The sequence below is a fragment of the Lampetra fluviatilis genome, chromosome 5 (assembly GCF_964198595.1).
Source record: "Lampetra fluviatilis chromosome 5, kcLamFluv1.1, whole genome shotgun sequence".
NCBI classification, from domain to species: Eukaryota; Metazoa; Chordata; class Hyperoartia; order Petromyzontiformes; family Petromyzontidae; genus Lampetra; species Lampetra fluviatilis.
The window spans coordinates 23,052,441-23,278,458 of record NC_136279.1 but is presented as its reverse complement, the minus strand read 5'-3'; the positions used below and the strand labels follow the sequence as shown (position 1 = coordinate 23,278,458).

The 226,018-nt window shown below is 52.3% G+C and overlaps 4 protein-coding genes and 2 long non-coding RNA genes across 11 annotated transcripts in view; 5 read left to right on the top strand and 1 right to left on the bottom strand.

Annotated features, from left to right (window-relative positions):
• The window catches only part of MRPS28 (mitochondrial ribosomal protein S28), an 8,490-nt gene extending 2,437 nt beyond the window's left edge, over positions 1-6,053 (top strand). Inside the window, exons 2-3 of the mRNA XM_078857223.1 lie at positions 1-99; positions 4,916-6,053. The exon at positions 1-99 is cut by the window's left edge and continues 65 nt beyond it. Of these exons, the coding sequence (XP_078713349.1) occupies positions 1-99; positions 4,916-5,081 (265 nt within the window). The 3' untranslated portion in view covers positions 5,082-6,053. The remainder of the gene's footprint in view (positions 100-4,915) is intronic.
• Positions 6,054-6,563: 510 nt separating this feature from the next.
• Positions 6,564-15,934, top strand: LOC144932775 (uncharacterized). Of its 4 annotated transcripts, none has more exons than XM_078857221.1 (5): positions 6,564-6,820; positions 8,617-8,687; positions 10,037-10,132; positions 12,361-12,472; positions 13,778-14,312. In XM_078857221.1, exons 1-5 carry the CDS (start codon positions 6,729-6,731, stop codon positions 14,220-14,222), a joined length of 816 nt encoding a protein of 271 aa, XP_078713347.1. In that variant the 5' UTR covers positions 6,564-6,728; the 3' UTR covers positions 14,223-14,312. The 4 variants fall into 4 exon arrangements, with proteins under 4 accessions (XP_078713347.1, XP_078713348.1, XP_078713345.1 ...); XM_078857220.1 differs by having other exon boundaries at positions 6,575-6,820; positions 8,612-8,687; positions 13,732-14,312; XM_078857222.1 differs by lacking the exon at positions 12,361-12,472 and having other exon boundaries at positions 13,732-14,312.
• Positions 15,935-24,398: 8,464 nt separating this feature from the next.
• On the top strand, positions 24,399-31,173 carry LOC144932774 (uncharacterized). The gene is made up of 4 exons (XM_078857218.1): positions 24,399-24,557; positions 25,656-25,738; positions 26,865-26,918; positions 30,146-31,173. Exons 1-4 carry the CDS (start codon positions 24,542-24,544, stop codon positions 30,353-30,355), a joined length of 363 nt encoding a protein of 120 aa, XP_078713344.1. The 5' UTR covers positions 24,399-24,541; the 3' UTR covers positions 30,356-31,173.
• Positions 31,174-51,117: 19,944 nt separating this feature from the next.
• On the top strand, positions 51,118-64,544 carry LOC144932773 (uncharacterized). 2 transcript variants are annotated; one of them, XR_013636939.1, is made up of 9 exons: positions 51,118-51,159; positions 51,978-52,083; positions 52,873-53,220; positions 53,805-54,094; positions 55,135-55,231; positions 56,679-56,778; positions 57,270-57,996; positions 58,321-59,004; positions 59,139-64,544. It is a non-coding gene; the product is annotated as an uncharacterized LOC144932773 (long non-coding RNA). The 2 variants fall into 2 exon arrangements; XR_013636940.1 differs by lacking the exon at positions 51,118-51,159 and adding an exon at positions 51,188-51,231.
• A 3,948-nt stretch (positions 64,545-68,492) lies between these two features.
• Positions 68,493-210,184, bottom strand: LOC144932772 (nucleolar protein 4-like). Of its 2 annotated transcripts, none has more exons than XM_078857215.1 (11): positions 209,154-210,184; positions 176,088-176,240; positions 161,819-161,930; positions 160,072-160,181; positions 133,573-133,714; positions 123,349-123,797; positions 102,949-103,176; positions 98,689-98,880; positions 81,875-81,994; positions 70,718-71,021; positions 68,493-69,401 (listed from the first exon to the last, which is right to left on the bottom strand). In XM_078857215.1, exons 1-11 carry the CDS (start codon positions 209,466-209,468, stop codon positions 69,088-69,090), a joined length of 2,439 nt encoding a protein of 812 aa, XP_078713341.1. In that variant the 5' UTR covers positions 209,469-210,184; the 3' UTR covers positions 68,493-69,087. The 2 variants fall into 2 exon arrangements, with proteins under 2 accessions (XP_078713341.1, XP_078713343.1); XM_078857217.1 differs by lacking the exon at positions 209,154-210,184 and adding an exon at positions 191,029-191,272.
• Positions 210,185-216,760: 6,576 nt separating this feature from the next.
• Positions 216,761-225,545, top strand: LOC144932297 (uncharacterized). The gene is made up of 5 exons (XR_013636892.1): positions 216,761-217,135; positions 217,622-217,780; positions 224,255-224,325; positions 224,433-224,679; positions 225,055-225,545. It is a non-coding gene; the product is annotated as an uncharacterized LOC144932297 (long non-coding RNA).
• The last annotated feature ends 473 nt before the right edge of the window (positions 225,546-226,018 follow it).

Sequence of the window (226,018 nt, the reverse complement as noted above, 5' to 3'; positions counted from 1 at the left end):
CGTTCTGGGACGCATCTTCCACGTGGTGGAGAATGAGCTGTACATCGACTTTGGGGGGAAGTTCCACTGCGTGTGTCAGCGCCCCGCCGTGGACGGAGAGTGAGTCCCATGCTGCTGCTCGGAGCACAACCCCGGGCATTTCATAAACAAGTGCATGTAGCAAGAGCGTGTAACTATTCCCCCAATAATTGATTCTTCAAACCGCAACCCCAACACTGTTGGGTGTGGGGGTTGCGGTTTGAAGAATCGGTTATTTTTTGGCCACTTTAATTTGCACTGTCTCAGGCATACAGTTCCATTTGTTCCATTAAGCCTAATTGGAGCATATGCACATCGTTTTCATAAATCACAAATAATTGGCTGCCACATGCACGATTTGACACGTGTATTGGAAGTGCAAATATATGTTTTAATTGATAAATTGTTACGTGCCCAATTAATAGTGTTTTAGTTTTATGCTGGTTGAGATATAACCGGTACTTAGTTGAAATCAAGAGTGAATACAATGGCAGCCTTTGTTAACAATACACGCTGTTCTTTCTGGAAGTAGAGAGATAACACTGAAGTGTCTCAGTTGCCTTGATTTATATAACTTAATTGTACTCATTTTCCCGGGCATGCCACTGTATTGATTTATCACAGCAGGCATTTAAAGCATAGAGATTATTAGTTCTATTGCCTGTAAAACTACAATTGGCCAGTGCTCGTTAGATTCGTATGATTTGGAATATTTTTGTTGAGTTCAATGTTTTGGCTAATCTTAAATATGAATTGAGTCACTGCTGCCTTTTACACTTATAATCGCACGACTGGATAACACAAAGTTGGTTACATTTTGTACACATGCCCAACCATTGAGTTTACAGATAGTTTGCAGTAAAAATGTTTTATCGTACCTTGTGTTTTAGAGGTCAAAGATGTCCCTGAAGGACAGATGAATGATGGTACTGTAATCATATTTTATTAATCAGAGTAGGGTGAGAGGTGGTAAATTTGGTGGGTGGGTGCTATAATTTGATGTAAATATGTAACATGTAAATATGCATAGAATAAGGAACAGCAAAAATAATTATTTAATTTAAAAAGAGTTGGAAAGGCTCTGTAAGGTTTCTGAGGAGTGCAATATGTAATAGAGGTGAAACGATGCATTGCCTCATTATCGATTCTTTATTTCACAATTATGCCCATTGAATCATGTGTGCAATAATTATTCATTTATTTTCATGTATGTTGCATATAATGGGTTCATGTCATGGCTATACTCATGAGGGGATCTACCATCCGATGCAGTTTCCAAAATTATTATCAAGTCTGGGAACTCAATTGTTGCACCCTCAGTACACAACTGTATTTTTTCTGTGCCTCTCATGTGAGAGAATTTGGCTGTTGGTGAGGCCTTACAGGCTTCACGTCTGAGCAGGATGCAGACGCTTGCTACCGAATGACGCCCTCTACCCGCAAGAAGTGTGGCGGTTTGAAGCTCCGATCAAGAGGGGTCCTTGTTTTTAACGCGATCACGCCCGGCGCTACGAACAGAGCGTGTTTTGACTTGTTCCTCCTGAAGCAGTAGCATTGGTCCGTTTTAGATCTTAGGGAGGCAGAGAATAAAAGAAAAGAGGTCTCGGACCTCACTGGAATGATACCCTTGTGTTCCCGTCTTGGCTTTGATCATGGTGTCTTTGGGTAGTTGCAGGTGAGAAAACAAAGGTCTGCCTCCTAGCTGTTCTGATATAAGGGTGGGTTTTTTTCTTTCAGAAAGGCTAGGTTTTTTTTTACATGATGAATGGGGGAAGGCATGCACGAAGTTTTTTTTAATGTATTAATTAACAACCATTTCTCAATCTATTGCTGAATGAAGACCTTCTGACGCTGTGTGGGTCCTATGGCTTGTTTGACCGTATTTCACCACGCTGCTTATTGAGGATTGGTTAAGAGGGCTCAGGACTGGTTAGGAAATCACTCGCCCTTTGATGTTGGCCGTGGCTAGGAGTAAAACACAGTTTTGTCGGGTGCAAAGTGCATTGCGCTAACTTCTGCGATACACTCCTAGTCAACCAGCCAGTATTTTCCCTACCGACAAAGATATCATGTTTCTGGAATTTGATAATTATGGCATGCATGTTTAGGAAATAAAATGACAGAACCCATGCAGTTTCAGGTGGTGACTTGCCTCACACTGTGTGTAATCGCATGAATATATTTTGTCTACTCAAAATGAATCTTTGCTAATTAGAGAAATCGTCTTTATTTGCTTTATGTTTGTGCGTACTAGGCCTGTGGGTTATTATAAAAGCTTCCACATCACACTTACCCCTGTAATTGTTTGTAATTATCCTTAATTAAGTTTTAATATAAAAAAAATACTTTTAAGATATCGTCAAACTCTGTCACTTTCAATCCTCGAGTCCCAAATTCCGTAGCATGATAAATTTAAATTACACTTGAATAATTTGGACGTGTAGTATACGTTAAATAGCGTTAAAATATTTTGACGTTTATTGCTATCCAGTAAGTGTATAAATAGGATTTCAGATGTAGATGTTTCTATTATACATTCATCGTCGGTAATTAACATTTTTGTAATGTATGAAAAATACATTCCACTCTAGCAGAATTGGTTGGTTTAATTAAAGCATGAAAATGCACATTGTGTGTTACACTGCAGTTGGGGTTGATTTTTTATGAGTCTTTTGTACAAAATGAGTCAATGGTTTTTTTTATCTATAATTATCCCAGCCTTCCTGCCTGCGACTGTGCGCACACAACGCTGGCTCTGTACCACCTCCACATTTCCCACACTGCGCCCGCTCTTAGCGCACGCCTGGCAGCTTTGTTCGGCGCGGAGAGTGCAGCCGGCACATTGAGTCGTGAAAGAACAGAAACAAAGAGGTAGCCAAGGTTTTTGGCGTGGAGTGGGCGGCCGGGGCTGCGTGACGTCCGTGCCCGACTGCAGCTTCCATGGGATCAAAGCGCCTCGTCCAAAGCACATTAGCCTTGGGTGAACTTTTACCCTTGCCAGGCATTTTAATATCAAAGTGTTTAAGGGGGCCCATTCACATTCATCATCATTTTCGCGTCCGCGTTAAGTGCGTGCGTACTTGCTTGGTAAAGTTAGACCCCGTGAAGCGCTTTTACATTTATTAAGTGGCATATTTTTTTTTTAATATTCAAATTATTTTAAGTGGAAATGCCGTTGTATGCAGCAAAATCACAGCAGTCTGGTTGAGGAGCGTTATAAATGTTTCATCTTCAGAGTTTCTCTGAACGGTTTTACATGATAATTGTTTTTTTACCCTTTTATCTGGCAACAAAACTGACACCTTTTTTACAAGGAGTCATGTTTGCATAGACCACAATACCTGCAGTCATAATGCAAACAAAAAACATAACGCTGATAATGTATGCACTGTCCTTGAAGTTGATTGGTCCACACCCGATACAGCTTTCCTTAGAGCCTAGTCTCACATGGTGTTGGACCAGATGACGCCAAAAGGCGCACAACTCAAAGACAATGCACCATCAGAGTATGAGAGCTCGGGGTGAAGCATTTACACCATTGGAACCTCATTTGCCAGTAAAAAATATGATAATTGGTTTTTTACCCTTTTATCTGGCAACAAAACTGACACCTTTTTTACATGATGAGCCACTTCGTTGAGCTATCATTAGTGGCCAGATCGCTTCTGAGAAAGAAGCTAATAGCTCAGTGGGCTTTGGTAAAATAAAAACACATTTTGTGTGTGTTTGCTTTTCTTTTCTATACTTCGCATTCCTATGGTGTTTTGTATTATTTGTTGTAGTAGCTTTCTGACCGGCCCCTACTGGATATATGCGAAAAAGAGCTTTATAGCCTATCGGATTCCTCCAGTATATATAAATATTCTGATTCTAATATTTTAACGGGCGCTGTGAGTGGTCCTCGGCCAGGTATATTTTATCGCCTTAATGCCAGAGTTCGAACTCCACCCTGCCAGCCTGGAAACACGATCGTGACAATCACGGGTGTTCGAGTGAGCACCTGTCACTTGCGCTAGTGCGGGGCTGCTGCTGCTGCTTCCCCACGATAACACTGGGAGAGAACCATCGGTAGCATTTAGCTGGATACTGGGGCAGACCTGATCAGACTGCGAATGAGCGGAACAGAGAGTTGTGCAGCGTCAGGTGATTGAGAGTCGACGTACGCGGTGTTAAATTAATTCTGCTCAGGAGGCCATCGGTATATCTACCCACATGCATCATACCCGACGGGATTTTATTGTCAGGGCTTAAGTTTGCCATTTGCTGGAAAGTATGGGATGGATTGTAAATCCCAATTGATATGGTTTAATGAAAATTTAAATCATTCTTTATGCAGCTTTAGCTTGGGGAACTCAGCGGACCGTGTCTGTGCATTGTGAAACTTAAAATAAATAAAAAATCTTTGTGTGGTGGTCATCATTGTACAGAAACAAAACACCATGGCATGCAATTAATAATCACCTCGGTCTGGATTGCTAATAAATTATAAGTGTGTTCGAATAGTTTGTAATATTTCCAAACAGCAATAGATTGAAAATGCTATAATTTATACATAACATTTGCCCTGAATTCTAATAAAATAACAATTGCCCCTGGGTGACTTGGATGAATCGGTTCTCCAATGCAAATTTAGGCGTTGAATAATTCGCTCCTTAAACAAATCGAGGGTCGGGATTCTATTCAAATTTGTATCATCTCGTTTACATTTTCTCTTTTTTTCTGCCTCGTTTGTACACTTTTGTTCATGCCATTAACCTAGGATACATTTTACATTGATCGTCGTTTCTCGCTACGGTTCTATGCGTGCCCCTTGAGCGTACGAATCAACTTTTAATGGATTAACCGATGCATCATTGCGCGCCCATTAATTTCATCGGGCGTTCCCTCTGTGTCTCAGGAAATACCAACGTGGCGCGCGGGTCCGTCTCCGGCTCATCGACCTGGAGATGACGGCACGGTTCCTCGGTGCCAAGACGGACACGACGCTCCTGGAAGCCGACGCCGCATTGCTGGGGCTCGTTGAGTCCCGCGACCCGCAAGAGAGCAAGGGGGAGGCGGCGTGATCAGCCGTGCGTGCGTCTGTCCGTCCATCCGTCCGTCCATCCATCCGTCCGTGCGTGTGTCTGTACGTCTGCTGACCCTGGGGGCTGTCGAGGTAGCCTGCAGAGTGGGGGGGGGACTCGCTGCCCACCTGCCTGGCGCGCTGCTTGCCTCACCCACGGAGATGTTGAGAAGACCGTACCGAAGACACAAATGGACCTTGTCGATGGACTGAATATTTTCTGTTTTTTACAGTTATAGATTTTGTACAGCTGCAACATATTAGACAAAGAAATGTCATTGTTATTGAGTTGTTTTGAAGCAACATGTGTTGAAGGTCAGTTCCAATTGCAAAATAAAACTTTAAGTAAAGTCATCTCTATGTAATAGTGTACTGCACAGTCTTCATATTTGTGTGTAAACCAAAGCATGATGCGAACAGCTGGTGATGTAGACAAAAGCTCCCTTACATTCAAGAATGATGGCGTTTTCACTAAAGCATTCTAAAAGATTAGCTACCTTTATGCAGTAGGTTATACCTGTCCATATTTAAGTAATTGTATCCAGCTTTGCATGAACTGGTTAATCAAATAGATTGCATTAAACTGGTTCATTCTACTTGTAAAAGTGGCATTGGAATTGTTATGCAATCAACAGAGTCACATGCACAGCTTCATCTAAAATAAGCAGCGGTGAAATTCTGAGGTTTTTTATTAAAACGTGTAAATGTATCGTATACCCAGCTCCATCTGACACAGCCAATCGGTAAGGTTTGTCACTTGAACAGAACCTGCCAGTATGTTACTACTTCAGCATGTCGGTGTGTGCCGGAGAGCAAACCCATAACATTTACAATTGGGTATGACATTTCGCTTAGTGATCACAACCAGCATCGCAAGGCTTGATGTTGCTGGTTGAATTATATTGTCTGCGAAAGCCTACGGGTTAATTTCGAGTCTACTTAAGTGCTGTTGTAAGCAAAAATAAAAATGACTTGTTTAACAAAAAAAAACTATTATGCTGTGTATGTACGGTGCTTGGAGATTCAGCGCTTTTGTCTGTCCACTGCTGCTGCTGGGTGAGTGCCTCCCTAGGCCACGCTGTGTGTTCAGTTTATTTGACCGTACTTCACGATTGGTGATCGCCCATCCCAAGACCCTGTCCAGGCTCAAATCTGCTTAGCTTCTGATACCTGTTTAGATCACACACACATCCAGGCTGATTTGCTCATTGGCTCTAAAAGTGACGTAAATATTAATTATCTTTTTTTTGTACTAAGTCTAATATAAATTGCACATTGTCAACGTGAAAATACATTTGGGTGATTGCGTTTGTATTTCAATCTGGTGTACTGCTGTTTGCAGCTATGCTGCCGGGGGTAGTAGCATGCGTCAGCCACTGCTTGGCTATGCTGGCGATTGGGAACATCCGCATAATACATGCTGGAACCGCCTCTCTTCCCTCCCTCTGTGTGCACGACGATTATTCAGAATTGTCCCAGGGGGTGGGCTGGAGCCCACCCAAAAACCGTGAAAAAAGTTATGTTAGGTGCAGGAGCGTGATTTAACGCCACACACACCCGCGCGCGCGCGCTGGCAGGGCGGAGCAGGCAGGAGAGCAGAGAGACGCGCATTCTGTAAGATTGTTCGTGAAGTTTGGGAGCCGGGAGCATGAAGGCAGTGTATGAAGCGGGTCGCTGCCCTGTGGATTGTCAGCTCAAAGGGGGGGCTGCCCACAGGAGCAGTGGCAGCATGAGGAGCAGGTAAGCGTCACACCTCCACATAGCCCTGTAGCGTGACCTTGTTTAAAGGGGAGGGGGGGGAAGGTGACAAATGCCAATGTTATTCAACACTAAACCGAATGATTAACGATGTGGAATGATTTTGTCATTATTCTGCTCCAGCTCTCAACCCACGTGTGAGTAGAGGCTGTACCAACGTTTTAAGAAGAAAATACCTTCGGATGGCTTAGCCTTCAGCTGGGGGGGGGGGGGGGGGTTGGGGGGGTACTGACCCCCCCCCCGCGACATTGCTTAACCCACGCTTCTCAAGCGGAGTTGGACATGCACAGTCCTTGATGGGTGATGTTTGCTGCGTGCATCGTTGCCTGTGACCACTGGTCGGAGTGCGTCCGACCTCATCACATGTCGGAGGCGAAGCAGGCTCCAACCTGCTTAGCGGTTGCATGGGAGCCTGCATGGGATAGGTATTATAGGCTGCTGCTGCTGCTGCTGAGTGACGTCGCGCACAGCGGAGGGCAATGCAGCAACATGTTGTACTTCTATGCTGCCAATTTCACGGCCCCCTCTCTCCACCTTCATCACCGCTCTGACTGGTGTGGTGAAGTATGGTGATATAACCCCGCCGACCCGCACTGCCATACAATGCTTCTAATCCAGCAGTGGATTGTGCATGGCTTTGTCATTGTCAAATAGGCTCCGCGTCTCGTTATATGTAACTTTGCTCCGGATTAGAAGGCGCACTTTCCTCGCCTGTGTTTCAAATCCAACGTTAGAGATGCGTCATATAATCCGGTATGTGTGTGTGAGCAGAGTGTAAACATCGCCATTGGGGAGACAAAGGCCGCCGGGCGTGGTGCTTAGCCACCCACTCCCTCTTGTGTAGTGTCGGCATTAATAGGTGCTCGCTAACAGCACTTGTGCTCGGGCAATGTTAAAAGGCTATGCGGGGGATCTTTAATGTGTGGCAGGAGTTATGGTCAATGTCAGAAGGTTGGCGATACTCATAGAGGCCCGCATGGCGGCGTGCTATCCATCCGAATCGGAATCAGAATGTTGTATTTATTACCGGAGGAATCCGATGAGCTGTAAAGCTCTTTCTCTCACAGACGAGACGTTGGATGTCGAAACCTGTCCAGAGTGTTGCCGGTTTTGAGTGAAACATTCCTGCTGAAAATGATGCACTCCCATAAGGCCGTGTGGTTCAATGAGATATAAAAAATTGCTTTGATTTGTTTTTATCTGGAGGGACAGATATGGGAATGATGAGAATTATTTATTTATTTTTCTCACAATCAAAATTTACATTACAAACCAAAAAAACACAAAGAGTATGATTCCTTGCAGTCACGAAAGCTTCAAATCTAGAAACAATTTACTTTTTATTTGTTTTACAGATCCCATCAGCTACATAGCATTCTGGGGGGGCGGGAGGTTTCAGCATCATTGGTTTGATACAAGCAAACTCGGGGCCGGTTTCGACATTAGCTGTCTCATCAGCAGTACGGATTAACCAAATAAGCATTGTCTTGTAATAACATCTGTAACCCATAGCGGAAAAATATATATACCTACAGCCCCTTTGTCAATCCACTCCTGGATGGATGCCTTTCCAAGTCCTATCGGTGACAGGGATTGGCCACGCTTCACCACCACGCTGGACAATGCGTGCGGACGAAGAGCGCCGTTGCTGCTGGGATCTTCAGTGAGCGGCTGGTCACACCGCCGCCTCTGTCGAGTGCCTTGCCCCTGCGGTGTGCGGCCGACTAACCAGGGCGCCCTCTTGCCCTTCGTGCCTCTCTCCCTGTGCTGCAGGGCAGGCCACCCGCAGTCGCGGTGCCTCTCTCCCAGCGCCGCCTTCCAAGCGATAGCTCGCAAGCAGCGGCGTGGGGTGAGCGCGTAGGACGGGTGCGGAGGGGGTCGTTCGGGGATGGAGGGTGGAGAGAAGTTGTCCCAATAATATAGTGGTTCTTCACTCATTTTCAGAGGGGGCTGGGGGGGGGGCACTTTCGCCGATAAGACATTATCAGTGTGAGGGCGCGCACACACATTTTAAACCACTGACGTTTGACAGCACGATGATGATGTGGGGGGGGGGGTGGTTTTACATTTGTGTATTGTCGGGGGCCGCACGTCAGGGGCCGGGCTAAAGGCCGTCGGGGTCCACCAGTGGCCCGCGGGCCTTGCAATAACACGACATGTGGCATATGGTCACCCGGAATGTGTCCAATCTCATTGGATATTGAAAAGTAAGCAGGATTGAGTCTGGACGGTGCTTGGATTGGTCGACCACCATGCATGAAACTGGTGACATCGGCAACTGTGGAGGCTTTGTTATGGGCAGCAGAGGGCAGTGCAACAAAAGCCACAATACCACTCTGTTCCTATGCTCCCTCGCCTTAGCCCCCCCCCCCGCACTGACCAGCATGGTGAAGGCCAAAAATCGCATGGTGCGGAGATGCCCTTGTCCAGCAGTGGATTGACACAAGGGCTGTGCGTGCACATGCGTAAGAGTTGATGTCACGAGTTGCCACACTCAAGGTGTGAGCGGACAACCGGAGGGGCGAAATGTTGAGGCGCTCCCAACGTCTCACGGTGGTGTCAGTACTTTCCCTCTCCGAGCATCTCGGTCGGAGCAAAAACAAATGTTTTTCTTGGGGCCGTCCATAAATGACGTCACGCACCTAGGGGGGGGGGAGGTCAGATATTTGTGACGATGTGTGACGATGTGTGACAAGGGGGAGGGGGGGTTGAGAAATGTGACGTCACATCAAAATGCGCAACTTTAAATAAATATAGACAACACGTTCTACTTAATTAAATTTACTTTTTAATATATGTTTTCTCCTACAACATCAGAGTGCAGCGCCACATTAAATACGCACTACAATGACAATAGTTTAAAGCGATTTGAAGCATGTTTTATTTGGGGGGGGGGCAGAGCTTTGTGACGTCATATTTTAGGGGAGGGTCTGACTTTTTGTCACTCCGTGTGACGACGGGGGGGGGGTCAAAAATCGTCCAAAATCGCGTGACGTCATTTATGGACGCCCCCTTGGGGTGTAGCTGCGGTTTGCTGCTGGATACATAACAGGACAAGTAAATGACCTGGCGAGTTAAACAATCGCCACGAGCCATGCGGCGGGGGGGGGGGTTGGGGAAGGCCCTCATCCAGCAGTGGATGGTCTAAGAGGGCGGCCCGTTCGGAGCCCGTGAGACGTGGCGCGTGTTCCCCGGCAGGTCATCGAGAAACGCCGCCGGGATCGCATCAACAACTGCCTGTCGGAGCTGCACCATCTCCTGCAGCCCACGGCCTTCCTACAGCAGCAACAGCAGGTGCTGTGAACCAAGGCCGTAACTATGGAGTCAACATTGGGGTGGGACCAAATCCTCCAGGGGGTTCTGGGGGTCCCCCCCCAGAAAAAAAATAATCGAAATTTGAAAACGAATTTCCTGCCATTTCCTGCCAAAATATTACAAATTTCACTAACACATGGGATGGACTTTTTATTTATTTTTTACAATAATGTCGAATAGTTTATTGTATTACATTGCTCTGTTTTTCTCTTTTTTTTACCTTTTCTTGTTTCATTGTATGTAATGGCAGAGATTAGGGATTAATAAAGTACAACCATCACCACAATCATATAAACAGAAATCTATTTTATAGCAATATATTTGGGGGGACATTAAGAGCATATTTATAATTACGGCCTTGCTGTGAACAACAACAACTCAAGATTAATAATAAATACAGGGCGATCCATTTATTGATACCCCACTGATTTATATTGCCCCCCCCCTCCTCTGATTGAATGGTGCACTCATGCCATGCCAGTCCTACGCATGATGGCAGCAGCGATACGTTCAGGGGCTAGATATTAATGTGGAGGTCTGCTAGCCACGACTAGAGGGCTTCAAGGAGAGAGTTTGTCTTGTATCGCGATTCTTCCTTTGAAGGAGCGCAGTCAGTAGCGGTTCGCGATATGGTCCACGATATAATGTACTGTACAGCGTGGCCCAGATGTCTTGTGACCCGCCCAATTAATTGACCCCTAACTTGTTTTTCCTTTGCACATTCGTCGTTTCTGTTTTAAAGAAACATTGTTTGCTAAAATAATACGTGTTAGAGAATTCAATGGGAGGGGGTCACAAAACATCCGGACCAGCCAGGTTAAATAACTAGAGGAGATTCTAGATTTGAAGCTTTCGTGACTGCAAGGATTGATACTCTTATGTTTTTCGATGAAGTCACGTAGGTAAAAAATAGAAGTAAAATAATAATAAATGAAAATAAATCAATTAAATCAGGACGTTTCGGAGGCAACACAGGTGGGACCGTCACAGCCAAATTTACTGTATCGAGTAAAGGGAAGTCCAAGAGACAAGATCTTATATAACTAGAGGAGAGTTTCTTGAGGCAACACGGAATTTATTTAACAATAAATCCTTAACACAGAGGGGTAACGGCCCCTCACACCCGATACACTAAGGAGGGAGCCCCTCTGGACTAACACGCCTCTCACTGGCTAACCTCACTCCGTCTTGGATGAAGCTTGGGTCTTCACGGGTATAAGCTCGAGCCGACCCTAGCCAGGGGTACGGCTCTGCCCTTGGGCTCTTCTCTTCTGGAGGCTCTTCAATCTTCGGGTGAACGACGACTGCCGGGACCGTTCAGGGTTCCGGCTTTTATGCAGGGCCGTGGCTCGCTCCGCCCCAGTCACACCTTCCTTCATGAACCTTCCAGAAGGACCTGGGGATGATGTCATCCCCCAGCTCCCTCCTGGGGTCTGGGGTCTGTACCTCTGGACATGCCGTTCCATAGGGGTAACCGTTGGGCCCTATGGACCATCGTCTCTTAGCACTGGGGCCCAGCCCCTCTTCTGCCCCCTATTGGCATGTGGCCGGTACTACCGGCTAACTGCATGGGAATGGCGCATCTTCGCCCAAAAACACCTTTACACACGCGCAAAACCTTTGTCGGTCGATGCGATGCGGGGTTACAGAGCAAAGCCGCCGACAGTGGGGGAAGGGGGCCGTCTGCTTCACATTGGACATTAAAGGTGCCACGGCTATAATTAGCAAGATTCGGCCATTGCGTGCCGGTGCAGTCCACATTTTTAGCCAAATGTGGACATCTACTTGTAAATGACTCAATCGTGATTACTGTGTACATAGCAACCATCGTATTCTATTGCGAAAGCGTGGCAGGACCCTCCTGAAGAAGAGCCATGAGACTCAGTGGGATGTTCCCGGGTAAAACCCGAGGTTAACGCACAGGGCGATCCGTTTATAGACACCCCAGTAAAATAACAGTGAGAAATCACAAACACGAATTAATTTCAAAACCTCTACACGCCTCCCAACAATCCCAACGTGAGTTCCTCTACGAATAGTGCGTATCCGTCCTGCTGTTTGATGTACTCAGTGTATCACAGGTCTTCCTCTAACAAACAAAAAACTAAGAGAGAGAGAGACGTGCGATAAAACGGGGATCTCAACAAGTTTAAACGATTGCAATCAATCGACCAAAAAAATATCGGCCAACTCCTCGTGTGCCACAGGCGTCCGGTGCCGGGGTAACGACGCAGGAGCGCGGCAAGCTGGAGAAAGCCGAAATCCTGCAGATGACTGTGGACCACCTCAAGGAACTGCACTCGTGCGGGGCAGCAGCCGGTAAACACTGCCCCTCTAGGGGCTTCGCTCGGGCCGCCTCCATCCGGGACGGCGGCACGGGAAATATTTTTGTCGCCCGGCGCACCCATCCAGTATTATTACAGCGTTCTTCACTAATGATCGGAGCCTGGCCACTGTCGCCGATAAGATGTCAGCAGTGTGAGGGCTGCCCACACATTTGAAACCATTGTTGGGTTTGACATCGGCACGGTGATGATGATGATGGTGGGGGATGTTTTCACCATTTGTGTATTGTCGGCGGGCCAGGGTGCACGCTAAAGGCCATCACGGGCCGCCAGTGGCCCGCAGTGAGAAACTGAGGCCTGCGGTTAATCTATTCTCGCACTGCATGGGTCATTTACTTGGGTGATTGGGCTTTTGCCAGTGCAGCTTCCAGACTATTGGATGCTTTGCCTTTGGTGATGAGACAATCAGAGTCGTTAGAGATGTTTAAGTTGTGTTTTGAAAACTCGCCGCTTTAAATTGGCCTGCACTCCCTCGTTCTGGTCCTTGACCCTGGTTCTGTTTATTTCCTGATTTCTATACGCGGCGTGCGTTGGGATGTATGGATGATATGCGCCTTACAGATGTAAATTATTATGGCGACAATTTCACCAGAGACGTACATACAATCTGCAAACAAATTAGAGTAATAATTATAATACACACAATGCTCATTTACAAAACAGAATTTGCTATAATTGTGGACCATGAGCATGGTTTTCCCAGCATGCCACAAGACGTCACAAAAGTGCATGGATAATGGGCACATCCTTGTTATAGTCCACCAGGTGTCAAACTTGTGGCCATATTTCGATTTAAAGCTTTCGTGACTGCAGGGATTCATCTTCTTGGTTCTTTCGGTAAAGTCACGTAGAACTTCTACGTGACTTTACCGAAAGAACCAAGAAGATTGTGGCCATATTATTTTCGACAGCAATAGGACGATGCAACGATTGTATACTGGGTTTATCCTTGTTAGATATCATCAGTAGAGTAAAGCCATATTTACCTCCAGTGCGTGCGATGAGTTCAATATCCACGATTCGCCCCTCATGCAGAACTCGGCATGGATTTGCCAGAAAAGTGTTGGAATTGTGATATTTTGTTCAATTTCGTAGAATTTTCAAATATTACTTTACGTAAAGAAAAACTCGAAAGTGCATAAAGATTCACGGAGAAATGCATGCTTGGAATTCGATTTGCAAGGCAATACTTCCAAGACTTGCGTTCGTGAATTTATTAATCGGCCGTTACAGGCGGTTACCTGCACGACACTTCCCTGGCCTTGGACTTCTACCGCAGCATGGGCTTCAGGGAGTGCCTGGGCGAGGTGGCGCGCTACCTGAGCATGACCAGCCCCGCGAGTGGAGGAGACCCGGCCTGCGAGCACCCCCTGCGGAGCCGCCTCATCGCCCACCTGCACGGCCTCGCGTCGCGCCTGCCCTGCGCCGGGCCCGCCGGGCCTCCCCGCATGAGCGGCACGCCCTCCTCATCCACCTCCTCCTTCCCGTCCTCCTGCGTGCACTCATCGTCGTCGTCGACGCCATCGTCGTCGTCATCCATGGCGCCACCCTTGCACTGCTGGGGCCTCATGCTGCTCCCCCAGGGGCTGCCGTGGGTGTCGCCGGCGGCCCCCACGGAGTTGCACCCCCACACCGCGCCCCACGGCCCCGTGCCCACGTTGCCGCAGCAGCAGCAGCTGCTGCTGCTGCCCGGCGAAGCGGCGCTCAAACACTTCGCGTCCTGAGCCAAGACGCCGTGGGAGGGCGGGAGGCCGGCAAGTTCGACCCACTGCAAGCAAAGACAGGACTGCACCTTCACCTTGTGGTTTTACAGCCGCATGGCAATGCGGGGCCAGATTCACGCGGTGAATGGTTAGGCGCGGTCGTGCGTACTCCTAGTCCCAGCGCTTTGGAGGTGAGCCGCAAGTGGTTCAAGTAGATAAAGCATTTCTCACGCTTTCTGTAAATGATGACAAACCCAAGTCACTGCCCTGCTGGTGATGCTGCTGCTGTTATCGCTGCTGATGTCCAAAATAGTATAGCAGTGATTTTGACTATTTCGAGTCGGTGGTTTCAAACAAGGCTGTGCGCATTATCCACGCAGCACGGTGATTTCACGTGACATGCAGGGCATGATGGGAGGACGGATCCAATGGGCATGACTGGACTGTGTTTTTCTGTCTAAAACTCATATTGGGCATATGTTATTAACTCTTGTGGAGCCAAAGGTGGATCGATCAAGTAGATGTATGAGACTTTAAAATATGCGAGGCTTCAAGATGCTCAGAATATAGCGGTAAAGCAAGTGTGTTGGTCAACCCATTTGTGCAGATATTTGAGCATTACATCCTCATGCACGTGGGAAAGGGCTTTCTACCAGCACATTCACCAGCTCTGCTCATTTTTTAGTGTCTTTTGTTGTTTGTTTTAAGTGGTTTTAGGGCCACCTTGGGTAAACTGGCCTCAGTTGGAATAAGGGATATCCAATGGTTAGGTATTATTCCATTGTGTCGTAGTTTTCTTTTTTACTGTTTCTGTACAGCGTCTTGAGATGGGGTGGCATTTAGAGACACGATATAAATCCACATTGTAATTATAATAATTTTTTAAAAAGTATATCATCGCAAGCATTTGAAATGCATTCACATGACTAATAGTGACGTTTGCCTTGTGTATTAACTAAAATGTATAGTCATATAAATGTCCTACAATGCTTGTATTGACGCCTACCGGGTTCCTATAGCTGATTGTGTATATGACAAAAACAGCCCACAAATCTCTACGTTAAATCGTCAATGTGTATTGAAAGCTTATATGCAATATTGTTGTTAGAACATTTCATTTTACATGATCGAGTATCGAGGAATGTTGCCGTGGTGTAATGGTGAGCCCACTGGAGTTGCAACCCAGAGGTGGCTGGTGCAACACAATCTCAGGGCGAGGGAAGTTGAAACAACGGGAAAGGTCTCTAAAATCCCTCCCCCCACCCCCGCTTCTGAGCACCCAACAGCATGAATGGGCTCATCACAATTATTCGACCGGCAGGTCGCCACGTGTGGTGGGGTAAAATGTGGGTACCCCCACCTCTTCCAAGAGGTCTGGCCAGCGTGGAAGAATAGGCCAAATACCCTCTCTATTGGCTCTCGAGAGCTCATTCTGGTGTTGGTTCTTGCGCCAGAAGCGGTGTCAGCAACAAACTGTTGGAGGGCTGCATCCCTTCCCTGTGGCTCATTGCACCGTAATTCAAAATTTCCACTGTCAGTATTTTAGTCCACAGTTTTTCAAACATGTGTGCTGTTGTGAGCGGTTGCGTGTTTTGTGCTTGTGGCCAACAGTGAATAATTTACATGAACAAGTGTACGTATTTATCTCCTCGGCATATATTGGCGTATATTATTATTGTACATAAGTGAAATAAAGATATAAGGCCTTCCATATCTGCACATCTGAATTCTGTACGTGGTTTAGTGGATCCGGTCACAATCGAGTTTCAAGTTTATTTTGTATAACCAGGTGAAAATCTCACAAGCACAATCTTAATTTAACTTTTATCAGTTTTGTGCAAGTGGATAAACCGCTGAGGTGCTGCGGCTCTGTGTGAGATTGAGCTGCATGCACAGTTCACGGAGTTCATTCCATGAACCCAGTCGGCCACTGCCTGTCCCACCATTGCGTTCAAAGAGGGCTTTAATGATTGCCTACGTGCGCCCTCTGCTGACAGTATAATGCTGCTCGCTCGCACATCGGAGGGCATTGCTGGGTTAAAGTAATATTTATATTCACGTATTAAATTACCAAGCGTTATCTTCTATAGTTTACATAGCAATTTAACGCTGTATCTTCATATATTTTAATTAAGAAAACGTGGGGTGGAGAGATGACGCAGCGAATTAAGCATCCTGCAGGCTACAAACGCAGCGCGTTCGATTTTCGACCACTGCCACCTTCAGTAGCAAGGGATATACAGTATCTGCACTTCTTATGCACTGTACATAGCCAATCGTGTTAATCGAGCAGGTTCTGGGCCCGAAACTCCACCAATCCTTACTGACCGGCGTGGTGAAGTATGGTCAACAACACCCAGTGACCGAGACGAAGTGGGGAGGCCTTCATCCAGCAGTGAAATCGACACAGACCTGTCACGTACATCACACATAATAGATACAACGCGCTCATACAAAACATTCGTTATTTTGACTTTGAAAATGATTATCTTAAACACATGTACATAAAGAGCAAATTGTGACATTTATTGTGGCTTTTTTTATTTGAATGTAGACTGAACGTCTTCATGAGTTATCTGTCCAAGGGCAGGTCCCCACGTGTCACCATGCTTGCTCCATCTCACCGACTCCCCCGATTCACCGCGCCGCCCACACTGGGAGCCTGGAGTCATACCTCTGGAGGCACTGCCCTCAGCGTTTGTTTGAACTGACGCGTCTTAATGAGAACGAGTGCCGCCCACGTCGAGGGAGACACGTGTACACAGCCACGCGCGCGCTCGAGACCTCAAATGTTTATTTGAATCGGCATTCGATAGACCACGTGGGACATATTTTTCAATCGTCAGGGTGCGTGGAGCGTGAGCCCATTTAATATTTGGACGGAGAGGACGGCTAAACGTGGGAAGGTGTTACGTGATGGGTCGCGACAACTGCAGTTGTAGAAACCACGCGGTTATAGGGATCAGTGCCCTTACACATTCATCGCCGTGTTCTCCGCATTATCAGGCACACTCTTTCCCCCTGTATATGCGTCTTACAATCCGGTTAGGTGAGTGCGACCAGATTATATATATACACAGTTATTGACACCGGGCACACGTTTGGGGTGCATCTTACTTTCCGGAGCGTCTCATTATCAGGACACAACGGCAATCGCCGTGCATTGAATCGCATGCACAGGCGAGAGCGTGAAGCTAGCTGGCTTGTAATTGGATATGCAGTCGGGCTGATCCGCGTTAATTCGGTAATTAAATATATGCAAGAGCCACACGTGCCCTTTCGCGTTCACACTTAGCTAGCAGTAAGTGACAATTTGAAAAAAAAATACCGTCCTGTTTTAGAATCAACCCTAAGCCCCGGAGAGCCCCGCGGTTGTGTGGGTCGTGGGGGGTGGGGTAGTGAATAATGGGACCTTCAGGTCTGATTATATTGTCGTGGGGGGTGGAGCGGTGGCGCAGTGGTTACTGCACTGTGTATATAAATCCGACAAGATTTCCATTCCTGGCCATGACCAACATCAGTGGCGAGTGATGTTTGCGCCTTTCTTTGATAAAATATTAAGTATTTAAGCTGTCTATTGGGGTGGATCAGCGGTACCGGCCATGGCTTCTCGCCTACCCATCCTTCACACCAACCTGTACTGCCCGGCGTGGTGAAGTATGGTCAAAACAACTCGTATGACCGACACGGCGTGGCGATTTCTTCATCCAGCAGTGTATTGGCCAAACGCTGTGAGTTATCAGGGCCGCCCGGAGCTTTGTGGAGGCCGCGGGCTGGAGTCCACGTCGGGTCCCCTATAGTCATTGGTGGCCAAAGAAGTAGGCTGTCTTTGAGAGTTCCCTCCTTGAAGGGACCTCGAGTCCCACTCCATGGAGGGCAGCACTTCCTTAACCCTCTACACACTAGAGCGTCATTTTGTCGCATGACAGTCAACCCGGTATTTAACGATCAGAGCTGGAATGGTAACCAATGATAGTGCATAACCACATTCTATGTTGTATATATGATAATTGTTTTTTTACTCTTTTGTCTGGCAACAAAACTGACACCTTTTTTACAAGGAGTCATGTTTTGTTGCCAGATAAAAGGGTAAAAAACAAAAAAACAATTATCATATTTTGCTACTGGCAAATGAGGTTACAATGGTGTTGTATATATATTGGCAATTTTGAAAACATTACATTTGTGATCTAGGGTAAAAACATGGTTTAATTTACCGAAGCACAAAGTCACATGGTCGTCATTCAGCGTGTGCGTAATCGCCGAGCCATGCGGTAGCGTCCTCCGTGGCCATGTGGTGTTCTCGTAGAGCTCCGCCAAACTCAGTCGGTGGACATTCGTCAACAATACGCGACTCTGTTTGTAGATAGCCACACTTGTAGTTGTGGGTTGTCGTGAAGACGGCGGAGGTTGACTACACAGAGACCTCACCCTGTCCGGAACCTGTTCAGCAATTGTGGGGGCCGATGTCCACCCCACCGCCCTCGCCGGGCAGGTGGGGCGCGACGTCCACCCCTTCCACTACCTCTTCCACCGCGTCGGTCGGCTCCCGCCGGGCCCCCGCCGACCGCGTGACCGGGCCCCCCGCGCTAGCGCCCCCTCTGAGGGACATGCTCATGCTGCTGGCTCACAGCCGCACGGAGTTAACCCGCACACGCCCGCGTACACCACAGCTACCGCAAACGCAGGGGCGCGAATGCGCGCGCCCCTGCGGGCGATTATATGCTAACACGCGCACACACCGCTGCTAACGTTAACGCAGTCCGCAGCGGCACACTAGCGGCCACACCTGCGAGCGATTACCTCAACTAAAGCTCGTGCTGCGGCTCCGCCCTCACTCTCGCCGCGCGTCCGCCCACACAGCCGCTCCACACAGGAGTCACAGAGACACCACACCGATGCTCTGTGCTAACTTTTATTCGCGGCGCAAACCCCGCACTACCCGGAGGGAATATTCTACGAGCAGAGCCGAGCCTACTGCTACCCAAGTCCCCAAATATCACGTACCTCGCAGCTGTACTCAGGGCGTCGCACAGAGGCTGTGAGAGTCGGAAGGATGACGAAAAAACCTTTCCTATCACTGCCTCGTAGCAGCACACACTGGCAGTGGCTGGATGAGGCAGGACGGCAGGGGAGGGTCTTGGTGACGAAGATGTTGAAGAAGAGTTCTCATCTGAACGGTTTCAGGCTCCCCTTTGTATGCCCCCTGACTTCAAAAATCCAGGGTTCCGTTATCCCGCGCAGGCAATCGTGCGCTTACCTGTGACCCTCGCTCATTTCTCTCCACTTACATGGAGCGTTGCGACAGCTACTTCGGCAGCCTATTGTCTATTAACTCGCACTCATTCATTTCTGACTCATCCCGTTTAATCGGGAAAGAAGTCCAGCTGGCAGATGCACACCCTGCTAGTGTGTACTCGGTCTGGGGCCAGTGGAGGTCGTGGCGCTGCGATGCCCTGACCTCATAGTCTGCTCTGCTCGCTTAAAATTTCGCTCCAGCTCCCTCCCCCCGATGTCGTGTATGACTCTTTGCGGCAATCCCGGTGAAACTTTGTGTGCCGAGACAATTTTAAGCCAACTCAGGGGCACCGCGATGTGACTTCTCCTGCGAGGGTCGGCCAATCTCCTGGCACCGGGAAACCGCGGGACTTTCCTCCTCGGGACCCTTCGGATTAAAACCCGATGTGCCAGGCGATCCCCCGCCAGGACACTACTGCGTGTGTGCACTGCGTGTGTGTGCTCAGGGTGGGGGCCAGCGGGGAGTCGCAGCGCTTGCAGAGTTGCTCCGCGGCCGTGGCACCACACAATGCCCACTGGCGGCGTGGCAGGGTTGAAGCCAAGTAGACGTAAATTACTGTAAGATGTGTTTCAACATCACCTTGAAGGGGGGGGGTGAACTTCCACGGACAATCCTTGCTGCTCGTTCAGTACCAGCCCATGAGGGTGGTGCCCGTGCCCACGCCGCTCATCTACGTGTTTGCGGCCGTGTGTGTAGCGCGAACCCGGTGACCCGAATTCGATTCTGGCTCACGGCCAACACCAGAGACGATTATCTGAACCGGTCCTGGGCCTCCCCTAGATCGACTCAGCCTCACATGAGGACCTGGTGTGGTGTGTAAACATCGCCACTGGGGAAACAAAGGCGGCCGGTTGTGATGTTGGCCACCCACCCCCCTCGTGTGCCGTTCCGGCCTTCATGTGTGCTCGCTAACAGCACTTGCCTCAACAGTTTGTTAATGCTATACGGGGTATCTTTGTCGTTGTACGTCTCATGCACGTCGCTTCATCACGCGTATATTGAGAGAGGGGATGGGGAGGCTCTGGAAATGGGGCGAATATTCCATGGCCTCCCCCACCCCTCCTCTCCCCAGGCACCCCGAGTAATGAAAATAGAGCCGGTGTATTAATTGGATACGACTCGGTTGCAATTACATCCCTCTGGCTAATTGGAAACGCCGAAAGCGTCCTTATCCCACACTTTATCCGCAGCCTTGTCATCCGCAGAGCAAGACGGGAGAGAGAGTATTTTGTGAGCGCGCGCCTGGTCACAGGGATGAGAGATGAAACGGCAGCTACGCGCACTTGGTTTTTAAATCAATAACTGCTTCTTCCGGTGATCAATTAATCGATGAGTTTGTTTATTGTCGTCATCATCATCATCGTCGGCCATGATCAATCCACTGCAAAATAGATCTCCCACACCGCAAGCCGTCGCCATATTTCACACGGTCCTGGAATGTAACAATCCACCCAGCAGCTGTACGTTGAGATGATTTCATCGCTCCACCACCTCGGCGGTGGTGGAGACCTCTCAGGCGCGTTCCATCTCTTGGTTAGCACTCCGTGGTGGGTCTCGACCATAGGCCATCCGTTATTTATTCTAGCCACGACGCGCCCTGCTCTTGTTTACCTGCGGTGCTGTTTCTTTACAGTCAAAATTAGATTATTTGCGTTGCGTATGCTATCGAATTCTTCTGATCGTCCTTCTGCCCCTCGATTTCATTCCAAGAATGTGTCCCCCTCCATGTTTCGTGCGAATTTTGCAGCTTTTGTTCAAAGCTTCCTTTAGGGCGAACGCTGTACAGTACATACGGAACTCGCAAAAAATAGGTCTTCAACACCAAGGCATAACAGGAATACATTGAACGCAAAGGAGATCCCAAGATTTTTTGCATTCCGGGAAGACATCACCATTCCTGACCTTGTTCTGCACACATCCTCGTGGTGGTCAAAGGCACAAAATGGCCCAAGTGAGTGTAGAGTGAGACCTGAATTCCAGGCTTGCGTGCCTCCAAGGAGTGTCATAATACTAAAAGCTATTCGATAAAGGTGCAATCCTACAATTACTCGCTTACGTCACTGCTGAATGAAGGAGCTCCACTACGAGTAACTCAACAAAGTCTTCCTGTAGAAGTAATTTGGCCTACTCTTTCACACTGGCCCACCTGTCCTGCACCCACGCTTTACCTCACCACACGCAGCTTGCCGATGGGACTGGCTGTGGTGTGCGCGTGTACACTGCTGCTGCTGCTGGGTGGACAGAGACGGAGGAGGGTTTAACTGGTAGGAACCTCCTGGTTACACCAGCCCACAGGGGATTATTGTGTCCGTCCGTCCGTCGTGCAGGGAGGGGCTGGGTGGGGAGGGATGGGCTGGGTGGGGAGGGTAGGGCTGGGTGGAAAGGGGGGGGGCTGGGTGGGGAGAGTGGGGAGGGGCTGGGTAGAGAGGGTGGGGCTGGGTGGGGGGTGGGAGGGAAGGGTGGGGCTGGGTGGGGAGGGGCTGGTCACCCCGTGGTGCCCTTATAAAACTCAACGTTTAACCTACTCACGCCGGCTTGTGCCCGCCCTCACAGTCGGTCATATTTGCGGAATACACCACGCCGCCGTTGACCCTGGCCATTGACCGAGCAACCCAACGTTCCTACCAGCTCCCTCCGCAGGAATTTGTGTCTAAGCAACACGCACCGTTGTTTCAACAACTGCCGGTGCCAGGAGATCGACTCGAACCGGCCACCACCACAGCATCGCAAGTCCAATGTGCGAACACCTATCACGATAGGCGTGTCTGTACTTGTGACAAACCGGCAACCGAGCAGTGTTCTACTAAGGGGGTTGGCTTTTTGTGGGGTTCATGCGGTTAATTGGTTATGCAATTCTTTTTTTTAACAACCATCGTGTTGAGCCGATACGATTCCAAAGAATTCACGCAGAACGCATCCGATTTCAGAAGCCAAGCAGGGTTTAAGCCTGGTTCGTGCTGGAGAATGGAGCATACCTGGACATACCAGATGGAGGCATGGGCTGCGAGGATGCCATAACGACAGCAGTGCGACAATGGATTATAGCTTTAATCGATTTGTCCATCGGTGGTGAATGCAATCTATTTGTGCGGAGTTTTGGTTTAAGCCAGGTACTCGGGTTTTCTTCTGCTGCGTTGGCGGTGATGCACAAGCACAATGAACATAAACTCGACACAGTCGTCAATTATACTGTGGCCTTAAAATAAAATATATATAATCGGCGACGTTTCAGGCAATGACCCATATATAACGTAAATCATAGCCATTGCCTGAAAAGTCGGAAATTATGTATACAGTACACTGTAGTATATTTATAAATGCAGTGTCAATGAAGAATGTGTTCAGGCTTTCATGTAAATACAAAATATTGTCCTGCAGTAAATATTACCGATGCAGGGATCATTTGAAAATAGTCTAGAGACGCTTTGAGACTCCTGGGAAAATACTTGGCATGATCATTATAATAACAATAATCCTTTGCATGTCCTTGTTTACTTTAGGCTTTGGCGAACAGCAACATAGAGGCACTGTACATGTCGCAGTGGGTGCGTGTCAGGCTGTGTCAAACACACGTGGAGAGCGGTGGTGCCGCGGTTAGCGCGCTGCGCTATGAACCCGGCGACCCGGGTTCGATTCCCGCTCACGGCCAACACCAGTGACGATTATCTGAATCGGTCCCGGGCCTCCCCTAGGTCGACTCAGCCTCAAATGAGTACCTGGTGCGGTGTGTAAGCATCGCCACTAGGGAGACAAAGGCGGTCGGGCGTGGTGCTGGCCACCCAACCCCCTCGTGTACCGTTCCGGCCTTCATAGGTGCCCGCTAACAGCACTTGCCCCTACAGTCTGTTGAGGCTATATGGGGGATCTTTATCTTTGTATAACAGCTGAGTCATACACGATCAACAGGTGAGGCAGACCTCTAATTAAACGGTGCATCACGAACGACCCTTTTAGAATCATCATCATCAGCGGCGGCGGCGAGGCTGGGTGGTGCCGAGATGCGTGACCACCGTGCATGCATCTCGGTTGCCACGGGATACCGTGAACTGTGGTCAGTGCAGAAAATAATAACATTGCACTGTGCGTCATATAGTCTTGCTCCCTACATAGCGGTCCAGATGTCTTGTGACCCCCCCACCACCCCCATTATTCCTCTATGGTAAGATTTATTTTAAAAAATAAAGTCAGGTTTATTTGAAACAGAAATGAATATGCGAAAGGAAAAAAAATAACACGGTGAGGGTTTGCGCCGTCTTCGCATTCGGTAGCTCCCTGGTGCCTCTTGCCCCTCTTCAATTGCCGGGCACGATTCGACGTTTGGAGGCAGCGCCTTTGTTGCATCGGCCCCAGCGCAGCATCCACCACGGGCACGACGGCGGCGACACAGAACGCGCGCGTGCGATGGGACACCAACGCGCCCCTTGCGTGCGGGCAGACGTGTTCACGGACGTGTTCACGGACGTGTTCATGAACGAAAATTCCAAATAACCGCGTGCACGAAACATCGCGTATGCAATGCGCATGCGGGGCTGCGGGCAATGTGTGAGCAGGGGTGGGGAGGTGGTGGTTGTGATGATGCCTGCACCAACACACGCGTTATCTCCCCCGTCACCATCAGCCGGTGGCCCGGGTCACGCCCGGATGCCACTGAGGGTATTTGATAACAAAAATCGAGGACATTTAAAAACGGTGTTTTTTTGTTGGTGGTTGAAAAGTCGAAATTCTAAGGAATTCGCAAGCAACAAATATCACGCCATCCGTGGGGCGGTGACTGGGTCACGTGCAAGCGATTGGCGAGAGAGGAAGGGGCCAGGATGGATGGTGGTGGCGGTGCCTCCTCCTCCGCTGCTGCTGCCCGCTCTGACGTGGGGAGGCCCCCTCGAGCGATCCCGTGGCCGCACGGGGTATAAATACGGTGCGGTGGGGGGGGTTGTTCGACTCCCGTCGCCCTACGCAGCACACAAATCCACGAGCAGGGCGTTTTCCACGCTCACAATTGCCACCATCTTCTCCAGACGACAGCATCGCCATCGCAGCAGTGATGGATCTCGCAGAAGGTAGGAAATGTTGTCAATCATTGTGGTGGTGGTGGTGACGGTGATGATTAAGATATTCAATTTTTCTTCAGTTGTACGCTATTATTAAAATGTTATGGAAAATCATTATGTTATTAAACGCGACGTGCGTGTATTGCGGTGGTGATGATAATCGTCCCCAGTTGAGCGAAATTATACCCGCAGCATTTGGCCTTGGGTAAGGATGACGCCAATTAGGAACACCCGGGAGAGGAATGGATGCTGCCGTGTGACGCAGTGAGTTTCGGCCCCCTTCGGCCGTGGCGCAAGGGATGAATCCCCGCCCCCCTGACCAATTTCTACCCCCTTTCGTATCCCTGTGCTCGGGGGGGACCCCCTTCGGCCCCGTTGGGACCCCTGTGCATTTGCACCGACTGCGCACTTTGGGAGGAGTAGCACCTCCACCTGCCCCCCCCACATGCGCCATTCGATGAAGTCACGATTCACGGTGGCAACTCCATTCATTGTTGATGCAGCGGCCTCTAGCGGCTGCAGTGGTCACGTAACCCGAGTGAAATGTACGCGAATCGAAATATAGATTACTACGCAGGCGATACCATATAAATATGAATGTCGTGAGCGTAAGAAGCAATATTTAATTGATGCATCGCCACAATGCAAATATGTGATTTTAAATGCAAGTTTTCTTAAATTGTATAATGTGACTTATTAACAATTCCTGTTAAATGGCATATCCCCTTCTAAATCCTTGAGGAATTTCCATAAGCCGTTGATATTGCAGTCGAGAAAGTGCCTCGCATCTAGGGCTCATAATACCTCCTGAGTCGGGTCGATAAAATTGCTACCATTTTGTCGAAGTCTACAATGTTTGTCCAATGGATAGTCTCACCCCAGAAATGGCAATGTGGAATTTCCACCACTGGCTCCAGACTTTAAATGGGAGATAACCACCGCCCCAATGTCCATTTAAGCAATAAATCACTGACTTTTGACTGTTGTAGCTGAGATGCATCTCTGGTAAGTATTGCTCACCTGATGAGCCTGATAAGACAATGCTCTTACCCATTGCCCTTCATTGTGAATCAATGTTGATCGATGAGAGGTCCTGTGGCTTGACAGCTCTGCCCTGCAAGGAGGACGAAGGGTCCAAATGTCACCCTCAACCCAAGGGCGGCGAACATAAGCACAAGGAAGGGAAGAAGGTGAAGAGAGCACCTTGGGCTGTGGGAGGGATGCATTGCTGCTCCCAATATGCATACATGCGTAGACATGCAGTACACGTGGCGGGTTGTTGGACCAGACTTCACCACGCTGGTCATTTATGGGTTGGCGGGCATATATTGTCGGGAGCATAGAAGCACAGTACAACAATGGATTTTGCTGCACACGCCATCTGACGCCCACCACACATTTCTGGAGCCCTATAGCAACCCGCCAATGAATTGCAACAATAAATAAGCCAACAATATGTCTCCTTCCCATATCTGTCGCTCCACATACAAAAAGAATAATTCACCCAATACATGAGCCGCATGGACTTCTGGAAGTGCATAAATAAATGCAACATCATTGGTTCAATGCAACCCTTGATCGCTTTCAGCATTCTCTGTCCATCAAAGCAATAGGCTTAAGCCATTATTCCTTCTGAGATCTGATGAAAATGGGCACACCCCAGGTGATGTGGCCATGTATGCACATGCATACACACACACACTTTGTACGATTTGAGAACCCATTCAGACCAAAAGTCTCTTGTGCACGAGAGGCCCAAGAGTCGAACGGCAAGACTGTAAACATGTCAACAAACGGTTCAAACACCTAACAAGCCGGACTTAACACAAATATTAAACAACGAACAGTAAACAATGAGCAAAACATTTACAAAATACAACAGAATAAACCGTGAAGCGGTGTAAAAAATGTTAGATGTCGTAATTTATGATATAGCTGTAATGCTCACATTTAGAATCAAATGTTCCACAAAAATTTGACTGGGAAGGAAAATTCATTTATATTAATAGAGCAAAGGGCTTTTGCCCAAAGATATTTGCTTGTTCTGCAGTCCACATATTTAGAGTACGTATATTTCAATGATAATGATGGCAGTCATGTTTTTGCGTATTTATCATTAAATATTTACTTGCAAAAGCATTGTCTGACACCGTAAACTGCTTCATGTTTACAAACGCGGGGAACAATACGTGGAAAATGATCGTCGTGGGTGGGAGATTTTACATTGGGGGGGAGGGGGGAATGGTTTATTCTCCTGTGCGTGAGGTCCCCTGTTTTTTACCCTTGAGATTTGCTGTGCTTTTGTTTATTTCCCAGTGCGAAGGAGATGGTGACTCGAGCTCCTCCTCCGATGACAACCACGAGGGGAAGGTGGGCATGGGGGCGTTGTGAGGAGGAGTGTTTGTCGTCAGCTGGGCCCTGCGTGTGCAATGTGTTGCCTCTGTGTTGGAATAAAAACAACAAGCCCCATTGCTCTACCCACTGCACTGTGATTCACACGTCTGGCTTCTGGTGTTCTCCCTTGTGCACAGCACCAGTGACACGTGGGTATCTGAAACAAGCCTAGGCCTCCCCTAGGTTTACTTCGACCTTGACATTGTTTGTAAACACCTGCGCCTGGAATACAAAGGTGTGCCAGATGCGATGCTGCAGGTTATAACCCTCATTGACTCATCTATACCCGACCTTATTCTATCCAATGCTCATGGAAAGTTCGCAAAAGAACTCGCGTCATTAAATTTTTGGTATTAGAAATTCTAAAATGCAAGATTTACCCCCACAAAATAATCTGTGAGTGTTCCTGAATGTGTTTTCACCCCAAGGCCTACCACCACGAGGTTGCCTACTCTGCTTTGTCCACCATTGGCAAAATTCCAGTTTTGGCCACAGGGTGGTCTTATTTAAAAAGAGTGTTCAACCATCTTGTGGATAGAACACGCCCCTCTGAAAAAAGTTCAAAGTGAAAGGTAGACAGCCCCCCACCACCCCTAGTTCAGCCACAAAATCGCCCAGCTCATCCAATCTAGAAATGCTGCCTGGAAATTGGCCGAGCATACGAACCTCGATTTAAATTGGACCAATTACAGAATTTTAAGGAACCACTGCACTAAGCTGATTCGGTATTCCAAACATTGCTACTTCCCAGACATCCTCTTAGATTCCCATTACGATCGGAAGCTATTCTGGAAAGCTATGAAGACTGTTGACGGCTAACATGTTGACTATGGAGTTCCACCGAAGCTTAAAATTGCTGGTAAATGCCTCTGACCCTAAATAAGTCGTAGATGGCCTATATTCCAATTTTGCCTCTGCAGGCTGTATCTTTTCGTAATTTTTACCAACTTGACCCCATATCTGCTATGCAGTCTCCTGGCCTTCTTCATTGACAAACCTTGCAGCAGGCATTCAAACTCATCCCTATCTCTGAGTTGAACATATTTAACCGAGTCCCCTCCCTTAACACCTCTTCTGCTGTCGCTGCCGATGAAGTCCAGCCTTTTCCCCTCTGTATTGTGGAAAACCACATTTCAGGGAGGCATAGTTCCCTAAGAATAGACAACTTGATTGTGTTCGCCCTCTCCACGAAAGATACACCTCTAATCCACTCGAAAATAAACATAATTGCTGATGGCACAGCCCTCGAGGTCTCTAGCAAATATCTGGATGATCTTTATAATTGGCTACCCCTAAGACTTGTCCTCAATACAAATTAAACAGATTAATGTTGTTTTCGAATCATCACGAGCCTGCCCCTTTTCCACTTATTGTTTCTCTAGACTCTCAGCAAATTGAACCTGTTCTTGCACACGTGGTTAGCCAACCCCCGCCTGATTTGGCGTTATATTTGTTGATTCGCGCTACATCCCTGCACACGTGGCTAACGGACTCGACCTGGCGCTTCAGTGCTGATGATGCGGATGACATGCCAGTGTCACTTCAATGGTGCAGGACTTGAATGTTGTTTCCCTCGAGATGTGTTTGCTACTCGGGGTCTGCAATGTTATGATTTATTCCCTGTAACTTTTTCTATTTTTCACCAAGGTCCTCCATCGGTCATTTTAGTAAAACGGCTTACGGCGAAATGTTTGTTGAACACTTAGGCTTTTGCGACCAATATCCATAATAGAGGTTTTTGGGTTCGATCGCGTAAATATATAAATGTGTCGTTAAAACCCTCCACCACCCGACACAGCCAACTAGTAAGGGTTGTCTCGTAAACAGAACGTGGCCAATTCGTCACTAGCACAGCACACCGGTGTGTTGGAGAGCCAAGCCACAACATTGACAATCTGAGTACGACGTTTCGCCAGTAAAACCTCCATTATGGCTAAATGTTTGTTACGCAAGTAAACAAATAATTGCGTTTCATGCTGGCCTTAATAGGCATTTGCAAACATCAATGTCCCCTGTGATACAAAAAGTCTCACGAGGGAGCCTTCATCTTGTTTTCAGATGCCGCATGCACTGCGCTCGCTCGCGTGTGTGTGTGTGTGCGCCGGTTGGGGTTATCTGGGTCCGGGGTGGTGACCGGGGCCCATTCCAAGCGAGGGTGTGCCCTACAACGTTCCCAGCGAACATCGCATGTTTAATGAGCTGAAGTTAACATCGATTTGCGGTGGTGGATGCTGCACGATACGTGTGCCCCCCCCCCCACTGTGCGTGGTGTCTTGAGAATCTCGGTACACGGACATAGTCCTGTGGAGCAGTGATCTCATACAGCTTTACTGGCATGCAGGTAATGAAACAAGAAATTATACCGTGCATATGGCAACATCTGCGATATGGTATTTTCATGCACTAATTGTAAACCACCGTGAACTTTCTATTGGCCATGGGTGCTTGAAACAAATTTCAGTACGCATGCGCTGGTATAATAATAATTGGCTGCTCCTCCCTTGTCGTGCTTCAGCAAGCAAACCAATTACTGCACTTTAAGAAACAAAAAACAAACCAGAGGACGCATTCTATGCAGGTTAAAATAAATTGTGGGGTTTTATTGATCATTAATGTATGTTTTTCATTTTCTACGTAGTTTTTTTTTTTACCTAGGCCATCCCTCTCCTCTGGCTGTGGGTAATTGAGATTTGGCTGTGGGTAATTGAGATATGACCGTAGGTAATTGAGATTTGGCTGTGGGTAATTGAGATTTGGCTGTGGGTAATTGAGATTTGGCTGTGGGTAATTGAGATTTGGCCGTGGGTAATTGAGATATGACCGTGCATAAGTGAACGGCCACTCCTGCACAGTGAACCCATACCGCTGTTGATAACCTATTTTGACCCCACCACAAAAAGCAAAACAGCCCCCCAATGACATGAGATGTATAAATTGGACTCGCCTTCTTTTTTCCCACCATTGAAGTGCCACGGCAAAACGAATCGCGGCGCAGCCAAGCGAAGTCCCCACCCTTGCGGAGGTCACTAAGGGAAGCCGACTCGGTGAAACGACGCCACCGCCGCCGATGCCGCCAGCGTGGGCGGCGTCTCGCGTGTGGTGGTGGGGGGTCACCCTACCAAATCTTTAAAGGGCGGGACGATGTCCAATGTTGACCCGGGTGCCTCTGTCTCTCCCCGTGTCTGGTCGCCTTGACCCTGCAGGGTGGTCACGGCAAAGGCCACAAGCATGGACAGGGCGCTTGTGGAGACCACAAGAAGCATAAGGAGCATAAGGATCACAAGGAGCACAAAGATCACAAGGAACACAAGGATCACAAGGATCACAAGGAGCACAAGGAGCACAAGGAGCACAAGGAGCACAAGGGCAAAGGTTGCAAGGATAAGGAACAGAAGGAGAAGTGTAAGCACTAAGAGTGCCTACTGAGCGGCTCGTTGCAAATTGGCTTCGGAGTGGGCATGCCGTGAGCAGAAAGTACAGGCTGAACGATGAATGTGGCTCCTGCCAGTTCCATTTCGTCCTCGCCTTATCGTTAAGGCAAACGCCGTTGTGATTCCTGCAGGATTATTATTACGTTTGACAGATTCGAAGGCCCCCTTTATAACTGCCGGCAGTCGCGTAACTACAGGACACAAATAACTTTTTTTTATCAGTGATCGTATTATCCCGCGCTCGAATACCATCCCGAACGCTGCCAGCTTCTTTGTGCTGCCTTGCGCCTTCACTAGAGCTCTTAACCGGGTGTACAGTTGGAGCGTTTCTTTAAACCTTGTGCAGGTAACAAATGAATTAAAAACTCATGCAGCGTGAGCTCCACTTAATAAAACAAAAGCAGCTGTTAGTCTAGATGCCACTCGTAGCTGTGTTGCAGGAATTCTATAACCACTGTTCAGTTTGTAAGGTCTGTTCAAAACATGTTTGACTCTTGCTAATTTGCAATTTAGCCCAAAGCTCTACTCCCATCATGGGCATGACAGAAGCATTGCTTCTTGATATTCTGCTGTAGGCTCCTCCAAGACGTATCTGTAATGTAGACCCAAGCTGTCATTTCCCCCCCCACCTCCCCTGCATGCATGTTCCCGATGGGTCTTATGTTTGATATTGGTGATTGTAAAAGTGTCTCGCAAAAATAAAAAAGCACCTGTAGTTTCATTTTTAGCATTCTCCGTACACTTCTGTAGGATTTTAATTTTGAATTATTTTGATGGTAAAATAAAGGTCGCTTCCAACATTTTGTGAGTTCACGATTAACTGGTTTGCTTAATTTATGCACGTGGCATACCAATGGTTCATTGGACCTTCACGGTTTACTTCTGAATCGTAATGTGAACCTTGATTTGTCACGCAGTGGAAGGGATTGCAGTAGCGTGTTATTGGGCGATTGGGCGAGGTGCATGTTTGTGAGATTTGACACGAATGCATATATTTACATGCCCATGAGAGAATTAACATCAAACCCGGCAATTAACACAAATGAAGTCGATGCCAAACAAGGCACCAACAATTCGAGTTTACACACAACCTCTCTTTACAGCATCTCCACCCAGCCGCACAATTTATAAAGAAACCTTGAATTATTGTTAATCAGCCCTCGGCCACGTCTCAGTTTGTGTGGCGCTATGATGGGTGTGCAGACAGGATGGAGATGTTTTTCTTGTGTGTCCTAGAGAGAGCAGGAGTGCCAATGGCCATTTTTCTAACAGGGGTGCCTCAGAGTCCTATCACATGGCCTGACACACCCAGCGACCCGCAATTTAAACTAAAACAATTTGAACTTTGTTTTATTTTACCAGGTAATGCCCATTACTGAGCTAAATAGCTCTTTTCAGAAGTGACCATGGCCATCACAAATGATAGCTCAACGAAGTGGCTTATTGCGTGTAAATTTATAACAGCCAAATACTCTGTAAACGCACGTTGACTCTAAATGTGTAGGGAAAAGCCGGGGGACCCGGACAAAAATCTACGCAACCACGTGGAGAACATGCAAACTCCAAATATACAGCAGGTGTCGGGGTCAAACCCACAACCTCCTGTATATCATACAAGGTCGTTTACATCTCGCCACCGTGGCACCCGTCAGCCGAATTGCAAACGCATCCACTTTCTCCTCGGCCATCTCACTGATTTCAGCCCCAAATATCAACGACATTCTTGAGATATGACCATGCGTCTCTCCAAATGGTTCCAACTCAAACCGGTGTGATCTTGATGCAGTCTTCTCTCCTCGTGACTGCGCAAATCAGGGTCATACCATTCTATGGGTTTTCACAATAGCATTAAAGGAGTGGTGGTGCAGTGGTTGGCACACTGAACTATGAACCTGATCACCTGAGTTTGATACCCAGCCACAGCTGAAATCGATGGCGAACGGTGTGTGAACCGGTCCTGTCGTCTCTTCCCCCGTACAACCCGCACTGACCAGTATGGTGATGTATGGTCAAATACTCCCCATGACGGCCACAACTTCAGGAATACCTTTTTTTACAGAAGTGGATTGATAAAGGAATTAATTACACACTCAATATGCGTTGCCATGGAGCATCGTGGGCAAACGCGAACATGAGAGCCGAATTCCGTTCTGTAACTCCGCATAAACACGTTCTGTCGTCCACAGCCTATTTATTGGCTTTGCAGCCAAATAATCAGAATCTGACAGGAGTCTTGAGACTAAGCTTTTCCTGACTAATCTAGCATAATAAAATAATAATCAGTTAACAAAATGCAAACTCGGGACCTCCATGATTTTTTTGACCCCCCTCCCGTTTTTATATGCCCCCCTTAAACAAGGTCACTCTCCAGCATAGCGCACACGTACTATGTGAAAGGCTGCCAGGGGCTGTGACATTCACAGCAGTGTAAAAATTTAAATACAGTGAAAGGTGGAAAAAAAACGTGGTTCATGACACTGCAAAATCTAATACCGCGGGGGATTTGCAAGTCATGTCCCCGTCCCCCCCAATAAAACAAACACGTGTCGAGTGGCCAATGTTGGTGGCGGTGAAGTATGGCAGCAGTCAGCCCTCACCCCCCGGGCTGTTGGGCAAACAGACACGGAGACACCACGCAGACACCACGGAGACACGGAGACACCACGCAGACACCACGCAGACACCACGCAGACACCACGGAAACACCACGGAGACGACACGCAGACACCACGGAGACACCACGGAGACACCACGCAGACACCACGGAGACACCACGCAGACACCACGGAGACACCACGCAGACACCACGGAGACACCACGCAGACGACACGCAGACACCACGGAGACACCACGCAGACACCACGCAGACACCACGCAGACACCACGCAGACACCACGCAGACACCACGGAGACACCACGCAGACACCACGGAGACACCACGCAGACACCACGCAGACACCACGCAGACACCACGCAGACACCACGGAGACACCACGCAGACACCACGCAGACACCACGCAGACACCACGGAGACACCACGCAGACACCACGCAGACACCACGGAGACACCACGCAGACACCACGCAGACACCACGCAGACACCACGGAGACACCACGGAGACACCACGCAGACACCACGGAGACACCACGGAGACACCACGCAGACACCACGCAGACACCACGCAGACACCACGGAGACACCACGCAGACACCACGCAGACACCACGCAGACACCACGGAGACACCACGGAGACACCACGCAGACACCACGCAGACACCACGGAGACACCACGCAGACACCACGCAGACACCACGGAGACACCACGCAGACACCACGGAGACACCACGCAGACACCACGCAGACGACACGCAGACACCACGGAGACACCATGGAGACACCACGCAGACACCACGCAGACGACACGCAGACACCACGCAGACACCACGCAGACACCACGGAGACACCACGCAGACACCACGCAGACACCACGCAGACGACACGCAGACACCACGGAGACACCACGGAGACACCACGCAGACACCACGGAGACACCACGCAGACACCACGGAGACACCACGGAGACACCACGGAGACACCACGCAGACACCACGGAGACACCACGCAGACACCACGCAGACACCACGGAGACACCACGCAGACACCACGGAGACACCACGCAGACACCACGCAGACACCACGCAGACACCACGGAGACACCACGCAGACACCACGCAGACACCACGGAGACACCACGCAGACACCACGCAGACACCACGGAGACACCACGCAGACACCACGCAGACACCACGCAGACACCACGCAGACGACACGCAGACACCACGGAGACACCACGCAGACACCACGCAGACACCACGGAGACACCACGCAGACACCACGCAGACACCACGCAGACACCACGGAGACACCACGCAGACACCACGCAGACACCACGCAGACACCACGGAGACACCACGCAGACACCACGCAGACACCACGGAGACACCACGGAGACACCACGCAGACACCACGCAGACACCACGCAGACACCACGGAGACACCACGCAGACACCACGCAGACACCACGCAGACACCACGGAGACACCACGCAGACACCACGCAGACACCACGGAGACACCACGGAGACACCACGCAGACACCACGCAGACACCACGGAGACACCACGGAGACACCACGCAGACACCACGGAGACGACACGCAGACACCACGCAGACACCACGGAGACACCACGGAGACACCACGCAGACACCACGGAGACACCACGGAGACACCACGGAGACACCACGCAGACACCACGGAGACACCACGGAGACACCACGTAGACACCACGGAGACACCACGGAGACACCACGCAGACACCACGCAGACACCACGGAGACACCACGGAGACACCACGGAGACACCACGCAGACACCACGCAGACACCACGGAGACACCACGGAGACACCACGGAGACGACACGCAGACACCACGCAGACACCACGGAGACACCACGCAGACACCACGGAGACGACACGCAGACACCACGCAGACACCACGGAGACACCACGGAGACACCACGCAGACACCACGGAGACACCACGGAGACACCACGGAGACACCACGCAAACACCACGGAGACACCACGGAGACACCACGCAGACACCACGGAGACACCACGGAGACACCACGCAGACACCACGCAGACACCACGGAGACACCACGGAGACACCACGCAGACACCACGCAGACACCACGGAGACACCACGGAGACACCACGGAGACGACACGCAGACACCACGCAGACACCACGCAGACACCACGCAGACACCACGGAGACACGGAGACACCACGGAGACACCACGCAGACACCACGCAGACACCACGGAGACACCACGCAGACACCACGCAGACACCACGGAGACACCACGGAGACACCACGCAGACACCACGCAGACACCACGGAGACACCACGCAGACACCACGGAGACACCACGCAGACACCACGCAGACACCACGCAGACACCACGGAGACACAACGGAGACACCACGGAGACACCACGCAGACACCACGGAGACGACACGCAGACACCACGGAGACACCACGGAGACACCACGCAGACACCACGGAGACACAACGGAGACACCACGCAGACACCACGGAGACACGGAGACACCACGGAGACACCACGGAGACGACACGCAGACACCACGCAGACACCACGCAGACACCACGCAGACACCACGCAGACACCACGGAGACACGGAGACACCACGGAGACACCACGCAGACACCACGGAGACACGGAGACACCACGGAGACACCACGGAGACACGGAGACACCACGCAGACACAGAGACACGGAGACACGAAGTCACGTATTTTTCAACACGATGTGGGCGTTATTAATTCCTCCCGACGCCCGTGTTATAACGGGCGTTCCACTGTACAGTTTATATATAGATTCTTGAATAGAATTACGACTGATTTGTGGCAATTCGTTGAATCGCGTTGGGGAGGTAGGGGGAACCTCAATGATGGGAACTCATGCTGCGTACCACGCTGATCGACACGTAAACAATGTTCACGTTACTGGGTGGCCTCCATCAATCACCACGAACGCGGTGTGCAGTACTGGAGCGATGAAAGAGGAGTGACATTGGCGTGGACGACATGAAAGGTCACTAAAGTAATTACGGGCCATTAAAGTGGACGCACCCCAACCTCATTAGCTCGCCTGGGAAGCTGCTGACGTTCTCGACGACGTGGCAAGTTGTGTGCATGATTTTAATAATGCATTTGAGCGTGCGGGGTTATTTACGTCTCTCTGTCAGCAGCAAATTAAGAGTTACACCCAGAACACACTTTGGCTCGTGACTGAGTTGTTCTGAGGGTATGAAGCATTGGGAGGGAGTCTCGTTCTTCCCCCCCCCCCGTCCGTTGTCCCACTCACACTTGGCGTGTGTGAAAATATTACAAGTTATTAATGTATTTACAGCCCCTTGTCAACCCACTGCTGGGTTAAAAGGCCCCGCACGCCATTGCGGTATGTGACCACGCTTCTCCGATACTGGTCAGTGCGGATTGATGAACGGTGGTGGTGGGGTTCGGGACCAGTTTATATTTCACTCGCCACTGATATTAATCATGGCAGGGAATTCATGTCGGGTTGTCGGGTTCACAGCGCGGAGTGTTAACCCCTCAATTGTTGTGTAAACCGCCTGAGGAAGCTCAGAGGAGTTTGAGCGACACGATCGCCTGTGGATGTGACGACGTCCAGTCCATGAAAACGTCTTAGCCCACCGGTGACCTTTATTGGTCAAAATCTGATCAATACTTTGGCGCTTTGAAATAATATGTCTGTAAGCGTGACAATCTAGTCAGAGGGTGGAGGGTTAATGACAAGCATTTCGGCATAAAACGACCACGTGGCCAAACCCAAAACAGATACGGATCAGAGCGCGAACCATTATACCACAATACACAACCCCCACTCCAACGTAAATCTCAAGAGGAGAATTAATGATGCCGATAAAACAGAAAGGGATGGCTGTGGATTGAGAGGCTTTGAGCATTCACACCAGAGGTCTGTTCGAAAAGCTATGCACAAAGTTGGTGATATTTAGGATTGTCGTTTTCAAGGTAACTGGCAACGTTGGGGATGCAATGGGTGGAATAAGAAAAGGGGGAACGGGAATGGGAACAGAGAAGAGATGAAAATGGGAAATAGGTAAAAAATATATACACGGAACGGAGAACGGCAGCAATGGGTCAGTTAAGGCGTGGATATGTACGTATGTCTGTATGTGTGTTGAACTTCTTTCGCACTGCATCTAGCCAATCGTGCGGGACAGGGAGGGAGAGGCTACAATAAGGTCATCAGCGCTGCCGCACGGATCAGCGCGCGTCTCCGTGTTTACACGGGGAGAGGGGGAGGGAGTCACAGTCGGGGAGGCCACACACAGAAGTAGTGGGATTTACGGGAGAGATGATCTGATTTAGATGTGTAGACCCTCAGAGCACTTGGCATGAGTACCGTCGTAATTTTAGGAAACGAACGGGGTATTTTGTGCACTCAATGCATTCCAATGTGTCGCGTTGGCTTTTTGCGGAGGTTATTCTTTATCATAACAGAACCACGCTGTATTATTTACTTCGGGTGGAATGATGCAATAATTCATCGGTTCATATGTATTCTTAAGACGACGAGGCGAGCATGAAATCGCGTTGAACGTTTCCCCCTTCCCCCGATTTGTAGACATGTCGTGATGGGTTCACGTGAACTCAATAATGCGTTACAAATATTTGTTATAATGGCACGCTGCATTAATGGTTCTGTGCAAATATGACACTCAGTTATTAAGGGAGGCACTGGGGTGGGGGCCCTGCACCACCGAATGTCCGTGAGGCCCCATCCATGTTCACTTTCCTTAGGGGGCATTACATCCCTGCTATGTGAGTAGCCCCACACACACACACACACCATTTACACCCCCCCCCCTTCTGTCCGAGAGGAGTTGGGCCTGGTCAGTGTGCAGTATGCTAAATCTCTCGGGTGACTGCATTCACCTCGATGAGAGCTGAAGCCACCTCATTGCGCCGTGTGAGTCACCTTGCCGCCACGTTCAATATTGAAGTGTCTGCGGCAAATGGAGCCTCGGTCACTCGACGCTGCTGCTCGCCGCACGGCCAATCTTGTCGGAAGCATCTCGACGATTTCACCACGATGGCGTGTGCGTTTTAGCAGAGCCGCTGAGCCACGGCGATGGGCTAAACGCTCAACATTTATCTCGCAAAAAGCGCGCGAGCGTGATTCGACCAAATACGCCGTCATACCAGTGGCGGCTCCTGCAAAATCTCTCAGGGGGGGCAAATGTCTGGATGATTGATAAGGATAAGGTCCACCCATGCAATGGATAAATGAACAGCTTAAGCATGTAAAGGCAACTTCACTTCTTTAATATTAATGAAAAATAAAGTGACTCTTACAATACATCTTGTTTGTTTCTATACTCACTATTAATACAATCCACTCATGTTTCTTTTATTAAAGATTCCACTAGGTGGCGACAAATAATTTTGTTGGATGAAACGTGCTTACGTATGATGACGTAAGCACGTTAGTGCGAGCCCTCCCGGAAGCCATAGAGAATGAATTGCAGCGCCCCCCGTTCGAAAAAAAACATATTTGAATGTAAGTCTATGGGACCACTCGGGGCGATTCTCAGCCGGAGGGAAATCGCCCAAAAAGAGGCGGTACTCCACAGAACGTAGCATGACGCTGATTGGACTATATCCAGAGGCACAGTGACGGCTAGCGTGACTCTGTGGTTGAATGATATTGGTGGTGCGTCGCCCAATCGCCCTAATGAAGAAACCGCCCCTGCAATAAACCCTCACCAAAGTGAACCGAAGACTGCGCGAATGCTCAGCAGCCCAGCCACAGGGCTACTCCGGCTACCGCTGATACTGTCCGTATATCAGGCGCTTTGTCTTGTAGGAGTGAATGTATGAATATCAACGTTAAAACCTCAGGCAACAAAAAAAACGTGTCATCATGCAGTATAAAAAACAGCACGCGGACCAAATCACCATGACTTTGCCTGATCTCGCCACATTTCCGAAGCTGTGCAGGGTTGAGCCTGGTTTGTCGTGGGATGGGTTACAACCAGGCCTTGCCAGGTGTTGTAGGTGTGGGGATGCCTGGTGGCCAAGTGATGGCAGTGCTGAGTGTCGCCCCCTTGTATACTGGTGAGGGTTCTACCAATGCAGCGGCACCCTGATGAGAATCGACATTAAAGCCTCAGACTTTCCTGGGCAAATAATTGGTATTATTCGTCTCTTAAGATTCGCATGCCTCATGGTGGGCAATTTAAAATCATTATTTAAAAAAACACACGTTGTATAAGGTCTGAGTCATGATCACACGGTCACATATAGCCTCATCACATGAGCCTTATGGATACAATGTACAATTGTGTTGACATAATGCTTGGGGCCACCCCTGCACGCTGTGATGTGTCTTGAGAACACTTGACAAGACAATCCCATGACTTGCGCGCGGTGTAGCTATTGAGTGTGCAGGCCGTGTAAATGCACCAGTGCCTGCGAGACGGAGGGAGAACCCCAGGCGCAAGACGACGAAGAGAGAGGGAGGGGGGGGAAGGTGTGAGTGAGCGCTGGACGCGGAGTCCCATTTCATTCCGCCAGAGCCCCATGCCAACGAGGGCCCCATTCCCTACCATCAGGGCCCATACCAACCGCGCTACGCCACTGTCAGCGGTATTGTTCGTGTGTCAGGGTCGTCATTCACAAATAACAACACGCAGTGAAGGTTAGTGGGCAACTTTGGCTCTGCCAGAGAGCCACTGTTCACATTGGACGGTTGGCTGGGTAGCCTCGCAGTTAGCGCACACCCACTGAGTTTGTTCACATAGAGATGACTTTTCAATTTCCACAGCGAGTCAGACATTGCTTCTGGGGAATTGCCAAGGCACACTGTACTGTTAAGATAATGCTTAAGACCCTGTGACACTCTTTGAAGACAGCGTTGAAGCAATGCGCTAACAATGTGCCACGCCTGCCCTCATACCTGAGGAAATGACAGCGGCAGTGGTCGAGGTTGAACTGACATCACTCCGGTTACCGATGTCTGCGGTTGTGCCTACTTTTACTGGATTCCTTTTCCCGTGCATTTTACATAAGAAAGCGAAACAATTTTTTAAACTAAACTATTTTCTATTTTACTAGGTGAGGCCCAATAAGCTATATAGGTCGTTTTCAGAAGCGACCTGGTCAACAAAGTAGTTTATCACGTGGAAATTTATAGCAGCCAAATACTCTAAACGCGTGTTTCTAAATGTGGAGGGAAAACCCGGAGGACCCAGAAAAAAAATCCACGAGACCACGAGGAGAACATATAAACCCGAATATACCACAGGATCTGGATCGAACTCACGACCTCCTGCATACCAGGCGAGGTAGTTAACACCTTGCCACCGTGGCACCCATTTTAACATGCATGTACCTCATCAGCAGGCAACGATACTCTCCAATGCCTCTCCGGCAGGTGTTCGTCTGTTCGTAAAGTAATGCCCCAACTGTGCTGACACATTCGGGCTCGCGCTCGGTAGACAATGCGCCCATTCGCGTGTGTGTGCTCGGTGAACACAATGCAAACGGGTCACGGGGAAAGCGCCGCGCTCCGCAAAATGGGAATTCATCGACTCCAAAAAGGGCTTTGCTTCATCCGTCTAAATGACCGCATCACAGACCAGGACAGAAGTGGAAAACATTGGGCAAGGATTTGCGAAGTGCTCATCGGTGCACACGTGTTCATGCAATCGCACAAAGAGCTCCCAGGTGGAATCAGAAGAAGAGGGAATTCGCGCAGATATCTTGTACAGCCTCGAGGGTTGATTGCATTCCGCGTGGCTTGTGGTATTGATTTAATATGAACATGTTTCCAATGTCAAGCGAATTTGTTTCTCTTTCATACTTCTACTTGTGGAATTAAATTGAAAATACAGCCGCTTCATTGTAACTGGAACATGACCCATACGCTGGGTGCATAAGATAGCAGTTTTGCCGTTACCTGATCTTGTGCAGAATAACACGGGGCGTAACATAATAAGAGTGAAGCTACTCTCGTTCGCAGCGCTGTGTGGGGAGTGGGCAGTTATTGGCTGACGCTTTTACCCGTGCCGACCGGCGAAAACACGTCCATTATATCCACGTGGGTACGTGCAGATAAACAGTTGGATAAGAAAAGTGACACATCCGGGTCACCCATTATCATCATTTATCAACCACGGTCAATCCACTGCCGTCTCCACCTCTCACAATTCTACGATGGAAGTATCCATCCAGCACCTGCATATAAACCGATTTCATCGTTCCATCTCCTCAGGAAAAAAACCCGTTACGGATTATAGGACGGTTCGCAATTCCAGGACACCACTTGCGTGTGAATGTTTTACTGTGCATGTCAATCCACTGCTGCATGAGGGCCTCGCATGCCACAGAGGTCATGGGGGTTAATTGACCGTACTTTACCACGCTGACTCTTATTCATGGATAAATGGGAATAATATACTTTCGGCTTACCCATATTTATCTGAAAAGAATGTGTTTAAAGCAGCACTGCATTTTTTATATTTACAACCACAAGTACTGTCTTGATATCCTGGTTAATATCTCCATTACTGAGACGTAGCACCAACGTTGGGCACACGTCAACGCCAGTGCCGGATTATCCTAGTGTAGTGACTGACTTGGAGACGTAACTTCTTGGAAGTGATTCTTTCATTAAACACAGAGCACACTTTGTACAATTTATACAATACACACCCTACACTGTTACACACTCTCTGTCACTTGCTTATACGCAACTCTACACTTGTTGCTAGCCTACACACAACGCTAGCCGTCTGACACTGACGGCGCTGAACTAACACAGCCAACGACGTCTAGCAGCGCAATTATCAAGTGGAAACGACAGCGACGATGGCACGAGACGACAGCGATGATGGTGACGATCTTCAGCAACAACGACGAGGATGACGACCAGGATCCCACTCCAAACGACAGCCCCGAGCTCCTGCTGGGGGTTTCCTTTTATCCTGTTAGCGTGGCCTCGCTCTGCCCCGGCCACGTCCCCCTTCTGGAACCTACTAGTGGGCTCTCGACGTCTCCCTACCGTAACCTTTACCCGAGATTCCTCTCGGGTATATCACGTGGCCTGCTGTCAGTCAGGGCTGCTACAAGCTGCAGATCCCCTTCCCTGCCAGCAGCCAGTGCTATGCTAATTAGGACCAATTCTATGTCACTACACTAGTAACAAAACTAGCATATGCTACGGGCCCCGCACTTTCAATATAGTATTATACTGCCTTCAACTTTTATGAACGGCTGCGTGTTTAAGGTTAGCGATTTGTCGTATTATCTGGCTGTATAGCAAATGAAAAAATACAATTACTTTACTATGCACGTTAAATATTTACGTGTTTTAATATTTACGTGTTTTTTTTTCAATTTAGGGCCCCTTCATAACATATGCTACAGGCCCCGCACTAGCTTAATCCGGCACTGGTCAACGCTGCATGTTTACTGGATAGCAATATATCGATTCACCCCGATTACGAAAGCCCACAGTACATGCATCCATTGTCGTGTAAAATAGTCACATTTTCTTGATGCATATATTGGTCAAGAATAATGACAGAGCGGGTGAGAGCCAAGGACTGGAACGCACCCGATAGGACGAACGTCTGCAGAGGAGACGGAGTGATGAATTCAGTTCTTGTGCAGATGCTGGTGCTTTGGGGAGGCCTTCATCCACCAGTGGATTGACCATGGCTGCTGAAAATGATTATATGGAGTGTAATGTGATTCACCTGATCCCAATAGCCACTAGAGGTGCTGCCATTCAACGCAGTATTCAAGGCAATTTATTTTGTAATCAAAGCGCCAGCACAAATCATGGCAATTCCTCGAATCGGAAGGAAGTTGAATCGCCACAGGCTCCGCTTAGAAACTCTACTTGATCATCTAGCCCGGCAGTGGTGAACTATGCACACCTGTAATGAACTCTGTGGTCGCGAAACCTCCTTCCCGTGGGCGGTAGAGCAAAACAATGAAATTCTCCCGGGTTCGCCAGGAGAAGGCGGTAGAGCAGATGTGGACCCCGCCTGTTTGGTCTCTATGGGATGCAATGTTACCCCCTCGCACGCGTGCATTCGGTATCCTCCCTCATGTAAACACTCATTAATTGGCGGATAATCCCTTAACATATACAGGACCGCAGAGCTTGGGCGGGGTGCGGGGGGATTTGGCACAGGTTAACTGTCTGCCTGGCTGCTGCTGCCTTCCTGCTCGCAAGCGGTTTCTCCTCCTCGCGCCTCTAAGTTCAAGAGCGACCAATAATGCTGTTACAAGTTGAAATCCCTGTTTTCTTGATGCCATGATTTGAAAAAAAAGGACTCTGCAAAAGTCTTGATGAGTGCTGCCACCTAGAGGCATTGTGTACGATAGGACAAATTGTTCTTTACTTCATGGGACCTCCTTTGCTAGTACCAAAAAATGATAATAGGTTTTCCCATTGACAAGGCTCAAAAGAACGCTGTCTCTGGCGTGGACCAATCAGTTTCAAGGACAATGCATATATTATCACAGTATGTTTTTTTTGTTTGCATTCTGACCACAAGCATTGTGGTTAATGCAGACATGATTCCTTGTTGCCAGACAAAAGGGAGAACACCTATTATCATGTTCTTTACTTGCTTATGCGGGATCTAATCCATTTATTATAATTAAGAAGACAATCCGGTTCTTTCACAAGATGTCCCTCAACATAATAAAATAAAAGTATGCTTATGCCCCCCCCCCACCAGCCTGCTTGGCTGACTCGATGTGAAAACATTTTCATTTGTTGCGTCGAGGGATAGATATTGGAAGAGGAGCGGATCGGCTTCTCATTTTGCTACTCATATTCTCACATTTCAAACATATTGTTTTGTAATCTGTTTCAAACAGATTGTTTTATAATACGTTTGAAATGGGGGTGGCAAGAGGCACCTACCCGCGTACTGGTGATTCGATAATTTGCCACGAATCACGATAGCAATGCGTTGAGTGATTACATTTTTTTGGAACATTGGTGTGGTTGTCAGCAACAGCATGGGTGACGACCTCATTCCCAACAACGTTATACCAATCGAAAAACAGTGATGCTTGGACATGTAATTCGACTTATCCGTCGTGAGATTAAGAATCACTGTCCATCAATGAATTAGCACGCCCAATTTACGCCATGTTTAACTGTAGCACTCCCCCCTCCACCCCCGTCAACCATGTAACGTTGAGGAAACGTTGAGATAACGTTGCTCCAACGTTGATTCAACTTTAAAAGTTTACTCGGAGAGCATATTCTGCTAAATAAAAGTATGCCGTAAATGCAGATATACTAGGGTTCACATTCCAGTAAAATCAACGCTAAGCATATTACATTGCAAATGAGGTTGTGTTGGCTAATCCCTTTCAAAATAGTTTTTGCAAAACATTGTGGAACATTAGAATGACGATCACACACACACGAAGCGAACACAGGCGCAATAAACCACGAACGATTTTATCAAGACCCATAAAAACAAACTAATTGACAACATTGTTGAGATTTGTTTCGATCTGTCTACACTCCGCGATTCCAACTGCAGGCTTGCCAAACCCTACAAGTTGCTTATCATTAATTTCTCGGCTGTAGAGATTTAATTTTATTACAATCAATATCGCCCTTGAGGCCCTAGACATTGTTCCCATTCTTGCAAGTACAAAGTCACCGTAAGGCGTGCTGAGCTGCCGTAGGGTAACTGTGGGCACACTGGACTTGCCATCCAGAAGTCCGCCAGTTCGATTCTATTTCCTGGAGCGGCAGTTGAAACGGTGAGATACGTTTTTTTTTAATTTGATAGTTGATTTTCATATTCTTGGTTCGTTCGGTAAAGTCACGTAGAAAGGAAATAATAAAATAATAATAAAACAATTCAATTCTCACGACGTTTCGATTGCTTGTGATGCAATCGAAACGTCGTGAGAATTTTATTGTATTTACCCACACACAGTATTATTTCATATTAAGCCTAACACCATGCGGTGTATACGTTCGCACATGCCAATCAGTGCGCATTCATTGCTCAACTTACACTGGATTCTCCGGCGCTTGGTTTAATGATACCGTCAGTTTCGGAGTCAACATTTAAACTCTCGGACTGTTGCCATTCAGCTGAAAGGTTTTCGTACATTCACGTGGCATAGGATTATTTTGACTTAAGGAAAGCATATTTTGGCATCGATTTGTGTTTTTATAATGAAATTACCTCTTCTGAGTGGTTTAATCCAATAATTTTACGTGCAGTGCCCTCGTCATGAGATTTGTTTCCCCTCTGGCTATGAAAGACTTATCAATATTTCCTAAAAAAAAACTAAAATAACTTTTGAGTTGTTTAATGAACATTTTTAAAACACCCCTCCTCTTGGTATGAAACGAAAAGCCATCAATAATACAACTTAAAGATTTACTCCGAAAATAAACTAAATTAGGTTAAATGAATTTCTACAAATTAATCATATGGACATTATTTATGAAACCCTTTAGACAATACCGTACAATGCAGTATTGAAATGTGAATTCGACAGAACTCATTTAACAAGTAAATGAAAGTCCTTGGAAAAAGACTCCATGTTATACATTGCAATTAAAAATAATGAAATTAATTGCACTTTTCCTACTTAAAAAAAACATTTATTCCAAACGTCTGCGATCATGGATAGGCTAATTCTACAAGCCGAAAAGTAACAACTTGTTGTCGGCTTTGCTTTCACAAATTAATGTGAAAAAGGCCGCATGTAAGATAAAAATAGTAATGGTCAGCAGTTTGCCTTAATTGCTATAACTTTTGCTCTGAACATGGTTAGAATTTATAAAAACAAATGATATAGCGTACAGTATTGTTGTCACCAGCACGCTATCGAAATATACTGCATCGAAAGTCAATAAATAGAATGAAGTCAACGATATAATGCCAAATCATGAGTGGCAGTTGCATCACTTTGGTTAAAGTTGTGAGCAGAGGCGGTGTTGAATATCAAGCAAAATACAATTTGTCATGGAATTTGTAAAGCACCAACTTCCATAACACCCTCATCCTATTATTCCAGACGTCTATACAATCAGATTCCCACCCTAACACTCGTCACGCCTCACCTCACCTCCACTATCCCCATCTCCTGCCAAAATCACCCCCCACATTGTTTTAACATCGGTCACCCTAAACCCTCATCCCACTACTCACCATTCCTGCCCCTCCTCAAAACCCATAACGGAGGAATCAAATCTGGCTGTCACCTGATGAAGCTAGTTGTAATCACTGGCGAAACGTCGTACTCAGATTGTAAATGTTGTGGCTTGGCTCTCCAACACACCGGTGTGCTGCACTAGTGACGAATTGGCCACGTTCTGTTTACGTGACAACCCTTACTCGTTGGCTGTGTCGGGTGGTGGCGGGTTTAACGACACATTTATATATTTACGCGATCTAACCCCCCCCCCCTCCATTATGGACGAATCACGTGCAGCCCTTTGTCAGTCCAGTTTGACTAGGGCCTCGCCACGCTGTGAGGTTTGTGGGGGTTATTTGACCATACTTCACCATGCTGGTCAGTGTGGGTCGCTGAAGATGGGGAGTATAGACTCCGCAAAAACCCTCACCCAGAGCCTCACGTCTCCCATCAACTCACCCATTCACCATTACGCTCATTCTGCACGCACCTTACACAGAGCCTTCACAGTGACACTCACCGCTCACCCATATGCTCACTGTAAGAGATGTATTAGATGTAGAATCACCAGTTATCCAAGCAATGGTTGAGCGATTAATTAATGGAACTGTAAGTGATGTGATGAGACATTCGCAGTTTCACGCACCAAAGATCCCCAGAATAGCCTTAACAGACTATAGGGGAAAGTGCTGTTAGCAAACACCTATGAAGGCCGGAACGGTACACGAGGGGGTGGATGGCCAGCACCACGCCCGACCGCCTTTGTCTCCCCAGTGGCGATGTTTACACACCGCACCAGGTACTCATTTGAGGGCGAGTCGACCTAGCGGAGGCCCAGGACCGCTTCAGATAATCGTCACCGGTGTTGACCGTGAATCAAACCTGGGACGCCAGGTTCATAGCGCAGCGCGCTAACCGCTACGCCACCGCTACCCACTCCCCCGACGCACACACAGACACACAACAACAACCGCCATTCGCCACTAAGTGACGGTGACGTCTCCAGAACGCTTGTGCCAGGCCATGTGCACCTTGAGGCCACGTGAAGTGTCGAACGCCCGCTGGCAGGAGGTCACGGGGCAGACCCAGATTCCACAGGTCGACTGACTGAGATGACCGAGATGACTGGCTGATGCACCACCTGTGCCCCCTACTGTGCCAACTTGCTGTGCTTTAGACACCCGGCGCTCCGCTCGTTGTTGTGAGCGTCGCTCCTTCGCCCTCCGTTGTTGTTGGAGGGCGACTGCCTCCAACCGCCCAGTAGCGTCCTTCACGAGCCTCCTCCACAGAGGCCGATCTTGACACCACTGGTACGTCATCGGCAAGTCCACTCAGCTCCACGTCCTCCTGTACCACATCACTCCATCTCTTCTCTAGCCCGTGCCGTGCCCGTTTAGCCCCCTCGATCCGGCCGAACAAAAACTGCTTGGCCATGCGGTGGCTGGGTATGCGGGCTACATGACCCAGCCAACGCAGCCTTGTCTGCCGGAGGAGCTCACCGATGGGACTTTGTCCACATCTTTCAAGTATTTGTGAGCTCCTCACACAATCCAGCCTGTTTAACCCCAGGATGGATCGTAGGCAGGCCAGCCTAAATGTTTCTAACCGGTGAAGATGTTCCATTAGGGGTGTCCACGTTTCGCAAGCATAGAGAAGGGAGGGAATGACCGTGGCCGAGAAGACCTGAAGCTTCGTGCGGAGTGATAGACCAGGTAGCTTTCACACAGCATTACGCAACCGATGAAAAGATAATGCCACTCGACTGATTCTGAGTGAGACCTCTGCTGTTAAACCAGAGCCGGTCATGAGAACACTGTCCAGGTATGGGAAACTCTCCACTCTCTCCACAACTGCCCCATCACCAATTGGGAGTTGTGGGGGTGGAGTGCCCGGTGGTCCAAAGACCCAGGCAGGTGCTTCGTTTTGGTGGGGCTGATGGTAAGGCCCCACCTCTTAGTGGCACACTCCAGTGTTAGCAGCAGCGCCTCCAACTCCTCCTTTGAGTGAGCCGCAATTACCAGGTCATTGGCATACATAACGTGGTTGAGCAATGGGGAGCCATCCCTTGACTGCACCCGGGCATCGATCAGCCTCCCATTGTATCTGTACCATATGGAAATTCCCCCGGTACAGCTATTGAAGGCTTCACGAACTACGTGGTCAAAATAGATGTTAAATAATGTTGGAGCCAGAGGACATCCCTGTCGCACCCCAAGGTGAACAGGGAATAGCTCCGACTCCCGCCACGTAGTTTTACCTGGGCCTGCTCACCATCATGAAGGTCCTTAATGATCGTGAACAGCGGGTCAGGGACTCCGAAAGCACGATGAATAACCCAGAGCCCAGGCCTACTGATGGTATCATAGGCATTGACCAGGTCAATAAAGCAGAGATGTAAGTCTTGTTGGAATTCCCTACACCTCTGCTGTAGCAGACGGACAGAAAATATGGCATCTGTGCAGGACCGCCCTTTCCTGAAACCACATTGGGGCTCCGCAAGCCTCTCCTCAGCGTGCCTAGCAAGGCGATGTTGAATAATCATTGCCAGGACCTTTCCCGGCACACAGACACACACACAGACACACACACAGACACAGCCCATCCTCATCTTAGCCCCCCCCTCCCCCCGAATTCCTCCCCGCTCCAGCACAGCTCCAGGATCGGCGAAGTTGGCTGCTCTCCGCGTGGTGAATGTAAACAAACACCCCCCCCCCCACGCACACACACCTCAGCAGATCTGTGACCTTAGGCACGAGTATTCACGTTTGTCGTTGAATCGACGTTTTGGCGTTCTACCGTCTCGTTGGCTTTATTTCTGGACGTTTTGTGTGGAGATTTGAAGTTTTCGTTACTGCAGGGACCCATACTCTTTGGTTCTTTCGGTAAAGTCACGTAGGTAGAAAATAAGTCTGAGTGTAACTCCCGCCAGAGGTGTGCCGTGAACGGTTTCTCATACGCTTGAATCGCCACGATGATCGATTTTCATCGATAGTTGACAATAGTGGATACATTTCGATTTAAAGCTTTCGTGACTGCAGGGATTCATCTTCTTGGTTCTTTCGGTAAAGTCACGTAGAAGGGAAGTAATAAAATAATAAAAATAAAACATAATAATAGTGGATACACCCGCGTAAATAACACAATCATTGATTACACAACCCATCGGAAGGGAGACCTCTGTTATTTTATTCGCATTCTGTACGACGCGAATGGCGAGGTGTGAACTCGCTCGCCACGGTGTGCGAGGTGGTCGTGGGCTCGATGCCGACCCTGACTGCTGACACCTGCTGTATATGAGAATAGGTTTTCCCCTTTTTCCTGGCAACAAAACAGGTGTTAAGATGTTAAAACACCAAACTGAAACCTTTTGCAAGGCATCATGTCTGCATTAACCACAATACTTGTGGTCAGAATGCAAACAAAACACGTACTCTGATAATATATGCATTGTCTTTGAAACCGATTGGTCCACATCAGAGGCAGCTTTCTTTTGAGCCTCATCTCAAACGGTGTTTGACCAGAGGACGCCAAAAGGCGTACAGCCCAAAGACAATGCACTATCAGAGTAATGAGAGTTCGGGGTGAGCAGCTACATCATGGGAACTCCTTTGCCAGTGCCAAAATATGAGAATAGGTTTTCCCCTTTTTTCAGTTTGGTGTTTTAACATCATAACACCTGTTTTGTTTCCAGAAAAAAGGGGAAAACCTATTCTCATATTTTGGTACTGGTAAAGGAGTTCCCATGATCTGCTGTATATTTGGAGTTTGCGTCTCTCTCTTTTCCCCCCTTTGTCGCATTGATTTCAAATCGCATTGATTTCAAATCAATGCGACACCACGCCTTTGAGAGTATTTGGGCCGCAAGACATGTCTGCGTGATGACAAGCCACATATTGAGCTGGCATTTCATGATGGCCAGATCACCTCCGAAAAAATTGCTTGTTAACGGCTCGTTGGGGCCTTAAGTGGTAAAATAAAAGCGAATCGGTAATTGTTGGTGCGAATTTCTGCAGGTAAAAACTTAGAATCTGCCAAGGCTTTGCGTGGGTGGGGGGTAATCACTCCTTGGGAGAGACGGTCTTCTACCAGAGGTGTGGACTCGAGTCATGTGACTTGGACTCGAGTCAGACTCGAGTCATGAATTTGATGACTTGCGACTCGACTTGGACTTGCATAACAATGACTTTGTCCCACCTATGAGATGTGGACTCGAGTCATGTGACTTGGACTCGAGTCAGACTCGAGTCATGAATTTGATGACTTGCGACTCGACTTGGACTTGCATAACAATGACTTTGTCCCACCTCTGTCTTCTACTACCTGTGTGAGGGTCTGGGCTGAGAATTTATCTCCTAATTAGATTTTAAAATGGTCATTTAGCCCAGTAAACTCGCTGCCGTATGATTGGAACCATTGGGATAAACGTTGCCTCGGCGTTCTACGTCATCACTGGAAAGGCGAGGTTTCGGGACATTACCATTCCTGATAGCGCTTGACGAGAAGGGCCATCGCCCGAAACGTCGCTTTTCTTCTGTGGCGGCGTGCTGCTTCGGGGTCACGTGGCGGGGTTCACGTTGGGGGTGCAATTTGAACCTCAACGCCTCGCGAGGTCGCGCGCACGAGCTCCGCGGTGACGTCATCGCCTCGGTGTTTACAGCGAAAAACTTCCCCCCCCGTGACGTCACCCGCGAGTTTTTAGTGTTTTAGCCCTCGCGTGACGTCAACCCGCGAGTGTTTTTTTATCCCGCGCGTGGCGTCACCCGCGAGTGTTTTTATTCCGCGCGTGACGTCATCCGCGAGAGTTTTTTTAATAATCCCGCGCGTGACGTCACCCGCGCGGGTGTTTGTTATTCCGCGCGTGACGTCACCGCGAAGTCGCGTCGTGACGCGCGAGCTCCTTAGGCTTCTTCCGCGGCGATCTGCGTCTCGTTGAGGGCCGATGTCGACGATGCGGTGAATTTTAACGCGGACGTCCAATAAACTTTCTCTCGCTCTCTCGCCTTCGTACACTACGGGGCCACCGAGGTCTCCGCGCTCCTTACGTCGAGCAATATCGACGGGCGCGGACTGTAATCATTCGCATGCCTCTTTACACTTTGACGACGGCTAACAAAAGTATTGTATCACAACATCGTCTGCTTCCCACGACGGCCTTCTGGGAGTGCGCGCAGATTCGCCGCTATTCTTTTCTATTTTCCGCAACCACGCTCATGATGCCGTGTTTAATGTTGTTGTTTGTCATCATAACGGGTGTCCATGTACATGGTGTGGTAATACATGGGATGTATCGTGCTGACGAATGTGTTGTTTAGTAGCGTGGCTACTTGGGGGCTTAATAGTTGTACCTCGTAAACACTGCGATCGGGTACTTGATGTACAGGGTGGTCCAGATGTCTTGTAACCCCCAATTTAAGGACCCCTAACAATTATCCCCTTATATTTAATGTCTGTTTTAAATAAACCCTGCTTAAAAAAATATATAGTACCTTTTTAGAAAGTTAGATGGGGGTCAATACATGTGGACGACGCTGTACAGTTGGTGTGCGTTGATTCAGGCTTTGTTGACCCGGTTTGAGCCCTCACTCAGATGCTAATTTTCATTGCCCTCTGTGCTGTTTCAAATGCCGCGCTTTGACGAATCTTTTCATTATCTTCTCAACTGGTGTCCTCCCCCCCGCCCACCAACGCGGAATATTCACATATCTTTGCATTTAAATTCTCCTCAGTGGCTAATTGAATGCTCTTTTATTGGTGAGGTTGTGGTTTTGCAGGGACGATTAACGCATGTAAAGACAGGCCGAGTACGAAGGGAGGTGGCTCGTGACACCAGAGCACAAAGTTACCTGAATACAGGTGGAGCAGAAAACGAAGGCCCAGGTGAGTGTGGCTACTGCAGTTCTTCGTGGCACGGTGTACCAATCTGCATTGCCCAATAGATGTGTACAGCTTGAGCCATTTCAGAGAGGAGAGAAAGCTAAAACGCCTAAAGAGAGAGATACATTTGAGCACATTATCGCTGTACCGTGTTCACCCTCACGACGGAAGCTGCTCAAAGTTGTGACGTTGATTTAAATGTTTGTTTCTAAAGATATTCGTATAACACGAGGTTATTACAGAAGGGACGTTTCATAAAATATGTTTAAAGTGACATCAAAATGAAAAATGTGCGGCCTTTATCAGTTCTGCAGCTTTGTCAAAACTTCCGTTTACACACCTCAATGGTTTAGAATTATGCAGAAAAATAAATGAGATCTTTTAAGATGTATTTTATATTGCAGTCGACAATATTAAGTGTCTATTTTTTTCCCAAAGGCAGTCTGTTCTAGCATAAAACATTGCTTAATGACATTGTTGTTATATGCGAGCAATTCGATTTATGTTGGTAGGGATCTCTAATAAAATCTCAAGGTGAAATTATGCAAACAAGTAGATGGGGTAAACCTGCAAGTGACCTGCTGTTTGTGATTTACTAAACGAAATAGAAGCATTAACAAGTGTGTGGAGAGATTTGAGATTTTTAGTTTGACATACTGTTTCCTAAAGTGTAAAGTTTGTATGATGTGCATTGGAGATTGTAATTCAGTCTCATCAGCAGCAGCAGGTGATGAATGTCAATGGTAGATTTAAAAACAAAAAGCATGAAAAATGAGTGTTTCTCTCCGTCAGATGTGAAGATGCCACAGGCTGTGGTGCTGCTTGGGACATTCTGCGACATCAGTGGAGAGCAGCGGTTGCTCTCACCACTCAAATCCCCGGCGCGTCAACCTACTGCACTGGAGACCACTCGGGGTCAACAACAGCCCAAGTATTCCTCTCCCCAGCTCTCCACCCTGCCCACTGCAAATTTCTGGCCTAAATTACTCGGTGCCAAATCTCCCAGCCCCAAGTTGCCAATTACTGATTCTCGCGGCCTCAAATCGGACAGCCCCCATGGTGGACAAGAAGCAGCAGGCATGCCCAAGGAGACCACTCGTGGGTTGTCTGTGGTTCTGCACAGACTTGAGTTAAATACAGGTAAGGAACTCATTATACGTTGCCCCTTTGCAGTCTGGAAATGTGCTTTGCAGTGCCGTACTGAAAGTGGAATAGTATTGGAATAACATTAATTTCACACTTTTCCTGTGAACTTAAAGTTATCTTAATACGGTGCAGCTAAATGAAATTGCTGCGCTAAAATTGCAGCATTGTTAACATTTTTATGACTGCATGCAACATAGCTGTGTTATGTTGGCAGGGCATGTTTTGATGTAATGTTCAACTAAAACATATCACACTCTTTGCCCTTTATTGTGAAAACTTGACAGCAACCACCTGAAAAAGTGTCCTGAGGCTCTGAGGCTTTCCTAATTAAACAAGCGAATTCACTAATAAATAGTATGAAGTGTTTCTCGTAATTATATATGTTTACATATATTCAACTAATATATGTACATTATTTGGCCGTGCATTAACTTTAAAACAATTAAGTTACATTTAAATCAAATACAAAATATTGGTAACTTATTCTTTTGCTAATGGTACATTAGAAAAACCTGAATTTAAATATTAGTTCCTCACACAATGTGCTCACATATAACAGTTCCTTTTCATTGTTGAAGTGAATGCAGGTTACTGTTTGTACAAGGGCAGCTCAGGAGAAAAACATCCATCCTCTGGAAACCTATGGCAGGGTTTGAATACGAACAAGGCCAGTTTGAAATCGGATGACCATCGTCTGCTGCGTTACTGGGAGAGCAAAGAAGATGACAAGGACTCTGAGTTCAACAGCCTCGTGACTTCTCTCCAGAATGCCAACCTTCGCTCGCTCATGAGCCACGAATCATTTAGGAAACTTCCGACCGCGTGCCAACAACGTCTTCTGTTGCTGCTGCCAGAGCCGGACCGTCAGGTGTGTACAATATTACAACTATTAACGAGTGTTACAAGACTCAAAACTGGCCACTTGCTTGAAAATACCTGATGTGGTATTTCCCATAGCTTGTGACGATTTTTTGGTTGCAAAATATCTCCAGTGGCTGACACGGACGGATATAGTTGGTCTGATCTTAGCATGATGTTGAGAGAGAGAATTCGAAAAATGTTATACATCTGAATTGCCCCCTTCATATTTGATACATTTTGAAGCCAGGATTTTCATTTAAAATCTATTGTCTCGGTGACATAATCAAAGTACACTGTCGTGTGCATGCATCTTGGCTAAATTAGGAAAATGCTAGGCGTCTCGTAATTATACTAGGTATGAAACAGTGATAACTTTAAAATACTTTACGGTGTGTAGAATTTCTTAATTTACCTGGTGATGTTGATGGGGTATTTCATCAGATTGCAAGGTGCATTAATTCTGAATTTTAAATCTTAATATACGCTTCTATTCTTTTACACTGCATATTAATAGACAACTTAATATTTTCACGTCTAAATGTGAAATTGTCAGCAATAAAACAATGCGATATGAAATTCAGAGCAGTGTCAAGAGAACTGGTTACATTTTGTACCTTTTCTCTTTTAAATGTTTATTAGCAAAGCACATTTGTTTTTGTGGTCATTTTGTAAAAGAGCTATTCAGGGTATGTCCAATGCAGGAAGCTACATGGCAATGCCTTATAGCTGCAAGGGATTTCATAATTTCCCTTTATCCCAACATGTTTATGAAATCAAATGTTAGCCCCCTGAAATACAAAACTGCTGCAGTGGTAAGCACTGTTGTATGGTGTAAACCATAAAGCATGCCTTCCCTTAGTTTACACCAGTCCCCCACTGCAGCATTCATGCTAACCAAGGAAGTAAGTCACGCAGCAGCACTCTCCAATGCAACACTGCAATCAATAATGCATACTGCTATGGCTGCAGGCTGTTGATTTCTGCACGCTTCGCACCACCGGTTTGTTTCACAGCTTGTACCTTTTTTTCTTGCTGCCTTCCCGACAGCTTGGGGACGATGGGAGTTTACAGCTCGGCAGTTCTGCTCTATGCAATGAGTTTTTCTCGTATGCGGCACTGGACTGGCAAGAACGTCTGGCAGAGGGTAAGGAAACCGTAATCTCAAGAACTTGAGACGACAACACCTTGCTTCACTATTCATGAGCGGTTGATTTATTCTCTCAAGAAATTCGGTTATCTTTTTGGTGTGACTCAACTGTGACTGTACACCCTAGAATACGATAGTTTTCAAATAACCGTAAGTTGTGCAGTAGAGTTGGCATTCTAGTTCTTTCGGTGAAGTCACGTAGGTATAAAATAAATTAAATAATAGAGTACGACGTTTCGATTGCAACACAAGCAACCGTCATCAGGTAGGACTAAATTTGAGAGAGAGACGAAACACAGACACGGAGACACAGACAGACACACAAGCAGAGAGAGACAACACAGACACACAGACAGACACACAACATAGACACACAGAAACCCAATGCCTCTGTGTCGAGGCCTTAAATAGAGAGAGGGGGGTGGGTTGGGCAAATAGAGAGGTGGGTCTGCTGGAGCAGCTGCTGGAGCAGAGAAATTAGCATGTCAATGAATCCACCCCGAAGCGACCGAGGGAAAGAAGGTGGAATGGCCCTACATTTTGTTTTCTCAAACTTTCTCTCTCTAAAATTTTACCAGGCTATCATTCGTTCTTCTTTCCCTTGGTCGCTTCGGGGTGGATTCATTGACATGCTAATTTCTCTGCTCCAGCAGCTGCCCCAGCAGACCCACCTCGTTCTCTGCCTACCCCGCCCTCTCTTTTAAGGCCTCGACACAGAGGCATTGGGTTTCTGTGTGTCTATGTTGTGTCTCTCTGTTTGTCTCTGTGTTGTGTCTCTCTGCTTGTGTGTCTGTCTGTGTGTCTCCATGTCTGTGTTTTGTCTCTCTCTCAAATTTAGTTCCACCTGATGACGGTTGCTTGTGTTGCAATCGAAACGTCGTTTTCTATTATTTAATTTATTTTCTTTCTACGTGACTTTACCGAAATAACCAAAGAGTAATTCCTGCAGTCACGAAAGCTTCAAATCAAGTTTGGCATTCTAGCTTAGTGTATTTGTAGCGTATATTTGTCTTGTTTGGATAATATTTTCTAACTTGTTCCATCAGAGAGGGTATGTTGTTTACAAGGTATTTTGTATTTTTTCAGTCATTTCATTGATCTCATAATATGTATTTACATATAAATATCTATATCTCAGTCCAAGCTAACTCTGTGACTCCACAATGTATCGTTTTTTTTACTGTAGTCTTGAATAAAAAAAAAATTTTGAGCAGGTAAATTGTCTTGTGAGAAAAAAAAATCTTAATTTGCAGGTTAAATATAGGTTGCTAACAAAATACACAAAATTGCTCCCTCCCTGTTTGTTGTTTTTTTTCCCCATTCTGATAAAAGAGCATTTTAAACTCATGTACTCTTTGGTTTTCTTTTAGTTGCATTATTAAAATATCCTTTTCGTGTTTCTTTGCCTTTGTAATTACTGCATTTGATTTTTACCTGTTCACAGGAGAAGAATCGAATGCGCAGCAGTGCATCAGGAATGGACTGGCGAAGAAGGCGCGCTTGTCTGTACATGAGGCACATGCTCAGGACTCGCTGCACAGAAAGTACGTTTATCTGACCGTTATGGAAACGCTTGTACATCATTGATTGCGTGTAGTAGCGCTGGTGGTCAGTGTTGGGAAAAGGAGAGTAACATGCTTGAATGCATCGATTCATAGATCGGACCTCGCTGTTAAACACAGGAATCGTAGAGTTGTGATTTCCGTTATACCTGAGCAGCTTCAATTGGAATAATTGAGAAACTTTTTAACAAACAAAACATGTTTTTTTATATAAATATAATTATCGGTCGTGGATGTTGGTAGTTGCAGTGTATGCATTGTTGAGCAATGCTTGGTAACAATGTGTTGCAAAAATGTAGTAAATCTTAGAAAGTGGGACATGTTGGAGGAGCATCTATACATTTATAGATTCGTGCAACATAATTTTCACGGGTATTTCACAAGAAAAATTATGCATTTTAAATTGATATGATTATTTGTTGAAAAGGACAAAAAAAATACCTCCAGTTTTTTTTCTCGTGTCTGATTTACAGCGTTGGAGAGTTTGTCGGTGGAGATGCACTATCTACCTCTCGGTGTAAATCAGGTACAAGAGGTGCTTTTTCAGTCGTTAGAGACGAAGTGAAGAAGGTCCTCAGCACCCAGCACAACCGTACAGTTTCTGGAAACTGCAAGGATGCAGTGTTGAGCCTACCACCTTGCACTGTGAGGTTGGAAAATTGTCTGCCACTGAAAGTGGTGGGCAGTGGCAAGTGGCGAAAGGAAATACAGCCAATAAAGAATGGTTGCCTCCACAAAAGGTCCTCCAAAAATGTAAAAAGGAATGAGATGGCACGACTTGTGAAGAGCATGCATATAGACATGTCTCGCTCAGACATGTCTCGCGCACGCACATCTCGCGCACGCACGTCTCGTGCCACAGCAGGTGGTCTCCACATTCCTTTGCAAGTTACTGACAAATCTGAAGAACTTGAGGACTGGAGAGAAAAGCTTGGAGAGAGCTCTTGGTCAGGAATGTGGAAAAACTCAAAATCGCAACGCCCGTTGTCGAAAGAAAAAAGTCCGTTGATGAATAAAAAGGCGTTGAAGGCCGCTGCCAGAAGTTTGTGCGAGGAGGAAAGCTTCACCTTGCCAACGCCCTCTCGGCCAGCAAAGAGGGTGCTGCCTGTGAGGCATCGTGACAAGCGATTGAAGACTGATGCCTGCCTGTCTGTGAGCACCAATGAACCCAAGTCATCTGTTAACATCAGACCTGTCACTGTAAGTAAGCACGCTCCAGCTTTTCTGACTAGTGTATAATTAAATAAGGAGATGAGAAAAAAAAGTGATCGATTCTGTATTCTGTAATTTTACCCTGAAGTTACATTTTGTGTTTAAAAGCCATTTTTAATATGGTTTGCTGTAGAATTGATGTTTTGTATGTTAAAACTTCTCAGTCAATATTTCATAAGGTCTTTGTTGTAATTTAGGTTTTGTGTTGTTTTACACAGTCAATATGAAAAAACACGTTTCCAAAAACAAAACTTTAATACCGCACGATTGTAATATTGCTAAAAGCATACGCAAATATGTTCTCTGTTTCAGGTTACAATTGTTCGCCTCCCTGTTCAAGTTTTTTCTGAAGCATCCACAATTTACAAAGTTAACAAGTTGTCAAATTCCCGAGAAGGTCAAAGTATTGTTCTCTGTGATGAATCGAATACTCGATCCAAAGCAAGTTGTGACTTGAAAATGCAGAAAAATGTCAGGAAGCAACGTAGAAAAAAGTTTACTACAAAATTCACACACAGAAAGCAACGGAGCGCAACCCGATCAGCAGTTCACGTAGATGCATTATTGCACAATGCATTTCCAAAAAAGGGAGGTGAAAATGGACGTATTGTAGCAAAGAAGCATCTGAATGAGAATTTAAACTTCCCCAAGATCACACGTGAGCTGTTGGTGTGCAAGGGAACCGCAGAAAAAGGTTTTGATGAAAGCCCAACGAAAGGCGGCATATCTGACAATGTCGAAGAACAAAGAGTGAAAACGCACAGCGAGCCCATGACCCCGACCCCACTCTCGCAGAGTTCTGCCCTGACACCAAAGCAAGCCGCAAAGTCTGCTCTCCCGCTGCCTCACTCGAAGAGGAACTCCATCGATTGGATGTGTTTGTCTGCAACCTCGCGCAAGCGTCTGTACCCAAATTACCCCCTGCTGGGAGATGAACCGGAGCTCCCTCAGATCAGCCTCCTGCTCTTGCCTTCTGTCAGGCTCGCCCTTGTCAAGGTAAAAGTGGCAATGTAGTCATCGATTCTTCTTAAGAGTCATGTAATTTCATGTTACGATGCTTTTAAATACCTTAAAATATATGGAATATTTGTTTCAATGGTCATATTGCTCGGTTGTTTTTCAATTTTCAGCCTCAAGGTGCATCCACTGCACACACTGCGGATGTTCCAGTGTCTATGGAGTCTAAAAGAATGCACTTGGAGCCTGGGCATCTCGCGAACAGCGGACTGTCAGGCTTTGGCGTGGCTGCGCACACAGCGCCTTGGCGCTCTGAGAACATTCCCTTCCACTTGCCATCTACTCTGCTGCCGACGCCTCCCAATCGTTTACTACACGGCCACCGAGCCAGCTGTAAGAATGTTGAAGGGGACCAGATAGTTTTGCGGGAGATAGCCAATTCGCCATTGCCAGCGAGAAGCCATGCAGACGAGCCAATGCAATAGAGGCAACGATTGCCTGCACGCCTGATGGAAGCCCACGCACCTGCAGATTCTGCCCTCCTGGCGCACCCTCACTCATGCCCCTTGCCTTTACATACATGCAAGAGTGTGCCGGCCGTGCAGTGTGCTAGTAGTGTGGCACTTCCGCAGGTAGTTCTTGAGCGCCTGGCCACAAAGATCTTCTGGAATCTGCAGAGCCTCAGTTGGCTGGCAAGAAGTGTAGAAATTCAGGTGTGTTTGTTGAGGTGCCTTCTCAGAAGAGGTTCAAGGAAGCAATGCTTTTGTAAAGGTCCTACATTGGTGTGATGTGAACCAAAATTAATTTGAGAAATGAGACAAGCCTCTTTAAGTTATATCTTAAATTTAAACCTATTCCTTTGTTTAAAAAAAAAAGCAATTCCCCCCCCCCCATGTATTACAAAGTGTGTGATTGGTGCAATGTCAAGAGATGATGACTCAGTTCGTAAATCTCAGAGTGGTGTGCCCAGTGTCTGACAATATCCCATGGAAGTTATTTTTCACAGGACTTCTGAAACATGCATCGAGTGGCCTTTTACACATTACACAGTAGGTGAGAACTTTACACAGTAGGGTGAGAAGTCTGCTATGAGATGTACATTACCATCAAACCGATATATTTTTGTATTTCTCACAGCTGAAATTTAGCAAGATTTAATGTAGGCAATTTGTGTAGGCGTTGGTAACTGGATTGAAACCATCAACCCTCTCAAAGGTTGCCAGCTCAGTATTTTATCTTCCAAGTCACCGGCCATCTCAGATGTCTTGGACAAGTAAAACAAAGCAAAGGAAGTCCCATGATGTCAAAAAAATTATGAAAAAAGTAACATTTTGTTTAACACGAGTTTCTCTTTCAAGTGTTATTTAAAACCTGTTAATATTAAAGGATAAGTATCCTTCGATTTTATGAACATTGGGTTTACGAAAATTCACGTCAACGCAATTGGCAAATTATGTACACTTTTGATTCACGAAATCGAATTTCCACGTGAACGAACTTTCCCATGGCATCAAACAAGAGCCGCCCGGGCAGCTGTCATCCATCTGCTACAGCGTCCACATCACCTTTCCAGGCATTCCAACATGGACATCTTTTGGCGATTTCCCCAAAAAGGTGAATTGTTGATTTAAAATTCATTTTGATTCAATCTTAAAATTTGTTCATTATTAGTTTTATATTGTAAAAAGTGATATAGGTGTATTTTTATACGTTAGGAGTAGAGTTGGAATGATTGTCCTTAACACGTCCCTAATGTTTTTGTATTAAATTAATGGGAAAGGATTTCTGATTAAGGAAATTGCGTTACAAGTGTTCTTTTTCAAGAACACCGTGTCCCTTTTGTAAACCGGGGAACACCTGTATTGGGACAAAAACCTTAACATGTAAATAAAAGTAACATTTTAAGTCTGTAATATTACATTAAGTTTAAGTAACATGCCTAATGTGTTCATGAGGGCATGATTAAGGAGACGGGAGTGAAACGTCCCACTTCTCTGGCGATGTTTTTGGCAGCTGGAACGTGACAGCTTCCCAAATTGCTATCCAGTCGACATCTGACAGGATGCTTGCACAGCTGTCTATAAGTACAGTTAATGGCCAGTCAAATAATATTTGCTCATGAATTACGGTGCATGGATAAGTGACCACCATACGTCATGGGGTTTGAACGAGTCCTCTAATTTGGAGACGAGAGATTGTTATAGGGCTGCGAGGCTTCGTGATGGGCAGTAGAGGGCAGAGCAGCAAAATCAATTGTTTTATACTTTGACTAGCAGGAAGTACCCGGCGTTGCCCGGGTTTTAAAAATATTTCAAAACTACTCTTAATAATGTAACTGCAGTGCGTACTGACTGGTGGTACCTGCTTTCACTGCAGCAGTACATGCTGACTCTATAGCAGTATTTATGGACTGTATAGCACAAAGTACTCACCTGACAGAGTGGCGTGGTGAGGCCTAGTCCCGTGCAGAGCCTCCGGCCTCGCCTAGATTACCCAGCCGGCCAAGGTGTCACCTTGGCAGGCTGGGGTTGGGCTGCTACCCCTGCCCCCCCCCAGCCACGATCTCCTCGGCCGCTCTGCAGTAAGAAATAATAAATATAACCCGTAAAAACAAAGTTTTTCACTATAAATTCTTTATATGCGTGGCAGCGAACTTAATATAAAGGATTAAAAAATATATTCGCCTGTGAAGGACGCGGGGATCGACCTTTGGCTCGGGAAGCGAGGGCGCTACCAACTGCGCTACTCCGCCACGCCCTCGATGAACGTGCCAATCGCAGCGCTATGAAAACCAAACGGACCAATCGTGTCTCGCAAATCCCTCACATTTCGTCCAATGAAACTGCGTATGGTCCGGCCACACACAGACAGACAGATTTGCGATTTGATATATATAGATGCTCTGAGACGTGTCACCCTCAGACGTGTAACGCTTGCCAGCTTGGCGAAGTGCGGTCAAATAACCATCGCGACTCAAAGGTGTAAGAGGCCGTCCTCGGGAAATGTAGTGTTCACTACATTTGCAGTACAAAACGAAGAACCTAATATATAATGTGCGAAGGTGCTATCTTTGATAGCCAGGTCTCGGAATGTTATTTGACAAGATGTGACTAGTTCAATAAACAATTTGATTCTGCTGCTTGACATTGCTAGATTTGCCACTTCACAATTACATCATTAGGTCACTTTAATATGGCCTAATAATCGCGATGTATATATAAATATTTTTTATCAATTGAATGTATACACTTTTTCAACACGCCATTCAAGAAGCAGTATTTCAATTACAGGCTGGATAGGGTAGGATTATCTGGTATTGATTTTTTTTTGCTTAATCTTTAATTCTTCATGTTGTGGACCATGCTTGTGCTTTACAATTTCTACATTTCAATTTACAAGCGCAGTGAACGTTTAAGGTGACTGTACATGGACAGAGCTGCCAGGTTGTGATGGTTAGCACGAGACAATCCGGAGGGTGTCGGTCCGATTTTATCTCCCGGCACGGCAGCTGAAACGATGAAAGTTTCTCAAATCTTACTACCTCTGTCCGCAGAGCATTGTAGACCGCAGTCAATCGTCAGTTCGCGTGTAATGAAGAGTGGGTGTACGCCCGTCTCTTCCAACACGTTTGTTCAACGTGGAAGAGTAGACCAAATAACCTTTAAGAGTTTGCTCGGCAATGGCGTGATCAACACAATTGACATTTGCATTCCTCTTGCAGTAATACTGTACGTTTCAAAGGTGGCGCCATATCAGCTGTTGATGCATTGGTAAGGGATGCAGGGCAAGGCGGGGGTGGGGGGGACAGCGCGCCACGCAGAGCAATCAGTGGCATTGAGGGTGCTCGTGCAATTGCCGGCGTCACTTCTCTGTTGAGGTTGCGTCTCAGTATGGGGTTTCTCGGCTTTGAATTGCAATTTGCGACATGTTTATATGGGTTTTTTTGTTGCAAATCGTTTGCATTGGCAAGATCCCCCGAGTATGGGATGAATGGAAGTCTGTGTGCGGCATGTCCACGTGTGCATTTGTGTTCACATGGCTCTGCCGTGCTTTGAAAGCGGCCTCGTTACAATCAGTTCTGAAAATTGGCTGTCCTGCCACGCTGCGTGGAAGCCTTTAGTCGGTAAACGTGGACACTTGAAGGGGTTGCAATGCACTTCCCCCAGCTAACTCAGGCTCTCAGTTGCAGCACTCAATGGAGAGTGCTTTATCGATTGGTGTTGTGCATCTATAACCACATGACCGTACGACTTTTATATGTGCAGGAGAGCCCCGGTGAATGGTATTACGATGGTTTGTGTACATCTCTCGTTTGGTGAATAAGACTAAAAGGAAGTTTAAGGTAATAAACACTGTCATAGTCTCAAGGAAAACAAGTTGTAAATCCCTTTTCTTGTACGTGGAGACAATTCCACCCAATAAATGATCAGCTGATCAATCCACTGCTGGACGAAGCCCTCCCCGTGAACTGCCACCTCTCGACTCTTGCGATGCAACGACCAATCCAACACATGTACAATACTGACGGTGTTGGATGGATGGTTGCATCGCGAGGTCGATCACGTATTCACATCCATTACAAGATGTTTACACGTGAAGTCCGTTAATTATTAGTGTTGTGCAACTACTCCCATTTGCCAAAGTCTTTTAATTGTATTTTCCTGTATCGTCTACGTGTATATTGAACTTGTCAAGGAAGGTGTTCATAGCCAATGTGATTCCGAATAGATATTTGGATTTGGCTGCAACATGATCGAACCAAATCTGTGTCGTTAGGAACCCCCCAGCATTGGGCACAGCCATACAAATTGTTAAGTGTACAAGTGTTTAATCTTTCAGGGGGTCCGAGCCAACTGAATTCCTGGATTGTTATAGCTCTTGTGCTGAAGATGTTTTATGCAGTTTCAAATTAAAAGTCATATCTAATCTTGATTTGAAGCTTTCGTGACTGCAGGAATCCATACTCTTTGGTTCTTTCGGTAAAGTCACATAGGTATGAAATAAAATAAATCACGACGTTTCAGGCACATCTGGTGGGAAAGCATGGTCTGCTGCTGAGGCAGACTGTTTAAAAAGATTTGAAATGGGTCATAAAGAAGTGGCCGGGGCTAGTGATATTAATGTGAGAAATTAGCATGTAACTGTAAGATAGGAGAGCGGCCTCCTCGACGAGGGCTAAGTTTGGTTGCTAGGGTATTTCTTCAACTTATAGAGGTGAATCAATTGGCACGTTAAACGCTTGCACTCATGACAATCTATTTGGCTGTGGGGGGGGGGGGTCCCAATGACACAAGATTGAGTCCGATCGTCACATGGCCCAGCCCAAATCAGTTATGAATAATGTGCGTTTTGTTACCTTGTGCAGTATCTTGAGATGTACATGCATGTATATGCTTTGTAAACCAGATTATATATTATCATCCATAAAAATAATATGGTCTGCATTTCGTTAGAGGTGATATGACCAATGACATTAATATATCTAATGTAATACCAGTACTGGTGGTGTGTCAAAATCATGTAGTTGACTTGTAACTTGAATGAGTACATCTTAAAGTAGCATTGGTGTTCCTGCATAGCATAGCAGCATTATTCCACGTTGTGTGTTTGTCCAGCAGGCCTGTGTGCTTGGTGGACACATTGGTTGATGGGTGCACTGTGAACACAAATCACATCCTCTTACATAGTACTTGCGTGTAAGGAATATACATTTAAATAGGCTATTCTGCAGTATGCAGAAAACACATTTATAAAGCCATACAGTGTATATATATGCGTTGTGAAAATCTATGCAGAATTAGATGAATAAAGTGCCAAAATATATAGGTATTGTGGTAAAGAAGTACATTTCCATGGGAGTCTGGACACTTATTTTTGGCTTTTAAGATGTAAACACCATGCATTTATCCATAGGCAAAGCAATGAGGATGCATGCACCACTCTCTGTGAAATGGTGTTCAACATGCAGCCATTTGAACGTTGAATATTAAGGATATTTCACACAAAATAACTGAATGGCATGGGTCTTGCACTGACGTAGCTTGACCCGATTCTCAATAGCCTTATCACACCTGTGCCTGGTATGCCGGACAAAAGATGTTTATTCAAATTTCATTTAGGTTTACACCAAGGAAAAAGCAACCGCGGTACAATGTACAAAAATTTATATTGAACATCTATCAAATGCACTAGTATCTGTAGGCGAACCACTATGATTGCGTGTGCGCAATACATCCCAGCACAGCTTGCAAATATACAAAAAAATCCAAACATCCAACAACCATTATCATACACACCGCCGACGTATGTGATTCAAAACAGTCATGTAACCTTCGTTTAAATACTTAATAGAATGCAAATAAATTTAGCAAAGCAATCGGGCTCTGCGGTAGTATAGCAATGGAAATATTCTTTTTTTTCACTTGTAAAACAAATTAAACGCACACACAGTCCATATATAAACAATAAGCGTCTGGCGGGGCACATGCTTTGGGTCACTCGCAGTCTAAAGAGTTGGACAGTTACCAGCTTTTTACTTAAACACATTGCACAAGAGTAACGTTGATACAAATAAAACCTTGCATGATCGCAGCTCGTTTTCTATCGAAAGACAGTATTGTAGTTTGGATTATTTTTAAGACTAACTCAAGGACTCTCTAGCACTTACATTGGCTGCCATTTTGCAGAATAGAAGCAAATTGGTAATGAAGTGAAATGCAATTTGAATGCCACGCTGTGCGCACTAACGTTAGAATGATGTTGAGACTTTGTGTTTTTGTTCCAATATTGCCGCAGTAGGCAGACCAAAGTTGTGGTTTTGGTTGTATGGACCAGATACTCATTCTTCTGCATGTTTAAAAATCTCCCCAGTATTTGCATGTACAGGTTATGAGAACCGGCATGGTAATGAAGTCCAACTTTTGACGTGTACATATTTACGTACTCACTGTTAAATACAGCTTTCTTGCAAAATCTTGTGCTTTCAATGAAGGCTTAGTTCCATGAACAGTTGGTGTCCCTAAGTTAAATATTGGTCCTCTGGGTAAAAGGTTACTGATGGCCACGTTGTAACGCGAGTCAGAACTCTGTGTTGATACTTCGATTTGGTCATGCCTGGGAGCCCTTGGGGGGGGGGGAAGTCTGGGCATGAACTCCATAACACTCCTCCATTCTACCTGGCAATGTTACTTGAGACATTGCCAGCTGTAATGCAAGAGATATTAGGTCCACTTGCTTTCAATTGTCGGGTTTTGTTCCGTAGCACTGGTGTGGATATATTTCAAATGCCCTTTTTTGGGCGTGAGGTGGCAGTTTTAATGTGGCCTCAGGGCTGTGACCCATCGTGTGTTTTACAAGCCAAGTCTTTCACATCCCCAAATCGAGAAATAAATAAAATAAAACCCTTCGATATTAATATATATTTATCAAATATACATAAGGCTGTCATGTACAAAGTCACACATTTAAGGGCATTAAAAGCAATACAGTGCCACATTCACCATGAAAATGAAACACAACGTGGGGAGTCTTGTATGCAAAATCGACCATGCTGTTACACTGCTGTCCAACACTGGTTCGACCTGGGAGGCTTTGTTGAACCTTTGGGATGTACGGTACGGTACTCTATATCCCTGTTTTGGAATCATTAAACGTCACAGCCATTTCATCGCAGCCTGCGCATTGTACAAAAACTTCGTTCCACTTTTTTTTTTACAATGGGTATATTTAAAGTGTTTTTATATCATACAAAAGCCAACGATTTTCTTTCAGTAAACTTATAGATACCAAGGGCTAATATTGTCGCCCACGCTTTTTTTCCTTCCCCTCTTCAAATCTGTACACGCTATAATTGTAAACTTATAACATTGTAAAGCAGCAACGACTTCTCAAGGGGGACATTCTTGTTGTTGTTGCGAAGCAGGTACTCTGTGAACACAGCACGCATTCGGGTTGCGATGGCTTCACGCACCGTAGCGCGTAGAACAACTCTCAATACGGAACTCGGGGGGCTTTCTGAGTGGCTTGTGCCTAGCTCCGTTCATCACTACAAGCGTTGCCGTGCCTGGTTATCCCCGTCTTGTTCCCTCAACTCCTCGCCATCGCTTAGCTTTCTCCTGTTGTATACGGATTAGCACCTTGGCCCTTTTTCTTGGTGGCACTGCCTTGCTGACGTATGTCCCCATGACGTTAAAACTACTGTAATATTGCACATGCACTAGTTTGGTTGCCTTCAGCTTAAATAGAGCCGCACAGAATCCGCGTGTAGACCTGCAATGGTATAGTTTTGATTGTGCACTGCGGAAATATTTTTCTTCATTTTATGCAACCCCCTTTTAACCTCTCCGATATGTAACACATCTTTGAGCGAACAGCAGCATGACAGTGCGATGTTAGAACATATTCACAGTCGCGTGAAAGTTTGGGGAGCCCCTTGGTTTTTTTTGTTGTTGTTGTAAAGCCTTGGTCCTTTTTGCTGGCAAAGGGGAGAAACGTAATTCGGATAAAACCTTGGTGCGTTACAAGCCTGGGCCGCTGCTGCCCCCGCGGTTTGCACGCAGGCAATTTGTAAGACGAGTTTAAATTTGTTGATTTTTTTTTAATGGAATGATTGTCCAACCTATTGCACAGAGGACTGTGTGTTTGATACGCAGTCAATCCTGACCCCCATTTCCCCCCTCTTGCAGGAAAACGCTCCAACCATTCAATAGTTATGCTGACAAAGCCTGCTCGGGGCTTGGTGCAAGCGACGAGTCCGTAATCCCCTCTGCTTCCAGTCCGTAGCACTGTCCACATAATGAAGTGCTGCCTTACTATTCGATGAAGCGTTCACAAAATGTCGTTGAAAATTAGCAAATTTTAAGAAAATATTGTGATTCTATTGTGTATTTCTCAGGCAAGTAGGTTTTTTTTCTTCATAGTGGCTGTTTTTTTTTGTAATCAGCGCGTCCCCCCCCTCCCCCCGTCTTGGCGAGTGTCCCAATTTAGCGTGGTTGTGATTGTCTAAGAAGATCTACAGTTGTAACGAGTCGCTGCGGGGGGAGGGGGGGTGGTGGAAAATGCTGCACGTACGCCGCAACTTGTGCTCGAGGCAGGCGTGACCGTGGTGCCGTGTCAAATAGCAGGCCGAGGGCTTCGTGCGGAGATTCCAGGTTTGTTGGCAGTATTTCCGACGCTTTCCAAGCAGTTCTCAATTTTTGTATAGCACTTTTAATTACGCACGCTTTCAAATGCCATCTTGGTTTTTTTTTTCCACAGCTTGTTGGCTTGGATGGATGGCTGGCTTTCTTTGAATGGAAGGTATAAATAGAGGACCCATTTACCAAACTGGTAATCCATAAAGAATGTTTTCTTTTTTTTTGCATTGATTACATTAATCACTTTGAACATTATGACAAAATAAAAATGTTCAAGTCATTGGGCCATTTTATTTTAAGATGTTTTCTTCTATGCAGCTGTAAACCATACACTCAGAATTCAGTTCTAACAAATCCATTTTGAATCAGGCTGATGAGTTGCATGGGAATTTTGACAGGCAAATGGCACAGGCATTGTGAAGTTGATTTATGGATTGATGGATGAATGTCAAATGGATTTGTAGTCGGATGAATTGATCACGGAATTATAAGATTGATTAGGAGGATGCATCATTAGTTGTAACATCTGATAGATGGATTGTCACGTGAATCAATTGTTGATGAACATTGGTTTCATGTTGGCGAGGTGAACATTCAACAGGCGCATGGGCACATCGGATGAGCAGATGGACATTTGCACTGAGCATAATCAAGGGACAAATCCCCGTGATGATGATGTTCATGATGATGATAATGATCATCATTAACATGATGACGTGTCGCCAGTGTGACTAATTGCCATGCAGTAGCTCATTGCCGTAGCGTTATTGGCACAGGCCCCCGTGCGTAGAATGAAATGGCCGCCTCCTGTCCAAATTCCCTCCTCTACGTAACTTCGCGCTTTGGGGGGAGGCCCGGGCTGGCCCAGTTGATCGACGTCGCAGTTGCACCGCCTGCGCACTCTGGAGCTACGCCCGCCAGGATGGGCGGACATCGGAATGACTCGCCCCGCGGCGATGGATTGGGGGGGAGGGGCGATGGCGCCCGCTCAGTTGTGCTGCAGGATGAGATGCTCGAGCTCGTCGGCCGACCGGAGCAGGAAGGCGGCGGACTCGCGGTACCCCGAGATGAGCTGGCGCACGGCGCCGATCTCCGTGGGGCTGAGCTGCGCGGGGCACCCGCCGGCCCCCCCGCCGGCCCCCCCTCCGGCCCCCCCGCCGCTCGCCTTGCAGCACGTGGGCCCCGCCCCTCCGGCCTGCACCTGGCCCGGGGGGCTGGGGCTGCTGCTGCCCGAGCTGCTGTTACTGCCGCTGGTGTTGCTGCAGGTGCTGGGGGGTTTCTTCATGCTGAGGTCGGTGGGGCCTGTTTCGACGGGAGGAGGAGGAGCAGCAGCAGCAGGGGGATGGCGTGGTAGGAGAAGGGGTTTCGCAGATACACGGGCACGCGGGTTAGGGCAGGGTACCACTGGTGGCCCATGTGGCCCCACAAATGCTCTTGGGAGTGGCCCATCGAGACGTGAGAGATGCAGGTCGGTGAGATGAAATCGAAATAAAGAGCTGGAAATGAGGGCTGTAGACCAGGGGCTGCACTCTATTGATGAGCCCTGATGACATCACGACCCCTCATGACATCATAACGTCTACGCGTGACGCCCGTCGACACGCTCAATGCGTCATTCGCCAGAAAATATAGTTAAAGAGAACGGCTTGCTTGGAGAATTTGTATACGTGGTGAAAGCAACTGTCATGATTTTGAGGTCGTGATATTATTGAAGGATGGATATTTTTTGGTCTCGTTTAATCACTCGTTTACGCGGCCTCTAGTGGCGTAGCAAGCGTCAAGTGAACTCGTACGTCGGTTTGTGAATCAAAAACAAATTATTCCTATCCGCACATTTCGGCGCTCGTAACGTAAAGGTACGAATCAATTTTATTTGATGATTGAGCCATCAATCCGCCCCTCGTGTCTGGGAAACATCCTACTCTGGGTCTGTGCATGGGGTTTCTGAATGAATGACTCTGTTGGTAGTTATTGTGCACACACCGCCAGCGCAGCCTCACCAAATAAGAAAAATTTGAATGAATGGCGCTGTCCAGCTGGGAGGTAGGGGGAAGCACGCAAGGTGAGGAACTTCTGTATCTCGCATCGCAAAGCCACGGGGCTTGAAGGTGGTTTAGCACTGTCCACTGTGCCCTATCGATCACGCGGCACATGAGCCGCGCGTTGACGGAATATCGCGGCCACTGAAGCGTCGGCATAACTACTACATTGTCAGGATAATTGAGGGCGTTAATTGTCGACACGTGTCCGAATGCGCTGGGTGCGTGAGTGGGGGATGTGGGCGATGGTGATGAACGGTGGCTCGCTGCCGCGTAAGCGCACAGACGCGACGCACTGATGCCTTCATCCAGCAGTGGATTGACAAAAAGGTCTGCACCTGTAATATGGATAGTGAGGTGAGTGCAGTAAGGGTTTTGGTGAAGGTCGGCAACAATGGGGGCGGTCGTGGTTGAGGGTTATGGTGGCTGGTCTGTGACGATGGGGGTGGAATGTGCTTGTGAGACACAGCACGTGTGGAGTATCGGTGGGGCACGCGATGATTGACACTGGCCCGCACGGCGGTGCTTCTGAGCGCCACACTGTGGAGGCGGCGGCGGCGGCAGAGGCGGAGGCCTCACCGTTGCTGATGTTGGCGAGGTGCAGGGCGGGTGGCGGGGGCGGTGCTGGGGGGTTGTGGTGAGCGGACAGCGCCGGGTGCTGAATCCCCCCGCCCAGCCCGCCGAAGCCGTGGTGAGCGTAGCGCATGCTCCCGTTGACGTACGGCGGCGCGTCCCCCGCAAAAGCCAGCGGCATCGGGGCGGGCGGCGGGGGCGGCGGGAACGAAGGGGGCGGCTGCTGCTGCTGCAGGTGCTGGTGCTGATGCGAGGTTCGCACGAGGTCGTGGGGCAAATGCGCCGGCCTTTCCAGAGGCATGGGCTCGTCCTGTGGACGACAGCGGAATGGTTTAGCGAAGGAGTAAGTTAATAATAAACGTGTGCGAGAACGACCCTCGGCGTTTAACCACTGAGAGCGTCCAACTGGCAATCGGTGTCGCACGTGCTCCCAAACACCGGGATTAAGCGTCGTGATCGGCCGACGCGGGATAGGGGACCAGGAGCTATGCTCACACGCTCCTCCAGGGAACGCATTGGGCAAGATTTTTCTGTGGCGTGTCGAACACGCCAATTAATCAAAGACACTTTAATTAGTTGTGAACATAAACCATGTACATGCGATTGCAGTTCACGCGCACTTCTTGACAAAGTGCTAGACTTTGTGAAGTATTATTCCATGTTGATGCATTTGCGTTTGTTATTTTTTTTATGATCAATATCTACGAAGTTTGCAAGAGCAAGGAGGTAACTAGACATTCCAGTGATTGGTATTCATTGGACCACGAAGTTACCGTGAACACAAACATCTTCGGTCAGTAAAGGCATTCGATATTTAAGCAATTATAATGCATTTTACCTTATCCCTCTCCCTTTGTAACACATATCCCTTTGATATAATAGAGACGTTTTATTCTGAATGGGACCTCATCTGGCTTAACAACAAATGGTCTGTCTCATTTGTCATTAACTTTTGATACCAATTATTTTTTCCCCAAGAACATCAACTAATTCTCATTCACAAACAAAAAAAGCAACAACTACATTATATACGGCGGCCTCTTCCAAAGGCCAATGTGGAAGAGTAGACCAACATATCCTCCGGAGGGGCTCTCCAGAGCGCCCTCTTTTGAAGGCATTTTGCGCCAGGAGTATCGTGAGCGAGTAATTGCGGGGCTGCGCGTTTATCCCGCCCTCCATAAAGGAAGGGGATCAGCAGACGGCCACTAACGTGCATCTTAATTGTGCTGCTACAATAGAAGCACGTGATTTCATTGACACATCGTCAAGTAAACCTCCTGCCCTCAATAGCGGAGCACTCCCCCACCGCCATTGCCAATGTCAATTCAGGCCGTGGGATTGGAAATCACTCGCAAATTTGCCGGGGCCAGAGGAGCCACCTCCGGGGTGCCGCTCGTGCGGGTCCCACGCTCCGGGCGAGTCGAATGGAGTGTGTCAGTGGCCGTGCCTTCTGCTCCATCTGCATGAACGACGGAACGGCGATGACCGCCGCAGCCCTCCCCCCCCACCAGTCACTCCGGCGATTCGAGCGGCAGTTTTGGTTTTGCGCGACGCATAAACAACAACGAAACATCCTTGCATGGACGTGTGGGGCCAGGGGAGCGGAGGGAAGGAGGGCGCGATTCCACGGAGGCTGCGCCGAAGCACCGGGTGGGACCCGAGACGTCATGCAGAGAGAAGACGCAGGGCGCGCGTGGGAGTTGTGGGGACGGTGGCGGCGGTGGTTTTGGCCGGGTGTGGATCGCGCGTGCGTGGGTGTGAGCTTGCCGAGGATGGGCGGGCGCAGGGGGGCAGGGGAATGGATGGTAGAGGGCGCTGCGCTGGGAAGGAGAGGGTGGGAGGAGGGGGGGCTTTTCTTGAGCCTGTGCACCGTGGGGTCGCTCGTTCGCTCCCGTAGCTGCCGGGCTCGCTGGTGAAGGCTTCGCTGTCATTAAATCGATTTCGCGGCCCCGGCGCTTTGCTTCCGAGAACACGCGGCGAGCAAACCAAATGCATGATCGTGTTGTATTATTATTATTCTTTTGGACGTGGTGGGTGTCGGGGGAGCGGGTGGCTTTTTGTACGTCTTTTTCCTTCGCAGGAATGTCTTCACTTTGCCACCCGCTTTGCATTTTTGCTTCACGACTCTCGCCCGCACTCGCTCACTCGCCCGCACTCGCTCACTCGCGCTCACTCGGTCACTCGCTCACTCGCCCGCGCTCGCTCTCCCGCTCACTCGCTCACTCGCCCGCGCTCGCTCTCTCGCTCACTCGCCCGCGCTCGCTCGCTCACTCGCTTACTCGCGCTCCCTCGCCCGCACTCGCTCACTCGCCCGCACTCGCTCACTCGCCCGCACTCGCTCACTCGCCCGCACTCGCTCACTCGCTCACTCGCCCGCGCTCGCTCTCTCGCTCACTCGCTTACTCACGCTCACTCGCCCGCGCTCGCTCTCTCGCTCACTCGCTTACTCACGCTCACTCGCCCGCACTCGCTCTCTCGCGCTCCATCGCCCGCACTCGCTCACTCGCCCGCACTCGCCCGCACTCGATCACTCGCTCACTCGCCCGCGCTCGCTCTCTCGCTCACTCGCTTACTCGCGCTCACTCGCCCGCACTCGCTCTCTCGCGCTCTCTCACGGTCCCTCACCCACACTCGCTCTCTCGCTCACTCACCCGCACTCGCTCACTCGCCCGCACTCGCTCACTCGCCCACGCTCGCTCTCTCGCTCACTCGCTTACTCGCGCTCACTCGCCCGCACTCGCTCTCTCGCGCTCCCTCGCGCTCCCTCGCCCGCACTCGGTCACTCGCCCGCACTCGCTCTCTCGCTCACTCGCCTGCACTCGCTCTCTCGCCCGCACTCGCTCACTCGCCCACGCTCGCTCTCTCGCTCACTCGCTTACTCGCGCTCACTCGCCCGCACTCGCTCTCTCGTGCTCCCTCGCCCGCACTTGGTCACTCGCCCGCACTCGCTCACTCGTGCTCACTCGCCCGCACTCGCGCTCACTCGCGCTCACTCGCCCGCACTCTCGCTCACTCGCGCTCACTCGCCCGCTCGCTCGCCCGCACTCGCTCACTCGCGCTCGCCCGCACTCACTCACTCGCCCACGCTCGCTCACTCGCCCGCGCTCGCTCACTCGCTCACTCGCGCTCGCCCGCACTCGCTCACTTGCCCACGCTCGCTCACTCGCCCGCGCTCGCTCACTCGCCCACGTTCGCCGGCGCTCGCTCACTCGCCCTCTCGCGCTCCCTCGCCCGCACTCGCCCTCTCGCGCTCACTCGCCCTCTCGCCCTCGCTCGCCCGCGCTGCCGTGGCCGGGGTTTTAAGCCGAGTGAACGGCCCGTGGGGCACTCGGCTCATGAGCCGGGGATTTACGGATTCATGGAAACGTTTTCCACCAAAAAAAAACCCACGTGGAGGCAGCGGCCGAAGAGAGCGGGCAGAAATAAAAAAAAACGAGTTAAACTATATACACACACAAGAAAGAAATCAAACGGGAAGAATAAGTGTGTTTGGGACCGCAAGCGCTGAGCAAAGAAATAAATAATAAATGCTGTTGGGGCGGTAGCGGCGTGGGGTGGGTGGATTTGGGGGGAGCCGAAGCATCGAGGGATGGAGCAGGGCTGGGCAGGCGGGAGGTAAAAACAGACGGACAGGCAGCGTCCGCATTCAGCATGAATTATACACGAGCTCATTAGAGCTCCCCACCGAGGCTCAGCGATTCCGCGGGCTTGACGGCCGTTAATCAGCCAGTCTGGGGTGTCTGCGCGTTCGTGCTTCTGTGTTTGGGGCTACGCAGCGAGGGGGGGGGGGATGGAGGGGGGGGCGACTGCCTTGGGGCGAGGGCCATCCTACGCACGCTGCTGGGCTGCTGTCACCACGGAAACGGTTTCTGCGGAGACGCGAGCTCCCCCTCGTCCCCTTCCCTGCTCGGGTCCAGGGCTCTCTGCTCGCACGCCCGACCCCCCCGAGCCCCGAGCGCTCCTTTCCCGCGGCCGTGAGCAGCACCTGGCTGTCCCCAGCTGTCCCGACCGCCCGGCCGCCCACGCTACATTCCCGCACACACTTCACCCCCACACCCCCCCACCCCCCCCAGTCGCTACTCCCGCATGCCAAGCCGCCGTCAATTAAAACGCGATCGTGACTCTTCACCCCGCATGGTTTAGCCCTCGATCCACCCCTCCACCATGTCCGGTGATAAAAAAAAACTTTACGGTGCCGCGGTGGTGGTGGTGGTTGGGGGGGGGGATAAAAAAAAGAACCCAAGCATCGCCGTCTTTCCCATTTATACTCAGCCCGACGTCAACCGTGGCACGTGTTTACGATTTCCACTCGAGCGCCGGCAACAACGACGGCGTCGGCGTGCGCACTGCGAGAACAAATTTGTTTTATGAGAGGCGCGCGGACGGGCGGGCAGCCCCAACCCTCGCTCCGCGCGAGCCTCTCCCTCAAATCCCCCACCTCCCTGCCACCCGCTGCTGCAGGGCATCCGAGATCGAAACAAAAATACGCGGACCCCTCTACGGAGAACTGAAGGATTTCACGAGCCGGCATAGCGGCCGTGCCGCTATTTCACTTTGCTGGGTTGAGATAACAACTCGCTCCGCGTTTCTTTTTTTTGTTATTCGATTGCGTTGTCGTCCCGCTATGGCGGCTCGTCGCCTCGCGCTCTGTTTCACGCCACAGGTCTCGCTTGCAAAAGCATCGCACGAAAAAACGAGACGCGTCCTTCTCGCCCGGTTCCGAGTCGATTTCGTTGCTCTGATTGATTAAACCCCTCAAGAGGTCTCGTGCACGATGGCAAACGTCTGCTGCACGGCGCTGGAACACGCCAAAAGAAAAAAATGCGCCCCAGCGCTGCAAAGATGCAGAGCGAGGGAGGAGGGCGTTAGAATTTAATTCCTCCCCATAATTGAGAGGATTCTCGGTTAATGGGTTAAAGGTGCTTTTCTTTCAGGTGCCATGCACAGCCCATTAGCGCATTGGGCGCTTTGTGCCATGCAAATTATGTAGCTTCGGCTTAACTAGCACCACTCAGTTTGCCGCACAACTTGCCCCGTGACCCCCGTGTGATTGTTCCCATGTGCTCGCCGTTAATTTCCCCCCCTCGGTTTCCTCCATCAAACATTCACCCCCCACCGCTTCTGCCGGAGCTGAACGCCCCCCGCGACCCTCGTTCTCTCCCCTCCCCTTTGGATGTCGTTGGACGTATCCCTTATAGATGTTTTTTTGTTCGCGTGTTCAGCGGCGAATTTTGACGGCGCTGCGATCCGTGCCAAATATTCTTTTTTTTGTAACTAAAACTCCTCAACGGCCGTTGCATCGCCACCGCCGTTTCTTATTCCGGCTCCAGCCCGCATCCCAGTTTGTATTCCTGGACTCGCCTCGCCTGGAACTGTCTGCTTCATGATCATCATCACCATCATCACGCGGGCTCTTGCCGTGGTATTTATTCGAGTTCACTTGCAAGCGCGGACCGCCACTGCACAGTGTGCGCCATTTGCATATTTTGGTTCGCACTGAGCATTCTCTTTCGAGCACCACTCGGGTACAATTTGGTTTAACCTTAAATGCACTCAGTTAATGACGTTGCGTGGCTTGAAACCTTGTAATTTAGATCACGTTTATACATCATGTTTTCCTTTTTTGGCAATGTTTTCCAAACCGTGATATCGGCGTCACGTTACGAGACGGATGGGATGGGGGGGGGGGGGTATTCGTGTGGAAACTCTTGCCCCGTTTTAGAAGACGACCCACAGAAGGAGACATCGCAGAACTGCTTCCGAAATCTCTTAACGTGACCTCAATTCGCACTAGGGGGCGGCACCTCCCCACCCGCCTGCCTACAGAGAGAACGGCGCTTGAAGAACGACGAATACACGTCACGCTCCGAGGTCGAATTGTTTTGCCAATTTTCATTCCAAACCGAAATGTAATACGACACCACCAACTCACGATGCTATAAAACCTGGCTTCGTCGAGGGCGAGGAGATTGGGGCACTGCAAGACGCCACCGCTCCAAACAAAGACACGGAGGACCTCTCGTGCAGCCGTGCGGACCGCCGGGGCAAAGTGCAGGTCACCGAGCGGCACTGACGAGGAGTCGCGGCGCCCAACGTGCACGGCAGGCGCGCACTGTACAGCAGGCGCGCACTGTACAGGTTACGGGACACGAGGCTCGAGCCGCTGGCGGTGCTGGGAGGGACGGAGAAATCGGAGCAGGAAGACGAGGGCGGCGAGGGGGCAGCAGGCAGCAGCCGGAGGGATTCCAAGCGCCTTCATCCCGCGCTAATTACCGCGCGGCCCCGCTCGGCGCGGCGCGTTAAGTCCGAGCTCGTTAATTACTCCGCACTCGCCTCACCCGTGCCCACGGTTGCTACCCCGCATCGTCGCTCGCCATCGCCCTCCTCACCCACCGCCCACTCCGCCCTCCTCGCACGCCCCCTTTGCTCTACCCCCCCCCGCGCACCGCAGCCGGTTAAATTCTCCCTTCGATCCGTCACAGATCTCTGCTCGTTATTCCGCGCCTTATTTGCGGCACACGGAACCACGGGGCGGACAACGATCGCCCCGGGGCGGCGCCCCAGCGGAGCTCGCTCGGCCCCGGCCGCTGCCGCCCCCTCGGCCATTAGCGGGCGGCGAACGTCCGGAGCTTCGTCGTTTGTCGCTTGAATTTAACCCCCCCCCCTATCCGGCTTATTTATTTATTTTGTTCGCCGCAGCGCAGCGGACGGAGAACGTGGCGCGCTCGTTAACGGCTTGCGCGGTGCCGCGACCGGGCGCAACCCGGCGCCTCGACGAGCGGGAGCCGCAGCACGCGCGCGGAATGCTCGCTGCAAAACGTCGTCGTCAAATTCATTAAACGGAGAGGGGAAAAAAATCCTCATTTTCAAAATGAGGATGTAACCCGCCGCTTCGGCGGTCCCTGCCGTGATGTTCGTATGGCCGTTACGTAAAGACGGCGGCCGGAGCTGCGGTTACATTTCGACATCGCCATGTAAATCCATTGGCGTTGTCGTAAGTAAAAGGAAACGTAAGACGCGAAGCTCGCAGCAACCTACTCAATTGAGGATTGCCTGAGACGCGTCGTTGCGATGAGGCACACTCGCGCCCTGGCGTCCGCAAGGGCCATGACTCAGATGCCGTGCCACCATTACGAGGGTGAGCCGTTGCGTTGAAGCGTCATGGTAAAGTCGACTAATACGAACTTGCCTGTGACTACATTGCTAAATCATAGTATCGTCGTCGTCGTCATCATCACGGAATGTTTCGTGAACAAATGTCTTAAAACTCATTCTCATGTTCACGCTAGAGGCATCGAATCGCGCGAGTAAGAATCTGTTATTTTGACTTTGTCGATGTGGCATGGGATTGGGTCACCTGACCCGAGCGTTGATTGTAAATTTCGATACTCGCGACAGCAGAATTCATAATCGATCCTCGAATCGTGACAATTTATTAGATCACGTTACGGGCCCTGCAAATGTTTGTTTTTTACGAAACAATGCAGCCCGAATTCCCTACCACTCAATAACCAAACATGCACCTGGTATCCTCAAACCAGTTTATTTCTGAAAGCTAAGCAGGCCTGAGTCTGGTTAGTACTTGGCTTGGCACAGGTGCTGTAGGCGTGGGTCTGCGAGGCGCGGCGGTGCCGCGTGTCACCCCCTCGTGGACAGCCCGGTCCGGGGTACGTTCCAGGGTTCTCCGGGTTCCTCGCACATAAAGCCCAATACCGATCAATGGAATTTGTATTCTTCGTTCTTTCGGTAAAATCGCGTAGAAGGGACTTTACCGAAAGAACCAATAATATGAATCCCTGCAGTCACGAAAGCTTTAAATCGAAATTCTATGGAATTTGGTCAAACGTCCGAATGTGGCAGGGCCCTTCAAAAAAAAAAGTCTCGAGACTTGGTTGAAGTAAAGGCCATGATTAGTATTATTAGCATCATCATCATTACTCTTAAATATTAATAATCTTAATAATATGAGGAGTCGTATAGCTGCAGACCCCCCCCCCGCCCTGGCAAAGCAATGTGCTCATGGAGCCTGACTGCTGTTGCTGCTGCCCCCTCTCCTCCTGCTAGCAGACCGCCAACCGCGCGCCCTCTGCTCCCCCCAGGGCTCACTGTGACATTTTTACCGTGTAAAGGTCACGCCCTGTCAGGGCTCAATGTTCCACTAATACGGCTGCTGCTTCTAGCTTCTAGCAGCAGCAGCAGCAGCGCCGCTGCAGACGGAAGGGGCATCGACGAATTCTGAGAGAAGCGGCCATCATCGCGGCATTCGGAGCCGCCCTTGTGGATCACACGTAGAGTGACCCAGGTGGGCTCTCCAAACCTCCATCAGCGACTCCAATTTGTAAACAGGAGTGCGTGGCCACTAATAAAATTGGTCGGGAAAGTATTAATCATTGGGTCTGCTTTGCCGGTCTCTTGATAAAAGTAGACGCAAAAAAATGAGGATAAAGCCCGTAGTGATTTTTATAAATTGCACATCACATGTCAGCCCTTTTACAACATTTGACATTTTTTATTTCAAAGGTTCCGAAGGCCTCTGGCTGGGACACATGACTCATAAAACATTATAGTCACACTGGTGGAGCGCTGTTAGCTATACAACAAATCACCCTGGCGGAGGACTTTTTGGCAAAAGATAATCTCACGGATGCATTTCTTTCTTTAACTAATACGTCCATCATGAGAAAGTGTAACTGCAGTAACTCGGCGAGTTTCAGCGAGGTGAAACGGAGGCCCTGGCGAACCAGGGGATGTCCATTAATGAGCCACATCGATGTTCCTCGTCCCGCTCCAGGCTCGCATGACCCCCCGCCCCCTCCGCTCCTGTTATCGCTTGCTACTCGACAGGCAGTCAAGGTTCGTGCAAAGAAAAAAGCAAAGCTGTTGGAACGTTTTGAAGAACGGGGGGAGGTGGAAAAAAAATATTCAGCAGAAATTATTATTTAAAAGATTTTGCTGTGGCCAGTAAAGGTGGGACATTCGCAGGTTTGTGAGAAGTGGCTGCGGCCTGGGGAAGCATTCATCCAGCAGTGGACTGACCGCGGCTGCTGATGAGTAACGGTGGGACATGGCAAGGGTTCGGTCGAGGGAGACCCGAGCTGCTCAGATTCACGGGAAGCTGTGCCGCCTCCACCGCCGCCACCGCCGCCGCCGGGCGAGCGTGTGGCGCCGCGTGCGGTATTAATCACCGGTCTCCGCCGGGCTTCACGAGCCTCGCGTGTGTGGGTGGTGGTGGTGGGTGGGTGTGTGGGGGGGGAGGAGGATGAGGAGAAGGCACGTCCCGGGCAAGTCTGCCGCCCACCCCGGTTGTCATGGCGTCCGTATCCAGCCCGGCACACGAAGGACACTCAGAGAGAGAAAAAAAAGCGCGGTTGGGGGAAGAGGAGAAAAGAATTCGGCAAAAAATAGAATAAAGCAATGGAGGGGGGCTGCTGCGGAGGCCGGGGTTTATTTTTTGGGGGGGGGAGAGGCAGAGGAGAGGAGCGCGGGAAGGGGCGGTAACGGGCGCCGTTGCTAAGCAGCTGCGCCCTTAATGAGTCGTCCTCGCCGATACCGCCACCGCTGCCGCCGCCGCCGTGGCTCGTTTGATGGACATGAAAGCGAGCGGGGAGCAGGGAGCGGGGAGCGGGGAGGAGTCCCGCGCAGCGCCACCCGAGCGGCGAGCGGGACGGCCGCGCTGCGACCCGCTCCGTGAGTGCGGGGGTCAGCGTACAGGTCACATGATGCCCCCCCTTCCCCTTGCCCAACTCCACATTGCCATGAAGCGCCTGAAGGCATTGTGACCAGAATTCATGTAAAAAGAATGAGGCTACATTCGAGAGACTTGAACTTATCCGTGCGGCGCGTGAACGCACGAGTAAATAAGGAAAGAAATTGCTCGTTCAAAAGATGAAATAACGAGCCTCGTTTTTTTTTCAAGACCGTACGAGATAACCCCAATTAACGCAAGAAAATAAAAATAAAATCACATTGGCTTCACTTGCCGAGACTTTTTTTCTTTTACAAGTAATAGTAATAGTTTATAACGCATCTTTATTTAGCCAGGAAATCTTCAATTAGGCGGCAAGTAAAACAAAACTAGTGTGGTTCGTGGTGGGGGAATGGTGGCACAGCGGTTAGCGCACTGCGCTATGAATCCGGCCACTTGAGTGGAGAATTGTATCTGAACCGGTCTTGACCAGTGTGAAGTATGGTCAAACAACCACCATGACCACCACAGCATGGGGATGCATTCATCCAGCAGTAGATTAACAAAGGGCTGTGCAGCATATTCATTTGTAGACATTTTTTCAATAATTGATCGCAGGGAAGTTAAAACAGGCACGAGTGCTGCGGACCCCTGTTGTCTTGCGGGAGGAGTTGGACTCCCGTGGTCAGTGCGGTGACAGCGAGGCCGAGCGGCGAGGCGGCCGTCACCCTCACTTGCCACCACCATGCCACACGTCCCGGCTCCCACAAACCCGCACCATAGGGCCCACGGTGCCCACTGTAGTGCGGGCACCACTGTGGTGCGGGCACCATTGCCTGTGGTGTCCACTCACTGGACGTGTTCCAGCCTCGTGACACAATCCGCGCGGACGCCTCCCCTCTCCCTCACCGCAGGACCCCGACCCAGGACACTTTCGCCCTTCAGCAGCATTCGAACCTCTCTCCTCCTCCTCCCTCTCTCCTCTCCCCCTCTCTCCCCACGTTCTCCATCACCCCTCACTCCCCTCTCCCACCTTCCCTCTCCCTGCACTCTCCTCCATCTCCCTTCCCTCTCCCCATGCTGCCCTCCATCTCCCTCCCCTCGCACGCTCCGTCCCCAAGTCACCCCGTGATCTCTCTTCTCCGACCCCCCCAAGGCTGCCGTCCCTCCCTCCCTGTTGGGGGGGGGGCCCACCTCAACCCAACAAGCGGCGAGTAACGATCAATCGAACAAAACCGATTCTCATGCTGACGATGCACGCGTCGAACCGTGGCGTGCGCAAACAGATTACACGATTTATAATCCCTCCAAATCGAACCTACATTATGTCACCTGGAATGTACCCATGTGTCACATCAGATCTTGGAAACTAAGCAGGTTTGAGCCTGGATAATGCTCGGATGGGCGACCTGCAACCGCTGGCGTGTAGGTGGGGGTGGCGGGGCAAGGGTGGGATGAAGGTTCTGTGCGTCACTCACCGCCTGCAGGTCGAGGCGGATGCGCTTGGCGGCGTTCCTGCTCTCGCTCTCGCACGCCATAGCCAGGATGTTTTCGGCGACGGCCGACGTGAGGTGCGGGGGCGTCGTCCTTGACTGCTGCTGTTGGTGACAGCGTGGTGGAGGATTAGCAACGGCAGCGGCGGCGGGGACGGCAACAACAACAACAGCAGCAGCAACAATACGAGCGAGAGAGGCATTCGTAAATCAAAATAAGCATTCAGCCTTTAAAAAAAAAATCTAAATTAAAGCCATGGTAGTTATTTTTTTCATTCAGAGCACGGTGGCTGCTGGGTGGCTTATGGGATTAACGGGCCCTGTCTGCATTCTTAGGGCTCTCTTTGAGCCCTGTGGCACTCAGGGTAGAAACTGAGATTAGCTCCCCCAGGGCAGGAAGCTTCTGATATTTTACAGCAGTGAAGCCGATGACGATCGTGCATACAGACTCCCGCTCCGCAATTCGTATTTGCATCTGGAGCCGGCTCCTCCTGTTGCGCTGCAGGGGCTGTCGGCGCTGCAGCGGCCAAGGCGCAGATTTAGGTTTCATTCCGCCTCGCGTGCCAAAACGTTATCACGCTTATTGATTCGCGCGGCGGTGATCTGGGTCCAAGAGGTCACTAGGTGGGTGCTGTCGCGATGTCATTCGCCGTGGGACCCGCACCCCGGCGCAGCGATGGAAAAAAATCGGAATGCTGAAAAAATGAACGCATCCTCCCGTGGTGATGCAAACGAGTCCAGGGACAATCAAACCCGACTGATTGTTCTTGTTAAACCGCAGTCTCAGCACAATCGGACAGGACACGGAGTGAACCTCAAAACCCCACCATCAGTTAGGCCAACGGCACGGGCCACCCCGACACTCGGCCTCCACTGCGGCCCAACCACACGCCGATGCCTATCTTGACGAAGTCAACTGAACGTGTGTACATGCGCTCATGGATTAGCAGCAGCAGCAGCAGCCATGCTCTATTCTCTGCTGGATGAAGGCCTCCCCACATCATTGTCATGCATTGTGGCGCTGCGACGCCACAACCCATCTCTCCCACTCCTGCGCGTGAGCTCATCTCATCGCTCCCTCTCCGCAGTGGCCATCGTTTGGCTGCCATTCCATCACCAGTCTTGCCCGTCGGCAATCATCCCTTTTGGCCACTCTGTGTCCTGCCCAAGGCCCACTCACTGTTCTCCACATGCAGTAAGATGCCTGTCTATTCATCAGCGTGTGTTCTCTGATCCACGCGTTCCTCCCTCCATCTCTCGGTGTCATTCCAAGCAACGCATCTCTCCACGCTTCTTTGCACACTCCTCAGGTTTTGTTTAATTTTCTTTGTCAGTCTCTGCATGTCACAGCAAGTAATATGCACCGGTTAAAAACTTTCTTCGCGAGGCACATTGCTACGTTGCTTTCATGTTTCTTTTTTCATTTCTATATTATTATTAAGGTCTGGTTTTGTATGAGGTTCACTGAAACAGTTTCCAACAAGACAAATGCCTTCTATTAGTCGACAAAACCAGGCGCGATGATATTTGATAATTATCATTTGATCTTTTGAGAATCTGGTCGATGGCACGCATGTCGTCCATGGGATAGAACTATTTTGCGAACCCAGCGTGCTCGTGTGGCTGGTCGGCCTCTGAATTGTGCACTCTTCGATCGTTGTGAACGATTCAGACGCGATTTAGACGGAAGCGGGAACAAGAGTCAGCTGGCAGAGGTGTCAATCCACGACCGAGGCACAGCATTTAATTACCACGTAAAACATTCCGGAACTTTGTACGCTCATTTTGATCCAGCAGCTGGTAAGTCAATACAACACTCCACGGTTATATGGCCGGGCCAGTCTATCCTCGGCACAGCTATTGTCAACTCATAGTAAGTGGTACTTATGTAACCTGCAGGTGATGATGGGCTGAGTCGGGTCTTTGCCTAGGATTGGAATTCGCAAACTTCCAGTTGTGAGTCAAAGCCTTCTGCCAGTGTCACCCGGCGAGAAAAATACAGTTTTATCAACACAACAATTCGGAAGCGGGGAAAAAAAAAAAAAACAATATTTTTAGAACAAATTAATTCCGGCTCCCTGGTTGCGATTGCCCGCGAACCCAAGCAGGTGGACATTGCGGGCATTACGAGGAGGGCAGGTGGTCACAGAGCGTCCTGCCCCTCTCCTGCCTCGCTGGCCCTCCCTCCCTCCCGCTTGAGTCCTGCAGGACGCACCTCCCCGCGGTGCGGCTAATGTCCTCGCAGCTTCGCGCTACGCGGCCCCGAGGGGGCCCTCGACGCGCGACTACGGCCTGACGGACCTTTGCCCCGGGAAATGAAGCGACGCTCCACGGCCACGCGGCGCCAGGGCGGCCACTCGCCCACACGCCCGCTCGAGGAGCGACGTCGGAGCAGCCGCGTTTTGCGGCCGCGCGAGCGCCGGGCGGATGAAAAGCCGCCGCGATTCGCCGCGATCCGCCGCGATCCGCCGCGATCCGCCGTGGCGAACGCACTCACGGCCGAGAGAGATCGTACCATTGAAAATTCACTGGTGGTAGCCGCAGACACGTGAGCAATAACTGATTGTGAGCTTTAAATAACCTGAAGGACCTTATACCCAGCGTGGTGCTTTAGGGCATTAAAAAATATATATATGGCCCTTTCTCCAGTGGGTGTCCACAATCGGCACGAGGCACCGGCGCAATTACTGGGGCGAGTTCCCTTTCAGTGCCGCCGCGCACTCAATTCCGTGGCAATTTACCGGGGAAATGTGCACGGGCCAAGCCATAGCCACCACCACCACTGTCTCCACGACCGCCACTGCCACCACCACCACCACCACCGCCATCACCATCACCACCACCGCCACCAACATCACCATCAGCAACACTGCCAACACCACCGCCATCATATAAAAGGGGACGTGGGGTGGCGATAAAAATCGTGATATTTCTCTCCGGCCTCGCCCACCCAACAATGAGCGCGTACACTCGGTATTCTGCTCCCCGTTGTGTTTTATTATTCCAAAACGAGTTCGTGTTTGAGAGACCGCCCGCCCGCCCGGCTGGCCGGGGTGAATGCTGCCCAGCTCACCCCACGCCCTCCGCCCCCCATCATCCGTGGCTCACAAGCAAGCTGAGTCCACTCGTAATCACACCAAACGCTTTGTGTGTGCGTGGCCCGTGGTACTGGCCGGGTTGCTGTGAGGCGAATATCACGAGCAGGCAGCAGGCACACAGGCAGCCACCCCCCACCCCAGCATGCCACACTTCATTATTAATGCCACAGAATACCGCCAGGTAAGCTCCAAGCGGCTCCACAAACCACACGTACAGACGTGGCTCTGCCCTCCTCGTTCTGTTGTTTTGAGCAGAGTGCTCTCCACGCGCATCATTGATGCTGCATCCACGACTCGCCGCGGCGGTGCTGACGAGCATGCAAGAGACGGATCTCACTTGACCAACGTTGCCCCACGCTCGCCCCCGATAGCCAAGACCCGAAGCTCAATTTCATTCGGCACACCACATCCAGTACACCGCTCCCTTTGAACGTGGCTATGAATAGTCACGTGCATACCTCAGTCGACTCTGCAACCTGGAATATATATCCACAACAACAATAACAATTGCCATTCGCCACTAAGTGGCAGTGACGTTACCACATCAAGGCCACGTCAAGTGTCGAACACCCGCTGGCAGGAAGTCACTGGACAGACCCAGGTGCCCTGGGTTGACTGAGATATATTTATCCACATCCAGCACATCACATCGAGAATACCTCTCTGTTATAAAGTGCCCAGTAAACATGGAATGTTGGGCCAACGATGTTGCAACAGTTTCAGCCACGTGACAACGCTGGGCCAATGTTGGCACGTTTGTCCGGTGGCTGCCAGAAGTCCCGTGCGCCACATACTTGCAGCGTGGAAAGCGGCAGAGTCGTACGTCCCCCGCGCCTTGAGAGCCACGGCGACTCTCAAGGCGGATCTACGTGGCGGTGCGGGGAGCGCCTTAAACACACCGGGGGGGGGGGGGAGGGCAGTGGGGGGAGGTGGTGATGGGGGGGGGGTGTGGAGCTGTAACCTCGTTTGGGATGAAAAACACTTCCAATATAGTGCCTACTGGATTACCTCCGGTAATCTCTGAATTTTTTCTTTTTGTTTGTCAGCTTGACCCGTGACATTTTGGATTCTAAGAGGCTATTTAGCGGTGCTTCATGAAGCAAATTAGCAACTCAGAAGCGCGAGCAGCGAATACGCCCAGGATATAATGACCCTACTCTCATTTTCGCAAACGTAAATTTGCTACGTTTGGGTTTGTGTGTCCCGATTACATTCAAACTAAACACATTTTTTTTATTTTCCCAGGTAAGGCCTACTGAGCTATGTAGCTCTTTTTCAGACGTGACCTGGCCACAAATGATCGCTCAACAACGTGGCTTATCACACGGGAATTTATAGCTGCCAAATACTCTAAACACGTGTTTCTAAAAAATCCATGCGGCCACGGTGAGAGAGAGAGGGAGACATGCAATCTCCAAATATAAAGCAGCAGGCATCAGGATCGGGATCAAACCCACGACCTCCTGTATACCAGGAGAAGGAGTTAACATCTCTAGGTCTTTGTAGGTCGCTGCAATGCGGCGATCGTTACGCGGCTTCACTCGGGGATTTGAGTCAAGGTGAGACGTGACCGTGCGACTAGCCCACAATGCACCACGCTACCGTTACCATTCGTTGTGTTCCTTAAAATAATATTACGCTTATTAAGCACCGTAGTGCGTTTTATGTTATGTCAAGGTAGTAACGATCAAGGCAGTTCATTTCCCAGTGATTACAAACAGCTACGTAATGTGCATTGCAGTAAATAATAGGCGTGGTATGATTCGAATCCTGGTTGGGGGTTGACTCAGCCCATCTTTCCTCCGGGGTCAATAGAATAAATACAACTTTCTGGGGAAATCAACGCCGGTTGTCCTCTGGGATGACTCGCCCCGCCTTAGGAATGTGGAATTCACACCATCGGGTCTGCAGGGCTCACTTTGGCTTTGGAAAGATTCACCCCTCTATCCCGGCAATTTTATGCCCGCGTGTAATTTGCGATGTTTGGAGGGAAGGTTAACCTGCACTTCTTGTTGCAGATCATCTAAAAGAACGACAAATCACTGAGAGTTTCGCGGAGCGGCAACTCCCGTGTGAGGTGAAGTCACAGGTGCGCAAGGCATTGTGGGAATTCCCCGGAGGGCGGTGAACGGTGGCGTCGAGTGTCCGTGGCACTGCGGCGTTGTGCGACGGAGTTTCTGCTGAAGGAAAAAGTGTCAATCGGATAGGAGTCAAAGGGCTCGCATAATACACATGCATAGTGTACGTTGACTCATTAATCTCCCCCCCCCCCCCCACTTTGCGCAAGAGTGCAGAAGCATGGTCAACACATCTACGCCTCTATATATGGAACGAAACAATTAAGACTTTTCCACAAATCTGGCTGTCGCCTGATGAAGCTAGTTGTAATTACTGGCGAAACGTCGTACTCAGATTGTAAATGTTGTAGCTTGGCTCTCCAACACACCGGCGTCCTGTACTGGTGACGAATTGGCCACGTTCTGTTTACGTGACAACCCTTACTAGTTGGCTGTGTCGCGTGGTGGTGGCGGGTTTTAACGACACGTTTATATATTTACGCGATCTAACCCAAAACAACCTCTATTATGGCCGAACAGGAGTGACACGCACCTCCTGCATCTCTCTCACGCAGGGGGGAGCCCGAGTGGCGCTGGACGGGAGTCGGTGTGCGGCGGCGAGGACGTTCTGAAATGACCCTCGTGGTGTGACGCAAGCGCTGCGATCACTGATGGCAGAGATTCGCGCGGAGCAGCGAGATACCGTGCAGCAACACCGGGTCGGCTTTAATTCCATTCACTGCGCTTTAAACACTTCCAGAAGTGAAGGTTCCGGTGAGATTTGAACCACCCGTCGTAGCCGATTAAAACCTAAAAAATGCGCGGATTTAAAGGGCAATCGTCGTCGCACGGCGGTGGTCTGCACCACGTTCGACCGGGGCAGCGAACGGACCGAAACGTTAAGTGCAGGAGACTAATTCGTCCTCGTATCCACCGCGCCTCTCGCACCCACACTGATTACGCTGCAAAAACATCAGCCACGAGTCGCTCGCTGCTCGCTCCAAGGGAACTGTTGAATGTCGGCGCGGAGTCTCGCGAATCGAAAGACCCCCCCCCCCTCCGAAACACGAATTAAGATCGGGGAAAGTAAATGTTACATCGATGATGTAAATTCTCCGGGACCTACGACACTTTAACACGAAATCAAACACTTTTTTTCCTCCCCCACCTCCCCCCTCCGGCATCACCAGAGTAGTAAACGTGTTGTTGTTGTGAGTTTTTTTTCTTTTTAGCGAGTGTAAGAGACGAATTAGGTGCAGTCACACCGACCACTGCTGGGAATTCGCGTGGCGTCTCAGCTGTTGCTGGGAACGCGCGTGCGTGTGCGTGTGTGTGCGTGTGTCCGTGTGTGTGTGTGTGTGCGTGTGTGCGCGTGTGCGCGTGTGTGCGTGTGTGCGTGTGTGCGTGTGTCCGTGTGTGTGTGTGCGTGTGTGCGTGTGTGTGCGTGTGCGTGCGCGCGTGGTTTGCTGATAAGAGCCCACAGATCCCTGCGTAGTCCCAGTGACGGGGGAAGTAAAACTCCGCCGAGATGGGCAAACAGCCAGAGACGAGGGCGTACAAGTTTGCAACCCTGTGTAGTGGTGGGGAAACAACTCGCGGAATACATTTATCAATAAAACCGTGGCCTTGAAGGAAAGAAAAAAGTGCAGGTGATGATTTGGGCAACGGGCCTGCTTCATAGCACGTAGCACATTCATGCGCTGTGGGAAAGGGATAATTTGTGAAACGTTGGCATTTTTATATATTTATATTTTAAGGCCACGGTGTTATTGAGAGTTTTTTTCTCTCACGATTATTTTGGCAGCGTGGGGACAACACGCAGTCAATGTTAAACAAACTTTAAACAAACGTTAGAAGCTCAATGAAATGAGTGACGCTACAATTTGCTCGTGTCCACCTGCAGGAAAGGCTGCAATTCTCATCATCGTATTGCACTAATTTTTCGTGACATTTCTTGACAGTAATCATTTAAGAGTGGGCTGAGCCTTCAGCGGGGGTTGGTCAGGCCCCTCCAGTGTGCCCCCCCCAATCCCCCCCCCCCCCGTCGGTACGGCACCATTGCGGCCGATACCGCCGGTCTGCTCCTCGGGTCCGGCAGTGGTGCCCTGGGTTCAGCTCCAGAATTCGTTTTTTTGCACGAGGGCTCAGGCACGAGCGGTCGATTTGAGCCCTGACGGGAAAATCTGACGAGGCCACGGAGGCGCCGCGACCTCTCCACCCCCCCCCCCAACAACCCGACGCGCTCGCAGAAATAATCGCCCGGGCCGGCGGAGGGTCACTTTGTGAGCGCCCATCACCACACAGGCGCCGCGCGGGGGCCCACCCCCCACGTTCCTCGGCCGTATGAGCCTCCTCGTCGCCATCCCCCACGACGTCTCCGGCCTTGCTACAAATACTGTAAAATTATTTTAAATTTATATTTTTATTTTACCAGTTAAGGCTCACTGAGCTAATGTAGCTCTTTTTCAGAAGCGACCTAGCTATCACAAATGATGGCTCAACGAAGTGGCCTAACATGTGGACATTTACAGCATCCAAATGCTATAAACGCGTGTTTCTAAATGTGGAGGGTAAAACCGGAGGACCTGGACAACAATCCACACGACCACGGGGAGAGAGACACGCAAACTGCAAATATACAGCGGCTGTCAGGGTCGAGTTTGAACCCACGACCTCCTGTAAACCAGGCGATGTAGTTAACATCTCACCACGGTGGCGAGATGACCCCCCCCCCCCTCCTCCTTCGCTTTCGCCGCAGCGGGAGCGCTCGGGTAATTCCCGCTAGCGATTGAGCGGGGGGGGGGGCGCCGCGGCGATTGGCGGCCCGGCGGTGAGCACGCTGTACCGCGAAGCTCAGCGGCTGCCCCGAGCGCGTTATTGAAAACCACGGCAGGGCAAGTGGGCAGCCGGGGCTGCTGCGGGGACGAGTGCAATGGACGGGCGCGCGTGCGGCTGCATCGACTGCCCACCGCGGACACACGTGCCGCTGTACTCGTGGCACCCCTTCAAAGCGAAGTAGCTCCGGCGCTACCAGCCGCCTCGCGACTCCAGCGCCTTTCTCTAGCGAGAGGAGAGGGGGGAAAAGGGAAGCCCAGAATGCGAGCGAGTCGGTGTTCGTCGGTTGCGCCAAATGTGTTGAACTTTGTTAAAGTATACACTGCAAAGTTTTTCTGACTGAGAGATACATCCGGGTTTGGTCTGTGTAAAAGGTGGCAACCCTAATGAAGTGAGAACGCGCACGTGTGTGTGTGTGTGTGAGCTCAGGTGAACAATCACCGCACGTGTGGCTGCTTGGCACCGCATCTCCTCAACTCTCTACAAGTTATTTATGACATGCAATGGGATTGGCTTGCAAAATTACACCACATAGCTTACAATTATTTCCCAGCTTTGGCTGATTGGGCTGTCGACTGACACACGAAGGACACACTTGTGCTCAATGGTAGGTTATGAATTAAAGCTGAATCGATCGGGCCATTAATTGACCAAGTGGCCGAGCCTTTTCTTTGATGAAAACGAGCACGGACTCTCAAGAACAGGAGGCCGCACAGATACAACTGCACCCGTCTCCTCCGCTTCATCGCGTTGCCTGGCCGCGAACACCCGGGGGGCCCAGGTGAGGGGACGGGGGCATCGCCGTCCCATCGTACCGGGGCCCAGCTCTTTTGCCAATATACTGTACTGTAATGCCATAACAACGGACTGAGTTGGCATAACGCTACGGTTAGCGAACGCAATGTAAACAGTGATGGGACCAGTTCCTGACAGATGGTGCTGAGATGCGGGCATTTAGGAGGAAAGGAAGATGATTGACAGCACAGAGATGAGAATGCTGAGATGTTGGGAATATCCGTCCTTCTCCCGCACCTCCGGTTAGCACGGCTGGCTACGTACGGTGCGAATGAAGTTCAACGCACGTAGAGCCTTGGTCATTGAGGCTGTAAGAGGGAGGCGAGATGGTTTGAGGCACGTGTTGAGAAGAGACAAAGAAGATGCGAGGAGAAGAGCTACGGAGAAGCCACAGGTGCAGGGCAGCTGGGTCAGCCGCGGCGAGATGGGAGGGACGCGGTGGAGCGAGATATGTGGACAGTGGATGTGACGACAGAGTGGAAGCAGATTGGAAAAGAAAATCTGAGCACAGCCGACCCCGTGTAATAATGGGACGTTCGCTTCAAAGGAGGAGATACGACACCGCCACAGCAATAGCGACAACTCTGAGCGCACGCGGGCGGGGCGCACGCCGCACCTTCCAATCACTCGCGCCTCCGCGTCCCGGTTGATTGCTGCTCAGTGGCCTTTAAACGACAAGAGATTTGCCACGGCTCGCACCTTCCCCCCGGCACGTCGATACGCAGCCGCGGAGCCACGGAAGTGCAGCGGCGTCGCAAAAAAATTGAATTGTCGACCGGCCCATCGACCGAGCGGCGCTCCGCAGAATCTATCACAACACAGAGCGGCCGTCGCCACCGCCGCCGCTACCACTGGGCGCCGCCACCGACTGCGTCCCAGAGCGAGAGACCAGGTGCCGCCCCACGGCACGAGCGGCCATCCGACGATTCATCGTACGGATTGTTGCAAACGACCAAATACGCGGAGCGAACAATATTTTGGCGATTTGACTCGGCGCGTACCGCCAGAGCAACGCGAGCGTCAAGCCCGCTGCTAGATGCGAGGGCCTACCCCCAGGACTGCACGTGCCTTGTGAGGATATTTGACCATACTTCACCGCGCTGGTCAACATGGGACTGGTGACGGCGGGGAGCGTTGACATGGGAGCGTAGAAGTAGAGTACAACAATGAATGTTGGCGCGCTGCCCTCTGCTGCTCACCGTGTAGCCCCGCAGCATCGGCCGCAGCCTACAACAGCAATCTGCTAAACGCACGACTGTCGCCGATCCAAGCACTGTCCAGGCTCAACCCTGCTTAGCCTCCCGGATCTGACAGCGCATTTCGGGTGCGATTTGGTCCACGGCACTCAATTCAATAAAGCTGCCAAAATGACGACGATCGTTACAGCTTTGGTGGCGATCGCTCAAGGAACGGCACAGCGTGGGATCTGTGCGGGAGTGGGGGTCGGTGGGAGGGTGGCGCGCTCTTATTCTGGTGCTCCTCTTTAGCCCAACAGGTCCGCCCATACAGCGTGGGCGCGAAAAACCCCCGAATTGTAAGAGGATCGCGCGCGCACTTGCGCCCGGGCCGGTCTCTCCGTCCCCCGTCCACAGCGCCGTCCCGCACGGCGCGCCGGCCTCCCCTCCTCCACCGCTCACCCACCCCCCCCCTAGTTACCCCCCCCCAGCTACCCCCCACTCCCTCCCAACATCTCCGGGCAGGCGGGCGGCTCGGCCCTCCGCATCCCCCCCCCTCCCGCCGGCGCCGCTCCCCCGGTACCTGTGCCGCCTCCTCCCCCCTCCCCCTCCTCCTCCTGCTGATGCTGCTGCCGCTTCCCTCGTGGCGAGGAGATTACGCCGTTGGCTTTGTTGACCACCTGCCGCTGTGGCCGTTGCCCCTAGATACCGGTGTAACCAGGTCGTGCCATTTGATATCCCCGCTGCGGCGTGCACGCAGGTGAGAGACGTTTTATTATAAAGCAGTGGCAACAATGGCGAGCGGCGGTGTGGCCCCTGCACGTGCACACGGCGCGTCGGCGCCGTGGCGCTGGAAGCCGCGCGCAGCACGCAGCAAGTGCTCGCTGTCTGTACCTGCGTACAGGGGCAAACGGAGGTTTGCGGCACTGCCCTCTGCTGCCCGCTACGGAACGGCGGCGGCGGCAGCAAGGGGGCAGGGCTCTTCTCAGTGCATGGTGACACTGTCGCTTCCCCACCCCAACTCTTCCCACCCGCCATCCGAGCGTTATCCAGGCTCACCCCCCACCCCCCGACGGGACCCTGGCACACTCAGGATGATTTTGGTTAAAGGCGATTCTCAACAACCCGCCCCCCACCCCTGCTGTTCGCGGAGAAAAAAACCCCTCAAATGACGAGGCGGTTAGCCGGGGCGTCAACCGTCGCGCGTGACATGGAGAGGAACGCAAAGTTGGGCCAGTGGCAGCCACCCACCCCCAACGGTATCGCACGCCTTGTCAGCGCCGTCTCTCCAGCACCACCCTCTCGGAGCTCAGGCCTCCGGGCAGACACTGAAGTCGGAAGAAATGATGAAAACCGAACGCCGTCTCCGTGATCCGCGCGGGAACCTTTGCGCGGGGCTTCTCTTTGATGGTCTCAGCCCGAGTTGCTGATTATTGAATGAAAAGACTAAAAAATATCAATCCACCCCTCCCTCCTCCCCCATCACGTGCGGCTACGGGAAGGACAAATTGGGTGACAGTTGGCGAGTGGAGATGCATTTGTCATTCCAGCCGAGGGCGCTTGCCGACCCGGCAGCGGAAGGGACATAACAAGAACCATGGGAGAGGCACGGCACCCCGGCCCTCCGCGAGCGGCACGCCGGAGCGGCACGCGCGATCTCCACGGGCCGACTCGACGGCCAGGTCTCACCGATCCGGGGGGGGGGGGGGGGGGGGTAATGGGGCTGGTGGGGGTGAAGGGGTGGCCCGGACGAAGCTGAACACGCGGAGGGAATACGGAGAGAGAATACAAGTGAAGACGCAGAATTCGACGTGGTCTGGGTTTTTATTTCTGCTTTAAAGTGGCCGGGTTTCCTTGCCGACGTGCTAGGGGTCACACGCGGGCACAGAGGGCCGTGTTCATGGCCACGGCTCGGCTGTGCTCTGGCTCGGCCCCCAGCACAGGTTGACCATACTTCACCACGCTGCTCAGCGCGGGTTGGTGAAGGGACCCGGAGACCAGTTCAGATGTCACTCGCCACCAATGTTAACAGCCATGGCTGTGAATTGAACCCAGGTTGCTGAGTTCGTAAGTGCAGTGCTCAAATCACCGTGCCATCGCACCACCCTGTACTTTCCACTGTTTGAGGCCTGGTAGACAGTAATAGAGCCCGTTTCTCCCGGACGCTCCCCCTAAATTTTTATTCACATTGCTGGAATTAAAGCAATTGCACGAGGCGTCAGGTAGGACACCGTCGAAAGGTTACTCATTTGCTCCTGCTCGTGTGTGACCATACTTTGCCATGACAGTCGGTGTGGGTTGGTGCATACGGTGGAGCATTGTGCAACTAGTACCGGCTCAGACAACGCTCGCGGGGGTTCGTGGCACGGTGCGCGCTGCCCGCTGCGCCACCGCTGAGCTGCGCTGTCTGGCCGGACGCGAGTTGAAATTGAATCTGCCGTGACTAATCGCCAGTGGGCACAACCTGCAAGCGCGGCGCGGATGAAGTTACCCCGTCTGCGTTTTCCAAATTTCGCACAATGGGCGCAATGAGCGCGGGGCAATTAAAGCGGCGGGCGCGTTTTTTTTAGTTCGCGCCTCCTCCAAAGGGCAGAGTCGCCCCCCCTCCTCGTGGTCGAAACACATGCCGCGTGAAATCTGCGCGACGCAAAAACAAACAAAAAACTTTCGGTCGTACCCCCCCACCTCCACTACCTCCACCACCACCACCACCTTGTCCCAGGCGTCCCACTGCCCACACGTGCCGGTGACCCGCGAGCAGCAAACCTTTCTCTAGCGACGACAGCGGCGGCGCAACACCGCGGGGGTCGCTTCGTTTCCGATGGCCCCCCCCCCCCCCGAGCCGCCGGATGTCATCGTCGTCGCCGCTGGCGGCGGGAATGGGAGCGAGGGCGCGCTCACCAAGTTTGCAATCGAACGGAGGTTTTTTTTGGTCACGACCGACAAAACCGTGGCGCCGCGGTAGCGCGCAGGGAGAAACTAACGCCCGCAGAGCGCTGGCTTCAGACATTTGAGCGTTTCCTTAAAGGTTGCCCCATTAAGGCATTTGCCGGCAAAAAATTGATTTCCGAAGGGAAGGGACAAAGAAAGCAAGCCAAATGAATAAAGTCAAGCGCCGTAACCATATAAGTGGGAGAAGGCAGCGAAATATAATTACTAAACTCTTAAACAATTATATTTTTTTCATCAATTAAGGCTCACTAAGCTATGTAGCTCTTTTTCAGAAGCCACCTGGCCACGATTTCTCAACAACATCGTGGCAATTGATAGCATGTTTCTCAATGTGGAGGGAAAAACCAGAGGATTCGGAGAGAAATCCACGCAGCCACAGGGAGAGAGAGAGAACGAACATGCAATCTCCAAATACACAGCAGGCGTCATGCTCGGGATCGAACCCACAACAATAAACAACAACGACAACAACGACCGCTCCGTGCCGGGTCTCATCGAGCGGCGCTGGGCGTGTGCAGCGTGCGGCCAAATCAAGCGGCGTTCCCTGGGATGCCGTTGTTGTTTATCACCCCCCCCACCAACCCCCCCCCCACCAACCCCCCCCCCCACTGCCCCCCCTCCCCCCACCGCCCCACCCACGCGCCACCGCCGTTGTCTTGGCCCTCAGCTGCGCTCCTCCACCTGGCCCCTACCCCAGCGGTGTGGTGCCTCGCCCCCCACCCACCACCCACCACCCCCACCCCCCTGCCATCGGGGGCCCCGAAGCGTGAATTATAAAAGCCCGGTGAGATGACAGGGCAGAGATAAATACGAGAGGTGTCGGTGTGGCGAGGTTAGAGAAATGTAAGCACACGTGTAGATGTTGAGTGAGATGACGGGAGATGCGGGCGAGATAGAGATGTGAGAGATTAATTGCCTTTTTATGTTAATTAGCTCGTTATGTTTGATTAGGATTTGAAGTTGGGACTGGCGTTTTGATGCGCCCGTGTTGTTTAATGAATCTGGAGCCCCCCCCCCCCCCCCGCGCTGCTTGGGTAACCCTTCTCTGTCGCTCGGTTGGTCTACGCCCGGCGCCCCCACTAAACCCGGGCTGCCCCCCTATTGATGATGCCCTTCGCTGCGTTTCATGGCAGCACAGTGGCAGTGGGGGTGGCGGTCGGGGTGGTGGTGGCGGTGGTGGTGGTCGAGGTGGGGGTTGTGATGGCGGTGGTGGTGGTCGAGGTGGGGGTGGTGGTGGCGGTGGTGGTGGTCGAGGTGGGGGTTGTGGTGGCGGTGGTGGTGGTGGTCGAGGTGGGGGTGGTGGTGGCGGTGGTGGTGGTCGAGGTGGGGGTTGTGGTGGCGGTGGTGGTGGTCGAGGTGGGGGTGGTGGTGGCGGTGGTGGTGGTGGTCGAGGTGGGGGTTGTGGTGGCGGTGGTGGTGGTCGAGGTGGGGGTGGTGGTGGCGGTGGTGGTGGTCGAGGTGGGGGTTGTGGTGGCGGTGGTGGTGGTCGAGGTGGGGGTGGTGGTGGCGGTGGTGGTGGTCGAGGTGGGGGTTGTGGTGGCGGTGGTGGTGGTCGAGGTGGGGGTGGTGGTGGCGGTGGTGGTGGTCGAGGTGGGGGTTGTGGTGGCGGTGGTGGTGGTCGAGGTGGGGGTGGTGGTGGCGGTGGTGGTGGTCGAGGTGGGGGTTGTGGTGGCGGTGGTGGTGGTCGAGGTGGGGGTGGTGGTGGCGGTGGTGGTGGTCGAGGTGGGGGTTGTGGTGGGGGGCGAGAAGCCACGATACAGCTTCCTGGGGGGGGGGGGGGGACTTCACAGATCCTGTCCGTCCAGGAGCAGGACTTGAAACCCCGTGCCCCGCCCCCAGCTCCACCCTACCCCCCCCACCCCACCACCTCGAGGGGCCAACCTTCCGCCAGTGCCGGCTCTTTGAAGACGCATTGATATGCACGGTGAGGGCGAGCGATTTAAATGTAGGCCGTGCAGCTGGCTCCACGAGTCTCACGATTAATATTCGCCATTTATTATTTATTTACCTACTCACTCGTGACGCTCGTTTAAAATATTTGTTTCGATGAGCGCAGCGCCCGTCGTCGGTACATTCACTTGCGTGTAAATCTATATATCTTTTCCTTCATTGACATTCATTAATTTTGAATCGCGTGAAAAAAATATACGAACGTGTCATCGTCTCCTGAAATGTTCACATTCCGGCGGATGAAATTGTGCCTGCCGCTGCGATTCCGCTCGCAAATCCCCAGGCCTCGCAATCCCACGCTTCGCTTTCCGCTCGCAATCCCAAGGTTCGCTTCCCAGCGGGCTTGCCCGAGCCACCGCCACCGACTCAGCGCCGTGACCGTGTACCCAGCGGCTGACCGGCTTACAAAGCAAGGAATCGATTTGCAGATTGCACATGGCGATGGGGTAAATGGTGAGCAACCCCCCGGCTCTTCCGACCTCTCTGCTGCTAGCATGAGAAATGAGTCCGCGGGCGGTGTCGGACGAGGCAGGCTGGGGCCTGCTGGGCCAGCACACGGCAGAACTGCCCTTTGCTGAAGATTCATTTTCTCTCTCCGTCCTGCCGATTATTTTACAACCGTTGCGACCGCTGTTTGCTCGATGAGACGGAGACTTTTCCATTCGCAGCTCTTGCAGATTTGCGGCAGCGCACCGCCCCGTGTCCCACTGCATGGCCCCCAGAAGGTGGCGTCAGGGGGTCACGTCAAGAGCCCTCTTGATCCGCACGAGAGGGAAATATTTCCTACGTTCGGCAAAGATTGTTTCTGGCTTGTCAACGAAATCAAACTGATTTAACTCTCAACGCTGGAATCTAGTGTGTGACCTAGACGGGCCAAGCTGGGTATGACACGGTTTTACCGGTAATTGTAATATGAACTTGTTACTGCACAATCATATTGTCTAGGCCGGTGGCTCCCAACCTACGGATATTCTGTCCTTTACGGTGGGACACGAAAGTAGTTTGAGGGTCGAGAGTGCATCTGTAGTGAAGTATATTGAGTCACTGTGGTGTTAGCACTAGCCACTGTGAGAAGAATGTAACTGTGCGTCTTAGAGCCTCTCTCTGTCACCAGAGTACGTGTGGCATACGAGACAGGCTGGGTGAACCCGAGAGGGCACATGACCAGGAGAGGATAAGGACGGGGGGGCAGAAGGGGACCGAGGGGACATGTGATGTGAGGTCCCAGAGCCTTCTGGGAAGATCTCGAAGGAGGCGTGGCCGAGGGCGGAGCAAGGCCACGCTCAGGGGATGAGAAGGGGGATCGTGTGAGCCGAGCGGGGCTGTTCTCTGGAATCAACCCTCGGTGCTACGTTTCTTCAATCTTCGGTCTCTGTTTGGCATCGTGGGTCAGTCAGGCCGTTACTGACTGACTCGGTTATGTAGGTACCCGGTTAAAGTAGAGTCGTTAAACTGTTAGGGTCTAGAGTGTACGTTCATGTTGTTAGCCCAGTTGGGCTGTGTGATAAACGTGTTGCCTGCAAGTTAGAAGTGTCTGCCTCCGTGGAACCCACTACACATACAAACGGTTGGCAGGCATCCACACACCGGTTGACGCCAAACTCTGATCAGGCTGGGCCCGAATTCATCGGCTTTTTTAATCCTCCCGTGGGGCTGATATAGAGCAACCGATCAGATGTTAAATTTAAGGTTGATTTGCTACTGAATTGCGACATCCTGAGGCCTTGTGGAGCGTTGGCATGCCTCCTCCTTCCAACTGTGCAGCGCAGAGCGTGGCCATGGGCCATGCGAAACAAAGTCCTGGGCCGTACGCACCGATGTCAATGACAGGGGTACGTTGAACCACCAGCGGGCACTCGCTGCAAAGGGAAAGTAAATGGGCGGGCGGGCGGGCGGGCGGAGAGGGGGGCGGAGGAATTGCGAGTGGGTGCGCTCACCAGCTCGAGGCCGTTCTTGCGTAGGCGGCGGCACGACTTGAGGTAGGTGCGGATGCGCTTGCGGGCTCGCTCCTGGAACTCGGGGAACTGGCGGTGGCACGACTCGAGGATGGCCTGCACCTTCTCCTTGGGCTGCTTGGAGATGGGCACCATGCGGTCCAGGTTCTCGTCCACAAAGAGACGGACGAACATCTGTGGTGGTCACACGCAGAGCAACCCCCAACGCTTAGCCTCACGCCAGGAAAATCCACGCAACCACAGGGAGAGAGAGAGACACGCAAACTCCAAATATACAGCAGCAGGGTCGGGATCGAACACACGACGTCCTGCATACCAGGCGAGGTAGTTAACATCTCCTAGCCACTGCAGCGCCCACAATATAGCGGGACCCTCCTCAAAAAGAGTCTTGAGACTCGGATGCTCCCCTGGCTAAAGACGATCATTGTCATTATGATTTGACAGCTAAAGGAGGGAACGCGCCCAAGGGCACATCCACTGCGGAGATGGAATCAGCTCCAACACAGGCCGCTCGGATTTTTTTGACATCGCGGGACCGTGAGAGATGAAGGCAAAGCAGGGGAGGCCTTCATCCAGTGGTGGATTGACCGTGGCCCGACGAGGACGATTTGTTTTGCTGATCTTTGCGGGCGGCACAGAGTGGTGCGCCTTCGACGAGGTGCATCGTGGCTGGGCGCGGCGACGGCGCCTCCTCCCACGCGCCCTCCCGCACGCCCGCCGTCGCGGCTCCCAGCCCGACATCTCGTGCTAATTACGTTAATTGGCCCGTACCCCAATTAAGCATCGCGCGTGCAGATACGAGGACCGGCAGGCACGCGGCAGACAGGGTTGCTCGGTGCGGGCTTCCGGCAGAGCCGTGGCGGATCGGGGTGGGGGGGACGTGGGGGGCCATCTCCCCCCTGGAGACCCCCAAGAATTGGTATTTTATTGATATTTACCAGAGGAGATACAATTAATGTTTTATTTTTGCTATTAATATTGGGCCCGATTGAACGAGCTTGAAATAGTTTAACACGTAGGCTTTCGCGACCAATATCATCCATAAGAGGTTTTTTTTGTACGTTGACTCATTAATCCCCCCCGCCCCACTTTGCGCAAGAGCGCAGAAGCGTTGTCACCACATCTACGCCTCTATATAAGGAACGAAACAGGCGGACTTCTCCACAAATGTGGCTGTCGCCTGATGAAGCTAGTTGTAATTTCTGGCAAAACGTCTTACTCAGATTGTAAATGTTGTGGCTTGGCTCTCCAACACACCGGTTAGTGCTGTACTCGTGACGAATTGGCCACGTTCTGTTTACGTGACAACTCTTACTAGTTGGCTGTGTCGGGTGGTGGCGGGTTTTAACGACACATTTATATATTTACGCGAACTAACCCCACAAAAATGTAAACCTCTATTAAGCTTGAAATATCTAGACCCCCCCCGCACCCTCGCGGGAAGTTAAGAGATGTACCGCTGCGGGAGAAGCCAGACGATGTTTGAGGAAACGACTGAAGGCGGCCGAGCGAGACGGGCCGACTGCCGCTCAGCGAGTGCCGGGGCGGACGGCACCAACACCGGAGCGGCGGCTAAACATCAACGTCATCGTCACGATCCATGGGGCGGATAGCTCGTAAGGTGTCCACTGCACATGTCGCCATTTGTTGTTTCCACTCTTCTCTCCACCTTGTGGCAATATGCTCAAGCAGTGGCCACGTGTTTCTGGCACCGATCTCTTCGTGTCGTCGTCAAGACGGTCTCTGCGAGGTCTTCATCTCTTTCCGGTTCCTTCCATTTTTCCCCGAACAATAACAACCTATTTACATTTTCCTGGCACTGGGTGCTAAACAAAGCCGTGACTAAACAGCGGTGAGGGGACGCTGCTACGCACACGCGCACGCACGCACGGCATTAATTAGCCTCCAGCATTGTCAAGTACGCAAGTTGGAGACATCGTAGCGACTGCCAAGAACGTTACGTGGGCTTGGGGCTGGGCACGGCGCTGGAAGAGACGATGGCCGAAGATCGCGAGAATAGCAACGGAGACTCCGCCAGAGGAGGGAACGCGCCACGGAATAATAACGAAAACAATAACAATAGAACGTCCACTGTGGAGATGGAGCAATGAAAGTGTCTTGCGTGCAGAAGCTGGAGTCGTGAGACAGATCCTTGCATGGCGAGACTGTGAGAGATGATGACTGTTTGTATGGTATGTAAAAGTTTTTTCGCACCGTACGTAGCCAACAGTGCTAATCGGAGATGCTGGGGAAGGACAACAAACGATACACAAAAAGCAGTTGTAAAGAAATAACGTTTCAATGTAGGTGATTTAATATCGGAAGGAAGAGCGTTCCAGACGGCCACAGAAGTGCACCTGAAAGCGCCGCGCGATGCGGTGACCGAGGAGGCCCCCATCCGAGTGTGTGAATCCACGGGCAGCACTGAGTGACTCTGCATTGATCCGCTACCGTGAAGACATTTCCTTACGTGGCTCCATAATCTTTAATTCGCTAGGGTATGTGGAATGAAACTGTGAACGCGTGACTTTTAAAGCGCGTGCAACTTCCCCCGTTTAACCACAGCAAGCCAAGGTCCCTCGCTTTCACGCGGGGTAATAAATCTCTCTGCGCTCTCGGCCGGTGAAACGACGACGAATTGAATGCGTTAATGAAGCTGCACAAGGAAATCAACGCCGCTTCACAAAGAAATTAATGGCACTAAAAGTGTGGCTCTAATCACGGAACGAAATGAAACATTCCCAAAGCTAAATTAATTGTGAGAAAAAAAAAGCGTAAAATAAATAATAAATAACGTTGAAAATAAATAATTATCCCGGGTCGCGTCCGGTGTGGCGTGCGGCCAAGGCTAAGAAAAGACCACAGGTAGCTGCAGATAACACTTTATTTAAATTAAGCTCCCCGTTTAACGAGAGGAGAGAGCGGAGGCGGTGGCAGTGGAAGAGGGGAGCGAGCGAGCGAGGAGCAGATTACCGCACGGCTCCCCTGATGCGTGCGGAGCAGCCACACAATTAAGCCACATTCGATGCGCGCGGAGCGATGGCACGGCGGCGGAGGCCAGGCCACACGGCTCATTTCCATCCCAATAATTTGCCAGCCTTCCTCACTGATAAGGGTGATAGACGGCTGCTGTAAAAAAAAACATTTTTCCTTTGTGCCTCTAAAACCACCACCACCTCCTCCTCCCCGCCCCTCCTTGCCACCTCACCCCCTCCACCCCCTCCACCCCCGCCCCTCCATCTCCTCTCCCCCTCAATCCCCACGCTGTCGTCTCCTCGCTCGTCCGCAGCAGCACCACCCTCCCCGGCCGCCCCCGGCCCAGCCACCCGCTCCCCTACCCCTCCAGCCCCATCTCTCCCCCCCCCTCTTTCTCTCGCCACCCATCCCGCGACGACGCAGCTCCTTTCTAATTTCCGCCGCGCGGCTCCCGGGGGCTGCAGCCGATGCTGTCGCCCGCGCCGCGAATCGCCGCCGCCGCCGCTACCGTTCGGAGCTCGCTCCGAGAGAGGGGGAAGTGAAAATTTCCGCTCGCCGTTTTGTGCTAAAGTGTTTGTGAAAGCGTCCTGCGGAGACGGCGCGCGACACGCACGCGCCTACGCGGGACGTTAGCGTGTCCGTCCTGACGGCACGGAACGTGGCGCGCGACAGGCGAGCGTCCGTATGCGCCGTGCCACAGCCGCTAGGGGCTGCTGGGAATTCACGATCGTCGTGGCTTCATTCTTCTTGCGACGTTAATTTTTTTTTTGTCAAGGCGAGCGATGGAATAAACAGCACGGGGGAAAGGAAGGCATCTGAAATCAAAGAACGAGGATTGGAAAGGAAGGGGATGGGGGTGGCGTCGTGTTCAGTGAGCTCACACATCATTAGAGTTTGACGATAAAGAGGTTCGAGGAGGTAGGATTGCAGTGACGCTGGGCTAGGAATGCGTGGCACATCAAGGGACGTCGGCGGCACAAGTGGGAGGTAACGTTCATCCTCCTCCGGTGTCCCCCCCCTGCCCCCATAGTCTGGAACTTCCATCCCCCAGACATCCGTGCCGACGACACCCTGCTCCTGTTCAGTTTCAGGATTGTCCTCTTTAGCCCTGCCTAATCGCGCCGTGACGGTCACCCCGTTGGGGGAACTCAGCGGGGAAGGGGAGGGTCGGGGTGGGTGGGGGGCACGAGCGGGCGGGCGAGCGGGCCAGCGAGCGGGCCAGGGAGCGGGCCAGCGAGCGGGCCAGCGAGCGGGCAGGAGACTCACGTTGAAGGCCTTGAGCCTCTCGGGGTCGGCGCCCTCGACGTCCCCCATCCGCTCCGCGTCCTCGTCGTGCTCGTCGTCGTCGTCGTCCCCGCCGCGCACGGGCGACGCGTCGTCCGCCACCGCCGCCACCGCGGCCACCGCGGCCACCGCCTCCCGACGCCGCAGCTCGTATCCGGCCGCCACCACCGCCACGGCAGCCGCGGCCGCCACCATGCCCCTGTGCGGGGACTGAGGGAGGAACGAGGGCATGGGGGCGGAACGTCATCATCATCAATCATCATCATCGTCAATCATCATCGTCAGTCACGATCGATGCACTATGGGATGAAGGCCTCTCCAAGCCGTGGAACTTCGCCCAAGGTCCCGGCGGTGCAAGGATCCGGCCTTGAGGTCCTCCTGTCCTCGACCCTGCGCTGGGTCGTCGCAGGCAGGGCTGCTACGCTACTGGGGGGCCAAGTCGGGAAACGCCGGTGATGGGGGGGGCAAAGACAAAGATATTCCAGCCTTTAACAGAGTGTATGGAGCAAGCGCCGTTAGCGAGCACCTACGAAGGCTGGCACGTGTCCCCAAGTGGCGATATTTACACACCGCACAAAGTACAAATTTGAGGCTGAGTCGACCTAGGGGAAGCCCAAGACCGGTTCAGATAATCGTCACTGGTGGTGGCAGCGCAGCGTAGCGCTAATCGCTGCACCTCCGTTCCCCACAAGAAGGGGGAAACGCGTGCGCATTGTCACCCCCGTGGTAGACTGCCGCGGTGGCCTCACAAGAAAAGCGTCCCGCGATTAACGACGAAGTTCAGGACGACAACAACGACGACATTATCTTCAGTTTAATTCCACCGCACTCGGCTGAGCAGCAAACAGGTGATACGGTAGAAATCATTTGCCGGACCGATAGGGAACTGGGAGCCTGGAGGCTAAAAAGATACTTATTGACCCATTTTACGGAGAAGTGAAATCGTGTCCCGACTGCGACCTGCACAGGGAGGAGGCTGTTGGGGCCCTCGCGAAATAAAATCAAAACGGCGATAGGGGCGCGTCGCGTGTCCACACGCCACGCGCGGTCGCTCGACGTGGCTGGGAACAGAGGGGCTCCGTTTGCTCCCCGGCCCACACTGCCTCACACGCCGACGTCGTGATTAGCGGACAACGTTCACGTGCATTCATGAGAATATTAAACATTACTTGCAACCGTTTGTCAATCCACCGCTTGCAATGTATCCCTCCTCCCCGTGCCTGTTACGGGGATCCATTTAGTCATTTAGTAGTACGAAAAATATCTGTCAAATTGACCCCCCCCCCCCCCATACGCACGCAGACTTTTTACACCGCCCCCCCCCTGCGTACGTACGCCTGACGCACACCCCCCCCCCCCGAATCCTATGGAACGGCCGATATTTAATCCACGCAGAAACAATCAGGGATTAATAATATTAGCGTGTTTAAGCAAACAGATAGTCCACCACCTATGCTTACGTACATAGTCAGTAGACCCCCCCATATGCAAGCGTACGAATTTGAGTTAACCCCTCCTCCATGCGTACGTACTAAATGGATGGCCCCTTGCCGTACTTCACCACCCTGGGGTCAGCAGCGCGGGGTGGTGAAAGGTTGGCCCGGCAACGATCCCTTTGGACGTCGCTCGCCACTGCCACAAATCCCCAGCGGCTGCTTGGCGAGCGAGGGCCGAGGGGCGGTGCCGAGATAACCGCTCGCGTCGAGGACCGACGACTCCGCCAGGGGCGCTGACCACGCGTGCAGTTCGCCAATTTCATCGGAAATTTCAACGGACTCTCGAGAAGTGCTTCTCGGCAGGATTACTTAACCCCGACCTTTTTAATTGTCACAAATTGTGGGTAACGATTTAAACGTGGCCGCCATTGTTGTGATGAATGTACTACAGCGATGTCTCTAAGTGGCTGCAGGGGTGCGAGAACCAACTGCACGAGACGGAAAAGTGTGCAAGTTAAAATAAAAATTATCATCCGCAACATTTGATTCGTGTGTCCATTTCAATTCCAGCCAGTGCATCATTTCATGCCTCTCGCTTGAAAAGTAAAATTGCGCGGAGCAGTGCTTTCTCACACGGGGCTATAAAACCGGCGACCTGAATTTTCATTCCCGACCACGGCCAACATCACTGGTGGGTGATCCAAACCAGTTGTGGGCCCCGTTTCACCATCCCAGTGCTGACCAGCATGATGAAGTACAGTCAAGCAATCCCCATAGCTGCCACGGCACCGGGGAGACCTTCATCCGGCACGCGCGGCTCTCCCGAAATCCATCCACGAATAAATTCGGCTCGTCGCGCCTTGTGGCCGGGAAGTGAAACCGGAGGTCCCGTTCGCCCGAATCAATCGCGCAATTCCCGTGGACGCGTCGCCGCGGCCTCATCGACCGCGGCGGCACCCCCATCCCTCTCAGTCAGGCGGGGCGCGCGAGCGATTCCGCGGAGGGGCTTTGTCACAGTCGCCCGGTGCTGCCACGTGACCGATAAATGGGTCAGAGGCGCCGGCGTGGCGCGATATCACATCCACCCCACCGCACCGCCCCCCCCACCGCGTTCGCAAAACCGGGCCGCCAAATACCACGGCGGACAGGAGGAGCAGGAAATCAAAGCGCCTTACTTGGCTGGGAACGTGACAGCGCAGCCGGCCAATCGCGGATTCCTCTCACCGGCCGCGTGCTGCGGCGGCGGCGGACGCGTGGGTTTGTGGAACGGCTCGTGCCTCTGCTGCTGTGCGCAGAATCTTAAGGCCCTAGAACACCGGCATGCTTGTTGCATGCGGAAGCGTGTTTCCACACTGTGGTGTTGTTTTCTGTCTTTTTCGCGTCATGTGTCATGAAGTGTCCGTTCAGAACTCTCGCAGAGCAGTGCAACCCCGCGTGACAAGAGAGCGGCCCGCAGAAGGAAATATTACAGATCACGTTCTGAGATCACGTTCGGTGATTTTTCTTTATTTACACGCTACACTTTCTCCCATGCTCTGCTAGAGAAAGTCGTTCGTCGCGTAGCGGTCAACTCGATATTTTGTAATCTCACAGCTGCAAATTAGCTAAATGAAGTGAAAATCTTACTGCAATGTTAATGTCACGTCATAGGATTCCTGAGCATGTGACTCCTGGAAAGCAATGACCAGCAGCAGCCAGCTGCATTGATTATAGGATTTGAATGAGGTCCCCTAAAGCCACGCGTCCTACAGCTTCCTGTGAACTGCCCGATGCGGCGCAAGAGCAAGACGCATCGTCAACCGTGAATGAGGATAATTTGCATCCTCACATTTGAAGACGCTCAGGAATTCCGGGCTGGGGTTGTCCTTTCCTGAGGACTCACCAGCGTAGCCCGCGACACATAACTCTATGCAGCAGTTCATTCTGTAAGACGATGCACATTTCTCAGCAATTGTTCGTCACCGCCAGTTTATAATTCACGCGCCACACTATTGGATTTGCTGTGAACCTCACTTGAGCTTCCGAAAAAATCGCAGCAGCCAGCGTAAGAGAAACGTGGAGCTGAACGTGTGCGGCTAATCAAGACTCGGGCGTGTGTGGGTGAGCGTGTCACTGTGGGAGTCGGTGCTTGTACAGGGATGGAACAATGGGCTTTGGCCATTGCCCAGGCGATTGTGTTGATGTGGGGCCAGGCAGCGGAGAGAGGGCACCTCGTGGAGGCACGGAGCCCTGGCTCCATCTCCGTGGCGAGCGTCACGTACAATTGGCTGCCGTCAACCTGGGGGGGGGGGCGCCCCACCGCAGTCTTCCCATAATTGAGTGCCCCCAACGTCATTGGCACCTCCTCACGCGCCGTGCGAGAATCGTTGCTTATTAGCTACTGAAGGGCAATGATGGGTATGTCCCTCGAATGCCCCGCACGCTCAAAAGCAAATTGCTGCCGCGAGCAGCGCTCTCAATGCACATGGTCGACTTCAGACGCGGCACAGTGGGAGAGTGGTGGGGCTGTGAGCCCGGCCACCGGAGTTCAATTCTCAGCCACGGCTGGTATCAATGACGCGTTGTATCTGAACCGCTACTAGCCCCAACCCTCCTCCCCAACTTGCGCTGACCGGCGTGGTGAAGTATGGTCTCAAACAACCTCCATTACCGGCACTCCGTGGGAAGGTCTGCATCCAATGGTGGGCTGTAAACGTGGGCACGTCAGCTCCGTATATTCCTGCCCGGAGCATTGTACCGTTGCCAAAAAAAACCTGCCCTTGGCAGACTCAAACATGCACGGTACACACACTCCTCCCTCTCTCTCTGTGTCTCTCTCATGTTCTCTCTTCCCCACCACCCAGCCCGGCTCAGTGCCACATCACCCACCCCCTCGTCCATCCTAACACCCACACTCCCCATGCCTCCCCCCGTCCTTCCCTGTGCCTCCCCATCCCTCCGCACCCCATCCCTAACCCGTGCCTCCCCATCCACCCGGCCCCATTTACGCTGCCTCCACCGCACCCCACCCCACCCTACGCCACCCCCCCGCGACGCTCGCCTGAGAAGCCGATGATTAAAAGCCGAGGCGAGGCGCTGACTGTGTCAGTGACCCCCACCCCCCGCCAGCCCGAACCGAATTACGGCCACACCTCAGCACGCCAAGCCGGCAACAGCAGCAGCAGCGGCGGCGGTGGCAGGCTTCGTGTTAATTTGATTAAAGCTCAGCCAAGCCGGCCTCATCTCCACGGCTGCACACGCTTTAATCCACGCACGCACACTCAGTATGTGTACAGCAGCAGCAGCAGAAAAAAAAGACAATTGAAAAAAATTTAAGTTTGTTCAAGATTGTTGAGCTGGGAGACCTTCGGAATTCATCTGTCCCAGCTCTCTACTTTAGCTCTGCAATCGCGCTGTGGGTCCAGTCTCCTGTTGACCCCGGCACCCTAGCAAGAGAATCACCTTTTTGAGGTCTCACCTTGAGAAATGAAGTAAAATTACGATGGTATAGGGGTGGAGTGGTGGCGCATTGGTTAACGCACTGCATCACCAGTGGCGAGTGACATCTGAACCGAGCCCGGTGCAGCCCCGGTCACTAACCCGCTCCTGCTCAGCGTGAAGTATGGTCAAACAACCCCTGTGACCAACGTGTCACGGGTAGGCCTTCATCCATTAGCGGATTAACAACGGGCAGTAATAAATATATAAAAGTATTCGTTTCTTTTCATTTGTAGAATCCACGTGCAACTGGTCGTCTTCTTGCCAGGACCCCATTTTAAACATTCTAACAACTTCAAGGACCTTTCTTGGTTAAACGGCGCACTGCCGTATTTGTTATGCGCATTACAAACCACGGGGCCCGGCACCACAGGGACACAACTCCAGCTAAGGTCGGCAGTGAACTCTGGCTCGGATTTTGTAATTACAGCTGACTGACACGAATGAGCGGGTGGATTAATGAATTAGTACATCGGGAAATAGGAGGCGATGCTGAATGCACGAGTGGCTGCTGCCGCTGCCGCCACTACTACTGCCGGGATATCACCAGACCTGTTCTGCTGGGAGGCCACGCAGATATCTTAGGTGGAAAACCCGAAACGGAGTTCACTGGATATCCCCACTCCGTAGCGGGAGTTCACAAAGCCGCAAAAAAAAAACCTCGCAGCCACGGACGAGCCGCTAGCGCGTGGGGCTATGGTCGCTCAAACACTATATATAAAAATATATATACAATATCGCACACACGCGCGTGTGTGTGTGTGTTTACAGCTGCAGGGAAAAGTGTTTGCAAGTGGTTGGGGACCTCATCAGAGATTCCCACTTGGGATTCAAAACCCCCGGCCCCAATGCTTCCCACCGCCCCTACCCCCAGCTCTCCACCACCGCCCACGGTCGTCCCAGGGCCTTCTCCTACATCCTCCACCCGCTGGGCCCCAGGGGTTTATGAACAATGAACCGCGGTGGCTGCGTCGGGACAAGTGCCTGCTGAGCCCGGTTAATGCTAATGGAGGAAATGTTTAGACAATCGAGGTGGGTGTCCTGGAAAGAAAGAAAACACAACAAAAAAACCGTGATAATCCACGCAATGGCATTGGCCACGAAGAGGGGCATCTGTTGAAAGGAAGGCAGATCGAGAGAGCATTTCAAACAAAAAAGTGACGACTGAACTGTCCAGAGGATTGTACAGTGTTCCACCAAAACTGGCATGCTTTATCTCACGCATATATATATAACAACATAAATAATAAGTGAGCATTAAATATATGTTGGTTAGCGACATTTCAGGATACTGTCAATTTAGCCACGGCAGCATCCAGAGTTTGATGTAAAAAATTATCCACTCGTTTCCGCTTGCTGGCAGACATTTGGATTGGCCTTGTCGTTTTGCCGCGAGGCGATCTCTCTCTCGGTATTTGTGTTTTTAAACCCTTGGCAGTTCGAGGCGTTGCAGCCTTTGGCCTGCAGCCAACGTTCTGTGCCACCCCGTGCAGAGCAAAGTTGAAATTCTTATTTTTATTCGAGCGCCAGACGTTTTAAGAGATCCTTACGCAATATGTTTTCTGCACGGAATTTTTAAAGCTCAGGGAGTATTTGGAAAATTCTATTCACGTATTCATTTGAATCCTGGTCAACGTTCATTGTCCTATGGAGAGACTGGTCCTGGCACTGAAAATTTTGGAATTTGCACCATCGGTTCAGGGCTGAAAGTAGAAATATGTGCCACTCTAATGCTGGTTTGGGCACAGAGACATGTAACACTGACTTGATATATATACATTATTTAAAAAAATTACGTCGCTCAAATTGTCATTTTTTTGCCTTTCACGTACATCAAAAGGCCTTATTTTGTTCCAGTGGAGCATTTGCTGCAATCTCTGGGGCATCTTTGATGGGTGAGATGGGCTGTTCAAAAGTCCAGAATTAACACCTTTGACAAAAACATTATAGGGGAGACACTGCGATAATTAAAATTCATTGGATTACGGGGACTGGCGCTGCAAAACAGGGCCTGCAGCATCAATCAATCATCCGCAGACCTGGCATAACAAAGGTGCTGAGCAGAAATACCGAGTGAAGGTCCTAAATGTGATTGTTAAAAAACTGACTGCATAGTCGCTTTGTAATGATGGATAGGTATCGCTCGCCACTGGTATTGGCCATGGCCAGGAATCGGATTCAGGTCGCCGGGTTCACAACGCAGTGCGCTAACCACTGCACAAACCACTCAACCCAGTACGTGGTGATGTGGATGAGAAAGACTATTATTTATGCAAATTACATACCAACTATATTTGTAGGCTGACGGAGCAAACACAACTGTACAAACGAAACAGAAAAGAGCAGAAAATCTACAAATGAGTCCGGAAAAAATAAAAATCTTGAAATCGTGACCCCCGATTCGTGACGGGATCACGAGGCGCAGGGAGCAAGCCGCGACACGTTCGCCGCACAGCGACGGCCGCCGCCACCTCCTCCTCCTCCCCTCCGAGGGTGCGAGCGAAACGACGCCAGGCGCTCAATGTTTGAGGAAAGCGATGCTAACCCCATCGCTGTGTCCGGAGAGTCAAAGATTTCTCTGCAGGCGACCTGTGATGATCTTTCCTTGTCGCGGTGCTCGGCGGATAAAGTGTGTGGAATAATGTAGAGGCGTGGGAATTGCGCGTTTTTTTACGAAGGTACGGTTTTTTTATGTTTTTATTTTGCCTTCAGGAAGGTGGCAGTCTTGGTGAAGAGAGCTACCTGGAGTCTGCCTTACTCTTCTGTCATCTTGGTTGCATTAGAAGTGTTTCAGGTAGGAAATCTCAGTTGTAAGAAAAACCTTGCGATATTAAACAGCTCTTACAATTACATGTTCACAGTACAGTAATTGATATAATTATGCTAAATATCAAGAAATAATACGCATGTCATTAAAATACTTTCCACGCATGTCAATGCCAAAAAAAGACAAAGGCAGCAAATCATTTGAGTTTGAGTAACAAACAATTACGCGGCATGAAACAGCCCCCGACAGCGGACCAAACATGGGCAGAATATATCTGGTAAAGTCTCCATCAGCCGTGATCTATCAACTGCTGCATGGAGGCTTCCTCCCCAAGCCATCACCATCTCTCAGAATCCATCGAAAGCATCCGTCTCCACCTGGGGAGTCCAACATGTGGAACCTGCACGTGCGCAGTTGGACGACAAACAGCAAGCGTGCCCCTAATCCGCGACGGTTTATGTCCGTATGGGGCAAACACGTGGGGTGGAGCGGTGATGATGTCACGGCAGTGGACCACGCGCTGCGCCATGAACCCAACGATTTTGATTCCCAGCCATGGCCAACATCGGTGGCGTGTGATTTCTGAACTAGTTTTGGGGGCCCCCCCTTCACCATACTGCACTGACCAGCACGGTGAAGTATGGTCAAACGCCCACAACCGACGCGGCATTGTGAGGCCTTCATCCAGCAGTAGACTGGCAAAAGGGCTTAGAATTATTATTATTATTCTTGTTAATATGAAAATGTAAAGATGAGGCTCAAAAAGAGAAGTCTATTTCAGAGATCTTTCAAACGAGTGACCGTTGGTCAGTCGGCTCACGGTGGTTTATGAAGCCATGTGGTTCACGCGGAGTGCAACTTAGCCCGGCGCGTTAAGGAGATTACGCGTTTGACGTCAGAGGTGCCTCCGACTTATTCTCCACGGAGCAGGAACATCGCAGCGGCGCGGGACGCCTGCCGGAATGGCCCACGGCCGGGTGTTGTTGTAATGACGCCTCGTCTGATCCGTGCAGATTTGTCGAACCCGGTAAGCAGTGGAGGTCATCGGGCACAATTATAATTCCACCCGATCACTGCAGCCTCTCAAGAGCTTGGGCATGCTCTCCCTTTTTGATTAGTATAATTACGAGCATACTGCAATAACAGCTATCGGTAAATACATTTCAATAATGATAATAACTCGCATCCCTTCGTCAATATCGTGTACTATCAAGGCAATCGTTGTTTGACCATACTTCACCATGCCGGTCAGTGCGGCCGTCGCGGTTGGACCCTGGGACCCCGTTGGGAGATATTGCTCACCACTGTTGTTAGCCACGGCCGGGGAATCATAGCGCGGTGAGGAATCCACCGAGCCAACCGCCTCTCCTCGCATAACGAAATACACGTCGAATCTTTGATGTAACAAAACCTTTGTCCAAAACACAGGAAATGAGAAATGGATTCGGGAACATCCAATTTCAAAGCCTCCGCAGTTCCCTGTGTTCCCAGGGCTTCATTTATTATTATTCTTGTTATTATTGTTCTACTTTATAAACCCCCAACAGCTCCGGCGCTTGGCGAGGCCCCGTCATTAATAAGCGGGCGATCACGCGAGGATGAGCGAGCGAGGATGAGCGAGCAAGGATGAGCCAGCGAGAATGAGCGAGCGAGAATGAGCGAGCAAGGATGAGCGAGCGAGGATGAGCCAGTGAGCGAGCGAGCGAGGATCCTGCAGCCGATAATTGCCTAGAGGGGGAACGTGCAGCTTGAGGGTGCGATGGTGTGCGGGGCTCAAAAACATCGCCGGAACGTTCGCAAGAGATTCCCCCCCCCCGCCCCCACCAAAAAAAAACTTGACCAATCTCGACGTGGTTGCTAATTGCTTTTTCAACAGTTTGTAGATGATCCTACACGAGGCTAGAAGAAGCAGAAAGAAAATATATATATAAATGCCCAAGGCATAAACAGCTCGTATCCTTGAGACAATGCATTGCAATTTAATATTTTCCATGATGATGTGATTTTTTGCCACATTAACTTTTACAGATTTCCATTTTACATTCCCCATCTGTTTATGTAGATTTATATGTGGTAACTGACAGTGGGCTTTGCCCGTTTTCTAATGGCTATAGCGTCACACTCGGCGGACTTCGATCTATGTAGAATTCTAGGCTAACCCTGCCCCCCCATCAGACATGCCGATCAACCTCTGGGCCATAATTGCCATGGCCCAAATTCAAAGTTTTTTTGGTTTTCACATGTTTCTGACCAGCACGGTGAAGTATGGACAAACGACCCCCATCACCGGCACTGTGTGGGAGGCTTTCATCCAGCAGTGGAATGAAGAACTTTAAGTTATTTATTTTACATAGAGTATACACATACATACAACAATCCCCCCCATCTCGCCGACACAGAATGCTGGGGCAAGTGCTGTTAGCGAGCACCTATTAAGGACGGCACGGCGCATGAGGCGGCGGCGTGTCCCAGTGCCGTCTCCACTCCCCGCAACAGGTATTGATTGAAGGCTGAGTCAACCTAGGAGAGACCCAGGATCGGGTCGGATATCACTCGCCACTTACGGTGGCCGTGGCCAAGAATGGAAGTCGTGTCGCTGGGCTCGTAACGCTCTCGGTGCGTGCGCCTAGATAAGCGCGCACAGAGGCGCACATCAGACGCGTTCCTCCCCAGCGTCCCCCCCGTGCACGCTCGCAACGCGGCCGTGGAAGAATGAGACGAGTGCCATGGGGCAGCTCGCAGGGAGCCGCCGGCTGGCCAGCGTCACGAGCGGCTCCTGGTGCTCACGGTTAAAGGGGAAGAGTGGGAGGGTGGAAGGTGGTGGGGAGGGGTGGGGCAATGCCGCCGCCGCAGCCGCTAATGAGACGAGCTGGAAATTACGCGGCGCGCACGGCGGCGCGTGTCCGCCACCTGACAGCGAGCGGCGGGCGGGCGAGGCAGAAGGCGGCAGCTAATTTCCAGCCCCCCCAACCCACCCCCCCCGTCTGCGCGTCCACCGAAATCGCGCGGCAATTAAACGGCACGGCCGAGGGAGCTTCGTTAAAATCGCGGAGGAGACCGCCACCGCGCCGCGCCCGCCGCGCAAAAACACCGGCACGTGCGGCGCGCACGCGGGCCTCCACGCGGCACACAGACGACGACGGTGACGGCTCGGACGAACGGAGACCGACCAGGGTTTTGTGTGCTCCCCTGGTAGTTTGGGGAGGGGGGTGGGGGGAGGTTTGGCGTTGGTTTGGGGGGCCCGGCCGGGGCAGGCCGGCGAGCCTCTGAATGGGTTCGTTATGCCGTCGCGCTGGCGCGGGGGAGACCGGCGGGTTGTGCTGCCCCCCCACTCCCCCCCCCACTCCCCCCCCACTCCCCCCCCAACTCCCCCCCCCCCACTCCGCTTTGTAAGGTGACTCGAGGATGGGGTAGGGCGGAGGGGTGTCTGGCTATAGGGTCTCGAGTGCCCCCGGCTGGCACGTCCGTGACGCGGATGATGCACGGGGAGGAATCGCCCAAGCATGGGCGCAGGACGCGTGGTGCTGGTGGTGGTGGTGATCCTTCTTGCCGGGCCGTCTCCCGGCACTCTGCTCGCTGGTGACCCCCGCCACCCACGATACGCTCCGCAACAGAGGACTCGCTCAAACTGCAGCTCCCCTCCCATTCGCCTCCCCGCTCAGTCTCTGCTGCCCCCCCACGCCCCCAACACAACCAGACGCCTCCTCTTCCTCCATCTTCCCCTCACTCTCTGAGCCACCCTGCCCCCCCGAGATCAGAGGGGGGTGTGAAGGAGCGGGTGAAGCTCAGGCGGAGAAGGGCGGGAGGGGGACTGCCTTGTGGGAGGAGGCGCACGGCGCGTGCACGGCTGTAATTAGCGCGAAGGTCGTTAAATCAATGCAGCAGCCCCACGCCGTCAGGGCACGCTTCAGGACGCGCCGCCGCCGCCGCCGATGCTGCTCAGGACGCTCGCTCCCTCCTGGGGTGCAGCCGCCACGCAACGCGCGCGAGCAGCCGGACAGTTCCATCTTCCCCTCCTGCCCGCCCCACCACCCGACCCAGGTGCACCCGCTGGGATTCGGCACCAAGAACAACGCAGGCCTCAAGCACAACACACATCCCACTCCCTCTCCTCCACCCCCTCTCCTCCACCCCCACTCCCTCTCCTGCACCCCACTCCCTCTCCTCCACCCCCTCTCCTCCACCCCCACCCCCTCTCCTCCACCCCCACTCCCTCTCCTGCACCCCCACTCCCTCTCCTCCACCCCCTCTCCTCCACCCCCACCCCCTCTCCTCCACCCCCACTCCCTCTCCTCCACCCCCACTCCCTCTCTTCCACCCCCACTCCCTCTCCTCCACCCCCACTCCCTCTCCTGCACCCCCACTCCTCCACCCCCTCTCCTCCACCCCCACCCCCTCTCTTCCACCCCCACTCCCTCTCCTGCACCCCACTCCCTCTCCTCCACCCTCACTCCTCCACCCCCTCTCCTCCACCCCCACTCCCTCTCCTCCACCCCCTCTCCTCCACCACCACCCCCTCTCCTCCACCCCCACTCCCTCTCCTCCACCCCCACTCCCTCTCCTCAACCCCCACTCCCTCTCCTCCACCCCCACTCCCTCTCCTCCACCCCCACTCCCTCTCCTCCACTCCCTCTCCTCCACCCCCTCTCCTCCATCCGCACCCCCTCTCCTCCACCCCCACTCCCTCTCCTCAACCCCCACTCCCTCTCCTCCACCCCCACTCCCTCTCCTCCACCCCCACTCCCTCTCCTCCACCACCACTCCCTCTCCTCCACCCCCTCTCCTCCATCCGCACCCCCTCTCCTCCACCCCCACTCCCTCTCCTCCACCCCCACTCCCTCTCCTCCACCCCCACTCCCTCTCCACCACCCCCTCTCCTCCATCCCCACCCCCTCTCCTGCACCCCCACTCCCTCTCCTCCACCCCCACTCCCTCTCCTCCACCCCCACTCCCTCTCCTCCACCCCCACTCCCTCACCTCCACCCCCACTCCCTCTCCTCCACCCCCACTCCCTCTCCTCCACCCCCACCCCCAGGTGTCTCTGACTGGGTAACCCCACGTGTCTCTGACTGGGTAACCCCACGTGTCTCTGACTGGGTAACCCCACGTGTCTCTGACTCGGTAACCCCGCGTGTCTCTGACTGGGTAACCCCACGTGTCTCTGACTCGGTAACCCCTCGTGTCTCTGACTGGGTAACCCGACGTGTCTCTGACTGGGTAACCCCTCGTGCCTCTGACTCGGTAACCCCACGTGTCTCTGACTGGGTAACCCCACGTGTCTCTGACTGGGTAACCCCACGTGTCTCTGACTGGGTAACCCCTCGTGTCTCTGACTGGGTAACCCCGCGTGTCTCTGACTGGGTAACCCCGCGTGTCTCTGACTGGGTAACCCCACGTGTCTCTGACTGGGTAACCCCACGTGTCTCTGACTAGGTAACCCCTCGTGTCTCTGACTGGGTAACCCCTCGTGCCTCTGACTGGGTAACCCCTCGTGTCTCTGACTGGGTAACCCCTCGTGCCTCTGACTGGGTAACCCCTCGTGTCTCTGACTGGGTAACCCCTCGTGTCTCTGACTGGGTAACCCCACGTGTCTCTGACTCGGTAACCCCTCGTGTCTCTGACTGGGTAACCCCACGTGTTTCTGACTGGGTAACCCCACGTGTCTCTGACTGGGTAACCCCACGTGTCTCTGACTGGGTAAACCCACGTGTCTCTGACTGGGTAACCCCACGTGTCTCTGACTCGGTAACCCCTCGTGTCTCTGACTGGGTAACCCCACGTGTCTCTGACTGGGTAACCCCTCGTGTCTCTGACTGGGTAACCCCACGTGTCTCTGACTCGGTAACCCCACGTGTCTCTGACTGGGTAACCAGTCGTGTATCTGACTGGGTAACCCCATGTGTCTCTGACTGGGTAACCCCACGTGCCTCTGACTCGGTAACCACGCGTGTCTCTGACTCGGTAACCCCGCGTGCCTCTGACTGGGTAACCCCTCGTGTCTCTGACTGGGTAACCCCACGTGTCTCTGACTGGGTAACCCCTCGTGTCTCTGACTGGGTAACCCCACGTGTCTCTGACTCGGTAACCCCACGTGTCTCTGACTCGGTAACCCCTCGTGTCTCTGACTGGGTAACCCTACGTGTCTCTGACTGGGTAACCCCTCGTGTCTCTGACTGGGTAACCCCACGTGTCTCTGACTCGGTAACCCCTCGTGTCTCTGACTCGGTAACCCCTCGTGTCTCTGACTGGGTAACCCCTCGTGTCTCTGACTGGGTAACCCCACGTGTCTCTGACTCGGTAACCCCACGTGTCTCTGACTCGGTAACCCCTCGTGTCTCTGACTGGGTAACCCCTCGTGTCTCTGACTGGGTAACCCCACGTGTCTCTGACTCGGTAACCCCACGTGTCTCTGACTCGGTAACCCCACGTGTCTTTGACTCGGTAACCCTACGTGTCTCTGACTGGGTAACCCCTCGTGTCTCTGACTGGGTAACCCCACGTGTCTCTGACTGGGTAACCCCTCGTGTCTCTGACTGGGTAACCCCACGTGTCTCTGACTCGGTAACCCCTCGTGTCTCTGACTCGGTAACCCCTCGTGTCTCTGACTGGGTAACCCCTCGTGTCTCTGACTGGGTAACCCCACGTGTCTCTGACTGGGTAACCCCACGTGTCTCTGACTCGGTAACCCCACGTGTCTCTGACTGGGTAACCCCACGTGTCTCTGACTGGGTAACCCCTCGTGTCTCTGACTGGGTAACCCCACGTGTCTCTGACTCGGTAACCCCTCGTGTCTCTGACTCGGTAACCCCTCTTGTCTCTGACTGGGTAACCCCTCGTGTCTCTGACTGGGTAACCCCACGTGTCTCTGACTCGGTAACCCCACGTGTCTCTGACTCGGTAACCCCACGTGTCTCTGACTCGGTAACCCCTCGTGTCTCTGACTGGATAACCCCACGTGTCTCTGACTCGGTAACCCCTCGTGTCTCTGACTCTGTAACCCCTCATGTCTCTGACTGGGTAACCCCTCGTGTCTCTTGACTGGGTAACCCCACGTGTCTCTGACTCGGTAACCCCTCGTGTCTCTGACTGGGTAACCCCACGTGTCTCTGACTGGGTAACCCCACGTGTCTCTGACTGGGTAACCCCACGTGTCTCTGACTCGGTAACCCCTCGTGTCTCTGACTGGGTAACCCCACGTGTCTCTGACTGGGTAACCCCTCGTGTCTCTGACTGGATAACCCCACGTGTCTCTGACTGGGTAACCCCACGTGTCTCTGACTCGGTAACCCCACGTGTCTCTGACTGGGTAACCCCACGTGTCTCTGACTCGGTAACCCCACGTGTCTCTGACTCGGTAACCCCTCGTGTCTCTGACTGGGTAACCCCTCGTGTCTCTGACTGGGTAACCCCACGTGTCTCTGACTGGGTAACCCCACGTGTCTCTGACTCGGTAACCCCTCGTGTCTCTGACTCGGTAACCCCTCGTGTCTCTGACTGGGTAACCCCTCGTGTATCTGACTGGGTAACCCCACGTGTCTCTGACTCGGTAACCCCTCGTGTCTCTGACTGGGTAACCCCACGTGTCTCTGACTGGGTAACCCCTCGTGCCTCTGACTCGGTAACCCCACGTGTCTCTGACTGGGTAACCCCTCGTGTCTCTGACTGGGTAACCCCACGTGTCTCTGACTCGGTAACCCCTCGTGTCTCTGACTGGGTAACCCCTCGTGTCTCTGACTCGGTAACCCCACGTGTCTCTGACTGGGTAACCCCGCGTGTCTCTGACTCGGTAACCCCGCGTGCCTCTGACTGGGTAACCCCTCGTGTCTCTGACTCGGTAACCCCTCGTGTCTCTGACTGGGTAACCCGACGTGTCTCTGACTGGGTAACCCCACGTGTCTCTGACTCGGTAACCCCACGTGTCTCTGACTGGGTAACCCCACGTGTCTCTGACTGGGTAACCCCTCGTGTCTCTGACTGGGTAACCCCACGTGTTTCTGACTCGGTAACCCCACGTGTCTCTGACTCGGTAACCCCTCGTGTCTCTGACTGGGAAACCCCACGTGTCTCTGACTGGGTAACCCCTCGTGTCTCTGACTCGGTAACACCGCGTGCCTCTGACTGGGTAACCCCTCGTGTCTCTGACTGGGTAACCCCACGTGTCTCTGACTCGGTAACCCCTCGTGTCTCTGACTGGGAAACCCCACGTGTCTCTGACTGGGTAACCCCTCGTGTCTCTGACTGGGTAACCCCTCGTGTCTCTGACTGGGTAACCCCACGTGTCTCTGACTCGGTAACCCCACGTGTCTCTGACTCGGTAACCCCTCGTGTCTCTGACTGGGTAACCCCACGTGTCTCTGACTGGGTAACCCCACGTGTCTCTGACTCGGTAACCCCACGTGTCTCTGACTCGGTAATCCCACGTGTCTCTGACTCGGTAACCCCTCGTGTCTCTGACTGGGTAACCCCACTTTGTCTCTGACTGGGTAACCCCTCGTGTCTCTGACTGGGTAACCCCACTTTGTCTCTGACTGGGTAACCCCACGTGTCTCTGACTCGGTAACCCCACGTGTCTCTGACTCGGTAATCCCACGTGTCTCTGACTCGGTAACCCCTCGTGTCTCTGACTCGGTAACCCCACGTGTCTCTGACTCGGTAACCCCTCGTGTCTCTGACTGGGTAACCCCACGTGTCTCTGACTCGGTAACCCCTCGTGTCTCTGACTGGGTAACCCCTCGTGTCTCTGACTGGGTAACCCCTCGTGTCTTTGACTGGGTAACCCCTCGTGTCTCTGACTGGGTAACCCCTCGTGCCTCTGACTGGGTAACCCCACGTGTCTCTGACTCGGTAACCCCTCGTGTCTCTGACTGGGTAACCCCTCGTGTCTCTGACTCGGTAACCCCACGTGTCTCTGACTCGGTAACCCCTCGTGTCTCTGACTCGGTAACCCCACGTGTCTCTGACTCGGTAACCCCTCGTGTCTCTGACTGGGTAACCCCACGTGTCTCTGACTCGGTAACCCCACGTGTCTCTGACTCGGTAACCCCACGTGTCTCTGACTCGGTAACCCCTCGTGTCTCTGATTGGCTAACCCCTCGTGTCTCTGACTGGGTAACCCCTCGTGTCTCTGACTCGGTAACACCGCGTGCCTCTGACTGGGTAACCCCTCGTGTCTCTGACTGGGTAACCCCACGTGTCTCTGACTCGGTAACCCCTCGTGTCTCTGACTGGGAAACCCCATGTGTCTCTGACTGGGTAACCCCTCGTGTCTCTGACTGGGTAACCCCTCGTGTCTCTGACTGGGTAACCCCACGTGTCTCTGACTCGGTAACCCCACGTGTCTCTGACTCGGTAACCCCTCGTGTCTCTGACTGGGTAACCCCACGTGTCTCTGACTGGGTAACCCCACGTGTCTCTGACTCGGTAACCCCACGTGTCTCTGACTCGGTAATCCCACGTGTCTCTGACTCGGTAACCCCTCGTGTCTCTGACTGGGTAACCCCACTTTGTCTCTGACTGGGTAACCCCTCGTGTCTCTGACTGGGTAACCCCACTTTGTCTCTGACTGGGTAACCCCACGTGTCTCTGACTCGGTAACCCCACGTGTCTCTGACTCGGTAATCCCACGTGTCTCTGACTCGGTAACCCCTCGTGTCTCTGACTCGGTAACCCCACGTGTCTCTGACTCGGTAACCCCTCGTGTCTCTGACTGGGTAACCCCACGTGTCTCTGACTCGGTAACCCCTCGTGTCTCTGACTGGGTAACCCCTCGTGTCTCTGACTGGGTAACCCCTCGTGTCTTTGACTGGGTAACCCCTCGTGTCTCTGACTGGGTAACCCCTCGTGCCTCTGACTGGGTAACCCCACGTGTCTCTGACTCGGTAACCCCTCGTGTCTCTGACTGGGTAACCCCTCGTGTCTCTGACTCGGTAACCCCACGTGTCTCTGACTCGGTAACCCCTCGTGTCTCTGACTCGGTAACCCCACGTGTCTCTGACTCGGTAACCCCTCGTGTCTCTGACTGGGTAACCCCACGTGTCTCTGACTCGGTAACCCCACGTGTCTCTGACTCGGTAACCCCACGTGTCTCTGACTCGGTAACCCCTCGTGTCTCTGATTGGCTAACCCCTCGTGTCTCTGACTGGGTAACCCCTCGTGTCTCTGACTCGGTAACACCGCGTGCCTCTGACTGGGTAACCCCTCGTGTCTCTGACTGGCTAACCCCTCGTGTCTCTGACTGGGTAACCCCTCGTGTCTCTGACTGGGTAACCCCACGTGCCTCTGACTCGGTAACCCCTCGTGTCTCTGACTGGGTAACCCCACGTGTCTCTGACTCGGTAACCCCTCGTGTCTCTGACTGGGTAACCCCTCGTGTCTATGACTGGGTAACCCCTCGTGTCTCTGACTGGGTAACCCCTCGTGTCTCTGACTGGGTAACCCCTCGTGTCTCTGACTGGGTAACCCCACGTGCCTCTGACTCGGTAACCCCTCGTGTCTCTGACTGGGTAACCCCTCGTGTCTCTGACTGGGTAACCCCTCGTGTCTCTGACTGGGTAACCCCTCGTGTCTCTGACTGGGTAACCCCTCGTGTCTCTGACTGGGTAACCCCTCGTGTCTCTGACTGGGTAACCCCACGTGTCTCTGACTCGGTAACCCCTCGTGTCTCTGACTGGGTAACCCCACATGTCTCTGACTCGGTAACCCCTCGTGTCTCTGACTGGGTAACCCCACGTGTCTCTGACTGGGTAACCCCTCGTGTCTCTGACTGGGTAACCCCACGTGTCTCTGACTCGGTAACCCCACGTGTCTCTGACTCGGTAACCCCTCGTGTCTCTGACTGGGTAACCCCACGTGTCTCTGACTGGGTAACCCCTCGTGCCTCTGACTCGGTAACCCCACGTGTCTCTGACTCGGTAACCCCTCGTGTCTCTGACTGGGTAACCCCACGTGTCTCTGACTGGGTAACCCCACGTGTCTCTGACTGGGTAACCCCTCGTGCCTCTGACTCGGTAACCCCACGTGTCTCTGACTCGGTAACCCCTCGTGTCTCTGACTGGGTAACCCCACGTGTCTCTGACTGGGTAACCCCACGTGTCTCTGACTGGGTAACCCCGCGTGTCTCTCCCTTCATTCGCCGTCTCAGCAGAGCAAACCGCAGCACACCGCTGACGTGCCGGCTACCGCCCCGCCTCAACACGAGTAGAATCTTTGAGACACCTCTTAGCATAATACAAAGATAAAGATTATCCATATAGCCTTGAATAGATGAGTGGCAAGTGCTGTTGGTGAGCACCTATTAAGGTCAGCACGACTCACGAGGGAGTTGGGGTGGCCAGGACAGTACCTCGTTCGCTTTTGTCTCCCCAATGGTGATGTTTACACACTGCATCACTAACTCATTTGAGGCTGAGTCGACCTAGGGGAGGTCCAGGACTGCTCCACTTGACTTGAGAGTGGTAATCAAACTCAGGCCGCCGAGTTTGTGGCGCAGTGCGCTAACCACCGCGCCTCCGCTCTCCGTGTTGCGGCAAGTGCTGTAAGCGAGCAGCACCTATGAAGGCCGGCGCGGTAGACGAGGGGGTGGGTGGCCAGCCACACGCCCGCCAAACTTCGCCTCCCCAGTGACGATGTTTGCACACAGACGCACGCGCGCGCACGCGCACACAGACGCACGCTTTAACGAGGCAGCCGAATCGTACTGGTGTGTCCCTAACGAGTTCGAGGGAAACATGCCTGCGTAAGGAGCACATTAATGCACAACTCCCCTGGGGGGTGGGTGGGTGGGCGGCGGTGGCAGGAGGAAACAAAAATGACGACAAGTCCCACTCAACGGTGCAACGAGCACACAAAAGCCTGGTCGGGTTCACCGCCCGCCCATCGGTGCAAGGGCTGTGTCAGTTTGACGTGGCGTCGTGCGCAGCGAACAAACGCACGCTGGGAAAAAATCAGGAGAGGGCGGCCGATAATTCCTGTGGCAGAGTAGGTGGGGTTCTCAGAGGTGCGTGCGGGTATGTGAATGTGTGCGTGTGTTTTGTGCGGTGTGCGTGGCTGGGTGAGTGAGCGTGGCTGTGTGTAGGTGGGGAGCGGTGGTGTAGCGGTTAGCGCTATGCTGCGCGACGAACCTGGCCACCCGAGTTCGATTCCCACTCACGGCCAACACCAGCGATGATTATCTGAACCGGTCCTGGGCCTCCCCTAGGTCGACTCAGCCTCAAATGAGTACCTGGTGTGATGTGTAAACATCGCCACTGGGGAGATCAAGGCGGCCGGGCGTGGTGTTGGCCACCCACCACCTTGTGTGCCGTGCCGGCCTTTATAGGTGCTTACTCACAGAACTTGCCACTACAGTCTGCTGAGGCTATACGGGGGATCTTTGTCTTTTTGTGGCTGTGTGTATGCGGGGATCAGTCGCGGTTAGCGCGTCGCCCGCTACGAACCCAGCCACCGGGTTTGTTCATTTGGAGAATTAAAGAGACCAGGGTAGTCTCATTTTCAAGGGTGACCTGGCTCACCAAATAAACAAATAAAATAAAGAACTGTACAGCAATGAAGCAAATAGAAACTAGAGCAAAGACAACTGTCTCATCACAAACACGAAAATGTCGCACAAACATTAATCGCGGTGACGCTCCCCACCTGCACTCCCATGGGCTTCCACCCCAGCCCCCCATCGACCCCCCCACCGGCGGCAACGTGCACTCTCACCCTGCTCACGTCGTGCTCCTTGTCCCTCTCCGCCTTCACCGTCGCCCCGTGCCTGGCCCGGACCCGCGCCGGCTCCGATGCGGCCTCCGTCTCGGACGCGGCGTCCGTGTCCATCTCCAGCTCGGCCTCCTCGGCCTTCGCCCTGGCGATCAGCTGGGACAGAGGAGGCGGCGGCGGCGGCGGAGGTGGAGGAAGAGGGAGGCCGAGAGGGAGGGGAAGGCGAGCGGCGGCGCCGCAGCGAGCCCTGCGCTGCTCGCTCAGGTTGAGCGGGAGGTCGAGACCGGGCTCGGCGAGAGCGGCGAGGGTCCCCTCGGCCTCGCGGGGGGCCGGCTCCGAGTCGGGGCCGGCCTCGTGCGGCCGCCCGTTGGTGGCGGCGGCGGTGGCAGCGGCCGGGTGCGGAGCGTCGGGCCCGCACGCCTCCCCGGAGAGGTCCGACGAGAGCGAGTGATCTGTGACGACGAAGACGACGACGACGATGGTCAAAATATTCGTTGAGAAATCGTAACGCGCACGGTTTTCAGGTTCCCCCTTGGAGAGACAGAGATTGAGACGAGCCCGAAGGCAGCTGACAATTGCCAAAGCTCCGCGGTCCTCCATTGGCCAATGACGATGACAGCGAGAGATCTGTCAACATCAAGGATAACAACAACAACATGAGGCGCCGCGCCATTATAGAATTCGCGTAAACGGCGTCAACGATGACAAACGTAAAACCGTCAGCGTCAACAGCAATTGCATCGAGCCAAGTGAAACTGTTCTGTCTTCTCGATTAAATGGGCTTGGGGTAGCACTCGTGTCTATTGGGTGAATGGAAATTCCACTTTCCCATGACAGGTGTTGGTTTCTACAAATGGGAGGACCAAAGTTGACGTCGCACAAATAGGAGGGACGATGGGTTCACGTCAACTTCAGCACAAGAACGAGCACCGATTGATTCCAACACCGGTGAGTCAGCGTCGTCTCTCACAAGACCCCATCGCCCAATGCCATCGTTGTCAGCAGCTCGTCGGCAGCACCGTGATCTCCGTCGTGAAAAAAAAAACGCTCGCGGCATTTTCAATAACAGCATCAACGTCGTCTCGCAGCAGTCGGATCGAATCCCCCGAGATGCCGCCGTGAAAATTGAACAAACCGGCGACCCGTTGCGATAGAGGGGAGCCATCGGGGGAGCGGCGGCGGCTGCGTTCGTTCGTCACAATTAGCCCGATAGTTGCAAAACTTTTCGCTTGAGCACGGCGACGTCCCGAAATGACTTCGAAAATCCTGAGACGCATCGCCGAGTCCTCGTGTTGCAGCCGGGGAGGCACGTGCGGGGGAGGAGGGGAGCGTTGCCTCCCGAGCCCGTGCCAGCCTCGTCGCGCGCCCCACGGCCGTGCGGGCTGGTGGCGACCGGTCACCGCAGCGGTCAGCGCTCAGGACATTCCTCACCGATACATCCGAATAGAAGGAAGAGGGCTCCCGTGAGGCGCAGCGAGCGGGGAGTTGCCAACGCTCCCCCCAGACAATTGCTGAATTAATTTGCCTCATTAGTGGGTTCCAAAGTCGTCACGTCGCATTCACTTTGTCGAAAAACTCCAAAGGGAATATGACCGCTGACGGAGACACTGTCTCCCGGATGCCGGAGCTTGCAGTTTATGCCGAGGGAGGGAGGGAGGCGTCACAGAAGAAGGGAGGGAAGAATTGAGCAGGAGGAGTAGGAGGGATGGGAAGGGAAGTGAGCGAGCGATTGCAAAGATAAATGGGGGCTCTTGGAGCACGTATCGGTACCGCCACCGCCGTCGTCTCGAGTGTTGGCGCAGCATCGTGAAGCGGCCCGGGAGGCGCTGCTTCACGATGCTCCCCTCCCTTATACCAGCGCGGGGCCAAGTGAGGGCCCTCAGTGAGGGCCCTCCACGGGGCCCATCGCAGGCCCACCCCCCAAACCCCCCCGCCCCCCCCCCCTCCCCACTGTGGCGAAACTTTCATTCAGCAGCGGATGTACGTTATAATGATTCTATGAATACAAATCGTATATTGCATTGAGCGCATCGTATGGTGTCGTGACGCTGTGAAAGGGAGCCGCAAAGGCGAGCGGCTGATGAGCCGTGATAAAGTTGGCGGAGGTGAGAGCAGGAGGAGGGCCAAACATCTGGAATTTCTAGTCGTGTGCGCGTTGCCCCCCCCCCCAATCAAGCATGCTTATCTGCACTCACATCAAAGCACCGTCGGTTTACATTAGCATCTAGCGACCGCACTATCAGTCTGCTGGCAACAAACAAAAAAAGTGATCGCGATTCAATGCTTATCGTCGTCTAGCATTAAAGCAAATCTGCTGCAGGATTTCACGTGGGATTATGCGAGTCTCTCTGCATTGCTGATTCATTTTCCCATCGCCTGCCTCGGCAGCTCGTAGCGAAATCATAAAGGGGGGGCGGGGGGCGGTGTGGATATACACTGTACGCACGAGTCCGCACATTATCCCACCGCCATCTATTATTCACTCCCGTATATTTGGTGGGGGGGTGGGGGGGGGTAGAAAGACTTGATCGAACTGCGTACACATCGTCAGAGGCGAGAGAAATATATTTGCCTCCGCGTCCGCTCGAGAATTTGCTGGCGTGAGGTCGCGTCGGCTCGGGGCGCGCTCCTCTTTGCTGCATTGTTTTACGAGCGGAGGAGGCGTCGCGGCTGGCACCGTGGGGGCACTGCGAGCTCACGACTACCAAAGAGAAAAACAACGCTCCGTTTGCAACCTTTCCAGATATTTCACAATTTGCTCAAAGTGCCGCGGTGTAAGGTGCAATCCCTCACCGTAAAGTCAATCTCTCTATTTCTCTCTCTGCCCCCCTCTCTCCGCCCTGAAGAATGGACATTGGCCCGAAATGACAGCCGACTGTATTATCTGTCATTAGGCTTTGCTCATTCACCGGCCCCCACTGACCAGCATGGTGAAGTATGGCCAAACAATCCACATGGCCGACATGGCGTGAGTAGGGAGCCCTTCATTTAGCAGCGGATTCACAAAGGGGTGTACGTTAATTATTATTTCAAACGCATTTGCCACTCGACGGATATTTGCTCGGACTCTTGTTCCTGGTAGCCTGGCGGACTCGAGTCCCCGATCCCGAGCCTCACCAGGCCGAGGATAAAATCCCAGAAAACCCGCGGACTCGGCCGGGGTCACCCGGAGACTCATTAGGGCGGGGGAGCTGTCTCGGAGCGCGCTCGCTCAGGAAGCCAAGCGCGGGAAATCGAGGACGGCTCGACGATGCGATCATTCATCTCACTCGGCTCACAAGCCTCGAGTCAGGGCCAGCTGGAGGAGGAGGAGGTAGACGCTGCGACTCATTAGGAACGGTAAAGGGGCCGAGTGCATCTCAAAGCTGCTTGAGTCTCTCTGGATTTCCGCCCCCAAGCCTGGCATGCCCCCCCCAACCTACCCCACTACCCCCCCCCATCCCAACACACAGGCAGGCTGCCGTGTCGATATAAGCTGATAAATACCTTCCACAGTTGTTAATTATCCACAGACACGCAGAGCCCTGACGACAGAAATAACCCACAGCCGCCCATTCCTCCACGGCGCGCGAGAAGGCTCCGCCGATCAGTCGGAGGTGAATGTACAACTCCTGCCGCTCGTCAAACCACCCTGGAGTATGGTCAAAGAAGGCTCCCTGCCTCGGTGGCTGACGCGCCGTTGGGATGGCCTCCGTCCAGCCGCGGACCAACAAAAGGGCTGTAAATATTATAATAAATATTAGTTCAATCTTGGGGGTGGAGGGGGTGACTCGGCCAATCATCATCTCTCCCTCCGGCGTAAAAAAAATTGGTACCACTTTGTTGGGAAGTCGACAGTGGCCGTGCTAAGGATAGACTCGCTCTCGCCATAGGAACGTGGAATTTCCACCACTGCCTCGGGCACCGCCACGATGCTCATTTGAGCAGCGAATTCACTTTGCACTTTTCAACATCGAGCCAACATTTCGGGTTGACCACCGAGTCACCATCTCAACGGCGTTGTTGGCCGCACCTGCGAGCGCACAGTGGAGGCCCACATTTGGGCCCACGATGGCACCAGGGCCCTCGAACTCCTCGCGGGATCAACACTGACGTTAGCGGTGCAACTGCAGACAGATCCTCCCCCCCCACCTCTCTCACTGTACCGACATCCAAACGACGCAACGGAGAGGGAATTTAATTTACGACGGAAATATGCGAGCTAATCGGCGCGCCCCATTCTCGCCCGCTTGCCTTTGCTGATCTGGAAGGCAAGGCTGATGGTTTCACGGGAAATGCCTTCCTCTGCCTCCCACAAAAGAATATATATCTCCTGCCACTCATCCAGAAAGTGTTAATGTTGCTCGGCAAGAAAAAAAAGTTGGGCTCGTATTAATGGAGGCTTAAATAGATGAGAGAGAGAGCGAGCGAGAGAGAGAGATGGAGAACGTCGCTGCTGAGAGCCACAGACAGCAGCAGGAATTTCACTAGAGAGCGAAACTGGGCACCGGAAAGGAAGGAGATCCATACCTTCCAAGTTAACGCAGGATCCGCATGAGCTTCTTCACTCCAGAGGTCAAGCACACATGCGCAGGAGGGAGCCCGACGATTGGGAATGCTCAATTATCACTTTGCATCGTCGGCGTTGCTCCCCCTACCCCGCTCGCCACGAAAACTGCAGACCGTGCTTCCTTTTATTCCTCGACTCGTACAACGTGGTGCTTCCGCAGATTTCTAGCGACTAATACTCACGATGCCGTGACCTCTTCGGTCGCTTCAATGGGTGGCTCCTTTCAAATTTTTCGGAGAGAGAGAGCGACCGAGAAAAAATTAAAAGCCACCACCACCACCGCACATGCCCGACGCACGCTGCCCGCTGCAAATAATTTTAAGGACGGCGCTCCCTGCAATTATCCACGCTGCATCTGCGAGCCTCCGCACATCACTCGACGAGAAGCGACGTCTGTCCGTGATGGACACTCTCTGCTTAGCCCTTGCCTCATATATTTCTCACGTCGGTGCACAGGCAGACATTGCCGGGCCTCCAGGGTAGGGTTTGTGACGAAGTGAAATGTCAGTCACCCACTACCGCCTCCCCCGCTCCTCCTCCAGCAACACTTTCCACCCTCCCCCCGGACTCCCACCCTCCCTCCGAGAGCCCTCCAACTAGCCTCGTGGTGCACTCCCCCTCCCCTCCCTCGCTCCCTCTCTGCCTCCTCTCCGTACTCTGCCCACTCACCCCCCTACGCCCCGCCTCGCTCGCCGGCGTTCCATGCAAATGTGGGGGGGCAGGGTTCGGCTGGGGCTTGGGGGGGAGGGATTAAAGTGGCGGAGGGGTTGAGAGATTGCTGAGGAGTTAAGAGTCATTATCACTAAGTTTCAGCCCCAGGGCTGGGAAGCAGACCTTTCCTTATCAGAAAGCACAAAGCGTTTATTTTATTTTATTATTTCAGATGCCAAGGCCACAGCTGCGTGTGTATGCGTGTGGACGGCAGGCTGGCAGAGATGGTAGCAGCAAAACAAAAGGATGCGTTCTTATATCTGCATATTTTTTTACGAATTACTCCCAACCAATTCTACGTTATTTTCTTTTAATTTAAACCAATTTCATGATTTAACTTCGTGAGGATTTGTGTGATGCTCATTGTTAACTGATAGAAAAAACAAAACTACTAATTTCTCACGCGACAACCCAGTTGTTTTTTGTTCCGATTGCTATTTGCTCCATTGCTGTACTGTACTTTATTTCGTGTTGTCATTGTGGTGACCCAGGTCATGCTCGCGGATGAGACTCCTCTGCCCTGGCCTCGTGAGTTCTCACCCTGGCCACACAAAATCAACTTGGCTCGACTTCCTGCGTCAATTCAGAACGAGTTAATCTGTCAACGAGTGTGAGGTGTGACGTCCAAGTGTAACGTCAGTCAATCTCTCCAACCCAGGCTCTCTTTATGCTCTGAAGAAGGCCCATTTCCCAAAACGTCAACCTTTCTTCATTTTCCGTCACATTGCTCATTCACCATGGTGTCGCGTGGGGGTGGGGGGGTGACCCTCGTCCACAGGTGAAAGGGGCTCTGGGCAGGTGCATGAAAGTAAGTGTCAACGACTAACATCAATGACTTCCGTTAAGACGTGTTGTGGTTTTAGCCGCCTAACTTTAATAAAACTGAAATGGGGCCAAGGCATTTTCTGAAACCATTCTGAGACGCCGCGTCTCAAACCCATCAGCCCCAGAGCCATACTCAGCCATCGCTGCCACCACAGCCATTAACCAATACCACACCCATCCACCCCCACCAAATACCACACCCATCCACCACCACCCAATACCACACCTATCCACCCCCACCAAATGCCACACCCATCCACCCCCACCAAAAGCCACACCCATTCACCACCACCCAATGCCACACCATCCACCACCACCACCCCACCCAGCTGCCATCACCAACAACAACAACCACCACCACTGTTAACCACCACCATCAATCCAACACCCCACCCACCCACCACTACCACCAACTACCACCAACCACCACCACTACACGAGAGGCCATCCCTGTGTCACTGAGAGCAGCGGTGGTGGTGCTGGTAGTGGTGCCAGTGGTGGTGCCAGTGGTGGTGCCAGTGGTGGTGGCGGTGGTTGTGGAAGCTGAGACACTGTGGCGGTGCGTGTCCGTGTACCGCCCCTGCCCTAGCCGGCAGTGTCCGCCATGCGACGTTACATCTGCACCGGAGCCACCGTCGCCGTGACCGCCGCGGCTCACGACGATCGTCTGCAGGTGACGACGGTTCAGCCCTCGGGGGCCGGGATCGGCGCTCGGGATCGGCGCTCGGCACCGCAAGACGGACGAGGGGGTTGGCCGTAGCCCAAACACTGCGAGGTGTCGATGGGGGGCAGGGGCACGGCACGTTCATTTATGGCAGCGGCTCTTAACGTTCACTGCAGCCTTGTACCCCTTTGGTTCTCAAGCGTAGAGAAAATTATAATAAATATTAATAAACACAGAGGGTTTGATGAAACAAAGTAGTTGTACTTACGTGCCCGTGCTTCATTTATGGTTCAACGATTTACCTTCTTAAAAAATATCTGGCCACGTCTCGCACCCCCAGGGGGTGCAGCATGCACCCCACGTTAAGAGCCACTGAGTTATGGGCACCGCCACTCCCACTGTAGTTGCGCACGCGTGTTTGGCTGTGTCGATGCATGCCTCCATCCAGTAGTGGACTGATGTACGTAGGCAGGACTGTGCCGACATCGTGATCTCCATCCAACAGTAGGCTGACAAAGACGTTGACATTTTATATAATCATTTATGTGAATTCAACCCCCCTGACCCTAACCCTAACAATAATTTACAGATGTTGGGTCAATCCACTGCTGGATGAAGGCCTGCCCACGCAGCTGTCGGCCATGGGCAGGGGAAGTTTTTTTTATTTTGGCAAGAGACGAAACCGGGAGGGCACCCTCCGTGTCCGTGGCTGCGACGACCTCGCTGGGCCGCGTTAAATGTACGCACGGGATGCGCCCCAGCTGTGCGAGCCAACAACAACAACAACAACTTGCACACCGCCGTGTTGAAGAACAACGCGCGACAGCAAATGAAGACGACGCAGCAGCGAGGGACCAGTCGGGTCGGTCTCCGTGGGAAATGTCAGCGCCACGGATCACGGGACAGGCTGCCCCCCCCCCCCCCCGGCTCTGCTCTGAGGGGATCGGAGGGGCAAGGCTCAACCACCCCACTGATTGCAGAAGGGCCTCCACTACAGTGGAGCTCTAGAGATGCCCCCTCCACGCTGGCAAGACGTCGTGGAAGAAGTGGGAGTTACCCACACTTTACCCCGCCAGACACGACCTGCCAATTGACCAGCTGCGATGAACCCATGCACACTGCTGCTGGGTGGACTGGGGTGGCAAGGGTAGGAAATTAAGAAACTTGCGTTGTTCGTTCAACTGCTGCGCCGGGAGATCAAATCCAACCGGCGGCCTCTGGATAGCAAGTCCAGTGTGCTCAACTTCACCCCACAGCAGCGTCCCTAGCGACGGATCGCGAGTTCTGGGCCGGTATTATTTTTTGGGTTCTATCCCTGGATCGTCGATAAAGCCCGGAACGGCGTGGGTCGATTTCACCGCCGCACACTCAGCAGCCATGAAATGCCTCTCGATTTTCTGCAGCAGCCCTCGTCAGGTGTGTCCGCTGCAGATGGCCAAGTCATTTATGAGGCTTTTGTTTTCAACGTTCGCTCCACGCTCATTTGAGATGTGGACCGATCGCGACGCGGGCGGCTGTGAGGCTGAGACGCTGCACTGGACTCAGTTTTGGCGAAGCAATCGCGCTGTCAATTACGCTCCCTCCCCCAGCCACTTCCACCATAGTGGCCACGAAGCAGCAGCATCCGTGCGTGCGTCCCACGGACATGGGTCACCGCAACGTACGCGAGATGTGGTGCGTGCCGGAGCGAGAGTTCTATGAACGGCATCTTGTTGACTCATGAGGGCTATCCTGGGATCCTGGTCCGGGTTCATCTCAATTACCAACTGATCAACAAGGCATTAGCAACCGAAACAAATCACAACGTTGAGGGGTGGTAGGTGCGGATTGCTGCATAACAATGGCTCTTCCCTTGACACGGTTAGGTGGCAAGAGTCGACCGTTTTACTTTGAGTGCAATTGAGCTCTTGAGCATATCTGTTTAACTTTTGAAGTGGTCGATGGAGAACTGTTCAATTACAAACCGTTTAAAAATATATATACACTTTGACTTCGCAGTATAACGTGCAGTCGACAACTACGAGTCGGTCACTCTTTCTCTGCTCTGAATGAGGGCTATTGCCTGAAACGTTAGGCTGTTATACATTGTAAGACAATATTAATCGTATGTTACGCACACTCATCATGGTACTGCTTTGTGCGTTTAACGGGATGCCATAGTTTATTTGGAGAGCTCTTGCCAATAACATCTGTTAATCCAGCAGAATTTGTTTGGCAAGCCTGACCTTGCTGATGAGACCCAGAAGGTCGAGACCGTTCCCGAGTTGGCTTGTTCCCACGGGTGCTGCCGGATGGCACCGGTCTTTAAATCCAAGAAGTTGATGGCAAGCAAAACATTTAGCTGAATATTGAGATTTTATATTCTCAGTTCGTTGCAAACTTCCCCACCTCACGCTAACCGCCGCCCTCTTTAGCGGTGTCTGTCTGCCAACGCATCAACGCCTCTAAAAACCGGATTCTCTGGTGTGCATAGTGCGTATGATGGTCTCAGCAGTGCCAAAGTTAATGAGAAGGACCTTTATGGGCGAGGCTGCATTGAAACTAAAAAAATAATTCTCTTTTTCAGAAGCCACAAATTACAGCTCAATGAAGTGGCTTATCACGTGGAAATGTATAGCAGCCAAATTCTCTAAACGCACGTTAATTCTAAATGTGGAGGGAAAAACCGGAGGACCCAGAGAAAAATCCACGCGACTACGGGGAGAGATAACATGCAAATTCCAAATATACAACAGGCCTCAGGGTCGGGATCGAACCCAGTACCTCATGCATACCAGGTGAGGGAGTTAACATCTCGCCACCATGACGCCCCATTTGGCAAGGCCACAGTAGCATTGCCACGTGGCCCACGGCTGCGATCGGGGCCGGATCAACATAAGGGTGACTCAAGGTCGCGACGACTTATTTCACCGCAAACTCACGGCTGCCCTCTTTACCAGCGGACCGCTTATAGCGACGCTTCTTGGTCACTGATCTGGTGGCATCATCCTGGGATAAACCAAACGGCGGGGAGGCGGTTTGCGGAGCACTCGGCCGTTCGCGAGGAGACAAATTTGGAGTGGATATTGATTTTCCACGGTGTAGCTGCGTAGAGCCCTCCCCTCGATTCATCGAGTGCAGTAAAGTCAGGAGGCACTGACAATATCTTGCTGGACAGGAGGCGCGCAACGATGCATCAGTCCTGCAGACAGAATTGATTCCCGCGCGAACCACGCATGTAAGAATCTACGACTTGTACTGTATTAATGTACGCATGGAGCGTTGGGATCGTGTGAGCTGTGTGCATTCGCTTTCGTGTAAACAAATCCTCCACTCACTCGCCGATCTAAAGCAGGAAGACCTCTCTTCTATGAAGAAGACACCGTTGCCTAAAACATTACCAGCGGGGCGCAGGGTCGCGGGGGAAGGCTCGAGGGGGCAGGCTCGAGGGGGCAGGGTCGAGGGGGCAGGGTCGAGGGGGCAGGGTCGCCGGTGCTACCTTCATCGCCGCCCTGACTGCCCCGGGGGCTGCTGCTGCCACCGCCATCGCGCTCGTGGCGCTCCGTCTCGGACGCGGGGGGAGCGGAGGCGCTCATGTCGCGCTGCTCCTCCATGCTGCTCACCGACTCCGACTCCTCATCCTGCCGGGGCGGCGCCACACAAAGAGACAAAGATCGACCCGTAAAGCCTTGAACAGACCGTTGGGGCAAGGGCCGTTCTCGAGCACATGCGCGTACACACACACACACGCGCGTGCGCGCGCGTTAACGTACGCGCGCGCACAGACGCACACACGGCACGAACGAAGACAACAGCAGCTGATATTCGATGGTGACGTCACCACGGTGCTTGTGACAGGATAGGTGCACGTTGAGGCCACGTGACATGTCGAAGGATCGCTGCCAGGAGGTCACAGGAGAGACCCGGGTGCCATGAGTTAGATGACTCACGGAGACAACGACCTACAGAGACTGTTGTGCCAAGTTCTGTGAGCGAGTAATTATGAAGGTCGGAACGGCAGACGAGGGGGGTGGGTGGCCAGCACCATGTCTCCCCAGTGGCGATGTTTACACTCTGCACCAGGCTACTCATTTGAGGCTGAGTCGATCTAGAGGAGGCCCAGGACCGGTCAGATATTCGTCACCGGTATTGGCCATGAGCGGGAATCGAACTTGCGTTAGTGTGCTAACAGCTGCACCGCCGCTCCCCACACACACACTCACACACGTGTGCACTCACGTGTGCACTCACGCACACGCACACACACGCCGCTCTTCAGACAGGGCGCCGCAAACTCGACACCGGGCGACCTTTGGGCTCCTGGAGGTGGAGGATTCGGGGAAGTGCAGAGAGCGGGGAGCTGGAGGTTGGTTGGTGGGGAGTGCGGTGGAGAGATAGTGGACGGAGGAGGGGGGTGAGAGGAGGGGGAGAGGGGCAGCTGAGATGGAAGTGGGGGGGTAGAGATTAGTTTGCACCTACGTGTGCACAGTTTAGGCTTTCACTCCGTGGTGCCAGCGCGTGCGCGCGCGCGGTGCAAAACGAGCCGGCCTGGTTTTTCCAGTGCAGCCGAGTCAGGTGAGGTCAGGTGTTCGGTTGGAAAGCCTCAATTATTCAGCCGCTCACACACACACTGCCAGGTGTACGCCGCACGCGTGGTCCTCTCTCTGGGTAGCCCGGGCTGACAACACTCAAGCAGCCTTCACACACCACGCACTCCCCATCATTAATACCACTGTCGTCATCAGCAGCAGCAGTCGCCATACAGCCACTGCTGGATGAGGGAGCGGATGAGCGAGTAGTGGGCCGTAAAGGTTGCCAGCTGACCCGGCACAGTTTCGGAGAATTGCCATCTGTGCTCCCGGTGGCACGGATTGATTTGGACCGAGGTCTGTTTGACCCGAGTGTGCCTCGTTGGGTCCACTTTGCTCCCCCACACCCCCCCCCCCCCCATTATATGGAAGGCCCGCGTAACTGCGGCTTACTCCACAATTATGAGCGCCCTGAGTGGACGTGTCATCCGCTGCTTTGGAACCCGCGTGGGGGTGGGGATGGAGGGAGAGTAACGAGAGGAGACGGCGACACTCACGGCACCTTCGCTCGCTGTTTCTCACGAACTGCGACGAACGCGGCGATGTGAGAAAGGTTACAAAGAGAACTTAAAGAGATGCTGCAAATCCTCGCGACGTCTTCCAAGCATGTGGTGATGCACGCGCGCCTGTGTGTTTGTGTGTGCGTCTTTGTGTGTCTTGGGTGTTTTGTTATCAGCAGAGCGGTGGTGCAGTGGTTAGCGCACTGCCCTATGAACCATGGGCCCCCTCCCCCCCCCCGAGTTTGATTCCAGCTCACGGCAAACAATCAGTTGCCACTATCCGAACCGGTTCTGAGCCTTTCCTGGGTCGACTCAGCCTTAAATGAGCACCTGTTGTTTACCTGTGAACGTAAGCCCTAGGAAGTAAAAAGAAAAACAGTCGGCCATGGTGACGACTACACCACGCCATCGTGTGCCGTGTCGGCCTTAATAGGTGCTCGCTAACAGGACTTCCCCCCCCCCAACATTCTACTAAAGGCTCCACGGGGGGAGGAGGTTCGTTGTGCTTTATCTCTCGAATCTGCCCCCCCCCCCAATGAGTTCAATACTCAGCAGCAATGCGCTGACAGCAGCACGGGAGGGGTCAGAGCCGACAGCAGCACGGGAGGGGTCAGGGCTGGCAGCAGCACGGGAGGGGTCAGAGGTGACAGCAGCACGGGAGGGGTCAGGGCTGGCAGCAGCACGGGAGGGGTCAGGGCTGGTAGCAGCACGGGAGGGGTCAGAGGTGACAGCAGCACGGGAGGGGTCAGAGCTGACAGCAGCACGGGAGGGGTCAGGGCTGACAACAGCACGGGAGGGGTCAGAGGTGACAGCAGCACGGGAGGGGTCAGAGGTGACAGCAGCACGGGAGGGGTCAGAGCTGGCAGCAGCACGGGAGGGGTCAGAGCTGACAGCAGCACGGGAGGGGTCAGAGGTGGCAGCAGCACGGGAGGGGTCAGAGCTGACAGCAGCACGGGAGGGGTCAGAGCTGACAGCAGCACAGGAGGGGTCAGAGGTGACAGCAGCACGGGAGGGGTCAGGGCTGGCAGCAGCACGGGAGGGGTCAGGGCTGGCAGCAGCACGGGAGGGGTCAGGGCTGGCAGCAGCACGGGAGGGGTCAGGGCTGGCAGCAGCACGGGAGGGGTCAGGGCTGGCAGCAGCACGGGAGGGGTCAGGGGCTGGCAGCAGCACGGGAGGGGTCAGAGCTGGCAGCAGCACGGGAGGGGTCAGGGCTGGCAGCAGCACGGGAGGGGTCAGGGCTGGCACAGCACGGGAGGGGTCAGGGCTGGCAGCAGCACGGGAGGGGTCAGAGCTGGCAGCAGCACGGGAGGGGTCAGGGCTGGCAGCAGCACGGGAGGGGTCAGGGCTGGCAGCAGCACGGGAGGGGTCAGGGCTGGCAGGCCTTGGGCTCGTGGCCACCCCCTTCAGTCGACGCTGCCTGGGATCCCGATCGGGAGTGGTCTGCGAGGCTTTCGTGTTTTTTTGACGTCTCTTGAAGTGCACTCGGTGGACCGGGCTGGAGGGAGGGAGGAATGTATCTGAGGTGAAGAAGAGCGGCCGGCCTCGCTTCAAACACGCCGCCAAATATTGGAACGCCTTGGGGGGGGGGGGGGGGCCGTGAGGATTGGCCGCAGCGGAAGTTCGCAAGACGGGAACAGACTTTGTGTCGAAGTCCAAAGTTTCGTTTCCATTAAGGATGCAGCGAGTGGGGTGATGGGGGGGGGTTGGGGGGGGGCACCGATCCCAAGGAGGCTGCTCAGCGCGGTGCCCACTCCGCGATGGCCACTCGGCCCGGCGCAGCCGATCATCAACAACTCCTGCTGCTCTTCCTCCTCACCCACCACCCCCTCACCCCTCACCCGCCCTCTCCTCACCCACCCCCTCCTCACCCCCCCATCACCCACCACCTCCTCACACTCCCTCACCCGCCTCCCCCCTCACCCCCTCCTCACTTCCCCCACCCCTCACCCCCCTCACCCCCCCACCCCTCACCCCCCCTCACCCGCCCCCTCCTTACTGCCCCTCCTCACCCCCCTCCTCCTCTCACCGCCCCCTCACCCGCCCTCTCCTCAGCCGCTCCTCACTCCCCCTCAATGCCCCCGCTGGGTTACAGGGTGCTGTGTGTGTGTGCTGTGTGTGTGCTGTGTGTTACAGGATGCTGTGTGTGTGCTGTGTGTGTGCTGTGTGTTACAGGGCACTGTGTGTGTGTGCTGTGTGTGTGTGCTGTGTGTGTGTGCTGTGTGTGCTGTGTGTGTGTGCTGTGTGTGTGTGCTGTGTGTGTGTGCTGTGTGTGTGTGCTGTGTGTGTGCTGTGTGTTACAGGGCGCTGTGTGTGTTTGCTGTGTGTGTGCTGTGTGTGTGTGCTGTGTGTTACAGGATGCTGTGTGTGTGCTGTGTGTGTGCTGTGTGTGTGCTGTGTGTGTGCTGTGTGTGTGCTGTGTGTGTGCTGTGTGTGTGCTGTGTGTGTGCTGTGTGTTACAGGATGCTGTGTGTGTGTGCTGTGTGTGTGCTCTGTGTGTGTGCTGTGTGTGTGCTGTGTGTGCTGTGTGTTACAGGGCGCTGTGTGTGTGTGCTGTGTGTGTGCTATGTGTGTGTGCTGTGTGTGTGTGCTGTGTGTTACAGGATGCTGTGTGTGTGCTGTGTGTGTGCTATGTGTGTGTGTGCTGTGTGTGTGCTGTGTGTTACAGGGTGCTGTGTGCGTGCTGTGTGTGCTATGTGTTACAGGGTGCTGTGTGTGTGCTGTGTGTGTGCTGTGTGTGCTGTGTGTGTGCTGTGTGTTACAGGATGCTGTGTGTGTGTGCTGTGTGTTACAGGGTGCTGTGTGTGTGCTGTGTGTGACAGGGTCCTGTGTGTGAGCTGTATATCAAAGTAACCTTTAAAGTGCATATTTAATGCATAATGCACGCGTGAGGCACATTCGGATTCAAACTCGATTACACTCCGTAAATGGAAGGAAATCGGAAGACCCATACCATGCCGTAACACAAACATGTAAATACTGTACAGTAACATGTGTTGTATGTACTGTACTCCCTAGACCATCAACAGTTCACCACCTGCATTGCGCTGTGACGAACTTCGAGATTCGTGATCGCGTTTCAATAATCGATTATAATCTTGATTTGAAGCTTTCGTGACTGCAGGAATCCATACTCTTTAGTTCTTTCGGTAAAGTCACGTGGGTAGAAATTATTTTATTTTATTTCTACCTACGTGACTTTACCGAAAGAACCAAAGAGTAATAATCGATTATATTATTTATCGCCTTGGTGGCGGTGGTGGTGGTGAACCTCGCGGCCTCGAGAGGCAGCAGAGGTCACGCGAACCCAAGGCCCCTAGTGACCTTTAGTGCGGGCCCCCTGACAATACACAAATGGTGAAAACAACCACCCCACCCACCCCAATCATCAGCATCGTGCTGCTGTCAACCCCCCAATGGTTTCAAATGGTGTGGCGGCCCTCGCACTGATGATGTCCCATCGGCGGAAGTGTCTCCGCCCGGCTGAAAATTAGCAAAGAGAGCACCACCGCACAAGCCCCCCCCCCCCCCATTGCATGCGGCGTTTACGCGGTGCGACACGGCGCAACATTCGCATGTAGACGTCTCGACGTGGACTCGACGAATCGGACGTGAATTGTTTTAGCGGCACGGACCCCCAAGCGGAGCGAATTTGTTTCGAGTCAAACTCTCAGATGACTTCGCTCCGTTTGGGTCACCGTTTAAAACGTCAAATCGGCCGTGATTTTTGTTCGGGGCTAAGAGGAGCCGCTCGGTAAATGACCCCCAATTATCACGCGATGATATTTACCAGAGGTGGGACAAAGTCATTGTTATGCAAGTCCAAGTCGAGTCGCAAGTCATCAAATTCATGACTCGAGTCTGACTCGAGTCCAAGTCACATGACTCGAGTCCACATCTCATAGGTGGGACAAAGTCATTGTTATGCAAGTCCAAGTCGAGTCGCAAGTCATCAAATTCATGACTCGAGTCTGACTCGAGTCCAAGTCACATGACTCGAGTCCACACCTCTGATATTTACCACCCCCCATCTCCCCTTGTCGTGCGCGGATAAAGGGCGTAAAATTAGCGCATAGCCACGCGGTAAAGAGAATCCGTGATACTGCCCCCCCCCACACACATACATGTAGTATGTTGAACTTCTTTCGCGCCGTACGTAGCCAACCGTTGCTAATCGGATGCGCGCGTGGGGTGGGGGGAAGGATAACAACGCTAAAGACACAACAAGAAAGCAGTCCCTAAGAAGGAAGACGCCATCTGGTCTGGGCACTGGCAAACACGGTGGCTAACAACATGCCCCCCTTGCTCGCCATTCGTGACCCCCCCCCCACACCCCTTCAGCAAACAGACACCGACTGCGCGTTAGGCTGCCAAATGGTTCCCTATTCTGTGTCAACGTCAACAACAACAACAACGCCGCCAGCACGACTTCTCTCCTCCAGCCGCGGTGGATTCGACAACCACGAGACCCACGAGTCAACAACCTCCCTCTCTCGAAGAAGAAGAAGAAGTCGAAGAGGCATTTTTATTATTATGATTACACGCTTTCCTTTAACTCACTCTGTCTGTTGTTGTTGTATCCTCAAATCTTGTAACTCAATTTTAACCCACTTCCCAATGTGGTATCGACTGCAAACTTAGTATACTTATGTCATACTGATGACAATACTATATTCTATCATAAACAATAAAAAAACATGTTTTTAAACCATCTTTTTTATGTTATGTTTCGGCTAGGGTCTAATTGTCCACGGTCAACTGACGTTGGCTGTAATTGGCCACGGTCCCCTTACGTTATGGCAAGCTTCGGGGCCACTTCCTGGAGTCGTGGAGTTCTTCCATTTCTAGTCTATTTCATAAAAGCGTGTTTTTTTAAAAGTTTTCTTTTTAAATATTACTTATTTTGTGTCTTTGACAAAGAAAAAAGTGGGAGAGCCGCGTCGCACGCGCTCAGAGCGACTTGTAGACACACCGCAGCAGGTACATGACAACATTCTGAGTTAAATAAACAAAACAGGTGATGGAATAAACTACGTCTGTTCACCCCCCCCCCCAACATTAGTTATTGATTAACAATACAGTTTGTCTGTTGTACGTATTGTGGTCACCAAGACATTCCACAGAGACACATTGCCGGTCAGATGTTATAAATTGTTTATCTTTGCCTTCAATTACGTTTAAGATTTAACTAAAATAAAAAAAGCCAAAGAACCACACGCGGCTCTGGAGCCGACCCCTGCGCCAGGACTGACTTCCCCCCCTCCCCCCCGAGACAAAAGCACAGCAGCAGAGAAGAAGAGAGCGTCTCGCTCCGCCAGGTAGCTACGGCGATACGGACAGTGCCGGATTCAGCTCGTGCGGGGCCAGTAGCATATGCTAGCAAGGGGCCCTAAATAAATAAAATAAAAACACATTTTTAACTTGCACAGTAAAGTAATTGTATTTTTTTCATTTGCTATGCAGCCACATAATACGACAAATCGCTAACCTTAAACACCCGGTCGGTCATAAAACTTTAAGGCAATATAGTACTATAGTAATAAAGCAAGTGCAGAATCACTGATTCCGGAATTGATAGCTTGAAATAATTTAGCGCAGGGCCCTTGAAAGTGCGGGGCCCGTAGCTACTTATGAAGCTACTTTTGCTACGAGGATCAACCGGCACTCGATAGGGAGCGCTATGCGGTGGGATCCATGCACTCGGCGTCCGAGTGAATCTCAGGACGCGTGGACTACAGAGGAGGGGGAACGTGCATCTCGGGAGGTTGAATAGGAAGGGGATTGATTTTTTTTTAAGGGCAGGGAAAGATCATTGGAGGGGGAAATGGAATGATGTCACGGCAAGAGTGTAAAGGAGGGAGACGTCGTCCCTCTATCACACACAGAGACAGCCGTCTCGAGGCGAGACTTCATCAGGAGGATGTCGGGAGTGTGGACAGCCGGGACAGCTCAAATTCCAGACATTGGGAGCAGCAGCAGAGGAGCATCCCTCCCATGGAGTGAACCAGACACGTGACCAACCCTGCAGCCGTGACCGTGTTTGTATAGGGTTTTTTAAATATATAGTTTTAGTATGGGGAGGCGTACAGAAAGTCGGATGGGACCCGGCACAATGTAAACACTTTAAGCAGGTGTTACACGCTGAGCGGGCGGGCGGTCTGCTACACGCCCGTGTGTGTGTGTTAGCAAAGGCTGCTGCTGTACTGTAACTCATTGGTGTCGAATATTGTACCAACATTTATTTGACTTCATAACAGCATCCAGCGGCAGGAGGCTCAGCCCCCTCCTGCTCCCCCCTCCCGTTCTCCCAATGCTCCGGGTCTGACTGGCTGTAATCGATGTACTGCTGTGCATTGGGCTAACAAGTCTCACACAAAGTTGACACCAAGTTGTCACCACGACGGCAGGAGAGCGCAGCTACCCACTCCAGGGCGAGCGGTCACACAGGGCAACATCGCTTGACACCAGCACAAATCTGGCTGTCGCCTGATGAAGCTAGTTGTAATTACTGGCGAAACGTCGTACTCAGATTGTCGATGTTGTGGCTTGGCTCTCCAACACACCGGTTAGTGCTGTACTAGTGACGAATTGGCCACGTTCTGTTGACGTGACAACCCTTACTCGTTGGCTGTGTCGGGTTTAAACGACACATTTATTTACGCGATCTAACCCCAAAAAAACCTCTATTATGGACCAGCAGCAGCGTTTGGACAGGATCGTCGTCGTCGTGACAATTCAAGTAACTTGAAGGAAAAAAACGAATTTGGTTACGAGAAACGCAATCGTTCGACCGTCCTACGTGCTCGGGCAGAAGCGAAACAAAACTTGTGTCGTTCTGGGATGTCTCACAAATCACCCCGGATCAATTTCACACGTGTAGCAAAACTGCTGTTTGTGTTTTGTCTCTCGTTCTTCCCCCACCCCTCCGATTATAGCACGTCTGGCTACGTACGATGCGAAAGAAGTTCAACATAGTGTGCATACATACTTTCGCGGACGATATTATCATTCTTAATTGATTTTGTGGGGGGGGGGGGGGTCATGAAATCGCTTGAGCACCGGTGTGTTGTGGAGCAACCCGCACGCGTTTAACAATTGTACCTTGGCCAAAATGTCTCGACAACAATAGCCAATTGTGACATTGTGCACATACATTAAATAACAATCGGAAGCCAACGATGTAATCGCCCACGACTCTACGGTAGTAATTGTTATTATTCACTCCCGACGTACTTTCCCGCAAGATGGTTGTAAGCGCACGCGGCAAATGTTCAGCTCATGCGGACGAACTTCATTCACGGTCGCGGAAATGCAATTTTGGAGCGAGGGGAGCCTCCGTCGCGTTACTCCCGAGGCGCAGAGACAAAAGCCGTCGATAGTTTTTTTTCCTTTCAACAATATCACGCGACGGAGCCTCGGGAGTTTTTGTCGTCGCTTCGTACCTCGGTGTGCGGAGCGGCGAACCTCGCCAGCCTGCGCCGACGCGGAGCCGCGCTCGGCCAGGAGCCTCTGTCTCCTCCTCCTCCTCCCCATTCACCGCCGCCACCACCACGGCGGAGGAGGCGCGATGTCGGCTCCACGCACTTTGATCGCGGCTCGCGCGGCGCTCTCTCGGAGGCCATGTGCGCGATGCGACCGCTCGACCGCTCGGCCGCTGGGGACGCGTGAACGAGAGACGGAGCAGAGCGGGCGGAGAGAGCGGCGGTGGTGCCGGTTGGTGCCGCGAGGAGCGCGAGCCGCAGGCGGAGATCCAAAGATTGCGCAAAGAGACGGGGGCGGCCCGGAACGCGCTCACGCTGTCACCCGCACCGCAACAGCCGCACGGGAACCCCCCTCCCTCCCCTTTCCTCTCCCCTTTCCTCCCCCTCCTCTCCGTGAGTCGGCCGAGTTTGTGACGACGCCGCGCTCGGCGCGCTGTGAGACGACCAGCGGGGGGGGGGGGGTGGCCCTCCCGCTCCTTCTGCCGCCACGGGCAGAGTCTGGCGCGCGACAGGGGACCGGGCGCTGGGTGTCCCCCCCCCCCCCCCGTGGGTCCCCCCCCCCCCGGTGGGTCCCCCCTCCCGGTGGGTCCCCCCCCCGGTGGGCCCCCCCCCCCCGTGCCTTTTAACCCCAACCACGCCCTCCCTCCGATAAGCAGGTCTTCAAGTATGACCCCGACACAAAAGACAAAGATTCCACACGTGTAGCCTTCACAGACTGTCGGGGCAAGGGCTGTTAGCGAGCGCCTATGAAAGCCGGCGCGGTACACGAGGGGGTGGGTGGCCAACATCACGCCCGACCGCCTTTGTCTCCCCAGTGACGATGTTTACACACCGCACAAATTACTAATTTGAGGCTGAGTCGACCTAAGGGAGGCCCAGGGAGTTCAGATAATCGTCACTTGGTGTTGGCCGTGAGCGGGAATCGAAATCGGCTCGCCGGGTTCGTAGCGGACACATGCGCAGACACGCACGCGAGTCCTGACAATGCCTTGCGTCTCTTCCTGCAGATGTATCCCAGTGAGGGTTGTGAGCAAAACAATTAGTGAGAGTTTATTCCCAGGACGACCGCTTCAGTGTGCCCTGTGTCTCAGTCTTGTGTCTAAAACGTTAATTATTTACGAGCCAAACTGCCTAGCACCCCCCACCACTCGCAGTGCATCCTCCTACATCACTCTTTACTCGCCAGACTCACGCTCCTCTCTCTTTCCTGCGCTCGCTCCGTGTTAGGAACATTTCACAAATGTTGCCCTCAAATACGCGTCTCGTTCAATAAGAGTGCCCCCATGAGATCCGCCGCCACGGGGTCCCCGTCTTGGGACGGGCCCTGTTCTGAATGTTGGTCTCGGCACAGGATGTTTATGTGAGGGGCTCCTTTTCCACAGCTGCTCGTCCACTTGTACAAAAAAAAGTAAAGGTGGAGCCCTGCAATTGCTCGTTCATACCACGCGAATATCTTTGCCACAGAAAGCCCTAGATTTTTTGATGTTGCGTTTAGTTTGTTGTCCTGCGAAATAAGTTATACATACAAACACACTGTCGGCGCCATTCAGACTGGATTGCCAGAGTCACGAATACCATTAAATAACACCAAAGGCTTTAAGAACAGACACTGCCAATATACTCCGTCTCTCGGCGTGGCGGTTAAAACAATGGGGCAAGTTTCTCAAATCCCCTTCCGTCTGTCTACTCAGCAGTGTCGTCGATTGGTGGGTCACGCCTGGTGGGGTAAAATGTGGGTACGCCCTCGTCCAACGCTTGTGGTCAACTTCTCAGAGTGGATCAAATACAGGGGTGGCGAGAGAAAGCGATTGCAGGGCCAATACAATTCTCAGTCCGTCTCGCCATCGAACAAACGGAGGAAAAGCCGCCGGGACAAAGGGCGCAGATGCGACGCTTTAATTCTCATCGCTACCGCGAAATTTACCACAGCGGGGCCATCTGCTGCGGGGTGGAAGTTAAGATCCGGTTACATCACAACTCCCGAGAACAGGCCGCTGTGTGTGCAGGTGTCACGTCAAAACATGTAACGGATTTGCTGCTCAAGTGAGCATTGAGGTGGTGCTCAACTCCTGTTTACAGCCCTGGACCAGTGGTGGAAATTCTTCATTCCTATGGCGGGGATGATTCTATCCATAGAACAATCACTGCTGACTTCCCCGCAATGTGGTAGCTATTTTACAGACCCCGGCAGGATGATGGGCTGAGCCAATGCCTCGATCGGGATTTGAACTCGCGGACGTTCCGCTCGTTCTGCCGCCGAGCCAACCTCGTGATGGCTGAAAAAGAACTTCACCTTTTGACGAACGGAAAGTGGAACAAAATCATCAGCTCTGCTGTGATGCAGAGCCGCATCACAGCAGAGCAGAGCTGATCGCCCGTGGCTCTAGCTTGGTGAATTTACGAAAGTTGATTATCTATGGGAGTCTAACAGCGCCACTGCGTTATAAGGAGCAAGTGTTTACAGGAGACTCGGCTGAGTGGCTACGCGGTCATGTTTTCTGTCTGATTTTTTCCCTCGCCCAATTATATTACAACTGTGGTGCCGGTGGAACGTCGAGAGATGAAGACGTTTCCATCGGCGTGTTCTCGCAGTTAGCAGTACATCACCCTGTGTCAGAGAAGATCCCCCAGAAGATGACTTCACAGAACTGTTAAAGAGGCCTCTCAGTTCCCACTGGGGCCACAACTCTGCTGAGAGTGTGTGTTGCATTTTTTATCATCTCAGAGGTGAAAAAAGCCAGGTTAATTAAACAAATGATTTAATATTACGATTGTTTTGTGCACAGTCATTTGTGACCATGCTGAGGCCAGCAACTCTCCACACTTGAGAACCCAGAACCCAAGCTCATCACAGATGGTTGAATCCCACATACACAGGATCTCGGGGTATTGAGCCGCCCGGCCACCTTAATGACACAATGCTACCAGTGGGCTGGGTGGGCGAGTGTGTTAGCTACCCCGCCTGGTATGTAGGAGGTCGTGGGTTCGATCTCGACCCTGACACCTGTTGTATATTTGGAGTTTTCATGTCTCTCATCGTGGTCACGTGGATTTTTCTCCGGGTCCTTTAATAGTTTTACATTCACACAATTACAAAAACACACCATTAACTTTTGCTTAACTCTGCAACTCACTGCGTGACCGTCGCTAGCGACAGCCGGATTGGCTGGCTCGCGTCCTGATATCTCACTATCCGATCTTTGTGCTCGGCTGCACACAAACTAATCTAACAAGCCTGACTGCTAATGAGAACCAAAAACGTTGAAACGGATCCTTGCTCAAACGGAGTGTAATCCTTGCTTAAATGTTGCAAAAAGACATTGGTCTGGAAAGCTCGTAGACTGATGGACTGAAGCTATTTTTTATTTGTATGTGGATACAGAATGGAGTTCTATTGATATTTGCATTGCGCTCGGCTGCTCGGTTGGCTCCGTGCCAGTGTCTCGAACTGTCCCGGGTTACAATCATGATCCTGCGCTTTCTCTCTCATTTAACCTTCCACAAGACCCCAGTCAAAGTGTAAAACCTTCGCATTTTTAATAGAATTCTGGGGCTCATAGAATGAGTCGGATGTAGTCTGAAGTCATTATCCGTGTAAAATAATGAACATATATTTGTTAAAGCGAATTATAAATTCTCTCTACTGTATTTTACTCATTCCTAGGGACGAGCGTAATACATATTTCACAAAAAAGCAAGAGAAGGAAGAAATGCATCTCTCTGTTTGGGAGAGCACATTCAGATGCCTCCCATTGTCAATATGGGACGAGATGCGCAGTGCTGTAAGATTTATTATGAGCTGTTTTAACATAAATTACCACCAGGTCTCTCTGCATTAAACAATTTTCACATTTAAATCCCTGTTATTGAAGATGTGCCTCCCCAATAGTCCCGCAATATTCGTGCATTATGGGGGAGGATGACTCTCCCGCACACGGGGCTCTGCTTCTATCCGTCCGGGCAGAGAGTACATCTCCTCCGTCTCCATCTCGGCACCATCCTGTTAGCGGTTCGATTGACTCGTGGCTTCGTTAAATCAGCCGTGACCTCTTCGGATCGGCCGTGACCTCTTCGGATCGGCCGTGACCCCGTCGGATAGGTCGTGACCCCGTCAGATAGGTCGTGACCCCGTCGGATAGGTCGTGACCCCGTCGGATAGGTCGTGACCCCGGCCTAACCTTGCAGGAGGAGGCCTCCCTCCAGGACGTGGTGGGTGGACGTGGATACCGGTCAGTGCAACGGGCCTCTGTCGCCTCCTCGTTTCTGACAATGGTGTTGATGATAATTTACGGTGTGCCCCAATAGTCCTGTTAAGTCTCAAGATGTAACACCAAATTATATATTACCATGACAACCATCGTACGTGTAAGAGCATCGCTTCGCTTTTATGTTCAACAACTATTCCTTTGCAGTCAGCTTAAGAGTGTCAAATTGGATTCCTGGACCGGCCATTATGAATGTACAATTAATTGCTTTTGAAATACTGTATACCCTGTTCTAAAGCTAAGATATATCTCACTGCAATGGGCGTATTGTACGTAAAGTAAAGCATCACGGCTAAGGGCGCGATAGCTCATTTATAAAAACCACTGCGCAATATCCAAGACATCGGTCTAGTCAGCTGGAAAGTCTGACTGTGAGACGGAGAAAGCCTATTTCCCCCCTTATGCAGTTCCCTTTCCTCACTGGAGCAGCACACGGGCAATGTTCTAAGTCGGAGACCATGAAATCAGATTGGACTGAATCGAAGACTCAGCATTACGCATTCAGAATAACCATGCTAAATCTGTATTTGTTTAACACGTAGGCCTTCGCGACCAATATCATCCATAATACAGTTTTTTTGGGGTTAGATCGCGTAAATAAGTATCGTTTAACCCGCCACCACCCGACACAGCCAATTAGTAAGGTTTGTCACGTAAACACAAATCTGGCTGTCCGCCTGATGATGCTAGTTCTAATTACTGGTGAAACGTCGTACTCAGATTGTAAACGTTGTGGATTTGCTCTCCAACACACCGGTGTGCTGTACTAGTAATGAATTGACTTAAGGCTTTCGTGACTGCAGGAATTCATATTCTTTGGGTCTTTCGGTAAAGTCACTGAGATAGTTCAAAGAAAATAACAAAATAACTACGATGCTTCGATCGCAAAACAAGCGGTCGTCATCAGGAAAAGGGGGGTTAGCTTCTGAAGACAAACTGCTTATAAAGGTTTGAAATGGGCGGAGCCCAAATGTCAGCAGCCAATGCCAATGCAGGTGGTGGGCAGCGACCGCGGCGGTGGCGGTGGGCTCTCCACCAATCAGAGGGCTGCCAGGAAAAACATTAGCATGTCAATGCAAGATGGCCGAGCGTCCTCCACGGCGAGGGAGCCAAGGTGGCTGTGTTAATGTGAGAGATGAGCACGTTAATGTGAGAGATGAGCACGTTAATGTGAGAGATGAGTACATTAATGTGAGAGATTAGCGTGTTAATGTGAGAGATGAGCGTGTTAATGTGAGAGATTAGCATGTTAATGTGAGAGGTGAGCATGTGAATGTGAGAGATGAGCGTGTTAATGTGAGAGATGAGCATGTTAATGCGAGAGATGAGCATGTTAATGTGAGAGATTAGCATGTTAATGTGAGAGATGAGCATGTTAATGTGAGAGATGAGAATGTTAATGTGAGAGGTGAGCATGTGAATGTGAGAGATGAGCATGTTAATGTGAGAGATTAGCGTGTTAATGTGAGAGATGAGCGTATTAATGTGAGAGATTAGCATGTTAATGTGAGAGATTAGCGTGTTAATGTGAGAGATGAGCGTGTGAATGTGAGAGATGAGCGTGTTAATGTGAGAGATGAGCATGTTAATGTGAGAGATGAGCATGTTAATGTGAGAGATTAGCATGTTAATGTGAGAGATGAGCGTGTTAATGTGAGAGATTAGCATGTTAATGTGAGAGATTAGCATGTTAATGTGAGAGATGAGCGTGTTAATGTGAGAGATGGGCATGTTAATGTGAGAGATGAGCATGTTAATGTGAGAGATGGGCATGTTAATGTGAGAGATTAGCATGTTAATGTGAGAGATGAGCGTGTTAATGTGAGAGATGGGCATGTTAATGTGAGAAATGAGCATGTTAATGTGAGAGATGGGCATGTTCATGTGAGAGATGAACGTGTTAATGTGAAAGATTAGCATGTTAATGTGAGAGATGAGCGTGTTAATGTGAGAGATGGGCATGTTAATGTGAGAGATGAGCATGTTAATGTGAGAGATTAGCATGTTAACGGAAGATCGTGAAGCAGCAGCCTCGAGGATGGTGCGCGAGGTAGCTGTGTTAGTGAGAAATTTAATCTGTTCATGTAAAAAAATATTTGAATCTATCTACGTCACTTTACCGAAAGACCCAAAGAATAGTAATGAATTGGCATGTTCTGTTTACGTGACAAACCTTACTAGTTGATTGTGTCAGGTGGTGGCGGGTTTAACTAATTATACATATCCAAGTACGTAAAATATAAAGTACATTACAACTCCAAAAATCCAGTCTCCACGAATTCAAAAATTCTCCCACTCCCATAATCCACGGGGGCGCGCAACTCCTAAAATCCGCCCACACCAGCGTGGATGAATGGATCTTTACCCTAGGAGTAAAAAATACTTACTAGGGCATTGGCCAAACATCCTCAGATACATTTTGTGAGAATATCTGTGGAGCCTCAGTGAGGCCCTCCTGGAAATCCAGAGACTCTTGTTCCAAATGCAGTGAAGCGTGCGTCATGATCGCCTCCACGCTTTGGTTTAAACGCAATTCAAAGCACATCCATAAACCCTCGGGTCAACACTGTACATTAAGGATATTACCGCAGTACACACTGGACGGATTTCAGAATAAGTACCCAACAGTATAGCGTTGTTATTATTATTAAGGTGCTGAGATTGACAAATACACGTTATCTTGTCCTCAAGAAACGTTTCGCAGTCCCTACGGTTTGAATGCTCCATGTGCTTTCACATCTTTGAGAAAGAAAAGTTTGAATTCAATCGACCGCAATAAATATTAAATTAGCTCCTTATACAACCGCACTCTGAACCCGGGTGACCTGAGTGACGAGTGATATCTGCATCTTTCCTGGTCCCACCCCCCCCAACTTTTGCCAATGAGACACTGATCATCGTGGTGAAGTATGGTCTAACGACCCCTATGGCCGACACAGAGAGGAGACCTTCATTTGGCTGGGGTTTCAAAAAGGACAGTCCAAAAGGTCAAAGGTAAAAAAAAATCGTCCTGCTCAAATGAGCAATGGGATGGTGCTCATCTCTGAGGGTGGTTCGGAGCCAGTGATGGAAATTCCACATTCCCATGACGAGGGACCAGTCTCATCAATAGGACAACTAGTAAACTTCCCACAAAGCAATGCGAATTAAGAGTACAACTGTAGTACAGCCGTAACAATGCTCTTAATTTATCCATCAAAGCCTGAGTCGTTTTTTGGCCAGAGGCGTTGCTGTCGAGTGGGGCCCGGAGGTGCCACTGCACCAGGATGCACAGCCCGGAAGAAGCCCAGGCACCAGAGTGCACAGCCCGGAGAGGCCCAGGCACCAGAGTGCACAGCCCGGAGAGGCCCAGTCACCAGAGTGCACAGCCCGGAGAGGCCCAGGCACCAGAGTGCACAGCCCGGAGAGGCCCAGTCACCAGGGTGCACAGCCCGGAGAGGCCCAGGCACCAGGCGAAAGAGAGGGGGGTAAATGGAACAGCAGAACGACGCCGCAGTGGCGAGAGGTTTAACTACCTCGCCTGGTATACAGGAGGTCGTGGGTTCAATCCCGACCCTGACGCCTGCTGTATATTTGGAGTGTACATGTCTCTGTCTCTCATCATCATCACGGTGGCTAGGAGATGTTAACTACCTCGCCTGGTATACAGGAGGTCGTGGGTTCAATCCCAACCCTGACGCTGCTGCTGTATATTATTTGGAGTTCGCTTGTTTCTCTCGCCGTGGTCGCGTGGATTTTTCTCCGGGTCCTCCGGTTGAAGAGTATTTGGCTGCGATAAATTGCCACGTGATAAGCCACTTCGTTGTGCTATCATTTGTGGTCCGGTCGCCTCTTTAAAAGAGCCACATAGCTTAGTGGGCCTTACCTGGTGAAATAATGAAAAATAACCTCGTTTTCCACGGCTAACGCGCTCTGCCACGGAGTGTGTGGGTCTCTTGCAGATATCCAGTTACAACAAATGGAAATATTCTTTGAGATAATAAAGTATCTCTAAACATAGTACACACATACTAAAGCATCCTTTGAAAAGTATCCACAAGGTATGCACTCTGGCACACTGTCAACTTGACACACATCAACAACCACGACCGGCCGCCTTTGTCTCCTCAGTGGCTGATGTTTACACACCACACCAGGTGCTCATTTAAGGCTCAGTCGACCTAAGGGAGGCCCAGGACCGGTTCAGCTAATCGTCACTGGTGTTCACCGTGAGCGGGAATCGAACCCAGGTCGCCAGGTTCGTAGTGCAGCGCGCTAACCGCTACGCCACCGCTCCCCACACCCACACACACAGACACACACACAGACACACACAGACACACACACAGACACACACACACACACAGACAGACGCACACAGACACACACACAGACACGCACACTCAAGACACTCGGATGTATTGCACACCCTATATTAGACATGAACCAGAGTTGATATGCAATGCATATGTAAGGACACAGATCCCCTGTATAGCCTTAACAGACTGGTGGGCCAAGTGCTGTTAGCGAGCACTTGTTAAGGCCAACGCAGCACACGAGGGGGTAACGCCCGGCCGCCTTTGTCTCCCAAGGGGTGATATGTGTACACTGCACCAGGTACTCATTTAAGGCTGAGCGACCCAGGGGAGTTCCAAGACCAGTTAAAATATGAAGATACTGCATTATTTTGTTGTATACACACACACTAATATATATTCAACAGAACACGCCCTTACCCAATAACGCAATCAGCACACACATCAATATACAGTGCCACATACATTCTACACCAGACACTTCACATAAGACTTGCATACATACAAGACACACACTGACAACACAATCAAGACACTCAAACATGACCCTTGTGCATGTAGCACGTGTCTACTGTACAATATATGTAACAATAACACACTCAAGGCAGTATGTACACACATAAACACACAATAGAAAAATCACACTGAGAAACATAGCATTTACTGAATATGCAACACAGAAGCTACCATAAAACAAACATAAACATTCAAGGCACACATACAACACACACCGAGAAAAAAACAATCTACACAACTTACCCAATACCCCCCCCCCACCCCATATACACACACACTCTCAATAGACACTCAATACGTGTGTAGATCGGGGTGGATGTGTGTGTGTGGATCGGAGTGGATGTGTGTGTGAGGCGCTGTGGGGGATGTGTTAAGTGGGGTGTGATGGGATCAGAGACAGGATGGAAAGAGAGGGGAGGGGTAATGGGAGGAGGGGGATAGAGAAGAGAGAGGGTGGGGGAGAGGGTGTGATGATGATCGGAGTGAATTAACACAAAATACAAAATAACCGTAACCGTACAGTACTACAGCCAACAACACAGTCGTTCACTTGCGCTTATGATAGCAATGATGATGATGACTTATGTTGATGATGATGCTGATCGACTGATGATGCTGATCGACTGATGATGCCGATTGACGATTCAGACCGACGATTATCACCACCACCGCCACCACAATGATGCCAAGTCTGAAATCACTCACCGTCCTCTCTCTCTCGCCAATCTGCCCCGACCTCGTCCCTTAGCACGAGGTCGACGGGGGGCCCAGTCGGTGCCCGTGGAACCCAGAAGCATGCGGGGGGTGTGGGTGGTGTGGGGGGTCTTACGCCAAGCGGGGGGGGGGGGGTACTCCGGTCAGACTCAAACCAGCAGCAGCATCAGCTACAGCAGCAGCAGCTACAGCATCAGCAGCATCAGCTGGCTGTGCCTCGCAGGAAACGTCATTGAGCCGAGGCAGAGTGGGAGCAGCGCACGGAGCGCAGTGCGCGCGGGGGGAAGAGGAGGAGGGGTGCGCGGGACGAGAGGGAGGGATTTAAGCAGTGATGTGGTGGTGGTGGTAGCGGTGATGGTGCTGGTGGTGATCATGATGGTGAAGTGGGGGAGCGGTGGCGCAGTGGTTAGCGCTGCACTGCGCTACGAGTTCGATCCACGCCACCACCATCCCGCTCACGGCCAATAACGGTGACTATGAATATGTTAACCGGCGCTGGTGCCTTCCCCCTAGGTCGACTCAGCCTCAAATGAGTACCTGGTGATTGTGTTGTTAGAACATCGCCACCGGGAAGACAAAGGCGGCCGGGCGTGGTGTTTTCCACCCACCCTCTCGTGTGCCACAGTGCCGCCCTTCATATGGGTGCTATCGCTAGCAGCACTTGCCACAACAGTCTGTCGAGGCTACACGGGGGGTGGGGGGGGCTCTTTGGCCTTTGATGGTTGTGTGTGTGTGTGGTAGCGTGTTACTGACACAAGAACACAAGTCGCTGTCTGCACAGCACTGTCTTGGCGTTTTACTGTGCTACAGTCCATAATGTGTGTGTGTAATTGGGAAGATGAATGAACTGAGCCTCATTTGATACTGTAAACGTTTTAGGTCGAGTCCTAAGGGAGGTCCAGACCAGGCTGTAAAATCAATTGGTTCTGAGCGCGTAAGTGTAGTGATAAGTATCACTTCAGTATCACTACACTTAACATGTATAGACTACTGGGGCAAGTGCTGTTAGCGAGCACCTATGAAGGCCGGCACGGCACACGAGGGTGGTAAACACCACGCCCGGCCGCCTTTGTCTTCCCAGTGGCGATGTTTACACACAGCACCAGGTACTCATTTGAGGCTGAGTCGACCTAAGGGAGGCCCGGGACCGGTTAAAATAATCGTCACTGGTGTTGGCCGCGAGCGGGAATCGAACCCCGGTCGCCAGGTTCGTAGCGCAGCGTAGGGCTAACCACTACACCACCGCTCCCCACTCTCAAACACAATGATCCCCCATATAGCCTTAACAGACTGTAGGGGCAGGTGCTGTTAGCGAGCACCTATGAAGGCCGGAACGGTACACGAGGGGGTGGGTGGCCAGCACAACGCCCGACCGCCTTTGTCTCCCTAGTGGCGCTGTTTACATATCGTACCAGGTACTCATTTGAGGCTGAATCGACCTACGGGAGGCCCAGGACCGGTTCAGATAATCGTCACTGGTGTTGGCCGTGAGCGGGAATCGAAGACGAGTTGCCGGGTTCATAGCGCAGCGCGCTAACCGCTACACTACCGCTCCCCATTCTCACACACAGAGACTCACACAGAGACTCACACACAAAGACACACACACTCGACCTCACACACGCTCGCACTCAATCAAGCGCACACGCGCACGAATCAACTACCCTGCTGTCAGGACAAACCAAACGTGTCCTTCATTTGGCGCACACACACACAGACACACACACATATGGGGGACATCCATTTAGTAGGTACGCAAAAATCTGTCAAAACTTGACCCCTCCCCCCCTACCTATACGCACGCGGACTTTACACCCCCCCCCCCACCTGCGTACGTACGATTGACCCCCCCCCCCACCGAATCCTATAGAACGGCCGATATTTAATCCACGCATAAACGATCAAGGATTAATAATTAACGTGTTTAAGCAAACAGATAACCCCCCGCCGGCTGCATTAAAGAATTAAGTTCGCGTACCTTGGCCACTCATTTTGCTGAGCTGCGTGATGGCTGCAGTCAGGGGCACGGTGGCACACGAAGTGACGCCTCTCCCACAGTCCCACCTCTCCCGGCAGGACTTGTTGTCTCACAGCTGAAGACACTGAACTGTGGCTCATTTGAAGGCCGATGTCGACAAATTATTATCGAGGCTTCAACCCCTCCGTTTCCTATGCGTACGTACATAGTCAGTAGACTCCCCCCCATACACAAGCGTACGCATTTGGGTTAACCCTCACTCCCCCCTCCATGCGTGCGTACTAAATGGATGGCCCCTAATGGGGGGGGGGGGGGTGCCAGGCTCTACTTCTGCCGGGTTTGCCCACCCACCCACTCGCCCATCCATCCTCCTCCTGCTTCCCCACGTCACCCGTCCCGTCCCCCCGTGGGTGTTCATGGTTCGGACCACACCGCACGGGGAAGCCCTCCCAGGGGGCCCAGCAATCACCTTCCCCCTGTCCTCGCCATGGCCACAGTCAGGGTACAGTGCTCACGTGGAGCCCTGATCGATCGATGGATTGATATACAGTGCAGAGTACAGTGCTTTCTTCTCCCCTGCCGAGAACCCCCAATGAGACGTCAGTCAACGTCTCCTCTTTCTTTGCGAGGGTGACCTAGGGCCAATGATTGACAACCAACAACACATTGATTACGCTGCGTAACAAAAACACTTATTTTGTTTTGTTCCTGGGTAGTAAGTGTTATTTTCCAATTGCTTATGCCTCAAAAGTACAGACAATGGCTATTATTCCCCACCAACTTTGCTTTTGTGACCAGGACAGTGATATTTTTTAAATGTACCTATTTTCAATGAGAAAACGTGTGACATTTGTGTCCTGGTCACAAAAGCAAAGTTGGTGGGGAATAATAGCCATTGTCTGTACTTTTGAGGCATAAGCAATTGGAAAATAACACTTACTACCCAGGAACATAACACGTGTTACATCGTGTTATAGACTGTTGGGGACACCCAAGTGCTGTTAGCGCCCATTCAGGGTCGGTATGGTGCATGATGGGACGGCTTATATCCGCAGCGCGCCTGTCCGCCTTTGTCTACCTAGTGCTGATGTTTACACACCAAAGTGTTTTCTTCAGGCCAAGTTGACCTAGGGGAAGCCCGTGACCAGTTATGATACCACTCGTCTATCGATGTCAGCCGTGGTCGGGAATCGAACTCAGATGGTAGCGCAGTGCGTCTATCACTCTGCCACTGTTCCCCCTCCAACGTCCATACGCGACACGTACTGTGTATTGATAAAGACAAAGATCCCCCATATATAGCCTTCACAGACTGTTGGGGCAAGTGCTGTTCGCGATAACCTATGAAAGCCGGAACGGCACACGAGGGGGTGGGTGGTCAGCACCACGGCTTTCCGCCTTTGTATCCCCATAATAAAGGTTTTTGGGTTAGATCGTGTAAGCAAAAATGTGTCGTAACCCTCCATCACCCGACAGCCAGTAAGGTTTGTCACGTAAACAACGAGCAAATAAGTTACTACTTCAGCCCACCGGTGTGTTGGAGAGTAAATCCACAACATTTACCCAGTGCCGATGTTTACACACCGCACCAGGTACTCATTTGAGGCTGAGTCAACTTAGCTTTAGAGGCAGATGCCACCCCAACCCACCACCACAGTAAGTAGTTAAAGCCATGGCAATGCCTCTCGCTCATCCTCCTGAACGATGCGTCCCTTTAAAAGGCAACGCAATAATACAACTCACTGCAGATAACAAAACTCTTTCACGGGGCAATCGGTTGTGCCCAGGCCTGGATATTTACATCCACCCACTGCTGACTTCAAGTGTAAAAATTACGGATCCAACGGGGTTGTTGAAATAAAGACTGATAACAGCAGAAAAACCAGAACAGGTGTCGCGAGGGCACATACAGGGATGCAACTGCTGTACAACAACCATATCTACCGTACGGCTACTACATCGAGACAATTACTGAAAACACAGAGGATGGTATCACCTGCGTCATTCTTAAATGCTCTGCCCGAGGGCAGACACACACAGCTCCACAAAAAGATGCAGTTTTGGTTCATAAAACATCTCAACGCGACCGCTCCTCGAGACGCGTAAAAAACCCGGAGCCTCTGGAAGCGTTGGGCACGAGCGAACATCGAGATCGTTTGTAGAAGAGGTGGACTCTGGGTTCATAGGTCAAGCGCCCTCCATCTCGGCCCACACGCTCACCCCCCGCACTCCGCACTCGAGATGGTGAGCCACGGCTAGAGGCAGGGTATCTGCTCTTGACTTCCTCATCGGTGTGTGTTAGGCCACACCATCACCGGAATGCAGGTGAATCGTCGTCACGCACCTGTGAACCTTCCTCGACATTTCTCCACTGCCGCCACCGCCGCTCTCTGGGTTGGAGCTGTAGCCATTACCAAATGTGGCGGGTTTTTGTTTATTTGTTTAAACCCGGTGCGTTTAGTTTCTTAAACGCGACATTTCATCATCTCGGAAGGAAAATGCCGCGACTGGATGGGATGGGAGCAACCCTCTTTCTGCCAGACATTGATGGCATTTACTAAACCGTGTGAGATCACACGGAGAATATCTCTCTTGCAGTGGTGACGGCTCCTTGTGCAGACACCAGACAGTTATTTTTTTGTCATTAAAAAAAACAACGTTGCGCCTTATTGATATGCATATGCATTATCGACAATGGCAGCAGCTCATGATTTCTGGAGTGTTGGCGCCGTCGTTAGCCGCACACCGCTGTGAACGCGACAACTTGAGTTGAGATGTCAGTCCATGGACTGACCAACGTGGTGGCGTGTGGTCAAACGAGTCCCGTCGACCCGCACGGCGCAGAGGAGGGCCCTCGGCCAGCAGCGGACTGACAACGAGGGACTGCAACGCATGCCCACGTGATCGTGGGGTGTATCAACAGTGATGTATTCATTACCAACGCTCCGCCGCTATTTGTGTGCACAGAGCGCCGTGAGCGTTGTCACTGCGCTCCATGCAGATCGGAGCCGGTCCCCTGTGATGGCTGTCGGCGCGGCGCGGCGTTTGGGAAATGATTAAATTACAAAAGCTCGCATTTTTAGGAGGAAACAAAACCGGCGCTCTCAAAGGACCAGGAGCTTTCCAGCGCATCCCAGCACTCGCCGGCTGCTTTACATCTGGCGTCGTGGCTGGAGCTCTTAATAATCACCTGGGCGGCTGACAGCAGACGGTGAGGCCGAGCAGGAGCTGATTTAACACGAACTTCACCCTGAAAAGAGCACCCCCACCCTGCCCCCTTTGCTTTGGGGGTTTCCACATTTCCACCCCCCGCCGCCCGTCTCTCCAATCGTGCAATCAGCGCCGCGCCACGAGAGCCCCGTGCCCCGCGTTAGAACCACGGCGGCGTCGGCGCCGTGCAAGGAGATATAACGGAACTACTTCTGAGAGCCCTTTGAGTATGTTTGTACAGTGTATGTGTGTGTGTTTGAACCTCTTTTGTACCGTACGTAGCCGACCGTGATAGTCGGTGACGCACTGTGAAACATGAGCGGCTGTAGAGGCATTGTTCGTCGTTGCGTGGCAGTTAAACCAAAGTGTGTAATTTGTGGACTTTCGCCAAAAATTAAGTGGGGGAAAAAGAACCCCAAAATTTATAACGATGTTTTTATTTTTGCAGTCATTTGTGATTGGGGCTACGTTTGAGAGACCGATTTACACACGAGTGACTGACAAAACTGACGGAAATTGTTACATCAGCAAGTTTTTTTTGTGCTAATCCAATAATCAGTCAAATAGATAACACGTCAACACGTCAACCGTGCCTATAGTTGATATAAAAAAGGTACACGGACACTGCACTCTCTTGGGGGGGCAGGGGGGGTGGCGCACTGCGCCATGAACCAAATTCCATGGGACACATCCTACGTCATCGGACAGTGGCATCTGGATTGCCCCTTGCCCCCACCCCTGAACTGACCCACGATTGCCCGGCGTGTGTCAGAGTATGGTCAGACAACCCCCATAACCGACACAGCATTGGGTGGTCTTCAATCCAGCAGTGGATTAACGAAGGGCTGCGAGTGAACATGGAATGCTCAGCACACGGATGGATGGATGAGAATGAACGAAAATTATGATGGCCAGGTGAGAGGGCCCATTGTGTGGGCGAGAGTCGTCGGGGTTTGGCTCGAGGGCGTAACCGCGACGGTTGTTTGTGTGCTCTGGGTGGGAGCAGCGGGGGGTGCTGGGGAGGTGGGGGCAGTGAGGGGAGGGTGCTGTTTGCGGAGAGGAGCGTTGTCAGAGACGGGATAGTAGAGGTGACCTCACAGCACCAACCCGAGCCGGTCCTGACCAGCAGTGAACGAGAGTAGGATGGGGTGATGGTGTTGGTGGAGGAGGGGGGTGGCCGGCTGGAACGGCGTGGGGAGGGGGGCATTGGTAGGGTAGGAGGCTGGTGTGGGCACAGGTTCTCTCACCACGTGCCCAATCGCTACATCGCAGTGGCCGAGCTGCCCCGCGAGTGGCAGCAGCGTCTGGTCGTAACGGGTGAGTGGTGGAGTCGTCTCGTAAGGCCGGTCACTTTTCCCAGCACGTGGTCCAGCCGTGAGTGTCAACTCGCGCGCGCGTGGGCAGCGGTTAGCTGCGAACCTCGGCGACCCGAGTTCGATTACCCGCTCACGGCCAACACCCAGTGGCCAATATCTGAACCGGTCGTGGGCCTCCCCAATGTGGTGTGTAAACATCACCGCTTGGGAGACAAACAAGGCCGGGCGTGGTGTAATTAACTCCCCACCCCCTCCTCGTGTGCCGTGGCGGTCTTCATAGGGCGTACGAGGCCCGCGAAATCATTTGGTGTGGCCCTGCCAAGGCAACCGCAGGCGGGACTCGAAATTCAATAAATCTAGGAGCAAACCTGGAAAAGCAGTTGCGAGTAGCAACATCATCAATACAAGCTAACATCACACGCCTCACGAAAGAGAAGCAGTTCCAGCCATCACATTAGGGGTGAGTTCATTAAATGTTTGACCAAATATAACAGGCTGATTTTTAAGTTGATAATTTTGTATGGCCCGTGAATGATGTTAGAAATATCCAAATGGCCCTTGGCAGAAAGAAGGTTCCCCACCCCTGGCGTAGGCACTTGCCAACAGCACTTTCCCTAGCAGTCTGTTGAAGGCTATATGGGGGACTCTTTGCTATGTGCCAGCGATAATAATTCACGGAATAATTTTCAGGACACTGCCGGATGAAGGATGAAGGGATCGCCACGCCATATCGGCTGATCGGGGGAGAAGCGGAGGGTTTGTTGACGGCCATACTTCACCGTGCTGGTCAGTGCGCTGTGCTAAGCGCGGGGAAGGCGGGGACGAGCGGGGTGGGTAAAGAATTGCGGTGTGAGGGGCAGTGCTCCATTTATTGACGACCTTATAGTATTCCTATAATTGTTATTTTTTTTTTTACATTTATTACATAACCTGTAATGGGACGGTTGATTCGTTCCGTGCGTCTGTATCTGTAAGGGGAGAGTTGGATGTGTAGTGGGAGGTGTGGAGGAGTGGGGGGTCTTGTTCTGAAGTCCCAGGGGGAGGGAGGGGGGCAGCGAGAGCCCTGAGTGTGTCCGTGTGTGGAGGCAGGTGGAGGCAGGTGGAGGTGGGTGGGTGGGTGGGTGGAGGCCCCCTCACCTGTCTGTTGGCGTCCAGCAGATGCAGGCGCATGTGCTTCATGTAGGTGGTCGTGAGCGGCAGGTTGTAATCGATGTCGTCCGAGAGCAGGGCGGGCGGGTGCTCGTTTTCTGGTGAAGTTGCGGACGTCGTTGTTGGGGGGGGGGGGGGGTAGCGGGGGAGAAAAAAAGCCAAAGGGAAGAGAAGAATGAATACAGGGACTGCATTCGACATGGAGTTATCACGTTTTATAATAATCATCATCGCGGTTACAACTTGTACACGGTATTCGCTCGCTCTCGTAGAAAGGGGGCGGCCCAGATGCGGGCGAAGGCAGCAGCCAGGTTGTTGAGCTGCCACCAACAATTGCCCAAGCTCCGCGATCCTCTCTATATTAAGTTGTCTTCTCCGGTTGCTCCTGTGACGGCGTGTGCGCTCTGGGCATTACAGGGTCGCGATGATGAGAAGAGTCGTGGCAGGCTGGTGTCGAACTGCAGATGAAGAACTTTTAATTAATTCTCTGTTCGTAGGGGAAGTTCAGCGGAGCACAATAAACAATACGATGCAGGTGTGAAATACAAATTACAAAGTCATGGGAAGATCGTATCGAGGTTATTATTCCCCTTATTTACCCGGGAGAGCCTCAACGGGTGTCAACACCCTTGTTGATGAGGAGGGTCCTGACAAGTGGTTTGCAGTAATGAAAGATTAATTCGGTGTTTCCAAAAATAAGTAATTGGTCTTTTTTTATTTATTTGGCAAACTTAGAGCTCAATGCCTACACACGATGGCCCACTCTTCTTCAAATGACATCACGGAATATTCAACGTCAACTGTAGAGTGGATGGCACCGAGTATTCGATGGTTAATGCACACATCGTAGTATTACCCAGGGCGTCCTGTCGGAATCAAACCGCGATCCAGTGCAACAGGCGGCAAAACGCGCTACCGCCGGGCCACGTCACCGCCACGACAATCATTACATCGTGAAATCTGACATCACGGCGACCCCCAGAGGAGATGCGGGGTGGCCTGGTGAGTGGCGGCGCAGGGTGGCGAGTGGTGGCGTGGGGTGGTGCTGGGGTGGCGAGTGGTGGTGTGGGGTGGTGCTGGGATGGCGAGTGGTGGCGTGGGGTGGTGCTGGGTGGTGAGCGGTGGCGTGGGGTGGTGCTGGGTGGTGAGCGGTGGCGTGGGGTGGTGCTGGGTGGTGCTGGGTGGTGAGCGGTGGCGTGGGGTGGTGCTGGGTGGTGAGCGGTGGCGTGGGGTGGTGCTGGGTGACGCTGGGATGGCGAGTGGTGGCGTGGGGTGGTGCTGGGTGGTGAGTGGTGGCGTGGGGTGACGCTGGGATGGCGAGTGGTGGCGTGGGGTGGTGCTGGGTGGTGAGCGGTGGCGTGGGGTGACGCTGGGATGGCGAGTGGTGGCGTGGGGTGGTGCTGGGTGGTGAGTGGTGGCGTGGGGTGGTGCTGGGTGGTGAGCGGTGGCGTGGGGTGGTGCTGGGTGGTGAGTGGTGGTGTGGGGTGACGCTGGGATGGCGAGTGGTGGCGTGGGGTGACGCTGGGATGGCGAGTGGTGGCGTGGGGTGGTGCTGGGTGGTGCTGGGTGGTGAGTAGTGGCGTGGGGTGACGCTGGGCGGTGGTTCGGTGGCGGGGGGTGGCGCTGGGTGGCTCGGTGAGCGGTGGTGCGGGGTGACGAGCGGTGGCATGGTGGTGTGGCGCTGGGTGGCACAGGGGTGGCGCGCGGGTGGCGAGCGGTGATACTTGGGGCTCACCCTTGTGCTCGGCAGCGCGGGGGCTGAGATGCATTCGCTTCTGGCACTCGGTGCAGCTCATCAGGAACTTGGTGACGGCTTCCCGTGGGAGGAACGCGTACGTCTCCGAGATCTTAACGACGATGGCGATGGCGCCGAGGCAGAGGCGGACAGACAGACGGATTGACCGATTGACGGACGGGCACAAAGGGAAGAGCAGGCCGACAGACACGCAGACGCACGCACACGCACAGACGGGGACACACGGACAAAGACGAACGAGGAGATAAGGGATGGGCGGAGACATAGATGGAGAGGTGGACAGGTAGACACACCGAGTAAGGCACGGGCAGAAATAAACCGGTTGGGCTGCTCGACCAAGTCATTTGGAAATAAACTCTAAAAACTATAAACTGTGTTTCTTTATTTTACCAGATAAAACCCACTGAGTTTAACACGTAGGCTTTCGCGACCAGTATTCTAATTGGCGTTTTGTTAACGTGACACATTTTCTACTGATTGGCCGTGTCGGGTGGTGGAGGGTTGTGACACATTTAAACTCACGCGATCTAAACCCAAAAACCTTTATTATGAATGAAGCCCAAGGAGCTATGTAGCTCTTTTCAGAAGCGACCAGGCCACCAATGGCCAACCAAGTGGCTGATTACGTGGACATGTATAGCAGCAGCCACATACTCTAAACGCGTGATGTTGACTCTATATGTGGAGGGAAAAACCGGTGGACCTCGAAAAAAATCCATGCGACTCCAATTATACTGGCGTCAGGGATAAAATACGGTGATTGCAGAGATCTGATTCAGTTAGCGCCATGCCATTGAGTTGGTGGCCACTGTGAGATGGCTCGTGAAGTTAATCATAAATGTGTAAAAGAAAAAAAATGTACACAATTATAATTGTTGCGATGATGACAATTTCTAAAGGAACACAATTCGTACGTGCAGGGGCGTTAGTAGTGTGGATGGTATGAGGCCTGGTTAAAAACTAAACGGGGGTGGGCAGGGGGGGGGGGTGCCCTGTCCAATTGCCCTCCTCATGGCCCGGCGAATGAGGGGCCTTTCCAAGCCGTAACTCCCAGGACAGGGGCACTGCCTGTGCAGTCAACTTCTCCGCCACCGTGGTCGTCCCCCCACAGCGTCTACTCCTCGACAGCAAGGACAAAACTACCCACGATGCGTCCCATCTTGTCAGGTCTTGGAGGCTAAGCAGCCTCTAAACATGGTTCGTACTTGGATGGAGGAATCCCTGGTGGGAGGGGGGGGGGGTCCCAGGCTTGGTCTGCGAAGTGGCCAGGCGATAGCAGTGCACCAGTGGATGTTTGAATCTGTGTGGAGCTCGGACTGTGTGGGGTTTCTCCCGGTTCTCTGTTTGTCATCCCACGCCAAATCACAAATCGAATTGACCGTACATACTATTGCTGGAATCTCCCTTAATAAAATAATCCTGAGACTCAATTAGTTTTACCTCGAGTAATGAAAGACCGTTATTATTACACACACACACACACAATGTCTCAAATTAATTTAAGTCGACATTTTAAAGATATATATATAAAAATACTGGCTACTTAATTTGCACATGCAATAGTAATAATCAATTTGTCCAACATTTAAATTATTCAATGCATAAAGTTCCCCGCCGCGTCTGTTTTCGAGACAGAGTGTGGTACGAATGTGGCTTGTCAGGTGCAGTCAATCTGGGAGGCGGCCGGCTGACTCAGAGGTCAGAGGGCTGAGCTGGCACAGCCGAGACCCTGGGTTCACATCCAAGCAGTCGGCCGTGATTAAACTGGGTTCCCAAGTGCGCTGCATTTGGCTATAACGGTTGTAAATGTGATGCCACGAACCTCACTCTAATATACAGAGTGAGAGGGAAAGTGCTTCTCATATTCTCAGGTTTTTTCGGTAAAGTCACGTAGGTAAAACATTAAAAGTAATGAAAGTAAAATAAAACAAAACAAAAATAAAAATAAAATTAAAATTCACGACGTTTCGGAGGCAACACAAGTCTCCGTCATCAGGTGGGACCGTCACAGCCAGATTAGCTGCATCAAGTGAAGCAATGATTCAAAATGTAATCCCTTATAAGCAAGTTGAAGGGGGGGAGGAGAGGGGGGGGGAGTTCATCAGAATGTGGTAGCCAATGAATGGAACGTATCGGGAGGGAGGGGGGTGGGAGGGGGAGGGAGCCAACAAAACATTTGGCGACGGCTTGGACGCGGCTGCTGCGCACGCCAACACAATGGGCAGAAAGGGGGGAGGGGAGGTCTGATACACATGATAGAACAAAGGAACGAAAATGCCCATGTTTATACCAATGCAGGCTGAAAAATGAAGAGAGTACTGTTAAAAATAACTGGGGATGTTAACACTCGGTGAAGTAAATTAAAATAGTGCCTGTCAGATAAGATGGTCCAAAAAGTGTAATTAAGTCTTTTTTGCGTGGTTAATAACATCTTTCCAGTGATTACTGAGTTTGTACCCATCATCACGGTTGAAATTATGTCTGTGTTTGTATATTTGTATGGCTTCGTGTACAAACCTTTGATGGTAGCCAGGAGGCTTGCAGAGAACCTTGGTCTCGGAAAAGACAATATCATGAGAGCCCGCCGAGTTGTAGCAATGATCGGCAACGGCCGAAGAATCAGTTCTGCCGTGTTTCAGATCTGACTTGTGCTCGCGGACACGATCAGCAACATGACGTTTTGTTTCTCCAATGTAGCAATCACCACAAATGCAACTCAATTTGTAGACTCCAGGATACTGTAAGTCAGGAACGACATCCTTCACAGATGGAATCAGATCACGGATTTTATGCACTGTGCTGAATCGGACTTGGATCTTATGTTTGTTTAGAATTTTGGAGATCTTTTTGGTCACGCCTGCTATGTATGGTAACGTGATAGTTTTGGTCGGAGTTTCATGTGGTTGTTTCTGTGTGGTGGGAGAGACAGCTTGGCGGATAGTACGGTCAGAGTATCCGTTCATCCTGAGGGCCCGATGTACATGTCTTAATTCATCAGTCAGGTGGTGTTGGTCAGAAATGCCATGGGCTCTGTGGTATAGCGTTTTGATGAGAGAATTCTTTTGAGATGGGTGGTGGTGGGAATCCGGTTTCAGGTAGGAATCTGTGTGGGTGGCTTTCCTGTAGACAGAATGTCCCAAGGATCCGTCAAGCCTCCTCTTAAACAGAATATCCAAGAATGGTAGTTTACCGTCTTTCTCCACTTCCATGGTGAATCTGATAGATGGGTGTCTAGAATTGATGTGGTCCAAGAAGTGGTTCAATGCTGGGAGGCCATGTGGCCAGATGACGAAAGTGTCATCCACATATCTCTTCCACAGGGAAGGACGCAGGGTGGATGTCTGGATGGCGTCTGATTCAAACTTTTCCATGAAAATGTTGGCTATAACTGGTGACAAGGGGGAGCCCATAGGGGTACCCTCATTCTGTTTGTAGAAGGTGCCATTCCAGGTAAAATAGGTGTTGGTGAGGCAATGCCTAACCAGCGCAGGTACATCAGAATTCAATCCCTGTTGGACTAAGTCCTCAATTATTGTTAGGGTGTCCGGTACTGGGACTTTGGTAAACAAAGATACTACATCAAAGCTGACGAGAATGTCATCAGGAGATAGTACCATGTCCTTAACCATAGAGACTAATTGGGTTGAGTTGAGTACTGCCGAAGAGGTCTTGCCTGTGAAGGGGAGCAGAGTATCTGATAGAAAACGGGCTAGTTTGTACGTCGGAGAGTTTATCGTCGACGATAAACTCTCCGACGTACAAACTAGCCCGTTTTCTATCAGATACTCTGCTCCCCTTCACAGGCAAGACCTCTTCGGCAGTACTCAACTCAACCCAATTAGTCTCTATGGTTAAGGACATGGTACTATCTCCTGATGACATTCTCGTCAGCTTTGATGTAGTATCTTTGTTTACCAAAGTCCCAGTACCGGACACCCTAACAATAATTGAGGACTTAGTCCAACAGGGATTGAATTCTGATGTACCTGCGCTGGTTAGGCATTGCCTCACCAACACCTATTTTACCTGGAATGGCACCTTCTACAAACAGAATGAGGGTACCCCTATGGGCTCCCCCTTGTCACCAGTTATAGCCAACATTTTCATGGAAAAGTTTGAATCAGACGCCATCCAGACATCCACCCTGCGTCCTTCCCTGTGGAAGAGATATGTGGATGACACTTTCGTCATCTGGCCACATGGCCTCCCAGCATTGAACCACTTCTTGGACCACATCAATTCTAGACACCCATCTATCAGATTCACCATGGAAGTGGAGAAAGACGGTAAACTACCATTCTTGGATATTCTGTTTAAGAGGAGGCTTGACGGATCCTTGGGACATTCTGTCTACAGGAAAGCCACCCACACAGATTCCTACCTGAAACCGGATTCCCACCACCACCCATCTCAAAAGAATTCTCTCATCAAAACGCTATACCACAGAGCCCATGGCATTTCTGACCAACACCACCTGACTGATGAATTAAGACATGTACATCGGGCCCTCAGGATGAACGGATACTCTGACCGTACTATCCGCCAAGCTGTCTCTCCCACCACACAGAAACAACCACATGAAACTCCGACCAAAACTATCACGTTACCATACATAGCAGGCGTGACCAAAAAGATCTCCAAAATTCTAAACAAACATAAGATCCAAGTCCGATTCAGCACAGTGCATAAAATCCGTGATCTGATTCCATCTGTGAAGGATGTCGTTCCTGACTTACAGTATCCTGGAGTCTACAAATTGAGTTGCATTTGTGGTGATTGCTACATTGGAGAAACAAAACGTCATGTTGCTGATCGTGTCCGCGAGCACAAGTCAGATCTGAAACACGGCAGAACTGATTCTTCGGCCGTTGCCGATCATTGCTACAACTCGGCGGGCTCTCATGATATTGTCTTTTCCGAGACCAAGGTTCTCTGCAAGCCTCCTGGCTACCATCAAAGGTTTGTACACGAAGCCATACAAATATACAAACACAGACATAATTTCAACCGTGATGATGGGTACAAACTCAGTAATCACTGGAAAGATGTTATTAACCACGCAAAAAAGACTTAATTACACTTTTTGGACCATCTTATCTGACAGGCACTATTTTAATTTACTTCACCGAGTGTTAACATCCCCAGTTATTTTTAACAGTACTCTCTTCATTTTTCAGCCTGCATTGGTATAAACATGGGCATTTTCGTTCCTTTGTTCTATCATGTGTATCAGACCTCCCCTCCCCCCTTTCTGCCCATTGTGTTGGCGTGCGCAGCAGCCGCGTCCAAGCCGTCGCCAAATGTTTTGTTGGCTCCCTCCCCCTCCCACCCCCCTCCCTCCCGATACGTTCCATTCATTGGCTACCACATTCTGATGAACTCCCCCCCCCTCTCCTCCCCCCCTTCAACTTGCTTATAAGGGATTACATTTTGAATCATTGCTTCACTTGATGCAGCTAATCTGGCTGTGACGGTCCCACCTGATGACGGAGACTTGTGTTGCCTCCGAAACGTCGTGAATTTTATTTTTATTTTTGTTTTGTTTTATTTTACTTTCATTACTTTTAATGTTTTACCTACGTGACTTTACCGAAAAAACCTGAGAATATGAATCATTGCAGTCACGAAAGCTTCAAATCTAAAAGTGCTTCTCCCTACTCTGCATGGACGGGACATCACTTGAAGGCATTTCAGAGGTGGCTCTATGATCACCACTTCCGTGGACCGTTCTGCAAAGCGAAGGGGTCGCACTGCTCTGGGGCAAATGACGTGGCGCTGAAATTGGTGGAAGATAACCAAAAGATATATTTTTTAACGTAAAAAAGTAAATATCTGCGCCGTGAGCACAAACGACCTTTGCGTTGGACCCTTGGGGTCAGACACCGCCCCGACTGGACGTCTGTGAAAACGAGCTTCATCGCTCATCGGATTCCTCGTCCGGGATAAATAAAGATTCTGACTCTGAGACGCGGGTGGCGGAGGGACCCACCCAGCGACACGGGGCTCTCCTGCCCAGAAGCCGTCATTAACGACCCATCACTGCGTTCACATTTCCCGCGGACCTTTTGCACCAAAGACCTCAATCCCTTTCCAGTCCGTCGCGGCGTGTTTTCGTTTCTGAGTAAACCGTGCCACGGAATGCCGGGAGGGCTGCGGAGGGTGAAGCCCTCTGTCTTCATGCCAGACACACGCGGCAAGCCTTCTCCTGCGTCGCGTGGTGGTGACGTGAGCTCTGCTCACAGCTGATAATATTTTATTTTTATACAGCGTCATTCATGCTAATTGCATCCCATAACGCTGTACATTAATTATATAATACGACCAAATCCTATATACGGCCACTACCGAGCAAATGAAAACCCGACTACCAAGCAAAATTAAAAACGAATAAACAAATTTTAAAAAATGCCACCAAAACAAAAGGCGCAAACAACAAAGAAGTTATCACCGGAGAGAAATGAGTCCATGAAGTCTGCTGCACACCTGAGACCAACAATCAGCAACTTCCCAACCAAGTCGGGAAACCTTCACAGGAGGGACAGCGGTGGAGTGGCCAGAAAGTTACGACTCGGACCAATCGGTCAAATGTCCAAAATGTGCGAACTCGCTGATTAAAATATAAGCAGGCTTACAATTTCAATCGTCACCCCGAACCTCATAAAAAATAATGATGATGATGATGACGATACTCTTTTGTTCTTTCAGTAAAGTCACGTAGGTATAAAATAAATTAAATCACGACGTTTTGGGTGCAACGCAAGCGTCCGTCATCAGGTGGGACAACCACAGCTATAAAACAATTGCTGAAGTCGTGATTTAACTTATTTTATTTTATACCTACGTGCCTTTACCGAAAGAACCAAAGAGTATGGATCCATGCAGTCACGAAAACTTCAAATCTAAAATGATGATGATGATGAGCCAAATAAGTGAGAGCCCTTTGTAAATCCACTGCTGGATTAAGGTCTCCGTATGCCGTGTCGGTCATATGGCTCGTTTCACCATACTTCTCAATATGCGTCAATAGCACTGTGGCCCGAGAGAGAAACGTATGAAAGAGCAGGTACATAGAGCGGTCAGAGAGCTATACTTCACCGCACCAGTCAGTGCAAGAAGAAGGGGCCTTGACGGGTTCCGATATCGTTCGCCACCCACGGGAGCCGGGGTCAGTGATCAATCTCGCGTGGCTGGATTCCTAACGCAGAGGGCCTCCCACTGCACCACGGCTCCCTTTCCTTGACCTCATTACCTTAATTAAATTAACAAGTGGTTGAGTGGTGATTCCCGTAATTACCCAATTAAAGTTGGCTTCAAATGAGCCAAATACCGGGTTCATGGACCTTGTTTTTTTATCTTGCATTTGTTGTTGATGTTTTACCAATCTCCCCAAATGCATCCACGCGCCACTGAGTCGAATGCCGCGTTCAGGCCTCTGAAGGCAGCTGGTGGGTCGTGGATGACGACGACGATGATGATGATGGCGAGGCATTAGGGCATGGAACGCCAACGAGCCTCCAAACACCACGGCATTGTGGAATTTCCCTCTGTCGAGAGTTTCTTGTTGTTTGTTAAATCACACCTCCGTGTTCTCAGGGATGGCATTCGCACCGGCGTTTCTTTCCAGGACGCACCTCGCTGACCTTTCCTCCACTTGCGTCCCCCAGGAGCCACCGCACCTCCCTCCCTCCATGGCTGCACTTAAACAAATACCCCCCCCCCCTCGCCACACTGCACCGAGCCCAGCAACACACCTCCTCCCCAACACAGCCGTCATCAACTACAGCCTGCACCGCTCTGCTCCACTCACGCTGTGCCCGACGTTGCCGTCGGCGTCTGTGCGGGGGCCGCAGCGGCCGCGTGAGCGCTGCTAGCAGGGCCCACGGGCCGGAGGAGAGCGCCCGTCTGGGCTGCGTAGAGGAGGAGGGGTGCAGAAATCGCGCTACCAGGGCCCAGGGCTTAATTTCAGCCTTGGACTGGCCGGGTCGGTGACCTGAAAAATATTACCGCACCCGGCATACCACATCCAGTACAACCTCCTCTCGCTATGGCTGCGGGTACTACGAGTCCACGTGCCTCCCGCCTCCAGTCTATCGGCGGGCCTGAACACGCTCAGGAAATAGTGGAGCCCTGCCTCTGACACGTGGAGCTATCTGAGTGTGGCGGGCAGTCTCACGCTCTGTCTGCCCGCCCGCCCCCCCCCCCCCCCCCCCTTGACAGTGAGAGTGTCTCAGTTGTATTCCTCCTGGTTATTATATTTGCCCACTTTTTGCTGATCAACCAACCAACCAAATCCACCACCATCAACACCATGTAATTGTCTCTGTTGCTGTTAATTGTCACATCCGTGTATATATTTGTTTCGTGTGCCTTGCACAACGGAGTTTTGATATTCTCCAGGCAAGTGTGATGACAAGGTCAAGAATGAGGGCTGACAGCAACGAGGAGAACGCAATTAGCGCTCCTTACGTTGCACTGCTTAATTGAGTGAGCGTAGGGCTGTAGCAGGGGGAAATCCAATGAGAGATGGAGCGATGCAATTGGCTCGGGTGCAGGAGCGAGATGAATTGTCGTATCGCGTGACTCACGGAGAGATGGCGACGGTGAGCGGAGGCCTTCATCCAGCAGTAGATAAATCGTGGCCACTTTGTTTCATCATTTTGATCCCGATCAAGTTTGCAATAATTGCTCGAGGTTAACATAAATTTGTCTGCCGTTTGCGGAAGTGTAAAAAAAAAGGTTACGTGTAAATGTGCACTCTTAATATAATTCTTGTGGCTGATAGAACACGGTATATTGTTTTGCTGCCAGTACAATTTTACATGCGTGTGCATTTTGTTCTTCTAAATAACATAACAATTTCTGAGCATGGCGGATCTGCATAGCTCGTGTTAATATCACCCATTATAAACGCGATGTATGAAGAGAGAGAGAGAAACATAGCGAGCCAAGATTTTAATTAGAGTTTTTGGGGGGTGGGCTGATCCTAAAGTAAGGTTCGCTCTGCAAAAAAAAATATATAGCAAAGCTTGTTAGTTAAGAATATTAATAAAATAAATTATAACTGCACGATAATGAAGCGAGTCGGTGCTTTGCCACGGCCGCGCGCGGGCCTGGCTCTGCAACCAGCCTCGTTGGCTGCCCTTTGCAGACTTTGCCGCTCCCTTAATGAACACAAACAAATAAACCTGGCCGGCGAGTGATTGCTGAAGCACACGCCGCTGCTTGCTTAGCCTCGAGATGCGAGAGCGAGCGATCGCGGTGTCTCTGCGCGCGTGTGCTCGCCTCTAGCAGCACTTGCCCCGACAGTCTGTTTATACAATGCGGGGGATCTTTGTCTTTGTGTGTGTGTGGGGGTAGCCACCCAACCCCACCGAGTGCCGTTTCGAGCTTAATAGGTGCTCGCTGACAGCTCATGCCCCAAAAGCCTATTAAGACTGAAGGGGGGATCTTTGTCGATGTTGAAAAGGGCACATTTCCTGAAACGTCGCCTATTACATATTCACCGTTCAAGGCCACGCTGTTACTGAGCGTGTTGAGCTCCGTGGAGAACGGGGTTCGATTTGTGTCCACGCGCACTCCAGGACGAGCGACCCCTTCACACAATCAGGTTGCCATAGTGATCCGCGGGGCTTCTTTTGCGGGCAGCAGAGGACAGAGTTCAGCAATATCCATCATTGCGCGGTACAATCCACACTGACCATGGTGGTGAAGTATGGTCAAGTAAACCCCGCGAGCTGCAGCGGGCATGGGGAGGCCTTCATGCAGCAGTGGATCGATAAAAGGCCAGGATAGAAGTAAACGTAGATTGGCTCTGATCTGCATCTGGCGCGGTGATGATACGTTGTCGTCATTCGCACTGGGGAGACAAAGGTGGCCGGGTGTGCTGCAACGTGCCAACCCCAAATAGGTGCTCGCAGATCAATTCCCCGACCGGCACTGCTTCTCTCTGGGCTGTAGAACAAACATACGTTCGTCCATTTAGAGAGAGCGTGAGAGTGCACACGCACGCACACGCGCCCACACGCGCGCACACACACGCGCCACAATCATTAGAGAGCGGGCTAGCCAGCTGAGCTCTGGCCCAGCTGCAGGCGACCCGTGGCCTGGCTGGATATCACCAGCGGTGGAGATGGTGGGAGGAGGGCATGGGTCGAGAAGGGAGGAGGGGAGATTATTTATAGGGCGCACGGTCGGAGTGTGGGGCTGTAGTGCAGGGAAGTGCATCTCTCCACAGCTCGCGAGATGTCAGTGAATTAATACAAAATAATGCCGTTAATGGTCCGAGGTTTTATTTATTTTTTCACATTGAGTGCTTTTATTGTTAAGTTGCGTGTGTGTGTGTGTTCAAAATGTCTCGACTATGCAAACGGCCGGGCTCACAACGAGCGTTGGCGTGGCACAACCAATCATCGCACACGCCAATAAACAAAACACGCAGGACGATCGGGATTCACACAGACGGCATCTACTTGCACGTGCTCGTGTCAAGATGCTGTACACGAACAGTGGACGGAGCTACTTTCCCACGCGCTTAAAAAAACCCGAGAGGGATTTTTTTTGTTAATGCAAATTTAGCTCCCAACGTCCAGCGCCTCTCGCGTGTCTGGCCATGAGCCCCGCTCGATTTTATCTCCGAGAGAAGAGCCGAGAGTGTGCGTAGGACCACTCGGTAAGAGCAGAAACAATTCCAGGTGAAATAATTCGAAGCAGAGGGCAGTGAAATAATTCTACGCTGAAACCTGGAATTTTGATTTTAAGCTTTCGTGACTGCAAGAATTCATATTCTTTGGGTCTTTCGGTAAAGTCACGTGTTCATGTTTTTGTTCTACGTGACTTTACCGAAAGACTCAAAGAATATGAACCTGGAATTATTTGGAAACGGTGCGTTCAGAGTATTTGGCCGCTAAACATTTCCACGTGATAAGCCACTTCGTCGAGCTATTATGTGTGGCCAGGCCCCATCTGAAAAAGCGACATTGCTCAGTGGGCCTCAGCTGATCAAATGAAATAAAGGCGAGGGAGAGGTGGAAATATAGCAGTGGACTGACAGGGGACTGTAATCCAGTGTACGATTGTGCTTCGTCATGACCCGCGTGTGTATCAGAATTATCCGCTGTCGAGAGCAAATCCTCGCTGGAGATGCCTCCTGCCCTGTCATCTCTCCAGGGCGCCTAAAATGCGAAACGACACCGTGAAGCCGCTGCGCTTCGTGAGAAGTCAACCGCAATCGTCCTCTGGATGTACTGGTAACTAAAATGGGAATTGTGGAGTTTTACAACGCTGCCTCCACCACCACCGCCACCGCCGAAATACTGATGAGCACACAGAGGCGCAGGCTGCGATGACTTTGAGAGGCCGCGTGTGTTTTTGCTGCAGAGGCACGGAGGAGGAGGATGAGGAGGGGGGGGGCGAGCAAGCGGAGGGAGACGGAGCGATGCGACTGCGAACCCAAGCGCTCGAAAAAACGAGCGGCGAGGCACAGCAGAAATAACAATCCTGAAATGTTTTAATCGCGTGCCAGGTAATGAAACGTGCCTCTGCAGGTGTGAATAATTAACTTTCCATTAGCCTGAATCTACAGAGATAGTGCCTGCGTGCGTGCGCGCGCGCGCGTGCGTTTAATATCACGCAAATCTTGTCCGACAGACTCGCAGCACGCGAACACAGGAGCCCTGCCTTTCCGATCCTCCCTCCATCCGAGGGGTTTGGCCGCGAGATGATCTACTCATCGCCACAGGGCTCGGGCCCTCGGCAGCTCTTGCGAGGAGTTGTGCCACGCTGAGCCCTGTTCAAGCAGCAGCAGCGTCATCAATCCCAGTCCTCCTGGGTCGGCCTCGGCCTCCATACAAAAGAGCATGGATTTTTAAGTCTACGCGTTAAGCTGATTTCTTTTTCGTTTTGGTAACCCCCCCCCGCCAGCACCTCCTCCTCCCTCCAAGCAGAGGCAAAACTATTGAGTGTGCAAGCGGTGCAACTGCAGCAGGTCCCACGTGCTCGCTGGGCCAGGGCTACCAAGTGCCGGGGGCATCTGCTGGGGATGGTGTCGGTATTCCTGGCAGATGGGCTGTTTGTGAATAAGGGGCGCGCTGGCTGTCAATATCCTCGCAAGCGTGGCCCTCTCAGTCGCAGTGGCGATGAGAGTGCGAGGTGGAGGTGGTGGTTGTGAGCGGTAGTGTAGCGGTTAGCGCTCTGCACTACGAACCTGGCGACCCAAGTTCGATTCCCGTTCACGGCCAACACCAGTGACGATTATCTGAACCAGTCCTGGGCCTCCTCTAGGTCGACTCAACCTCAAATGAGTACCTGGTGCAGTGTGTAAACATCGCCACTGGGGAGACAAAGGCGGTCGGGTGTGGTGCTGGCCACCCACCCCCTCGTGTACCGTTCCGCCTTCATAGGTGCTCGCTAACAGCACTTGCCCCTACAGTCTGTTAAGGCTATACGGGGGATCTTTGTCTTTTTTGTGGTGGTGGTGGTGGAGCGGGAAGAGTGAACACATTGCACGTCTGGCTCCGAAAGGAGACGCCACCGATTCCCTCCCAGCTCACTCACTGCGCAAGGGGCGCTGGGGACGAGTGATGGAGCAGACGCCGGGGGAGCGTTGGACTCTGAATTCGCCAGTTAAATCAACTCTCCCACGTGTCGCCCCAACAGGGGAGGCGATGGGGGGAGCGAGAGAGGCCTGGGCAGCAGGGGTGGGAGGTGGGCAGCTTCCTGGTTCGTTTTATTTTGTGCATGCGCCTACCTCCGGCTGCGTTTACTCGTACGGCCCCTTTATCGATCCGCTGCTGGATGAGGGCCGTTGCTGCCTGGATTCGAATCCAAAATCTCAGCGCAGCCAGCTCTGACCTCTGAGCCACCCAGCCTTCCTAAGAGAAACGTTCTTAAGGGTGGGGGGGGGGGGGCCTTTCTGCCTCACCGCCTCTGACAGGCTTCGAATTGTGACTCGAGGCATCACGCTCGTGGAGTTTTGGGTTGTGAGTGTGAGCAGGCGAATGTTAAATGCCCAGATGGCTGCTGAGTTAAATTTGGGCGTCAATTCGTGGCACGAATTGACGTTAAATCACGCAGTCAAGTATTGGCGCACCTCAGTGCACCTCGCACCCCCTTCACTCTCCCCCCCACCCCGCCAGCCCACCCGGTATATTAAATTAAAGGGGCACACAGCAAGAATGTCGTAATTGCCTTGGGGGGTTTTAAGATGCTGATTTCAATTGCGGTAATTGACGGTCGGTGACAACAGTGGCGATTATTTGTGAAGAGGAAGATCGGGGGGGGGGGGGCAGAGACAATGGAGGGAGTGGTGACGCCTGCACGGGGTTGGGTGTCTCGCTGAACTCCCCTCCCTTGGTCACCATCCTCTCGACCGGGCGCATTTCAACTTTGACGGAGCGTGCATCATCATCGTCGTCGTCGTCGTCGTCATCATCAACTCGTGGCTCATAATCACGCCCGCCCCGAGGAACGAAAGGCCTCGCAAGCATGCTAATGAGACCGCACAGCTCCGTGAATACAACATCACTCTCGACGAAGGTCACAGCTAAAGCGGATTTAAAAAAATAAACATATAAAACTAAAAGCAGCTGAGCCCGCCGATGCGCCCAGCTAAATATTTCAAACGAGCCAAATCGTTTTTCTTACCAAGAGTATTAAGCTAGAGGGATTATCCCCCAATTATTCAATCAAATCATTCTCAATCTACCAAAGGGTGAAGGCGTCCCCTAGGTGCCATGGTGGGGAGGGGGGTTCACATTGACCAGACTTTACCACGCTTGTCAGCGCGTGTTGGTGAAGGGGTGGACAAGTGCAGGGCCGGTTCCCTGACGTGCCACTGATGTTATAGCCGTGGCCAGAAATCCAACTCAAATCGCCGGGTTCACAGTGAGAAATAAAAAAAAAACGGTCTGTAACACACAGAGCGAACTCTACGAATGTCTGAACGGAGGGCCGACTGCTCCTGCTGACCCCCCCCCCCCCCCCCAAGTCTGCCTCCTCCCTCTCGGCACTCCTCGGTGGCGGGGGGGGTTGCCGCCTGTCTGGGTTCGACACCGGACAAGCCCGAAAATTGACATCAGCGTTTCGGGCGGCAGGAATTGATTTGATGGTGTTCGCGTTGCGTTGCACTCCACTGCAGGAACAACTGCAGAGTTGTTGATGGAGCCGGGCTCAGTGAGGTGCCAGCCCTCGGGGGCACGATGGGGGCACGGGGGGAGGGGGCACGGGGTGGGGGGCATGGGGGAGCGCTCACCGCCTTGTAGGTGCGCTTCTGCCCGGCGTGTTTGACCGCTCGCTCGTTGCCCCCGGCCGTCTCCACGTGGATGGAGTAGATGATGTCGTAGAAGTCCTCCACCACGGCCACGCGTCTCAGGCTCGCGCCGTCCGCCACCGTGCCGTCTCCCAGCTGGTCCCGCGGTTGGGGGGGTAGGGGGGGACGCACAAACAAAACACGCAGACCGACGCCAACGTCATCCAATGGTCCACTAACGTCCCACCAACGTCGACAAAAATCCAACGAGTCACGCTGCCGGCGTTCGCTCCTAGGCTCTCCCAAGGGAGGGGACGACTCAGAGGCGCGAGGAGGAGGAGCCACGTACGAGCGTGGAAGGCAGCAGCAGCCGGTGCCAAATTCCCACTCAAGCTCTGCGGTCCTCTGTATTGTAAGATGTTATCGGCCAATTAATGAGTGTCGGAGGAAACCGGAGCACCCGGAGAACACCGTACAGGCGGCAATAACGTGGGGTCAGCATGTTGCCGTGCCGCGTTCTCCTGGCGAGCCAAGGTACGGCTCCTGCTCGGCGCCCACGGGAAGGGAGTTTCACGCCGTCGGCGCGCCACCAACCCTCGCTGCAGCCTCCACCGCGGTGAATCGCAGGCGGCAGCTACGTGCAGCAGCAGCAGCATGAGCAGCAGCAGGAGCGTAGCTACCGCGATGTTGTTGCTATGTACACACGTGGCACCATCTCCATGATTTTTTTTTATGAATAACTCGTCATACAATGTCAACAGTGAGTGTAACATGGATGGACTCGCCCCCGCCATAGGATTGTGGAATCCCCCACTACTGGCTCAGGGCTGTAAACAGGAGATGAGCACCGCAATATTTTGTTGCGTGGATATTCGGATGGGGGGGGATGCCCCCTTCTCGCAACCCTCGCCCCTCTCCCCCAAACTAAAACCTCCCTACTGCCCCCTGTGGTATGGAGCCCTCTGCTGCAATGAAAAGCCAAGGAGCTTGGTGTCTGCATATTCACGTCGTGAAATTCGCCACAGCGAAGTAAAAAGGATGATTCTGTGTGGCGCATTTACATCGTTTTGTGCCAACCTAGGCAGGACCCATGTCGAACGCAGTGGGCCCTTGTCGATAAACGCCCGGCAGTTTACTATCACGGCTTCAAGCAAAACCCGGCCGCTGATGATGTTGATGATGAGACGCGGAATGTGTGGGCTGCGCGGTGGGGTGGACGCGTGTGCCTGGTTGGTGTCTCGAGGTATCCGTGCGTGTACGCCCCCCCCCCTTCCACCAACCTGCCAGCCCACTTTATAAATGAGGGCATTCCGTCAGGCCGCCCGGGTTATGGGGGTCATGTCACCATAGCTCCCCACGCAGCAAGTCAGTGCGGATTTTACAAACGCGGGGAGCGTATTAGTGGCGTCATAGAAGTACAGTACAACAGTTTTATATATATTTTCGCCGTACGGCCAACCACACGGCTATCACGCTCGGGATGAAATCGGGAGAGAGAAAACAAAAAGCAAATAATTGCGTGGGAAGAAAACCGAATTAAGTTTTTTCTCCGCTTTTATTTAACTCACTGTCTGTTGTTGTTGTCGTATCCTCAAATATTGTAACTCAGTTTTTACCCACTTCCCAATGTGGTATCGACTGCAAACTTGGCATACTTATGTCATACTGATGACAATACTATATTCTATAATAAAAAATAATATATATATTTTTTAAACAATCTTTTTTATATGTTATGTTTCGGCTTGGGTCTAATTGTCCACGCTCAACTGACGTTGGCTGTAATTGGCCACGGTCCCTTACGTCGCGGCAAGCTTCGGGGCCACTTCCTGGAGTTGTAGAGTTCTGCCATTACTCGTACGGTACATTTCATTAAAGCGTGTTTTAAAAAAAAGTATTTTTTAATATTACTTATTTTTAGCAACGTTGATCCGAGCGATGCAAAGTTGATCCGAGTGACGAGCCGATCCAGCGACTGCCTTTAAACTTTCACGGTGAAGAGGAGGATTATTTTTTTACGCTGCGCTGTCATCTCTCCCGCAGAGCATCACGCGTGCGTGGTGGTGGTGGCAACCTGCCTGGGATTTTGTGCCACCAAACACTTCACCACCTCAGCTCCCCATTGGTGATGGAGCGGTTGTGGAGAGAGTGGAGAGTTTCCCATACCTGGGCAGTGTGCTCATGACCAGGTCCGGTTTGACAGCTGAGGTCTCACTCCGAATCAGTCAGGCGGCATTATATTTTCATCAGCTGCGCAATGCTGTGTGGAAACTACCTGGTGTGTGGATCCGCACGAAGCTTCGGATCTTCTCCTTCCCTATGCTTCTGAAACGTTGATCCCTCTAATGGAACATCTGCGCAGTTTAGAAACATTCAGGCTGGTATGCCTACGATCCATCCTAGGTTTAACCAGGCTGGATTGTGTGAGCAGCTCACAAATCCTTGGAAGATCTGGACACATTCCCATCAGTGAGCTCCTCTGGCAGGAAGGCTGCGTTGGCTGGGTCACGTAGACCGCATGCCCAGCCACTGCATGCCCAAGCAGCTTCTGGTTGGCCAAATAGAGGGCGCTAAACGGGCACGACATGGGATGGAGCATAGATGTCCTGATGCGGTACGGGAGAATGTGGAGCTGAGTGGACTTGGCGATGACTGGTACCAGCGGTGTCAGGATCGGCCTCTGTGGAGGAGGCTCGTGAAGGTCGCTGCTGGGCAGTTGGAGGCAGTCGCCCTCCAACAACAACGGAGGGTGGAGGAGCGACGCGGATAAAATACAGCAAGTTGGCACAGTAGGGTACACAGTTGGTGCATCTACCAGCCATCTCAGTCAGCCAACCCATGGCACCTGGGTCTGTCCCGAGACCTCCTGTCAGCGAGGCCTTCGACACTTCACGTGGCCTGAAAGTGCACCTGGCCTGGCACAGGCGCCGTGGTGACGTCACCGTCACTTAGTGGCGAATGGCGAGCATTGGTTTTGGTGGCAACTACTCGACAACTGCTTTCACGCGCTCGCTCTCGACTGCAAAGGCAAAGATCCCCCGTATAGCCTAGACATACTGTTGGGGTAAGTGCTGTTAGCCAGCACCTATGAAGGCCGGAACGGTACACGAGGGGGTGGGTGAGCAGCACCACGCCCGACCGCCTTTGTCTCCCCAGTGGCGATGTTTATACATCGCACCAGGTATTTATTTGAAGCTGAGTCGACCTAGGGGAGGCCCAGGAACGGTTCGTAGCGCAGCACGATAACCGCTACACCACTGCTCCCCACACTCACAGACACACACACACAGACACACAAACACCCTACACACACACAGACACACACACAGACACGAGCTGCAGTGAATCTGCCACCACGTCTCTCTGTCGGGGCGTCCGCGAATGTCTCCAAACAACAGCCGCCCTCTCTCCGTCACGACAATTCGCTTTCGGCCTCGTGCTTAGCTTCTCATCGCTACCGCCATCACGACCGCCATCGTCATGACCTCCGTCACTCACGCACATCCCTATCCCGCGGAATCGCGGAAATCTATGAGCCTCTGAAGGCAAATAAACACATAAAGGGCATTCCTATGATTTCATGTATTTATCATCATCATTATTTCCAGTGTTTTCCCCTCCACGGTGTCATCCGCGTGACAGGCGTTGGTTGTCACGCGCGTGCCAGCTGCTCTAAGATGGATGTCAAATTCCCAGCGCTGTCACGATTACAGGACTGTCGTCATCATCATCATTATTAATATTCCGCTTTGTTCACCCACGAAAGCCTGAGTCTCAGGAGCCCTTCTCAGGAGCGTCCTGCCAAGTGTCGCAGTTGGGAGGCGAGGGGTGGGGTGGAGTGTGGGGAATTGCTCTACGCTTTTAGTATTTTTGCCGAGTAATTGAACGATTTTTCTTTTAGGGCAAAATTTTGGGCAGTGACGCCAGCAACGCACGACCGACTCTTCTTCGAACGACGTCGCGTTATCTTGCACGCCCGCCGTGAACGAGACGGTTTCGTGGCATTCACGGTGAACACACCCGCGCATTAACCAGGTTCGAACCGCTCGCGAAAAGCGGCGATTGTTTCGTTTCACAGCGTTAATCGTCAGAGCGGGCAGGCCATTGTGAACTGGTGTCATGCCCCAGATTAAGAGAGAGAAAATGCACCTCCCGCCCACCCATCCCGGGACAATCTCCTCCGTATCCCCTTGGTGCGTGGGGGCCCCCTCCGGCTCGTGGGGCCCGCGCAGTTGCACCGCCTGCACAAGCGGCGGCTGCGCTGTCGCTCCCCCGCCCCGCCACTACCCAGCGCCCCCACCACAAACCGAACCGCCTCCCCAAATCTCTCCCTCCCTCTCCCGTCTCCATTCCTCGCTCCCTCCTCTCTCTCTCCCTCCCACTCTCTCCCTACTCCACATATTTTTATTATTTGGCCCTGAAGGGATCACGGGATGGGGGGGGGGTGAGAGGGTGACGGGGGGGGGTGTTGTGATGCACAGTGCACTGCACCTACAGCCCCCATCATCCATCCCTCACCCTCCCTCCCCCACCCCCATCCCGTATCTCTCTCCCCATGCGGGATGCTCCAACCCTCATCCCCAGCATCACCCAAAGCTATCTCCTCCCTCTGCTGTGCCTCTCTCACCCTCCCCCTCCCGCCCTCCCACTGGCAGGGTTGAGTCCTTGGGAGAAGTCGAGGGGGAGAGGAGGGGGAGGAGGGGAGGGGAATGGAGGTGTGGGTTTGAGAGCTCCCGAATCTCGCTCCATCAAAGGGAATCGCATCCCCCCCCCCCCGCGCGGCGCGAGGGGCCGCGTTTGATGCGCGCGACCGAGAACTCGCCCGGCCCACGCGCACACAGCCGTCATCACTGCCGGGATGGAGATGCTGCTGCTGCTGCTGCTGATGATGCTGCTGATGCTGCTGCTGATGATGAATCCCTATACGACAAACACAGTCACGGTCGTCGTGGTGATGGTGATGATGGTGATGATGGTGATGGTGGTGATGATGATGGTGATGATGGTGATGGTGTTGATGATGGTGATGATGGTGGTGATGGTGGTGATGATGATGATGATGGTGGTGATGGTGATGATGGTGATGATGATGGTGATGATAGTCATCGCTTCACCTGTATCCGGCCAGGTGGCTGAGTGGTGGATGGAGCGAGCGGTTCGCAATCGGGGGTTGGTCGTTGACTCGGCCCATCCGGCCTCCGGGGCGGATAAATTGAGTACCGCCTTGTGGGGAAGTCAACAACGAGCGAGGTTGACTCATCACCGTCAGAGTAATGTGGAATTTCCACAACTGGCTCAGGGCTTGGTTTGTGTGAAGTCGGTGCCCAGGACCGAGTCAGACGTCACATACCACGGATATTTCCTGTGGCCACCGAGGTTGCAACTCAGGCAGGCTGTGATGGCACGCCGCGCGTTCGACTGCGCTACCACCACTCCATCGCCCGCATCCCTGGTTATTCAGAGATATATCATCATCGATGAGCCATGATCCACCCTCTGCTGGATGATGAAGGCCTCGCCAAAGCGCCGCCGCCACCGCTCACGATCCTGCGATGTAACGATCCAGCCGGTGCTTGCGCACGACGAGGCGATGTCGTCTCCCTCCATCTCTACGGCAGGAAGGGAGGGCGTCCTCTCTCGGAAGCGTTCCATTCCTTGGTCGCCGTTCCGTTATTCGTCTCGACCATCGCCCAACTCGAGCTGAGACGCGTTCTGCCCGCGCCGTGTAACCGCCTACCCCGGCGTCGTTGAATCCTGAACATTCTTGGCGAAACCCCCATTTATTTTGTCCGTCGCCCGCCAACCTTACTCGAGTGTTTAATTTGCATCATAGGCGATGTGACGACGTGTTTGTGTGGTTTTTTGTTTCCGTGCGTGGGGAGCGGTGGCGCAGTGGTCAGCGCGATGCGCTATGGACCCGGCGCCCCGAGTTCGATTCCCGCTCACGGCCAACATCGGTGAGGATTACCTGAACCGATCCTGGGCTTACCCTCGGTCAACTCGGCGTCAAATGAGTACCTGGTGCGGTCTGTAAACATCGCCATTAGGGAGACAAAGGCGGCCGAACGTGACGCTGGCCACCTAACCCTTCGTGTGCCGTACTGGCCTTCATAGGTGTTCGCTAACAGCACTTTCCCCAAGAGCCTGTTAAGGCTACACGGGGGATCTTTCTTGACGTGCGTATCATTCTCAGCTGGCCCCGTGCAGCTGGTGTGCAAGTTGGGTGCGTTGTGGCTTTGTGTCCGGCCAGACCTGCTGGCTACTCTACGACACAATACAGGACACATCTCCTTCTCATATCTGTCTCGCCACATACAGATTTTATTTTTAAAAAGCTATTTCTGAGCACATCCCATCCGCCACACGACCTTCCGCAGGTAAATGATTTGTTTGTTTTTGTGTTCCCCAGCAGCATTGACGTAGCACGAGCGAAACGTCTGGACCGGTGTCGGGCTGTTAGTGTCTCGTCAGCGGAGTGTGGCTGACGAGCACAATGAAGAGCACAATGAAGAGCACAATGAAGAGCACAATGAAGAGCACAATGAAGAGCACAATGAAGAGCACAATGAAGAGCACAATGAAGAGCACAATGCTCGTGCTCACTGCCGCGGCAGAGCGGCCGCGACTTCACGTGGCCCACATGTGTCGTTTGGTTGAATCACGCTCGCTGAGCACACGAGCCAAAGGACCCAAGGGGGCAAGCGGCCAGCAACTAACAGCACGCTCGTCGAAGTTGTAGTAGATAAGAGAGTGTAACCAGTGCCGGATTAAGCTAGTGCGGGGCCTGTAGCATATTACGTTATAAATGGGCCCTAAATAAAAAAATAAAAAACATGTAAATATTAAAAATAAATTTTTAGCTTGCACAGTAAAGTAATTGTATTGTTTTTATTTGCTATACAGCCAGATAATACGACAAATCGCTAACCTTAAACACCAGTCGTTCATAGAAGTTGAAGACAATATAGTACTATAGTAATAGAGCAAGTGCAGAATCACTTAACCGTAATTGATAGCTTGAAAGCGTTTAGCGCGGGGCCCTTGAAAGTGCGGGGCCCGTAGCTACTACATATGTAGCTACTTGTGCTACTAGAATCTTCCGGCACTGAGTGTAACGCATGAGCAAGGTTATTGTTGCACAAGTTTGGGCAAAGAAACGATGGAAAGGGATTCCCTAGTGGAGCGGTAGACACGGGGAAGCGGAAAGAGGAGTAACGTGACCTACAGTGTGGTGAGTGGGTGGGTGAGTGTGTTGTTGAGGTCTGCAATGTGGTGAGTAGGTGGGTGGGTGTGTTGTTATGATCTGCAGTGTGGTGAGTGGGTGAGTGTGTTGTTCTGACCTGCAGTGTGGTGAGTGGGTGAGTGTGTTGTTGTGGTCTGTAGTGTGGTGAGTGGGTGGGTGAGTGTGGTGTTGAGGTCTGCAGTGTGGTGAGTGGGTGAGTAGGTTGTTGTGACCTGCAGTGTGGTGAGTGTGTTGTTGTGACCTGCAGTGTGGTGAGCGAGTGGGTGAGTGAGTTGTTGTGACCTGCAGTGTGGTGAGTGGGTGGGTGAATGTGTTGTTGTGACCTGGAGTGTGGTGAGTGGGTGAGCGAGTTGTTGTGACCTGCAGTGTGGTGAGTGGGTGAGTGTGTTGTTGTGACCTGCAGTGTGGTGAGTGGGTGGGTGAGTGTGTTGGTTGAACGCAGTCTGGTGGATGAGACGACACAGTGAGTGTCTGGCAGAGACCCGAGTCCTCAACACGGGTGGAGGAATGAACGAGTGAAGTTCACGGGAACGGGAACCGTGGCAGTGGTAGCGATAGAAGAGTGATCAGGAGGCGACTGACCGCCAGTGAGCCGATGTACTGGAGTGAATCAGTGAGTGCTGGATCACAAACTACCCTGACGTATTTACGTTGAATTCCTGGTTTACGTTTAAAGTAACGCGAAGCACGTGTGGAGTGGTGGCGCAGTGGTTAGCGACAATGGCGGAAGCCAGGATTTTCAGGTAGGGGGGGCAACTCCTCCAGAAATGAAAAATGATAGAGGAGTTGTTAGTAAGTAAGGAGTTGTTAGTAAGTAAGGACTTGTCCCTAAGCTTTTTATTCGACGCGTGTGTGGCGATGGCGCAGCCATCGATCGAGGGTCGAATTCGAACCGCGTCGTGTGATCGGCATCGCGCTCGCTGAAGGTGTTGATGCCTTCAGGGAAGTCGTGTCCTGTAGCCGCGACTGCGCACAATTCTGTGAGTCACTTATAACCGCTTTGCCGTTACTTGTTGCCAATTATGGACTCAGACTATTGTTCTCTCATCTCATAGAGTCACTGGCACACAATAATAATATGCTACACAGTGGCAGTGGGGGTCGCAAAATGCCGATTTATTACTAATAAACCCCAATGATCCGATCGAAATTAGGGATTTCGATCGGATCATTGGAGGGGCACCTGCCCCCCCCCCCCCCCACTGGCTCCGCCAATGGAACTTAGCGCAGTGCACTGTGAACCCCACGCGAACCGAGTTCCATTCCCAATCACGGCCAACATCAGTGACGAGTTATAACTGAATCGATCATGCCCACCTCACCCCTCCAATCCCTCTTTCCTTCAGCAGACCACAATGACCAAGGATCACCCCCCTCCCCCCCACCATCATCGACACGGCGTTGGTGAGGCCTTCAGCCAGCAGTGGATTGGCAATTTGCTGTAGATAACGATCGAGATGGCATCGTAAACAGTCACTGATGCCACCACCACCACCACTCGCTGGCAATGCATTGGACACTCTGCCAGATGCGGCAGCTGCTGCACACGAGACACGCAGCGACCTCCAGGTTCCGTCATGAGAGCCAAGGGCTGCGCACATTCACACAAAATGTGTTCATTATTAACGTCGCGTCGCCGGCTAACGATCCTCGCTTTCAAATGAGGGAATTCCTAGCCTTGAGTCCCATCACCGAACTCTCAAGGGACCCGGCATGAGTTCTAACCGTGGGATTCATTGATCAATACGTCGCGACAGATTCGCTAAGCTCGCGGGACAAGCATAGGATCCCGCGCGTGACAATTGGCGATTTTCGGTGCGTGCACGCCGAGCGTAATGGGTCCAACAATGGATGTCAGTGACACGCGAACCCATTACACAACCCATTGAATGGTCGCCGGCGTAAGGCACTACTACTGCAATCTTAAATCTTTGTATCCTGGATTCCTGAACACACCCTATGAATATGTTTATTAAACATTACGCGCGGACATAAATAAAAAGGTGAGATGTAGGCGGCGTGCCGCAACAATTCTCGGCGCAACTTCAATGCGGCACTGGGTCCACTCGGCCGAGTTGGCTTACAGGGCGGCGCAGTGGTGACACCGAGAGGTTCGATTCCTGACTCGGGCACCTTTCGACGTGGAGTTTGTATATCCTCCCCTCGGTTCCGCACGAGGTTACCTCCCATTGGTAATTACAAAAAAAAATTCGAATCAATGATGAAGGTCAAACATTGCGTTGCAGGACCCAATTTAAACACAAAAAAACCCCAACGAGTGTTGAAACTTAGCGTGGCTTTCCCAGGCCATGGTCGTTCTAATCCTCGCGCTCGCGAGCTGATGACGGGGGAAGAGGTGACCACCACCAGGGCAGCAGCGGGAGGAGAGAGCACGAGGAGGTCCGAGCGCCATCCCTCGGCCTCTCCGAGAACTCCACGTGGCCATCGCCGGCGTCGCGTCGCGCTGCGTCTCCGCCAGCGCGGACTGTGCTGGGGGGAGGGCTCCCCCGCTCCTCACTCGCTCGGAGGAGCTTTGTTCTCCCCCCCCCCCCCGAGCTCCCATCGATCGGACGCCGCAGTCCAAAATCTCCGCCGTGCCCTTGGCACATTTCGTCCCATCGCTCCAATTAGCGCGACGTCCACAACGCTCAGGACGCCGTCTCGCCGCAGAGTGGCTGGACCCTGAGCGGAAAGGAGCCGTGCAGCTAATCGGATTCCTCCAGTCTCAACACAGAGTTTGAGTCTGACGACTGCAATCACGTGCACGTGCTATGAGGGCCATTGCCCGGAACGTCGCCTGGTATGTTACTTTTTTACTTGTAAAGCGCACACACACAGCGTTATTGACGAATGCGTTACGTTATAATGTCGACATAAAATAGCGACGAGATGCCACGGCCAAGGGAGCGAAACAGTGGAGATGGAGCGATCAAATCGGCTCGTGTGCGGGTGCTTGGTTGGTTCGTTACATTGCAGGATCGCGAGAGATGGGGGCGAACATTCGACCGATGGCAATGGCGAGGACGTTCTGTCGTCTCGGACTGCCAAGGGCAGTCTGCAAACGGCCTTCCCCCAGACGTCCGCGCCGTCGACCCCCTTGCCGCTATTCCAGCCGAGACTCCAGACCGCGCTCTTCCATCTCTGTCTACGGACGTCTCATTTCTCCAAGCGCTCCGCCACCATTCCTTCCCCGTGCATGTCCTGTATGTTGGACTTCTTTCGCGCCGTACGTAGCCGAAGCGTGCCAATCGGAGGCGTATCGCCGCACCGTCGCTTGTCTGCCATCGCAATGCGCGCAGAGTCTGCGGGGAAACTTCGCCTTGCGACTTCGCCACCTCGCAAATCTGTCGCTGTGAATCGGGCGCAAAGAAACTGAACTTTGCGGTTCAGTGATTCTGCACTTACTCTATTACTATAGTACTATACTGCCTTCAACTTTGATGAACGACTGGGTGTTTAAGGTTAGCGATTTGTCATATTATCTGGCTGTATAGCAAATGAATAAATACAATTGCTTTACGATGCAAGTTAAATATGTACGTGTTTTAATATTTACGTGTTTTTTTTTATTTAGGGCCCCTTTGTAAAATATGCTACAGGCCCCGCACTCGCTTCATCCGGCACTGGGCCCGTGAATAGTTATCACTACAATGATTATATAACTGTGTAGCAACAGGGCAATTATTACATTCTGTCGTCGCAGGGAGGCGACGCCTTGCGGGAGGAGCTGATGGAGTAGCGATGACGTTCATCGAGAGACCCCGAGGCACGGGAGGAAGGGGACAGCAGGTGGAGGCTTCAGGGACCGAACCGTGAAATTTCATTTTCACAGCGCGTCACGTGGACTCGTGCGGGGGAGCGGTGGAGCGGTGGTTAGCGCGCCGCCGCGCCGCTGTGCGAGCCCGGCACACCAAAGTTCGTCACGTGTGTCCGTATGCATGTATGTTGAACTTCGCGTAACTCAGTACGTAGCCAACCGTGCTTATCGGAGGTGCTGGGGGAGGACAACAAACTGAACACAGAAAGCAGTCAAGGCCAGTGATATCGGAACCCGGTCCAGGAGGGACACCCACCACCTCCCTTCACCAATCGTCAACTGACCAGCGTGGGGAATTGTGGCCAAGTGGCAAGATGTTGTAGGCGTGGGGGCTGGGGAGGTGTGGGCCGAGGGATGACAGGTGATGCTGAGTGCCACCCTCTCGTTTATCTGATTAATTTTCCCAGGGTTCTTAGTTTTCCTCCCGAATGCTCGTTCATTGAATTGGCCGCACAACCCAATGTAGCAGGGCCCTCGTTAATACTCAGTGAGTCTCTCAATTGCAAGTACTGTATTTATCATTATTGAAGAAAAAAAACATATTGGTAGCTACGCTGCACGGGGCCCATAATCCAGAACCGTGAATGCAGCAGCGAGAGTTGGTGGATCACACACAGACAGGCACACACACAGACACACACAGACACACACACAGACAGACACACACACAGACAGACACACACACACAGACACACACACACAGACACACACACAGACAGACACACACACAGACAAAGATCCCCTGTATAGCCTTAACAGACTGTAGGGGCAAGTGGTGTTAGCGAGCACCTATGAAGGCCAGAACGGTACACGAGGGGGTGGGTGGGCCAGCACCACGCCCGACCGCCTTTGTCTCCCTAGTGGCAATGTTTACACACCGCACCAGGTACTCATTTGAGGCTGAGTCGACCTAGGGGAGGCCCGGGACCGGTTCAGATAATCGTCACTGGTGTTGGCCGTGAGCGGGAATCGAACCCGTGTCGCTGGGTTCATAGTGCAGCGCGCTAACCGCTACACTACCGCTCCCCACCACACACACAGACAGACACACACACACAGACAGACACACACACAGACACACACAGACACACACAGTCACACACACAGACAGACACACACACACAGTCACACACACAGACAGACACACATACACAGACACACACACAGACACACACAGACACACACACACAGACACACAGACACACACACACAGACACACACACAGACAGACGTTGTGAAACTCCCTTCCCGTGGGCGTTGAGGAGGTGCCATGCCCTGGGGTCGCCAGGAGAAAGCAGGACAGCAAATCGACTAATATCCATCTGTTTCCATCTGTACAGGGAGTAGACAATTTCTCCCCCGTGCGCGCGGGGGTTTCCCCGGGTGCTCCGGTTTCCTGCCACGCGTATAATAATAATACTAATACACGTTCATCGTTAATTGGCGGAACACGTCTTATAATAACAATCCAATGTGGCGGCGCGAACGTCCTGACAAAAAAAAAGAACGGCCCTTGGACTCGGTGTGGCCTTCCTGGATAAATCAGTGCTCGTCAATGACTTGCGCGATTGCGCTTAAAACAAGAATCTGTCTCGATTTAAGTCGAGCGGTGGCGCCTCTTGATGAGCGTCCGTCAAGCACTTTGTCTGCACGTCATTGGCCATTGCCTAATTGGGTGTCGCGCAGCTCGTGGATGTATCAGTGAAGCGCTCTGTAAGTAGGCGGTGGCTTTTATTTATACTGCGCCGAGATGTCCCGTCGGGTATCCTGCTCCTGTCCATTGTGGACTTTATTAAGCAGTAATATTATAAACCCGCCAAGACGTGAAATTCACTCCGACGAAGATTCATATTAAGGGAGCATTGCGATTTAAGCGAGCCAGTAGTCATACCGTTAACATCTCACCACCGTGGGTGCCATGGTGGTGAGATGTTCACTTCCTCGCCTGGTATGCAGGAAGTCGTGGGTTCGATCCCGACCCTGACGCCTGCTGTGTATTTGGACTTTGCGTGTCTCTCTCCCCGAGGCCGCGTGGACTTTTCCTCCGGTTTCCCCCTCCACATTTATAATCAACATCACGTGTTTAGAGGATTTGGCTGCTGCTATCAATTTCTACATAAGACACTTCGTTGACTTATCATTTGTGGCCAGGTCACTTCTGAAAGAGAGCCACATATCTGAGTGAGCCTCACCTGGTAAAATAGAGTTGATAGTTTTTATTTAAGTAACTTCTAGTTGGCGAGAACACGCACAATGCCAGCTCATCCGCAAAGGCTCGTTTTCGGGAGGGCCCTGCTACACTGGGACGTGTAGCCAATACCATAGAGGAGTTTAGCTTCGCGTTACAGGAAACTGATGAGGCCGGATAAACACCAGCAGGGCGCTGTCCGCGAGGGGATAGCACTCGGCACTGATACTTCCAGTTGCACGCCTAAAGCACGTGGAAAGCCCCGTTAAACTCGTCACCCATCCAAGCACGAACCAGGCTCAAACTTTGCTTTGCTTCCAATAAGTGGTGCAAAAGCAACTCCTGAGTCTGCGTGCGTAAACGAATGACTGTGATGATGGTGATGGTGGTGTTTAACACATAGTCTGTAAGGCCAATACCCAATTAAGACTCAAACATATTTAATTGTAGCGGGTTAAATCAGAAATATGAAGGGCACGCACGCTCTTAGCTTTGACAGGACCTGCAGTTCGCGTAACTTAGAACTCACGTGGTGTGTGCTCGTCGTTTTGTAAGTATCAAAGGTCTCCGTGTGGGGCTGTTTACAAACAGATCCATTCAACCCGCAGCGCAGTGTTGACAGAGCCACTGCGCTTGTGCCAGGCCAGGTGCACTCCGAGGCCCACGTGACGTGCTCAAGGCTCCCTGGGAGGAGGCCACGGGACCGGGACCCACGTGGCCAAGGGTCAAGTGACGCAATTTAAATAAGAGCGCAAGCACGCAAAGATCGCCCGTATAGCCTTCACAGACTGTAGGGGCAAGTGCTGCTAGCGAGTAGCCCCTACGAAGGCCGGCGCAGCACACCGGGGAGTGGGTGGCCAATACAACGCCCGGCCGCCTTTGTCTCCCCAGTGTTGTTTACTACGCACCGCACCAGGTAATGTTGTGTTAAGGCTGCGTCGACCTAGAGAAAGCACAGGACGGGACTATTAAGTAATATTATCGCCCATCACTCACTGCAATTAGCCGTTGCCGGGAATCGAACTCGGTTGGCCTAAGGTGCGCAGCCGTCACCAGAATGCGCTAACCGCCGCGCCACCGCTCCCCCACCGGGACGACACCAAAATCCGCGCACTCGACCTCGGCTCCACAAAGCAGAGAGCGGCACCGCGATCCGCACGAGGTCCCAGGCAGGTGTGAGGGTGGAGGGAGGGGGTGATGAGTGGGAGAGGGGGAGAGGGAGGGAGGGAGGGTAGGGTGGGGGTAGCAGGGGGAGTGAGGTCGCGTGGGCGTGGGGGTGTGTGGGGGGGGGTGATACTGGTGGAGGGGAAGGGAGGGCAGGGGGTTGTTTGGCTGCGGGGGGTGAGGCTGGGTTGGATTGCGGGGATTGTGGTGGGGGGCGGGGGGGGTCTTGGCTCACGAGGAGGAGGAGGAGGGGTGGCGGTGGAGGGAGGCAGAAGCGGGACACGGGGCGTGGAGCGAGGTGGCTGGAGGACGGGGGACGGCACGGGTGGGTGGGTGGGAGGGAGGGAGGGAGCGAGTGTGCGTGGCAGGAGGTTCATAGAGCGCCGCGGAGGGACCCGTCCCTGCCGGCTTGGGATGCGGGTTGCTATGGAGTCGCCGTGTCTCGGAGTTGCAGTCATAGCCTAGAGAGAGAGAGGGGGGTCGAGGTACGAGCAGCAGGGGGTGGTGATGGGAGCGCTGAGGCTGCGCGGACCTGAGCCACGGGATGAGGACGGCGATGAGCGCCGCGGAGCAGAGACGGCGACGCGCGGGCACCGCGGAGGTGCCGCGCGTCGCCAACGGGATCGCGCGCGGAGTGCGTGACCTGCGCTAATTCGGGGAAAACGTCCTGGACGCCACTAATTTGCAATTTGCGCACGCGTGTCGACATTCTTGCCGGGCGCACGAACAGCCGCGGAGATTTAAGGGGGAAATGTGGCCGAGCATAGAGTGCGAGGGGAGGAGGAGGTGGGTGGGTGGTGGAGCGGGGACGGTCGGGGGTGGGATGGGAGGGGGTGCGTTTGGAGTGAGATGGGAGAGAGAGCGAGAAGAGAACGAGCGAGCGAAGCGCTCTGGTGTGGGCGTAAGGGCTGGAAGAGAGGGGAAAAAAACGCCGCGAACGATTCCATAGAAACACGCGTTCACACACTCAGGGATACACGCGCACGAACCACCCCCCTCCCCTCGCCCCCCCACCCAGCCCAACTACCCCAGCGCATCGGTGCGGGCCCGAGGCGGTACTGAAAAAAAGGTCAGCACTTCTTCCCGCAGACCGCCGCCTCGGCGCAAAACGCGCGGGCAGACAGCGCGGGCCCCCCTGCTAAACACACTTTGGACCGTGACATTTGCCAAGGTCCGCTCAGCCCCCTACCCCCCCTCTCATGCAGGCAGCGGCAGCAGCGCGAGATGACACCCCCCCTCTCGCCCTCTACGGACCCCGCGTCCCGCGACCGGCGCGCGCGTGCACACGCACATACACATGCATGCATACATATACATGTATGCATGCTGTAGATGCACATAGCAGACACAGAGGCGTGTACGTACACATGCACACGCGCGCACACGCGTGTGCAGAGTCACGTGTGCAGAGTCACGGATCCGCGCAGCGCCGCCCCCGCGCGCACTTCGGGCTTTGTGTGTTCCGGCAGCGCGCGTGCACGCACGCGCACGCGCATGTATGATACGTGCATGTTTGCGCGCGTGCGTACACGTGAATGCACGGGTGTGCGCGCGCATGCATTCACGTGTGTATACATAGTACATACATAAGTACAAACATGCATAAACATACTCACGCAGGCTCACGTGCAAATGTACAAAGACAAAGATCCCCACCCTCCCCTATAGCCTTAACAGACTCTTGAGGCAGCGAGCACCGATGAGGGCCGGCACAGCACACGAGGGGGCGGGTGGCAAGCACCACGTGCGGCCGGCTTCCTCTCCCCGGTGCTAAAGTTTCACACACCGCGCCAGCTAATAATTTAAAGCTGAGTCGACCTAGGGGAGGCCCAGGGCCGGTTCAGATAATCGTCACTGGTGTTGGCCATGAGCGGGTATCGAACTTGGGTCCGCCAGCTTCGTAGCAGAGCTTGCTAACCGCTACACTACCCATAATAGAGTTGTTTGGCGTTATATCGCGTAAATATAAATGTGTTAAACCCGCCACAGCCAATTAGTGAGGTTTGTCACGGAAACAGAATGTGCCAATCCGTTACGAGTTCAGCACACCGGTGTGTTGGAGAGAAAATCCACAACATTTACAATCTGAGTACGACGTTTCGCCAGTAATTACAATCGGCATCATCAGGCGACAGCCAGATTTGTAGATAAATCCTCCTCCAAACCTTACAAATTGGATGTGTCGCGTGGTGGCGGGTCGAACGACACATTTATATTTTCGCGATCTAACCCCCCCAAAAAACCCTGTATTATTGGTCGTTAAACGCTACACTACCGCCACCCATACAAACACACGCGCACACACGGCTACAGTCACGTCACGTATACAGGCAAATAAGTCGCGTTCCCAAATCGCCCGTAACGCGCCCCCCATCTCGTGAGATCTCGGAAGAGAAGATGCGTGACCTCCGGCGCCACTGCATCCATCGTTCTGCACCCCCCTCCACCGACGCCAGTCCGCACTGACCGGCGTGGGGAAGTATGGCCCTGACATCTCTCACGACTTGCGAGACGTGGGAGGTTGACGAAACGGGCTGTGCGTGTAAACGCTCGATTTACTCCAGCAGTGGAGAGACCACGTCTGACAACGATGAAAGGCAAATTTAATGCATGCTCCACAAACATGGATATCTCGAAAATGTATATATTTTTCAACGATCCAAATTTGTCCATCTTGAAGCTAAGCAGAGTTGATCCTGGTTAGTTCTTGGATGGGGGGGGGGGGTGTGGGGAGGACCTCCACCAGGTCTTGCCAGGTGTTGCAGGCGTGCGGCTTCCAGTTGTGACGAGAAGCACGCCATCCTGAGTGTAGCCCCCAGCACCTGGAGAGGCCCTCTCCAGGTGCCGGGGGCCCCGTGTGCCTCAAGGAGCCAGGAGGCTCCCGTGAGTGGACTCGGCCGCACAGCCTCAGAGAACGTATCCACCCTCCCTGTAAACCCCCCCCCCCCTTCCTGATCCATTGCGATGTCTGGCCATGAACCGCGACAATCATTTCGCGGCCCGAAGGCGGTAGAGAGTGAGTCTCGCCATTCTTCACAATTCACGCAACAACGCTCAATTGCTTCTCGTCACTAAAGTGGCCGCAGCGTCGCCACGGCGCCTGTGCCAGGCTAGGTGCGCTTTGAAGTCACGTGACGTGTCGAAGGTTCGCTGGCAGCAGGTGACGGGACGGACCCGCTTGTTATTGGTCACATGACTCAAATTACCGGCAGATGCTCCCGTCTGTACTCCCACGCTGTTGCCACCTTGCTGTGTTTTATGCGCCCGGCAGTCGGCTCGTTGTTGTGAGCTTCGCCCACACGCGCGCGCGCGTTATTTGTAACAAGTGCTCCTATTCTCACGTGCATTTTCCTGAACGCTGCTGGGATGAATTGGATTACGATTACTGGCGTTAGGCACTACCACTAGAGTGCAAGATACGTACAGTATATCCATATAGTCCGACATGATTTCGCCCTACATTCTTTTTTTTGTTTAAACCTATGAGCAGGTTGAGCAAGGCGACATTGGGCGAGAGGCACCAGCATAATTCATCCCCGGAACAGCGTTCCGGACTGTTCCGGGATAAATGAAGCAAAGGGAGAATAGCAAAAAAAAACAATTGGTCTCGGACAGGGACAAGCAGTCGACAGCACGGACGCCTGAGGGAGGGTCGGGTGGTTTGCGGGAGAGGGGCGGTGAGTTCAGGAGCACAGCGGCAGCAGCGGCAGCAGCGGCAGCAGCAGATACCTCGCAGCGAGCGAAATTGACCGAGGATGTTTGACCGACGGCGTGACATTTACTAAAATATCGAGGTCTCCTCGTGAAGGAAAAAAAAGAAAAGAGAGAGCGAGAGAGAGGGGGGGGGGGCGGTGGGGCTGCCGATCCTCCCAGCGGACTTCAGCAGGGTCCGGGACGGTGCCGGCCCCGCGTCGTCGCGCACAGCGCGGGGCCTCGGGCGGTGCGCGACGTCGTCTGTCCGAGCGGCGCGCACCGCGGGCACCGCGACCAGCAAGCAGAGGGGGTGGGAGGCGGCTGATGAACGCTTCCGCCTTACACTCGCCACGTCGCCCGCGCGCCCATCCCCGCTCCCTGCAAACAACAACTTTCTCTCTCCGCGCCTAATAAGACATAATGCTAATCAGGTTCCGAAATCATTATCAGAGCCCCCCTTCTGGGAGGTGTCAAGTCCGAAGACTGGCCCCGCACGCTCGCTCTAATTGCACCGCATTCAGGCGCCCGCCCGGACCCACAGAAAAAAATGTATTTTGCGTCTGAGATTGGACTTGTCATCGTCAATATATAAACGCTTCCCCCCCATTCCCACCACCCCCAACCCCCCCCCCCCCTACCCTTTTCTTCTCTCTCTCTGCTCCTCCGCGCTCAAAGCGCATGCCTTCTAATTTGAATCGCGACTTCATTGCGCGCGCGCGCACACAGAGAGAGCAATGCGCCCGTCTGCTCACGCGCGCGCGGCGTGTGCGCACCGATACACGAGCGAACGAGTCAACCGGCGCATGAGCCCGGGTCTCCCGTGTCGGCTCTCGGAAGCTAAGCGGAGATGTTGAGCCTGGACTGCTGCCTGGATGGGTGACGCTCGCACACAAGCGGCGTGTACGTTCGAGGCTGCCATGGCGCCGCGGAGTGAACAGTGGGACGAGCGAAATATCAATTGTCTAGTAGCGCCATGCTCCCACGTCTGCGTTCCCCGCGACCACCGAACAGCACTGACCCAACGTGGGATTGTCAAGCAATCCCGTGTCCACACACGGCGAGCGGAGTCATCCTCCAGTCGTGGCGTTTACAGAGCGGCCGCACGCGTACACACGGACAGAGTGCGCGCTCATCAACATATGGAGACCCCCCCCCACACACACCCCACTGGCTCCCATTAATTCCAAACCGCATTGATGAACAATGTGAGCTGTTCACACCGGGGCTTTGTGAATGACTGCGGAGTGAAACGTGGATTTCGCCATTCTGAGCACGCGCTTCCCGTACGGGTCATACGCGCGAGACTATCGGAGAAGATTCCATTAATCAATCAGTTAAAGTCGTTTATTTATAACATGCGTGCAGGCGAGAGGAGCCAATTGAGACGGGGGAAAAAATACCTCCCTTTTCATGGGAAAGCGGGTATTTGTTAATGTCACGCCTCCTGTCAAAGCCCCGTGCCAACTACGCAACTCCCTCACCCCCGCCCCGCCCCCCGTGCTGTCGACTCCATGCTCAAATCCAGGATGAAAACTTCCCTCGTCCACATTGCCGATGAACGGCGCTCAATGCCAGCCGGAAGAGAGCTGGGAAACACCGCGGTTCCGGGAATTATTTGAGCAGCCAAGCCAACATCCACCCCGCCGCGTTTTGTTCTCACGACGCTGCGGTGGTGTGTAACAAAAAAAACTTGCCTACAATAAAGCGGGGTTGTTATAGAGATGCGTTCCTCGTACTCTCGTGGCAGTGCCTTACGTCGATAGCCCATGCCCCCGAGCCAGCCGAGCAGCATTCCGAAGAATATCGAGCGAGAAAATAAACTCCGCGCGTGGCTGTCTTCAAACAAGCGTCTTCAATCGCATCTTAGCCCCAACGTTTCTTACCTATCGCATTGTTGTTGGTGGCCCCGTAGATCAAAGGTAGTCCCCTCGCCCTACGAACCCTATACGAATGTATTATTATAATACGACCAATTATGAACCCAGAAGCGAACCCAAAGAGTCTAACGACTATGTTCGCGGGCGGTGTTTGCTGGGGGGTGTTTGGGCGTATTTGGGGTTGTTTGCCCAGTGCCGTGCGGGGGAGTTTGACTTCGTGCGAGCGGTACCGGAGAACCCGGACACACCCCCTCCCCCACCCGATGTGGGGTGGGGGGTCACACTGACCACTGCCATCCCATGGCCCGCGCCTCGCCCTGGCCTGGCGGAGCAGCCCGTGGCGGTGGTGGCCACCCACCGAAGCACAAGCCGGGCTGGAGACCAGCGCGGCTTGTGACCCCTGCTATGGGCACATCGACAAAAACAAAGACCCCCCCCAGCGTATAGCCTCAACAGACTGTAGCGGGCAAGTGCTGTTAGCGAGCACCTATGAAGGCTGGCATGGACACACGAGGGGGTGGGTGGCCAGCACCACGGCCAGCACCCCGGCCGCCTTTGTCTCCCCAGTGGCGATGTTTACACCTCGCACCAGGTACTCATTTTAGGCTGAGTCGACCTAGAGGAGGCCCAGAATCGGTTCAGATCATCGTCACCCAGGTGTTGGGAGGCCGTGAGCGGTAATCAAACCCGGGTCGTCAGGTTAGTGGCGCAACGCGCTCACCGCTACACCGCCACTCCCCTCGATACACGGCAGCATCCCGCACGCGGAGAGAGCCTCCGCAGAGGGTTCAGACTGAAGACTTCAGACTCAGCTGGTAAAGACGACTGAGCTAAGCAGCTCTTTTTACAAGGACGTCCAATTTATAAGTGGGGACAGAAGGAGCTGACTGTGCTCTTTATAAACTGTGCTCTTTATAAGCTGTGCTCTTTATAAGCTGTGCTCGGAGCGAGGAGCACCTCTGAAAGCCCGCACGGCGCTCGGGGCGGGTGGCTGGTCAGCACCACCCCCGGCCACCTTTGTCTCCCTCGTGGCGATTTTCACACGCCACAACAGGTCCTCACTTGAGGTTGAGTCGACCTAGAGGAGGCCCAGGGCCGGTATCAGATCATCGTCACTTGGTGTTGGGAGGTCGTGATCGCGAATCGATCTCTGGTCGCCGGGTTGGCAGCGCAGCGCTAACCGCTTCACCGCCCTTCCCAACAAAAACACACAAAGGCGAGACAAAGATCCCCCGTATAGCCTTCGCAAACTGTTGGGGCAAGTGCTGTTAGCGAACACCTATGAAGGCCGGCACGGCGCATGAGGGGTTGGGTGGCCAGCACCACGCCCGGCCGCCACTACACACACACAGACACGCGCACACAGACACGCGCGCACACAATGCGCCGTAATTATTAACCAATTAGTCCTCCAGCTAATTCAGCGTCACCCACTCTCACGTCGCGCGGGGCGGGGGGGGGTCACTTGGCGAGAGATGCTTCGTGGTAGCCAGGAACCCCACACGCACCCAAGCCCGCCACCCACACCAGAGGCGACACGACGGGGGTGGTGGTGGTGGTGGTGCAGGCAGCTGGACTTGGCTTGCAACGTGGCCCCGTGATGCCCGTGTACAGTGCAACCACTGCTAGAGCTCCCTCTACCGGGAAGCCCTTTACCGCCGCCAGCAGTGGCGAGAGCAAGGCAGTTGCGGGGGCCGCGCCTCTGTCTTCTACCGGCGATTGTTCGGCCGAAACGCGGCGACAAACCACCGCCCGCTGTTAGCGTCACGCGTTGCACCAACGTTGTGTCGACTTGCCTATCGGTGTTTAGAAGGATACTAAACCTTCAGCAGGAGCGGGGGGGGGCTCATGACCCCCCTGCCCCCCCGCGACGGGACGTCTGAGCCATATCAATGCAACGCGACGTGACTGTGCGTCTGTGACAAAGAGCTTCATAGCCCGTCGGATTCCTCCTGCAGACGAAACAAATGTTTTTTTGATTCTGCGTGGGAGAGCTCAAATTTGAGATGGGTCGTCTCAGCAATGCTCCCCAAGAGGAAGTGGAGCTGCAGCTTGAGACGGTAACTAGTTCTGGGCCACGGATCACTGGAGATGCCACCCCTCATTGTTGGTTTCTTCGCAACATTTGAATCGCATTGGATACGAATCATGGACACGTGACAGCGATTTGGTCAACACATTGCTGAGTGAAGAAGGGCTCCCCACCCCGCCTGGGTGTCGGGGTTTATTTGACTATACTTCACCGCGCTGGTCACTGCGGGCTGGTGAAGTGTGGAGGGGGAGATGGTTTAGATGTTCACTCGAGGCTGACGGTGGCTCGTGGACCCGCGTGCGATCGATCGTGCTCATTTCAGAGCACGGTGAATGGGATGCATTTAAAGAAATACAGTTTTAAATGAACCTCGCTTCATAACAACGACAACAAACCTAGACAACATTGTGGCATCAATAGTGGTGATGGTGGCATTGCCTTGGTCGCATCTATCAGATTACACGAATCACCGTTGCGGAATTAATGAACGATTATAAAGCAGACTCGTGCCCACTCAGCGCGAGCAGGGCTCCCGCAAACCCGACTCCTGGGACAATCTCGCCGTCCCTGGAGACTCACGCTCACAAACAGTGCGTAAAGCACACTCCCACTGAGCACCATCACGCCACGATGATGTTGACGATGATGACCGCAATGACCATTGTCCCGATGACGTGACGGCAGCATGACTAATTGGCACGCAGGAGCGCCAGCGGTGGAGTGTGGTCGGGATGAGTCCTGGTCCAAGAAACTAAATTGGGGTCACTCGCTATCCGACTTACGCCCCCCCCATCCCCCTTCTCTCTTCGTAGTCCCGGCGCCTGGGCTACTTCGGCCCGTGGCTTCCTGTGCAGTCGCACCGCCTGTACACCGCTGGATAGAAGCTATGCCAGTCTATGGGTCTCTTTGCAGTCTATGGGTCACGTGATAAATGTTTGAGTCACAGCAGTGGCGTAACGTGGTTGGTCCACTCCCCCAGCCCTCAATGTCCAATTTCTCGCCCCCCCCCCTCGCTAATGGGTGGGAGGGGGAGGAGGAGGTTGGGTATGGGTCGGATTTTCCAGCGACGTCTGCCTGGAGGCATCGCAGTGCGCAGTGTCACGGAGCGAGACAGCTGGCCCGCACCGAGACGCAGAGACTCAACGCGATCGTCGATAACGCCGTGGCCCTACATAAGGCGGCGGGGGGGGGGAGCAAAATATAAATTGGCGACCTCTCTGGCGATGGCCCCTTTCCTCGTAGCCCGTGGCCATTCCCGGAAACGGCGCCTCTAGCGTCCTTTCCTTTTTCAAGGCGACGGTGTTGTTACTGACGGGCGTGTTGGGGTTGTTAGTTAATTGTGTTTTGTGCGCCACCGATAAACTCAGCAGCAGCAGCATCGCCACCAGATCACGTGCTTGATTTTCGCAGAGAAGCACGGTCTCTCATCTACCGACTCATCTCCTCCCCGTCCGCCCCTGGGTGTTTTTGCAGGACATACGCACGGACCAGTACTGTGTCTGTCCTGTCCTGGGCCTCCTCTAGGTAGATTCAGCCTCAAATAAGTAATATATCTGGCGCGGCATCTAAACATCAAATGCATCACCGCGCTGTGGACAGGCCCCGGTGCCGATTGGGAGCGCCGTGTTCTCTATCTGACAACAGCTGCGTGTGCTGTCTTGCCTGTGTGTGTGTCTGTCTGTCTAGTCTAGAGGGAGCGGTGGCACAGCAGTTAGCGTGCTACGTTAACGAACGAATCCGACCACCGGAGTTGGATTCCCAGAGAGGGCTAACATCAGTGGCTCTGTGGTGTCCGAGTCTCATCGCTTATCCTGGGCCGCTTCTAGGCCGCATGGGTTTGAAATAAGTGCTGGGTGCGATGCATAAACATCAGCAGTGGTGAGACAAATACGGCCGCGGGCGACCCTGGAGGGAGGAGATCCACTCCCTCGTGCGCCGTTATGGACTTAATAGGTGCTCGCTAACAGCACTTGCCCCAACAGTTGTTGCGCGTGTGATGTGTATACCAGGACATGTATGTAGCGGGTGCCTGTGTGTTTCTGATTTTAGCAATCGTGGGTAATTAATAGAAATGTATTATCTTGCCGAGACGGAAAGAAAGAATCGATGTTGCGAATCATTGATTGAATAACACACACACACACATCTTAAAGATGGTCACTCACCCGAAACGTCAAATCTTTGTTTTTTTTATTCTGTGTATATTTATTTGGAATATAGACTGAGTTGTGTCTTCTACACGGGCGTGTGATCGTTTGGCCCAGTATTCACCTTACCTGTCAATACTGTACACACACCTGCCGTGAAACGCACGTGGCCATATATGGTATCGATTCGCTTCGGGAAGTGCGCGGGGGCTATTGGATCATACTTCACCACTATTTAAACGAAACTAAAAAATATATATTTACCATGTGAGGCCCGGTGAGCTACAGAGCTATTTTTCAGATGCAACCTGGCCACAAATGATAGCTCAAACGAAGTGGTGTATCATGTGGTAATACAGAGCGGCAGCCAAATGTTCTGAACGCGTGTTTCTAAATCTGGAGGGGGGGAGAAAAACCCAAAGCAACCATGGGGAGAGAAAACATGCACACTTAAAAAACATACGAGGGTGGGGATCGGGATCGAACCAACGACCTCCTGTGTACCGGGCGAGGTAGTTAACATCTCGCCACCACGGCGCCCTATGAGTGGGATGGGCGAATCGTCATGCCGCTCACCATCATCATCACCATCATCACCACCATCACCATCATCACCACCATCACCACCATCACCATCATCACCACCACCATCACCATCATCACCATCACCATCATCACCACCATCATCACCACCATCACCACCATCACCACCACCATCACCACCATCATCATCACCACCACTATCACCATCATCACCACCACCATCACCATCATCACCACCATCATCACCACCATCATCACCATCATCACCAACATCACCATCATCACCATCATCACCACCACCATCACCACCATCATCACCACCACCATCACCATCATCACCATCATCACCACCACCATCACCACCATCATCACCACCACCATCACCATCATCACCACCATCATCACCACCATCATCACCATCATCACCACCATCACCACCATCACCATCGTCACCATCATCACCACCATCACCACCATCACCACCACCATCACCATCATCACCACCATCATCACCACCATCATCACCATCATCACCACCATCACCATCACCATCATCACCACCACCATCACCATCATCACCATCATCACCACCACCATCACCACCATCATCACCACCACCATCACCATCATCACCACCATCATCACCACCATCATCACCATCATCACCACCATCATCACCATCATCACCACCATCATCACCACCATTATCACCATCATCACCACCATCACCATCACCACCACCATCACCATCATCACCACCACCATCACCATCATCACCACCACCATCACCACCATCACCACCATCACCATCATCGCCTGCACCCCCCAAACATATTTGGTTCCCCTCCCCTCTGGCCACCCGCCACCTCTCAGCCGTCGCCCCCCCCCCATCTTCCACTTAGCCCGTGGAAGCACCCCCCCCCCGTCTCTCGTCTGCTTTACTGCCGCTCTAACTCACTGGGCTGTGTTTCATGCGCGCTTTGTTGCATTAAAACGCCGTGGAAATAGCACATTTGATGGTGGTGACGTTGGTGATGGTGGCGATGTTCGTGATGGTGGCGATTGTGTGGGGAGGGGGGTGATTGTGGTGATGGTGATGGCGGTGGTGATGGTGATGATAGCGATGGCGGTGATTGATGGCGGTGGTTGATGGTGGTGATGATGGTGGTGATGGTGGTGATGGTAGTGATAACGGTGGTCATGCTGATGATGGCGGTGGTGACAGATGTAGTTGATGGTGATGGCGGTGGTGATGGTGGTGGATGTGGTTGATGGTGATGGCGGTGGTGATGGTGGTGGATGTGGTTGATGGTGATGGCGGTGGTGATGGTGGTGGATGTGGTTGATGGTGATGGCGGTGGTGATGGTGGTGGATGTGGTTGATGGTGATGGCGGTGGTGATGGTGGTGGATGTGGTTGATGGTGATGGCGGTGCTGATGGTGGTGATGTGCTGCTCGTGTTGTCGTGGCGCTCTGATTGTGAACACAGCCAACAGGTGACAACCGCCGCGTGTTTTTCTATTAAAATGCATGCGCTGCTGTGCGCATGCGCACTCACATGCGAACACACACACACATACACACTCAATCACACGTACATAGGAACACACACACACACATACACACTCAATCACACGTACATACGAACAGACACACGCGCGCGCGCACTCGGGCCACTCGCAAAACCCACACGCACGCCCACTCACACGCACGCACGCGCGCGCGCGCCCACTCACATACGGACAAAGACCCCCCGTGTAGCCTGAACAGACTTTTGGGGCAAGTGCTTTTTAGCGAGTAAGCACCCCCATGAAGGCCGGCACGGCGCACGAGGTGGGTGGCGAACACCACGCCCGGCCGCCTTTGTCTCCCTCGTGGTGATGTTTACGACAGGCACGCGCCCACCTACCCACCCGCGCGCGCGCGCCAGCGATGCATGCAACACATGCTCTCGGTTTTGTTCTGTAAGCCGCGCGGAGCAGGCTATCCTCCCCGCGCTGCTCCTCGCGGGGGGGGGGGTGTGGAGGTGGGGGAAGAGGGCGGGTTGGGGTGGGGTGGGGTGGGGGGTCCGCGCGACACTTCGAGCGCAGACCGCGCCGCGCGCGAGTCGCGAATCGGTCCCGGGGCGGCTCCTCGCATCGACGGATGGGAGTAGGGACTGACGGGGGTGGGAGGGAGTGGGATGGGATGCTGTGGGGCTCTAGAGGCGGGGGGTGCACGGGGGGGTGGTTGGGTTTTGATGTGGGAAGGGGAGGGCGAGGTGGGTGGAGGGGAATGGGGGGGGCTCTCTGGCCGGAGCGATGAGCGAGGGAGGAGGGAGGGAGGGGAGGTGAAGAGGGAGAGAGGGAGGGAGGGTGCCTTTTGCTCGTATCCGTCCCGCGCATCGCCACGTCGCTTAGAGCCGATCCCCAAGTTCTCGCGACTGCCGAGGAAGGTCCCGGGGATAATCGATTGTTCTGACCGCGCGCCATCTCTCCCGCAACAATCCACTCACCCGCCGCACACTTTCCCCTCCACCCACTCACCTCCCCCCTTCATCAGCTCGTCCACCCACTCACTTCACCCTATCCCCCTCCATCCACCCCATGCACATTCACCCCCCCCCCCCCCGCGCGCCCTGTCCCATTGGCTATGACGGCGCGGGGGGCCGCAACGCGCACACAATCTACACGTGTGTGTCTGTGTGTGTGTGTAGACGTGTGTGTAGACGTGTGTGTGTAGACGTGTGTGTGTGTAGACGTGTGTGTGTGTCTGTGTGTGTAGACGTGTGTGTGTGTCTGTGTGTGTATGTGGGTGTATGTCTGTGTGTGTAGACGTGTATGTGTAGACGTGTGTGTCTGTGTGTGTATGTGGGTGTATGTCTGTGTGTGTAGACGTGTGTGTGTGTCTGTGTGTGTAGAGGTGTGTGTGTGTAGACGTGTGTGTCTGTGTGTGTCTGTGTGTAGACGTGTGTGTGTCTGTGTGTGTGTCTGTGTGTAGACGTGTGTGTGTGTCTGTGTGTGTATGTGGGTGTATGTCTGTGTGTGTAGACGTGTGTGTGTCTGTGTGTGTAGAGGTGTGTGTGTGTGTGTCTGTGTGTGTAGACGTGTGTGTCTGTGTGTGTGGGTGGGTGGGTGTACACGTGCGTGTGCGTCTGTGTGTGCGTTTGCTCAAATCACTCTTTGCTGTGCGCGCTTTCGGACCGAGTTGGCCCTTGCGTGCGCTCGCGTGTCCTGTGCGTGGGTGGTTGTGTGGGTGGTTGTGTGGGTGGTTGGAAGTGTGGGTCGTTGTGTGGGTGGGTGCATGCGTGGGTGGAAGCGTGGGTGGGTGCATGCGTGGGTGGGTGCGTGGGTAGAAGCGTGGGTGGTTGTGTGGGTGGAAGCGTGGGTGGGTGCATGCGTGGGTGGGTGCATGCGTGGGTGGGTGGAAGCGTGGTTGGTTGTGTGGGTGGTTGTGTGGGTGTAAGCGTGGGTGGGTGCATGCGTGGGTGGTTGTGTGGGTGGTTGTGTGGGTGGGTGCATGCTTGGGTGGAAGCGTGGGTGGAAGCGTGGGTGGTTGTGTGGGTGGGTGCATGCGTGGGTGCATGCGTGGGTGGTTGTGTGGGTGGTTGTGTGGGTGGTTGCGTGGGTGGGTGGGCGCCTGGCTGGCTGCGTGCGGGTGTTTGGTGCGTGCCTGCGTATTTGGCTGGGTTCATGTGTCCATGGGATGAGTGGGTGTGTGGTTGGGTGTCAGCACCCCAGCCCGGGCAGGCGGAGTGAGCTTGCAGCGGCAGCGGCGGCGGCAGCGCCCAGCGCTGTAGCCGACAGCGCAGTCGGCGAGCAGAGCCGTTCCCAGCCGCCGCGCCGCACTCACACACTCTCCCTCTCTCCCTCCCTCCTCACCCTGACACCCCTCCTCTCCCTCCTCACCATCCCGTCTCTAATTACATCGTGTACGTCCTGGCTACGGAGCCACCATAGCGCTTGCACCACCGCGACATGATGCATCCGAGCTAATTAGTGGTGGGGAGGAGGAGGAAGAGTGGGGTGGGGGGCTGGTGGGGGGGAGGGTGATCTTTTTTGTTGTCCGGGTGTAAAAGCCGTTTCAAAACAAGGCTCTGCTCCCAGTGGGGTCACAGTCGCCCATGCTCTGATTTTTAAAGAATTATTATTATTTCTTTCTCTTTTTTTTTCTGTCGGTTTTTTTCTCTCTCTCTCTCTCCTCTCTCTCTCTCCTCTCTCTCTCCCCTCTCTCTCTCTCTGCACAAATCGTCAAAGGAATACGCCGTGGCTCGTTCTCGCCGCGGCGAACAGGTGTGAGGGCAGTGTCTCTCTCGCTCCCTCCCTCTGTCTCTCACTCTCTCTGGGGAGGAGATGCCCACAGGAGGTCGGAGCAAACCTCTCCGCGCTCCCAGTGGCGAAAGCGGAAAACAGGCGATGCCGACCCCAGGGGTGGTGTTAGTGTGGGTTGTGTGTTAGCGTGGGGAGCGGTGGCGCAGCGGTTAGGGCACAGCACCACGAACCCGGCGTTCCCAGTTCGATTCCCGCTCGCGGCCACCAACACTTGTAAGGGTTATCCGAACGAGGACCTGTTGTGGTGTGTAAACATCGCCACTAGGGAGACAAAGGCGGCCGGGCGTAGTGCTGGCCACCCACCTCTCCGACCTTCATAGGTGGTCGCTAACAGCACTTGTCTCAAAAAGTCTGTGAAGGCTACATGGGGGGTCTTTGTCTTGTGTGTTGGTACTTGCTGAGCCATTGGCCCAAATTGGCGTATCGGTACCATCCAGGGTGGCAAATGTTAACAGTTTTTTTTTGTTGAAACAATCTTACGAATTTTTGTTTATGATACCAATGTACACCGCGGGAGATTAATTTTATTTAACGAGAAAAAAATAGGTAACAAAAAAACAACGGTCACCGTAAGTTTGTTCGATAAGGCAAATCTATAATTGTGCTAATAAAACAAGGGCGATAATGCGACACGAAACATCTGCTGAATGTGAGAATGAGTGAGGATGTCGTGCGGCTATCCAACAGCAAGCAACAAGCGCTCTTCTCTGGCCGTGGCGGGCACCGCCCATGCCTCCTGGGTGGTGGTCGCTGGCGAAATTCGCCACCTCAAGCGGTGCCGACCCACCGGGCGACCCACCCCGTGCGTGGCTCATGGGGCCCTGAATGTGTGCGCAGAGGGAACGTCCTTCATTCGCGCATCAATACAAATTAAACACGGAGAGGGAGATTTCCAAAGCGTGCGGTTAACTACCCCCCCCCCCCCCACTTAAACACCCACATGATAAGATATTATTTATATATTTACATCCGTCATCTTTAAATAGACCCGTGAAGGCGTCGGTAAAGTAGGTGTTATGAGCGGAGCCGTGGTCTGGTGTGGACGGTGGGAGCCTGCGCGTGTACTCTGAGTGGGGAGTGGTCGCGCTGTGGTTCGTGCACCTCGCTACGATCCCGGCGACCCGCGCACAACCCAACCCAGTAGCGAATAATTGAAACGGTCCTGGGCCTCCCCCTCGGTCGGCTCAGCCTTTAATTAGTACCTGATGCGGTATGTGAAACAAAATCACCGGGGGAGACAAAGGCGGCCGGGCGTGGGGCTGGCCACCCACCCGCTCGTGTGCCGCGCCGGCCTTCATACTTAGCAACAGTTGCCCCAACAGACTGCGTTGGCTACACGAGGTGGTCTTTGTTTTCACTTAAAATCTGCGCTGCATAAGTGATGCGCTGTGTAAGAGCGCACGATGCACTTTACCCTGACCCATGGCTTGATGTGACCGTCGCGGTATGGGTCGTTGTTGGCTCGCTGGATGGGTGGATGGGAGGGTGATTTGTGTGGTGGGGTGGATTAGGAGGGTGAGTTTGGTAGTGGGGTGGATTGGGAGGGTGAGTTTGGTGGTGGGGTGGATTGGGAGGGTGAGTTGGGTGGTGGAGTGGATTGGGAGGGTGAGTTGGGTGGTGGGGTGGATTGGGAGGGTGAATTGGGTGGTGGGGTGGATTGGGAGGGTGAGTTGGGTGGTGGGGTGGATTGGGAGGGTGAGTTGGGTGGTGGGGTGGATTGGGAGGGTGAATTGGGTGGTGGGGTGGATTGGGAGGGTGAGTTGGGTGGTGGGGTGGATTGGGAGGGTGAGTTGGGTGGTGGGGTGGATTGGGAGGGTGAGTTGGGTGGTGGGGTGGATTGGGAGGGTGAGTTGGGTGGTGGAGTGGATGGGGCGGTGAGTTGGGTGGTGGGGTGGATTGGGAGGGTGAGTTGGGTGGTGGGGTGGATTGGGAGGGTGAGTTGGGTGGTGGGGTGGATTGGGAGGGTGAGTTGGGTGGTGGGGTGGATTGGAAGAGTGAGTTGGGTGGTGGGGTGGATTGGGAGAGTGAGTTGGGTGGTGGGGTGGATTGGGAGAGTGAGTTGGGTGGTGGGGTGGATTGGGAGGGTGAGTTGGGTGGTGGGGTGGATTGGGAGGGTGAGTTGGGTGGTGGGGTGGATTGGGAGGGTGAGTTGGGTGGTGGGGTGGATTGGGAGAGTGAGTTGGGTGGTGGGGTGGATTGGGAGGGTGAGTTGGGTGGTGGGGTGGATTGGGAGGGTGAGTTGGGTGGTGGGGTGGATTGGGAGAGTGAGTTGGGTGGTGGGGTTGATGGTTGCCGCGACTGGAGGTTGGGTTGGTTGAGGGTTGGGGGAGCGCAGGGAGGGGTTCTGATCGAGTGGCTGTGGATGCTACGCGACGCTGAGCCACTGTGATGATGGGGCCCATGTCCATCGGCTCTCCGCGATGTTTTGTGATGCTGCTGCGTTGGCAGTGGTGCGCAAATAAGAAACAAATGGGACACATTCGTCATTAACACCGTGGACTTACAAATACAATATGGAACGCGCGATGTTTCGGGCAAGGGCCCTCCTTTATAGAATACACATTATTTTGCGTCCTAAACTGAACGTAAGTTTTTTTTGCTCCTTTCAAGGCTATGCGTCGAGTGCTGTGGTCTATACAGCGCATGTAAACACGCGTGTTTACACGCGTGTTTACATGCGTGTCGTGTGTCTGCGTGGCTCGCCGTCATGACACCTGTGCGTGCATTTATTTATTTATTTGCTCGGCCCTATTCGCCGTCATCCCTCTCGGGCGTACGCAAGCGGTGCGCAGAAGCGCGCTGGGTGCCGATGTGGCTAACGTGGGAGTGCGTGTGTGTGTAAGTGCCTGCCACTGTGTGTGTGTGTGAGCGTGAGCGTGTGTGAGCGTGTGAGTGTGTGTGAGCGTGTGTGTGTGTGAGCGTGTGTGTGTGAGTGTGAGCGTGTGTGTGTGTGAGCGTGTGTGAGCGTGTGGAAGTGCCTGTCACTATGTGTGTGTGTGAGCGTGTGGAGGGGGGGGCGCGGTAGTGTAGCGGCTAGAGCGCTGCGCTACGAACCCGCCCACCCGAGTTCGATTCCCGATTATCTGAACTGCTGCTGGGGCCTGCCCTAGGTCGACTTAGCCTCAAGTGAGTACCTTGCGTGGTGTAATGTGTGAACATCGCAACTAGGGAGACAAAGGCGGTCGGGCGTGGTGCTGACCTCCCGCCCCCTCTTGTACTGTGCCGGCCTTCAGAGGTGCTCGCTAACAGCAAGTGTGTTGAGTGCGTGGGCAGTGGCTCGTGTGCGTGTGAGAGCGCGCGTGTGTGTGTGTCAGTCTCTGTGTGTATGTATGTATCAGTCCGTGTGTGTGTGTCAGTCTCTGTGTGTATGTATGTATCAGTCCGTGTGTATGTGTGTGTCAGTCCCTGTGTGTGTGTGTGTGCTTCACCTGGGATGGGTATCTCTGACACACGCTCTCACAGAAACTCACACACACATGTACACACACACACGCGCGCCTATGTGCTTCTGTGCACATCCGGGCAGTTGGCCGGTGATATGCAGTATGCATACCCACTGCCCTGAGACGATAGACTGTATTGGAGACCCTTAGGCTGAAGCAGGCGGTGCAGTCGCGACCAGGGTTAGACATTGACGAAAGCGCAGACAACGCGCGCGCACACAAAGACAAAGATCCCCCGTGTAGCCTTAACGGACTTGTGGGGCAAGTGCTGTTAGCGAACACCTATGAAGGTCGAGACGGCACCCAAGTAGGGGGTTGGCCAGCACCAGGCACACGCAGACACTCACACACTTATCGACACGCGCACACACTCACGCACTTATCGACACGCGCACATGCGCGCAGCGCTACCCCAAATAACATCGCAACCATAGCAGCACAGGTAGGGGGTGTTCAGCACGGGAGACGCGAGAAGGCGGTGTCACGCACACTGACATCGCCACAGCGAGACACGGGGCAGCGAGACACGAACAAGCAACAGCGAAACACGGGACGTGGAGACACGGGACAGCACGGGACCCCCGGCGCTGACCCCCCCCACCCCGCACTGACCATCGTCTTCACAGGCACGTGGAGCCGAGGGGCCGAGACGTCGGCCTCTCTGCCGAGCTGGAAGCCCTTGGACCGAACCCAGAACTTAAATTTGGCGTTGTCTCCGGACGCCGCCTCGCCTCCGCTCAGTAGCTGCACGATGCGTTGGTACTTCTTGTGCGTGACCGTCTTTGTCTTCCCGGCGTCGCCGTACGTGCGCAGGCACCATTCCTGGAAAGAGCGGAAAGTGCCGCTTCGCCGCCGCCAGCGCGGCCCGCTCGGCGCCACCGCCACCGCCTTGGCGTCACCCAGGGATGAGGAGCGGTGTTCGGACATGTCCCTCCCTCTCCTCCCTCCCTCCGTCTCTCCCGCACTCTCTCGCCCTCTCTCGCCCTCTCTCTCTCCCGCTCCTCGCTCGCTCGCCGCTCGCCCTCCGCGTTGCACCTGCCCGAGCGCGAGCCTCCTCCCGTCCGTCTTTCTCTCCCTCCCTTCCTTGTGCTGAGCCCCCCTGCGCTCCCCTCGCTTCTCCACGCCTCTCCCTCCCTCCCGCCCGCCCGCCCGCCCTCTCTGGGTGCTCACGGCGGCGGTGGCAGCAGCAGTCGCGCTGCTTCCACGCAGAGAAGCAGCAGCAGCGACGACGATGGTGACGATGGTGCCGCTGCTGCTATTAAATATTCTACAAATGCTCGCAGGAGTGTTAATTGCCTCTGGGTCAAGCACAGACCCTCTACCTCCTCCTGCTTTCTCTCCGCCCACCTCCAGAAATATTTACCAAATGAATAACGGTCGCCAAATGTTCGAATCGAAGGCTTGAGAGGGGACACGCTGGAGAGAGGCGCGTGGCGCTGATGAGAGAGCGAGCGAGAGAGGAGGGAGTCGCGGGCTGCCTGGGTCGGTGCGCCGCGCAGGACATCCCCGTTGCGGCGGGACCCGGGTAGGAGGATGTGGAAGGCGGAGGAGGTGTATGTATGGCTGGGCTGGGGGAGGGGCCATGGGCTTCCCTCTCCCATCCTCCTCCTCCCCCCACATACAACCCTACACCCCCCCCATTCCTACCATCCCCTCCACCAAACACCCTCCCCCCCCGCCCCCTCGAGTACGCGCCACCCATCCACAGACCGCTGCTCCGTCTCGCCTCCCACGATCTCCCCCCCCCACCTCTCTCCACCCCCCCACCCCATCCCGGCCTCTCCCCTAATTCCACCCACGAACACCGCCACGGCCCCCCCCACCGAGCTCCGTGCTCTTGCAGCGCTCGATTGGAGGACGGAGCCAAAGTTTCTGTGGTTACGGCCAATCAGCCGCGCCTGTCCCGGCTGTCCCATTTAGGAATGCTCGCCGCTCGCCGCCACAGCCACAGCCGCCACTGCGCCTGCATTGCCGAGTCACTGCGCGCTCGATTCGGCCGCGGGTGCAGCGGCGGCAGCAGCAGCAGCGCCCTGGAGCGCGCCGACCCCGGCGCGTGCACGTGTGCGCTGTCTTTGGAGCGGTGGCGCAAGCGGTTAGCGCGTTTGCGCTACGAACCCCGGGGCGACCCGAGTTCGATTCCGGCTCACGACCAACAACAGTGGCGAATGTCTGAGCTGGTGCTGTGTCTCCCCGCTAGGTTGACTCTTCCCCAAAATGAGTACCTGGTGCGGTCTGTAAACATCGCCACTGGTGGTCCTGGTTACCCACGCCCTGGCGTGCCGTTCCGGCCTTAATAGGTGCTCGCTAACAGCACTTGCCCCAACATTATGTTAAAGCTATACGGGGGGGCTTTGTCTTCGTTTGGAGCGGTGGCACGGCGGTTAGCGCACTGCGCTGCGAACCCCACCGTGCGATTTTGATTGCCGCGCTTGTGGCCAACATCGGTGGCGAATATCTGGAACGGTTCCGGGGCCTCTTTTAGGTTGACCCAGCCTTAAATGACCCCTTTTGTGTGGTGTGTGTGTGTGTACATCACTACTGGGGAGACAAAGGCGACCGGGCGTGGCGCAGAGTGTGCCGGCTACACGGGAGCGGTGGGACGGTATTGTGCACCAGTGTCCGATAGCGCGACCCGGCAGGTGTCCTTGTGTGTGCTCATTCAGTCCAGGCAGGGATAGATACAGTATCTAATAAATACTGCACGCATGGTGTGCTCTGGTGCCGCATGTGACGCTGTGTGGGCACACGTGCGCACTCTCGTGGTGTCCCGTCGCTGATGAGATTTTTTTGCGAGGCGAGGAGGGCAATTAGCCCCCGCGCCTTTCTGAAAGCAGCGTTCGTGCAACGTCGTCACGCAATCACACAGAATCACGCACATGCACAACCACGCATAATCACACATGCACAATCACACATACATAATCACACACATGCACAATCACACATAATCACACATGCACAATCACACATGCACAATCACACACATGCACAATCACACATAATCACACATGCACAATCACACACATGCACAATCACACATAATCACACATACACAATCACACACATGCACAACCACGCATAATCACACATGCACAATCACACATACATAATCACACACATGCACAACCACACATAATCACACATGCACAATCACACATGCACAATCACACACATGCACAATCACGCATGCACAATCACACATACACAATCACACACATGCACTATCACAAAGATCCCCCGTATAGCCTTAACAGACTGTCGGGGCAAGTGCTGTTTGCGAGCACTTTTTAAGGCCGGAATTGTACACGAGGGGATAGGTGGCCAGCAACACGCCCGGCCGCCTTTGTCTCCCCAGTAGCAATGTTCATACACCATTTGAGCCTGAATCGACGTAGGGGAGGCCCATGACCGCTTCAAATAATCATCACTGATGTTGGCCGTGAGCGCGAATTCAACTAGAGTCGCCCTATACCACCACACTACCGCTTCCCCCACTCGTACACGAACACACGCGCGCACGTGTGCACACTCACACATGCCCAACAATCGTGCGTACAGTGCAATACTCACGCACACACGGGGTAACACTGCCGCACGTCAGTGTCGCTACGATTATTTTTCGCTTTGCACGGGGATCGGCCGAGAGCGGGTACCGGGAGCGGCACCCTTCCAAAATAAAAGCCCCGCGCCCCCCCCCCACCCCCGGACCTCCTCCTCCAACCCCCCCCCTCATCGCCCCCCCTCCCATGCACGGCCCGTTGTCACCACTCCGAAGTCAGGGAACGAGAGCGCTAATTTAAAGCGACGCGTGACCAAGGCAGCGGCGCGTCGGCTGTCGGGCTGCGGGAGAGGAAACACAAAAAAAGATAAAATCGCACGAACATCGCGAGGAAGGAACCGGTGTAAAAAAATTTGTTGTTATTTTAATTGTAAAAAAAAATTGATGTGGTTTTCACAAGACGCATCTGCGTGCACGCGCGGCTTTTGCAAAAGCGAGGGCTTCTATTTTGTAATGTCAGGGGCCAGCTCTGTTCCGTGGTGCGAGGCTCTCTCTCTCTCTGTGAGCAGCAGCAGTCGAAGCAGCAGCAGCAGCAGGAGACGGAGATCGCGAATGAGCGCTGCGACGTCCTCGCGGGGAATCCAACGAACTCGGCTGCCCTGTTTGTATATAAAAAGAAAAGATACAGGTGCAGCCTTGCAATTGTCTGCTCACGTCACTGCTGTCGGAAGGACCCTCCGCTCGATTTCGTTTTCGAGCGCCAGTGCCACAGTTTTTTTCCGAAATGATAGGAAACGAGAGAAACGTCACCATTCCCAAGCCAGGACAGACGAACTCCCCTCCGTGCCGTTCAGTGGCCGATCAAGTATCCCACCTCCCTCGCTCCTCTCTCCATTGGTCGTGGTGTACGACGGCATACAGCCGTCAGCCTGCAACCCCGACCCTCTCAACGCCCTCGGTTGCAGTTTGGGCAAACGGTGTACCGTGGAATGAAGGTTGAGAAGCACTGCTCTCGCCTCGTCCTGTTCCAAAGTGGCCAGGCGTCTTGTGTGTGAGTGCCCCACACTTTACCCCACACCGTTCGCGACCCGCCATCTGTGTGCGGTGATCCGCCAGCCCTCGCTTAGAGGCTACCACACGCGTAGCCGCCACCGCCCTGTTGTGTCCTGCAGTGTGGTGAGCCGGTGAGTGACTGGCTGAGTCCACCTGGCGGAGGCCCAGGACCGATTCAGATGCTCGTCACTGGCGTTGGTAGCCGTGAGCGGGAATCGAACTCGGATGGTCGGGTTTGTAGCGCGGCGCGCTAACCGCTGCGCCACCGCTCCCCACGCACGCACACGAGATGGAGTGGTCACGCAGTGGTTATTGCACTGTACTACGATCCCGTGCCACCTGAGTTCGATTTCCCAGCCACGGCTAATATCAGCGGTGAATGATGCCATGCTAATCCTGGGCTTCCCGTGGGCCTCCGCTAGATCGACTCGGCCTTTAATGTGGTACCCGGTGCGGTTTGTGACGAACACGTCAGCACCGGAGAGACAACTCGTCTGTGAGGGGTTATATCCCGACAACCCAAGACGACTCGCGCGCACAAGTCGCCTTTTGCGGAGCATTCGCTAACAGCACTTGCCCCCCCCCCCCAGCAAATCTGCACGCCTATACGGGGGATCTTTGTCTTAGGTGCTCTGTGTGTGTGTGCTAAAGGAAGAGAAGATCAGCGGTCGCCCCGATAGCGCTGCGTGCGGCGTGCGAGATAAAGACGGCGCTAAATCGGGGCTCTCCGCCTCTCGTGAGATCGCTCCGAGCCTCGCCCCACGGACCCCCCCCCCCGGCACGCCTCTCCAGCGCGCTACGGCGTTGACATCGTCCGCTACTGGCTCTCCCCCCACACCTCACATCACCACCTATAGCCAATTAGTTCGATTATTTTGCTGCTCTACGTTTCCACGTGATAATAAGCTGATAGGTCAGTGGGTTTTACCTGGGAAAATGAAAAAAGAATAGTTTTGTTTTATTTGTGTACGTTTTGTAAGTGATTTGTTTAGCTTCCCTATACTTTGCACTCTCCGTCGTGTTTTTTTCATATTGTTTATTGTTGTAAAGTTTTGACCCGCCCCTACTGGACATCTGTTAAAAAAAGAGCTTTATAGCTAATCTGATTCCTCCGGTGTTAATACATATTCTGATTCAATGAAGACAATTCCCTGCCACGGAATCACACCGAAACTCCCGATCTCGCCGGATCTGGGAGGCTAAATATGGTTGCGCCGAAACGTGCGAGCGAGTAAGACACGATAATAGCATCATCCAGAAATTGATTCTCTTGAATGTATCTGCGCGGGAGCTTTGAATGTGGAAATGGTGATAAAAAAATCTCAAATGCAGTACCCTGCTCAAAAGGAGGTCTTGAGACCCTGCGAGACCTCGCGTTGATAAATCGTTACGCGCGATTCAAGGTCGCTCACAACAGTCACGAATGCATCCATAATAGAGGGTTTTTTTGGGTTAGATCGCGTAAATATATAAATGTGTCGTTAAAACCCGCCACCACCCGACACAGCCAACTAGTAAGGGTTGTCACGTAAACAGAACGTGGCCAATTCGTCACTAGTACAGCACACCGGTGTGTTGGAGAGCCAAGCCACAACATTGACTATCTGAGTACGACGTTTCGCCAGTAATTACAACCAGCTTCATCAGGCGACAGCCAGATTTGTGGAGAAGTCCGCCTGTTTCGTACCTTATATAGAGACGCAGATGTGGTGACCACGCTTCTGCGCTCTTGCGCAAAGTGGGGGGGGGGGGGGTTAATGAACTGCGTGTGGTATTACCTTTGAATCTCTGCATCTTTTGAGGAACGCCAGTGAAGACAACAGTTGCATCTGCTTAATTTGGAGTTTCTCCAATTTTCTGGTTTGAAGAAAAGTCTCGTCCCCATAGAGGTGAGTCAGTTTAACACGTCAACTCACGTAGGCACTCCACTGTTGTTGTTGTTGATGTTATTGTTGGTGAACCCTCATTTGCCCACTGCTGTGGCAGAGAGACGCTGTATCTGCGTGCCAGGGTGTCACGCCGCGCCTGGACACTCGCGCGCTGCAGCCAGCAATGGAGAAGCCGTGACCTGCGGCTCGATTGACTCGTTCAATGTTTTCTTTTAGTGACATCTCCCCCCCCCCCACTAAAGAGGGCATCGCGATGCTTTGCAGTATAAATGCCTTATGAAATCAAGACGCATGTGAAAAATATCAAAACACGAGGGGACATCCTCAAGGAAACTGCTACATTGGTTCACGTGAGGTCGCATCAATCCAGACGGACAAAGACAAAGATCCCCTGCATAGCCTGAGCAGACTGTTGGGGCAAGTGCTGTTAGCGAGCACCAATGATGGCCGGCACGGCACACGAGGGGGTGGGTGGCCAAGACTTGCGCCCGGCCGCCTTTGTCTCCCCTAGTGGCGATGTTTACACACCGCACCAGGCACTCGTTTGAGGCTGAATCGACCTAGGGGGAGGCCCACGACCGGTTCGAATAATCGTCGCTGGTGTTGGCCGTAAGCGGGAATTGAACTCGAGTCGCCGGGTTTGGTAGTGCAACAATCGCTACACCACCGCTCCCCACGACGGACACACAGACACACACTCACACAGACACACACTCACACAGACACACACACACGGGCACACACACAGACACTCACACAGACACACACTCACACAGACACACACAGACACACACTCACACAGACACACACGGGCACACACACAAACACACACTCATACAGACACACACTCACACAGACACACACTCACACAGACACACAGACACACACACACACAGACATACACTCACACAGACACACACTCACACAGACACACACTCACACAGACACACACTCACACAGACACACAGACACACACAGACACACACTCACACAGACACACACTCACACAGACACACACACACGGGCACACGGTGGCCATGTCAAGAAGGGCAGTGACCCGCCACCGCCGTGACGCAGCTGTCGATGGCGCGCAGGCGGTGCGGCTTGCACAGCGGCACGCGGTCGGAAGGGGCCCAGGACGCGAGGATAAAGAAAGGGAAGAGGGGACATGTGACAAAGGGCTCCGGTTAATTCCTGGAATCGGGACCCCCTTACAAAACCACGCCGCTGGCGGCTCGCCGGAGACCCTGCCTGGGTGTGGATACAGGTCGCGGTGGTCCGTGATGAAACCCAGGGGTTTCGAGTGCGTTGTAGTGAGTTGGTGGTCTCTGGCCTGTCACCAATATACGAAGAGACATCACGGCAACATCTGTTGGGACAACGTACACCTGGGAGATGGAGCGATGAAATCGGTCCGTGTGCCGGGATTCCTCCAGGTCGACTCAGCCATAAATGAGTACCTGGGTATGAGGTCTCGGCGGCAGCTTGGGTGGCCTTCGTCCAGCAGTGGAGTGACCATATCGGGTCAACGGGTTCGTAGCGCAGCGCGCTACTAACCAGGCTACGCTCCCACTCCACCAACATCTCTATAAACAATTTTTTATTTTGCCGTGTAAGGCCCCACTGAGCTATTTGGCTCTTTTTCAGAAGCGGCCTGGCCACAAATAATAGCTCAACAAAGTGGCTTATCAACAGCATCATCATCATCACGCCGGAATGTATTGCAGCCTAAAACACTCTGAAACGGACGTTGATTCTCCACTCACGCCGCACTCTTACTGCTCGCTGATCCCTCTGCTGCCCGCGTCTGTCAGGGGCTTGGGGAAGAGAGGAGTGCGCAGCGAGTTATTGTTAGGATGTGTGAAGCGCCGGAATGAGCGCAGAACGGAGTGTTATAATCCTTTATTTCCCATCTGCGCTCTAACCCGAGCGAGCAAAGACTCATTTAGAGGCTGCTATGTGCGAATTCGCTCGCAAATGAGCGCGCCAATAAGCCCCGGGGCTACGCGGGGCGCGCGCACGCAGCGAGGAATCTCGAGCCACGCCGAACGCGTTTCTTGGGTGGTTCGCTCGCCGGCCGACCGGTGCAGGAGGAGGTGGGGACACCCTGAGCAGTGGTCAAGAGCGGAGAGCCAGAGGACGTCCTCGATGTGGTGAGAATTATCCCTGGAAACGTCGCCTGTTATTTTATACACGACGCTTTTATTATTTTCTTATTTAGTGACACGCAATGTTGTTGTTGTTGACGAATTGTGTTTGTTGCTGCACGGTTTGGCTACGTACGGTGCGAAAGAAGTGCAGCTTACATACACGGTGAACTTCGTTCGCACCGCATGTAGCCAAGCGCGATAATCGGAGGTGTTTGTTTGTGTGCACCACTGCCAACACGCCAGCAGCAGCAGCGTCACTAAATCATGTGCGTCTCAAATGACCCTTAACGATCGGGTCGCTTCCCCGCGCTGTTTGTTCGACGTCTCAAGATTGCCGGTGAGATGATTTCAACGCGTTCTAAATAGAGTTTGCCAGTGGCCGTATTCGTCATCATCATTATCATCATCAGCAGCAGCAGCCATTGTCTATCCACTGCTGGATGAAGGCCACCTTCCCACGCTGTCTCCATCCCTCACTTCGCATCGCAGGGGTCGGAGGTCGCCCACAGTCTTCTGGCGTTCTTCCTCGTCACGAGAGAGGCGCGGGCGACGCGTGGCGTCAAATCGGCGACCGATCGATGAACTCCCGGCCAGAGACGCAACTTCGCATCGTTCCGAGCAACACGTGGGAGAGGAGCAGCACCACCGGTGCGTGCAGCCGCGGTGGGTCAGCACTGTGCAGGCTGTGACCTTTACCTTGCTATCGTAGAATATATCGCGTACCACAGCACGAGCTCGATACGAGCCTCACATGCCGGGGGATAGCACCCACCCCCTCCCCCTCAACTCCCACACAAACCCCATCCGCTTCTCCTGGCCCGCGACCCCACACCTCCTCCTCCCCTCCACTCTCTGCCCTCCCCCAAACCAAATCGTCCGCAGCTACGTGGCCGCGCGTGTGGCCCCGCGTGTCCCCGCGTGTAATTGCCCAGGCTCCGCGTGGCGGTGACAGATACCGATGGGCCCCTTCGTGCTGCGCGGCGTGCGGGCTACTGTATGAGCTTCCTTGGGGGGACGCGGCGCTCTCCTGCGAGGTACGCAGAGCTGCTCAGCGCAGCGAGCAGCGCTGCGTACCTCGCAAAGGCGAGAGAGCTGAGATGGGCGCATTCGCTTGATCCCATGCCAGGTAAGTGCCCCCCATAATAATGAGAATAATTATCAGCCCTGTAGCGATGCACTGCTGGATGAAGGCCTCGCTCACCACGCCGTGTCGGTCGCGGGGCTTGTTAGATCCCCACACTTCACGGCGCTGCTCCGTGCGGGGTTCGTGCAGCGGAGTCCAGGGATCTGGTTCGGGTCTCACGCGTCACTGGTGGTCGTCGTGGCTGGGAATCGAACTTGGGTTTGTTGGGTTTGTCGTGTATTGCGCTAATTGCTGCGCCACCGTCACCACTTAACCCCCCCGCCGCCCCCGTCCCTCTGAAATGTTCAGAGGCAGAATGCGGCCGGGGCTCAGATTCTGGGTTCGAATTTCGGCTTTGGTTAAACCGGCATCTCAAGGCTCCTCTTCCCGGAGGATCCGGTAATATTACAAATACAATAGAACTCTGCACATTGTTTATTAGCACAGCCTTGGGGGGCGTCCATAAATGACGCCACGCGATTTTGGACGATTTTTGACCCCCCCCCCCCTCGTCACACGGCGTCACAAGAAGTCAGACCCCCCCCTCAAATGTGACGTCACAAAGCTCTGCCTCCCCCCCCCAAAAAAATAGAAAACATGCTTCAAATCGCTTTAAACTATTGTCATTGTAGTGCGTATTTAATGTGGCGCTGCACTCTGATGTTGTAGGAGAACATTTTTCTTAAAAAGTCGATTTCATTAAGTAAAACGTGTTGTCTATATTTATTTAACCCCCCCCCCCCCCTCATCACACATCGTCACAAATGTGTGACCCCCCCCCCCCCCCCCAGGTGCGTGACGTCTTTATGGACGGCCCCTTATGATAGAACATACGTAACTAGTTTGTTTACCCGTCCTAGGACGGAAGCTGTAATATTTAAGAACATTTTTAACAGAGTCAAGGAGTTCAGGACCAACACGTCGGCCATGGCTGGTCATTGTTTTAATGCGGCTGGCTCACACGAAATCGATTTCTCTAAGACGAAGGTACTTTGCAAGCCCACTGGCTATCAACAAAGATTCGTTCATGAAGCCATCCACATATACAGACACAGACACAATTTCAACCGAGAGGATGGGTACAAACTCGGCAATCATTGGAAAGACGTCATCAACCAGTTTAAGTCTGAACTGGCTGTGATGTTCCCATCCTGCCACCTTCCGATGTTAGTTTTTGAGAATTTTTCCCCCTGGCTTCGGCTCTCCGATTTCACATCAACAGGTTGAATTTCTCGCTGTGGCTCTCTGATCTTACATTAACATGCCAATTTATGACATTAGCTTGCAATTTTTTTTACATTTATATGCTAATTTATGACACCAACATGCTAATTTATGACATTAACATGCTAATTTATGACATTAACATGCTAATTTATGACACTAACATGCTAATTTATGGCACTAACATGTTAATTTATGACAATAACATGCTAATTTATGACACTAACATGCTAATTTATTACACTAACATGCAAATTTATGACACTAACATGCTAATTTATTACACTAACATGCTAATTTATGACACTAACATGCTAATTTATGACACTAACATCCAAATTTATGACACTAACATGCTAATTTATGACACTAACATGCTAATTTATGACACTAACATGCTAATTTATTACACTAACATGCTAATTTATTACACTAACATGCTAATTTATTACACTAACATGCTAATTTATGACACTAACATGCTAATTTATTACACTAACATGCTAATGTATGACACTAACATGCTAATTTATGACACAAACATGCTAATTTGTTACACTAACATGCTAATTTATTATACTAACATGCTAATTTATTACACTAACATGCTAATTTATGACACTAACATGCTAATTTATGACACTAACATGCAAATTTATTACACTAACATGCTAATTTATGACACTAACATGCTAATTTATGACACTAACATGCTAATTTATGACACTAGCATGCTAATTTATGACACTAACATGCTAATTTATTACACTAACATGCTAATTTATGACACTAACATGCTAATTTATGACACTAACATGCTAATTTATGACATTAAAATTCTACTTTATGACACTAACATGCTAATTTATTACACTAACATGCTAATTTATGGCATTAACATCACTAGCCCCGCCCACTATGAAACAATCTGCATTGGGCAACTGTCCCCCACTTTCCTCCTGATGACGACCGTTTGTGTTGTAACTATTTACGTGACTTTACAGAAAGACCCAAATAATAGAGTATCATTGTATCTTGTGTCAATTTAATGGCAGTGAATCTTGCACGAAACTACGTCATAACACACCTCACTTCATGTCACTGTAGCACTGTATATATCTGACCTTCAATTTGTTCAAATTCACTGACACAATAGGATGACGTTCAAATGACGTTTCAGGTAACGGTTCTCATTAAGAGCCGATTTTTTCTCGATTAGTATTTGTTTTATTACTAATCGTTTTGTCTGCAGTCATACAATCGTGTACCTTGAAGAAACATCCTCAAAAGCCCGCACGGACGGATTCACGAACCCAATCGTCTGTCATTTCCCAACTCTTTGGCTACCAAGCAGCTCGTCGTGTTTCTGTAAGTCGGTAATGATCTTCGCGCGATCCGCTAACCCTCAGCTGCCTCCGAGTTGCTGTTGTACAGCGAGCGACAAACGCACGGCCGAACACGTGGCACATTGCCCCGACAGCTGACCTAGACGCCAATCACGCAATGCACAACTTCGGAATCCCTCCTCTCGTCTCTTTCTCCCCCAAACTTCTTATCGCCGAGCTCAAATGCAACGCCTGCAATTAACCCCCCCCCCGCCCCCATCTGTGACGATGAGCGTTGTTGTCACTGACAGATTTGGATGGACTCTTAACGGTGCTCTTTGTTGCTGGCCGCTCGGCGTTGTCGTCGTTGTTTGTTAAAACGACATTCACACTTCTCGCCATTTAATTCATTATCGCGGCGATCACAATTCCACAGTCGATTCCACAGTCCAATCATTGCCGGATTATCCCAGTAGCAAAAGTAGCTACTACATATGTAGTAGCTACATGTGTAGTAACTACGGGCCCCAAACTTTCAAGGGCCCCGCGCTAAATGCTTTTAAGCTATCAATTCCAGTTCAGTGAATCTGCACTTGCTATATTACTATAGTACTATACCGCCTTCATTTTTTGTAAACGACTGTGTTTAAGGTAAGCGATTTGTCGTATTATCTGGCTGTATAGCATAATGAAAAAATACGATTACTTTACTGTACAAGTAAAGAATTTGTGTTTTAATATTTACGTTTTTTTTATTTCGGGCCCCTTAATAACAGCATATGCTACAGGCCCCGCACTCGTTTAATCCGGCACTGAGTCCAATGCAAGATCCACCCTGAGAAGAGTTTTAAGACTCACTGCGGATTTGTCGTTGTTGTTATTGTTGTTATTCATGGCACATTGTGTTCGCTGTTAAACCTTTGCCATGCGCACTTGTGCAGCGCTCTTCGTCAATCCACTGCTGAACGAGAGCCTCGCCACGCCGTCCGGGTAACGGGAGCTAGTCCTGGACCATACTTGGGTGGTGAAGGCGGGCAGCATAGAGAAGAACAGTACAACAACAATTCGCGTTGCTGCCCTCACGTTGACCCGGCAAGTCCTACGGCGAGCTGCCTTTGTCTCTGTACACTGCGGCTCGACCATTAAGGCACTTATCCAGGCTCAAAGCCTGCTTAGATGTTCCGTAGATGCGGTCACATTGGCAATAGGGAGGGGCCGGGGGTGGGGGCGATGTGTCAAGGGAAGGCGGTGAGGCTGCGTCGCCTGCCCCAGGTATGTTGTGGTGGTGGTGGTGGTGTTGGTATTCGGTGTACCGCTTAAACATTGACACGGCATTTACGTCGGCACGCGCTCGCCGTTGTGCCACTGCCGCGTATGGGGAGTGAAACGTGGAAGTTCCCCCTTTCAATTTTGCCCACCGTGAGCCAAGGTGGAAGGGAGGAATGTTGCCAGTGGCCACCTCGGGCAGAAAGCTTGAGGCGTAGCCTGTTAGCGCGCTGCGCTGCAAACCCGCGGTCCCGAGTTCGATTACCGCTCACAGGCCAACACCGGTGACGATAATCTCAACCAGTCCTGGGCCTCCACTCTGAATACCTGATGCGATATGTAAAAACATCGCCACTTGGGAGACAAAGGTAGCCGGGCGTGGTGCTGGCCACCCACTCCCTCGTGTGCCATGCCGGCTTTCATAGGTGCTCGCTAACTGCACTTTCCCCAACAGTCTGTTTGGGCTATACTGGGGATCTTTGTTTTTGTGTGTGGCACGCAGTGGATAGGAAACTGCTCTCTAAATCTGACTACCCGAGGTCTTCCCAGCCATGATTTCACATCAGTGTTCTAGGATTGCTCTCGGTCGACTCAGCCATAAATGAGTACCTGGTGTGGCTGGAAATGATTCGCACTCGGGAAACAATGTTAGCAGGAATTGGCCATTTTCAGAGGTTTAGATTAAGAGTTCAATGTCAAGGGTTTGTCACTTTACTACATTTCCCCTCCGCACGTTCAATGTATGGGATACGGCGAGGTTCACGCCTTTGCCCCAAACCTAACCCGATCGCACATCCAGTGCCGTGAAGGTCCCGTGCCATCTGTACACACCGTCCAGACCACGAAAGCCCCGTGACCCTTGGCTTGGCTTTCCCACGCTAGCTCTTCCTGTCGATTGAGGTGCAGCTACCGAGCTATTATGGGGCTGATTAGGGAGCGTTTGAGTCCCTAAATTACAAGTGGATGCGGAGTACAACTACAATGGCTGCGACTGAACCCCACGCTGAGCTGCACAGCGGTGATGTCTCTAGCGGTCCCACATTCACTTTTTCTTTTACCAATTCTCACCACATTGCCGTGACAAGATGCATACGAACTATCTGAGAAGTTGGAAACATTGTAGCAATTGGTCACTGCATGCTCATAAACATGTGAACCGACACTTACATCATCTAAACCGGGCTAGTTTCTGGAGAGAAAACTCGACATTATTTGCGGCCATATTGGCAAAAATGGCTGCCAAGTTGTATTGTGAAGCAGCCAAGGTTTTGGGGTTTTTTTTTTGTCATCTTGGTACAGTGTCACAATTTGAACGATTCATGTGAAGGAGGAAAACAACGCACTTATCCGCTCCACTGCGGGGGCGTGTTAGCAACGCGCTGTAAAGTTACCTGCGGCAGATGCACTCAAACCAGTCCCCACGTCATTCACTGTTTCAGCCTTCCGTCGGGCTCTCAGGATTGCGACTTTGCCATCTCGTGGCTGTCTCTATGGCCTCCACCTTGTTTTTCTCATCGTGGATATGTATCCAAAATTGTGTCGTGCGTTTATTTGCAGGTAAACAATGGTGTGTTTGTGGGGCCGGAGTTTTTTATTCTAAAAATAAATTACTATTTGTATGTTTCCAGCAAAGGTCCCACTGAGCTATGTAGATATTTTTCAAAAGCCACCTGGCCAGACATGGTAGCCTAATATCACGTGGAATGTATTGCAGTCAAGTACTCTAAACGCATGGTTTTGTTTTTATGTGGAGCGGAAAACCGGAGGACCCGGAGAAAAATCCACGCGATCATTGGGAGAACATGCATAGTCGACACAGCGTGCGGATTCCTTCAGCCAGCAGTGAATTGGACTGCAAACTAGCCAATTAAACTCTCTCTGTTTTATTGTACCAGGTAAGACCCACGAATCTATGTAGCTCTTTTGTTTAGAAACGACCTGGCCACAACTGATAGCTCAACGAAGTGGCCCTTACATGTGGAAATTCCTAGCAGACAAATGCTCTAAACGCGTGTTGATTCTAAACATGGAGGGGAAAAGCCAGAGGACCCGCAGAAAGAAATCCACGTGACCAATGGGAGACAGATACACAAACTCCAATAGTAAGCAATAGGCGCAGTATAATATTACTCTTTTGTGCACGATTATCATTCTGCTTGCTCCTGTGTTTTTCATCATCCGTAGTCGATCCGCTGTTGAACGACCTCCACCAAGTCGCCACCACCTCTCACGATCCTGCGATGCAATACAAACACGTAAGTAATCGCTCCATCTCCTCGGAGGACGTACTCTCCTGCTGTCTGACTGGGATTACACACCACAACCAGTGTTCCCTGTTGGCGGACTAATACCCATGTTGCAGGTGGGGTGCTGAGTCGCGCTGTGCCCACGAGGGACAGCTGCTGCCGGATGAGATGCGGCGTGAGGTGCTCTGAGATGCCGCGGCGTTTGAGGAGGGCGCTCTATCAAAAAACGGTCATTTTGTTGCGATAAAAGCGCTCCTACGCCGTGACCTTGCCACGCATCCGGGAATGCAAGCGGCTCCATCCAATTGACGGCAGAGGTCGTCGTTCCCGAGCAAAGCTACACAGTGGGCGCTCCGAACATCGGTGAGTCGGACAGCAAGAGGGCGGGCGGCACTGCACGGCGGGCGTGGTGGCCTTGCTCGGACTGTGCTCAGCACTCGGTCAGTCCGTGTGGAGTTCAAGGTTCGATTCCAACCACGAGCAAAGATATTCCCGTGGGAAATTCAAATAATAATGACAACGCCTTAACTCAGGACAGCCTCGCTGAGTCTCGAGACCCCTTTTAACGAGGGTCTTGCTGCATTGGAACGTTGGGCCGAGGCCGTTGCCGAATGTTTCACTTCATGTGGGAAACAAGCCGAGTCTCAGAGAGAAGCCGCTACAGCCAGGAGTGGGTCACCACTCAGAGCTCCGCACCGATGGATTCAATAATCCATTCTCTTTCTGTCATCTTCGCAGGCCACGCCAACAACACTCTGCACTCTCAGACTCGACCACGCTTCGCTTGCGAGCTTTGATGAGATCAACGATGGCTTCAAAGTTTGGTCGTACATGTTATGTATATCGTTTATTGTTAAATTTGAATCACAGTTCCTATGATCACTGTTACATTGTTTTTATAGCTTTATTTTGGTGATTTTTAAAACGTTTTGCTTTAGCCATGTTTGTTTGTTGTAGTACAGAGTTAGCCTGATAACTTTAATCTACATTGTCTTATGGTTGTTATTGTTTGACTTGTATCCCACTGGGATTTTTTTTTCACACAGCGTTGAAATTCGGTGTTTTTTTCTGGAAGACTTTGCTGTTTTCTCAAGAATTTTCTGTTGCGTGTAGTCACTTTAAGATGTTTCTCATGTTTTTAATTTGTTGTGGTTGCACCCGAATCAAGAGCCGCATGGCTCACACGGTTATACCGAATAAATGAAATGAAATTAATGAGGTGCATTCGATTTGCTTTTAACGTTATTTAGCATTTGTTAAATTAATATTTACATTTTCATTCAGGGCGATTTGTTTATTGACCACGTGGGAGGTTGCCGTCACGAGGTGTTAACTCCTTCGCCTGGTATACAGGGGATCGTGGGTTCGATCCCGACCCTGATGCCTGTATATTTGAAATTTGCACGTTTTCCCCCGTGATCGCGTGGATTCTTGTCCAGTCCCTCCACATTTAGAATCAACATTACGCGTTCAGAGTATTTGACTGCTATAATTGTCCGCATGATAAGCCACTTCGTTGAGCTGTCCTGTGTGGCCAGGGTCTCTTCTGAACAAGAGCTACGTCGCAGCTCAGTGCACCTTACTTGGTAGAATATAAAAAAGAGATGAATTACGTCCAATCAGCACGGTGGGCACCGAGCACTGGAGACGCGGTATTAATATCAATGTCACCACGGCGACGAACACGACGACGACGATGATG

Bases quoted from the DNA above. Each gene is read 5' to 3' on its own strand.
- LOC144932772 (XM_078857215.1), bottom strand. From the start codon at position 209,468: ATGTCCGAACACCGCTCCTCATCCCTGGGTGACGCCAAGGCGGTGGCG. The intron at 176,241-209,153 runs GTCAGTGCGGGG...CCGCGGGACCAG, and splicing joins ACGTGCCTGTGAAGACGATG to CTGGGAGACGGCACGGTGGC. The intron at 98,881-102,948 runs GTGAGTCTCCTG...TGACCACCACAG, and splicing joins AGAGGCTCAAGGCCTTCAAC to ATGTTCGTCCGTCTCTTTGT.
- LOC144932775 (XM_078857219.1), top strand. From the start codon at position 6,729: ATGAAGGCAGTGTATGAAGCGGGTCGCTGCCCTGTGGATTGTCAGCTC. The intron at 6,821-8,611 runs GTAAGCGTCACA...CCTGTGCTGCAG, and splicing joins AGTGGCAGCATGAGGAGCAG to GGCAGGCCACCCGCAGTCGC. The intron at 8,688-10,036 runs GTGAGCGCGTAG...GTTCCCCGGCAG, and splicing joins CTCGCAAGCAGCGGCGTGGG to GTCATCGAGAAACGCCGCCG.
- LOC144932774 (XM_078857218.1), top strand. The intron at 25,739-26,864 runs GTGAAGAGAGCA...TTTATTTCCCAG, and splicing joins AGCACAAGGAAGGGAAGAAG to TGCGAAGGAGATGGTGACTC. The intron at 26,919-30,145 runs GTGGGCATGGGG...TTGACCCTGCAG, and splicing joins ATGACAACCACGAGGGGAAG to GGTGGTCACGGCAAAGGCCA.